Here is a 234,698-nt window from a genome sequence, read left to right as displayed (position 1 = left end):
CTGATTCCTTGAGCTTTCGAGCAGCTGCAGTACAGATCCTGCCAATTCATCTGATATGTCGCCTTGAAGCCACCCGGTTACTGTATTTGTAATTTCAAGTGGAATTTCGTGTCGTGATTCCATAGACCGGAGAGCGATCATCCTCACTTCATCCTCCTCTTCCTGTAGAACGTTGACTATGGCTTGTTCAGGGAACTCGATCTCGCTTGCTAGAGTGACTGGCCTCCCGGTGTGTTGGTTCCATTCCCTGAGTTTCTTGCATTGAAATGCCAACCATTTTGACAGATGGGCTTCAAGCTTTCTTCGAAGTGGAAATGGATGGCAAACCTCGCTCAAGCAGTGCATGACAAGCCGTTGATGCGTAGGGCCTAAGAGGTCGAGTGGCTCCTCGTCGATCACCCTGAGGAAGGAGAGAGCCCCTTCAACGTCAAGCAAGCCGGCAACAAAACGCCAAAAGATATCGTAGCGAGAGTGGTATTTATACCTGCCGAGAAAATCGGCAGGGTCGATCAGCTCATTCTTTCCGCTGCTGAGCATCAAAAACGTGAGCCGTTGCGGTTCTCGAGCTTTCCACTGCCGCACGAAATACCGCGCCGCAAAATACTCTTGATAGGTCAGGTGTAGGAAGTGATAGCTTTGGTTGCTGTATTCTGAAGATTGGTCTGACGTCCGCAGGAAGGATAGGTTTGGTAGGGTTTTATTGGGTAAGAGATTTGGAGCGAAGTTGTCGAATACATCGCGCAGATGTTTTGACCTAAAGTCAATTACATCGTTAAGTAGGCCTGTAAAGGCAAGGCCCTCAAGTAGAGAAATCTCGTCCGTGACGAATTCCTCAATTTTTGACGGACTTGCCATTTCGATATGACCATGTTTCACTCGCTCCCCATCATGTTGTTTCCGCAATCGCAAGACATCCTTCTTCCATAATCTTTGCTCGATGGATTGGTAAACGGCTGTCATGGTCTCCGGTATGCTTCCGGAATTGAGACCTTCGTCCCAGGTATAACACAACGCATCCAGCTGAATTGGGATTCGGACAAGATCCTGAATGAGCTGATGGCCTTGGAGGAATGATTGAACATCGTCGACTCGTTTGGAATCGGTAAAGGTGTTTTCGAGATAGTCTTTCACTTGGTTTGGGTAGAACCCGATCGTTTCCAATTCAAGATCGAAAGCGCGGACGCCGAGTGGAAGTTCGCCATATGGTCGGGACGTGACGACTACGTTGGGCTGATTTAGGAGCTCTTGGACGAAATGGAACATAGAGCTGTCAGGATCCAGGTCCTGAGAAACCTCATCCAAACCGTCAAGGATGAACACAATTCTGCCACTCTTGGTGTCCGATGCACGCCACATCGCTTTGGCGAGGTCGTCACTCTTGCCGTGTTGAGAGAAATACTCATCACGAAACAAACTGCCAAGATTGTATCCGGCGATCTGGCGTCTTTCTTCAAGCTTCAGGTTTCGCAAAGGTACCCAGATTATGCGGTCAAATAAATTCTTCCATGCGCGGCCGTGGATGAAGTCATGTACAATCCTTTTGCACAAGGTAGTCTTCCCCACTCCGGCACGTCCTCGGATCAAGATTCTTCTAGGCTGTACAGTGTGGCCGTCTGGTCCTTTGCGTTGGTCGAAGACTGTCCCCAACTCAACCTGGATGTTCTTTTCCGGCGTCTCAACTTTCAGTCGAGCAGAGAGTGAAAACGGGGAAGACTGAGGTGTTGTGACTCCTTCTTTTGATGTTTTGTTCAAGTCATCCGCATTTTTCCCGGGCTGCTCCACGAGGGCAAGGTTGATGTAGCACTGCTCCATCGACAAGGCCTTGCCTGAGAGCCGTTCGATCTTGAGCCGTTCCGCCGTGTAGTGCTTGCATATCTCGGCGTCCGCTTCCTCGAGTGGCGTCTGCTCCTCGCGAATTTTCTTCAGTATTTTGCAAATTTCTCCAGCAACTTCGTTGTAGTCGTCACACTCAGGGTCGCGGAACTTGTTCATCAGGACGTGGCGTCGGTTGAGACGTTGCCGCTCAAAAAACTGCGCTGTTGCCGAGCTCTCGCTCACCAGCTAGAGAGAGTTAGCAACCGTTCTCTTCCTAAGTAACGATTATGGGACGAGAAGAGACTGAGCCGGCAAGTGTAATACTTACTTGTTTTGCTCCGTACAGCCAGAATCCTAATAGCCAAAGAAGAGAGGTGGTAGCCAGTGGCCATGGAAATGAATAGAGTAGCCAGATTGAAATTACAGCTACTGGCCAGATCAGAAACACCCTGTCGGAAAACATCCAAGCGAGATGAATTTTCCCAAGAAGACTCGTCTTGTGAGCTTCCCAGAAGGTGAACACGTGGTAACGCTTGTTCACTTTCAGTTCAGTGAATCCACGCACGAGCTCATTGAGACAAGGTGTCGGTTGCTTCGTGTAGTCAATCAGTGCGGTCACTGTTTGGTCTTTGAGAGCAGCCCAGACCTTAAGAGATAGATCTGGCATATCTTTGAATGCAGTCCCCAGGAACGGTGTGGCAAGGAAAACAACACCACGTGTCGCTTCTATGAGAGACGAGCGACCGCCTTTGTGGCCATCACGGCGATTGATCTCGAGGGCCTTTATCAAAATGATACCCCCGAGGCAGGATGCGATGAAGAAAATTGGTCGGTCTTCTACCTGTCTTTCTGCTGCCAAATGCTGTGAGATACTGCGGATCAAAAACCGAGCAGACTCCTCGAGCGTCGTCGGAATTGACCGTTGGAACAGGTCGGCCGGCCAGTCACATGTGAAGATCCGGGCCCGTCCCACTTTGCTTGGGAGCATTTTTGAATCTTCCAGCCAGTTGACTTGCTTCCTGAGATCTTTGGGGTCTTGCCATGTCCACGTATCAGGCGACCTCGTATCAAGGCCATGGATGGCAATGATGTCGATGGGCTTTTCCGTCTCGTTCTCCTCGGGAGCATCGTGCACCAATCGTAAACCAGGCTCCGCTGGTCGTGGTGCTGACTGAGATTGGTGGAGTCGGCTGCGGCGCAAAAAGATTATCGCCAGGCAGACAATGAATAAATAGATGAATAAATAGAGAAGGACGACGATGCCGACGATGCCGACGATGCCGACGATGCCGACGATGCCGCCGAAGATCAGGTCCATAGCTGCAACTGTCATGCGAACGGCCGGATCGAATTTTGTCGGATACTTGATTAGTAGTTGGATACAGGCGAAAAGCTTCAGCAAGTGCCGAGCTTTTGTCGGACCGCCAGTGGACAAGGTGTTCTCTGATGTTCCATCGATTCGGATTTTCGTAACTTATGGCCGCACTTCGAAATGCTTACATGGAGTTTTAAAAGGGCATGCTCCCTCACCCTTTAGCACTTGAAATTATCATTTGTCAAGGAAAGAGATCTTTGCGGCTGCGTTTGGGCAGCTCATACGTCACCACGGGTGGTGTGCTCGCGCCTGATCACCATCCACCAATACTAGCAGCTACCACCAAGCAGTTAGTACACGTCGAATCGGATACTTCCACGTCAGCCATCGGTATTCACGACAACTGCTCATGGGTGCATTGAGTTTTGGATAAAGAAATCCAGGGTACTGCTTCTTTCCTGCCGCATGATCGCCGCAAGCGGAAGGTTCTAGCCAGGCTCGAACTTCTCGCCAAGCTGGCTTAGAGCACTAAGGCCTTCTCCCGCCAAGCACTTTTGAGGGTAACTCACCGGCTTGGACCAAGTAGATTCGAAAAATATTAATGCGGTTTAAGAGGTGTTTTATAGCCGAGGATATCCTTTCAAATGCGAAAACGGTACACTGGTCGATTGTCATGCTGTTGCCCACGACCGCAACTTTCTGCAATTCAATACATAACCATCTCCTCTAGCCATGCCTGGAAACGCGCCATTCAGTGCAGAAGCCTCCATTTCAAGTACACCCTATACGCCTGCTACTTTTCGCGATGAGCACTACACGCCCTGCAGGCCTACTGCAGATATTCCCCGGTTTTTACAAAAGGACCTATCTGTCGAACGACTTAATAAAATCAACAAAGACCTATGGTTGGCTGGGCGACCTATGCCGCCCAGGCCCTTGAACTATCAGGTCGCAACATCACGAGTCATCGTCCCAGATGAAAGAATTGACATGCACATGGTCTGGGAGCACTCTCGGCGCATCCATTTGAAGCCGATCCCGCGATACCTTCTAAACCATCAATTTTGGGAGTCTCAGATGACCTGCGACGAACTCTGTCCCTGCATATCTAATCAACTTTACTGCCAGGCAGATAAAGGGGACAAGGTTTGTCAGCGAAAGAAACTATACGAATGTGCCCTCGGATTTTTATTCTCCTACATTGCCTTAATTGAGCGAGAGTGTGATTTTGCAATTGCCCAGGACCATCACCTCTTACAGAAAAATGTCACCTGGGAGGGCTGGCATAAATTGGTCCAACAACTTTTGCAAAACGGAAACGCTAACCCCAGAAATATCAACGATCGATATTTGTTCGGCGAACTTCGGCTCTCACGACTCAACAAAATCTATAATTTTCGTTACGGCAGTATCCGAGGTTATCAGTTCCCATACCAGACGTACGACGAGCTATTCCGGGACTATCTCACACCCCTCACCGCAACGACTGTTTACGTCGCTTTAGTGTTGACGGCAATGCAGGTTGGGCTGGCTACCAATTGCCTTAGTGACAACCTTGCGTTTCGGAGAGCTTCGTATGGCTTCACTGTCTTCTCCATTCTTGGACCGCTCGTTGCGATTCTGTTGGTTGGCTTTATTGGGCTCTTCTATTTTATCAGGGACCTCGTGGTGACATTGAGATTCAAACGGGAGCGATTTGCACACTATAAGCTATTGAGCTCACAAAGCCTCTGACTCATTTTGAAGCGGAGATAACTCGAAGAGTGCCAAGTTAGTCCAAGACAACCAGAGCACTTTTATCAAAGTTCAGTTAGTTATTGGTTTTCCCTGTGACATATCATCATAGACTAACGCTGATACACACAGTGCTGCCCTTGTGATCAGCCATCTTCGGAATGTGACAGGCATCTCGATTGTCATTAGTGGATTTGTACCTCTCGCACATAGCTTGACAATATATAGCCAACCCACGTCTATTAATGAGGGCCGACAGGCTGCAACTGGGAGAATCTGCCAGCTGTACAGTAGGAGATCCTACTAAGTTTATACGACAGGAACGCCGCTGGCGTGAGAATAACGTTGATATACACCGTAATCGATATTCGAGAAGAATTGGATTCAATCATGGTATATAGGAAAGTCGTACGCAGATACATTTCATCCTCAGAAGCAAACAATCTCCTGACCTCCATGTCCAAAGGTTTAGCCTAGGGTTGGAGTGTTTTGATTTCAACTACGTTCGGAAGCGTATATGACCTAGGACCCAAGGGTAGTATTAATACTGTATTTCTCTATTATCGAAGAGATCAACCACGCCGAGGAAGTATGCGATATCCTGACACGAAGTTCCGGCGATTGGGCTAACTGTACACGTATATTAGCAACTAATGAAGAAAGTCGAAATATGATTGTTGACCTCTTCCGGAGAGGCAATTGAATGTCCCAGAAAACTCTTCACGGAGAGGCGCTTGGTGTCATCACGCAGATTGGCTAGAATATTCGAGACTGGCCAGAATCCGTCGACAGCGCCAACGCACCAGACCCTAAGCTTTCGGCTGGGTCAGGTGGACTGAGCGATCGGCGACCCAGGGTTAACGTAAATCATCTGCTCTAACTTAACATGCATTTATTTCTCTTGAGGATCAAGTTGCAACTCTCAACGTATCATGATGATCTCAACTCTTATACCTGTGACTTCAAAAAGAAGACATCATATCATTCATTCAAATCTTGGAATTGTTTCGACCGTATATGCTTCACTTTAATTCTCCCAGCCGTCTTCATGAAATTAAGAGACAATGGATACATCTGGAAGGAGCCAATTACCAGGTTGAATTACACCATGGTTCGGCTTCCGTCAAGTGGTGGTCGCGCGACGGACGGTGATTCTCATCCGGTTCTCACTCAGCTCCTCGCCCTGTCTATTGCGCACTCACCTTTCTCACCCGAGGTTGCGGACCGAAAAGCAGCGATCACCCGTTTCCTCCAGCGGGCTAAACTAGATAAATCGTTAGCGTGGGCATATGGCGTACGGCTTACATGCGGTCAGTAGTCGAGTGGGTGCATCTAAAGGGTGTGAGCTGGTGCGCAATCTTGGCGCTCGCGCGACTAGTACGAGTGCACTATAGACAGGTGCGATTCTGTATGAACACTCACACCCAGCAGAAAATATCGTGTCATGAGCTATTGCGGAGTGGCGCTAATGGCTTGCCGTACCTTGCAAAGACCAACCAATATCGTTGTCGCGGACGGAATAACCTCATTGGCCGCTAAGTTGCTGATCAGCTGAGCTAGTCAGCCCCCTTTTCAAGCTCTCTGATGTTGCGGGAATCGGTCTCTTCGATATTCAGCATCCACCAATTTTGAGCCTCCTTTTTTCACTGAATGAACGATCTAAAATGTCAACAAATAATGAGAGACTTACGCATGACGACTATACTGTTGCTTGGATCTGTCCGCTGGAAGTCGAGCAGATCGCTGCTATAACAATGTTGGACAGCGAACACAAGCGCCTGAGACAACCACCTAATGACCACAATGTCTACACACTGGGCAGCATCAACGGGCATAATATTGTTATTGCTGGTCTTTACTCCCCAGGAAACAACTCTGCGGCTGTTGTTGTGACGCAAATGAGAAGTACCTTTCGGCATTTAAGATTCGGTGTGCTTGTCGGCATAGGTGGCGGCGTTCCAACGAAGACTGGACGGGGTCACATCCACCTCGGCCACGTTATAGTGAGTAAACCAGAAGGCGAGCATTCTGGCGTGGTACAGTACGATCATGGAAAGGCCGAAGTTGGTCAGTTTCGTCACACCGGCTACCTAGCTCCACCTCCACCCTGTGCTGCTCAATGCCGCACAGGAGATGGATGTAAGACGTGCAATGGCGCTAGAAGATCCTCTTCTTAACCATATTTCACGGATTAACACCGCTATTCCGGGCCTGCGGAGGTACAAATATCCCGGAGCTCATAGAGATCAGCTTTTCCGACCAGAATACGTTCATTCTGACCCCACAGCTTCCTGCCGGAAGTGTGGTTGTGACTTAAGCCAGGTTGTGGATCGGTATTCGGATGAAAGCGACGATGATGACGATATATGTGTGAAACGCGAGCAAGTGGTGGTGCACCGAGGAACGATTGCCGCCGGCGAGTTGGTTCTAAAGCATGGGCTGCTGAGAGATAAATTAGCAAGGCAGCATGGCATCCTCTGTTTCGAGATGGAGGCCGCCGGAGCTTTAGCGGACTTCCCTTGCCTTGTTGTACGAGGTGTCTCGGACTATGCAGACTCGCATAAGAATGATCGGTGGCAAGGTTACGCCGCGGCAACTGCAGCTGCGTACGCAAGGGAGCTCTTCTTCCACATGCCTGTGGATGAGGTCAGGCAATGCCGGATAGCTGAGCGTGGTCAGTAATGGTCAGCAATAAGCGTTTAGCTCTGCTCGAATACTGTCCGCTAACCAACCTGAAGATGTCCAACAAATAACGAACCAAATTCAATATCTTGTTCAGGACAATCGGTGCCAGAAAGTACATCAGTGGCTGTATCCACCTGATCCCTCCTCCAACCTGAATAAAGCTCTGAAGAAACGACATTTGGCGACAGGTTCCTGGTTTCTGGATAGACGACCTTTCCTAGAATGGAAGTCCGGAACATTGCAAAACCTTTGGCTACATGGAATTCCAGGGTGTGGAAAGACCATTCTCAGTGCGACAGTTATAGAGCACCTCAGCCAGCTCCTACGTCCTTCTTATGCCGTTCTCTATTATTTCTTCGATTTTACCGATGTCGAAAAACAGTCCATTGACAAGCTCGTCCGTTCACTTGTTTCACAACTGTATTCCATATGTGAAAATTCTCGGAAAGAGCTAGACATGGTATACTCGTCCTGCGAAAACGGCCAAAGACAACCTGCATACGAGACCCTTGTCAGCACGTTCCTGCAAATGACGAAGGACAGAGAGGTCCGCATCGTGATAGATGCTTTGGATGAATGCAATGCTAGAGCCGATCTTGTCTTATTAATAGAGCACCTCGCAACCGCTGGGTGCTATCTTTTCGCTACGAGCCGGAAAGAAGAGGATATTGAATCCGAAATTAGACGTTGGTTGCATCATGACAGCATTATATCAATTGATGCAGATGCTGTAAACGGTGACATTCGCACATACGTCCGTACGCGGCTTCAGAGTGATCGAGGTTTTGAGAGGTGGCGCTCGCGACAGCACGTCCAAGGCGAAATTGAGGTTGAACTCATGAAGAAAGCCGATGGAATGTAAGATACGCTCCCAATTTACGATCTACTGTAAGTTCAATAGCCAGCCAGTGCTGACGCCACATTTAGGTTCAGATGGGCTGCATGCCAACTTGACAGTCTCGAAAAGTGTCCAGATCTTCGGAAGCTTCGAGAGTCGCTTAGCTCTCTTCCAAAAACATTAGAGGAGACATACGGGCGAATCTTGGCCAACATTGATGAGATTTATCGAGATTACGCTATTAGGGTTCTACAATTTCTCACTTACTCAAAACGACCTCTTGCAATTGAAGAGGCTGTCGATGCGTTGGTAGTCGATCTCCGCATAGGCGCTCCGTTCGACCCCGAGCTAAGAATGCCGCAGCCGCGAGATATTATGAAAATATGCTCCAGTTTGGTGACTCTTATTACAAGACCCAACAAACACAAACGCGGAAATTCGATGGAGCTCCAGTTAGCGCATTTCTCTGTTCAACAGTATCTTATGTCTGGCCGGATTGCAGCGACATTCCCGGCGAATATGGCAGAAGTCGGCTTACTATATCAAAATTGTATCAACGAAACTAGTGCAAGGGGAGCTCTCACAAGAGTATGTCTGGCATACTTATCATATCTGCCTCACGAGAGTCCGCTTCCCCAAATCAAGCAAGATTTCCCGCTAGCGAGGTACTCCGCTCAGTACTGGTTGGACCATGCAAAAGTGGCAGAATCTCTGGAAGATGTCCAGGAAGCTATGCTGAGGTTTTTGGAAATAAACGCTTACCAGGTCTGGGTTAGACTGTTTAACCCGGATGCGCCCTGGTCCTATAATAAGCGGCGTAGGATACATCGAAAGATGCAATCTCGATTGTACTGCGCGTCGCTATCAGGCCTCCGACGTGTTACAGAAATGCTATTGCAGAAAGGAGCCGATGTCAATGAAGACGGCGGATATTACGGCACTGCTCTTCAGGCAGCATCTGCTAAAGGCTATACTGAGATTGTGCAGCTACTGCTTGAGAAAGGAGCCAATATTAATGCGCAGGACGGAAACTTCGGCACTCCTCTTGTAGCAGCTTGTAATAAAGGCCACATTGGAATCGCGCAGCTGCTGCTTGAGAAAGGAGCGGATGTGAATGCGCAGGGCGGAAAATACGGAACTGCTCTCCAGGCAGCATCTGCTGAAGGCTATACTGAGATTGTGCAGCTACTGATTGAGAAAGGAGCGGATGTTGATTCGCTGCCTTTCCTCAAGGATGGCAAGCAAGTTCAGAGTAATCAGCGCAATTACCAAGCTCTCCGAACTTATAGAAAGCAACTCAAACTTCTTGAGCGACAGAATAGGCGCCGCCTATACCTAGCTCGCCATGGAAAGGACGATATGGCGCATGGCTCCGTGTGACGACTCGCGATACGAGGCGCCTGCAAGGCATGGAGACGTTTGCAGAATTTGCTTTCTAACTAGTTTGTCAAGCTTTTTTTGTACGCTTCGTTTATCTGCGTAGGCTACTGCCACATACTGTACGTGCATCTCTTCTAAGTTCAGCAACATGCACCGTGCATTATGGAAGCGATAATATTGGTTTCATCGTGCCCAAGCCATAGGGCTCGAGGAAATGTTACTGTGACAAGCTTTAGCAGATGTTTTCAATTATTTGAACATTTGAACCAAGGCAATTTAGAGTAAATGTTATGTTGTGATTCAGAAAGTATAATGATGAAGATGATTTCAGCCTGCCCCGCTAAAATCCATTGTAGCGTTTTGAAAATCCGCCAAGAAACGCTAGCATATATATATTTAGACTGTTATAATACCCAGTGTATTCTGTGATTGTATTTTGAGTATGTTTTACTGTACAAGGCATACCCCCGCTACTGTAAAGAAAATACACATGTGACTAGAAACATTCATGCAAATCGGACAACAGCTGACGCCAAATCAACACATTGGGCAGCTGCCGACTTAATTGATCGCCCCACACTGTATCCGTGAATTCTGAAGATTTTCAGCCCCACGCTCGATATCCACAACGTCAAAGCTGCTATGGCCCGTTCATCTACCGCCACATTAATAAATCTGCCTGCTGAACTTCAACTTCAAATTGTCAATCATCTTGACTACCCTTCGCAGTTGATTTGTCTCAGTCGAATAGGTATTTACGCTCTACTGTTGAGGTTGAAAAGCCTACAACAGTGGAGCAAAAGTTATCATACAGTTGATGATGATGATGATTCATACGCTGGCCCCTCGCTTAAGGCGATATGCAGGATCCACTATCTATACTCTCTATATACAACTTTGAACGTGAACTACTACTTTCCTGACGAATTTGGAGCCTCGTCAAGGCCTGTGTGGGCCAGTGCCTGGGGTTGTGTTTTGCCGCCCTCGTGGCGCGCGACTTCGAAATCTCTGCGATGCCTCCGCGAAGTCCAGGACCGCCCCGAGGACGCTGCTGTCTGGCGGGACACCTTGTAGCCTACCTTCCCTACCTTGACCTGCTCCTCCTAGCATAATTGATATATTAATTTAAGGCTCCTCCAATCTTTTGCCGCAGTATTTGACGTATTGCGCTAAGCTGTGGGCAGTCGATAAGTACGTGTACCACCGTCTCTGTGGCCCGGATACTCAATAGTCAGCCCTGCATGCCGAAAATGACCCTCGGCACTTTGCTGCTTTGCTCCCACCTTATCAACGCACCACTCCAAGAATGCTGTGAACCCCTGCTCCGTATTATCCTCGTACGCCTGCCAATTCCGCCGAATAAAAGCCTTAGGCTCGGCAAAGAACTCCTCTATGGGGTTTAGGTCCGGTGAATAGGGCGGCAAATATACGAACTTGACACCCTTTTCGCAGCACATCTGCTCTATCTTACCAGAACGGTGAAAGGACGCATTATCCATCACAAGTGCAGATTTGGGCTCGGGCCACTTCCCGCAATGCTGAAGTAGTTCTTCGATGAAATCCTCAAAGAATGATGCATCAGTTGAGCCTCGAAAAACTCTAGCAAGTATAGCACCGTCCTGTGCGTAAGCAGGGAGTATTTGGTAGCGCTGATCCCGATGAAATCTTGACACCTGAACCAGTGTTGTACCACTCGGAGACCACCCGCTTCTTCGAAAGCCTATTCTTTTGTCACATCCAGACTCGTCCACATAAACCAAGTGGAACGACTGGAATTCCGAAATCAGATGCATATAATCATCACGTAAATCGGCATTTAGTTCTCTCGCTTGCTGCCGACATTCCTTTCTAGACCAACCGGACTGGCGTAGAGTATCACTGATAGTAGACTTCGGCACACGTATGTCAAATTCGTCCAGCAGAAAGAGTTCCATTTCGTGCAGGTGCAGACCTGGCTTTTCTATTAAATGATCGCAACGGGCTTCTAGCATTGGTGGAGTTAACTTCCGCGGGCGTCCGCCTTTTATCGGAGGGGCTTTGAGAGTGCCAAACAATCGAAGATTAGAGCGGAGTCGGAATATTGCGCGTTTACTGCAATTAGCGGTTTTAGCCATTTGTGATGTGGTTAATTCACCGCTGACCAGCATATCGTGGATGAGGTCAAGCGTCGATTGAGCTAGATTGGGAGCCATTGCGTTGCTTGAATTGCAAGCAGTAACCAAGTGTTAGTACGGTATTGGTAAGATGTGTTTGGCACGTGGATTATGGGTTAGAGGCACGTGGAGCTTAGTCATTAATACAGTATTTCGTCACGGTATAGATAGTAATTTACCATACAACTGCGGATTAAAGAGTTTCCTCCTGACATCCAAACATAGTTTAGTGCGGTTTCAGGTCAAGGTTGCTGAACCAATCAAAAAGAGTAAGTAGTGACACCGGTATCCGGACACACTATACACACCCCTGTCATAACTTCTGCGCGGGATGGACAGGAGAGCCAAATACTGTATGATCTTTTGCGTTGCGTGATAATATAGTATATAACATTTGATTGTATCAAAATTTAGAGCAATAAGTCAGTGTGGACGAGCGGTTAAGGCGTCAGACTCGGAATCTTATACGTTCGCGTGCACAGCTCCTGTCGCTGACGACAAATAGTTTTCCAACTTTGTTATCTCTCTTTTCTCAAACCTATCTGACCCGCTTATCAATCATTTGTTTCTTTTATATTTCTCTCTTTCTATTTATGAATGCGAATGCATCTCTGATGTTGATCCTTTCAATTACTTTCAAGCTTATGATTTGAAATGATAGTAAAGATGTTACACGAAACCAGTGTGATGCCGAGCGGCGTGCGAAATCATGTGGCATAGTTCTGATTGCTTTGATTGTCTCGCTTGGTATGCTCGCTTATCCGTGGTCTCCCATGTTCTCCCCTACACTTCTTCCTTTCTCCCCTCATGTTAGATACTCTTGTCTGGTAACGCGAATTACGATTAGTTTTGCTTGGTTATTACAGATTCATATGCTATCAGGATGGATAATGTAGAGAGTAGAGGTTGAAGAATGGGACATAGTACCAGGGAAGTCTTACAATGTAAGGATATGAGAAGAGGGGAAGAGAAGCTTGACCCTACACCTCTGATGTCAGCAATTTTCCGACATTGTACCATTATTGCTGATCACCTATATACATAACAGCTCTGTACATCAGCCGCTTCTAGAGTAGGTACTCATTCACCACTTCTGTAGATGTTATCGCATCCTCCAACATCGGTGAATGACCCGCCTTCGGCACCAGCTTCACCTCACTATCGCCCTTTAGGTCTGCCGCCTGCTGCATCAGTCACTCTCGCCCGCCACAAACGGCTAACTAGGTCATGTGACTAGTCACGTGGAAAGACATCAAGAGATCTTGAACTGGGCGGTGAGGCGACTGGCAGAATGTTAGACCATGCGGAGTTACACTCACGCCGAGCTGCAACCCGATCATCTAACAAGATCAAACTCCAACTCGATCACCTTGACTTTCCTCACGGCTTGTGGCCGGATCTCTTCTCATACTATATTCCTCGCTGCCTAGCTCACGCCTTCAGTAGCTGAGAGCCATGGCGCCCCAGAAATCTGTGACAGAGGTGCCCCGTTCCCTTATTCCCCGTCTGACTTGGAACGGCTCCTCTGCCCGTACTACTATCACTTCTCCCCAGACTACTGCCCTACCAGCGAAGCGCCAACAAAAGCAACATATGGTACGGGGCTGGATTTCTGTCGGACGACAACTGCATACTTCGACTTCCCGGTCCGCTACTCGCTTAATAGTCCCCGCAACATCCCGAGATCTAGGCACATCATCGATCGCAAGACGGTTCCCTTCCACAACCAAGCCGACCAGTCAACCAGCCGCACCCCTCGGAAACCCCATCCGGCATAACGGAGTCTATGTCGCTGCATTCACTCCTGCTCGGAGAGCTTTCCATGCTTCCGCTTCGCGCGAGCGCGACCATCACTTTGATACGTTGAAATTCGTCCAGCGATTGAAAGACGAGGGGTTTAGCGAAGAGCAGGCTGTTGCCATGATGCGGGTTCTGAACGACGTCATTCAGGAGTCCATCCAGAACTTGACCCGCACAATGGTGCTTCGGGAAGGTTAGTCGCTCCTGTGATTTATGCGTTTCTGCGCCTGGGGTAGTCTTTCATATCCATGCATGTTATAACCCAAGAGCATTTACATTCTAAGCCCATCTCTACAGACACGGAACGGTCAGCCTACACACAGAAAGTCGACTTTGCCAAACTCCGCTCCGAGCTCCTCAACGCAGATTCTACCGAAGCGCAATTGACTCGCTCGTCGCACGAAAAGATCGCCGCTGATCTCGCCAAACTCAACTCGCGTCTACGCGATGAGATCGGTCGCACGCAGGCATCGGTGCGTCTTGATCTGAATCTGGAGAAAGGTCGTATCCGGGAAGAAGCCAATGGCCAAGAAATGCGTATAAAGGAGACCGAAACGAGAATTGAGCAGGAAGTGGCTGGGCTGAGAGAGCGTGTAGAGGCTGTCAAGTTCTCCACGTTACAATGGCTCATGTAAGCGGCATCCGACACTCCACAAAATACAATGCTGACAGATCTTTCCAAGGGGTGTATGCACTGGTACCGCTGCTCTGATTCTTGGTGCTTGGCGTCTCTTCATGTGAACCCGTCATTCTGTGGGCTTTCCGGCCAACTCGGCCGGATCAACATGCCTTATATGTCGCCTTCAAGATGACACTTCCCATGTACGAACTTCCCACTATGTCTCCTTACCGCCGAGCAATATGGCGGGGTCAGGAACAGGTGGCTGATCTTCTGTTTTCATTTGTGTAATTAGCGATGCGGTGACTTCTGTAATCATTGTTTTTCTTTGTTCTCTTCCGAGGTGTAGTAGATACATTGTGGAATAGGACTCCTACCTAGCCGGTGGCCGGCGGCAGTGATGTAGGCATGGATGAATGAACCAAGCCGCGAAGTGATATGATGCGGTTCCGCGACATGTATTATCTTGCAATCTACTACTAGCTGGCTGAGTCTGCATTGGATCGGCTGCTCGCCTAAACAACTCCTGCCGAAGAAGGGTGGGGGTATTACGAACCATGCGATTCCAATGATAAGGGAAATGAAGGGGCCGGGGGGAAGAGCAATTCGGTGTCATACAAGCCATGAAATACTCAGGGGGCCGGCGGGGTCCGTCGGGGTTAAAAAGAGGGGGAAAGCACGCTCATTTACAATCGGGCAATGATTGGCCTGGCATACTCTTCGTTCCTGTATTCACCAGGTTCTCTCGGTCCACTCTTCGGTAATCAACTCCTCGCGTCTGCGCCGCTCCAATGGCCTTCCATGTCTTTCTGCAGCTTATCATCGGCTCACAGCAAGAACAAGGGGCAATTGCATCCTACATTCCCTGCCATCTAGATAGCCAACGATAATGCTTGATTCAAACTAGCACAGGATTTCTTCAAGTGTGACTGGCGATACATCACCCCATAGCACTATGCTTGGTTACAGGTATGATACCATCAATATCGTCAGAATTACCATCGTTTGACCCATGACTATCAGGCCTAGTTGCACACCGTTAATAGGGAGCACGCTAAACAAATCTATGCATGCAGAGCACGGTCAATACGGACACTTATCACTCTAGAAAACACAGCTAGTTACATAATGTATTATGCGCCATGGACTCGTACAAATACCCTTCCCGACCCCCTGGGGTGTCAACCATGGGCGTTGTACTGCACTCATTCATAGGCGTCCGTACTATATCTGGCTACCCTATTAGCACTTCGTGCATCTCTCTTGTGCATTGGGGCTTTCTCAAGGGCTTACAGTACATACTTGCGTCGCCCACGTGAAGTTTCCCACAGTCGCAACATCAACTGAGTATTGTATCACTTCTTCCCCCTAAACTCGGAGGGGATTCGTTCCAGAAACGCAGACGAGCAGGAGGTATCGATCGGAGTAGGCATCACCCTGCAGGATAGCCGCAATCATGCTGGTCTCTTTCAGTGTCGCATTCTACCTAGTGTCTCTACTATTTTCCCCAGTGCGGGCTGTTCTAGAGGTCTTCGAGGTATACCAGCCCGTCCCGACAGGCCATGGTAGCGTTGGTTGCAATGAGGCGATCCTCCTGATGGACCACGTCTTCGGCTATAGCTATGGGGAACCATACGTCGGTAGGAGAGAAACAGTACTGGACAGATGATCCGATGAGTTCATAAGCTAAATATGAACCAGGGATCTACGAGCCACCGAATTGTACCTTTGACACCGTTCGCCTCAATCTCACTGTCACTTCCAAGGGCACACAGTATGATCGTCTGGCGCTTATGTACTTAGGGGACACAGAGGTGTTCCGAACATCAACTGCTGAACCAACGACCAACGGAATCATCTGGACCTATATCAAAGACATGTCTCAGTTCAACGTACTGTGGAAAGAAAAACAGAAATTGATCTTTGATCTTGGAAACATCATTACTGATGTCTACACCGGATCTTTCAATACCACTCTAACGGCGTATTTCTCGTATGAGGGCAATGTCAGAACCCCAGATATTATTCTTCCAATATCTGCGCGCAAATCCGCACAAAATGCATCAAGTGACTTTGAGCTTCCATCCGACAACGCCACAGTGCTATATCAGATCCCTCCGACAGCATCCCGTGCAGTTGTGTCTATTTCTGCATGTGGCCAGTCAGAGGAAGAATTCTGGTGGTCCAACGTTCTCTCTGCCGATGAGTGGACCTTCGACAATACCATTGGTGAGCTGTACGGGTACTCTCCGTTCCGTGAAGTCCAGCTTTATATTGACGGCGTCCTTGCTGGCGTGGACTGGCCGTTTCCCATAATCTTCACCGGCGGTGTCGCTCCAGGGTTCTGGCGTCCTATTGTGGGAATTGATGCTTTTGACCTACGCCAACCTGAGATCGATATCACACCCTTCCTTCCCTTGCTCAAGGATAACAAGTCGCATTCTTTCGAGATCAGAGTTACAGGCTTGAGTGTCGCAGATGACGGGACAGTGAGTTTCGCCGACGCAGTTGGCTCCTACTGGGTGGTCACCGGCACCATATTCCTTTACTTGGACGACTCCATGTCACAAACCGCAACCGGCCAGGCGCCCGAGGTGAACGCCCCCGCGCCAACATTCGCCGTTACGCGGAATCTTGTCCAGAGTCGGAACGGGACAAACGAAACATTGGCATACTCTGTCGTGGCGGAAAGAACATTGACAGTGAAGTCTTCTGAATATTCATGGAGTCAAAACCTCTCATACTCGAACTACGGATATCTGAACCAGCAAGGATTGAGCCAGAAAAACAATCAACAGACCTTTGGCTCTAACACGATCGCTCAGCTTACTGGAAACAGAACTACGAACGAGGTCACGTTCGAGTATCCGCTGATTTGTAACACGACGTATGGACTCGAAGATGGACTTTCCATTAGTGCCTGGATCCGCAGAGGCCTAGATATCGAGTCGACCGGTGGGCTCGGGGTCTCGACTTATACTTTTACCTCCGGGTCTTTGGATCTGCATACAGAACAACATGGAACAGCGTATTATTATGAACCCTCTGACGATGAGAGTTCGGTCTCGTATGGTGAAACGTTCGATGTCTTTGGAAGCAATGCCGGTGGACTTCAATACTATCGGAACGTCCATGCGGTAAATGGTACTGTTGTATCGGATACTAACAGCTAGAAGGCATACAGTGCTCAATATAATCAATCGTGTATGAGACCCAAGGATGATTAGAATAGATGAAATAGATGGAGTTAGAAATATATGACTGAATTTTTGTCATCTAAAGATTGCATCTTCTTGTATAGAGTTAGATTGGTGGCCGACTGGGGCGGGAACCACGTTAGTATGAATGCAACAATCATGATTGCACCATACATAGGATTATCATTGTCTGGGGGCGATTTATACGCTCAGAACCAGACTCGACCATAAGGCGCTGGGGGCCATTTAAAGAAGCCCTTGGGATCTTCACCCTGGCAATGGTAAAACAACCGTGCCTCTAAGAGGGTATACTGGTTCCCGGAAGCTAGTCAGCAAGGCCGTCTGAGACAGACCTACAGATCAATACTGACTGACCGATAGGCTCGGAGGAGTGCAACGAAAGGAGTATAGCCTCCCAAGCCCCATAGAATCTCCTCTGGCGAAGAAGGCTCGCTATTAGTCCCTTACCTATTCGTGCGGATGAATAGCATAGACTGAATTTTGCACCACTTCAGGCACTTACGACCTGATGGGGGCGGATGGAGCTCACGCCACACCCTGCCTACCTTCGTAGGTAAGTCTTGTTTTTGGTACAGGCAGAAGCCCTACCGTTACAGCCTGAGGCAGTAACTTTACACCTCAGGCAGGGTATTAAAAAGGCGGTAGCGCCTCCTGTACTATAGTATCCTCCCTCACGCGGCGTTGACTCATGGAGGATAACTAGCATCCATTTCAGGAAATGAAACCCCCATGAATGTATACATATCTTCTGAACGTTTGGCTCTTTTAAAATCCAGCTGGATTAAGACCTCCTATTGTTGGCTATTCTGGCTCCACGATGAGGTGGTTACTGAGCTCTGTTGGGGAGATGGACTGGAAGGGACTTATTACAGACATCGAAGGACATCGGTTAAGAAGCCCACGTTAACAAGCAACCACAGGAATGTTCGGACCGGCACAGCTTCCGTCCAAACCTTCCCACGGGCCGGTTTACCAGCTTAGGAAACCGGTGTGGAGGTTTGATCCGGCTTGCCGGCTGTCGACCATTGACTGTTGTGGATAAAGTAGGTATACCGAAATTACTACTAGTGATTTGGGTATCAGGAATCCGCCGGGATAGTAGTCAGTTCTTGTGGAAGATAGTAGCACGATCCTCGCTTTATGATTGCTACAGTAGCTGGAGGCCTTCAACATATCAAGATTTGAATTGAATTTCCTCAAAGACAAAACAACTCCAACCATGCCGGTTCATAATCAGTCAGGCTGAACGAAGCTAGAAACCAAAATGTAGAAAAGACTATGTACAGAATTCACCCTAACATCGATAGGGAAAAGATCTTTAAAGTACAAAACTTGTGGTTTGCAATATGTTCATTTACAGACGGCTTTGCTGGGAGTCCTGGCCTAAAGGCTTCGTTGCAAACGAGCCGAAGAAGGCATTGAGGGCGTCCACAGTGCCGCTGCCCTCGGACAGCTGAATGGTACAGGCAACGTGGCTGTCAGGGCGAGTAACAACAACACCACCCTTCTCCACGTCGAAGCCCAGCTTCTCGTGAGCGGCGTACGTGGCCTGGGGAACGCGCACGTCGGGGATGTTGTCGGCATAGAGGTGGTGGTGGTAGTCGCGGAGGATCTTGGGAATAGAGTCCACATCAATCTGGTTCTTCTCGCCCGCGTAGACCAGGCAGATGGAGAACAGCTTGGAGTGAGGCAGGTGGTTTTCGAAGAACGACACGTCGGCAATGTCGGCGCGGCGGTACACGGAGAGGAACGAGCGCTCCTTCTCGAGGTTGGCAGCAAGATCAGTGATCGCCTTGCTGGTCTTGTCCTGCTTACCGGCGAAGATGAAGATACGGAACGCACCGTTGGCAGGAATCTCCTGTTCCAGGTGGACGTGGTTGGAGTCCGCTAACCGGGTGACGGTGGTAGGCGTGAAAGCGCGACCAGGGGTCAGGCGGACACCGGGGACGTCGAACAGCGGGGACTGAGCGGGGTGAGTAGCGTCCCAGGTGAACACATTAGGCTTATAGGCAACACCGTAGCCACTGGTGAATTCACAAGAGGACTTGAAGGTCTTGACAAACTCGTCTTCCTCTCCGCCAGCCGCAGCAGTGGTGTGGCTGGCCTCGCCGACCTCACCGGCAGTAGGGCGACGCTTGGAAAACAAGGCGGCGTACTTGTTGTCGAAGCTCAGCAGAGTCTCGGCGATATCCTTGCGCTCGGTCTCATAGGTGCTGAGGATGGAGCGCTTAGCCAGACCAGACTCAACGGCGTGGAGCTTCCAGGCCATGTTCAGAGCATCGTGGAAAGCAGTGTTCATTCCCTGACCAGCCTTGGGCTACAGGGTCTGTTAGCAACGCATTTCTGTTTTTCGGAAGGCAGGATACCTTGAGAAATAGGCACACTTACGCTGTGAGTGTGGCAAGCATCACCACCCATGAAAACACGCTCATCGAGAGTATACTTCTCAGAGATACCCTGGCCGATCGGGTAGACGGAGTACCATTCTACGCGATCCCATTCCACCCAGTACGGCTGGAGGATCTTCCGAGCAGTGGCCTGGACATCCTCTGCGGTTGCTGTCTTTCTGGGGTCGAAGTCGGGGTCGTCCGACGAAGCGATCTGGACATACAGACGGACCATGTTGTCCTCACGGGGAATAACCATGATAGAACCGGCATCGGAGTGGATAGTGCACTTGGTCTGTTGGCAGAAGATTAGCGACCGTTCGCATCGTGACCGAGTTCTGAATTTGCTTACCTCGATGTCGGGGAAGTTGGTCCTCACGACACCATCCATAACACCCCAGACATAAGAGATGGGATCCTTGTACTGGATCTGGATGCCAAGCTGCTGTCTGATGAAACTCCGAGCACCTTCACCGCTGAAGAGATACTTTGTGCGAACAGTCTCGATTACGTTGGTGTCAATGCTCTTAAGCTGCACTTCGACGGGGTAGGTCTCGTCCAAGCCATCATTCTTGAAACCGACGATGGTCCACGGTCTCTCGACTGTGGTACCGGCCTTCTGGATCTCATCCAGGAACACGCGCTCGATCTTACCCTGGTGAACCAGGGTGGTGAAGGGGTATCTTGTATCGATAAAGCGGGGGCAGCTGGGCCAACTGCCAGTGCGGTGGATACCTTGTCCGCCCGGGAGAGGGTCCCAGAAAGCAACGTCGTACACCTTAGCGGGCTTGAAGGCCATTATTTGGCGCTTCAAGCCCAGATTGCGAAGAATCTCCGTCGAACGAGGCTGGATACCATCGGCGCGGCCGGTGGCGGTCGGCACCGGACGGTTGTCAATGTGCTTCACCTTGTAGCCCCAGCGGGACATGCAGAGCGACAGGACAATGCCAACGGGGCCAGCGCCCACGATGACAATGTCATACTTCTCTTGTTGTGAAGGAGCCATGTGGGCAGTGTGCACGCGAGAGAGCGGGTCAAGCTTCGGGGTAGTGGTGGGGTGGGGAAGTCAATAGATACGGAGTGGGGATCGGGTATAATCACAAGAAAGAGACAGATTAGAACATCACCCAAAAGTGAGAGAGAAGATAAGAGATAAATGAAGCTGATCTGGAAGAGGAATATTCATGATGAAAGTGAAGGGGAAATGGCGATATAAATACCATGCATTGAGCTGGGGTAGTGGCCCGAAGGCCACCGCGAGACAGACATCGGGGAACCACAACGGCATTCATAGTCGGCTGGATCGTGGAGAGTTCGGGGGGGAACAGCGTGGATAGAGCGTGGGGACGAACAGGAAGCACACTGAGAGGGCTGGAAAACCGCGGTGTCAGCCATGCAGGGGGGGCGAACCGACTAACAGAGTAACAGAGATGACCAAAGGTGGGCCGTGAGTAACCAATACTGGGGGAGATCAACTGGGGCAGCGGGGACTTGGGAGGCGCTGGGACGAAGCTGAGTGGTGCACGCAGACTGCCGTCGCTCGATCCGAGCCCCCGGACTTACTTGGGACGGACTTGGGATGCTCTGCGGCTAAGCAGCTCGGCAGGTGGGAAGGGTGTTCCCCACGTGACTGCCCGCCGGTCTCCCGGTCACTTTTCCGATCCCGTGTTTGCCGCTGGCCTGAGGCAGCAGTCACTGACTCGGGTACATGATGCCGATGAGCAATCCGAATTACTTTCACGTAATTCGAGGGCACTCATTGGCCGAGTACTCTACTACTAGCTAGTTACTGCCTTAACACCGGAATATGCAGCTGCTATCAATTTCATGATTTCTATTCTGACAGAACTGCGGCGGGGTGAGCTTGAAGAGATATAATCTACTATCTTCTGACACAGTGCCAAAATGCAGTTTCTAGTAAACAGCCCAGATCAGTATCTCCATCTGGACTTAGCATGTGTCCAGCAGTACTCCCCTTTATATCTTCCCAGCGTCGCCAGTGCTCGTCAATTCTTTCACCCATACCTGATGCATTCAGAATCTCTGCCAAGCGGTAGTGGCAATCAATTAACACAGGATTTGGTAGTGGGAGATCCTCTGCGCCCAGTGCTTGCTTGAGTTCTATGATGTCATTCTCAGGCAGATACATATGGTTGCGGGTAGGAAAATCGCTATATGTCATGCACTGGTATGTATGCAGGATGTCTGTTCTCTTGAATGCAAGCCTAAATGAGCCGAATGAGGAGTGTAGAGGTGCTTCCATCGTGAGACCATTGAATACGTGATTTATTGTTTCAGCTGAAAGTCCAATTTGGCGGATACCTGGGAAACAACGCATCAGTGCCTCCCAGATAGTGGAAGCCTGGGGTAGTGGTGTCGACGTATTCCAATTCACATAAGAGAAAGGCACAATATGTGCTACCTTCAAGTCTCCCGAAATAACGCCTTCGGGACTTCCTCTTTCACAAAACTTGTCTACATCCATGTCCCCGCTAACCACGCAACAATAGTTATCTCTCCTTAAACACATATCGCGGAACTTCTTCTCGCGCTCAAGCGGGTCGTCAAGGGTAGAGGCCACAGCTTCTTCAGCATCTAATCTGTGAGGGTGCGGGGAACATTTCACGGAGCCTGCATGTGACCGTGTTTTCATTGGCACGGCAAGGGTAGTGAAGAGACTGAAAAACACTTGATGTAAAAGGTCATCTGTAGTAGCAACTAAGATATCTCTAGCAATGGATACTTTCCCATCATCTGGGAGCCATTCGAGGAAAGCTTGTAAAGCTGGTTTGAGCTTGTCTTCATCTTGTCGACCCTGGGCAGCATATTGTGAGATTCTTTCATTAGCATCGCTGAGCAGCTTCAGCATGGTTTCTGATGCCTCCGTGTCTGTTGAAAGAATAGATAAGCCTCTCTGCGGGGGAGGGGGAGGCGGCATGGTGCTACTGGCGGTAGCATCCCGGAGATTAAGACGTGCCGACCGTCTGAGAGAAGCAGGGGGGGGAGTTCGCTTGCACTTCTTTGATGGAGACATGATGGCAGCTTCGTTGAACCGTGGACTACTCTCAGGATAACATTGATGGAGGAAAGTTGTGATTGGTGTTATCTGAGAACGAAGTGCGGAGAAAGTAGTACTACTAGTTAATACTCCGTCAGAACGTAGTTAAGTGCTAACACCACTACTTTCACCGCCTTTAACACCGCCTTCTCCCTGTTTCAATTCATTCACTAGAGATTCTGTCAAAACAGATTTCTGCCAAGTAGACCAAAACGATATATCGATGGCCACCAAGCAGCAGAGATGACTCAAATGTCTCAACGCGGCCCCCTCAGACCTGCTGCGGTTATAGTGAATGCAATGACTCAGTTTCTGGGAGGTATCGCGGTTGCGTGTTCTCGTTGATTTATAGCTTTTGCGCGCTTTGATTGGCTGTCGGGTCTTTGCTGGTAGCCTCATGTTATAATTTTTGTAGGTTGATCAGGCGTGTCATCGAACCGACAGCTTGCTGGTATAGGGTTTAGGTATCATGTTGGAGCCGGGCTCATAACCTGTTGAGATGACGTTTTAGGTCAACATTGAAGTCGTAATAATCGCTTGATTCTTGCTATCCAGGCGCGCTCGGAAGGAGCGGTTGGGATTACGGAGTTTTCGGGTCACGTGACATAAACTACTAGTAATCTACTGGGATTACGTTCCAACAGATCCACATACGCACATCCACATACTGCAACGGACACCTTTGTCTGGGGTGTTTACTATTAAGGAGAAGAAGAAGAAGATGATGATGATGATGATGATGATGCAGAATACAAGGGAAAAGCAGTCAAGGTGTTCTGTTTGAAGCGGTTGTTGATTCTTGTTTTTTTTATATACAGGCGATCGCTCCGGTACTACCAGTCCTACCGAGTCTTTCAACGTACATGAATAGCAAGCTGGGAGTTGTCGGTCATTTGTGATATATTCAAATATGATAGAAATACCGACTAACCTGCCTGAATGTGTCACTGGACGTATCACTAACCTGTAGGTCTATAATTGGGATCGTGTTTTCAAGTCCTGATTGTTCTTCCCCATTACTACAAAGTGCTTCGGGCTAAGTACTTCATCAATATGTTCTACAATATCAGAGATCTATCCTGTGTGTGTGCGGCATGGTTGCCGTCGTCACCGGTGGAAGCTCCGGTATGTGACGCGTGGTCACTCTTATACTCTCCGGAAACAAGCTGATGATGATATCACTGTCACAGATTTGAGTAAGACAATGCCCTCGCTACCAATGGTGCCAGCAGAGTCTATATTCTGGGCCACCGGAAAGAGTCTTTCGATGACACAGCCGACATACGCCCCGGTATCATCTTTCCTATCGTCGCTGATGTAGGCTCCAAAAACTCTCTCGCCGCCGCCGCTGCAGACCAGATTTAATCTGAGACTGGATACATCAACCCTCTTGTCGCAAACGCAGAGAAGGTCTTTTTGGACACGCCTGTAATCATCAGCGACGGGCCAGGCAGCGTAGAGGTCAGGTGCCCACTAAAGAAGAATGCAACCCCAAGTGAGCTGGAATCGTTCCTTATGGACACCCCAGTCGACGAATTCTTAGATACATTTCTGGTGAATACCACAAGGGGTATTCTACACCATTGCAGCCTTTGTGTCATTACTTAATTAGTCACTTTCCTCTCCTCTACTTTATATTCCCACCATATCCATCAAGAGGGGGCACTTATAGGTAATAAATCATATATCATGGCATATTGACTCGAATGTTGTTTGCTGAATTCATTCATCCACACATACATACATACATGAAGACCATCCACACACATACTTATTACAATTAGAGTAACCGCAACAACTCCAAATCCTTCGCCACCGCCGGACTGGCCTGCGCACAGTCCTCTAAGAATTGCATCATCTCCTGATTCCATTGCTCCCATCCCGCAGGCAAAGTCTCGTGTAACCGTCTGTCCGAGGAGTGAGATATACAGTAAAAGAGGAGTATTTGGCCGAAGAATCTATGTAAACCAAGTAAGCACGTAACAACATCTTATGGGAGGGCGGGGGGTTAGCTTACTGAGAACAAAAAGCAAATTTAATCGGGATACAACTTTTCATGCGCTGGAAAATACCACCCACGACAGGCCAATTCATTGCATTGAGCAAACCAATATGGATCTGCTCGAGATCTTTGTCCGTTAGGGAGCCGGGAGTGTGAAGCGCCTTGTAAAGGTATGGGCGGCCGATGTGGAAGTTGGCGATCATGTACCGGCCACGAAGCATGGCTTCTGAGACGGCGATCGCGGGAGATAGGGCGTGGCGGGGGGAGGGGGTGAAGGGAAGGTGTTGCTGGGAGGCTGGAGATGGAGGTATTGGGGTGCTTGGGTTTGTGGTCAGGGCAGAGTTTGTGTGGTCGGGAAACTGGAGGGCGGCGGGGAGGTTGATGCGCCACTGTTCTAGTTGGTGACGGAGTTCGGCGTTAACGGCTGGGTGGGGAAATGTGCCGGAGTCGGCTGGTAGGGATGGAGGGTTAGTCTGATGGATCTGGCAGACGAGAGATGATGGGGGTAGGGGTAACTCACAGTGGAAGTAGAGCGAGTGTCGGATGCGGGTTAGGATAATTCGATGGGCGACCTGCGCGAGAAAATGGTATTGGAAGAACGAATCGTCTATCTCTTCTAATGAGAGTGAGCGGGAAGCCGGGAAGCCCACGCTTTCGAAGGTGATGAATTTGGGGATTGGAACGTATTCTTCGAGTCGGGAGAGACCGCTGGGCGGGACGTGTAACTCTTGGACGAGGATGGTTTCGTTCATTAAGCAGTTCCAATATACTCGAGATTTCATATCGCCTTCCCATTCATCGAAATGGACATCGTGACTGACTAATGTCAGTTTCGCAAGGACCAGAAATTCAGTTAAGTGCCATGGATGGCTTACTTGGTGAGCATGGACAGACAGCAAGTGGCCGCTCGATGGATCATGGCCCACGAATCCATGGGCCGAAGGATTTGACTGTAGTAGATGCTTCACATAGTCAGCATTCTATCAATTCAGTCAGGCGGAACGCCTTACAATGACAAGAGGTAAAATTGGCAACTTTGGAGGTTGTTGTCACACATTAGAAACCCAATGCGCTGGCGAGCAGTGTTGAAGAAGCGCAATCCGGGGGGCTCCTCGTAGACCACCCCCATCCAGTCAGGAGGCTCGAAACGACCACTGCGCGTCCCTAGTAATGGGAAATCCCCTTCCTGGTAGGCGTGGACAGCGATGCAGCCTAGCGCCATGATATTGAGAACCACACAGCTCTCGATATTGTAGCCAAAGTTGCTCTCAATCGCCGCACCCAGGGTGAAGGCATAGTAATAGTTCTTGTCGATTATGGGTGTAAACAGGTTGAAAGTGGTGAAGAAAGCATCCGAAAGGCCTTTAACCATAGCCAATGGAAGTGCGTTCAACCAGTTGTCCCCGGCCTGCGCTGGGAAAGGACAGATGTACATGGGCAATTGAGGGCGCTTCATTTCCATGTCAATCACATAGTTCTTGCCCAGTTTCTCGTGAGCTTCGAGTAACCGTTGTGGGAGGATCTCCTGAGCACCTAACCAGGATATCACACCATGCTGGCTGAATGAAATCGAGACTAGCCCGTTTGCCTCCGTCGGCTTGGGATGCAGGTGTTGGTCGTCATGCTCCACTTCGTTCAGTCGCATTGCTTCAGGTGTGAGAGTCTGAGAGCCCAAGCGTTCCAACTTACCCAAGCTGCTCGTGCTGCAAGAGTGATGCGCGAGCGAGCTCATTGTCTCCGTGCCATCCAAACTACGGGGCAACTGACCCCGAAGGGAGTGGATTTCCTTGGAAATGGTCGTGGGAACATTCTCCAGCTTAGTTTCCAGTCGATGTAATGTGCTCATTATCAAGCTGAGGGAATGATCCCGTCTACGCTAAGCATTAGCAAAAATGGAAAGGAAGGACTGGTGAATTTGAATCGGCCTTACTTGGAGGTCTTGCGCTCATTGTAGACGCAATCGAGGTTCAGCGACTTACACAAGCCGCACTTCGGTCGCGACTCATCACATCGCGTCTTTTTAAGCCTGCAATTCTCACATGCCTAAGTGGAGTGGTTACTACTACTATCTCGCACATTACTGATAACGGGAAAGCACCAACCACTGTGGCTATAAAGTTTCGGGGCTTTTTGCTGGGCCCGGATGCATGTTGCTGTTGCTCTGGATCCCCAGGCGAGAGGCCCTGGGGGGTGTGATCCACCAGATCGGGAGACTGGGAGGCAGGGCGGGGTGGGGACCCTTGATGAGGACGCTTGCTCATGGTTGAAATTGTACACGATCAAGCCCACGGCTCCCAATTAGATCTGGGAATCGCGCATTGTGATCCCGACTAGCTCTGCTTCCTGTTCGTGCTGGAAAGGGCTTCGCCAGTCCCAATCAGCCGGTAGATTGATTCTTAGACCTGGAATCTCTAATGATTTCTTCACGAAAGGACTGGACAGATTCATTTATTATCTCAAATTAGTTATCAGATAGTCCCGGTGACTCAAAATGAATGCCCGGAGATGGTGCCTTTTTCCGCGGAGTCACCTGACTGACCCCGATCGGGCCCGTTCTCTTCCTTCCGTGTATGCTCACGTGACCCGGGTCCACTCCTGGGAGACGGCATCAACTGGGGATCTGTCAGGCATTGAAATCTACCGAGAGGTTAGCAGGAAATGTCGAGGGGCTGGTGGAAAGGAGCTGAGATGTTAAGAAGCGTTAATGAGCAAGAACAGAGGAATAGGAAAGAATCAAGTAAAAGAAACCTAATACTACTAGACGTAAATGAACAGCCGCTGCCAAGATATATACTGAAGTGGCTGGAATCTCTACAGTGTAGATACTAGTATGAGTTTCTGGACTTTCACAGTAAGCTCGATTTTAAGACCCAATGAAACGCTGCCAAGAGAAGGAAGTGGCTCTGTCTACTCGTAGTAAGTAGTACTAGTACTCGTGCCCCTGGATCGAAACCAGCACATGCTATTTCATATTTGAATATCTTGTATTTGATTTTACGTTTCGATATCGAGTTTCGTTTATTTTTCATCTATCTATGTACTATTAATGATACTATGTGGCGTAGAGGAGCCACCCTTAGTCCAATTCAACTGCAACCAATTCAATTTTTATCCTATTACTTGATCCAGCTAGGTGAGTTGCCAGCTATGTAGGTGCTTTACAGTCTGAAGCAAAAGAATATGGCCCTGAAAGCCATCCAAAACACTTGAAGCCTATGCATAATGCACGCTGCGACGCAGGAAGGTCGTCGCCGCAGCTACACACAGCCGAATATACAACGAAAGCAAAGCAAGGTCATTAGATAATGTAAATATACTAACAAATGCCACAATTGGCTGACTAGTTGTCTGCGATTCATCAGCACCCCTAGTCTTCGTCCATACCTTGCTTCCTACATGTTTGTTCCTCTTTAATATGCGTGTCCTTCGTCGCTGACATTAACGGGACGTGTAGGGGTCCTTCTACTTAGCGTGTTCACCATCCTCAGCGTCCATGCCCAATGCCCTGAGGGCGCACCTTTTGTTCTTTCCCCCTTTTTTTCCCTTTTTTCCCTTTTTTCATTTTTTTTTTTTTTTTTTTTTTTTTTTTTTTTTTTTTTTTTTTTTTTTTTTTTTTTTTTTTTATTTTTTTTTTTCTTTTTTTTTTTTTTTTTTTTTTTTTTTTTTTTTTTTTTTTTTTGTGGTAATATTTTGTATCACGTGCAGAGTTGGTGTAGTATCAGGAATAGTCACATGTTTGAGCTCAGTATCAGCTTCAAAATTATCACGTGCATAAGCTTCATCCTGCATCAAGGATTTCTCTGAATATCCGATCAGTTTTTCCAGCTCCGATCTGACACTGCCGCACTTATCTCTGGGTGCCCAGCCAAACTTAAGGTACCCTATCCATGAAGCTGGAATGCTTGAAACGGATTAACTGCTTAATCCGCGCCGAGCCGAGGTCCGGGGTACTCATTGCCTTGCTGGCCGGCCGGATGGAGCGTGACCGTCGCAAAGAAAGCCAGCTTTCTTCCTTTTCTTCCCCTTCTGCCTTCAATCCGGATACGTATTTCTTTTATCTATCCTCTCCGTAACTACCTTACCTTCACTTCTCAAAGTCGCCGCTTCTTGCATATTCTGTCAAAGCGTTCAAGAGAACACGACTTCTACTCCACTCTCCCCGCTTATTCTCCCCGCTCCTTTTCTCCGCTCCTTGCACTTCATCCGCGCCACCATGACCGCTTCTCCCTCCGCCGCTGAATCAATTCCAGAGGAAATCAGAGCTCCGGAGCCTAAGCCCATCAATCAGACTATTACTCAGATTCGCTCACTCGCTGCTGGGGCTGCCGGTGGTGTGTGCGCCGTTGTTGTCGGACATCCTTTCGATCTGGTGAAGGTGCGCCTGCAGACTGCAGAGAAGGGCGTTTACTCTGGTGCCATCGATGTCGTGAAGAGGACTGTGGCCCGGGAGGGTCTCGCTCGAGTAGGTTATCTTTATAGTTAGCGTTGGCGCAGTTGCTGATCGGAAAAGGGACTATATGCAGGTGTCTCTGCTCCCCTGGTGGGAGTCACGCCAATGTGTAAGCTTCTCTCCTCTTTTTGACCTTCGCAATACTAACAACGCGCGTGTACTCCAGTCGCTGTCAGTTTCTGGGTATGTCTACGGATTTGCGAAATGTAACTCCCTTGGCGCACATGGCTCACAGCTGATAGGGTTATGATGTCGGTAAAACGCTCGTCGGCAAAATATCTGAAGTTCGCGTGGAGAACAACACCCCTCAATACACCATTGGCCAGATTTCAGCTGCTGGTTTCTTCTCCGCCATTCCCATGACCTTGATCACGGCACCCTTCGAGCGCGTCAAAGTGCTCCTTCAGATCCAGGGTCAGAACCCCCCGCCCCCGGGCCAGAAGCCCAAATACTCTGGCGGTCTGGATGTGGTTCGGCAGCTATACCAGGAGGGTGGTATTCGCAGTGTGTTCCGTGGCAGTGCAATGACCCTCGCTCGTGACGGCCCTGGCTCTGCTGCGTACTTCGCCGCCTACGAATACATCAAGCGCACTTTGACTCCCAAGGATGCGCAAGGCAATGTCACCGGCGAGCTATCCATGCCAGCCGTCCTGGCTGCCGGTGGTGCTGCTGGTATTGCCATGTGGATTCCTGTCTTCCCCGTTGATACCATCAAGTCCCGTTTGCAGAGCGCGCCTGGTCGTCCCACGATCGGCGGCACGATTCGCACCGTTTACGCCAACGGTGGCTTCAAGGCTTTCTTTCCCGGATTTGGTCCTGCTTTGGCAAGAGCTGTTCCTGCCAATGCCGCAACTTTGTATGTTATTATACCCTGACATCCTCTGGGGCTGTCGTTGCTAATATGTCAAACAGTGCGGGTGTTGAGCTAGCTCATCAGTTCATGACAAAGCTCTTCGACTAAATGGATACATTGCGCGCTGCAGGTACAGTGGTGTAAGTCTATCGGTTAGTTGATTATTGTGGCGTTCGTTGTTTCGTCCTTCTGTGGAAGCATTTTGTAAGCCTGGATATTCTCTGTTTTTGACTTAGACTAGACAATTTCTGGTTGTCTGTACTAGTGCTAGGAATATCATATTAGCAGAGAATTTGTCTCTGATTTAACCCAAAAGGCCTTGCTTGATTGTTTGACTGACAATAGGTTAATACCTGTTCAGCGTCAGAATCGGTGCTGTTGCTTTGTACAGTGCCTTGCAAGTTTGGATTACGCATTTCTATACTCCGTATAGTAGGGGCCGGGCCGGACCAACAGATAATCCGGGTCGCATCCGCTGCCAAGAGGTCCCTGGCTAGCCGCAGAGCCAGCAGTAGACCGGCCATCTCCGCGATCGGTACGTTGAATTCGGTCTGCGTGCCGAGATAGGCTTGCCGGGTTAGTAGGGGGTCCAGGCACACCGCGGCCGCGCCTGTGACAGCAATATGGATGATATTGTGTATATGTGTAGGCTAGCTAGCTAACTACGCGAGGTGACTAGGTGGCGTAGGTCCGAGATCACGTGATCTCATTTCACACCCCATGAGCGAGGACGTAGTCAGCAACGTTACGTACAAAAGAGGGAAAACGTGAGGTTGTTCACGTTTCCTAGACAGGAAGTAAAAGACATGTAGATACGGAAATATTAGATGAGATTTCAAACATGATCCAGATAAAGCGGGAGTAGGCGAGACGTTCGAGCGGCTTAGTGAGGCCGTCAGCCGCTTGTTCAGTCGTGCTGATATAGACGAATTCGACGTTTTTAGCGCGTACTTCACGACGTATGAAGTGCCATTTGATGGAGACGTGCTTCGTGCGGGCGTGGAACTCAGGATTCTTAGTCAGAGCGATAGCGGACTGGTTGTCTGCATGAATTACAGTAGGACGGCTCATCAAAACAGATGTAGCTTTGAAGCGTTGAATGTCCAGCTCAGTGAACAGTAGTTGGAGCCAGATTAACTCCTGTGTCGCCACTGCTTGCGCGATATACTCGCTTTCGGTTGAAGATAGTGCGATAGCAGTCTGTTTCTTTGAACTCCATGAAATGGGCCCCCCAGCGAGTTGGAATATGTAGCCGGAGGTCGACGTCGCGTTAAGGGAGTGGGGGCTGGCCCAATCAGTATTATAAAAGCCAACGAGGCCAGGTCCGCCACGACGGTAGAAGGGGCAGCGGTTGAGGGAGCCAGTGAGATAACGCCAGACGAGGTTCATTGTCTGAAGATGTGGCTTGGCGGGGTTGCTTGTAAAGGACGATAGCTTGCTTGTTGTGTATGCAATATCAGGACGTGTGTTAACCATGATCCAGATGAGCGCGTCATTGCGTTTTTGATATGCTTTGATGTCATCAGGGTCCGCTGTTCCGTTGTGCTTTGACAAAGGATTCTTAGAGTTGTATGGTATGGGAGACGTCTTGCATGTAGAGAGACCAAAGCGCTTTAGACAGTCTTGTATGTATGATTTCTGCGAGAGATAAATGCCTTCATCTGTTCGTATAATGTCAACACCTAGGAAGCGGGTGCAGAGGCCGTTATCAGTGAACTTAACAAGCTTAGCGAGCAGTGTTCTAAAGGCGTTAATCACAGTGCCGTCCGGCGCGAGTAGAAGGATATCGTCGACGTAAACAAGTATGAAAAGGTCCTTTCCCGCGAACACGGAATGATCTGTATGTAAGTACTTAAAGCCGTTAGCCACTAGGAAGTCATGAAGCATGTTATACTACTCGCGTGGCGCCTGTTTCAAGCTATATAGTGACTTGAGGAGTTCGCCGCATATGCTGTTTTTCTGGAAGCCGTCCGGCAGCTCGATGTGTATTGATTCGTGTAGTTCAGCGTTGAGGAATGCTGTGACGACGTCAAGGTGATATAAGATCTAATGAAGCTTAGCAGCCAGGGCAATAAAAGCCTTGAAGCTGACGCTCTTGGCGACGGCCGCGTATATTTCTCCAATCTGATAGTCTTTGCCAGCACGCTGCCGGAAGTCTTTGACAACAAGGTGGGCCTTGTAAGTGCTGTTATACTTAATTTTAAATATCCATTTGAGCGGAAGAAGACGCGTATTACGGGGACGTGGAACCACACGGAAGATGCCTTGTTTGATCTGTTCCTGTATCTCGTGGTGTACTGCTTCGCGCCATTTGGATGCTTCAGCGCAGGCCATAGCGTCAGCGTATGAGGTAGAAGTGTAGCCGGTATTTTGAGATGTTGGTTCCTTGGTGGAGGTGGCCCCCCCAGCCTGCGGGCTGGCGGGAGGCTGTATAGCCGCAGTTTCCAGGAACAGAGCATTAGTGAGATGGTTGTCAATGAGTAATTTATAAAAGGCGTCGGTATTCAAGTCCGGGGCATTGTTTATACTAATAGTGTGTGACTCCAGGGACTTGAGGAGCGCGCGCGAGGGCTTGCGAGTGCGTGTAGGATGACCTAGTGGCTGGTCAGATACCGGTATAGGTTCTATGCTGGAAGTAACGGGTTCCGCACGAGAGGTACTGGTAGCCGGAGAATCCGCGACAACTAGCTGGTCTTCAGACTTATTATCTTCGGCGACAATTTCCGGTTCAGGCGTGGCGTTATGGACGGTGTTATTGATTGCAGGCAAAGGTGGGAGTATACCAGTCTGTTTGTATTCTAGTAGCCAGTCCGGCTCCTCGCTGCTATCTTGCTCGTCCGCGGCAGGATAACTAGGAAAAGAGTCAGGGACAGGCTGCTGATGTTGAGAAGGTATATCAAACGGTGACCAGCGACGAGGATCTTTCTGGACTGGAGCTTCTGTATTAGCTTCGCCGTGGCGTGCGGAATCAAGATTGTATGTAGACGTCGCGGACGGTAATTGTGAGACAGGTTCTTCGTTGAAGATAACATCACGAGCATATATAATCTGACAAGTTCGAATATTGTAGATCTTGTAGACTGACTCAGAGTAGCTGACAAAGCGGCCTTTCTGTATGTGATCTTCTAGTTTATCACGAGTTTTTTTGGGAGTAAGATGCCAGCAGCGGCAGCCAAGGGTCTTTTACCGTGAGATATCTGGTTGCATGCTGTATAGGGCTTCATAGGGAGTCTTCCCGATGGCACTGTGTATGAGTCTATTCTGTATGTAGTTGACTGCGAGAATGATATGGTCCCACAGAAAACGGGGCAACTGGTTGTCCGCCATGACTGATATATAGGGTTTGACTAGGTGACGGTTCTTGATCTCGGTAATTGGATTGAGATTCAAGCGGTAGCGCGGAGCAGGATTCCAGACGATGCCTTGTTCTTGATAGTAGGACGCAAGCGGTTAGTATTCAGGCGCGTTGTCACTATAAACGCGTTTAATATTGATATTTAGCTGGCGTTTGAGATAGTTTTATAGAGTAATAAACTTATTACGCACCTCGCTGCGTTCCTTGAGTAGGAACACCCAGCAGTATCGGGAGGCATGGTCAGTAAAAATGACGAAGTAATATGCGCCGGTCTGGCCGCGTGTAGGTAGTGGTCCACAGACATCTGTATGAATAAGATCTCTAACGCGTAGACTAAAATCGCGAGGCTTAGTGTGGGAGACAGGTAGTGCTTGATCCTTTTCACGGAGACAGGGCTCGCAGGGCGCTGGTAGGATGTTTTTCTTGATATTAAAACCAACAACATGCTTCACGGAGTCACGGATCTTTCGTTCGGAGGCATGAGCCGTACGACGGTGCGCGAGATAGATTGAAATCGGCGGAGAAACCGTCTTTTTGATAGTATTGATAGTGAGGTCGGAGGATGGCGAGCGTGTCAGGGCACTGTAGAGATACAGATCCTGAATTGCCTTGCGGCTTGTGGTACCGGTTATGTGTAGAAAGTATTGAGTATCTTTAGCAGTAGCGAAGTTAATCTGCTTGCCGTGTTGAATAAGAATAGTGGTCTCTTTAGTCTTGATATGTGTACGAACACCCTGGCGCGCCAGCTGCTTACACGAAATGAGATTATGTGAGAGCGCCGGTGCGTACTAAGTGCGGTTGATTTCTAAAAGTCCACAAGGTCTGTTCTGCTCATCCGCCAATTTAATTGAAACAGTGCCGTAGCCAACAATCTGAAAGGCTTCGTCAGTAGCGGTTTTGGCTGTGCGTACGCAGGGAGTAAAGGATGTGAAGTGATGCTTAAAGTAAGTTATTATTTTAACAGTCCTAGAATTGAGCATCCAATCATGCGAGTGGTTCGGGTGTTGGTCTTCTTGAGCCACGGTAGCAGCATTGAAGTGAATTGATACAGCGTAGGCATTGAGAGAGTCGAAATCGATGTTGATCGCGTTGGCTGAGGGTGTTCCGGACGGTGGTGCGGACGGAGTAGGTGTAGTTACTGTGTTAACTTGAGTGTTTGTAGTCGTTTTCTTGTTCGGGTTCAATGAGCATTTGCTGGGAAAGTGATTTCCGTAACGTTCATGGAAGGTATACCATATAGTATTCTTATCAGCGGCATCAAGTTGCTCTCTTTTATATTGTACGGAGGTATTTGTTTGACCTCTACCACGATCCCGGGCATTACCGTGTCCACGGCCACGCCTGCGTCCGCGGCCGCGACCGCCGCGATCGCTGCCTCGGGTGTTATTATTGGTATTATTGATGTTGCTCTGGGGCTTGTCATCAACCGCGTGTGTAGTTAGCTGAGAGAACTGATTCTTGCGTGTATACTTGAACTGCGTGAATTGAGTATATACAGATGATGGAATCGTGTTTTCTGTCAGTGTCATGTACTGATTTAAGATGAATGGCTGCAAGGCAGGCATATCCTGAATTACTATAAAGAAATGCAGAAGTTTAGTATGATTATTAATGATCTTAGTCCCGCGAAGCTCGTTGAGGGCGTCCGCGTAGCATGTAAAAAAGGTCTCTTGACTGCTTGTGCTGTTGTAGTGAATAGATGCCCATTTATTATATAGACGAATAATTGTAGTAAAGTTAGAGGTCTCATATGCTTCCTGGAGAAGGACATATGCTTCAAGCGCGGAGTCGCAGTTCTGGAAACGCGCCGCGGGACTGGCTTCGCACGTAGTACCGAGAATTATGAGTATAGAGTAATTCAACTGCTTCCACTTCTTACAGTCGGAGTTGTATGTGGTGAGCAAAGTGCAGTTGCGTTATTTGGCCTGCTCGATGCTGCGTTGCAGTTCTTGTTCAGTGGGTAGAACGCCGCCATCACCGGCACGAACAGCCAGTATATGCATGTTTTTGTCTTCATCCTCGGGATAAAGAACTGGTTCTTCTGGAAGAGTATATTTGCCCTGGAGCAGGTCCCACGCGTCCGGATTACGCGAGTGTAGGTAGTTTCGTAGGTTCCTCTGCCATGTTAACCAGTTAGCCTGGCCTTTAAGCTTAGGAACAGCTTTAGAGACGTCGATATCGAACGGGTCTTTGGACGGCGTCATTGTAAGCGTTCGGCCACGCCGCTCGCGTGGTGGGAGGTCTGGTTGGTCGGTAGGTGCCAAGCCTGGATGCCAAGCCGGCTAGATCGCCGCGGAGGCTTTCCTACCCGCGAAACCGCGTATAGTAGCGATTTGAGGCGTAAAAGGCCTTGAAGAGGACGCTATTCGATGGATAACGCGTAAAAATGATGAAAAACGATAGGGAAGACGAATATTCGATGATTCGTTGCCGCGAGGGCTCATAACCTGTGACAGCAATATGGATGATATTGTGTATATGTGTAGGCTAGCTAACTACGCGAGGTGACTAGGTGGCTAGGTCCGAGATCACGTGATCTCCTTTCACATAAATAAAGGTATATCTAATTCTGGTTTAGAAAAGCTGGTACGGGTTCAGAAAAACCGAGTCTGAGTCAGGATTTTTTTTTTTTGAGCTTATACTCCGTCAGGATTTCTCTGATACTGTTGCACTAATTTCTGACCCCGTCGCAACTGAGACCCCGCCCTGGCAGGAGTCCTATTAGTTAGCCCCCACATCTGCCCTGAGACTAGTGCGACAAAGGCCTTGGCTCAAGTCTGAATATGGGAAAGCGTTGTGAAAGACCAAATTGTTGCAGTCTGAAGCAGTTGTCGCAGGTTTACATCAGTCCGATCACATGATCTCAGACTGTCTAAGAAGCAAACAGACGCAAGATAAGTGCATGATTCATTCCTCGGCGAGTCACCATATTTGAGAAATCACTCACCACGCTCATCATGCATACATTCTCAGGACCAAACCCCATTCCTACCGAGGTCATCATCAACATATTCGGGGAACTTTCTCTCCCGGATGCGCTCCACTTGGCCGCGACTTGCCGTCGGCTGCGCCAGGTCTTGAGTGAACATACGCCTACCATTTACAAACGCCTACGCAGAAAGATCCCATGTGAGCGCTATGCAAGAGTACTACTAGCAGATCAAGGAGGCCTGGCACTTTATTCTTCTTCAGTGACTATTCGGGATCTTTTACGATTGAGACGCAACTCTCGTATGGTGGAGAAAGCAATCGAGGTGTTTGATCGTGATATTACCCCAAACATTCGGAGTGAGTAGACAGATCAGTAAGCAGTCACATAAATAGATATTTGCTAAATTATATATTATACAGTCCCTCTCACGAGCATCGATGACGAATTCTACGGAGGAAAACCACGTCCGTTGCATTTACTTCCGTCAGAACGTCATCGGTTCACTCGAAGCTACTACCAATTTTGGAGTCTTTCACTTCTCGATCGACCATCTCGACAACAGCGATATCAGAGGATGTTGCTCAAGCACCTATACATGGTATATGAAATGGTTGATCTGAACCAGCCAATTGGCGACGAATTGGTATCTTTCTTTGCTGATGAGAAACGATGCGAACTCTCTCAAGAACTGACCGACTATCTCCATTATCTCTACCATGACATTCATGGAGTTGACTACATCGATTTCTCGGGGCACAGCATTTCTATGCGTACGCGAGGTCATGCAGCTATATGGGATCATTGCCAGCCTGATTTCAAGAAAATCGTTTGCTACCAGTGGCGAGATCCAGAGAAGAAACCTGTCAAGGAGGAAGAGGTGTGGGAGCATACAACTGATGAGGAATGAATTCATGTTTCGATTGTTCGGATGGTTGCCAATCTAGGAGCTGTTAGAGGTACCTAGGACTTTCAACAATTTAGCCGCACTTCCTAGCCTAGCTCGTATGTTCCTCAAAGGCTATTACATAGTTAGTCGGGAATTAGCTCATATCTTCCACATCTTTGTGCACTTGACCAGCTGCACATAGCTTCCTTTGTTTCTCTCTATTTCTCATTCCTTGCGTTCAGGAGGATGTGGTGATAAGATTCAGTCAACCAACCTGCCTCGTTATATTGAAGTCTCCGGTAGGACATTTTGTACGTGCTATATCAGAAAACCGCCGAAACAATGCCGCATCAGAATGATCGAAGTAGTAAGTGCTGTATTTTCGCTTTATCATAATGGCTTAGTTTGAAATTGTACGGTGATTAACAAAGACATCTACAATGATGTTAGTATAACTGGGATGGTGGAGGCGAGAGGCGGGTCCTTAAAGGTGACAGTGCAAAAGGTCAACATTTCTCCAAGATGGAAAGAGGCACCGAAAAGAGCACTCTACTACATACACTCCGTCCCCTTGAATGCTTTGGCTAGTATACATGCTATATGAGCCCATGGTTACAAAGATTGAGTACATACGACCACAGGGTGTGGAAAATAGGGCTTCCCGTCCGCTCAGCCGTACTCAAGCCACACGCCGGGAGGTTAGTAGTTGGGTGGGTGACCACCAGCGAATCCCTTCTGTTGTATGTATTTTTTCTTTTTTGTTTGGGAGCATAAGACTTTCAATATAATCGTCTTAGTTTTTCTTGGTTCATCCTTCCAGATTTCGGCGTATTGATAGCAGACCCAACTGAGCCGAATGCTAACAGTGGGCTCTTCGGTATTATTTCCAGCCACCAAGATGTTGCGGGTCTACTTGTATATAGCAGCCGGAGCTCATTGATTGTACTACTGCCGAGATGCAAGTTGGAATCTTACCTATCTATCGATTATAACTATTATAAAGCCGAGCATTTCTTTGATTTGTTAACAACGCAAATTACGATCGGTCAAGAAACGGACTGTTGAGTTGCCGAGGCCAATGATCAGTAATCCTTCGCCACCTCTGTTGCTTACCAATGTTTGGGTCACAGTTCTATTGAACTATACCCAGCATTGATATAAAGAGTTAAGGATACATCAATGGATTATATGTGCCATATTTTATTTCATCCATCTATTCAAGTTGACTTCATCGATCGTTGACAATATGAGTCTCAACTACAAAGTCTTCAGCAGCACACGTCCCGGCGTGAACCGGTCCACACCAGCCGGTCGCGATCATCTCAAGTGGGTGCCGACCACTTCGACCTTAATATTTGGTCAAAGGGACGCAGTGCTGGTCGATACCCAGTTAACCAAGGCTGCTGCGAAGGACTTGGTGGACTGGGTGGTAGGTACGGGAAAAAACCTCACGACTATTTATATCTCCCATGCCCACGGCGATCATTTCTATGGCACCGGTGCCCTCCTCGAGAAATTTCCAGAGGCAAAAGTCTTGGCTACGCGCGAGACTGTTTCTCGGATGGTCGAAGCCATAAACCCAGAAGGCATGGACGGCTTTTGGAGAAAGCTCTTTCCTGGGGAGATCCCAGAAAAGCTCGTGATGGCTACACCTCTTGAGAAAGACCACATCATGTTGGAAAACGAGCGATTGGAAGTAGTTAGACTGGGCCATACAGACACCGATGATACAACGGCTCTCTGGGTGCCTACAATTGGCTTGGTAGTCGCGGGAGACGCGGTCTACAACAACACGCACCCGTTCCTTGGAGAATCAAAGTCCCAGGAGGCCAGATCGCGATGGGTGGCAGCGCTCGACAAGATCTTGACCCTTGGACCAAAAATTGTGGTTGGTGGTCATAGTGATCCAACCAAGGGATATTCTCCCGATGCCGTCCAAGCGACCAAGGATTACTTGAATGACTTCACGCGACTGGATGGTCAAACGTCCTCTCCCGAGGAATTGTATTCCCGAATGTTGGAACTGCATCCTACTCGATTGAATGTCGGCTCGCTATGGGGAGGTGCAATGGTTGTGAAGAAATAGCTCTATATATGGCCTCAATGTTGACTGAGTAACTAATGGTTGGTTCACTCCGCCATGATTTACTATGAGCTCAATATAACCGGAACGTATTCCTATATATTCCTGATGAAATATCTACGAATATTGCTATTTGCTGTTACCAACAAGTCATAATGCACGTCTATGTACTGTGTAGCATAGATTGACTTTCGCAGCCTTGATGTAATGATATGGAATTGAAAATTGGGCATCCCGAGCTGTCAATAGTAATTTTATCTCTCGAATCATTATCATTTGTGTCGGGCCTGGTATCTTGTCAAGTATGTCGCAACTTCCAAATGCCATACGATGAGTCATAGACGACGGTAAATTATGGACGATGTGGACTCTCCAAATGCGAGAAAGCACTATTTGCAACAAAAAGGATGTCAAAGTTGGGTCACATTTTCTCTATCCAGGAAGATCATTGAGAGTTCAATCTGGAGCTTGTTGCAGCTGTCGTGGCCTAAGAGCCAAATCACTTTTCCAGGAACTCAACCTGTCCCTTGCTGTTCTGCTCGAACCCGTCCCCGGTGTCAATATCAAGCAAGAAGTATAGGCAATAAGGAATTATCCAATGCATTTTGACTGAAATCCATAAGTACAATCAACCCTTACATAATGTTGTCACCGGCGGAATGTTGTTCAATGGTATATATCTAAGCGTTTATTTGGATTGACTTCTAGTTTTTTATCTCTATATATCTCTACGTACGTGCTGTCTACTATATTGATTAGGAAGACATTAAGTTTACTTTATTATTTGAAAACTTAATATTTTCTGACTAGTGTTAGAGTCGGAAACATCAAACAATACAGGTTATCATATATTTCTATTATTATATGTTGGGACACATATCTCTCCGTCGCCTGGAGGACTAGACGCGATACATCGTTTCTGGTCTAGTGTTTAGTGCACTAAGATTATGTTTATATGTCAAGCACTAAAGGTGTTTTTTAAACCAGAAATTAACAGGTTAGTATAGCTATTTCACATTTTATTTGTATTAATACTATCAGTTAAACATATCTCAAACTACCGGATATAATGCTAATGTAAAGATATCTTGATTCATTAGTATATTCTATCGTATTTGTAGGCTATAGTATATTTTCATGTTCATACGGCAGAGTCACCTTCCATTCAATCAGATAGATAAGGAAGCCTGGAGATTGTCAGCTGTTCATCCTCCAGGTGACTAGTTCATCATCTTGGAAATCTAGTTGATCAGATAGATATTCGTATAAGGGAAAAAAACACCCCTCACGTACATGGTCCGACAAGATGCTAAACACGGATGGCGTGCGTTTACGACCGTAATAACCAGGGATGGGGGCATGCGATGGCGTTCTTCCCATGGGCCGAGGTATTGAAGCTGCCTCGACCACCAAGCTGAATTGGATCGATGAGGGGCCAGGTAATGGTGGGTCAAATGGTAGGTCAGCTAGTTATCCCGAATATATTTGGTGAACCTCGAGGAGCCTACTGGTCCACTGAAAATGAGGTTGCAGAGTTAACTATCCCAGAACTAAGAGACCGGTTAAGCGCTTGTTAGGTTGAGCATTCAGCAATGGCGTCATTCAGGTGAAGCCAAAGAATCTGAAAAAGAATTTTCTCGTAATGTGTGGACAGTATCCTCGTACTGTAATCAGTTATCTCGCTGGTCGATGATCCCGGGCGCTGCACATATACATAGATAGCAGATGTATTATTTATAAGATAAATAGGTGCAGCTGTTATAGGAAACGATTTACTTCCATTCTGAATAGTTCGTTGACTTTAACCGGTCTCGGGTAATCAGTCAACTTCTTGAGGACGGGGATATTTCCTATGTCAGTCCACGATGTCGGGCACTTCATTCAGTTTTAGGAAAAAATCCCACCATCTTTGTCGGACAACCCTCTATGTATGGTGAACAGAGACATCGATGACTGACTACATAGTAAATTATCCTCAGCTCATCCGCAGCTGAACAAATGAGTTCAGACAAAACTACATTACAGAGGTAAGCCCTGTGCGGTAACCATAACAAGACCTCGTATATAATTAATTCAGCAGCTCCATAGCACTGATTGCTACGAGAGCGTTCTCCGCGATATTCGGTTACTCCTTTGTCTTTTGCCCGTGGCTCTCTGATATTATCTCGGTTGGTGATTCAGCTGAGCTCATCACTTAAATACTTGGACTGTCGGTAACCTCCGCATGGTGCTAGCTATAGTAAGTCCCATCTTCGACGAATTAGCTCTTCCAAGGGCATATGAGTTTACACTTAAAATGGACTGCAGCCTTCAGCTCGATGTGCGCTTCATTGCAATTGTGGGTATAGACATATTAGTGACCTGCGCATTGAAATCCACCAATCCGATCTATTTTCCGTCACCGTCTTGGGACTGACTGCTTTGTATGAGAAACTAACCGCGGGTTACGTCCGTCAGCTTCACGCACGATCTTTAGGAATATTTTCCATCATATAGGCTACTTCAGTGCCGATGCCTTTCTCCTTCCGATGCAGTACGGTGGCTAGTAGTAGTCATGGCAGGGAAAGAATTAATCCATGTGCAACTGGAACAATGCTTTGTGTAATAGTCTGGCTAGTCATTATATTAATCAGTCAGTCATTATCTTCCCTGTTCAGGGCACAGACATCCTCAAATTCATGGGTTACATGCTCTGATTTGTTGACCATCAGATCTATCTGGCTTAGAAAGTCTCCGGCAGAGCAATCCAATCAGATGACATTCGGGATTTGGTTGGAACAGAGAGCAATATCGGCAGTCCTTAGCATGTATATTTATGTAGCAAGACCACCGCTAGCATGCAATGTAACCTAGTCCCACTCAATCATAGCCAATAGGATTATATGGCTCTGAAGGAATGTTCCCAGCCCCATTGATTCATCAACTGGTAGTGAGATGCATCAGCAATCGCTGATCAAAGCTGGGAAGCTGAAAGCAACCAATATCACACTCCCTTCTATTCCCTGTCATGCATTCAAGCATCTTCCGAAACCCCGCCTCTACTTGAAGTCGACCTCGACGGCTCAGCCGTACGCGGGTTTCCACCCTTCAGCCGAATCACGCAACATCTCTTGGCGCGTAGGGCGATAGGTCCAGGGAGCAGAGACAATACTCTGTTGTATTGCGATCATGAGAGAAGCAAATCCAGACCGTATACATACAGAGTATGTATGTACATCTGAGCCTTCTGTGACCAGTAAACCGCCCGTGCTGCAATATACCATGGCACCGAAGTATGCAAGTGCTGGCGTATTTAAGGATAGAAGGTGTGCTCGTTCTTCCTTCCACCCTCACAATCTCATCTCCCCATTGAGTATACCCCCCGCAATCAAAACAATGAATTATCTTTTCTTCCTCTTTCTCGGGCTCTTCCAACTGGTATGTGCTGCCCGATCGGGCACATATGATGCTGGCTGGCCGGTGGGCGATGCTACGTGGAAGCAAACTGATTCGGACTTCGAGAAGGAAACAGGTATCAGCCAATACAAACTCTTTGATGTTGATGGCTTGATCTACAAGTACCAACTCGATATTGTTGTGAGCGAAGTGCAAGGAACTTTTGGGAGTACATATTACTTCATCGATGCCACCGACCGATACTCTCTTACTGTTTTCCTTCCTGGCGTGCATACAGTCAGCTACAACTCCGACGATCCTTATATTCTGTCGGTGAAGGTCGTGGAAGGCTAGTGATAGTGAGTACAGCATAAGTTTGACTGATAGCGTCAGGCTGACAAGCACGATCAGATTCCATTATCAACGCTGCCCGCCACAGACCGTGAAAATTTTAGTCCAACTGGGCTGCTGATAACAACGAATCTTACTTCAACAGTCTGACGCCTATTCCACATCACCATGTCCCCCTAATCTATTTGGCCGTTGGTCACACGGGAGTAGACTTTGCATAGTTCTAATGTAAGCTCAGTGGTGGGCCTTCAGACCTATTTCCAATCCATGGTGATGCTCTTGCTAAGTGCCGGTATCGCCCTTGACCATAGCAGAAGTGGTCCGTCGCTACCATCATTCTCAGGCTTTGACTGTTGATGAACTATACAAAACAGGCTTTTTGAACAAGACTCTGAAAGAGCTCTCCTCGTCAATGGGAAAGACCTTCCTCTAGTAGACACTAATCTGGCAATAGCTTTTTGACCATTTAGACGAACTTCTGGACAGGTAAAACCACAATCGGCATTTGAACAGTGAACAGTGAACGGCATGACTGTGGCGAAGCATGCCCCTCCTAAGTTATGCAAGACTGTGATCCGAGCTGCATCAGAATTTGCCACAATATTTTGGTCCTGCACGATGTAGTATCGGATTGAGAAAGATGACATCCAATTCAGCACTCACATGCCCAAGGTACACAAAACCCCTTCTCCAGATCTAAGCTATATATAGCCCCCAGCTCCCCCGAACTGCTCCTAACTCAACATGCCATCTCAATAAGTCCTCTACTCATTTCCTCTTCAAGGTTATCTTCCCAAGAAAGCCGACTCTCAAATTTTTCCAACAAAAATGAAGCTCCTCCACACCCTCGTCGCCAGCGTCCTAGGCCTGGCAGTCTCGGTACAGGCTACAGACTGCACTGAAGGCATGATGTACTGTCAGTCTGTTTTGGAAGACATTGGTATGGCTACCCGGTTTATTATAATACTATTTTTATATGGCTGCTAGGTTATTGCTCAATTTACTATATTATGCCAAATATTCCACTCTTATACCGCAGGCCATCTCCGCCTCCGACATGAGTGACCTCGGCTCTGCAACTGGAGCATTAGAAATACCATACGGGTACCTATTTCAATGTGGAAGTGGTGGATCAATCACCGTTGCGAACTTTTGCGGTCTTGGATGTGTAAATGCAGGTGCTGGACACAATGACCACTGCCTGCTTCCTTAATGAGTATGCCTGGCATGGGGTCATGGGCGCGAAATCTTTTGTGTTATGGTAGTGGTGGTCGCAGCTTAGATCCGTGGGTAGTACTATGATATAAGGCTGTCAAAATCCAATCTATTATCCTGTTACGCCTTTGTGCTGTTTGAGATAGTGTATGTATACAAGTATCGCGGTCCCGTCTTTGAGTGAGTCCTTCCGATCCATTACCGGTGGAACGAAGTCGCACAGAAGTATACATGGATGGACTGTTCGCTGTATAATTTGAAGCCTCCAGAGCCTCAGCCCCGCGTGATGTTACTATGCAGCCACTGTTAACGGCAACGATATCTTTACTCTGATCGTTGAGTATGAGGAGCAGAGGCTCGTAGTTAAAGACTGATTTGAGAAACAGACACTCCATTCTTGTTCTATTTGCACATGTAGCGTCACTTTTTATGTTTAGATAACTATATATATATTTTTCATACTTCTTTCTTTTCTCCTTAATGTTACAACTACTCGTTATATAGTACTAAATATTAGAGTGGCTATACCTGACAGTTCTACCTCACACCATAAATATGAAGAGGTCCTATACAGTCTATACTATTATTATATACTATCTAATTGGGCTCTCTGGCCTTTCCACGCAGCCATCTGAGATGCCGTGGTGAAAAGAATATAATTACCAGGAACAACCACCAAGAGTGGATGGAGCCAGTGAGATAGTCCTTCAAACGCAAGCCTATGAAGCCTTAACAGGATTCTCCTAACAACCACAACATTAGTACGAACCGCGCACCTGCTCATAAGCACGAACAGTATATATCCGTAAGGATACAACAAAAGACAGAGAAAGAGGAAACCCAAAGTATCTTCATTTCGAGTTGAATACATACTTGGGAGACAGTTGGTACTAGCTTCGTGATGCCTGCCTGACCTGTATCAGGTAATCCGAGAGCTATATCAATAGGATGCCACCTCAGCGCCTATATTACCAACAATCTGGATGAACTGATTCTGGGGAAATGGCAGTTTCTTAGTCGAACTGATTGGACAAACACTGAAGTAAAGAGTGGTGGTATGATCAATCACCGATTTGTTTGTAGTCCATCAGATGACTCGAGAATTTTTGTCAAGCAGCATGTATACACAATAAAGTCTTATTGAATACATTTTGACTGAATCTCATAAATATCAATCCACCCACACATAACGTTGTCATCAGTGGAAGTTTGTTATGGGGAGCAATCCCTTTTCAGGAAAATGGAGCGCCTCGCCAGGTTCATCCACCCCAAGAGCAATCTTTCCCACGGTGGTCGCAGACTCGATCAACCGATGAGCTTCCTTCAATCCAGCAACATTCAACTTGAGACGCTTATTAAGGTTAGGTACCAGCTTCCCCTCGTCTACGTAATGGGCCAACGCCTCGAAAGCTCGTTGATAGTTCTCCAAATTTGTACGATGATAAGCTGCCGTGCCCAGCCAGTTCCAAGAGAAGGTCATGGACTTCGACATGAACTCCGTCCCGTAGAGATCGAACTTGGCTTGCACGATGGAGCAAACTTTGGCGAAGGGTGCACAGATCTTGCCTAGGACGTGGATATATTGCTCCGTCCTTGCGACCACATAAACGTATCTGAGTTCATTAGTGTCAGCACTTTAAGCGCATGCCACGACAGTAAGACGGGTCAGAACGTACTTGATTGGGACATCCAGATTCAAGGCTTTGATTTGGGATTCGAGATCTTCCCTATGGTTCACCACATGGGTGGCACCCATTCTCCTGCATGAGTCCATGGTCTCAGGTCGGGATGCAGTTGCAATCACCACGGGGAGCTGCAGAACCTTCCTGGCGATTTGGATGGCAGCGCTTCCAACTCCACCTCCGCCATTAATCTAAAACAGTTAGATGTGTGCTCATAAGCCAACCAAGGTAGTAATAGTCACTACAACGTTGGCTCAGGGATTTAGTGAGACTCACAATCAGAATACCAACGTTTTCGTTCTGCTTAATCTCCAGCCTGTCAATAAGAGACTGGTATGCCGTGCCAAACGTCAGGCCCATACTAGCAGACTCAACGAAGTCCAGCCTAAAACCTCCCGTCACATTACTCAAATTACGATCTAAGCCTAATTTAGGTTAGACTACGGAAGTGGCGCTTAGAAAGAGCTGAAGAGTCTAAGGCATGGAGAGCTGAACATGCAAGGAGCTGTAGTGTACCAAGTGCCCGGGCCTTTCAAGATGATAGGAGTAGTAATGGTGACGCCCTCTTTTAGCTAGACATGCTGATAATTATTGTATCTGTTCATACATTGCAGGAGCGCTAGAGCTATTCGGGTTAATAAACGCAAGTTAAGTCTATATGAATAGGGATTGAAACACTGTTGCTTGTACCCATTATATTTTGGCAGGCTTGAGGATGCCGCGGCATTCCAGTTCTAAATGGTGAGAGACCCTTAAGTTAGTATATCATCATGTTTCCTCATGAGTGACAGTACTAGTAGTACGAGTACCTGTGGTAACCATTACTGAATCTATCGAACAAAAGTGGCACCACACTAATCCAGATATCCAACTGTAGGCTCCTGTTATGATTCCATGAACTTACGCGCCTATGGAGTCAATGAACCCGCAACTTTCAATCTGGTACGCAAAAAATATATCTGATATCATATTTTATGGTTCCTTCTATGCTTTCGTGGTGTCTTTCATTGTGTTTAGCTGTGGCGACGATCTTACTACCCCGCGGCACGCATTGTTTCACCAACCTCATGTGTTTCTGCGAGGCCTGAGGGCTTGACGGCGTTCAGGGCAATATTCATGCTTCGCAACGCACCTGCTTAGCTAGCATCTTACATAGCGGGCTCGACCAGGTGTAACATTATAATTGAAGGAGTTTGAACAACAGGGCCGAGGATTAACAAAAAAAGGTATAAAAGAAGGAAACAAATGAAGAGAGAAAAGAACACAGCAGTGAGGCAACTAAATACACGGTCACCTGAATCTTGGCCGGCCAATAGAAATCTCCGAGTCGGCCATTCCGGTCTATAACCCACAAAGGTGGGAGGCGCGCGTAAATTTGATTGCTACTTGGCCAAACCTCCTTGTCGCGATTCCCTCTTTCCCTCACGCGCTAGGTTCAGGAAGGACAACACTAGCCTCGCCCGCCGCCAGAAGATCAAAGCTCTCTTCACTGGTTGCTGTTGTGGGAGGACTGAGAATAACCTCATCTGATGATCCTTGGATCTTCTCATTTCCTAGCGCGGGCACAGAAGTAGCAGCCTGGCGACCCTGCTTCCCTTGCCATTGCTTGTGTCCGATCCACTCCATGCCGTCACCGGATCCCCGAACGCCTGCCTTCCGGCGAGTCTTTTCGCGCTCGAGAAGCGGAAGGACGGCCGGTCCTGACTCGTCCTCAGTACCTGGCAAGGCGAGGTTTCGGTAATGCCATTCACCAAGGAACATGCCGTCAGGATCCACATCTTGGCGCACCTTTAACCATTCCGCCATATCCTCTCCATACAGATTTTTCAGCTCCTCCCTCGTCGTCCGGAAGTTCTTAGCCCAATGCGGTCTTGCGCCCATTTCGCGCATGAGCCACTCGAATGCCTCGTAATACCGTTCCGTGCAGGGGGGATCCCGATGGTACGGGCGATAGAGCGTTGCATTGAGATACAGGGTCGGTCCGCCGGAAGAGGTAGGATCTAGGAACGGACGGGGTGTCTTGTTGTAGGTAGAGTCCGCGACTCTGACTTCGATGGGACAATGCACCCACAGGCCGTCGACAGAAAAAGGGATACGCGCTGTTTCGAGATCACCATTCAACCAGGCGGAGAGACGAGTGATGGCTTCGGGGCCCTTCTCAAGCGGGAGTGCCCATTCGTTGACAAACTGCGAGTACAGACAATTCATGAGGAGACCGGAGCGGGCTGGTTCTACTGCCTCCGTCACGATGGCTTCCGGCTTGAAACCATACTGCAAACCAAACACCAGCCATTCCACCCACGGGAGGATACGAGGGAAATAGTTAGCCAGGGCCAGCAGATTATGGTAGATATGGTAACCGAGTGTCTCCCCATAAAAGGACTTGGGCGGGTTCCGCAGCGGGAGGTCGGTTTTGTCGGCGTGCCAGACAACCGCACTCTTCTCATAGGGCATCCACCATACCCGAACAAATTCATGCGATGTCCACAACCCGGATGACCATTCGGCCAGCACACTCGACAGTTTGCGTCGCGTCTGTCGCCAGGCCACCTTGAACGCGGGCTCCGCCTGCAGCGTGACCTCAACAATGATACCAAGTGCCCCCAGAGAAATCAGCGCAGCCCGGAACAGCGACGGGTTACTGGTCGCGCTGCACCGCACCAGCTGCCCATTAGCCAGCATGAGAGTCAGCGATAAGATACACTCGGAGATCAAGCCATGCTGGAGAGAACTTCCATGAGTACCCGTGGAGATCACACCCGCGACCGACTGACTATCAATACTACCCAAGTTCGACAATGTCAAGCCATGTTTCTCCAGCTGTGCGCCCAAGTCTCTCAACCGAATCCCCGCCTGAACGGTCACCACCCCGGTCTCCGGCGAAACCTCCAACACCCGATTGAAATCATCCAAATTTACCAGCCAGGCAGAGGTGCAGGTCAGATCGGAGGGGGAGTGGCCACTCCCCACGGTGACCAGACGACGCCGACAATGGCGAGCGAGGTTGACCAGCTTCCGAATTTCCTCGATAGACTGCGGGCGCACGTAAAGTTCGGGCCGCGAATAGAAGGTCTGCGCCCAAGTATGATGGAGATGATGGGTGGTTGCGCGGAAAGGAACCACAGGATCGACGCGGGAGACCTCGCGCAGGATGGCGGGGTCCATATTGGAGGAGGGGGGTTCCCGTCGCTGCACGATTATCTGCACGATAGGCAATATGACAGGTCGGATCGGCGGCGGAGGGGCAGGATTCCGGAGTGAGAATTCAGAGCGATATGGGGACAAGGGATGATCGGTTTGCGGCCGATCACGGCATAATGAAGCTAGGGAGGTCCAAGAGATGGCAGTAATCCGTAGCACATCTGCACGGAGGACTTCAGAATAGCGTTGCTCACGTTTGGCGTGAACCGGAACGCGGCGGCAGACGCTGCCTGAGGCGACAACTTAACGAGGCGGCAGAATACGGGACCGGCTCGGGACGAAAGATAATCCGGCTGGCATTGACTGAGACCCGCTCTTCTAGTACGTTACCAGTAAAACACCGATATAAGCAATTATATGAGACACGCCTCCCCGATTCCTTATATCGAGGTCTTGATTCTATCGAGTATTCTACCTAAAGTAGCCACGTATATCACTTTGTTGCGCGTTCAACACCTTTCTTCGAAGAATATCACGTTCCTGACCTGCTAGCGAGTGTAAAGATGCTTGATTAGCATCAGCTTGTTGTTCTTCGTACAAGCGAAGGTCATATAATGCCTGCAGGGCCCTGGTAGATGATATGGCTGGTAGAGCCTCGACTATATCATCATCATCCTCAACTTCGTCATCGACTGCTGCAGAATACTGGCTTAGAACAATATTATCAATATCGGTAGTTGTTTCATCAACCTGTTCTTCTAAAGGGTCGAGGAACTGATCCAGATGCATGATATCTTGGATCCGTGAGGTGGCTTGAAGCTTCTGTAAGCTAGCAGCCAAATCATGTATGATCTCGCGGTCAGGAGTATCATGATAAGAGTCATCCGAAAGCGCGCGTGTAAAGCAGTGTCGGATTGTATCATCTTTCAAATCAAGATGCCATGCAGATATCGACCAACGGAGCGCTTGCAAAAGATTCATCGTAGATATAGGATCGTAGCCCCGATCATATTCAGTCATCATATAAACAAGCCATTGCCGTTTCCAATAAGCTTTCCAGGTTCGGATGATGCCTTGATCAAGCGGTTGAAATCGTGATGTTGAAGTGGGTGGCAGCCATATAATCAAAGTATTTGATAACTGTGTTTTAACCTCTTCGTACGCAGCAAGATGAGATGAGAAATTATCACACAATAAAGCAACCTGTCGGCCAGCCATCTTCTGATCGAACCAAAGAAGCCATTCTTTAAAGACCGCTGTAGTCATCCAACTTTTCTGATTGCTTCGCCATTTGCAGCCTAAATTCTCAGGGTTTATGCCTGCTGCTTGGAAAACTCGAGGCTTCTTTGCTGCACCAATAAACCATAGAGGAAGGCGTTCGGAGGCGTCAGAATTGCAGCAAAAGTGTATACTGATACGCGCTTTATCTTTCTTACGTCCAGGAAGTGAACGCGTAGAAAGACCACGATCAGGAGGCATTCTCCAATATAAGCCAGCCTCATCACAGTTGAAGATATCACGAGGTGCGTAAACACGCAGAGCTTTGCGTATTAAGATCATCTCATCTTCAGCCTCATTTCCAAGCATTACTTCCCTGCCCTCTCCGTATTGCCTAAGACTCTTGATGTTCCTCCTAGGCTGGAAGCCTCGAAGCCAGCCGTTACTGAATGACGGCATCATCTTATCAGAATAGATAATCGGCCAGTACTGCCTTGCTTTCTCGCCGTGTGACTTCTTGTGATATAGTAATATGGGACTGCGCGCGTTTTATCCAGTCAAGAACTGCTATCTCTAGCTCTGGCCACAACTCCGTTCGACGTCGTTTATCATTCAATTGGTGGTCGGGTATAGCATCAAGATAATCGTATCGGGAGGACAGGATACGGGATACAGAGGAAGGAGTAATCCGCTGGTTGTACGTTGCTTCGAATCACTTGATAGGTTGAGAATAGTGAGATGAGAATTCAAGTGATGTTGAGCGCGTAGAGCAGTTTCTGGCTGTTGGAAATGCAACATCGCGTTCGTTTGGAGGTCTGCTTCGGCATGATATCTCAATGATGACTAAATTAGCTTTTCCGATCATCCAATATAAGCAATCTTGTATGGAGAGAGGTCAAGAACGTGGCAACTTCCTAGTACAGTAAAACACGGATATAAGCAATTAATACAGATCACCCCTCAGATTGCTTATAGTGGATTATTCCCTATATCGAAATGTATGTAAAATGGCCTAAAATTAACCAGTCGGCTAAGAAAACCGACCATTTAGCTAAACTCACGTGCATTAATGTATATTATTATTACTATACAAGACTTTGGCTGTATTCAAGCTCTCCGATTAGTTGTTTATTAGTTGTGTAGACCCACTTTCCCTTAATAAAAGCAATTTAGTATGTAAAATCAATTCAGACCAGTGATTGAGTTGCTTGTAGTGGAGGATTGCTTATATCGGTGTTGCTTATATCCGTGTTTTACTGATATTGGAGAGTGAAGCAAGTTAGTATGGTGTTGCAATTTGGACACCGTGGCCAGTTGCTTGTAATGGAGGATTCCTATATCAGGTGTTGCTTATATCGGTGTTTTACTGTAGTAGTAAGTGAATGGCCCGATGACGGTATCATAATATTAGAGCAGTATCATAGGATAGTACTATATACCAAAATACTACGATTATCACTGTCGCAGCCATCACTCGTCGCTTCTTTGTGTATTCCACTGGTTCATGGGTATCTACGTAAATTCTAGATCCTTACAAGCTAACCCTCCCCTGCCCCTGTCTCTCTGATGCCTTGAGAATTTACGAATTGAATAGAATATGTTGGAACGTAATCTCAGTAGATTACTACTAGTCGAGGTCACGTGACGCGTAAACTCCGTAACCTCAACCGCTCCTTCCGAGCGCGCCTAGATAGAAGAATCAAGCGTTTATTACGACTTCAATATTGACCTAAAACGTCGTTTCAACAGAATATAATACGTGCACTGGTGAGACTTGATATAGTCGGCTTGTTATGAAGTAGCGGAGAGAGTATAATTTGAACCCGAGGCTGAGTGAGATTATATACGGAGTGACGAACAGCTATGGTAGCCATCGAATGGCTCGAAATACGTACCAAAATAATAGGATCATAGAGGCAGGATGAGGTGGCCTCAGGTCATGTGAGCACCACCATTCACAGCGGCAAGTTGACGAAAGGAGGCAGAGTCAGGAACGTCCTCATCAAGCAAAGGTAGAGGACCAGGGTCCGTGGCAAGAGCAACATCAGGAGATGAACAGGATATGAGTGAGGTCTGCTGAGAAAGTGTTGGATACCGAAAAAGATGGGCTGCGGAGAGATCAAGGCCGCTGGAGCGAGCGGCACCGGCGAGGCGCAAAGCGGTGATCGAGTCACCGCCGAGGCGGAAGAAGCTATCGTCCATCCCAATGGTGTGGGATGGGATATTCAAGACTTTGCCCCAGAGATGCTGCAGCGTGCGCTCCACCGCCGTAGTGGGGTAGCGCTTGGACTTCACAGCACCAGGGTAGTACGCCTCGATCTCCGTGCGGGAGAGGGCCGCTGCACGGTCCCGCAGCCGGCGCCGGTCAGTTTTGCCGGTGGCCGTCAGTGGCACGGCCACGATGGGCAAGAACAGCACCGGCACCATATAAGCCGGCACTACGTCATGGAGCGCTGCCTCAGCGACAGGGATAGCCGCGCGAAACACATCTGTTGGTGAAGCCAAGATCTCATTTGGCGCCGCAGTGTCACAATTCTGACCTTCCGGCTCCTGGTGTAGTCCGTCGCCTCGCACAAACGCCACTAGCATGGGCGGCCGCCCAGCTTCCGCCGGTGCCACCACCTCCGCCACCACGTCGTGCGCTCCCGCAAAACAGTGACGGGTATAGTGCTCAACCTCGCCCAGCTCAATGCGCTGTCCCCGCAGTTTGACCTGCGTGTCCTTGCGTCCAATGAATCGAAGGGACCCGTCAGCCGTGTACTGTACTAGATCGCCTGTCTTATACAGCCGGCCAAGGTCTGCGGGTTGACAGTCACGACGGAAACTATGCAGCCATAATGGCGGATCAATGAATGCCGCCGCTGTCTGTTCTGGGTTGAGATAGCCACGCCCGATAATTGGACCCTCAATCAGCAGCTCGCCCACCACCCCGATAGGGACTAGTCGTTCATGGTTCTCGCGATCTACTATCCAGCATATGCAGCCAACTGCCCACCCGATATTGCCCACATCTGAAGCTGACTCCAAATGAGTTTGAACTGTACTTACCACAGCACACTCTGCTGGGCCATATGAATTTATCAACTGAACATGCGGCCCCCAAATCTCTATATCTGACTTAGTAATCGGTTCTCCAATGAGAGCCAACACTTCCAATCCTGGCACAGTGTGGGGCTCCAGGGTCTTGATAATAGAGGGTGTTAGATGTGCCCATGTTGCCATGTATTTATTGATGGCCATGGCTACATTCTCTTTCTCTGCGAGTGACGGGACACAATTACAGGCCCCGGAGATCAGTGTCGTGAGTGTATCGGATATACTGACATCGAATCCGTATGAAACGAATTGGAGGACTCTCGCTTTTGGTGTGAGATGAAGCCGTGGGCCATGTGATGTCGCGCTGACAGAGAAAGCCGCATGTGAGATGATAGCCCCCTTAGGGGTTCCAGTCGAGCCGGAAGTGAAGACAGCATATAGCGCATTTTTGGGCGTAACCGGTGAGTGTTCCCATATGGTGCCTTTCTCTTGCCAATCTATGCTGTTGTCACCCACCATGATCACCCGTGATGCCAGGCCCCCAGCTGTCGCAGCCTGTGATACAGATGCTATAACCAGCTTTGCTGACACCGCGCGGCAGATCTTCTGCTGTCGTGCTACTGGATGTGCCAGGTCTAGTAGTATAAATGCTCCACCAGCCTTTATCACTGCTAGTATAGCTACTATTGTCCATCGTGACTTTTCAAAGTACAATGGTACAAATACTTCAGGCCCCACACCACATGCAGCTAAATATACTGCTAGTACTGATGAACGCGCATCCAGCTCACTATATGTAAAGTTGCCGTCCCACGCACAAACAGCTGGTGCATCAGGTTGGGCGTGGCATTGCTCTGCTATGAGTTCATGCACGCACCGGTCTACCCGTTCCGGCAGATCCCTGTTCCACTCCTGGAGTTGATGGCAGTCCTCTGCACTAATGATTTCCAGCTGGCTGGGCGTCAAATCGGGTTGGTCAATGATCACGTTCACAATATGTCTGAAGGTGCTTGCAATATCTGCTACCCGCCTGTCGCCCAAGCTTGTGGACCAGTACTGCAGCATGATTCTAATGTCTCGATCACTGATCCCTATTGTGACGGAAATATCGTACTACATTCAAATTAGTCACATACTCTCTGTATAAAGGCCTCGATCAGGCGCGGTCAATTTCACTATCTCCCGCCTGGTCATCAACTCACCTCTGTAGGATCCTCACCCCCGATACCTTCTATTTGGATGCTACTCCCCTGTTCTCCCCTCTCATCTGTCAAGCGCTGAAAGGACATGATTGTATTAAATAATGACCCGCCTGTCATTCCAGCCAGGTGCAGGATTCCTGCAAGCGAGTAGTGCTGGTAAGGGAGACTCTGCAGGTAGTCTGTGTGGTTCTTCTTCAGCATCGCTAGGACGGATATGTTAGAGTCGGCTGCGATACGACACACGAGCATGTTGATCAGCGGCCCAACGATGTCATGAACCCCGCGGACCGATATATCGCGGCCGGAGTTCAGGTAGCCGAAGCATGCCGTCTTTGCGCCCGTGTAGGCCTGGAGCACCAGGCCCCACGCCACCTGGAAGAGGTTGGACAGGGTCACCTCATGCCCTTGACAGAACTTATAGAAGCGCTCACCAGCTCCGAGATGGGCAGACGTCAATCTGAGTTCTTTGCGCTGCTGGTTTCCCGCACCAAGGCCCTGCAGGGTGGGCAAATGGCATGGCTGCACCCCTTCTATGTATGACCGCCAGTATGTTTCGGCGGCCACTTCTGGGAGGCCACACAGATACTTAATGTACTCTTCATATGGCGTACCTGGCTCTGTCGGGAGCCTGTGGTCGTATGACAGCCGTAGGTCCCGCTGCAGGATGCGGGACGAGTGGGCATCGATCAGGGCGTGGCTGATCTCGAGTGCGCAAAACGCCTCAGTTGGCGTGACACACAGAAGCAAGCGATGTGGGGGGTGACCTGCCTGTCCTAAGGCTCTCGGGTGCTTTTTGAGGGAGGTGATGGGGTCATTGTTCACACATTCAACAACTGCAGTATTGGCAGTGGTCAAGCGCCGTACCACCTGGGTAGCATAGCCCTCATTTCCGCTGTCTACAAAGACGGTCCGAAGAACCGCGTGGCGGTCAACAACCTGCTGCCAGGCGTGCTGGAGGCGGCCCATGTCGACTGCACCTGGTATGCTGCTTGGAACGACCTTCCAGATGAAACGTGGCCAGTAGAGCCGAGCATCCTTGGCCTGGCTGAGCAGGATACCTCGCTGCATCGGCGAACAGGGATAAGCGCCCCCGACGTCCCGGCCTAGCATTCCAATTTGAGGCAGAGTTCTATTGAGTAACCTGTCGAGGCTATTATACGTCAGAGGTAAGAGCGGAAAGTCATACAGCGTGTATGTCGGATCTAGGGAGGACAGCTGCTGCACTGCATCCTGTAACGACCGCTCGCAGTTGGCCATCCAGCGTACGATGGCGTCCTGGTGTTGCATGTACTTATTATAGCAAAACAAGAATTGCAAACGTCCACGCTCCACTGTAGCGGAAACGTCAATGAGCGCAAATCGCTGCACGTTGCCTGCTGCATCTGATGGGTGGTCTTCCAGCTTGACTGGCGGACGCAGGATGGATCCTTGCCGCTCCAGCTGTTGATACAAGCCGAGATAGTTGAATGCGATCTCTACTGGGCCACGGGTATCGAAGACTGTTCGACCCTCCGGGTTCAAAAAACGAGAAGCAAAGTAGGCCCACCCATTACTTGGAGTCCGCCGTCGCGTGTCTTTGGTGCGACGGACAATATCAACGATACCAATCTCTCCGCCGTCTGTGCCAAGGCATGTTGGCCATATTGTGGTAAACCAGCCCACCGTCCGCGATAGATCGATAGAGGAGTCCCACGGTTCCCGCCCGTGGCCCTCGTTAAAAATAGTGGGCGGGGGCCGGTCAGGGAATGCTTGAACGAAGGAATGCCAGAGTGCCGCCTGGAAGATCTCTACCGGCTGAGTTTGGAGGGCATCATTCGCCGCTCCGAAAAGTACGGTAGTGAGCTTCTCGCTGAGGCTAAAGCCGCCGCGGATGGTATTACCGTGGGAATTCTGGTGCCACACCGGACCCCAGTAATCCTGCAGAGCCGGCGGTATGGTGGAAGGTAAGGCTGCACTTGGGGCTAGGTGCTCAGAGCTATATTTCGCCTGTAGCCGGCACCATGTCTGGAATGGCAATGTTTTGACTGCGGATAGCTGGCCGGTCTTAAGCAGTTCCTCCAGATCTCCCAGGATAATCCGCCATGACACGAGGTCAATAACGAGATGGTGCGCTACGAGGAACAGGTACTGTTCCGCGCCGTCGATATCGATCAGATCCGCAGCGAAGAGTGGACCGTTCCCGATGTCGAGACTACGCTGACTGGTTGATATGATATCCCGGGCATCTTCCAGGCGTGCCACCGTCCAGTATTGATACCGATAGCTACGGTCGATCTGGGCGCTGACCATTTGAGACCACTGGCCGTCTTCGGCTCGGCGGAAGCGAGCGCGTAGCATGGAATGATTACGAACAAGGACGTCAAGGGCTCGGGCGAGGTCGTCGCGGGCGAGCCGTCCGGCGACTGGGAGGAGAAAGCTCTGGTTGAGATGATTGGGGCCGTCCTCATTGAAGACAAAAAATAAGCGCTGGATGGGTGAGAGCTCAAAGACTCTGTCCACCAGCTCGTGGGTATCAAGTAGGATCTGATGACCGTGGGCTAGGGCTGAAGCGAGACGTGATATGGTTTTGGTGTGGAAGATGTCGGCAACGCTGCAAGAAAACCCGGCCCCCCGTAACTGTGCAGAGAGCTGCATGGCAGTGATCGAGTCGCCACCTAGGCGGAAGAAGCTGTCATCCGCCCCGATAGAACCGGGCTCAATATTGAGGACCTTGGCCCAAATTTGCTGCAGGATGTGCTCCGCTGGCGTGCTGGGGCTGCGTTTGGCCATCGTAGTGCTGTGATATACTTCGAGCTCCGCGCGTGATAGCGCTTTCGCATGGTCCCTCAGCCGTCGTCTGTCAGTCTTGCCCGTAGCAGTCAGTGGAATAGCCACGATGGGCAGAAAGAGGGCCGGCACCATGTAGGCTGGCACGGCATCGTGGAGTGCTGCCTCGGCCTCTGAAACGGCTTCGCGGAAGGCGTCAGTGGGCGCGGCCAGCAGCTCATCTGCATCATGCCCAACACTCCCCTCGCTAGTCTTTCCAGTTTCCTGGAACTTGGATTTCAGACTATTCCCAACATCCTCCCAAACAAAAGCCACCAGCAGCGGTGGGCGCCCGAGCCCCATTGGTGTCACTACCTCAGCCACCACATCGCGCGCCCTAGGGAAACATTGCCGTGTGTGATGCTCAACCTCACCAAGCTCAATTCGCTGTCCCCGGATCTTAGCTTGGGTATCTTTGCGTTTAATAAACTTTAATGATCCATCACCCATATACTGTACCAGGTCACCTGTCTTGTACAGCAGGCCAAGATCTTCCGCCTGGCAGCCAGGACGAAAATCATATAACCAGGATGGGGGGTCAATAAATGCTGCTGCTGTCTGTTCTGGATTATTAAGATAGCCATGTCCGACTATTGGTCCTTCAATGAGCAGCTCGCCTACTGCCCCAATTGGTACCAGCCGCTCGTGCTCGTTGCAGTCCACCACCCAGCACACACAGCCAACTGCCCATCCGATGCTGTATGCGTCAGTCTTTGTCATACTCGGGTGTACAGTTGAGATGGCCGAACACTCTGCAGGACCATAAGCATTAACTATTGTCACGTGCCCATCCCAAGATTCAATATCTGCTACTGACACTGGCTCGCCCACCAGAACCAAGGTCTTTAGTGTCATGACATCTTCCACCTGCACCAACCGAGCAACGGACGGAGTGAGTTGTGCCCAGTTGACGCGAAGTTGAGTAGCTGCCCTGGCAATATCATTGCGCCGGGAAGCATCGGAGGGGATGCAAATGCAGCCGCCAACTGATAAAGTTGCAAGAATCTCGATGATGCTGGCATCAAACGCATACGACGAGAATTGGAAGACTCGGGATTCGGCAGTCAGACCATACACCTGTCTATGTGCCAAAGTACTGGTAGCAAAGGCCGCGTGCGGAATGATCAAGCCCTTCGGGGTGCCAGTGGAACCCGAGGTAAAGACAGCATAGAGCGCATGGTCAGGCGTAACTGCTGAGCTTTCCCAACCGGTGCTGTTGCTGTTTGTCCATAATGTTATTGCATCGACACTCACCACTACCACCTGCGCCGCCAGATCGCCCGCTGCCGCCGCCTGCGCCGCGGACGAAATAATCAGCTTTGCTGACACTGCATGGCAGATCTCCTGTTGTCGCACTGCTGGATGTGCTGGATCCAGTAAGATAAAAGCTCCACCAGCTTTCATTACTCCTAATATTGCCACTGTTATCCACCGGGACTTCTCAAAACATAATGGCACGAATACTCCAGGTCCTACACCCTGGGCTGACAGGTATACTGCCAGTGCTGATGACTGCGTGTCTAGTTCATCATATGTGAAGTCACCATCCCATGCGCACACTGACTGGGCAGTGGGTTGGCCTTGGCACCGCTTCTGGATCAACCTGTGCACGCATTGATCCACCCGCGCCGGGACCTTCCCGTTCCATGCCTGCAGTTGGCGTCGATCCTCGGGGCCTAGTAGTGGCTCGCCGACCTCCTCAACCGAAATCGGTCTGCCCCGGTCCAGGCACAGCTCCCGCAGCAAGTGCTCCAAGTGTCCTGCCAGTCGCTGTACCTGCACCTTTGGCACCACTTGTGAATCGTAACTCACCCGTACCTGAACTCCATCCACCCCGAGACCACATTCCACCAGAATGGTGTACGGGTTGAAAATCTTGAGTTTCCTAGCATACTCATCCCCTGTGGCATCCAACCTCGGCCCCTTGGAGAATAAACTCGTGCCGTTTGCCCCACTTCCATGCGCCGGAGGCTGAATTACCAACAAGGTTTGGAACTGGCAGCCTTGTTGTGTATCAGCGCTGATCCGCCGAATGTGCTGTAACCCCATGTGCTCGTACGCGGTCATGGAATTCGCCTGCGTCTGCACCCGCTGTAGCAAGACCTGAATATCCTCCCCCCAGCTCCACGCCACCCGCACCGGTACCGTTGCAATTGTCGGGCCCGCCATGCGCTCCACTCCTGCGACTGCCCCCTGCCGTCCGGTAACGGTGGCCCCAAAGACCACATCCGGGGCGTCCGCCTTAGTGTAATGGGCCAGGAGGATTGCCCATGCGGCACGAACCACTGTTGCTGCGGTAATCCCGTTCCGCGGCCACTGAAGCCCACTGATTCGGTGTTGCAGCACCTCATCCGCTCGTGGCTGGTAGCCTGGCCACGGCAGACTAGGGAAGGGCATCGACTGGCATCCGCCGAGCTGACTCTGCCAGTACTCTTCAGCGTCGATGGTGGCGCCATTCTGCAGAATATGCTTGATATACGCCTGGAATGGCACCAAACGGTCTCGGGGACAGCCATGATACGCCTGTTCCACCTGCTTCAGCACGAGGGGCAGGAACCACCCATCGACCAGTGCGTGGTGTACGGTCCAAACGAACACGGGGCGCTGACTACTACCAGGGCAGTCAATAATAGCAAACCGTGCGAGAGGTGTCCCTAGGCTCATAGTTTCTTGACTGTCCCCCTCCAGGTACGCGTTCAGGTCTTGGCTGGTCACGATCAGGCCCTGCTCTGCAATGACAACCTGGACCAAGCCTTGCCCTGCCAGATCCACGATCCGGGTTCGCAGAATTGGTAATGTCGTGATAACCTCCTGCCATGCTTGCTTCAAGCGGCCGATGTCAACGTGACTCTGCAGCTCGAGCACAATCTGGCAAACATAGTCACCCGGTTGCTTGGCTGTGATGGTGAGCATCCCTTCCTGCAGCGGGGTGCATGGGAAAGCATCCTCTACGTGATCCATATCCACGCCGCACTGAACCGCCACTTGGTTTCGAACCATGCCCACATCGATTCCTGAGTGAAGCAGGGATAAGGGTGCGATAGGTTTCTCAATGCAGGATCCTGCCTTCACAACACGCGCCATCTCGCTCAGGCATGGGGTGTTAAAGATATCTGCTACAGTCAGCGAAAGACCCTCCTCCCGAGCTGCCGCCACCAATTGTACCGCGGTAATAGAGTCGCCGCCAATTCGCAAAAAGCTGTCGTCCGCACCGATCCGCTCATGGGGGAGGCTCAGCACGCAGGCCCACAGTTCCTGCAGCTGTCGCTCCAAGGCTGTCATTGGTGCCCGGAGTTTGCTGCGGAACAGCTGCAGCTCTGTCAGCTGCTCCAGTGTTAGAGCCTCACCCAACTCGCGGAGCCGCCGTCGATCCGTCTTGCCCGTCACTGTCATCGGGATCGAATCCACGGCAAGATACGCGCTCGGCACCATATACCGTGGCACCCGCTTCATCAGGCGATTCTCCACGCCCTGAAGCCGTTGCTCGAGTGCCGCGCGTACCCTGCTTGGAGCCTCGTTTGCCACCTCTCCAATCGCGATGAATGCTACGAGCACTGAGTGGTCACCGCCTCGTAACGTCACTGTTTCAGCCACAACGGGTAAGTTGGCATCGCCCGCCAGGGTTTGCCGGATGTGATGCTCAACCTCACTCAACTCAACCCGTTGGCCGCGGATCTTGACCTGTGTGTCTTTCCGTCCGACAAAGACCAGGCTCCCATCCGCGTTGTACCGGACCAAATCACCCGTCTTGTACATCCGACGACTCCGTCCTAACGTCTGATTATAGGTTTCGCAAAACTCAGAGAACCAGGTCGGTGCTTCTATGAAGGCTGTGGCTGTCTTCTCGACATCATCGAGGTATCCTCTTGCGAGGATTGGTCCTTCCACTAGCAATTCGCCGATAGCCCCTATAGGCACCAATTCGTGATGGTTGTCGGGCTCGACAATCCACCCAACACCTCCGGCCATATTTCCAATACCTTGTGGGCTGGGGGATGATCCGACGCTTTCAGTGGCAGCACATATCACGGAGCATTCGGCTGAGCCGTATGCTATAATCACTTGAACATGGTCTGGTGACCCGGTAATATCATCCCGTGCTAGCGGTTCTCCTCCAAGAACAACGTGTTTCAAGCTGGGCATGTTCATGTGTCGTATGACTCTGAAGAATGATGGGGTGAAAAAGGCCCAGTTAGCTTGAAGCTTGGTTGCTGCTGCTGCAATGTCATCACGACACTCCGACTCGGACGGCACACACACACATCCACCGACTATCAAGGTCGTGACCAACTGCAAGATGCTCGCCCCGAACGCGTATGATGCGGATTGCAGAACACGTGAATATTTATTGAATTGCAGCCGGTTGCTGTGGGCGAGGACGTTCGAACAATAAGCTGAATGCTCCACCACAACGGCTTTAGGTGTTCCCGTCGAGCCGGAGGTAAAGCTGGCGTAGGCAGCATTATACGGCTGGGCGGCGGATGTGAAGTGAGCGCTGTTCAGATCAGGGAAAGGAAGTTCCGTCATACTGCGGAGTACAACCACAGTCTCTGCCAGCCTTTGACTACAGCGGTGATTTGCCGGGGAAGATAGTACAAGCTTAGCATGGACACTAGCGCACAGCTCCTGTAGCCGCGACTGTGGCTGGTTCGGATCTAGCAGCACAAAGGCAGCGCCTGCCTTCAGAACCCCTAAAACAGCTACCACGACCTGGCAAGACTTCTCAAAGCACAGCGGCACAAACATCTCCGGTCCAACGCCGTAACCGGCCAGATGGACGGCCAGTGCCGTGGACAGATGGTCTAATTCCCTATACGTGAAGTTGCCATCCCAGGCACACACGGCAGGCGCGTCCGGCGTAGTCCTGCATTGCTCAGAAATGAGCTCATGCACGCACCGGTCAACTCGTGTTGGCACAGTGCCGTTCCAAGCCTTTAGTTTCAACATGTCGGCTTCATTGAGCAGGCATTCTCTTTCCTGTTCCTTTATACCTAGAAAATACCCCACTCCATCAGCGTCGTCCCTTTGCACCAATGCCCCGAGCTCACCCACGTCGTTAACTGTGACCTCTCGTATCACTGGGCATTGTTGTTTGGCTCTGTCATGGTCATTAACAGCCTGCGAGACGGATGAATTATCCAATCCTTCTCCTGAACCTTGGTCCTCCACGAGTTCTCCGGTTTGATGAGTACTGCCTTGGGTGCCATGTGTGATTGTCATTGTGCACTTGAGCCGTTTCGCTTTCCGCTTCCGTAAATCTGTATCTTATGAAGGATGATGGGATGACTACCTTGGGTTCCAGAATAAATGTCATGCATGGAATATATATATGTCTGACTAGTCTCTAGATCCATACTCAGTGTTCTTTCTGGGCTCTTCCTGACCGACATCCAACAATGGCAACAAATGCATCTTTCACCGCTTTTCTCCATGACAGGTTCCCTTTCAATGCAAGGTGAGATGGTGTGTAAGGGATCTGCACATCTGCTGAAAATTGGCCTGACGTAGTCTGCTGACCCTTTGTTTCGGGGTTTCCCACTTCGCGTGTACAGCGAAGTTTTGATGAAGCGTAGCTGAACTAGCATTCAACATTAAAGACCGCTAATTCAATTCATATTTCATGAATCGATCGAGCCCGGTATGTAAGATGCTAGCATGCACATGCTTCACCGTCTGAAGCAAGAATGTGGCCAGAATGCTGCCAAGCCCCTCAAACTCCCATAAGCACAACCGCATGCTTACAGATTTAGGAAAAGTCGTCGCTGCAACTAAGCGCCGAGATCTGCATACCTTGCCGGATTTGGAGTCCAAATTGAAATTGTCAGTTGGCGAAACTACGTGGGGAGCACAGCATGGCATAAAGTGAATGCAATATGAACAAGAGACCGACTGCACGTAGCAGAGAGGAGAGGAAGAAGCCATTGGCAGATAATACAACAACCTGTTTTGCTACGAACGAGTAAATTCGCATGTATCGCTGCCGCCTGCTGAGACTTCGGGTCATGGCCAAGCTATAATCTTACACGCCTGTCTACGTCGGGGGGTCGGAGGCTTACCCTTTCTTTCCCCAATCAGCAGCTGAACGAGCCCCGCACTAGAGGCCTCCTCAACCCGCTCGCAGCAATCGAATCGAATCACCTCTTCAAATTTGCTTCTTGCGCTTGAAGAGGTGCACCGAATCGAGATCCAGAGAGGTCTCTTGAAATCTATGTATATATATACTACTCGTCCACCGTTCATATAGAGTACCACTCGAATCTTTCAAAATCCTCCCGCACCGTCTCCCCTTCCGCCACACTCTCAACCTCCGCACGTACCGCACCTTCCTGGAAATTCGCTGCCCAAGCCTTATCCCAAACTACTGGCTCGCTCAGTCTACTCCCCGGCTTTAGTGTGCCAAATCTAAAATCTAACGACTCCCCCGCATCGGAAGGTAGCCGCATGAAGTAGCGCACACTGGGAGGAATCTCCTCCTTCACATGGGAGATCATGACCAAAGCTTGGTCATCCGTGAGTCCACGGAACCGAGCATCCTCGGGTGCAGGGTGGACTTTGACAACTCGTTTAGTGACGAACTCGCCATGTTCGATGAAGTTTAGACACTTGTCCCGGATGGAGGCAGGCATGCCGGAGAAGGCTTCGTCTAAGATGACGATATCAGGTCGGTGAACGAGAGCGCGAAGAAACAGGACCAGGCGCTGTTGAGCAGTGCTAAGCTCAGCGAAGCGAACCGTGTCGGCGTACTCAACACCGTGGTCGGGATTGTAGAAGTCGGTGTCAGATTTGACGAGGGTGGGGAAGAGATCGCGGGGAGTGGTGACTTTGGTAGGTTTTTGGGAGATGTTGGAGACGTCGGGGTCGAGTTCGGCGCGGAAGAAGCGGAGGATGGCGCTGACGTCCAGGTCACGATCATGATTCAGAGTGGGTTTAGCGAGGAAGGTTTCCGCGAAAGCTGATTCAATGGCTTGTCGGATGGTCAGTTGACGGGGGAAGAAGGCGTGGATTTCGGGAGAAGAGTGGCCAAGGCGGGATTGGAGCTCGAAGATCGAGAGGCCTGGTCTCCCAGCTTCGGGGAGTCGGGTGCGGCCGAAGAGACGGATAGGAAGAGCGTAGGTTTGGGGATGGTCCGAGGTTATGAGAGAGAGCAGAGTGGTTTTGCCGGAGCCGTTGGCACCGAGCACGGCCCAGCGTTGCCCGCGCCGAACTGTCCAGTGCAGGCCAGCTTGTGGTTTGTTGTACACGTGCTGGGTCCAGTCGCCCAGGACGCATTTATCACCGTATTGTACGCGGACGCCGTCCATTTCGATCAGTGGTTCACCGCCCTTGATAGGGAAGGATGGGGCAGCGCGACCCTTTCCTTGTGGCGGAGCTAGCCGCATGTCCCATATGAGTTGGCGATCGAGATGGCCTGCATCGATGTATTCCTTAGCCTGTTCGTAGGTGTGGTGAACCCACTGATCTTCTTTGGCAGTCGGCTTCTCATAACTGCCTAATTTCTTCCATACGTTGAACACCTTCTCCGCTTCCGCGCGGGGAGCTTGTAGAAGGACCCGGTGGGAGTTCCCCAGCACCATAATATGCGTGACCCAGTCGGGCAAGGGGTCCTGAGGCCGGAGAGCGAGAACCAGGCGGGGATCAGACTTGGCCGCCAAGCGCCGGAGGAGGGCTGAGATGCTTCGAACGGTAGCGGGATCCAGGCCCATGAACGGATCATCAAGGAGGAGCAATTCAGGCTTACTGAGGAGGGCTTTGGCAATCCGAGTCCGTCTGGTCTGACCATTGCTCAAGTTGGCAACCGGCATATCGAGTAATTCATCCAGCCGGAGCTCCGAAACAATCTGCGCCAGCAGCTGCTCATCATGTATCTTTCCATCTTGTTCGGATTCCAACGGGTTCAAGGAAGTTTGGCCTCTGAGATATTGGCGGACTGTCCAGTCGGTTTCCTCGCGGAGACTCTCGTATCGGGCACTCAGATACGCGCCGCGAGTGCCTCCAATGGCGCCAGAACCTTCCCCACTGAAGCCAATGTATTGTATTGCGTTCCCCGCAAACCGTAGGCGGTGATCCTTTTCGGCAATCTCGTCGCTGAGGAGGTACGGATAGCTGCGCGCTGTGGGCGGTGTGCAAATGTATTGACCACGAAGAACGTCGAGCATCTGCGTCCTCCCCCCCGAGCCAATTACCGCCCAGGTCTGCGGAGCATCGCCGCCGTCCTGAGCAGGGGTGGATTTGGCGGGTAAAACGAAGTTGAAGTCAGGAAAAAGGGGAGGATTGCGGCCTTTGGCGGCATCTTCGGGAGTGGGATAGTTCTCGTAGAATGTGGCATTCTGTATCCGAATTAACGGCGGCGCAACGGATGAGACTGAGCGTGCGGCGCGAAGGGGAGCTGAAGACCGCAGCGGCCTTGTCCTGCAAGCTAGCCGGAACATGGCACCGCGGGTGAGAATTGTAGGTACTGTGTATCAAGATTATTTCCTCGTCCAGGCCTCCTATTCTACATGCCGAAATCGGGATGAGTTCCGCTGGTAGTAACAACTCCCCGGACTAGCGTTAGTCCGGCTCCGACCGAGCCTTGGCATTGTTGATACGGGGAGAAAACGGATGTTCGTGAAGCGATTGAACGACGGCAGTGGAGTCGCATTCTTTTGTGCAATTCGCAAAGTCGGCGGAAGGTCCTGCGAGTGTTAGTGTGTCAAGTGCTGTGTCCATCAGATCAGTGATTAGGCAGTCGAGGAAAATGCGAGCATAAATGGTCCTGGTTTTCTAAATCAGGCTGGATAAGGTTACCCACACGTGCTGTGGGACACTGGGTTGCTGTGATTATTGTAAGTGGCCTTGTTTCATCAGCGAACTTCAAGCTCGATGCATCCAATGGTGCCATGCAATGCAGCAGCATCGCGGGTAGGTACTAGATAGAGTTCATATCTAATCTACACCCACGTCCTAATATACCACTCACGGTACGTTGTCCCTCGTCGTTGGCATAGCCTCATGTTGAAAAACAACATCATCTCAGTGATGGGTGACTGACGCATGTCGCAGTCGCACCCTATGCGGACCAGTCCCACGGTCACAATCCACGTTGAATCCCGTTGACTGGTGTTTGCCATTATTTTCCTGGAGAGCAGCACATGCAATTGCAATCCATGTAAACTAAAAATAACCCTGTATCCAGCACTGACTTGATATCGCCAAAGAGTGAGGCTACATTCTAAATTAGGACAACACTGCAATGAGTGGGTCAGGGTTAATCAACAACCATCCGGACCCGCTGTTCCAATCAACTGGAGAAGGCAGCTCAGTAGTGGTAGTCCAGGGTGGATTTGAGTAGCGCCACGAGCACGTCCACGTAGATGGACACAAAAGCCATGTCCAATGGCGCGACCGTAACTCCGTCGGATGATTTTTGGGGCAATGATGGCTCGCGATGAAGTGGCTAGTTTGCGACCAGACCGCCCTTTGGCCACGACACGCCCAAACCACCCACAACGCGTTCGTTTGTTCTCTCTTGGTTTTATTTCTTGCGGAGCATGCGTTTCGAACGGTGGTCAAGGGGAGGGAAAAGTGACAGAAAGAAAGAGAGAGAAAGAGGAAAAGGGTGGTCAGTTAGTTGTCTAGTTGATACTACGGATGCGCTGCCATGATGCCATTCATTCCGCTACTCTTCGTCCTGGCGAGTATAACTTTGTTTTTTTCGCGACGTCGTTATAAAGCTATTGAGAGCGCTGAGCCGCCGGTGGTTGTTAAGGGACATACGTACTCTGATAGTGTGGATGAGACCGAGCTTCAACCTTTGGAGAGTAAGAAAGTTGAGCATGTTCGGAGTGCTTGTATCATTGGGGCTGGACATGTGGGTAAGCGCGCTGCTCTTACCTGCCAGTATCTCGGAAGGATAGCTAATGTCGACCAGGTGCATTGACGGCGGTTGTACTCGCCTCCCAGAATCCCCACATCCAGTTCAGTGTCGTTGACAATGATGCGGGTCTCATTAACGCGTGGAACTCCGATCGGCCCCCAGTGTTTGAGCCTGGGTTGGAGGAGATGTTGTTTGAGGAGATATCAAGCCTCAATCTAGATGCGTCAGCTATCCCGGATCAGTCTATAGCTTCAGATTGTAGTCAGCCTCGAAAGAGGAAACTGACGAACTTGACATTTTCCACAAACGTCCACGCAGGCGTGGCCGCAGCAGACCTGATTTTCCTTTGTTCAGAGATATTCTCAACTATAACAGTAAGGCGTCTGCTTGCAAGTGGAAGACAAAGCTGATGATTGGTATAGATTGACGAAAAAGAGCGCTTAGATCTGTCGCAGTTGGAGTCTGCAATCCGAGCGATCGCTCAAGTATCCACTGGCCACAAGATTATCGTGCAAAAGAGCACCGCTCCATGTGGTGTCGTTCAGCGAATGAAGAAGATTGTGAGCATCCTGTCAAATGTAGCAACATCATTCTAACGAAAGCAGTTGCGAAAAACCGCATCTCCATCCGCTTCATTCGATGTGCTGTCCAACCCCGACTTCTTGGTTCCAGGCACAGCCCTTCATGACCTCCTTTACCCTCCCCGCGTTATTATCGGGCACATATTCTCGGAAGACATGTCCCCAGGAGCTTTAAGCGCACTGAAGAAGCTTTACATTCCTTGGGTTCCAGAAGAGCGCATTATCACCATGGACGCATGGTCTTCGGAACTGGGCAAAATTGCCGCGAACGCATTCCTCGCCCAGCAAATCAGCAGTCTTCACTCGCTGAGCGCTATTTGTGAATCCACCAACGCCAACATCAACCACATCACCCAGACCCTCGGGTTACCGCAACGAGTCGGCTTTGGATTCGGCAGCTCGCACTTGCAGACCGAGGTGCTGTGCCTAGTATATCTGGCCCGAGAGCTAGGACTGCAGCAAGTGGCAGAGTACTGGCGCGCTGTCCTGCGCATGAACGATTCACACAATCGACGTATCTCCCAACGAGTCTTGTCGCAGTTATCCGGCGACCTCACGGAGCAGAAGATTGCGGTTCTGGGGTTTACCCCAAAGGAGAACAACAACCAGTATTCTGTGGCGCTGGGTCTGGTCCGGGACTTGTCAAAGAACGGGGTAAAAGTGGGAATTTATGACCCATTTATACCTGCAGACCAGCTGGAGAACACGCTGCGTGCGAGCAATGCATCTCTTGACACGGTCACAGTGGCCGACTCAGTGGAGACGGCATGCGCGGGATGCAGTGCTGTTATTCTTCACACGGACTGGGAGACGTTCGGACATGAGAAGGTTCGATGGCAGGGCATTGCGGGCCAGATGCAGAGCCCGAAGGTGTTCTTGGATCCTTATGGTGTGTTTGACCAGTTCAAGATGCAGCAGTGGGGATTCAAGATGTTGCAGGTGGGTGTGAGGCAGACAGAAGCAAAGTAAAGTTTGTGATGTCATTACAACTGTCTACTTATGATCTGCTTTGATTTATCACGATATGGCGCAGATGGGGGTTAGCAGGTGTCATGATTCTGTGGTTGAGCGACTGATGTTTATTCTCTAGTTTCTTTGAGCGTTCGAGTCAGCGATGTAGATATTTTTGTTGCTTTCTGTTTTACTTCTAGTACTTCTGATCCCTCTAACAGTCACTATGTGCAATTCTGCAAGCATGTTAAGCCATAATAAGTCCAAAAATGTGATTTCGCTGCCAGTCCCGGAGTATCTGAAAGGCGTGGACTCTGACCTGCATTGGCGGGAATATTATAGACAATATTTCTAATGATGAGCCCGCATCAACCAGGTCGTATACTATCTCATTGGTGCGGCACTGCTGCAAGTGGCCCTTTCTCCTCCCGAGCTCTGGGAATGCAGACGTAGGAGATAGCATGATGCACATGCCTGCCTCATTGCATTAGGCATGGAAGGGTCAACATAAAAAGCAAGAGTTTATGACAGTGAAGCTGCCGCTACTATGAGGAAGACAGAAGAGATGACGTGGGTGACCTGGCTCATGGTGAATCTGTGCCTGCACGAAATATCGGGCTGTATTCGTGCCATCGACTTCCATATATATGCTACTTTGATGTTAACAGAAGTATTCCTCTTGCCGCTATGCCCCAATGATATGAAGAGAAAAAGAGTGCAACTCAAGTAAACCATGTAAGTAGTACCATCGCTCCTATAAGTATACACAGCCTCGAATACTCACAGTATACAGCACACATTCTAGAAACAGATCCCAGTCTTACAAAGCCTTTCCACCACCCCCAAGCAATAAGCCCCCCCTCAACTAGAAGCAGGGTAACCCAAACAATGCAACCTTCTCATCATCATCGTCCGCTTGGTCCCACGCTGCCCGCCACGTCGTTTCCCTGGCGTCCGTTGTTGTAGCCAACTGCGAGGGATGGATTGAAGCAGTGTGCAAAGCGAAGGCAAAAGGAATGCGAACTGTGGACCTGCCTCAGGAGGTGCCTGTGAGGTGCCAACCCGGTGCGCAGTGATGGGCTAAAGGGGCGGTGTTCACGTCCAATCGAATACTCCTGCAGGATCATTTTCGGTAGATTCTTCTGGCGCCGATAATAGTACTACTAAGTGGTGATGTTGGCGGCTGCCAAGAGTCGACATATGACAAAGTGCAATCGCGACGGGATGCCGACTAGACGAGGTGGGGAAGGAAGAAGGGAGTGAAGAGGGAAACACAAAGAGGCTGTGATTATTGGGATCAAACGAATCTCCCGCTGTCAAAGCAGTGCCGCAAAAAGCCTGCGTTTCTTAAGTTGCAGAGGAGAACTTTGCATAGGTGTCGTCCTCGCCGGCGTTCTAGCTGGCAATCTTGTTGGCGTCTGCCGGAGCATTATAGGCGTATAAGCAGGCTGGCACCCAACATTCGGCTTGTCTCACCAGCGGAGGAAGCGAATCCGAAGAGGTGAGTCGACGGACGCTTCGAGCGACTTTGAACGCCTGGCATCCTCAAGGTTCTCTGCAATAGGTTGGATAGACAGAGATCGAAGCGAAGAAAAATGCCTTCATGAAGGAGAGATGCAGTGTCTAATCAAGCTGCTCGGTGAACTCCTCCAGCCCACCCACATCCTCCCAGAACTTGGAGAAATCGACGTCGTTTTCTTCGAAGAGATGCTTGACCTGAAGCATGGCGGACTGTTGCCTTTCCGGCGTGAACCCGCCTGGCTGGGTACTCTCGTACTGGACTAACTCAACCCATCGGTAGAAAAGGTCCTCCTTGCCCATGGCCGTCAGTTTTTCCTTGAACACCAAGATCTGATCTCTTTGGGCGGATCGGGCCGGGTCGGCTGGGATATCGCTAGTATCGGGGCTAAACTTTTCATTCTGATCTCCTACATGCCAGATCAGCCAGCCATGGGCATCTGTATTCACCAACACTGCCGTGCGGAATTCGTCCAATGAGACCTTGTCATCCGATTCACGATTGTCGACCATCTCGTGAGCCTTAATCATGGCGTCGTAATCGAGGTCGAAATCTTGATCTATAAGCAAATATCCCGTCTTTCTGATACGCTCCGGCGTAACCGCCGCAACGATCCTATCCCGTGTTTCCTTGTCTTCGCGGATCCATCGATCACGTTTGAGGCCCTGAGTCATGTCAGGCTGGCTCCGCCGGACAATGATCTCGTGTGGCCGGAAGCCGATGTTGCGGCGCCACCTTACCGCACCGAAGAGGAAGCGGAAAACTTCGGTCCAATCCATTGTCGATGTGTCCACCGTCATCGAGTTGTTCATCCCGATCAGTGCTGCTATCATGGCGGGATACATGTTGCGGACCATGTAGATTCGGAGAGCGAGGAGAACGACGACGATAGCATTGATTGCACAAGGCACGATGAAGATTTGTTTCTTAATGTCCACTGGGCAGGTATCGACGTGAATAAGGTAGACTTCGCGCGGAGAAAGCGACTTGAGGAGCGGTTCCAGAGATTCCGGCGCTCGAACAAACGGAGGGATGGGGCCATTCTGCGAGCTGGGAGTGGAGGTTCCCGAGGAGGTTGCGGAGGCCGTAACTGAGGCCTTACCCTTGGGGCCACGCCTGGCGGATTTGGCCATCCTTATGCGGATATTGTGATGTATGGGTCTTTCACTGTCCCAAAGTTGGAGACGTGAGACAATCGATGGCTGTCCGGGGGAAAGAAAAGGCAGGGAGGAGATTCCTTAGTAGGTCCGCATGAAGGTCTGGTCCACTGACCCGGAGGCTCAGCAGTCGGCCAATATACCGATCAATACTTACTATTTAATTTGTAGGTCACCACGACCTCGCGTGAGAGCTCAAATGGCCTGGCCCCCTGTACACGTGACTGCCAAGGCCATGAATAAGCAGTGCCATTTAACTAACTAACGTAGATAATAGTTAGCTAGCTAACTAATTAAGTTAACTATTTAATTACGTCACACAGTACGCATAATTACAAAGACTTCATAGTGGTTCAAGCAAATCCAATCATGTCAAAGATCATATCTATAGATGAGGTGTGAATCTCACTCTTTGACTAGCTTTCTCCATTAATGTAACTCCCCACGCGGTACGGAGTATATAGTAGTATTAGTAGTACTAGTACATGTGTCTCTGTGCAATGCTGGGCCCAATCGGACTATCCATTGTCCCGGCCCGCTTCCGCATTCCGCATTCCGCAGCTCCAGACTGTCTTTCGTCCGCATCCAGCAAACAACACGCTTGTAAGGATAGCTCATTATTCACCTTAATATCCTTACAAGTAACCCACCATGCTAGGCGCAGCAGCATCCCGGCACGCTGTTGCCATTCCCAGGACCCTTGCACATCGCCATCATCAACATGCATTCTCATTCTCGACACGCTCAATACCCTCCATCCTCCGTTCACGACCGACCGGTGCTCCCACATCCCTCCTACGAAGCGTTCAACCCACCACCATCCAGACCCGTCCCCTCTCCTTCGCGCAGAGGATGAAGCGCGGGTACCAGGAAGCCTCCCGTGGCATTTGGCGCAATAACCCCATCCTCCTTCCCCTCGCCCTGCTCTCCGTCGCCACCGCAACTGCAATCTTTAGCTACATCGCCTACAAGGAAGCCACTGAAGTCGGCCCGCAATACCACAAGTTCCCGCCACCGGTCGCGGAACGTCTCCGTACGGCAATCTACTATACCGATGTGAAGCTGAACCCCGTTAAAGCCATTGACGCATACAGCGAGGCAATCAAGTTAGCAACGGAACTGCACATGCACCCCTACTCGGACGAAGTGATGGGGATCAGGTTGCAGGTGTCGAAGTGTCTGGAGATGGCGGGGCTAGTGCCGGCTGCTATTCAAGTCTTAGAGAAGACACGAGCGGATGCATATCACTGGGTGAGGACAAGGATGGAAACAGAGGCTTTCAAGAATGGTGAAAGCGACTATTTCTTCGCCCGCGGGCCCTCCGCGGAGAAAGGCGAACTGGCCGCTGGTCCAATGAAAGTCGATCCCGCCATTGCAGAAACATATGAGAAGATGAAAGAGGCGGAAATCTATGAATATGGACAGGTGGAGAAAACGCTCGCCAAGGTTGTGGGTATGTCCATAAAGCTCGCGGAACTATATAAGAGCGATTATATCCAGGATGATAAAAAGGCCGAAGAGGCCCTCGAATTTGCCGTTCAACTATCCCTCGGCGAAGTGCAACGTCGACACCAAGCCAAACTCCCCATCGGCGGTGGCAACTGGATGACTCTTACGGAGATCGGAACCGCTCTATCCGAGTTGGGCCAACACTATGCCTCCCAGGGGAAGTTGGACCTTTCATTGCCCTTGTATCTGCGCGCCTTTGACCTCATTAATGCCAACGAAGGTGGAACGCCGTCCTGCAAGCAGGTCACCCTCATGTACAATATCAGTGCTTGTATCGGCAACCCAGCTTTAGATGGTGTCTCGCCATCGTCGGACCCGGGTGTTTCGCGTGCTGAGGCTATCGAGGCGACACGCAAGTGGGCTCAGGGCGCGATTGAGAGGGCTGGGAAGGTCGAACCCTCCGAAGAATCTGTGGAGTGCGATTACAGCTGTGCGGCGGCCAAGGTTATGTTGGGACAATTGGCGGTGTTTCATAATAAACCAGAGGAGGCACTGAAGTATTATTATGAGGGCAAGGATATTTACGACCGCATAGAAGCCCTTTCCGATGCGGAGGATGTCTCAAGGCTTATTAAGGATCTTGAAAAGAAGAAGAAATGATTGAATTTGGTGGATGCGGATCAGATTTATGAGGTTTGTGTTGACGAGGCTGATCAAGACCAACGTCCACCAGCACGCGGGTGCAATGTCACTGCCCTTCTCGTGGGGAATCGAATTGCGGTCGTCAACCCTCATCCAAGTCTACGAGACAACACAACAGTGAGTCAGCGTCTGAATGTTTCCATTCAATTTATCACGTTCGTTTTAACCTGATCGAGCCCGCTAAGTTAGGTGCAGGTGCTTCGTTGTCTTGAAGCAAGAATTTCGTGAAGGGCTGTGATGAGATGGCCCAGAGGCTGCCCTATCCTCTTTCCTCTGACATCACGGATCTTTCTTCTGGCGCACGTCTCAAGTTATCAGTCAGCCCCCGTAGCCTTCACTAGCGATGTATTCTACTACCCTTATCTCATCACCTGTACGGTATATATTGGCGGAGAAATCATTTGATTACGTCCAGAAATCCTCTCTTCTTCTCCCCGACCTCCCTATAGTTTTCTCATCCCAGCCCAGTGTTTTTTTGGGGTCGCCGTCCCCGGGCAATACCTGTCTCTGTTAGCAGTCCCTAGCACCAGTAGATAGTGTGTCGATGCGCATTCCTGCATCATCGTAATATCACACTGAGCCACTACCAGTTAAGCGATCAAAGAGACGGTGAACCGGATACCACATCCTCGAGGTGTAGGTCATGGAGGGAGAAGGGACCATGCTCGATTGTAACTTGAAGCCACAAGCCGGCGCATGAACGGAGTAATTTACTTTAAAAGGGAACGATCGGATCAAAGTAGCACCGGAGCTATTTGATCCAGAATGCTCAGGATTCCGATGGCTGAGATACCCCAAAGCCCATATCAGTGCTTGAGCAAGTCACCAGACATGGATTGATGAAATAACCCAAGCAATCCAGCTGAACATAGACTTAGCCGGGTATGCTCACGCCCATACGGGTTCGTGGTCGCAGGAGAAAATATCCTGATGATGGAGTCCCCAAACCAAAACCTAGTGGACCCAAGGGTGGGCGACCCATGATATCCCACCAGACAAAGCTCGAGTCATCTCAAGCGCGAAGTCACAAACGAGCTCGTCTACTCGTCGTCAAACCCACCAAACCCCGACAATCGATCCTGGAATCCCTCCCCGTCGAATTGATCGAGAAGATCTTCCTATACTCACTAAATGTGAACTTCGCTCGCTGCTCCTCAGCCCTAGGCGCAACCGTTTCGAGTGAACGCATATACAGAGCGTTGATCCTGTTGGCATTTTGGGATGACTCGTCTGCTACCACGGCATTGAGAAACCATGCCTCAGAAGTCGCTATATCCAGGATCCTCCGACCAGTCGATTACCACCCTCTCAGCCATGCAGAGCGGAGACACCTCCAGGACACCATCCTTCGCTGCAAATGGTGCACGATACAGCGGCTCCTAGCGCAGCTCCCGGACCTTATGAACCTTGCCATTCAACGACACTGGTTGGGTGCAGGAATCGGCATGCCCCGACATGACCAAGAATCATTGACCCGATTCCTCGCTCAAAAAGAAGACACTCGCATCTTTGAAGGAACCGACACCAACGGAGCCAATCACTACACCCTCACTGTAGCACCCTTGGTCTCAGTAACAGTCACCCACCATGAAAACGACCAATCGACTACCTACCCAGTCCTAGGCGTCCTTCTAATCCCCAATAAACTCGTCGAAGACCTCTCCACCCCTGATCACGTTACCTACCTCGAGCTCCTTCGCATAGCCAGCGGTTTCAACCGCGCTGATCTCGTCAAACCGACTGTCTCTGTGTCCCATGAATCCCTGCAGATCGGCATCCGTAATGCCCTCATCGAAAACAACAAAGCCGCCTTATCCATCCTCCTCAAAATCGATGAATATCATTTTCGCAGCGAGAACCAATCCCTGAATCCAACCACTCATGTTCCTTACATCCTCCCCGCAGAACATTTTCGCACGGCTGTACGGTTCGCCCGGCATGACCCGACGTTCTTCCAGCTGCTCGTGCGCGCTAGTGCGGAGTCTGTTCCGGCTGATGATGCGGAGATTACAGATTGGGCTGTGGGTCTGAACAATGCATTTGGGCACTGGCTGTTGGAACTGATGCTGCAATTGCCGCAGCAGATTGGAGCTGCGCATGCCAATCCGGCAGAGGATGCAGTGTTTTATTTGGGCCGGGCGAATGGACAGAGAGAGCTCGCAAGACGGTATTTGAGAGAGGTCTTGGGTTTGGAAGAGTTGGGATGTTGGATGGGAGAGACGATGTTTGACGCTTCAGCGTTGTGGAAGGTGAACGTCGACTGATCCTAGTGTAAAAGGTTACTTTGATCGTGGGACTATATGCCCTGTCACGACGAGTCTTCGGACATACAGTATCCTCCAAGAAACACCCCCAGAGTACGGAATGGGAGCCCACCTGCCGTGATCACAAGCCTAAGGACGTGGCCAGGTGATTGGCAAAGACGACTGTGGGACTTGGCAGTTTCAGGTGCTTAACACGTTCAAAACTGAAACAGCCTTTCAAAAAAAAAGAACCATGTCGGTGCTATCTTCGAGACTTTGTAGCATTGGGAGGGGGTAAAGGGCACCATAACAAGATAAGCGAGCAACAATTGAAGTAAAGTAGAACAAGTATAGCAAACAGGCAACATCACGTAACTAACGTGAGGGTGGCCGCACGCTATTATACCCCCAATTTAGAATCATCATCAGTCCTCAACTCAAAGACTCATATATCATTGTGTCGACGATATTGAATACAATAAACGATCCAATGGAGAGACTAGCATGGATCGTGAAAGGCAACAGACCAAATTCAAACAATTCGTGGAGAACGCAGAAGAAGCAGCCAGTGTCTGGCGGCCAGGAATGTAAATTAGGCAAAAATAGGACGAGAAGTGCCAGAATGCAACACAGCAGCTGATACAGACACTCCTTACAGAGGATAATAGGCTGGAGCAGGGACTTCAAATCAACCACATGTTAACTGAGGCAATGACAGATGCAATGATACCTTCCACAGAGTTGCAGGCACCATTGCAAAGAAGCATATCCGTACACAGCAGAGAGTGAGCGTGAGTTATCGAGAACATCTTCTCAAGCAATACTACCAAGTGGAAGTGGTAGTCAAAAACACACCCAATATAGGCAGAACGTGCGGAGAAAGAGCGACATAAACAATGCGCAGCCACAAAGCCTGCAACAGACCGAGAAGAACAATGCAAGCAAAGGATGTAGCAGATGATGATACAACAGACATATAAAACCAAAGAATGTGGTAGGAGAATATGCTAGTAAGATAAGCGGATCATTTCAAAATAACTTGCTACCCGCAAATACAGGGAGGGGACGACCATTGTATAGGATAGAGGCGTCTCGGATTCAATCTGCACGGCGGAAGGCGCGGCAGGGGTTTGTTATATATGTCACTATACAGACTTGATTTTCTAGAATCAACGTAACATTCCCTATTTGGATGGGGCCGCTTTAATGAGGGCGCTCAGGGGGGTTGCTCACTGAGTATTTCTTATCACCGGTCAAGGCTCAGTGAGCACTCAGGGCCTACTCAGGACGGGATCAGTCATTAATCACGTGTGCCCTGGGCTGCTCATACCTCAATATTCTGTACTATTAGCTTGATGATGATGCCGAATTGACCGTCTCTACAATGCCCATCTCCTCTAACCTGTGTGCTCCATTTGACGCAATCATAATTCTGATGGTCGTTCCAAGACTTTCCGGTGGCAAAATTTCCCGGGCTCAATCGAGGCTATTTCCAATGGCTCTGGCAAAGATATAAGAAGGATGTCTTCGCTATGCTTTCATGCTTATCAAGCAACTGACATCTTGTTTTTTTTGTTTTCTTAATCTGTCTTGTGTATATACATATGTCTCCTCTTTTACTATTTGTATTTTGATCTCTTCGTTGACTATGGGTAGAAGGAACTTTTGGCGCGGTGAAGATGCCCGCAAGAAACGCCGTGAGCGTTGTCTTGCTTCCGGGTATATTTCACGAGTCCACGAGGAAGAAGACTCTCTCAGGGGCAAAAATGACTGTCTTGAGGAGACTCAAAGACTACAGCGCGAGAATGTAGCTTTATATACGGAGTAAGTGACCTCGTAGAAAGCCAAAAATTAGGTCTATCCTCACCTTGTTTATCAGATATCTTGTGGAAGAGAAGTATGAGGGACCTGGATATGTTCTCAAGATCGGTACCCCTGCTCTAGATATTACGCGCATCAAAGATTTTATTCGATGGTACATAGCCTCTGCTGAGGGCAGACTCAGTAAAGAGAAAAAGCTTATGGTGAGAACTACCGGGTCGTTTGCTGAGAGGTTTATTTGTGGGTTTGAGGGAGCCATGACAAGCAAAATTCTGGTCGAGGACCGGAGGGAGATATACTCTGTATGTTGAGTATCCTCCTGTAATAGGTTTAACTGACCTCAACTAGTGGATTAAGAAGACCTTGCCAACAGGTGACGAAAAAATCATTGAAGATATTAAAAAGCAGAAGTTCAACTTTATCCGAGACGATTTCTGAAATATTATTTCTTGTCTATGGGCACGGGATTGTTCTGTCTTTCTTCATGGCCTATTCAAAGTCTTTATTGTGTTTGCACTCCAGGTATTCCTCTTTACTGGAGCAAGGATCGGGGCTCTTATACCGGATGTGAAATATAAGGATGTGAGAGGGCTACGATATGAGGTGAGAGAGTTGTGATATTCTTGTTCTATGCAGGCTCTTTGCTGAGTCTATTCCCAGTATATTGAACTGGTATTGTTCTGTTCTGCAGATGCGCCCTACAAGATAGGATGGCGGATTGATCAAAAGTGGTTGAAAAATAACTGTGATTTAAATTATACAGTGCAAGAATCTTGAGTTCGGCTTCCTCCCATCTATGAGCTCTGACTGATCGGTTGTCAGATTTGGAATTGGGATTTGAGACTATAATCGACTGCAGTTTGCTACAGGTATCTTTCTTCTTATGATTGCTCTACACGATGAAGCTATTTTTGGCATTGAGTTAATGGGGGATTTGGCTCAATTCGACCTCCGTGGTGGGTAATACACAGAGATTCCACTTCGCTGGAAAGATAATGCTTTGAACCGACCTGTTTTTAGGAATGTCACCGCGCAAGGTCCTTAAGACGTGGTGCTTGATAAGCAGCGGTTTTGTTTCTTTCTCCGTCAGATTCTTATAATGGCTGGATATTCGAAATTTGCTATGATACACGATGTCCGTCGGTCTCTTGGTACGAAAATTGAATGTAAGTTGTAACCCCAGCTTTTGTCCAGGGTCGTGTGGCTAAGCCTGTATAGCAAGACATGGCTCTGCACCTGTATCCCAGATCTATAGCTATAAAAGTGAGGGGATGTATCCAACGCACTACCAGGCGCACTGTTCGTCGATCGATACTTTTGGCGATGTGTTGGACGAAGAAGAAGAGACTTATCACATTGAATATTTTCAGGGATATGGACAGTTCCGTGAGGTTGGGCTGTCTCAAGAACTACCTGCTGAGCTGGAGGAAGCCATTCTACAGTGAGAGGAACTGATAAACTTATGGGATTACATTGTTTGATGCGAGAAAGAAGAAAACGCTGAGATAGTCAATTTCTACAAGAATGAGTATCGGAAGATGCTGATTAGCATTCGACAGTTGGAGCTCCGTCGATATCAGACTCAGTGGGTTCGGGAACGACGCGATCAGCGGATTCTGACGAGGGGGAAAGATCAACGCGAACCACTGGGGGGTGGTGCATGCACTCGTGCCCTGACCCTGATCATGCCTGAGGTGGGATACATCGCAGAGACTTTATGTTCTGCTGAGCCGCTCACTCATGACCAAAAACTCTTGTTCGGGAGTCAATTACTTACACAGTGTCGCCGCGATTATGATGTGGTTTATCTCCCGGGGGAGTATCCCGTCAACGGACACTGCCCAGTTGATACATGTTACTTTGACGTTGAAGAGTAAGTGCTGCCTGCCCCCATGGGTGAGATATGCTAATGATTGAACACAGACTGGAAAAACCAAAGAGAAGTGTTCATATCTATGACTGCGTTCGCAACGCCACCGCCCGCCGGCAGGGAATAGCTGCCCACGATCTCAGATATTGCTATGAATGCATGTCGTGGCTCCCGGAGAGAGATTGGCGCGACCATTGTATCCAACACCTCGAATGCTGGGATAACCGATATTGCGAAGTCATTATCTACTGTCATACGGTGATTCGCCCTGGATACTGCTCTTGTTGTCTGTGGGATCAGACTCTCGCACCAGAGAAACGGATGAAGCCTTGGTCGCACAGTGCCAGCTTATGAGGGCATATCGAAAGGATACACCTTCAGAGGGCGGAATGGCCAAGTATGATGCTAATTTGTGGCTGCTCAGTTTTGTTTGAGTCCGAGATCGAATTTCGTCGCTATCTATATGATGTGCATGGCCTGACGAACGTGATATGGCGGAAGCCAGAGCCCGAACCGGCTGTCAAGAGAAAACGAGGTGCCGGTGCGCAGCAAAAGAGAGATGAGGCCAATGGTGAAGGAGCAGGACCGAAGAAAATTAAGTTCTGATATTATCAGCTGATTCTGCTTCATCAACCGGCGGCTGCTGAGATTCACTCGCACACCGCGGTTAATCTATCGACCCATGACACCGCGCAGGCCGCACCTGTCAATCTACAGCATGCTGAATTTGATTACAGATCTTGCGTACATGCCGGTCTTAGCTCAGATAGCGACAGTAGTATAAGTGATATTTTGACTGTGATCTCACCGCTCAGCTCCGCGCGCACAACTCCTGACCTTGACCTCATCGACCCCAGGCTTCTAAGGCCAGGGACCTTGGGAGAAAATGATGTTATTTTGGTAGATATAGTACCTAATGCTCCCCATCAGCGCCCCTCTTCTTCGAGTGTTGATGAAGATACTGGGCAGGATGATAAGATTATGGCTCTATCTTGCGAGTATATGAGCTCACTGCGTATCGGTAGCAATGCTTATGATGATCAAGATGCTCGCGTTGTCGAGTCCACGGCATCTCCGAGCCGCGCGGAGCTATATATTGGTCTATCGTGCGTTGACGGCAGTAGCCTCGAAGATGAAGCGTCTTGAGATGATGGTTCAGCAGCTCGATGTGTATGGATATCATTCCCCGGCACTTTATTTGTGTCTTCGGCGCTATTCTTGACGCGCCAGACCAGAGGCAGAACGATGCCTAGACACTCTTCGACGTCTCGGAATACTGGGTACATTCTTAAAGGTGACGCTTTGCTAATGTTCAGAGAACGAAGCGTACTTTGGCGGCTGTAAAACAAGAATCTGACCTGGAGATAAATTATGCTCCATTTCTCTGAAAAGTCCGTTGCTGCCTTGTGACAAGCCTGGAGGGACATGGAGCATTCTTCGGTACAATGTTACATGAGATCTCAATGGAAGACACGGCGATGAAGAAGAGGTTTCTATTGGCATCTGGCGTTACTCTCGTTGGTTGAGAGTCAAAACAAAGTAGATCCGGCACCGGTAGTAAATCCAAGCAGACCAGAGAAATACTGTATTCTAGAGTAACAACATACGAGGAATAGCATAGTGTCCATGCCCGAAATGGACTATGATATTGCTCCAAAGAGTTTTTGAGCCTACGGCCAGTTACTTTGCTAAGACTAAAGAGGCCTGTGGTCTCTTCGCATCAGACACCCCGCCCATGCCTGTATACGGTGTCGTATTGTCCTCTTCCTAGGCTGTCTAATAAAGTTCTCTTATGTCCATTCAGTAGGATAATCGAAAATTCTATGCTTGTATAACTAATAGCTTAGTATCTCAGCGAGTGGTGACAATGCTGTGTTACCCTAGGATATAAGACTAAGGACAGTATAGAGACTATGTCTGTCAATGGTGAAAGCGGAAGTCCTTGGTTAGAATAAACAACACGAGATTATGATTTTCCGTATACACTATATCATATGGAAAGAGTGGCAGTATGATAGAAGTATACTTATCTTTTAGTTCTCAAAACTCAGTGTTTCTTGTAGACTCGTCGCCTCTTCTTCCCCGTGGCTTAGGCAAGTTAAGAGATAGTGTAAGAGGTCTTTCCTGGACGCCTTTGAGCCAAGCAGTTTCAAAGGCAATATTCAGCCGTGATGATTCCTACTTCCGTCAGACGGCTCGCTGTTGAATGATGCGCGGTAGGCTAACACGTCTCTATTGGGATCAACTACGGGATCCAGACTCCATACACTCTCTCAGATGTCAAGGGGGTTGGTCCATCCTGTCGTTTTAGATTCAATGTAAAACAGTGTTCGGTATTACGAGAAATTGTTGACATACGTATCGCTGACCAATTATTACAGGCGGACTATGGAACGTTTTTTAGAAACACCGCCACGTCATCAGCCACTGAAAGTAATATCCTGGTACTAACCAAAATTTACCAACAAGATAATCTCTCAAAATACCGCGTCTACTGGTCAAAGGACCGCGGCGGTCAAAGTTGAACGCGATTGACAGGTGTTTCTAACGGTCTCACAGTGCCACTTTAACTTGCCCAGATAGTTGCCCAGGTCGTGGTGGTTAATAACGTCGATGTGAAGATTACACGTATGTGTAGAGATATACAGACCTCTCAAGATAAATCATCAATATTTAGAAAGAGCTATAGTTGACTCTAGATGCAAGACATAGTTTTGTGCGGTCATGCCCGGGTATTCTTCTTCGTAGCTTAAGTCGGAAGATTACCGACAACCATTGATTCGGCATAAACCGATCTATGTAGTGGTAACTGTCCCATTTGCATACAATTGATGTGCGGATTCTTTCTTTTTTTGCTGGCACGAGTTGACGCGAGTTGCCTGGGCGTCATTCTGTTCCAAACAGTACGCTTCAACTCACGCTAGCTAACAGGTAATTTCTCCCCAGAAGATTATTCACCACTTTCATCGTGTTTGTCTCGTCACTGAACTGGGTAGTGAACGAAAGTCTACCGGGCGAATAATAAGAATTATGACGATCCCATCTTGCCTGGACATTGCCAAGGGTCGTGGTGGTTCGTGGGCATGTTTACCCGGTTGCCTGAAATGATTTACTTTCCACACCTCAACCATGAGATAACGGAATTGGCTGGGCTTTTTGCCCTTGCGCGAGGGAATGCTGCCGGTCGGAAACATGATCGCATTAGAGTAGAACCGGTGTTGATGATCCAAAGCAGAGATGCCCGAGCTTTGAACAGGGCGGATCCACCCGAAACCTTCCGACTGAAGATGCCCGGCTATTTTTCTCCCAACCCCAGCAATCTAATATTTTTGTCATCAACAATTCGTGGCGGTTTCTCAACGACAGCACCCGGTCATCGTAGTCACTTTACATCTCATTGAGCTGATCTGCTTTTGTACGGTCTGCTCTTGCCCGGGTTTTCCATTGCAGCTCTGACGAGTAGAAACCACCGAACAGCTGCCCTTCATTTCATCAGTAAACAAACTGTCGCGACCGAGGGTTTAGTGAATATGTCCGGAGTAGCTCAACCGTTGAAATCCTTGATAAGTCTGAATTGGTATAAACGCCTCCATCTGGCAATTCATGTGGCCTAATTAACTAATACATAGCCATGCAAGTTGAGTTGTGACGAAGATCATGTTGCATATCTCAGCCTTCTAGGTATCGTCCCAGTCTTTCATAATCAAAACTGGACTTTTGAAACCTCATTTCATCAGACTTGATGATATCCACCCTCTCATTAGCATGCAGCAGCTTAGGATTAGAGTTAATGATAGAATAAACCCAACACCGTGATTAGCTCAGATGGTTTTGATACGGATATATTGCTCCCACTTCTGCGCGCATTCTTGAATAACGAACCTGAAGATATTATTCAGGATACAATATACTCCACTGTTACCCTGTCCTTGCCTTCCCCTAAGCCCATAACGTTCTTGAACCAAATTCCGTTATTGCACACGACAAGCAGCTATAAGTTATTCAGAACATCGGAAGCACGTTGACGCGGTCCTAAAGAGGAAATTAGGATCTATCTACACCGATATCTCGAAATTTCATGACATATTCTTCAGCGGAATTGCCGGACTCGAGACAGCCACAGAGTCTATTATGAAGTTCTGCAGGGAAGGTGACAGACCGTTGTACGACGACAACAGTGGCTGGACTGGCTGGCCGAGAAGTGCACAAGACGTTCTACGATGGCTTACGGGGAAGATCAATATATTTCAAGAACACCTGATGCGAGACCCTAATATTCATGGTTCCATCCATTAAAGATGAATATTGGCGCGGTCATCATAACCCCTTGAAGGGTCTGTCACACACCGGAAGTTGGACGTTGCAATCGTGAGCTCCTTTAAGGACTCATCATCGCAAAGAGCACATTGGTCACACGTCCTAGTCCCTGAATATTTGAAGAGTAATAGAGACCTGGATACATCCTCGAGAAATTAGCATAATCTGGGTAGGTATGTAAGGGAGGTATTCTCTGCGCAAGAAACCCGCCGATATGTCCTTGGCTTCACCCTATATGGTTCAACAATGCGGATGTGGGAGTTCGATAAATTAGGGCTACAGCGTCGAAGTCGGTTGATATCGGTCGAGACGGGCCCATATTCATTTCAGTGTTTATTAGATATGTCCTGATAAATGCTACGCAGCTAGGGTACGATCTGGGCCGCGCCGAATACTCTGTCACGGAAAGAAAGAGACATTTCAGTTATACAACCTCTGATACAGCACTCCATTCTCGCAATCGCAATTGCTCAAGCTCTCCGACTAAGCATTCGAATCCATATATGCGAAACAGGGTGCATCGTCCGGTAATAGTCTAGGACTACGGCAAGCCGCTCTATAGGGCCAGCCCTCTTGCTGCGATGTTGGCAGCTCTTCGATGTTGCCTGGAAGGCTACCAATCTCATTATATCCGAACTGGCCTTTTGCAAGGAGATGAGTTAACTGGCAATCTCCTGATGAGTGATGAGACCAGTGATCGTCTTTACTCCGGCTTCCTTATTGATCCTGACCTCACGATTCGGGAAAAGTGAGCTATGCCTTCTGGCGCTTGGGGAAATACCGACACAAGAGCCTTTATGCCCATCGGGCAACTACTGGGCGACACCCTCTTTCGTGCAAGGACTGGGGCCCTTCTTTTGGGTTCTGTTTTGGATCTGTCTTCACTACAATGGCCCCAATGACAGAGGTCAAGTGATCGAAAAATTCGACGAATGGAATCACGTCAGCATGGAAGAGCTAGCCAAACTAAAACTGGGGACCATTTGAGATGATGACATCTTCGCAACGGCCATGGACAAATTGAGAGTATCACAAGCCTCTTAAGCGATGTCTTGATGAATGACGCAGGGCTGTTTTTTTCCAAATGAGAAAATACGGAGGAAGGATGATAAGAGTCTCTTCCCTCGTCTGCTCGCAATATTGCAAAATGCGGAGCAGGACTTGAAAGTCGCCCAAACTAAGGACTTTTGAAGGAGCATTCCAGAATCAAAGTGGAATGCCACTGGAAGCCATCTCGTCTGACCCATGCGCAAACGGAGATGAGACATTATAGAAGAACAAACCGTATCTCAACCATCTTGAACAGATAATCAACGCCTGATAATTGGGTCGTATTAGACGCACCTCGAATGTCCCGCCAACCGAAATTGGAATGGTGAGGTTGAGGCAGCAGCAGCGTTCACTTTGAACCGAGACTATGGGTCAACTCTAGCGAGGTGTGAGTAAAGTAGGAGGATGTTTTTTCCGCCATCCGCTCTGACAAGGTCATTTGTAACTCATATCCATAGCCTTGCTTCCCAACCTTCCCAGGGGATGGTTGTATCCTTGCTGTGGCCTTGGTCTAAAGTACTCACGGTGACATACACCTGCCAGTTACTCTTGGTATAGAGGCCATTGGTTGTTGGAATCTAAAAACAGAGTCTGGCCATTGTCTGAGTCGTACTATATTGAACACAACGGCGTCACACCCCGACAAGTCTCGAATGAAGCATGGAGATTGCACCTTCGGCGAGTCTGCTGTTGACTCCTCATGACAGGCTATATGGACTAGGCAAGCGCTGGCTAAAGAGGTTCCAGGTGGGACATCTGATATGGGAGCGTGTTAGAAGTCCTCGCTTATCACGCTGCAATCCGCCAGCAGAATTTAGCGCACTTTGGTTTGGTGCGATTGCAAGCGGTTCGGGCCTAGAAATCATTCGTTGAGTAGGGGAGATCGTTCTCTTAATCCTCTTGCCTATCCTTGGACTGGTGGCTACCACAATGTTTTATGGATGTTGCAGGGCCTGGTCTATATTTTTACGACGACCAGGAACACACACATTCCAAGAACAAACGTTTGGTGACTTATGCCTCTTGCTCTATATAAGGAGGACAATTAGCCCTATCAATATAGGCTTGACACGCCTTGGGCATCATGCGGCGCATTTCCCATAAAAGATTGTGCTCTACAGGTCAGATTTCACTTACAATGCTCTCGACATGAGCACCAAGATAGCCATTAGAGTTGGTACCTGGAGGATGTCACTATCTATCATGACTATGGGTACTCAGAGCAACCGGCTTTGACTTTGCCTGCCCTCCTTCTCAACGTATTTGGATGTCAAGGCGCCTGAAGCTTTCAAGAAGAACTTCTTGGAGCAGAGAGGTCGACAGAAAGCCTCGTTGCAATGATGCGGATGGTTCTCTATCAGCGGGGAGGATGTGCGTCCCGGAGAGCATTTATCAAGACAATTAGCTTAAAGAGATATGGGATGATGACAGGGGATGTTAATGAGATTTTGATAAGAATTACAAGCCCCAGCTGCCGACACCGTGGTTGAATTGATTCATGGGTTAATACAACTGGTTAACTCGTATTTTTATCCTACCAAGCTGATAATCCAAGATGTGTTAACGCTTTCCAGGATATACCAACCAATTCTGCCAAAGCTAGGGCAATGGGAGTTCCTGCCAAAGACTGCAGTCTATACTCTGACAAAGACCGCATGATTAATATATTATAACTAATTTAGCCGCAGTAATGTGAAGCTAAGTATTGGTAACGATCCCCAGAAGGCATGGGAGGTATTAATGCAAGGCGCATAAAAGTATTGGATAGTTGTTTGCGTGCTGATTATACTGCAAGCTGGCTGGTGGGCGTCTTCTTAGCGCCAGAAGGCCCACAATCTATATAAAAAGATGTTGTCCATTCATGTTCCAAGAGAAGCGGGCAATGGTTAACTGTTCTCTTAACGCGAGATCAAAAAGCTAAAGCAGAGCTTCTCTGGTCTATGATGGCAGGGAGCAGTAATGTTCAGATACTTAGTCATGATTGCTAACTAGAGCATGATTATTCTTTGTAATTTATTATCATTGCTACCAATGCCTCCTTCACCCCTATCATCAGATAGCTAAGCAGCTGGCTATCATTCTCGAAGCAACAGATATCTATAAGATGCCTTTCTTTAGCGCTAAAAGTTAAATTAATCTGTCTTAGCCGGAGAAACGCCACCGCTCTATGTCCCAGGTCCTAGTATATCCAGGCTTGGCCACCAACCGACCAACCACAACTCCCACCACGCGAGCGGCGTGGCCGAATATATGACGCTGTCTAAAGATCCGTTCGATATTGACGTCTCTAAAGCTGTTCCCAATTTGGGGTAGTAGATTCATTACCAGTATCTCAAGGCCTTTCCACAGCTGCACGAAAGAAGAGTATCAATACCCCTTAAAGCAATAGATTGAGACTAGTTACTTACTGTTAGCCCCCTTTCGCTCCAGCCCAGGGCTTTCTGCTATAGTTACTCACCAGCAAACGGTTCTATAGTTGGTTTCTGAGATATATAGGGCCTGATCGGGCTTGCTGTAGTTCCCCTTGTCGCGGTATTGCTATTCCCCTTTATAACATATACAACTAGAGCTTCGAACATCAACAAGAAAAGAACACATGATCTTGTGGTTCATGCTAGACGCATTATTCCTTCGGGAATGGGGCCAGGATCGCCTGTTGGAAGTAGTACTATTTTTAGAGGACCGTCAGGACCTTTTGGGCCGATCCATCTTTCGAAATCCAAAGAACAAATCTCGATCAAGGACATTTCGGAAATCCGATATGTGTGATTCATGGATGTTATCTTGAATATGTTGGCAGAGAGGATCTTGTGCATATTACGCATGAGTGCCAGCTTCGACAAGGACTTGGACTTTTATAATGCTCATCCATAGCATAGATTCACACCTTTTTATCGAGAGCGACGAAAGTATGAAGAGGCTCTGGGGAAATTATCTAATACTCGCAGCGAGAATTGATACCATTCCCTGCCAGCTTTTTCTTGGCAACCCCTCGCAGCAAGCTGTATATTTGGGGACAGGGATAACGCCTACACCGCTGCTTGAAAGTCTCGAGTGTATTTCCACTGCTTCCGAATTAACCAGAGTAATCAAACAAGGCAATTTGGCTCTGAACAAACAAATGAAGCAATTCCAACGACAAGGAGAAACGGAAGATTCCCTTCATCTCCATGCGCCATGGTGCAGCTAACAGCGATGCTAAGAAAAAGTAATCCCCGAATCATGTGCGTTAAACGCCCCGGCCATGTGGAAACGCCACCATTTTCTCCCCTAAATAGGGCCAAGACTGATGGAGCCATTCTCACATTGCTCGTCGGTAACTGATCTATTCTAGGCTAAGTGTCAAACAGTGCACAGTTAGAAGGTTTCTTTATTTAATCCACCTCCTATCCAATTGTGAACATGCCTGCATCCAGCTCCAATAGAATCCCTATCATGCGTCTTGTCTCTGCCATTGCCGCCTTCGCCGCAGTTGCTACTGCTGCGACTGCAGACACCGTCTCTCCTGAGCTGGCGAGCATTGGAGAGCCGTCGACGGTGCTAAATGTCACCTTTGCGGTGGGGTTAACTGCAGTCAGCTTCACTCCTGGCAAGTTTCTGAACGCGAGCGGTATGTACGACCGATCCCCCTTCCAGACTGTCTGATTAACTAATACCATCTCTAGACACCAAGAATGCGCCGGAGCTGCATCTCCATGATATGGGGCTCAGCAGCTCGGGACTCTATCTACTGCTCATGGTCGACCCGGACTGGAACAAAACCACCCCCCCCCTCGGTGATCGTACACACCGTGGTGGCCAACCTGACCACCACCATTAACAGTACTAGCAACGAGAACGTGCTGGCTTTCTACATTGCCCCGGCCCCCAAGTCCGGCACCTATAACTATATCCTTTCGCTCTTCGACCAGCCCTCCAACTTCAGCATCCCCAGCCGCTACGAATCCTTCATGCTGACCGACGATGACACGCCCCTGAATCGGCTAAACCTGCCGCTGGTCAGCTTCCTCAACCAGACTGGACTAGGCTTGCCGGTCGCGGCCAACTACTTTCGCGTCACAGCGGCGAGTAACGATACCAGCAACAGCTCAAGTACATCCGGTTCCAGCACGACCACAAGCTCGGGCACCAGCACCAGCACTAGCGCTGTTGCTAGCAAGATATCGAGTGGGGCGGGCCACAAGATGCCCACGGGGAGTTATCTGGCCGGTGCGCTGGTCTTGATCGGTGCGGTGATAGCCTCTGTCTAATCTAGATACTTATTTCTCAAAGATAATAATGGCACTGGAGAAATTGGAGAGTGAACTGCCACATCGCGTACTTTGTATATACTCAGCATGTACAGTAAGCAACATCAATTCTCGGAAGAGCGGCACACGCACGCAGCGAAAACTCGACTCTAGAATCTACTAAATGTAAGCTGCAGGCATTAATCCTGTTAGTGGGGGCCAAATTGTAGTAGTACAAGTATTGAGTACTAGTCATATTACAGCGCGTATGTATAATTCTATATACTGTTGGTCAGGCAATCTGGTATTTTCCATTTACCATCCCTGTAGAGAAAAGAGAAAGAAAACCCCCCCCCCCAGCAACCGAGGTCTCAGATGCACAATCCGTCTGATACTAATTTCCTCGTCAACATGTCTTCGCGCATCGAATTCCTGGCCACCACTATCGCCGACTCAGTCCAGCAATTACGGATTCTGCTAGCGCAGCACGGAATTGAGGAGCCCTCATTTTCGGCTACCTGCTCTCCATCCCTGGCACTGCCCCCGCCCGTCGAGGCCGCACGCAACGCTCTCCTGCACGCTGCGTGCGAGATCCAGGACCTGCTGCTGGATCCAGCCGATCTTCTACGCTCCTATGCCAGTGTACGCCGCCTCGGTTCTTCACTCCTGACTTGTAACCACGATTAATATTAATGGGATAAAGCACGCCTACCTCATCGCCCTGCACTTCATCCAAGAATTTAATATCGCGCACCTCGTCCCTCCTAATGGAATAATCTCATTTGCAGCTCTATTCACGCAATGCAATGTCCCCGAAGCCGACGTCCGGTGCCTCGTCCGTCACGCCATGACCATCTGCGTTTTCGACGAGCCTGCCGAGAATGAAGTCGCTCACACGCGTGCCAGCATGCTCCTGCGCCAGGAAGGTTTTCATGGCTGGATTGGGTCGACCTGCACAAATAGCTGGCCCGGCACGATAAGGGTATATAGTAGCTTCCCCTAGCCTAGCGCAGCTGGTCATCTCGGCTAACAGGGGTGTGTTTTGTATAGACTGTTGAAGCGTTAAAGCGCTTTCCTGGCTCCGAGGAGCTAAATGAGTCGGTTAGTCCCCCCTTCCCCCCAAGCAATCAAACTGCGAATGTGCACTGGAGGAGAATTCCCTTACCAATCTGCTTTTACCTCCCCAAACAAAGCACCATGCAGTAGAATATTCCAAGATACACTGAATACTAATAACAGCACAGGGCTTCGCCCTAGCCAATAATGGCCTGGTGCTCTACGACGTTCTCTCACAGTCGCCCACCCGCGCCGCCACCTTCGCGGCCAGCAAGCGCGGCTACATCTCAGGGGCTGCCATGGGCATGGCGCCGCTGGTCACATCCATCCAGCCGCTCCTTTCCACACTCCCGGCAGACAGCGTGGTTGTCGACGTCGGCGGCGCGCAGGGCGACATCAGTTTCGCGCTGGTAGCCGCATTCCCGCACCTGAGGTTCATAGTGCAGGATTTGCCGGGCGTGATTGCTCGTGTGAAGGAGCAGTAAATAATGCATCCCTCCTCGGTAACAAGAAGGGTAGACTTCCAAGCGCACGACTTTTTCACCCCTCAATCCACTAATCCCAGCGCGCGCGTCTACTACCTTCGTCACGTCCTTCATAACTGGGGCGACCGCCATGCAGTACAGATATTGCGGCAGCTGCGCCCGGCGCTGTGTCCCGGGGTGCGCGTGCTTATCCATGACCACGTTCTTGAGCCATACCCTGCCCAGGAGTCTATGTGGAAGCGTAGACTCACTAGTAACATGGACGTGAATATGTTGCAGTTGCTCAATGCGCGCGAGAGGGACGAGGCGCAGTGGCGCGGGTTGGTGCAGGAGGCGAATGAGCGATTCCGGTGGGTTGGGGTCCGGCGGGTGGAGGGGAGCGCGTTGGCGGTTGTGGAGGTGGTCTGGATGAATGATTGCTGATAGCCTGATACGAGTAGCGCTGATTAAAAGCAGGGATGGTCTGGTTTGCTTCCGTAGTACGGAGTAACTAGTAACTAGTCTGATGCAGCGCGGAAGAGTTTGGATTCGGTTGGCTTTGCTGACGGGCATCCGACGGGTGGCGCGCTGGACGGAGTTGGATCGTTTTTTTCTTGGAGTGGTGGTGTGTGCATTAGCAAGCTACGTACAGTATTATATAGGGCTAAGCTTTATACGCTAAATGCTCGTGTCAGCACTAGTTTAGGTACCCCTCTTGGTCTTGGGTGCCATGTGAGCATTGTTGATTTTTTTCTGTTCCTAAACAATTTCTTGATTACTCTCTTCTCTTTCCGGCTGTGCATCTTTCGAGAGAAAGACTCATTCCTGGCCGGCGGAGTCACCTGTTTTCTTTTTTTCTTTTCTTTTCTTTTCTTTTTTTTTTTTTTTTTTTTTTTTTTTTTTTTTTTTTTTTTTTTTTTTTTTTTTTTTTTTATATTAATATGTTATTAGTTCTTCAGCAAAGCTGTATATAGCATTGTCTCAATCTCTACAAATGAGTCAGGTGGTTGGGCAGGTCAACCACAGGAGTTAAAGATTCCATGTTCCTTGCACACATGCCTTACCATACAAGATAAGTGGAGTAGCACAGTATCACTATTTTAGCGCCCCCCCCCCCTCCCCCGCCCCGATGCTGCAGGACAGACAGGACAGGCCGTGGGGAAGGGAGGGGAGGGGGGAAATGCAATTGACATTAGAATTTCTGGGTTTTAATCAATAAAGCACCCCCTACAATCAAACTCCAACGGTTTAATGTCCCAATTCACTCTCTAACCCCTCCCATCAAACCCTTAACATTGACTCCTCCTGCCGAGACAATCCCCTCAGCCATCATCATGTCCACTACCGACACCACCACTACCACCAAACCAGCCTGGTACCAAACCAGCGTCACGGCCATCGACCCCGCCGCGCAATCCATGCTGGAGAGTTACAGCGGGCTCGCACCCGAAGAGGTCATTTCCCATGTCTTAGCCCTGGTAAGTTCTCCTCCTCAAGACTATTTTTCCCTTCTCTAAGTGTTATACCTTTCCCCCCCCCTCCCCCAACTCTAACTGAAACTACTTGTGTGAACAGCGAGATGAAGCCTTCCAAATCTTTCCTTACCCCTGCATCGGCCAAATGCGCTTCCTAAGCTGCCATCTCTCCCGCCTTCCCTTTTACGACCACGTGCTCGCCCGCCTGCGCGCCTCCCCGGCCAATGGCTTCCTCGATGCAGGCTGCTGCGTTGGTCAAGAGCTCCGACATCTAGTCTACGCCGCCTCGATCCCGCCATTCCAGTTATACGGCTTTGATCTAGAAGCTGGGTTCTTCGAGCTCGGGTACAAGCTGTTCCGTGATAATGCGGAGACGTTCCCTGCTACGTTCGTGGGCGCGGATCTAGGTGTGTCGGACGAGGAATGGGAGAAGACCGAGATTGTGGCGAAGATGAGGGGGAAGATTGATATTATTTGGGCGGGCTCGTTGCTGCATTTCTGGGATTATGAGGGGCAGCTCCGTGGTGTGGAGCGGTTGATTGGGTTGACCAGGGGGGAGGTTGGGATGGTGGTTTGTGGGAGACAGATGGGGAGTACGGTGGCGGGCGTGTATGATTTGACTGGGTTGACGGAGAAGACGATGCTGCATTATCGGCATGATGTGGTGAGTTTTGAGCGTATGTGGAGGGATATTGGGGAGAAGACGGGGAGTAGGTGGGATGTGCAGGCGGAGTTGGAGGTTGGGGAGACGACGACTAATATGAGGAATAAGGCAAGGTTTATGGATGATAATGCCAGAATTATTTGGTGGTGTGCAATGAGGGTGGAGTAGGAACTTTTCCTTGAGTGTGGGAATGGAGATGATGACTACTATAACTAGTAGTACTAGTATGAATGAGAAGTGGGACTGGAGAATCAATTTCATGGTTAGTATGCTACTATTATGGTATATATATATAAATATGATTTCTACTGCCTTAGTACCTGATGTGCTTGTACAGTATCTACTACTTCATACTACCGGATATCCACATCCATCTTCACTATAATTTTATTCGCTGACACCACGCCTCCCCCCGGTGTCCGATCTTCCGGGTCCTTGGAGGCGCAGCTGGTGGTAAAGTGTCCCATATGCAGCCGTTCGGTGCTGCTGCCGGCTTCATCCTCGAGTCGCAAGCGTGCGGCCCGTGCTGCTGCTGAGGCGTGGCTATGATGGTACGTATTCCTGCTTGCGCCTCCGGCCGTCCAGCCCTTGTCTCGGCGATGCTTTTTGCTGAAGGCGACACGGAAGCCCGAGGCGATGGGCACCGCGGTCGCGCACACGATGGCCATGTTGAGCTGGATCACGTCCAGCAGCTCGAAGGGCGCGGCCGCGTAGGGGAAGTCCGAGTGCAGGCTCGTAGACTTGTAGAGAACGACGACGCGGGCGACCGCGGATACAATGGCACTGCGGAGTTGAATTAGTTTTATGGATAGATACGGAGTGGAATTTAGAAGCGGGAAGGGGGTAATTATTAGTTAGGGTGCAGTTTATTAAGATTACTCGCTCAGGGCATTCGGTCTCCCGCTCACCCCATGCTCAGTGATCGCCTCAGGCTACTCAGGGCGTGCTCAGATCTACTCAGTGAGCAAAAACCGGCGAAGGGTGAGCACTAAAACGGAAAGAGTAGGCCATCGACCGTCCTAGAAAATCAAGTATGTATGTTGTTTAGTTGTGTACTATTCAGCTGCGGTGACGACTCTTCCTACCCGGTCTGCAGCATTCCGTTATTTTTGTGCCTGCAATCTTGAGGCACTCGACAGCGTCCAGGACCATATTCTTGCTTCGCGTCTGCATAGCTAGCAATTTACCTGGCAGCATAGATTGGGTATAAGAATAAGGATAAGAAATGAACTGAATTGGACACCAAATCGTAGAAATACTAGTGTACTGCAAATATTAGTTTATAGAGACTGTGAACTACGCGTCTTCAACACCTCAAGCGATGATCCTACACATATATTCCTTACCAGCCAGACTACGTAGCTTTCCCAGTATATCGATAATATAGATACTACATGATTAATATCGATAACCCGTCATCACCAAAGCAACGTAGATGGCACAATCCTGTATACAAATATATTGAAACTAAGTTATGAGACCCTGGAGCCCATAAAAGTGGTGGATGGCGTGCTTTTGTAGGGGTGCTACTACTGGGGAACCGGTTCGAGATACTACGACATACAAAGTAATCAGAGTAATAGAGCCGTTTAATTATCATGGCTACTCGGCTAAAGATTCGACTCCAATCTAATCGGTACATGCAACGTTCGAACTTAAGCAAAGAGAACATCAAACCCTCACCTCACCACCACCAACCAGTTCCCCAACAACACCAACCAACTCATTCAAAACCTCATCCACAACAGCCTCCTCACCTTCCCATCCTACAACACCAACATGCATCACACCTTCCTTAATAAACGAAACAACCTTCATTGGATCCGCCGCATCACCATCCGGATTCAATATATCAACCTTGCACTTGCCTCCTGCAAATGGCATCTCATCGAAATCATCCCAGTCCTGGTGGTGAACCACAGATGCAACACTCTTATCCCAGTTGAGAGCATTACCAATCTTATCTAGACCAAGGAAATCATACTCTGCAGACTCCGCAGCCTGCGACTGCACGGCGCGCAGGAAGTCCATTGCTTGCCAGCTGGGTTGGATTTGAACCCGTGTCGGCATGAGCTGGTAGCAGGCACCGACAATAGAATCTGAATTGGGGAGGGAAGACAGGGTCCGGCCCGACGTGACACTCGCGAAGGTGATGTCTTGGGTTTGAAGACGGCGGGCGAGGAGCAGCGCCCAGGAGGAGGTAAGGAGGGTAGCAGTCGTGATTTCTTCGAGCCCGAAGGGAAAGGGAAGAGGAATGGGAGCGGTATGGAAGATGGACTTCGTGCCCTGTTGTTGGGCTTGTTGTTGGGTTGGAAGAACGGAGGGAGTAGATCCTTGGAGAAGATTCTTCCAGTACGCGAGGGCTTTGGTCTGAGGAGTCGGTGAGAGGGTATGTGAGATGTAGGTGGAGAAGGGGGTTGGCGTGGGAATTTGGCCGGACGTGTAGAGAGTTTCGAGGTCGCGGAGGAGCAATGGCAGAGAGACGCCGTCATATTGAGCGTGCGAGAGCCCGAGGATGAGGCAGGACTGCTGGCTCGGGGTATGTTCGATATAAAGGAGTTGGGTGAAAGAGGAGCCGAGCTGGAAGGCGGACTCGGAGTGTGTCTTGCAGAGCGAGTTGACTGCGTCTTCGAGAATGGAAGTGGTTTGGTGAATCGCGATAGGGACCGTGATGTCATTGAGGACGACTTGGAGGAAGCTGGAGCCGTGCTCAATGAAGACGGTGCGCAGGATGTCGTGTGCCTTGACGAGCTCGTGGCAGGCCCGGTGCAATTGCTCGCGGTCAATGTCCTGGTCGAAGTATAACATCGTGTATTGGATAGATGTGCGCGGTGCCTGAACAGTGCCACGAACATCGAGGGCTTGGACATCGGTGACTGGGAGGACGTCGCGAATAGACCACTCCGGTTTTGCCAGCTTGGGACGGACCACCTCAGTCAAGAAGGACTCCAGGTTTTCAACCTGACCAATAGCCGAGAACGGATGGTAAGGCTGGGTTTTCTCTTCCCTTGACACAACATCCACCCGCAACGCCTTGGCAGCATCTCCGAGACGCATACGCTGGAAGATATCCGCCACGGTCAGAGCGTGCCCTTGGGCACGCAGGCTCGACACAAGCTTCATAGCAAGGACAGAGTCACCACCGAGGCGGAAGAAGTTGTCATCAACGTCGATTTGTTCGGGGCTGAGCTTGAGGATGGCGGCCCAGGCGGACCGGAGGATGGCCTCGGAAGGTGTCAAGTTAGTTTGCGCGGCGGCCTTCGCCAGTGCCTGCTTAAAGGAATCTCTCAGTTGAACGAGCATGTCGCGCGGAATGCTGGAGGCGAGTTGGTTGAGGACATTGTGGTTGGGCACCCGGTCCACCACAATGTAGGCAAAGGGTGCCATGTAGGATGGGAGTGAGTCGTGGATGAACTTGTCAAGCTTCTTCAGGGCCACGGCCAGGCTGACGGAGATCGAGGCACAGACCGTTGCCTCAAAGCTTTGGGAGTCTGCATCGTAGCGAATTTCCTGTTGTGCGGGCAACAGCTCCAGACAATCTTGGGTGGAAGCTGGCTGCTCGATGAAGACGACCAACTCGGGCTCCAGCTCAGACGATGACTGGGCCACAGCAGCAGCGGCACGAACAGTAGACGGAAGATTCTTGGTGAATTGGGCTTCGACCTCGGCGACATTCACAGCGTGTCCCTTCACCGACACGACGTTCTCCTTTCGACCCACAAACACCAGGCTACTATCCTCGCGCCACTGGACCAGGTCTCCGGTAGCCTGCACCCGTCCGGTTCGACCAGAATACCCGGAACTACCCGACACGAGCCACGCAGGGGATTCTACCGTCTCGCCAGCAAGAATAGCTCCTTCCAGCCAGAGCTCGCCGACGCAGCCAATGGGTGAGAGGAGGGACGGATTACGTGCATCACAAACCCAGGGGACCACAGCAGGAGGGTACTTAGATCCTTCTTTGATACCCTCTTCGGCGCGAAGTCTCTTTGAGGACTCATTCAAGGACAGCGGGGGCATTTGGTTCCAGTGCCATATCTGATTCAATTCAGCCTCTGGAAGACAGGAGATCTCGTCAATCCTCCGAGTGAGACCTTGGCTCAGCTGCGAGCAAGCAACTTCGATTTGCGCAAGGATGCGCTCCATCTGCGAAACCTCGACGAGAGTGCTGTCAAAGCTGGCGCAGATGCGGAAGCCACCCTTCTTGATACCACAGCCCAGCATGAGCGGGTAAGGGTTGAAATGAAGGGCTTCGCGCACCACGTCCCCAACCTCAAAGCCAAGCTCGCTGCCCGCGTATTCGGGCTCCGGCTGCACAACTAATCCGGTGGGCGCTTCACAGGCATGCTGGGCATCATGGCTGACCTTGCGAATATTCTGCATACCCATGTGCTGGTACGGGGTCCGGGACAAGATACCTTGCTGCACGGCCTGGAGGTACGATGCAACCGTGCTAGCGCGGTTGATATGGATCCGTACAGGAACGGTGGCAATCAAGGGACCGACAATGCTCTCGACACCCGCCAGCGGAATGTCTCGACCAGTCAGCGTCTCTCCAAAGACAACGTCGTCGTTCCCAGTGTACTGAGACGCTACGAGTGCCCAAGCAGCCCGAATAAGGGTGGCCATCGTGAAAGGAGATCCCGAAGTCGTCTCCAGGTCAATGTGACGCTCAATCATACCATCTGGAATTGGCAGGTAGTCTCGTGAAGGCAGACGCGGGAACTGAGGTCCGACAGCGCCTTTCAGTTCGCGACGCCAGAACTCCTCCATAGCGGCTTCGTCGGTGTCACGCACATATCTGACGAAGTCCCGCATTTGGGCCTCCACCTTGGGCTGTTGGCGTTGCAGAACTTCGCTGACCTTCTTCAGCACGATGGGTTCAGACCAGCCATCGTAGAGGACGTGGTGGACTGTCCAGACCATGTATCGCTTACCATCAGCGGGGTGATCGATGATAGCATAACGAGCGAGATTTTCTCCAAGGTTCATCTTCTCATCGCGATCTTCCTCGAGGTACCGGGCCAGATCAGTTGAGTGCTTCCAGGCGATTCCATCCTTGAGGACGACCTGCTGCAGGCCGGGCTCCTGGAGCTGAGCCAGACGGGTGCGCAGGATTGGAATGGCTGTGACGACTTCCTCCCAGGCGTGCTTCCAGGCATCGAGATCCACGTCAGCCGGAATGCACGCCAGTCTCTGTGCAACGTACGCCTTGACTGACTTGAGCGAGAAGGTAAACAGGGACTCCTGTGTTGGGGTGCAAGGATAAATGTCCTCGATGGCCGCTTTGTCGAACCCGTATACACGAGAAGCCTCCTCACAGGCACTTTCGGCAGCTTGGGAGATCAATGAGAATGGCGGAATATCGGTCTGGGTCTCGACATCGCAGATGAGGACCTTAGTGGCCATAGCAGACAGAGTAGGATGGCCAAACGTGTTGGCGACTGACAGATCCAGGCCTTGTGCCCGACAGACTGACGCTAGTCTCATCGCAGCCAAAGAATCACCACCCAGGGCAAAGAAGTTGTCGTCTGGCCGGATGGTTTCGGCGTCAAGCTTCAAGGTCTGACTCCAGGCCTGTCGTAGACGCTGCTCTAGCTCAGTGAGCTCCCGATGGGCGGTGCTTGCCGCACCCTGATCTAGCTCGCGCAGGTCCACAGTGGTGCCAAACTGCCGCAGTCGTCGACGATCCGTCTTGCCGGAGATCAAGACCGGAATATGGCTGACGGGAATGTATGCTGTAGGGACCATGTATCGAGGCAAGACCTTCTTTACCTCCGCATCAGCCTTGGTCAGTGTCTTGCTCAACTCCTCCGGAAGATCTACCGAGGTGACTTCCGTGCTGTCGATGCCCTTACTGGCCTGAGAGGAAACAAAGGCTACCAGAGTCGCTTGGCCTCCGGATCCCTGAGGCACAATCACCTCCGCAATGACTGTGGCTTCCGACGGCAGTCTGGCCTTGAGCTGACTCTCGATCTCTCCCAGTTCGACACGCTGTCCGCGCAGCTTGACCTGAGTATCCTTTCGTCCAGCAAAAACGATACCTCCCGATCCATCAGGATCATACATTCCGAGATCTCCGGTCTTGTACATTCTTCCGTGACGACCAGCGTAGCCCTGATGGCCCGCCACCAGCCACTTCGGGTCCTCAATAAACGCCGCCGCCGTCTTCTCGGGATCATTCAGATAGCCCTGGCCGACAATTGGGCCCTCCACCAGTAATTCACCCACCGCACCAACCGGCATCAGCTCATCATGGTCATTAGGGTTCACAATCCAGATAGCCGCACCATTGCCAGTTCCGATGGAGATATAGTCTCTTCCGGTGGCTGCGCTGCTATTCACCGTGCATCCAATCGTGCACTCGCACGGCCCATATCCAATAATGATCCTCGTCTCCTGACCCCAGACTGTTACATCGCGGGCCGACGCAGCCTCACCTCCCAATCCCAGCCCGCTGAGCGACGCAATGACATCCGGCTCCAAGATGCGGGCCACGGACGGGGTAATACCCGCATAGTTGACGCGCATATTGCGAATAACGCCGTTGATGTCGTTTAGTCGGTCCTCATCTGACGGAATGCAGAGACAGCCATTATTACCCAGCGTCAAAAGCATGCTGTCGATACTGACATCGAACGCATACGACGCGAAATCAAGGACCCTCGACTTCTCATCATACCCGACAGCCTTGGCGCGCGGGAACGCACTGCTTGTGTAGCTACCATGGGAGACCTTGACACCCTTAGGAGTCCCCGTGCTTCCCGAAGTGAAAATCAAGTACATGATGGTGGTTGAGGGAACCTTGGGCAACGTTGGGGTGCTTTCCAGCGGCGGAACATTGGGGAACGCACTCTCCTCCACAACAAACAACCCTCCATCCTCAATGATCTCTCTCGACAGGTCTTGCTGCATGGACGAGCAAATCATCGTTCGTGCATTCACTTGCTTCGCCATGTTCTGTAGCCGAGCCAGTGGGAGAGTGGGGTCCATCATCGCAAATGTGCACCCGGCCTTCATGACAGCCAACACGGCAACAATGGTCCACCGCGACTTTTCGAAACACACGGGGATGAAATCTTCCGGTTGCGCGCCCATTTCTTGGATCTTCATCGCAACATACGTCGAGTACCGCTCGATCACGCCGTAGGTGAGACTGCCGTCCCAGGAGTCAATCGCGACCTTGTCGGGCGTTTTGCGTGCTTGTTCTGAGATCACTTCGTGCATGCCAAAGTCGTATGCTGGGGGGAGTTCGTAGTTCCATGACCAGATATCAGAGATGTCGCTGGCTGTCGGGCGGAGGCAGTCTTCAATAGTGGCATAGGGGTTCAAGAGAACCAGCTGCACAGTGTCGATGAGGCTGTTGATGTGGCGAGTAAGGGTATAGGGGAGAATAGCTTCGGAGTGCCAAATGGGCTGAATTTCGAGAATGTTGGCATTGTAGCGCGCTTCGAGGTGGATGATGCCCTGTGCATTTGTCTCATTAGCCTGGCTCTCGTATAGTTGGTATGGCGGTAGGAATTGCGGTCGCGACTTACCTCGTTCGGCTCCTCAGTGGTCTGAGACAGGGCGCTGGTGCTGAGGAGCAGCGCAAGCGACCTCGATGGCGCTGGCTCGGGCGTAATAGAGTGCTTGCGAGCAATTGCGGCGGCAGTCTGCCCCACACTGCTTCGCAAGTCGGCCATTACCTCTGTCGACTGACAGCAGTTGACTGGACTAATCTCGTGGCCCTTGTAGGCCCATTCAAACGATGCCTGACCATCCTCTCTCGTGCGCAAGAGCACAATGAGCCACGAAACTAGGAGAAGTTCTTCCTTCATGCCTGAGGGGGTAGTATCGACACCCAGGCCAACGGCCTCTAGTGACCGTACATTTGCCATGTCGTGTAAGTCTTCTTGTCCCTGGGGACTTGTAGTGTGTGTGTTGCCCATTCGGCAGTTCAGTAAAATCCAGTCCAGCTGCGTGGGAGGAGAATGAGAGACGAGAAGAGAGGGGAAAAGAGGGGCAAGTAGTTAGGACCACCGAATGTCTTCAGCTCAGTTCAATTACTTCACCCCGAGTTAAATTCAATAAGTGCCCAACGCACCGCAAATGGACACCAAGTATATTATTATCTGATCCGAGGTCCCAGAAACACACAAAGATCAGATTACTGACCCTCTTCCGAACATCCCGTGAAGTTTCACAAGACCCCATTCCTAAAGTTATCATTATTATTATGATACTACCGAGATCGGCGGTGGAATCCACCACGGCTGCGGGTATCCTGCAGTTTGCAGCATTGCAACACGAGATCCAACGGGCACCAACGGACAGCAGGCCAGCTTGTGAAAGTTACCGGGCAAAAGAATTTGCACAGACCACGTAGGCCAAGCGTCTAGCCGAGAATTAGTGAGACACGGTATGACATGATTTAGCCCGCGGCGTGAAATGTGGTACTGGGAAAAAGTTATCTGATCTAAGTTGCTTGGTATGTTCCGGTCTTTTGCGAGAGCTGGAACTTAGGTAAGGGTTATAAAACGTAATTGTTGGGATGAATTAGGATGAGTCATAGAATGGGTTCATTTTTATTGTTTTCTTCACCAGCCTAAGTACTGTGTAGATAGGCCTGCCGGAAATGAGCGACCCGATGGACCAGCTATCAGGATATTGGCTTTGAGTGGGGGCGATGGATAACAGGATGTTTGTGGTGTGTGTAAAAAATGCTTTTGCGCTAGTAAGTAAATAGGGCCCTAGTAATAACGCTAGTATGTGACAAGTGGGGCTGGTGATTGATAAGACTAATCAGATCAGATAGCTGCAGGTCCACAGACAACCAAGAAGTTAGCTGGTCAAGGTATCCGAAACAAGTTAGTTTGTTATATATGGTGAGGAGATAGAAGTGTCGTGATTAATCCCTCATACGAACTAATTCTCCGAGCCATGGGAGATGCAGATGCGTTCATTCAATGGAATACCCTGATCAGGGTACAGCGTAGCTTGGTGCAGGGGGTGGCAAGTGAGTTCTGCAGGCCATATTTCTTTTTTCAATTTGTGTTACCTTTAACCATTTTCCAAAGCTATACTGGGTATCAACATATGAATTTATTTTCTGGACCGAGTCGTATGATAATCGCTTTGCCTAGCCCGAATGAGTGCTATCGCCGAGTATCTAATCTAATCTGATAATCCGTTGATGTACGAAGTATGGAGTTTGGAGTAGGATAATCTACCGAGACCTCAAAGTAAGAGGTTTCGGCTCTGACGAACCTCGAGTCCACAGTCAGAGTCCACTCGTCTCGCACGTGGCATCTACTCGGAGACATATACTGACTTGGGTTGGTCTCGCGTGTAAGAGAGTTTCAGCTTATGTAGGATAACCAGGAAGCTATAGCTTGCAGATGGTGTCCAGAGTCACCAATGTCTGTGAACTGGCTTATGCCATGTTATTATAAGCCATCAAACGATAAAGAACATTCATGAGGATACACTTTAATAGATACAGAGGCCACTGTAAAGCTCAGGAATATAGCTGCTGTAGTTACGGGTTTCCGTTTATCTCACTTCCAGTATGCAGTTTGGCATCGCGACAGGGCATCACCGCATCTACGCTAACTTGCATATACCGACGGCAACAACCGCCGGAGACATCTCGCTTTCTCTCTGTTTATTTTCCTTTATCCGCCGGTGGATCAAGAATACGACAACCGCATTAGGGTCTGCTTAGGTACCCACATACCGTCCATTACCGCCTTTGAAATACTATGTATTCAGAAACACCCTTTCAATGTCCGACAGTTCACCCGCTTACCATACATCCATGACAAACCTGTCTCACTCATTATCTGATGAACCCCACCAGCGTCCTCAACATCCCAAAACTCGTGAAACAACCGAGGATTCCATTCCCGGGAATACTTGGTTCCGGTGGTAGCCACACCGTCAATTGCCGTGAAGATAAGCGATTACAAAGTACATAAGCCAAGCCTGGCTGCAGTGATTGTTTCTGGAATTTTGGCTCAACCATTTACGCTCACCTCCTACTCTACACAACATTATCTTACTTGAATTATAAGACTCTTCATCTTATACACTATCATTAGACTCAGACTCATATAATCACTCGGAAACAAGCAAACATGTACTCCAAATTCTGGCCCAAGGGCGGCCTCCCGGGAATTCTGCACCACTTCGTATGTCCAATTCTGACCTGTCCGACTCCCAGCCGACCAGACTAACACAATATCCGAAAATATAGACAGAAACCCTCGTAACCTTCGAATACACAACCACTACCCCCTCTCTCTCCCAACCTCACACCCTGCTCTTCGTCGGCGGCCTCGGCGATGGCCTCGCCACAACATCCTACATGGCAGACCTAGCCCGTGCCCTCCACTCCACCCCCTGGTCCCTCTTCACCCTGAACCTTACCTCCTCCTACCAATCCTGGGGCCTGGGACATCTGGACCGCGATACCGACGAAATTGCCCAATGCATCCGCTACATCAAAGACTACAAAGCGGATAAATACGGTTCTGCCTCTGCAGCTGGCAGCAAGATCGTCTTGATGGGACACTCCACTGGCAGCCAATGTGTCATGCATTACCTAACGCGGCCAAACCCGCATACCACAAAACCGCCCTTTGATAAATACTTAGAGCATGTGGAGCGATTGCCGCTGGATGGTGCTATAATGCAAGCACCTGTGTCGGATCGCGAGGCGATATTGTGGGTCTTAGAGAATGGATTTGGAGGCAGATCTTCTGCGGAGTGTAAAGCTGTTTATGAAAAGCTAGTGGGCATGGCAAGAGAGGCAGAGGAGAAGAGAATCAGGGAGGGTGGCGAATTCGATGTGATTCTGCCGATTGAGTTGACTAGTTTTGCTTATCCGGCTAATACACCGTTGTCGGCGAGGCGGTTGTTGAGTTTAGTGAGTCCAGATGCTCCGGGTAACCCTGGGGAGGACGATATGTTCAGTTCGGACTTGGGGCCGGAGCAGTTGGAGAAGACCTTCGGAAAGGTGAAGAGCGGAGGCTTGTTGGCAGGAAAGGCGAAGTTGATGGTGCTATACTCGGGTAAGGATCAGAGTGTCCCTGACTGGGTGGATAAGGAGGCACTGTTGAGGAAATGGCGGGGGATTGCAAACGCTGGATGTGCAAAGGGCGAAGAGGTCTGGGATGATGAACATACTGCAGTCATTCCGGGCGCGTCGCATGCCCTCAGTAATGATGATCAGGCGGAGCCAAGACGGTTCCTTGTGGACAAGGTCATGGGGTATCTGAAGACTGTGGTTAACGTGTAATACACCTTTTTCTTTCTTCGTGTACGATGATAAGTGTTGGATTTTCTGACCTTCTGAAGTGGTACGCCTGATGAGCCTTGTGCTTTGTCGGAGAAACAGCAGATCCACGAGACATGGAATGCTGCCAGTCAGCTTGAGACTGGGTCTAGATATTCTACGCAAGACTCGACGGGCCTGCGGGCACGACGGGACTGGGTGAAATATGGCCTGGTAGCAACAGTCTTGGTGCTTGCCTCACCTTATGTCTATCCACACTGCGGGGGCAATTAATGTGATGATGGTTTGAGTAGGTTATGGACAGGACCCCCTCCTTTACGGTGAACGACTATGTTTATGCATGTATGATGTTGGATAGCAATGCAGATATCAAGATACAATTCAAGTGCTCGCGCAGACACTGCGGGATGTTCATTCTCTATGTTGAAGCCAATACTTTCAATGCACTTGTCGACTCATCCAGAACTGTAAAGCGCACACGAGCACCCGCACAACTCACAGGTGCCTCTTCAGTCAGTCTAAAGTCCGGCTACTATTTTAGTCCATACATTATCAAAAATCTCCCCAGAAGTGTTATTATGGTATCGCAGGTATTGGCCAGCTTGCAGTTGGCCTCAATATTCTCCTACAGGGTGGTGTGGTCGATGGCGATGCGGCCGGATACGGCGGAAAAGTGAACGGTACGAGTGGAGACCCAGAGCAAGTGGATAATGTACAGTATGGTATTGAAAGATTGCTATCTAGGGTTAGATAGTGCGGTGGTGGGGGCCTCGCTTCCACTGGAGGACTAGTCTCCGTAACATGTCCGGCCGGTATTCTCATTTCTCGTTGAAGCAGACCCAGGAGTTTACAGCTTGGCATTCCACGCAGCACGGTCGGCCGATTCCAACGGTCGCTCACGCCCATCCCAGAAGATCGGGCACAACTGGAACCACTTCTCTCGGCTGCAGATGGAATGAACTGACCGTTTGTGGCCCAGGTCGACGTACTTGCCGATCGTCAGACCCTGCGCATTTTCATACGACAGAATCGTTGCCCCTGTTGCGCGTGGCTCACCAACCACATTTACGGTCCGTGGCTCATCCAAGAAGCAGTAATGGATGCAACTCGAATACCACGCGTTGACCCGCTTCGCGCCACGGAAGGATGCATCACCCACCAACGAATGCCTTCCGCGATCGTAGTCATGGGCGTCATAATGCGCACCGTAATGGTCCTCCTATCCCAGTGTTAGCAGCTGTCAAAGACACGAGTAATCCAAACAATGCGTGGTGGCTACTCCGAGCGAAGAACGTAAGACGTCCTCGACTAAAGATGGCACATCATGCCACATGATACAATCAGGGGACAAGATCATACCTTAGACCAATAGAGCTCGTAGTACGAGAACCTTGTCTCATTAAAGCGCCCGAATAAGCACAGTACATGGGGATCAAAATGCAACTTCCGAAGATACTCGCGGTGTTCATCCAGTGTACCTGTCTCATTCCATCCCTTTGCCACACGGGGATCATTCTGCCAGGTGTTGAAGAGCTGTAAATGGGCTGGATCCTGCCAATTTACAACTTCCAGAGAGAAGTGCTCATCCAATTCAGGAATATAGCGACTGTAAGCAATTGAGCCAGGAGCTGGCTTGGGTCGTCGGATCGGGTGTCTGGCATAGATAGGCTCCTCGGGAAACTTCTGCGTGAAGTGATAGTTTTCCGGCATGGGGGGGTATTGCGATAAAGGCTCTCGCAGAGAGCCATCGGTGCCCTCACCCACCACCCAGATGGGACGCGGGCCCATTGGCGACGCTGCGCCTTGCCAGAAAGAACTGCGGAGGATCAAAAGGTCGGTAGAAGGTTGGACTGCACGATCATCGGGCCGTGTGGCCTTAGGATGCTCGATTCCAAGTCCGGTCGCGAGGAGCTCAGTACGAAGGACATCCTGGCCTGCGCCGGACAGAGCCAGACTGAAGTATTCATGGGTAGGGTGGGCAAGGTATATAGCATGGACAACGTTCCAGATCTGCCCCAATGTCGGTGTGGTGTCAGTCCATTGGAATGTAGTTCTAGGTGCACGACGGGCTCGTGCCCAGGCTGTGTTGTTGGAGGGTGGGGGACAATTGGTCGAGGAAGGGGGTGCTAATTCAAGCCACGAAAGAGAGTCGAGGTGTAGAGGTTGAGGGGGGGATCGGCCGGCTGGGGGCTGATCATGCAAAGTCAAGCTGAGTTTGGCTGGTGACGTTTCGGCTTCGGCAACGGTGCGCACGCGGTATGCGGTCAGAAAGGGATGAGGAAGCTTCACCAGTGGATACTGGGAGCTGGAAGTGGTATCGGGGCTCATCCTCGCTCGCTGTGAAGTGTCTAATGAGCACGATGTATGGAGGCAAGGGGCGATTTTAGGAAGAAGAGGAAATGTAAGAGGAACGCTGCGACCGAGGCAAACGGTTATATAGAAAGCCGGGGCCAATTCGACAGAACAACCGAGGAAGACAGATAACAAGCTTGGAAGGTGTCTCAGGTGGGTGTCCGCCAATGACCGGTCCTTGGTTGCTCTCGACCCCTCTGGCACGGTCTCGGGCCCACCGATATCGCATATTATGCCGCCTTCTGGACCCCAGCATGGCCCTGTACAAAAGTATAAAAGTAGCGCGAGCTGGTCCGGCTGTCCCGCGATCAGATAAGCCTATCAAACAATTCACACTCTCGACCATGTCACTCCGATCGCATTCCATACAACATCCAAATTTTCATGTCTCGTTTCCCCACGAGCGTGTGGTCCAGGTGACCTTAAATCGCCCACAAAAGCTCAATTCTCTCGATTTGGCTACGAGTCGAGAGATCCAAAAAGTCTGGGAGCTGTTCGACCAGGATGAGAGCTTGTGGGTGGGTATTATTACTGGTACCGGGAGAGCCTTTTGCACTGGGGCGGATCTGCAAGGTATATTCGATTTCTATGCTCTCAGAGACCTCTGTGCTATGGCATATTTGCTTACTTCTCGAGTTGCATAGAGTGGAATGCAATGAACGAAGCTGGAGTTGTCAATGACATGTCCCCGCCCGGACTAGCAGGCCTGCCCCGACGGAGCGGCAAGAAACCCATCATCGCAGCGGTCAACGGTATCTGCATGGGGGGCGGGTTTGAAATGGTAGCAAACTGTGACATCGTAATCGCCTCGGTGTCTGCCATTTTTGCGCTGCCAGAAGTCAAGCGAGGGATTGTGCCTGTGGCCGGCTGCCTACCACGCCTGACCCGGACATTGGGGTTGCAGCGCACGATGGACCTTGCCTTGACTGGTCGTAGTGTGGACGCAAAGACACTTTACGATTGGGGGCTGGTGACTCGGTTGGTGGATATTGGTGACGATGTTGCACAGGCAGCTCTACAGGTCGCTCGCGTCATGTGCAATAACAGTCCGGATGCGCTCATTGTTGGCCGCGAGGGTATCCGGTTGAGCTGGGAGGCTGGTAGCGTGGAGGATGCGGTGTCGACGCTGGCGGAACACTCGTACCCGCGCCTGGTGGAGGGAGCTAATTTTGCCGAAGGTATTCGGGCGTTTGTAGAGAAACGGTCGCCACAATGGATCAACTCCAAGTTGTGAGACGGAAGAGGGGGTCTTCATGTACGGTCTACGGATTACTCCGCAATCAGATAGCCAGCCGGCGTGTGTGCCTGTTCGGCAAGGGGAGTCCGGATCATCTGGCGTTGTAGCTCGCTCATTATTCGGCGGAACAACCCGATGGAGCCACATTCACGTTGAAGATTTTTCCAGCCGTGTCCTGGTCTCAGTTGCTCGTGAGAAAATTCCTTCGACCTCTTGGGCACCCCATCTATTTGGAAAGACAAGAACCATGGAAGAACAGTCTAATGTACCCCATTGCCTAAGTTAGTACCCACTGGACTTCTGAGAAAGTGAAACCCCTCAACGACGCGTGTTGATGGCATTCGCATCTTATCATGGATCAGATTAGATTTAGTCACGGACTAGCCGCATTTCGTCCACGGTCTCCAGGCGCGTTTTTTCCCGGTGGCCGCCAGGGGAAATTGGATTGTGTGATGAGAGTGGACCCGTTACCTAACATTTCCCGGTGACGGCTGTGACCATACGCAAAGCAGTATCGTACGGTTCATACAAGTATTCTTTTAGTATACATACCGCGAGTGGACACCAATTTGGGATGTTGACCCGATCCAGCATCATCAGACGACTCAGCTCGACCCGGATGTGGGTGCCTCCCCCCTCGACTTTAGAGGACTTGAAGCTATCGATCAGGTAAAAAGACGCAGAGATTACTGGTGCCTTGAGTGGATCGCAGAAAAACCTGCCAGTCATCCAGTGCCCGCTGCTCATCTCCGGGTGGAGATCACGGGTTTTTATCGTGCCTCATCGTGGCTTCCGGACAAGCACACGCTGCGAGTCAGCTAGTTAGAATGTGCGCCATAGCCAAACTAAATGCTGGCGCTAACAATCTCTGCACCTGTGCTAGGATAGTTACGTAGACCTTGTAGGGCATCCTCACCAGCCTACGACCCCCGATTGGTTCGATCAGATAGGGGAATGAGCAGGTCAGCGCCATCATCTGATTAGATTGGCTCGTCTCCAGGGATCCAGTGGTCTCCAGTTGCGCTCAAACCTCACCACTCTTCAATCCAAGATTTCAGATGCGGCCGCCGCAGCCGACTTCGGGGTTATCAATCAGTGCGTGGGCCTGTCAACACTAGTCCTCCGCCACTCGTTGCTAGCTGGGTTTGCCTGGGTATAAGGGCCAAGAAATCCCAGATTTCTTGTCCTTTTCTTGTCCTCCTTGGCTTTACCCGCTCGATCATCTCTTTGCCTTCTCGATTAGTCGGTCCATCACCATGGCCGTACTCGAAAAGTTTCGCGAGGCCTTTGGCCGTAACCCTTCTATTACCGAAGACTCCGGCAACAATGTTGCCATGAACACTGTCGAGGAAACCAAGCGGGATCCCATTGCTGATGAGGCAGTCCGTGGTCCTGAAGAGTCTGAGGAATCTGTTTCCGAGGATGCCTCTTCAACGCACCTCCAGACTGGTGTTCACGACGTCGAGGCCATCACCAAGTCCTGGTCCAAATGGTCCCTGATCGCCGTTTTCGCCAAGTATGTGGTCTCCTTTGGTATCTGTATTTCCATTATATCCTCGCTAACTCTTTTTCTTCTTCTCTATCAGCATCTGGCTCTTATACTTTGTAAACGCTTTTCAGTCCTCTATTCTTTACAATCTGCTCCCCTATGTCACCAGTTCCTGGGAGTCCCACTCCCTCCTGAACGTCATCTATGTGGTTGCCGACTGCATGTCGGCCGCCGTGTATATCCCTCTGGCCAAAATCATGGATGTGACTGGCCGTGCTGAAGGTTTCCTGACCATGGCTGTCTTTGCCACACTGGGACTGATTCTGATGGCCACCTGCCACAACCTTCCCACATTCTGTGCTGCCTATGTAAGTATTCTTTCACGAGTAATCAAGTGAAAATTCTACTCGTGCTGATCACCCCATTCACTAGGTATTCTACACCATTGGCTTCGGAGGAATGACCTACTGTGTGGATGTCATCACTGCTGATGCCTCCAAGCTGAAGAACCGGGGTCTGGCCTACGCCTTTACCTCCTCCCCTTATATCATTACGGCCTTTGCTGGTCCTAAGGCTTCGGATGACTTCCACCTTAGCTGGCGCTGGGGGTTTGGCATGTTCGCCATCATTTTTCCCGTCGTCGCTGCCCCTTTGTACTTCATCCTGAAGCATAACCTGAAGCGCGCGCAGCAGCAGGGTTTGGTCGCCCCCAACCGCGACACCCGCACCTGGTACCAGCTTGTCTGGTTTTACTTCATCGAGTTTGATAGTACGCGTTTATACCCCATACCTCCAGAATATCATCTTAATCTAACTTACCCTCCAGTTGTCGGTGTTCTCCTTTTCTCCACCGGTCTCTGTGTCTTCTTCCTTCCCTTCGATATTTCTTCTTACGCCCCCGACGGCTGGGCCTCGGGCTACATTATCGCAATGATCGTCGTCGGTGTCGTGATGCTAGTTATCTTCTGCCTGTACGAATGGTTCATCGCGCCCGTGCCGCTTTTCAAGTTCGGCTTCCTCTTCAACCGTACCGTTATCGGCGCCTGTCTCCTCGACGCCACCTACCAGCTCTCATACTACTGCTGGGACAACTACTTCACCTCTTTCCTGCAAGTTGTCAACGACTTGACCGTTGCCGAAGCAGGGTACGTCAGTGACACCTTCGATGTCGTCTCCGGTGTGCTGCTCCTTTTCGTTGGTTGGTTGATCAGCAAGACCGGCCGCTTCAAGTGGCTCCTCTACATCTCCGTGCCCTTGTACATCTTCGCTCAGGGTCTGATGATCTACTTCCGTCGCCCTAACCAATCCGTCGGCTACCTCGTCATGTGCCAGATCTTCATTTCCATCGGTGGTAGTATCTTCATCATTATCGAGCAGCTCGCTATTTTGGCCGCCGTCGACCACCAGCACGTCGCTGCTGCCCTGGCCCTCCTCAACGTTGTTGGTACAATCGGTGACGCTATCGGTGCCACCATCTCCGGCGCTATCTGGGATAACACCTTCGAGAAGGCGCTCATTCGCTACCTGCCTGAATCAGCCATGTCCAACCTCGAGAACATCTACGAGGACCTTGATACTCAGCTGAGTTACCCGACTGGTAGTGTTACCCGCATTGCCATCCAGCATGCCTATGGATATGCCCAGACGCGCATGTTGGCTGTTGGAACGGGACTCATGGCCCTCTCGTTCATCTGGATCGTTATGATCAAGAACATTAATGTTGCCAAGGTCAAGCAGGTCTCGGGTATGGTTTTCTAGACTATCGATCGCTGCGTGTACATACCATATACATACATATATCGGTTGAACAGAACTCTCATCCTGAATGCACCATACTACCTTGTCTTTGCTGATGAAGATAACGGTGTAGATGTGGGGCCGGTGCACATCACCGCCCATTTTTGTTGTTTATCTCGCTCATACCCATTTTCCCTTTCCATACCCCTGTGTGCCTGCTGGTGCATGGACATCTGCTTGATATATTCCCGCTACTTCGTATTGCATTAGTATAAAAGTTATACTCCACTAATTAATCATCTTTCATCATGATTTTCTCTTTGATGTAGATCTGTTTAGTTGACGGGATAGAAGGATTCAGTAAGAACAAGCAATCTTTAATCATGATTTCAACAACCACTCCAATTGATATGCATCCTACCACTTCACGTATTGGACAAGATATTGCTTTCGACTCTGGCCTCGATCCATTAAAATTCTCGTAGCTTGATTACCATATAGCCCGTCGAAACCATCGTCTACTCTACTATCACCATGGTGTTTCAACCGATATTAGTTCTGAGAATTCTGCAGGCAGTTTTGGTCTCACCGTACTGTTACATGCAGAATGTTTAGTCTACTGTGAAGAAAGGAAGAACGGAAAATCCGGTTCAAGACATATTGCGCAGCAAGCAATGCTATGGTTCGCAATCTGCTTGTAGCTACCCCTGGGGCGGACTTCTTCTGAAACATTGAACATATCTCGAATTTAGACATGACTTTCTTCTTGGATTCTCTGCTTCGTGGGAGTTTCTGTTCAGTGAGTTCCGTAGTGATTGGCTTGCTTGAATACACTTTTTCCTGCTTCTCTTCACTTTGACTTTGGTGCCATGTCTTTGGGGAACGAGAGGAAGAGTTGCATCCGTACGTATGGATTTCAAGTGTGGTGTCCTCGGTTATTATATTTGTGATGGCGGCAGTGCCTCCTAGGCTTGGTTCTTAATCTTGTGACTCATGCAATTGATGAAGTTTAGTTTTGGTTGGAAGCATTGGTGATTCCTGTGACTCTTGCCTTTAGTACTGTTGTTGATGCATAGTGATTAGGTCCATTTTTGGTTTGCATTGAATGGGTAGTTGAGGCCGTAGTAGTCTGAGTAAAATAGATAAGTGGATAGCTAGTCGGGCCAATCTGCATTGAATTAAGATATGTGGCAACTGGTAGATTAAATTCCCATCCCACGCTACAGATGTCGCCATCACTCAGGTATGAATCACCGCCAAATATTTCCCAACGCTGTCTCCAACCACAATTTCGTATACTGTTGATGCAACCAGACCACGTGCGATGGCATCGGCTCGCTCTCTGCCTTCCCCTTGCCCTGGAAAAACAGACTCTTGAGCCGAAACTCCGCAACTCCCTCTTGGGGCTTCACCTCCGTCGACATCTCAAACAAACCATCCGATTCCCGCACGTCCTTCTTCCGCGGCGAATCTCCGCACCGCACGACAATCCGCTCCGGTGTCTTTTCTACCACTTCGAAGTGATCTGTGATCAGCGTACCCACGTCGTATGTCGCGGCGCGTAGGTCCGCGCGCGTCCAGAGGTGAGAAGAGGTCTCGGGGCCTTCGTATTTCTTGGAGAGGTAGCGGCGTTGATAGGCATATCCTGTTTGTTTACCCATTCGATCAGGTAATTAGATGGTTTGTCCAATGTCTTGATTTTATAGTAGACTGGGTGGGTGAGTGTAACGCACCGAATCCACTCCACACACCGGCGCAAAATGCCTCAGTCAGCCGGCCTGGCTTTTCCAGCAAGGCGGGCTTAATGTCCTTGAGTGGTACGCGGCGCACACAGAGGTCATGGGTGGTGGGATTGTTGTTGGGATTGAGTTTCTGGTACAGCGGGTGCTGGAAGAGAGGGTCGCTTGTGGGCATCGGCACGAAGGTGTTGTGACGGACGGCTGCGAAGAAGAATGCCGTGGTGACGCCCGCACCGACGGCGGTGATCTTAGCAGCGCGCTTGAGGATACCCATAATACAGTTGGGGGTGCAATTGAATGATTGTCGGGGAGAGGGGGCAGGTGGGATGAGAGAAGGGAAAGAGGAGAGCTGAGCTTGAGGCGGAGGATGAAGAGGTGAGATCATCGGGATTGGCGGAGATGCGGAGTCGGAGGATCGGAGTTGTTCCGGTGGCTGGTCAATAGTTACAGTTAAGCTACGAACCTCAGGGATTTTTTAATATTCACAGTTCTTGACTTCAGTATACATATGTATGTATGTATGTATTTATATGTCACAGTGTATCTACTATATTAGATATGGGATGAATCTCGCTGTCCTCACATGCCATTCCTCCCAATCCCGCCCAAACTTGTCCCGCAACATCCCCTCCTCGTCTCGCACGCGCATCACCGTTGAATGGATCAACCCTGTTACTATCATCACCACTACACATCTTCCCCACCCAGATAGTCGTTCATGCATTGCTTCATCCATAGCACAGGCCATTGCACCGTCCCACCGCATTACCATTCCCAGGTATCCTGCTGCGAGGAGCCACAACCCCGTGTAACTCGGATGCTGTACCAATCGGTACAAACCCCCAGTTACTAGGGTATCTGGTTGCGCCAGCTGAAAGGTGAAGTTCCGACCTAGAAATTTGAATGCAGAGAGCCGAAGCAAGGCGCCCACGATGATGGAAAGGAGGCAGAATGTAGTTGTGACAGTCCAGGTGAAGAGATGCGGCGCGAGACTGGTTAGGTGGGGACAGATTGCTTGGAGGTACGCTCCATCGCTAGTTTCTGCCAGCTCCTTAGCATTGTGGTTGCTCCTGTCTATATAGAACAGCGCAAGAAGGGCGTGGTAGATAATGAAGGCTGTTTTGAGATGTACTGTGACGGTGGTGATCGGGCCAGCAATCAGACGGACGCGGTCTGGCGGCCCATTAACTCTAGAGCTGGGGGGAGGGTTTGGGGGTGTAAGACCACGGTAGGCGAGGTATCCAGCTGTTAAGAGGGATGCGGACAGTGAAATGGATGTTGGGGAGGGCATTATGGGCCTGGAGTTGCTGGACTGGTAAGGAGGTCAAATACTTATGCGGTGGATGTTGTACTGTTTGGCTGGTTGATCGAGGCGATCCACTTTCTGCCTGAGGTGTCTACATTGTCCTCATCTTTCTACATTGAGAGTCGAGGAAGACCTCAAGGGAGGCCTCGGTTTAGACCAGTAGGTTCAGAGAATCTAATGAAGTGCCTGGATACGGTAAATGTACCATGAGACGTCAGAGTATGAATGGCTGGACGGTGATGGACTGTATCACGTGAGCATATCTCATGGTTGACAATTGAAGGGTATCACCTGACTGCGCCATCGGTCTGGATCACCTGCCGTAAATTTCCTCCGCAATAATCGATCTACAACCACAACAATTGCACTCGCAATTGCGTCCTTAAAGGCCTGCTTGAGTCTGCCGACTTTTTCCATATAATATTTACCATCACACATTACCCGAAAGGTTGAATGGGACAACCCTTCATCAACAAAATGACCACACCACTTTCGACGGATGATCTTCAGTCACGCAGAGAAGCCGACTACGAGCGGTTCAAAACCGCCGCCGCATACACCTTTCTCATTGCATCGCCTGTTCTCATTGCTCTACCACCTAGAAAGCTCGATAACCTGACGGTCCTTCTCACCAGCGCTTTCTGTGTTTCGGCAAACCACCTCACCCGCGAACACACCGGGCGTAGTATCGTGGATCGGATCGAGGCCCGCATCTCAAGGAACCCTATTGCAGCATTGTCGGATCTACCAAGCCAACGGGCACAGGAGATACAGGCCAAGTTAAAGGCAGCGAGGGATGCACAGATCCGGGATGGATCAGCAGTTGGCGAGGAACTGGAGAGGCTGAAGGCTAGGCAAGCACAGGAGAAGCCGGCTTTAGAGAAAATCTGGATGGGCGGCGAGACGGAGGGGTGGAAGGAAAGAAGAATAAGGGAGGAACAGAAGGCCTTGGAGGAGGGGAAAGGATATGGTGACCTGATCAAGGAGCATATATGGGATGTATGGAATTGGGGCCAGAAGGAAGAAGGGAAGGAGCCGAAAGAGGGAAAGTAGTTGAGATTTGGAAAGTGAAAACCGTTTTGCAGGGCCTGTCAACGGCCTTTTCCTTTAGCGGGCTTGCATGATATAGGCGGCGTTGATGATATGGGCTGGGTTCACATGGTTTCTCGTTTTATGTAGTTATAGTTGTCCGTCCTACCTTATGTATAAAAGCTTTGTACATTAGTATATCATCGATCTGATTACCTCGTGTCATTCCTACCAGGTGAAAAGTTATGTCATATAATGCTGTCCAGCTGGTTCAGAAACAAAATGGCTGCAAATTCCTCAGACGGCAGGTTGACGACAGATCTGCTGTCACTCAGACATGATTGTGCCCTGGGCACGCATATGTTGCTTAGGTTGATATAACGCACCGGTCATCAATGAAGTGCATAGATCCACCAAGAACGACTTCAGTCGAAACTGGGATCTTCTTCTCTGTAGCACGAATCGCAAATCCGACTCCGTCCCTGGTATAATAAGAATGAATACGGGACTCCTGACCGTACGGTTATTCAGCGCGACAGCTTCCGCTCATAGGCCTTTGCTGCCCGAAAATGTCATTAAGCTTAACCGAGATTGAGATATGAAGATGTCCTTGGTCCTGCAAGCGATCACCAACGCTTCACCATATACTAGTAAAAGAACAAGAACTACATAGCATGTTCGATTAGAGGAGAGTATAGAAATGGAATATAGTAAATGCGCCGTGATATCTATACTTGACAAGCCAGGGAAGCGTAATTCATGGCATGGCGTCATCATTGTGATTGATTAACATATGATACATTCAACTATAATTATATTGCGCTTCGTAGACCCCGAAAATCATTTCATGCCTAATATGATGGCTCAGCATTCCGTAACGGACCAACACCTTCCAACCTTACCAACGCCTAAGAAGATGCATAAAAACCCTAATACAACCGAGAGTAGGTCCAGCAATGAAAGGACCTGAGAAAGAAATTGAGAGAGGGATAGTGACCGAAAATAAGGAAAAGTAAACGGAATAGGGAAAAAATCTCATGTAAAATCCAGGCCATCATCTGGCTGATCCACGTACTGGTACTTCGCCAGAATTTGCTCGTGATGGACGTCGTGAGCCTGAGAATGTACCAGCCCCAACACTTCTTGATGAAGCGCCGTGGACGGATCAGGATCGGTGGGATGATCAACCATCATATGGTAGTCATGAGCCGCATGATGGCGGACATCATTGTCAAAGCTTGATGCATGTAAACTATGTGCAGCGTGGGCATATGGATCAGTCATGGTATCGTGTGGATGAAATCGAGGGAGCTGCTGATGTATGTCGATAATTTGTGGGTCCAGCGGCAAACCCGTGTAATCGGTGATGGAATCCACTGATCCTTGCACTACTGAATGAGCGGTCACAAATGGGTTCGTATTGTGAGCATCCATGGCGGCGTGGTCCATCAGCGCATGCGCACTCATAGGATCGCTGGACGCCATGTCAGCATCAGCTTCCGGCAAGTCAGCCTCGTCAATTCCCAGATCATCGTCATCATCTTCAGGGGTACCCTCATGCATAACCCCATTGATTATCGGAGGTTTAAGGATCTCTTTACACTGTGGACAGTCCCGGATCACCCGACTGACCGTTTCTTTAATCCGCACCCAATGGTATTTGACTGCAATGGCAGCTGTGGTCTTGTTGATGCCTGCATGCTGCTGCATATGCATCTCCCGGGCAATGTCGTACTGCTGCTGCGGGTCGGATACAACCTCCTTGTCTTTTAGCATCAATTTCTCACCGTCCCCATCTTTACCTCCAATTAACTTGTAGTGGGTAGCTGCACTCCGAAGCCGACTTTTCTCAGCCCGGTCAGCCCCCCTGGGGTATTTGGAATGCTTGAGATAGTACCGGATCTTGTCAAACCGATCTTGTGTGACAGAATCTTCCCCTTCCGGGCCTAGATCCCGGCCGTAGATGATAGCATCTACGTACTGACCAGGATTGGAAATGAGCCGACCGCCCCCCGGGACCCTGCCAATCCGCTTAAACCCCAGAGCATCCCACAGGCGGCAAGATGCCACGTTACTCTCATAGACCAGGTTAAAGACCGCATATGTGTACCCCTGGTGAATGTTAGCCGGATGTCTACAAGGTAAAGAACCTTCAACGTTGAGGTAGGGTAAGCAGTGGCTAAGGGGAGTACTAAGTGGTTATGATAGGAAACGAGGATAGTGGTATGAGTAAAGATTACTGGTATCTGGTATACTAACCATCTTAGGAGCCCATTCGAGATAGCCTTCCCCCATTAGTCGACCTACACCTTTGTTTCGGGCGGCGTCGGTGACCAGAAACATGCCATTGCAGACGTGACTACTACGACCGGGATAATTGGGTCGGATATTGAAGCTGCCCAAGCAGATCTTGGACCAATTGGCGCGGTTCCGACCTAGTGCTTGAACCTCTTGCACACTCTTGATGTCCCCCATAAGCATGATGGCGCCAAAATTGGAGAACCAATACGGCCCAAACTGCTCCAAGGGGATGGGATCAATCATGGCATAGGTATCACCACCTTCGATTTCCTTATTTAACTGATCGGATAGATAAGCTAATAAAGAGCGAGGGATCGCATCCGCTGAAGTGAAGGGGACCAAGGTGGCGACCGTGACTCGATCCCTGAGTATGACCTGTCGCGGCACGATGTCAAGGGGCAACTCCTTCTCCGTGGGGACGACCGTGGTCATCAAGTCCCCGTGAACGGCCGGCATGATGAGACCGTGAGCCAGATACACCAGTCACGAGACTGCATGTTAGTGTTAGTTGGGTTACCAGCACAGTCCATCATTGCGATAATGATTGTGAGAGTGGGCAGTAAAGTGAACAGATGGGATGGCTTCAACCCGGAGAACCATATATAGGGGGGGAGGTGTGAGGTGTCGATCCCGCCTGGGGTGAGCGTTGAGAGCTGGGTAAACACGGGGGTAGGGTTGGTGGGAAAGCAGCGAGAATTACCGGAAAAGGCAGTAGGGGGGCAAAACTGGGCTGGAATAGAAGCACTGACCGATTTTAGGGTGTCTAGGGGGGAATATAATTAGTTCGTTAAGGGCACTTGGCTGGCGTGCAAGTGCTGGGTGGGAGCACTTCAAGGACCGCTGAGTATTCTCGAGTCCGGAATGGGTTGAACGCAGATGAGAAATTGTCGTCCCGCTTGCTCCCTGCTGACTCATCACACGGTCCCTCGCCGCCCGGGAAAATCAACAAATTCTGCCGGATTATGTGAGGGCGGTAAGCCGGAGGGGGGACAAAGAAAATTACTAGAACGATCGAGGGAATGAAGGAAGGCTTTAGGATGGAGTACTCCATACATATGTCATACTAGATAGGTATATAGTACACTATATACGGACCGATACGGAATTTCTCTATCGCCTGTGGGTCTTATTCCCGGAAGTGTACGTAAAAAATATCGTCACATGATCTAGAGAGAGATAGCCTCAGTCTTCTTCCTGGCTCAACCGATCATCATTTAAGGTATCTCAAGCTTCTTCGGAACAATGACCTTCCGAATACCGATCAGCTTCCCATCACAACACGTTCATCGAACTGGAAGTCACTCGCACGCCTCTCACGGACTGATCCTGCTTCATGGCATCTGAATGGATTGCATTCGCCAGAAACTGGGGAGATATCCCGTTTCCAGCGTCCTGAGGGCTTTTAGAGGCCCGCGGTGGTCCCTTACGTCGATTCATTATCCGCACCTGCGCTTCCGCTCTACAGTCACATCCGCCGCCCTTCCCTCAGCAATTACAGCCCCAGAAACCCCTCCGCTGATCGTTCTCCGCGACTACCAAGAAGAATGCATTCAGTCTGTGCTGGATCATCTGGCACAAGGTCACAAACGTCTAGGTATTTCGCTTGCCACAGGAGCGGGGAAGACGGTCATCTTCACCCAATTAATCGGACGAATACCGCCGCGGAATGGTGTCCATGACAAGACCCTTATTCTGGTTCACCGAAGGGAGCTAGTAGAGCAAGCTGCCCGACACTGTCGCCTTGCCTATCCCGATCGAGCTGTGGAGATTGAGATGGGGAATAGTGTCGCGTCTGGGTCTGGGGATATCATCATTGCTTCCATACGGAGTCTCACCTCCAAGGATAGGATCTCCAAATTTGATCCCAGACGTTTCAAGCTTGTCTTGGTGGATGAGGCACACCACATTGTTGCACCGACGTACCGCGTTGCTCTCGAACATTTTGGCCTCAGTAACCCGTCGCCGGACTCGCCAGCTCTCGTCGGGGTCTCTGCCACGTTCTCACGCTTCGATGGACTCAAACTGGGTGCCGCAATCGACCATATAGTGTACCATAAGGACTACATGGATATGATTGACGAAAAATGGCTGTCCAATGCCATTTTTACCACTGTTCGGTCAGAAGCAAATCTCTCACGCGTTAAGAAGGACAAATTCGGTGATTTCGCTATCAGCTCGCTCTCGGAAGCCGTCAATACCACGAGAACTAATGATATCACTGTACGCGCATGGCTGGCTAACGCACACGGTCGAAAGTCTACACTGGTATTTTGTGTCGACGTTGAACATACTAGACAGCTTACTGAGGCGTTCCGCGCACTGGGCATTGACGCTCGATATATCACGGCGGGAACTCCGAGGGATGTGCGCGATGAGCAGCTGCGTGCTTTCCGGAACCAGGAGTATCCCGTGCTTCTCAATTGTGGCTTATTTACAGAAGGTACAGATATTCCCAATATTGACTGCGTCCTCCTGGCACGTCCGACACGGTCTCGAAATCTTCTTATACAGATGATCGGACGAGGCTTACGGCTGCACCCGGGGAAGAACGACTGCCATATAATTGACATGGTGGCTACCCTGGACACTGGTGTCATTTCTACCCCCACACTCTTCGGCCTACACCCAGATGAGCTTCTAGAAAGCGCGAGGGCAAAAAATTTAAGAGAAAAGAAGGAGGATGCCGCAACGGATGCCGAAGGCCGCACCGATTATCCGCCAGAGACAAACACATCTGCCGAAGAACCCGACACAACCGATGATATCAAACTCACCTTCACCAAGTACGATACCATCTACGACCTCATTCATGATATGAAGTCTGAGAAACACATCCGCTCCCTCAGTCGCTACGCCTGGGTCCGCGTAGATGAGGACAAATATACACTGTCTGACTCAACAGGATGGATCACCCTTGAAAAGACTAGAAACATATCTAACAAGGGAAAAGAAAGTGACCCGCCCGCTACATATACCGTCCACCATGTGATGAAGTTCAAGTCTGCTACTGAAAATACCCAGTACACTCGGCCACGTTTGATCGCTACGGCCATGGACTTTGAATCCACAGTCCGTGCTGCTGATACCTTCGCAGCCTCTGAATTCGACGAACGTTACATCTCCACCCGGCAGCCCTGGCGTCAGCATCCAGCCACTGCAGCACAGGTGACGATGCTGAATAAAGCTAAGATTCGGAATGGGCGGATTGCGCCTGGGGATTTGACACGGGGCCAGGCCGCAGACCTGATTACGAAGCTGAAGTTTGGTGGGAAGAAGCGGTTCGCGAGCAGGCAGAAAAAACGACGGGCTGCCGATGAGAAAGCACAGGAGTTGGCCGAACTCCGGAGACGCGAAGAGGTGAGAGTGGGACCTGTAGAGGGATGAGTGCTGCAGCCTCAGTCTCAGTGAAGTACAGAATACAAGACAACCCTGACATCTGCCTCTTCGACCTTCAAAGCGCCCATACCGCACACTCTTCTTCGTCGCCACACCCCGTTAAAGAGACTAGGCGAACCGTGGGTACTTGCGGGCTTCTAAGCCTAAGTACACGATAGCAAATAAATGCGGCAGTGAGCAACACGCCGACATGGCCCCGGCGGCTACCTCCAGTCAGGATTTCTGCATCATCCGATCAGCCATATCGACACACTGGGGACCGCGGTTGGCGCAGAACATCAAAGTCCCTTTCTGACGTAGGATAAGTCAGTTGCAATGCCACTAGTGTGGGGAACACCTGGCTAGAGTAGCAGCATCGTCTTCAATTAGCAAATGTTTCCTGGGATGGAGCATATGCACCAGGCCGCGTTGCGGACTTCTAGCTTCTTTCTCAATCCCACCGGAAATCCCACTACAAAATCTTCTGCAACTCCATTACCCCTACGCCTGTATCACATCGTAAATCATTTAACAGTAGCCCTCTGTATCTAAGATCCTTGTGCTTCTTTGGTAACATATCTTGCGGTTGCTTAACCCTCACGATCGATGAACCTTTCTTCGACTCGCTCGGAACCCATTATATTAACTGTTTTTGTTGTATCTCATGGAGTCATTGACTGATTCTGCTGTTGCAGCCTCCTCCCTTGGACCCGGTCATTCTTCCTTCCAACCCTCGCAACAGCGGTCTTCGTAGCCCCGATTAATGAGATCAGCTCAATTTTCGAAGCTTTGGGACATGCAGTCTATGAATTTCCCCCGGATTACGCCTAAATAATCACTAGTTTACGGAGCACTGTTGCACATTCTATACCCATACCACACATGCCTCCGTTTCAAGACGACTCTTAGTCGCGGAATCCCAGCAGAAGCCAGAGGAGAATGGCGCGGCCAAACATCATTGATAAATAAGTGAAAGGTCTCATAATGCAGAAATGGTTATGACTGCTCAGCCAGTTATCGCGACTAACCAGTGAATTCTCGTGATTCTTCTCCCTTTGTGGATCAAGATAGCAACGAAGTTAACATAGTATATATATAGTATCATGATATACATGTGATATTTCTAATTTTCCAGCCCCTCTACAGCTGCTTATATCATTCATATAAGGCAATTTTGGATCTCCATATTAAGATCTAGACAACTTACTCATGCTGCTTCCGGTGACTGGCCTATCATGTAGGCAGAAAAGAAGCGCAGCGAATAAGCAATGTACCATGTTAGATGTGTACAGTCTGATTAAGGAGGCATGGCTGGTGAAAAGAAATACAAGCCTACGTTTACAGGCCCGCGTTGATTTTCCTCAGAATGCGGTGTTCGTACCGGTGAACTGACTTGAAAATGCATTTGTCCGATGGCCGCTTCCGAATGCCCACCGTGGGCGCGATAAAATCTACTGGTCCGAGAGCGGGAAACATGTGACTAGGAGAAAGTTATCTGATCCGAGATAAGTTGCTTGGCAGGATCAGATTCTTAGCGAGGACCAAGCTGGTCCTTGGGTAAGAGGTAGGAAATTGCTCGGATGAATAAAATGAGTCATGGAATTGACTAGGTTACTTCTTTTGTTTTTTCTTTTTATTGCTTCTTTAGGCAGGGGTTTTGGGATGATGAGGATGCTGGTGGGGTCAATCAGATAACTGAGTGAGACACGCTTGTTTTAGACGGAGATGTGGGTGGGTATACGGTAAGCGGGTGGAACCGATACCGTCGATTACACCATGATTCAATACAGGTATTAGACGGCACATGGTGTACCCTAATGCACTTACCGTGTTCTTGGCCAAGCTGCCGCCGGACAGGAGAATTTTATGGGAGGAAAGAAAGATGCATGATTGATACACTAGGTGTAATGATGGTCTGTTTTTCCCAGCTTTCACTAGATGGGAGGGTATTTCACACAGCGGCAATCCTTATGTGCACGCCAAATGATCTATCAATCGATATATTTGGGTGGGATGATATCAAGCAAGGGACATAGGATTGTAAAATGTTAATCAATTCAGCCAGTGTTGTTGCGTTGCAGTACACTGTCCGCCAGCTCCGGCTACACTCCAGCTACCCTGCATACTAAGCTCGAACCTTGTTGCATGCAAGACCACCCCGAAGGGAAAGCCACGTGCAAGGCGACTAGATTCCGATTGTGGTGTAGGCCCAATGCTCTTCAGAGTCCAAACTCAAGTTCCAGGTTTCAGCAGATTTCCTCAATTTACAGACAATCAGATTAGATTAGATACTCAAGTGGTAACTCTGGATCGGGCTAGACAGCGCGATTATCATACGACTCGGACTATGGAGTATGGTGGCAAGAACTCAAAAACAGTCCAACCCTGTTCCTAACAATATATTGGCAGGAGAAAGAAAAAGTCTAGCAGAACTCGCTTGCAGCTCCCTGCACCAGCAAGCTGTACCCTCCCCCAAAAAATCCTATTGGTCGGCGATATGCATCTCCCATGGCTCAGAGAATCGATTCTTATGAGAGATTAATTACGACTATCCTCTCCGTAGCTTCTCATGATTTATAAAGAAACTAACCAGTTCTGGATACCTTGGCCGGACAATTTCTTGGTAGTGGGTTGTCCTGCAGCTATCAGATCTGATTAGTCTTATCAATCAATATCCCCACTTGTCATTTACTAGTGTTGTTACTAGCCGCATACTCTCTTACTAGTGCAAACATGGCCTTTACACACAACAAACGACCTATTTATCCATGCGCCCACATTCAGCTGATTGATAGTCTCTCGGGTCGGTCTTTTCCGACGCATCTGCAGAGTATAGCTGCCTGACTAGCACTAGCCATGGCGAGGCACTGGAACAGCCCAAGACTCTGGTCTCGGAAATACTTGATTCCGGTGATACAAGCGCTTCCAACTAATAACTATACCAAGGCTATTTATGACAAATTAATGGATATAGCAAGAAAAAGACCGAGAACAAGGCAGTGAAGGATAGGTGGACGTTGATATTTTACTCGTTGGCACTTCAAATCTAGATATCCGGCTAATACGCCGTTGTCTGCGAGGCGGTTGTTGATGGCCTATGGTCAGGGGAGCTTTCGTTCATGGCAGATGACTACATCTGTGAGTTCTTTTCTATAATAGTGAAATATGGGAGACGTGAAACTGCAACTCTGCCACCCATGCAGAGGCTTTACGTACTTATTAGTTTCTATTGAGACAGACCATAACACGGTCAGAAGTCTTTAGTCAATATCAGAGAACAAACACTTCCAATGCCAGACTGCATTTTTTGCAAACGAATTGTAACTGAATGGTATATACAAATATGCAAGCGATCTATTTATTAAAGTCTATTAATTGACGGAAAGAATAACCATAGGTTTACTCCACGGTTTGATGCAACACATTCTCCCTATAACTCGCCGATCGCTCCATAAGCTCCTCATGTGTTCCGCGATCGACACAAACGCCTGCTTCAATCAAACAGATGACATCCGCCTTGCGAATGGTCCTCAGTCGATGCGCAATTGCCACGACTGTGATACCCTTCGCTGCTCTCTCCAGGCCCTCCTCCAACAACCGCTCACTCTCTGCATCCAAAGCACTCGTAGACTCATCCAGAATTAACAACCGAGGCTTGCGCACCAAGGCCCGCGCAATCGACAACCGCTGCTTCTGTCCACCCGAGAATTGGTTCCCATTCGGTCCACACATTGTTTCGTATCCATCTGGCAGTGCCATGATAGTATCGTGGATGTTAGCTAGCTTGCAGGCAGCTTCAATCTCCTCCTGCGTCGCAGTGTGGTTCGGGGGTGCACCGAGCCCGATGTTGAAGGCGATAGTGCCTTCAAAGAGAACACTTTCTTGAGGAACAAGGGAGATGGTGTCGCGGAAGCTAGGGGGTCGGTTCTTCAGGTCTGTGTGGTCGATGGCGATGCTGCCGGATTGCGGGGTGTAGAGGCGTTCGATGAGGGAGATGATGGTAGACTTTCCGGCTCCGGAGGGGCCAACTAGGGCGAAGAATTTACCAGGCTGGATGTCGAGAGTGAGGCCTTTGAGGACTTGGATGTCTGGTCGGGCGGGATAGGCGAAGTGCACGTCACGGAGCTGGATGCTGGCGGGGGTGGTGGGCTTGGGTTCAATAGTGGTGGAAGCTTCAGGATCGGAGGAAGAATTGCTATGGTCTGGCACCCGGCCTTGCATCTTGTCGGAACCGATCTCAATCAGTCCTAGGATGCGAGCCATAGCGGCACGCGCGCTGGACAGTTCTGGAGCCAGTGCAAACATCTGACTCCAGAGTAGGGCGCTGACCAGCAGGGAAAACACCACGATCAGGAACTGTGTCTGCGTGTATGTGCCTTCGATAATCTGCTTCGCACCCCACCAGTAGGCGAGCGCATTGACGAGGTTGCCCAGGAAGTAAGTCATAGCCTGCCAGAGACTGGCTTGCAGAGTTACTACGAGGGTCTCCATGCGGGGCCCCTTCAGGGAGGCGCGGTAGGTTTGCAGGATATCCTGCTGGATAGACAGGGAGGAGACGGTCTTGATGGAGGTGATTGCCTCCACGCCAATGTCCACCGACTTGGTGTAGGCATTCTCGTGCTTCTCCTCAAATTTGCCGAGCACAAGCAGCTCCATGAGACCAGCACCAAGGAGCAGCGGCACCAGGGCCAGACAGACAAGCGCAATCTTCCAGGCAATGATGTGCGTGAGAATAATGGCAGCGATGAGGTTGACGGTGATGGAGAAGAGCGTGCCGATGACCGAGCCGCTCAGTCCAGCCAGGGCGTTGCCATCGCGTGTAATGTACGACAGCAGAAGGGCAGGGCTGCGTCCATTTGACTGGTGCCAATGCAGGTCTTGCTCGAACAGCGAGCGGAATGAAAGGACACGAACAGTGTAAACGATCTTCTCGGACACCCAACCGAAGCCGGACCAGCTGACCACGTTGGCGAAGAACTCAATGATAGCGAGGATAAAGAACATCAGTCCGTAGAAGTCACCGCGGTTGCTGATACTGGAGGCACTCTTGCAGGGATTCAGGCTGCCGACGGTGTTACCAAAAATAACAGCCTCACCAGAAAAGGCTCCACCGACGATACTGGATCCAATCAAGGCGAGGAAAACATATAGGAGGTGTGGCCGCAATGCAGGGGCATATCCCTTAGCCAGTGCCCACAGTGACTTTTTGGGAGTCTCCGGCTCTTCCTCTTCGGCAGCCTCATTGCCGGCTGGGGTTTCGGTTTCCGAGACCTTGGTCTCCTCCGTCTTCTCGAGGGTGTCCAGGGTGAGACTGGCCTTTTCATTCTCAGCTTCCGTCAGCGAGGTGTCATCAGATTTGCTGATACTGTCCACGCTTGCGGAGGCGTCAGTCTTGGCGGACGCGGTTCCCAGCGTCTGTAATTTGACTAGGTCGAAATATGCGCCCTCCTTGGCCATTAGCTCAGCGTGGGTCCCTTGCTCCAAGATTCTGCCCTTAGACATGACGATGATGTTGTCCGCGCTGGTGATGGTTGACAGTCGGTGAGCAATCGTGATCATGGTTCTGCCACTGGCAATGCCGGCGATGGCCCGCTGGATGCGCTGTTCACTCCGGGAGTCCAACGACGCCGTGGCTTCGTCTAAAATGAGGACAGCAGGGTCTTTGACCAGGGCTCGAGCTAGTGATACACGTTGCTTCTGACCACCGCTGATAAGACGTCCGCTAGATCCAACCATGGTACCGTATCCATGTTGCAATGCTGAAATGAAGGTATCCGCATCAGCCAATTTCGCAGCGTGACAGGCCATCTTGACAACCTCGACAATTTCTGCGCCGCGTTTCTCGGCGGCAGCCATAAGATCCTGGCCCTCCCGGACCTCGCGGGCAACTTCAGTCAGGTCGGAGCTCATCAGGGCCATCTTCAGGCGTTCATGATCCGGGTTACTTGAATTCATCAGGCCGTGGGCAATGTTCTCCAGCAGGGAACGATCGAGCAGGGAGGGCTCTTGCTGCACCAGACTGAGGTAGCTGCGCAGGTCGCGGACATTGACTTCACGCAGGTCGTGACCATCAAAGAGAATTTTTCCGTCTACCGGATCATACAACCGAGTAACAAGGCCAGCGATGGTAGATTTACCGCTTCCTGACAACCCGACAAGAGCCGTGTGTTTGTTTGCAGGAATAGAGAGACTGATGTTGTCGAGAACGGTGACCTCAGGGCGTGACGGATACTGAAAGGTGACATTCTGGAACTCAAAGCCGCCCTCCGCTTGTGAGACACGGATGCCTGACTCGCCGGTGCTATCAATTTGGGGTTCGCGATCGAGATCTTCGCGCAGTTTCTCGTACGAAGCAGTAGCAGCGACGAACAAGTGGAGAAAGGGCGCGACCTGACTAAGTAGCAGAGTAGCTATACATATGATTAGCATTGGCTAAGGAAACAGCACAGGCTACATCAACTCACCCTCGATTAAGACAAAGATGACAGTAAAAGTAGCACCGACAGTGACACCTGCTGTGCCATCTCTGACTGAATCGGCGATACGGTGACTTCCTTTCCAGAAAGCCAGACCGTTGGCCGAATAGGCGATGAAGTACAAAACACCAGACTGGATACCCACAGCGGTAGCCTTCTTCAGACCCTGCGTTTCAGATGACTTGAGCGCACCAGCGAACTTTTTCTCCAGGCGGGCATTGGCGCCGAAGGCCTGCACTACGACGATGTTCGACAGGGCCTCAGAAGCAATGGATGCTGCACTGGCGGCATAGTCCGACATGAGCCCAGAGTACTTTTCGATATAATGACTGCCCACGAAGGACATCAGAAGGTAGGCCGGAATCAAAGAAAGCAGAATGGCAGCCAGCTCCCAATCCTTGATGAAAGACACAATGTACGCTGTGACGAAGAACGAGAAACTTGCCAGGGTGATGCCGACTTTCTCTGAGGTGCCCGAACGAATGGTCTGAATATCGCTGCTCAGTCGCGAGGCTACCTCACCAGGAGGCAGGTTATCGAAGAAGGAAGGTTCCTGACGGAGGAGATTCTTCAGGTAGCGTTCACGCAGGCGCTGGGCTAGACGAGCGCCGTACAGGGTCCAGCACGTGAGGTGGCCATAGATGAGGACGAACTGGGCGATTGCCAGGTAGACGATCAGGAGGATCTCGTGGTTGATGCTGTTGGAGTCGGAGGAGGTGTCACCTCCGCCGTTTTCTTCGGTGCAGGTCACGTCGTTGAAGTTGTCGAGGAGCTGACCGAAGACAATGGCGATGATGGGAAAGGGGACACCCGAACCGATAGCAAACACGATGGCGGAGAGCAAGGTACCCAAATCGTACTTGGAGGGGTTACCGGCCAGCAGCAGGCGGGGATAGCCCGCCAGCTTGGTGAAGAATGCCATGGCGACGAGGTTCGATGGTCGGGGAAGCCTGGACAGCAGCAGAAATTCTGGCCGGCGCCGCGGTTGATTTATTGCTTCGACGACGCGGCGTTGTCAGTGCGTCATGGACGAACAAGGCCGCTTTTCGGCTGCCAGAATACTGGAGGGGGTTCCACAGTGGACCAGCTTCAGTTCGAGAAAAACTCAACCAGGGGTCCTGCAGACGTCCGAATGGAGGAGGGGATCATCTGCGCCATCGGGGTGGGCTAGATAGATACTACGTACTGAAAATCTAGTCTAGGGGAGAAGAAGGCCCCGATTAGAGGCCGGTCTCGTTACGTTACTCAACTGGGATTGCAGACATCTTGTGGCCAAGGCTACCATTCTATGGGCAGATTAACAGTGGAAATAGGAGTGGAGAGGGAGAGAGAAAGAGAGAGACGCAGAGAGAGGGGAGGGAGGGGGCGATGGCCACAATGAGCCAGCTGGTGGGCATCAAATCAATCCACTTAAGACACGATACTTACCAGACGATGTAAATACGGGGGTGACAGACGGTAAGAATACATTGGTGGATCCTGTAACAGAACATAGAGTGTAAGATACACCAGTACTTACGCCATAGGAAGTTGCCTGGGAAAAGTGTTAGGTAATTTGGGGGTGATGCAGGCTGAGCATTTAGCCCGTCACTCTCCACCCGGAAAGAAAAAGTGCAGTGGAGGATGTACCGTACGGTCTTGAAAGATGGCTATCTATCTAGGGTTAGATCCTGCAGGGGGTGTGGGACCCTCGCTTCCTTTGGTCCCGCAAAACAGAAAAACAAAACTTTCCGGTATTTCTCCCCGAAGAAGGGAAAAAAGAAGAAGACTGCAGCTTGGCGCTCCACGATGTTGCGCGCGCGATCGGCCGATTCCAACGGTGGCTCGCGTCCATCCTTGATCACCAGGCACCGTTTGCATCACATTCCCAGCCGGGGCTGAAATATAACATGGTTCGCCCACTACATTGACCATTTGTGGTTGATACAGGAAGCAGTAGACATATACAGCCACTTTCCTGAGTAGTGCGGTTGTCCCGCGATCAGATAAGAAGCCTATTGATTAGTTATCACTAAGTACCGCCCGTAGGGATGCCCACATAAGTGCAACCCTATTGATTTGGCTACTCGTCGGGCCATCCAGAAGGTCTGGGAGCTGTTCAATCCTGCTAAAGCGACCCACATAGTCGGACATACGCCATTCCGGTGAATTGTATACTGTTGGCAGAATCTGGTCGAGGATTTTAGATAGGATCTGTGAATTTCCCGTCACTTGTAGTTAGCTTTGCCAGATTGGGCATAGTCGGCCGTTATGCCGCCCTGTCCTTAGTTATACTACCTAAATATTGCAACGTTGACTTCGATCGCCTCATGATATACTGCAAACAATCGAGCTTTTCGACACTTATCCTGCTTTCCAAAATGACCTAGCAGCTCAGTACCGCACAAACGAGGGATCTCACCCCACCCCCTCCCCCGAGCAACGATCTATGATAACTCGCTAGACAAAGAAGATGCAGCAAGAGCTGATAGTGTACGCATGGTTCGTGCAGGATACCAGGTCCCAATCGCTGAAACAAGTTATCCCACTACACCTTCATCAAGGGATTCCACCCGTCCTTTGCACCCGAACTAAACTGAAACAGAGAGCTTCCAATGCCATGATAGATCCGACAACCGCAACCAGTAAGGCCCAGTTGTCCGAATCATTAGCCAAAGTACCGGTGGCCCGAATGCCGACCAAAGCTCTGTAGTTTCATCTTATCAGCGGACAGAAAAGCGGAGAGAAGGGAGGGAGACAAAGGAACTTGTTCACGTGCCGCGTCAGATATCTGCTTCATGCGAGAGAGGCCGGTGCATGCTAATCTCCCACAGGTGTGGGGTCTTCACCCTCTACCATTGCGAAAGTGATGCTGCCTGATTATTTGTCCTCCCAGCTGGGCTGGATCACCACCACTGCTTCCTTCCTCATTTTCGGTGTCGGTATCTCCATCGGCGGGCTTGTTGACTGGTACGGTATCCGTCCCGTTATTGCTCCCTTTGCTGTCCTCGGCGCTGTGTCCCTAGTTTTTGCCAGGGCAATGCCTATGGTTTAGCATGCTCAGGTACAACGCTGCCGGCCGTTATCTGCGCCACGCAGTTGTGGCTTTCGACGAAGCGCGGTCTGGCTGCTGGTCTCGCAAGCGCTGGCAGCAGCTGTGGAGACTTGATCTTTCCGATCATGATGTCTCACTTCATCAACAATCACGGCTTTTCCTGGTCGTCGGTGTCTGCATGGCTACCGGAGTGAATCGCTGTGAGGGACCTTTTTATCCCAAGTGTGTTGCGGCAATGCGCGAGAAGGAAACTAGCCGAGGTTCATCTTCAGGTGTCCCTAGAGCAGACATCACCAATGAGCCGGACCCCACTGAGGTAGCTCAGAAACCTAATAACGAATGGGCGGGACTGCAGCACAACGCGGTGGCCTGGCTGGCCTTCTGAATTGGTGTATTCTGCTGCAACTTCTCCCCTCTGGTTCCCTTTGAATACCTGCCATTAAAGGCAAATGAGGCTGGCATGGATCTCTGCCTCTCGCAATACACGCTGTATATATTCAATGCGGGATCCATGGTCTGCCCCATTGCGCCGGGCTTTTCTGTCTGACCATCTAGGCCAATCCAATACCATGGCACTCATCGGCGTTGTCTCCGCCATTTCGCAACTGGCTATCTGGTTGCCTGATTATTACTATCCCACTAACGGCGGTAATCATATTCTCCGCGGCCTCTCTGGTTTGTTTCTCCGGTGGCTACACCAGTATGCTGTATCTGTGTGTTGTATCCTTGGTTGATGGTCAGGTTGGTGACATGAGCTTGAACTTTTGGTGCTGCTTGTCTCTGCTTTGGCTCCGGGTGCGTCCGCCAGGTTCTGGCTCGGAGTGGTCCGAGACCCCCCCTCAGCCCTAGATTTCGAGCTGGGGAGTGATTGAATACAAGGCAATTTATTATTGATATGTTATGCTGCCTGAGCACTCTCAAACTAATTCGAAATGACTAGTTAGTCCGTGGAGACACCCCATCTTTCCCCAAAGCTCTGGGTCGTCCAGGCCACAACTCTTGTCCATCTATCTCCTTACTGGATACTAAGCATGGCCCACGTTGTCTAATTAGACAACTCCTCTCTCCCTTATCTGAGACATTGGCATTGGTATTGATCACAGTCTACGGTCGATGTTTCCTTGTACCATGAGTCAAAAGCGCGGACCGTCATCATGCACCAATGGGCGCGAGGTCACATCTTGTTAAGCTTGTGCCAGACCATGGATTTGCACCTCAATGTGATTGAAGTTTCAATTCCTATACCTAATTAAGCCCGCGAAGTAGGACAAGAAACTGTGCTGCGACTGCAGTTAACCGGGTTTCGACTGTAGCCTGCGCAAACGACCGGGTTTCTATGTCGCAAGCTCGCGCACCATGTCCATCTTCTCCCTCTGCATCGCATTACCAGAGTTCAAGGGAGCGACATGGCCGACTCCTCCCCTGGCGATGTCGCTCACTACTGCTTTTGCTGGGACCCTGGAGCTTTACTGCAGCACTTGTGAGCCATCCCTGCCCACGCCAAAGGCACCTATGCAGCATACACTAAACTAGCACTCGAACTATTAGATCACATTGCTTCCCCTTCGACCACGGCCCTTGCGGCGTTTAGCCTGCTCATGTACCTCCACACCAATGCCGACGGCCTTCAAGACCCAGTGCATTTGCTACGTGCCCGCGGACTACTGATGGCACAGGCGATGCGCATTCACGCTTAGATTGCCCGCTGGAACATGAGCAGCAGCGATTTAACTGGTGTAATGGAGTTGATGTTGAAGTACAACGGCGCATCTGCTGGCACATGGTCTCATCGGACTAGTAATCCGGCCATCATCCTCCACTGTCCCTAAAACGCCAACGATAATTTCTGCAGTTTGCTTGCCTTCTCCAGTGGCCTGCAAGAAGGTACTTATATCTTCCAGCGTCGACATATGAGAGTCTCATGTCTAATTCATACGAATGATCACATCATTACCGACGCCGGTGTGAGCCGTCAGTTCCCCCGAGCCGTGGCAACGGCCATCTCAGCCTCAATCGGGCGAATATCGAACTTGCGTCGTTGTGTAATGTGACCGTAGGCCGACTGTCAGTCAGTTGGTTGAACCAAGCGAGTGTTACTACGGTGCTGTTCTGGAGCTTGATGCCCAGTTGGCTATTTGAGGAACCTGCCAGTATTCTATAAATTTGAACCGACTAGTATCCGACAGAGTCAGGCGGTCTGTGAAGAGTGACCCTACATCGCCAGGCAGCGGCTAGTTCTGCACTTCAGCGCGCATACTTGGCTGTGCTGGCTGCGCCACCGGTTCCATTAGGAAAGCACGGTTCAGAGTCAATGTGCCTGTTCCGAGAGTCGGGCTTACGGTCGGGACGGATAGTGCTAGATCTCCGGCGATTGAGGGATGATACTGTCCCGCTGGTGAGCGTGAATCCATGCCGACTGTGGTCAGTCATGGAACATGCTTTCATGCCGCAGTGCTGTTAGCCAGTGATGTGTCTGTGTATCCGACGGCGGTGGATGCCGCAATGCGTCAGGAAGAGGTGTGGGCAGCTTATCGGCTACTGAATGAGTCAATATCTCATGTCAAGGGCATCCCTCTGGTGTTACAGACTTTACGGGTGACGCTGCAGGGACGGCGCTCGCGGCCAGCAATGCCACTTGCTAGGGATGTATCATCGAGACCAGAAGCCAGGGAAACTGGCCTATCACCTGCAGGGGGAGGGGGAGGGCGAAACGAACTGAAATCAGCTGTGGGCTGAGTTTATCGAGGCAGTGCCGCAGTTCGAGCACATGAGCAGTCCGTAGAACGCTGGAAAGGAGAGCAAGGCTGTGGTTTCAAATACGTGGACTCTGCTTGCTTGTATCTATCACACGACTCATAGAATATATTGGGCATCAGGATCCAGAGGCTTGCCTAGACTGTCAAAATGGCCTCTTAGAAGAGCAGCCAATAGGTCGGCCCGATGGATCGGCGAATATGCAAAGCGTTTAGGAGCCGACGAACGCCGATGAACCCGGGCAATCTCGCCCCTAGGGCGAATTAGCATGATCAGATATAGACTCCTTCTGTTCCTCTTTCTGTTTCCTTGGTTTGTTCCAGAACCCCACAGTCCAGTGGTAACAGGAACGAACAATACTGGGTCGGGATACGGTTCTGTAAGTGAATGGCGACCGTCGCCCAGCCGGCACAGTGTGGGCTGATTGATGGCTTCAGGTATCTGCCCACCTCGGAGAAGACGCGGGGATCTAATAGGAATGGTCTATCGTTTGCATCAGACTGCACCCTTCAAGAAGATCACCCGTTGAATGCCGCTCTTTCTTGAACAACTTTACAGATGATTTTATGACAGAGCTCATCAAGCATACTCAACTGTCGATGATGTTCATCGATATTTCACGCCGCTACCTGCATGGAGACTTGTGAGGAAGGCCAGCGACGACTGCGACTTAGCGAATGAGTTCTTCCACTGCATCACAGGTCGAACCATCGTTCTTGATTTGCTCCACCCACAGCTCGTATTCACATCACGAGTAAGTAGTAGGATGAGGTGAATCAAATCGAAGGATTCCTATACTATCGAGAGTAGTTATCGGGGAGCCGGTCGGCGACCAGGGCAGTCGGCGACCGAGACGGCCCGATGGTGATGACTAAGTCGCCGAGAGGTGATCACGCCATCGTACTTAAACGGTGGGGCCCCGAAAACTTTGGGGAATTAAAGACTACTTTGTACTAGTGGTGTGTGGCTCACTGGCTATAGACTTTAGGAACGCGGGTCTCGTCCAGCTCGTGGCTCTTTCCCCAATTCTTTGCGAAGCTTCAATTTCTTTCTCTCCAAAACTACTTGTGTATACTGTGTATATTGCATCCATTCATTGTATCAATCACGCTAAAATACCCCCAAAAAATGTTCTGCCGCAACGCCACGTCGGCAGCATCTACGGCTGGCCGTTCAATCGCCGCAGCACAGCGGAGTTTCGCAACGGCCGCCCCCGTGAGCCCTGTGGCACGCAGTCATAAGGTCGTCGTCGTCGGCGGTGGCACGGCCGGCCTGGCTATCAGCCATCAATTGCTTCGCTCCGGCAAATTCGCCCAAGATGACATTGCCGTCGTCGATCCTTCCATGTGGCATCACTACCAACCCGGCTGGACCCTGGTCGGTGGTGGTGTCAAGACCAAGGAGGATCTGCGCCGCCCAATGCACGACTTGATTGACCCCAAGTTCAAGTTCTACAACGAGAGCGTGGGCACCTTCCTGCCGGAGAACAACTCCATCACCCTGGGCAATGGTGACAAGGTCAACTACGAACACCTGGTGGTTGTCCCCGGTATCAGCATCAACTATGGCAGCGTCAAGGGTCTGCCTGAGGCACTCGCCAACCCGGATTCTCTGGTCTCCTCTATCTACGGGTATGACACCTGCGACAAGGTCTTCTCCACCGTGGAAAAGCTGCAGAAGGGCAACGCCATCTTCACCCAACCCGCGGGAGTCATCAAGTGTGCCGGCGCCCCCCAGAAGATCCTGTGGATGGCCCTGGACTACTGGAAGCGGGCTGGTCTGTACAACCCCAGCAACCCCGCCAGCTCGCCCATCAACATCAGCTTTGCCACCGGTATGCCCTCCATGTTCGCCGTCGCCAAGTACGGCGCTGCCCTCGAGGCTATGCGCAAGGAGAGGGGCGTTGAAGGTTTGTTTCAGCACGACCTGGTCGCCGTCGACGGCAACAAAGCCACTTTTGCCCGCCCCGATGGCCAGGAGCAGGTGACGAGACAGTTCGATCTTCTGCACGTCGTGCCTAAGATGGGTCCCCACGCGTTTGTCAAGGACAGCGCTCTGGCCAACGAGGCCGGCTATGTCGATGTTGACGCCGGCACTACCCGCCACACCAAGTACGCCAACGTCTGGTCCGCTGGTGATGCGTCCAGCCTGCCCACCTCCAAGACGGCGGCCGCCATCACATCCGAGGCCCCCGTTCTCGTGCACAACTTGCTGCGCTCCATGGAGGGCAAGGCTACTGATGCGGTTTATGATGGTTACGCCTCTTGCCCCCTGGTTACGGAGTACGGCAAGGTCCTGCTTGCAGAGTTCAAGTATGGTGGTGAGCCCAAGGAGACCTTCGGCAACTGGTTCGGTATTGACCAGGCTGTTCCTCGTCGCTCTTTTTACCATCTGAAGAAGCATTTCTTCCCCTGGGTGTACTACCAGTCCTTGGTCAAGGGCACTTGGGCGGGGCCTAAGGGGTGGACGAACTAGGGTAGAAGTCGGATGTTAGATATGACCGTGTACAATATTAGTTAGCGTTATCATCAAATATTAGCGATGTGAAATTGTCAAACAACACTTTTTATAGCGTAGAGGTACTTCTGGGTTCACAAGTAAGTAGTTGGCCCAGCCGGGCGAGCAGCAGCCTTTAAAGACAGAGCCAATGTTGTATCAAGTTTTTTTCTCTGAATATCAATATATGGCTCTCCAAGATTCCTGCGAGAAGCTAGGTATTTCCTACACAGTAGAGGCTACGGGGTCGGAGGTCATCCACTTTCTCCACTTCGCTTCATAGTTAGTATAGAGCAGCTGCATGAGTATCTTCTTGCCCTTATTGAGTTTCTGTATCGAAGGCTTATCGGTACCCATTCGTAAACTGAATAAGAGTATTGCCATATCTGATGGCTGCCTCCCGGGCGTTACTGTGGGACTGATTTTCCATCTTTGCATCCAAGGCATTGTGACTTTGGTAGTTGCAATGAACGGGTTGGGCATTGAGGATGACTCATCTGAGTAACAAGGAGGCATACAAGGAAAACAGTCACCTATATTATGCAATAGGTATGGATATATCATATAGCTGTGCTTGCCAGATGGCTTCTATTATACATGAGTATCGGGCCATAGTATATATCTATATCTTGGCTGATCTTGCAGGTGTAAAGTTCGAGCCCGTCCCTCCACTGATTGTCTCGACAATATCGTCAACACTCTGTATAATCCAAGTATTACCCTCCTCACTGGCCAGCCACTTGGCACCCTCTTCTGCTTCCATATCAGCCACCCACGTTCCATCTTCAACCGCCTTCCGCAGACCAAACACATGTGACGTCACCTGCGGGCCAACGCCCGTCTGAGCACGAAGACATGCGATAGCAACAATCGAAGTTGCTAACCTGCCCACATTCGCACCGGTAGTCCGCTTAGGGTCGGACAGAAGCGCCCCATAGTTAGCGTTCAAAATATGGACCGGCAGGTCGGGGTGTGAATCCGCCAGCTTGTTGTAGAGTTTCTTCTCGAAGGGTCGGTAGATTGAGTCCCAGAGATTCTGACCTCGGGCGCAGATTTCTTGGATATTCTCTGGAGTAGGTGTTCGGGTGGGGGTTTGTGAGAGTTGCGAACTGATTGATTCGGGGAGACTGGCTTTGAAGGCATTGAGGCAGTTGATGGTCCGTGGGATTCCGTTGAAGCTAATGCACTTGAGGCCTACTTCGCGCATGAATTCCGCTGTCGCTAGGCTCTCCTTGGCGGATTGGGAGGTGCTGGCTAGTTGGTAGAGTTCTGTCAGGGATTCAGGGGAGTTCATCGTCATGGTGGTGGCTGTCTACTGGGGCAGAGGACACATTAGCTGCTCGTGCTGCTGCGAGTTAAGGAATGGAACGACAACTGACCGATAGAGCTAGCCATGATGATCGGGATAGGTTCTGGGACTGCGCGCCTTGTTGGATCTTCCTGTATATAGATTGGATATTCGGCGGCGCGGGGACAGTGTTGGGGCGTGCTGCCGGGGCATTGATCAGCGCCTTGAGTTGATGGGATAGTTTGGACATTCTCTTTCTTTTGCGACTGCCACCTTGAACTCTCATCGAGGTTGGGGAGACGAAAACGAGGAGGTTCAGGCGGGACGGAGGTCTACGCAGGCCGATGTGCGCTTCCCATGTCTTATCTACTGCCTCGGCATCCAGAACTGGCCCCGAGCACTGCCGACAAGCCCCGCCCGGAACTCTGATTGGCCAGCACGTGGTAACGCTGTCGGAGCGGGTCAATGCCTCTTCCGGGGAGCTCGCTAGGCTTTAAAAGAGATCTATAGTAGCCACGCCAGTTGGTACTAATATTACTATGCAGACACATTATTGAGAATCATGGAGAGTAAGTATCAAGAGGATGGTCAGACAGTAGTAGCAAGGTAGCGATAGTAGTACGCTTATGTATCACGAAATCAATCACGATTCGGACTAAGTATTACTGATGTCTTCAGAATAATGCAACACAACATTCTAGTCTCATCGTAGCTGTATATACTCTATACATTTGAACAACATACTAACATATAAATAATAGTAATCTAGTGTACACCCCCATCTAGTCTAACGCAATGTAACCAATTCTTCAGCACTAGTAGGATGAATAGCCACGCAGCTGTCAAAGTCCTTCTTCGTAGCGCCCATCTTCACAGCGACGCCGAAACCCTGGAGCATCTCTCCCACTCCCAGACCCAGGATGTGCAAGCCAACAACCTTCTCCTCTGGTCCGGCGCAGATCAGCTTGAATTCGGTCGGGTTCTTCTTCTTCTCCTCGGCTGGCATCACGTCGTAGTACATGGCTGTGAACCGGGTGTGGTAGATCTTGATCTGGTCATCGCCGTAGCGCTCACGGGCTTCGGGCTCGGTGAGACCCACGGTGCCAACTTCGGGGTGGGAGAAGACCACCGTGGGGATATTCTCGTAGGAAAGCTTGGAGTCGCGAACTTCGTCAGGACCAAAGAGACGGTTGCCGAGTTGGCGACCGGCGGCAATAGCGACTGGTTTGGTATTAGTTGGGGCACGAGACGATGAGGGACGGAAGGGGACAGCATGGAGGGGGAAAAACATACCAGGAGTCAACTCGGCGTGACCAGTCACATCACCCAGAGCATAGACACCGTTGACACTGGTGTTCTGATATTCATCGACTTCGATATGGCCGGACTTGTTCAGCTTAACGCCGGGGACATCGAGGTTCAGGTCCTCAACCTCGGGCAAGCGACCCACGGCCCAGAGGAGCTCGTTGACCTCCATTTCCGACCCGTCGTTCGAGATAAGCTTGAGCAGCTTGTCCTTGCCCTTACCATCACGGATGAGCTGCACCTCCTTGAGACCAGGGTGCTGCTTGTGGATGTGGATGCCAGAGGCCTCGTACCGCTCAGTCATGGTCTTCTGAATCATGGGGTCGAACTTGCGCAGGAAAGTCTCGCCACGGATGAACATGTGCGTCTCGCATCCAACGGCGCCCATCACACCGGCCAACTCCACTGCAATGTATCCCGCACCGACAACGGCAATCTTGGGCGGCAATTCCTCGATCTCGAAGAAGCCATCGCTGGTGATACCGTGCTCGGCGCCCTTGACGTCCGGGATGCTGGGCCGTCCACCCACCGCAATCAGGATGTGAGGGGCCGTGTACCGTGCTTTGGAGCCATCCTCGAGAGTCACCTCGATGGTCTTGGGCTCGACGAAACCGGCGCGGCCGTGGACAAGATCAATGCCCTCGCGACCCCAGTTGCGTTCGTAGATTCCATTCAACCGCTTGATGGTGGAGTCGCGGATTTCCTTGAAGTGGCGGTAGTTCTTGTCGACGTTCTCGGAGACGTCGTAGCCGTAGTGCTTGGCGACGTGGAGAGTCTCGTTGATGGAGGCGAAGTTCCAGGTCATCTTCTTGGGGACACAGCTGCAGGGATAATACTGCGTTAACAACCAGGTTCTCTCACATAGTAGCGTGGAAAGGGAGGAAGAAGGAGCATCTTACCCGACATTGACACAGGTACCTCCGGAGCGACCACTTTCTACAATCAATGTCTTCGCGCCATACCAGCCGGCGGCTCTGCGTCCGCTACCACTACCACCGCTACCACCACCAATGACGATATAGTCATACTGCTTGACCTCAGTGGGAGCCATGTTGTTTGCGTCAGCAGCCGAGGAGGAGGAGGATGAGAAATGTCTAGTCAGAGTAGAGAGTCGGGATGCGACCGGAGACGAGGAGTGGAGAGCCAGAGTGCTGCGTCGGGGAATAACGGTCGAAGGGGCGGCTGTAGCAATGCCTTTACCCTGGAGCAAAGGTGTCGCGACGATGGGAGAGGAGCGGGCGAGGATGCTAGTAGTTGGGGAGAGAAGGAGCCGGTTCTTAAGTAGAGCCTGGGCGGGACGAGGACGGAGAGAGGGGCAGGAGAGCATGGAGTGCTGATGTGAGGGAGAACAACAGCCACTGACAGGCAAGAGAACTTTAAGGTCGGAGGGCGGGCGGAGGGGCTCTCAGAGGGGGGAAAAAAAGCTGAGGGAGAGAAAGAGAGGGATTGATTAGCTGGTCGGGGAATGGCGTCAATGACGGAAGCGCGCCATTAGTCAGTCACTTTCAGTTCAACGATCAACCAGTATGCTCAACTCTGATTAAAGGCCAATTACGACTAAGTACTACTTACTAGACTATGGGGTACGTGATCGGGGAATAATATCCGGAAGAAGCAATTATTGGATCATCCACGCTGATTCTGACGCAATGGGCGAAGCTGGCAGGAAATGTCTATCTAGTAAGTATTTCTGATTCCCCGACTGTCGGGGTTCACGTGACAGAGACGCTGGGGAAGTTGATGACAGTGATTGATAAGCAGCCAAACAGTCTAGACTTACTTTATTTAACTACGTATCTATTGACTGCAGAGGCGGTTAGAGATTACGAGTCTCTAGTGAATCTGTATACCATTCCCAAATCATGATTCTACAGCTACTGTCTATGAAGTGGCAATGGCTCCAATAAATGCTATTTCGATCTTGATATATAGAAAGCGAAAGCTTTTATAAAGTTCTCTTTATCTTGCCAAGGGGCCTTTGCAGTACTCTCATGCTTCCTTCCATGCCAGCATACAAACTCGCCAGTCTATTTAGTACCAGTTCAGAAAGGATCCTCACCATCATAATATGGCCCACCTTCCACATTAAAAACAGCAAGACGGGTCACCGTAAAGTCTGTTTGTCGTTCCTGCTGATCCCCATGCCTGATATCAGATCCTTCATGCTTCCTCGTGACTTCTTCATACTGCCCTGATCTCCGACGAGCGGCCGTAGCTGTGCCCCGGAAAAAGGTAGCTTGACTGGTGATAGGGTCAATTCTCACTCCTACCCTCGATTGAGTAGGGTCCCCCACGTAGTTAAGGTAGTCCGTCTGCCCTGTGTCACTTTCGCATATGGGCAATGAAGACCTGGTGTCCTCTCCACTCCATCGAAAGAGATCAAAGCTTGGCTGAAGCTGGAAGAGAAGTTGCGGAAGAGCGATCGCTGATCTTTGTATCTTCTCTGGCTCCTTTCCCTCGTTTGCAGCAGGGGACTGCGTACCACCAGAGAAGAATGCCCCCACAACAACTCTGGTCGAGTCCGGGCCTTGATGTCCCAGGAGAAGAACAAGATGCGACCGATGCTTTGGGTCATCATGGGTAGTAGGCTGTAATACATGGCTTAGACCAAGGCTGTCCGTCAGGCTTCCAGACGTCCAATCATGGCACTTTGAAAAGGTGACTGGCTTAACTTTCCGATTCCAGTCGGTTTTCTCATGGATTTCGAACGGTGGGACGAACAATGAGACTGCGCGAAGAATTCCATCCCAAGCGGAATCTGCTGATGATTCGGTATCTAGGCTTAGTAACTCGGTGGTCGGCGAAGGTTGGAATAGTGCTGCCCAAAGTTGATGAAACCATTGCTCTAGATTTGGCTAATGTGCACGATATTGTTAGTCAATCTAGCAGAGGAACTGGAAGATAGTAAACAGGATCGTCATTACCAAGATATCTAGAGCCCTGAGAACCAAGGCGGGGGCCAGGGACTCGTCCTGGTCAAGACAGAACGATCGGGCCAGGACGTTAGCCAGTTCTTCCTTCTCTGGAGTAGACCCATCCAAGGAACCGTAATGAAAACTGCGGCCCCAAGTCGTTTTGTAGACTCTGAGCCTCATGATCAGGCAGAGTAAATCAGCCAAGTCGTTGACCTTCATCTGAAACTGCACTTTCCTCCCGTCGAGTAAGCGTTCCGCCAGCGGCGTCAGCTTCTCAGGGGTTGCAGCCAATTTAGGATGGCAGGGGCATAGTGTACGCATAGTATCGATCACATCGTCAGTAACGAGGCTGGCGAAACCAGTGGCGTGTGGATGTGAGATTGCCTGAGGACTACTGAGGCCGATGCTTCGAAAGATCCGATTAATCCTAGCTCTGCAGTTACAATTCTCAGGAAAAGCCCCCCAACGACGACCGAAGCCGTCGTCTTCGATCCCGAGAAGCTTTGTGCCCTGAAGAGAGAGCAGGATCAGCGCACGCTCAAAGGCTGGCAACTCTAGCTTTCTGTCGCCTACTCCGGAGAGTGGGAAAGGATGATAGGCGTAGAAGCAGAAACAAGACCAGAGGACATCAATAGCTGTTTCTGGGATGGTGGTATCCGGATAAGTCCTGGCAAGGTGAGTTTGAAAGCTCTTTTTCGTCCAATCTGGAACAGTAATCAAGAATTCTTAGTTTGTATACAGTATGGGGTACCCGACTATCTCACTGGAGTTGTCGAGCTCTCATGTGGGTAATGATACGTACAAGGTTGCTTCTGGGACGCGTCTTGAATGCTAGATGTGTAGAAGATGGTCTGTGGTGTCACAGTGATGGTTCCTTCTTGAACTAGACAGGTGTGTAGATTAGAAAGCACAGAATCTGAATAATTCTGGTCAGCACCGTTATTTCATCCCTCAATCATACCAGCTATTTACCGACTAACCCGGTGTGGTATTGCGAAGGAACTGATCAAACTTCTTCTTCTGATCTTTGAAGAGTATGTTGAACGCTATCTTATCCAAGATGGCCATCATGACTGTTGTTCTGTAGGTCCCTCAGGGGAGGAGGAAGCGGTTTAGCCCAGGGATTCCTTTCTTTGTACAACAGATTCGTGGGCAATGAATCATACGACTTATGAATCGCCTTGTTGGCATTGATTAATCAATGGGGCCGATGCGACATGGGGGCTACAGCTAAGGTGGCCAAGGCGGAGAGCCTAGCAGCTACTAAGTAGATAGGTTAGTACCCAAGAGCCTCTCCACTACGAAGACTACTAGAGAACTTAGTACCCAGTAGCATTCCCCCTAATTATCCACAGACCGGTTAAATTGTTTTGTTTGCTGGCTAACCAACTCAGCCTTGTTACTGACCCACCTAATTTGGAGTTCAAGGGTCTCTACCTTACCTTGGCACCTTCTTAGTTCATGGCGACCACCTCATTTCGCAAGGCGCAGTGGACAAGGTTGGCCTGATGTCGGATACTAGCAGCTCTTGATGGAGCACTACATTTGATCTGTATAGAGACCATAAGAAGAGACTCTACTGCCTCTAAGTACAAGTTTAGATCGACTTGTCGGAGGTTCTCTTTCACCTGCTTCGATAATTGACAGACCATCGAGGAGCTTACCACAAGCTTTTACTCACGTCATCTAGGAAGGATCACAGAACCACTGGGCTGTGCAGTCCTGCCAAGTAACGGTTGTCGATTGGCCCCCGTTCTTAAGGAATGATAATCACAGTACCTTGAGGCGCTAGGCGATCCTAATGGGGGCCAGAATTATCGGAAGTCTGCGGATAATCCTTAATTTCTATACAATAGAAGAAAACCCTGTGGTCCTGTAACATGTCTGCTATCTAGTATCATCCATCTGAGCCCTGGGTGATCGGGTCCTGCATTGGAAATCATGATAGATATCCTACATTCACTCCTAGACACGATTAACGAAGTGATCAACCGCTTCAATTCTTATTATTTGCAGGGACTGTAATAATAACTCCAATAGATTCTATAATCAAACAAGTGGGAAATTCACATACGAAAAGGACCCTGAAGCTGCCCGCCCCCAATACTCGGTGGGGACCTCCCTGTCCTAGACGCCTGTAGGGCTCCTCGATTCAAATTGGTCCTGTTGGTCCAGGGTCCAGGTATAGAATGCTAGGCGATCGGACATGCCCTAGGCCAAAGATATGACTTTACAGCCCCTGTTATTCGTTCAATATGTCACCGGATAGTCTCATGTAATGCAATACTACTCCAGTAGCTACTGAAACCGCCCCCATCCTCTAAATTGAGTACCTCAATACATAGGAGAGCGGCAAACCTATATAATTCTAGTCCGTCAGTTCCTTTTCGTTGCTCCTCCACGCATTCATTCAACTCTAAAACACTCATTTACTGTCTACTATTGCTCTCATCACGCTCATTTTATAGACATTTTGTTCAATCGTTCAATTCGTTCATTGTTATCATTCATCATTTCTGTCTACTGTTACCGTTCCTAAATTTTGTGACAAGATGTGGTTCAGACATATCACCACTCAGAAGGCCGTCGCTTTAGCTTCTTTGCTCCTGACGCCCGGTGTATTAGCAGCTGCCATACCGCCGAGAGAAGTTGACTCGGATTTGACGACGCCCTCATTTGTAGCTGGTGTTCCGATAAACACACACGTCCCTACAACTGAAGCGGATGGCAGTCCATCCTCCGTCCCCTACTTCGGTTCTCCGGACTGCCGTGTAAGTACTAATGAAGCTTATTTCTCTCTTTTTCTCTTATTTTGGTCGCTACTGAGCTCTGACCGATTTAATTACAGTTCTGCCGTAAAGACGGCACCTCGAAGAGCATCTGGGAGATTCTCACTGGCTCGGACACATCCCAGTCAGGTACTGCTCCCAGGTCTGTTGACGGGGACTCTTTCCTGACAGAGCGATCCAACGTGGATGTGAACTATATTGCTTCCAAGATTCATGAGGTGGACCCCTTCCCCTCGGTTCCTGAAGATAGCCTTTCAGATGATGTTACTCCATCCAAGACCACACGCCAGCCGACAACTCAGGTGAAACGGGCTACTAGAACCACCGGCGATGCCAAATATAACAAGCTTAAGGAAGCGCTCGGGAAAACACCAGAGGTTGGCCAGGGCTATGCCATCAAGATAAGTATGCACTAATGCGCCCCCATTTCCAATTTGCCATACTATCCTCCTAAGTGCAATGTGCAGTGAAGCTAACAAGAGATTGAAACTTCTCTTTAGGGAGTGAACGAGCTCGAGTCGCCGGTAAGAAGGTTCCCGATCATTATTTGATAGCTGTAGGCTACGTGACAGAGAAAACCGAAGGTGGCGTCACCTATCTCAAGTTTGCCTCAGGATGCTGGGACATTCAGCTCGATGGCAAGAAGATCGAGTTCACGGACCGTGGTGCCAGCAGTTGGTATGATTGGAGCGAGACTAAGATGGAGGTGCTCGGTAAGATCAGGTCAGGCGTGGACAACACGGAGATCGAAAGACATGGGGAAGCGATTGCAGCAAAGATGAATAAGAAGGGATATAGTACCCTCTTCAACAATTGTCGGGATTTTGTGCTCAAATTGTACGCCGAAATCAAGGCTTGATTGGAGAGTTCAGTGTTCAGGCCGGACTTTCTGCCGGTCATATCATGTCAAGAGGTGCTCCGTCATGTATCCAGATAGCATTCGTTACTAGATTTTGAGTGTGATAGCTAGAGGTATTTAAGTGTCAGGTGGTTTGGGAGTTACTCCCAGAAAGTCAGGGCCTTTCTAGCATTCGTCATATGTAACCGTAAACTAGTCCCTTTGTCGGACATTACGCAAAATGAGTAACTCGCTACTGGCCGGCGATGTCCGATCGCAGTAGATCGATTGATTTACGGAGCGCGTAGCTGCCCATGGTTGATTGATTTTTGGGGCCTATTGCTAGCTAGTAGTTATAGTAGTGGTACATGGGGGCCTCGCCAAGGCTGGCCAGATGGGGGACGGAGCATTAACGGCAACTCAAGCCTCTGGCGCTTAGTAGTGCTTATTTATTCACAAGGGTGTTGAATGGGGGCCGAGAATGGCACACGCTCAACCACACAGGCCCAATGTTATCTATATCCTGTTGGTGGAGCTGGTCCAATCAGTGATAGATCTTGACTAGATCATACTTTGATTAGTCTCAAGTCGGTTATTCTGAGTTATTTCCACTACACTGTGATGTCTACGCCAATGATCAAGAAACAGGAAAAGAAACAGTTCTCAACTTCGGGTATTCACTGGATCAAATGAACGTGACTGATAGAGCGTAATAAGTACAGATGTTCTCCCTGTGGTACTATGTCCAGATCAACATAATCCTATCTAAACACCTCTAACTTGGCCTTGCGCCTATTCTACACAGCTCTACCCACGGAGCTACTAGTAAGACTTCGACAAGGTGGAAATAATCTCACAAAGCGCATTCCCATGACACTTTTCATTAACCTTCTTTTCTATCTCCTTGGTCTCTTCCTCATCGGATTTTTTTTCATCGGCATCCGTTCCTGCAGCAATTTGCCATTTCTTGTTAGCTTCGCAGCGAATTGAACCATAATAATACTAAGGGAGGCTGGGAGCAATGAATTGTTTGAGACATACTTGCTGCGATAGTGTGGCTGTCTCGTTTCACCTGCATCGCGGACTCGCCGGTAGTCTGTTCGCCTTCGTCTTCATGACAGAACTGAGAATAATCGGGTTAGAGCCCAACAAAGCCATAGTTTAGCAGGGGGTCATTAGCACTCACCTGACAGTTTGGGGCACCTTCATAAGGGAGTGAGGTTGGCCTGCCATCCCTTTGACCTGTAGGAGCTTGCGTGTTTGTTGTCGTCACAGAGACCGATGCCGGGTCAGCTAACCTTGCGGGGATAGCAGCTGCTGAGATCCCAGACGCCAGGAGCAAAGAAGATAGAACAAAGGCCTTCTGAACAGTGATATATCTGAACCACATTGTGACAACGTATATGCTGATGGTGACAAAGTAACGACTGATGATGATGATGAAGAAGAAGAGTAAGGGGTGAAATTGTGCAGTAGTAAGAATGAGTGAGAGTAACGAGGGCAACGGTGGACAAACGAGTGAATGCTAAATGAATGATTGCATAGTTTCAGTAGCAATGAGGAGGGCATGGTAGGGCTATATATAATCATCTGGTTCTCTTATATGGTACTATCAAGACACTTCATCTAGTAGTAGTCCTAGGACAGTAATATTGGGGCGGTTTCAGCAACTACCAGGGTGTAAAATTGTGCCGACTACTTACTACGACGTAGAAGGAGCAAGTCATGTTAGAGCAGGACTTGGGGGCCAGCATGTTTTCTCTAGCATATGGCATGGAGTCAAAGTAATCCGTGAATTTCTGGTGATTTGGCCCCTGACCGTGGAAGCCTAGTATCTACTGCGTTATTTTCTCTGGGACCGGAAGACTGTTGCACTGAAGGGGCAGCGACTAGTTCAAGCGGACAGGGATGGTGATGACAAGGCTGATCCAAAAGCAGCCGACAGACTCGATGAACTCCGAAAGATAATTCATGTCTCTGGACATATTTTCATCCATGTCTACTCGGAATATGCAACGTTGTTGCCAGCTTGGTTGATAGTAATAGCAGTAGCGGGGAATTAAAGTAGTATACAAGAAGTTCATTGTGCCAGCTGAGCAAGAGAAGCTCGGATAACTCTTTCTGTCATGTAGTTTGAGGGAGTACTAGACTACACCGTAGTGAATAGCAGTAAGACTGGGGCGAAAATCAGTAGTGACTTTCCATCTATCCGGCCACTACTACGTTGTACATACTATTAGTCTAATTAGGATGAACTCCGTGCGTTGCTCAGCCTCTCTCCAAGACCCACCCTTGATGGATCTGCCGGGTTGTCCCACCATCGTGATACTTTGTACTACGTGGATACAGACAGCAGTTCGCAGGTGACACTCAAAGCGAGGTCGTCTAGACCCCCCTATATATGATAAGGGTTACATGGTGGCAGTGTGGTGTCAAAGGCCAGTCCCATGAAGTTCTTTCTTCTGACATCCGGGGTTGAACAGCGGGGCGGGAAGATCGCTTAGCCGCCAGGCATCCGAAGCCAACCGTCAAAGAAGTTGAGGTCTTTGGTTTATGTTGTTACTAGCAGCATCATGGAATTTAGACCTGAGCTCTCCCCTCTAATTGCGGGTATATTAGCCACAGAGGATCTACTAACCAGTGCTACCAGGCAGAGTTCACACCTTAAGCTCTGATCTGTAAACTCCTCTCTACCAGACTTTGCCATTCTCTCCGCATCATCCACCTTGCCGTTTGCAGCAGCCTCGGCTGCTCTTCACACTAATCGGTGTCCATTGCCAGCCGTGAAGAGAAATACTCTCCCACTGACTTACAAACTTCTGTTTTCTCAGTAAAATGTTTGTCTGCTGGCTTCTGTCCAAACATCCCGAAGGTTGTGAATGTATCCCATAAGCAAATCAGTCGGGAAAGTAGCCACACAAGTTCTTTTCAGTGGACAAAAGGACTAGATTAGGGTACACACTTTATTCAAATCTGCAATACCTATGGTTTGGCCTGATAATTGTGTACTCCAGTGCAAAGGGCCAAAGACAATTGGATTCGATATTATGTTCGTCACGGAGTGACAACTAGTATTGCCAGCAAGTGCCAAACTACAGACTTGCATCATCGCATTCCACACACCCGGCAAGGACCTGGCTTTTCAGGTCGAGACCAATGCTGCCAATTGTCCATGGTCTCTTGGATACCATAGACATATTACGGACAAAATCTTATGCGACAATTGGGTGTTTTAGTAGTTATGCGACCTCACTTAATGAATTCATGTTCTAGCAGTGTCGCTGGCTTACTTAAAAAAATCCGTTCATCCGCTATCTTCTGATGAAGTCTACCAAGCAAAGTATGAGCCCGGATAACTGCTGAAGACATTTGTGATGATCTATAAAGGAATCCAGAGTTTGAGGGGCAGCCCCACCGATAAGGGCCGGGCGGTTATCGGCGGCGTCTCCGGTGAGAGACTCCATGACTCTCTCTCTCTCTCTCTCTCTCTCTCTCTCTCTCTCTCTCTCTCTCTGTGTGTGTCTGACTCTTCCTCTTCTCTTCCTCTTCCTCTCTCTCTTTCTTCCTTCTTTTCACTCCTTCCTGCTACCTGTGCTTCTATCTGGCTCCGCTGTTCCCCCCTCTAAAGAGTGAACTAATACACCACCCCCCGCCTCCCCAAGATCATCGACCCCACCACCAAAATGGCGGCCTCGGAGCTGAGTCAAGAGCAGCTGGACCAGATCTACGCTTTTGCAGTCGATCTGGGCCGGAAGGCTGGTCAGCTTCTGATGGAAAGCGTCGAGAAGCGCATTGGCGACGGAGTCTCTCAGGCAGTCGAGGAGAAGGACAGCGCCGTCGACATTGTCACCCAGACCGATGAAGGTATGCTTTAACCCGCCCACAGCCTGCCTTCGACTCGCATCTCACCAACGGGCTGCCCTGCACAGAAGTAGAAGTATTCATTAAGAACGCAATCCAGTCCAAATACCCCACACATAAGTATGTCCCTGAGTCGCCATTCCCAGCTTCCCCAGTCCACAAAACATCTCCCAGCTGACCTATTCAGGTTCCTGGGTGAAGAGTCCTACGCCAAAGGACAGTCGCGCGACTACTTGATCGACGAGCACCCAACATGGTGCATTGATCCCCTAGATGGTAACAACCCTAGCCATACTCCCTCGCCTGCCATCAATGACATGAAATAACTCGCCTCCTCGAACCAGGAACTGTCAACTTCACACACATTTTCCCCATGTTCTGCGTCTCCATAGGCTTCATCGTCAACCACCGTCCCATCATCGGCGTGATCTACGCTCCTTTTCAAGACCAGCTCTTTTCATCTTGTGTAAATCGCGGCGCATGGTTAAATGAAAAGCGCCGTCTCCCCCTCATCCGCAATCCGACTATCCCACCCATGCCGCCTAATGCTCCAAGCAAGTGCATTCTATCCTGCGAATGGGGCAAGGACCGTCGCGATATCGCCGACGGGAACCTGTATCGCAAGATCGAGAGTTTCCTGAACCTAGCAGCGGAAGTGGGTAGTCGCGGTGGCAAGGGAGGTATGGTGCACGGAGTTAGGAGTTTGGGAAGCGCCACGTTAGATTTGGCGTATACGGCTATGGGGTCATTTGATATTTGGTGGGAGGGTGGCTGTTGGGAGTGGTACGTCCTTTCAGCCGGGAGTCTTTCCTCCCTCAGGGTTGTGTTTCGCTAATCAAGTGTGGTGTGTAGGGATGTCGCAGCGGGTATTGCCATCCTCTTGGAGGCAGGCGGCCTAGTCACAACCGCTAATCCTCCGGAGGACCCGGAGACTGCGGCCATTGAAGACGTTCGACTCGGCAGCCGACTCTATCTTGCCATTAGGTATGTTACTTCTCGCCTTCTGTCCTGTAGCTGAGTACGGCATCTAACTGCAGCAGACCGGCTGGTCCGTCGGCGACGGAGACCGGACGCCAGACGCAGGAGCGCACCGTGCGGGAAGTGTGGAAGCGCGTGCGGCAGCTGGAATATACCCGGCCGGGCGCGTGAGCATCTCGGCTATAGATATACACCGTCACATACTGCTGATAGAATATCTATAATAGTTACTGTACTACAGAGAAGCGACCAGGAAGGAAAGGGATGAAGACATCATATTGCACTATATACAGCAGCCAGATCCACGTATGTACCTAATCAAACACACGTCATATCTATCATCGGGGGCCTCTTTACTGAGCCCTGTTCTGTTATTTTTGGTCTTCCATAACAAGCAATGCACCGGGTATGCGAGAGTCTATACAGGAATGAATCATCGTGAAACATGTCGGATGTGAGGGAATAAGGAGGGGAAGAAGATTACAGAGTAGCCTTCTGCCTCTCTGCCAAATTCTTGGCCACCACCTCCTTGACCATATCCAACAAGCCCGGAACAGCAACCACATCTTTTCCAGTCCAAAGCTTGGCCTGCTCCAGACCCTGCCAGAGCAGCGCCTCCGAGCCAACAATAACCTTCCATCCCGCGGCATCGGCCAACTCGGCAATCTCCGTCCAGATAACAGGGTGGTAGCACATCTCCAAAATAACGCCCTTAGGCTTGCCATCGTCCTTGGCGCCCAACAACGCCGTCAGGACATTCCTGGCACGGATCTCCTCCTCGGTCTTGGGCGGGTAGTTGGGGATACCCGAGACAATAGCAGCGGGAGTCTCCAGCGTCTTCGCAACCTCCGGATCCGTAACGGGAACCAAGGGCGCCTTATCCGCGGACGGGTTGCGCTGCTGATCCTCCTCCATAATGGCCTGAACCTCACTAGCATCACGGTTCACAATGTAAATCTTGCTGGCGCCGAGCCACTTGCGCATAACGTAGATGGCGGAGCGAGCGGTACCACCACCACCGACAACGAGGGCAGGCTTGCCAGCGAACCGTTCGGCAGCGTTCACGGTGTTCTGGACGAGGGCTTCGCGGATACCGATGCAGTCGGTGTTAGTGCCGACGTAGGAGCGGGAGCCGTCGGCATTGTCGCGCAGGAAGATAGTGTTGCAGGCGCCGGCCTGGCGGGCGTCCTCGGTAAGGTCGTCCAGGTGCGGCATGATGGAGACCTTCCAGGGCATAGTGACGGAGGAGCCGACGAACTTGGGGTTGGCGCGGATGGAGGACAGGAAGGTGTCGATGGGCGGGGAGCGTGTGTACGGGGGAGGGTAGGTGGCGGAGGTGCCGCAGACGCTGGAGAGGGGGATCTGAATCCAGTTCAGCCCGAGGTGGTTGTAGATGGCGGCATGGAGAGGAGGAGAGAGCGAGTTGAGGAGAGGGTGGCCGTAGAGGTAGGCAACGCCATCCCGGTCCTGGGGGATGGTGATGGGTTCTTCGGGTTGGGTGTTGGAGGATGCCATGTTGGGCGGGTTGGTAGATTGGCAGCGATTTGTGGGAGATCGCAATGAATTGTTTCGAAAAGGAAGAATTGGGGGGGAAGGGGGATGGGGAAAGAGAGAAGGGGAACTGCGAGGGGATGTTTTAAGGCCCCGCGGGCCACCGATGGCGGAGAAACGTTCGAAGATGGATGGAAGCGGCAGGGTGAACCCTTTCCCGCGCTGGTCTTCCGCCGGCCAAGTGCTTTGCCTAGCCTTAGGCCCTCCTAGTAGTAGTTCAATCTTCCCCGGAATCTCCCCGAACTCAAAATCACGCACGACATTATTCACCACCAATGAGGTGCAGATCGGCTAAGTCTAGGGAGTTCTCCTACAGGTTGGTACGGGGTAAGAACGCTCGGATACTGCAAAAGAAAAAAGCAACGCTTTGACCTTTTCGTTCAATAAGTTGGGGTCTTACTACTGGCTTCCCCATTCATGCTGCTTTTATTACAAAATTTGAGTTCACTACCGTGCGCAAGCGCAACATTAAACCCCCGACCACTGTTAATAATGACTTTAAGCGTGAGCAAGGAAGTGATACTGAAAGTGGGCTTCCGTGAAATAATTTGGGCTCCCAGAGATCGCAGTCCTTCGCCCAGCATGATGACTACCAACCACCCCCAGAAGTAACTATCAACTATGCTAATTGAATGTACACACACGGAGCAGGCATGAGGAGCTCAAACTCGTTTACTCGATTTAGGGACCCACAGGTTTTAGCCGCGACAACAGAACCCTTGGCACGAAAGCCGTGGTAAATGGTTCATCTGCTTCTGCCCGGGTGTTCATGTCCGGCTTCTAGTTACAAGTTGTCTGGGGGGGAGTTACTGGATTCTCCCAATAGATGTGACCTTGCATCCTTTGTGCAAGTATTTTTAACATCAATCCCCATGTGGTGGCTATATCATGGGTAATTTAGTGAGTTATTGCACTTCAAAGGCCGACATTATTCGTTCCTACCTACAATGGAGGTGGCTGCCCACCTATGTGCCGTTACTTGTATGCCAGATATGGGCTTGCCAAGGTGACATACTTCGAGGAAAAGAAGCTGTGGTAGACATTGGTGTGCGTAAAAGGGATGCCCACCCTCTAGCATGAGCCTGTTTCTAGCTGGATATTGGAGGACACCAATAGGTTCCTTCTCCCCCATATTAAATCACGTGAGTAGTATGCGGAGGATTCGCTCGCCGGTTATCGACCCGGCGATAAACGCGCCGACGACTTTCCCGCCTGATAACGCCACCCTTGACCATTTCGCAGTTCTTATCGTCAAGCTCGTCCTCTCCCAGTCACTCTTTCACAGAAGAAATGGTGACGGAGGAACAGTCGGCTCCGCCACCCGAACGCGGGATGAGCACGCCAGGCGATCTCAAGCGGAATCCGCTAACCCCAGAGCAATTGCGGAGAATAGTACATACTATGATCACGGTTCCTCTAGTTCGGAGCTGACACGATATTGAATCCAGGAAAACAATCGCCAGAAAGCCATAGCAATACGAGAACAACGCGAAGCCGAACAAGCTCGAGCACACAATGCTGATCCTTCGTCCACCAAAGGTGTCAAGCGAACCTACTCCTCCATGACTGCCTCCGATCCTCCGGCGACTCTGCGCGATGCGGCCTCTACAGATAATCGCCCACTAGATGGCATCAAGCCGGCGCGCAACTTTACCAAGTTCGTTGAATACGACTTCTCCAAGATCACCGACACGAAGGGTGGGTTCTTGACTGAAGAGGATGACCGCTACAACAAAGCCCTTCATGTTCGGGATGAGAAGGCGGAGCAGAAGCCAGCGCACATGACGCAGAAGGAATGGGAGCGACAACAGCTGCTAAAGAATCTCCATCGAGATCGTGCAGGACCCTTCGAACCGGGGCTCAGTGTGTTGGATGAGCGGACACGACAGAAAACGTGCCGAGAGTGTGGCAGCTTAGAAATCGACTGGAAATGGGAAGAAGCGCTCCGGTGCTGTGTCTGCCATGCTTGCAAGGATAAATTTCCGGAGAAATACAGTCTACTTACCAAGACCGAGGCACGAGAGGATTACCTCTTGACCAATCGTGAGTATCCCCCTGCACAGGTTTGCGGCATGGTTTGCCACTGAGCGTTCGCTGACGACGGGCCCAACTGCAGCCGAACTTCAGGATGAGGAACTCCTCCCACACCTGGAGCGCCCGAATCCGCATAAATCAACGTGGAATAACATGATGCTGTACCTACGGTATCAGGTCGAAGAGTACGCCTTTTCCGCCAAGAAATGGGGCTCACCCGAAGCCTTGGACGCGGAGTTTGAGCGACGCGAGAATGAGAAGAAGCGCCGGCGGGAGGTCAAATTCAAGAGCAAACTTGAAGACCTCAAGAAGCGTACACGAGTCGACGCATACCGACGAAGCCGGCAAGGAGCGACCGGGGGTAATTTTGGGGATGACTTGGGGGGTGGTGGACGACATGTACATCAGTGGGGAAGATCGGTCGAAGATCCCAAGACGGGGATTGGGGTCAAGAAATGCGTTGACTGCGGGATGGAAGTCGAAGAACTCGAGTTTTAAAATCATCAATGAACACCTTCCTGTACATACAAAGTCGTCGCATTGTCCTGTCATTCTGCACTTATCCGAGACTCCGAGTGTACGTCGACTCGGTTGCCAATTCCTGCCTCAGGTAGATACCGCAAAGCGCCAAGCGACCTGGCTCCGCGTATTCTTACCGAACAGGCCCTCCGTAATCTAAGTACTCTACTAATATTTGGGGGGTATCATCGATAATTTTCCACAATGGAAAGAAATAGGTACGAACGAGAGGAATTACCTAACTATCCCAGGTGCATAAGATCCTGGAAGCATGCCAGGATGTTCACCAAGATCATCCCGAGTCAATGCCGCTTCGGCCGGGACTATACCCAATCCAGCCGACCCGGGGATCCACCAAGGTCCCTCGACTTTCCCAGCCGGGCAGGAGGCTGTTACATGCGGAGACAGCAAACAGAATAACTAATGAATGGTTCGCGTTCTGATGTAAGGTCAAACTAGTCTTCGGGGACTGCTTTCCCTCTCAGGCTGCGTCAGCTTTTCTTCCTCTTCCTCTTCCTCATTCTCTTTCTCTCCCCTCCTCTTCTTCCCCGACAATACACAGACCCTTCAGCCCACTCTTCACTTCCTCCATCCAGTTTTATTCTTGCATCATCTGCCACTTGTTTCCTCGATCAACTACGCTAGAGGACTGCAAACAGTTCATCCATTTGATGGATTTCTCATGATGGATGGCGCAATTACGCTTGTCGGGGTGAATGGTGAAGAATGGGGAATAAGGATTATTCAAAGATGACGAATACATCGATGTCTGCTAACACTCGCTGGTCGCTGAAAAGGCAAAAGCAACAGATAGAATGGAATCGAGAATATACAACCAATGCCCCCGCCCCTAGATGTCGGTCTTGAACGATGTTAGGCGCGCCTTGATCGCCGCCTCCGACTCATCGGTGTCCAGCTCCCGAAGAACACCACTGCCAACATCATATATCAACCCGTGAACCTGAAGACCCCGATCTTGTACGGCTTCCAGGATTACATTCTTCTCCTTCAACAGCTTGACCCCCTCCAGAACATTCAACTCGACCAGCTTAAGGTTGGCTTCGTCGGCCGGCAGCGAGTTCAGCAGATCCAGGTGTTTCGCGCGGAGCTGGCGCAAAGGCAGCAGCCAGGGATCAAGAATACCCAGTTGTTTGTTACCCAGTGCTGCAGCAACACCACCACAGCTGGTGTGGCCGCAAAGGACTACGTGCTTGACCTGCAAGTAGCGGACAGCATATTCGATCACAGCTGAAGAGCTCAGGTCGCCGGCATGGAGGACGTTGGCGATATTGCGGTGAACAAAGACATCGCCCGGTTTGAGACCAAGAAGGGTGGTCTCAGGGCACCGAGAATCAGAGCAGCCAATCCAGAGGATCTCCGGGTGCTGGCCGACGGCGAGTGTGGGGAAGAGCGAAGGGTCCTCCTTGGCAATCTGCGCTGCCCAATCCTTGTTCTGATGCAGAGCAGAGGTGAAGCGATCTGAAGGGACAAAATTAGCACACGCTGGCGGCTTGGTGGCTGAAAAGCAAGCGGTTTGTCGATATGAAGTCGTGATTGGGTGGAAAAGAAAACGGCGAGGGGTATGAGGAACACCGGCTCCACAGCCCTGGTACATTTGTCGCATTCGCAAAGCACGCCTCGTGAAATTCATAATGGCGTGAAGGGGCTATGGAAAACAAGAAAGAGAAGGGTTCGCTCAATCGGAAAGCCAAAAAAGAACCGCAGTCAAAGGAGGATGAGTCACTCTGCCTGTGGCACAAAGGGGGTTGGCCTTGTGGGATCACGGAGCCAAATCCAACAATCACAATCTGGCCCTGAAGGTATGCATACGCTCAATGAAACAGTGGTACAGGAACGAGGATGCAAAGATACGGTGCAAGTTCACGGTGCTCATGGAGTTGGGGAGGGTGGATAAATTTCGTGGGTCGCGGCCGCTTTGCGAATCTGTCCAGGAACATGTCCAGGAACGCCAAGAAAGCATGCCTCCTGGGTTTGTTCTCACGTACCTGTGCTGGTGGTCGACGCCATGATAGCTGATTCTGGAGAGAGCTGTTCGAGGGAAGTCTTGCAATAATATGACGGTTGGATACTTGGATTTGGAAACTATGGAGTATTCTGAGCTGGCAAGGGGGCACTCCCTTCCTTCTCCCCGCCGGAATCCGGGGGAGATTCTCCTGCCACTTCCAGACCTGCAAACAGTGCAAACTCTCACCACGTGAGGGCCTCACCGGAGCCCCGAAAGTGCCCGTCGGTCATGCTACTCTCCAATCATGCAATCACAGATAAGCATCGAATAATTGTCTGATCACTGTTTGTTCTATCTCTCGCTCTGTCCCGCTGTCTTACGAGCCACGCCGGAAGCCCGAGCAAATGTCGCATGACCGCTCGTGTATACCACGGCCTTTTCAGTCCAGTGAATGATCCCATCGATTTGGCTCAGCCTGCCTGTGCATTCTGATGTCCCAAAACACACAGCTCGACCTACTTCCTTCTGCCCGGTCCTGCTTGGTTCGACTCAAAAGACCCGCAGTCTGGTCTAACAAGCCCACACCCTGCAAATACGGCATGCCTGTGTTGTAAGCAGAACGCGGCTCCCGATTCCGCTTCGCTCTGCTCTGCTATTCCTATCATTCATCTTTGCTATGGTGTCACCGCGTCGATGCTAGGTGTATCGGCCCTAATTTCGCGAATTGCGGTGAGTGAGCCCATTTGACGTGGTAGGATCCTCGGAATTTCAACCCCGCGGGGTGTGTAAAGCTGTAGACCCCCACGTAAGAGTCGATACTATTCTTAGACTCGTGTGCAGTAGCTGTCCCACTACGCTTATTCAAGATAGAGAGCTGGAATCTGTCCTACGAACTTTAATTGTCTTACGACATAAAGGCTGTGATTTCTCATTCCGTAAGCTATGCCCATGAATGACATAATTAACAATCGATGCACTCCTCGCAATTAAATACTCATATCTTCTCGATATACTGGCTGAAAATCTGGCCGATCTGTTTTGCACTGTCCTTCGGGATCCTCTTTTGGCCATGTTCGTAGTCGACGTAGGTCGACCCAAACCGGGTTTCGTAACCTTCAGCCCATTCGAAGTTACTAATCCGGTCAGTAAACAAGCACCCATAATGCATCCAGGGAATAAGCATATCGCAGTACTTACTCCATTAAACTCCAAGCCATATAAGCCCTCACATTCACCCCATCCAGCGTGTACGCATCAGCCATAGCAGCAATATAATCACGGAAGTACTGCGTCCGGAATTCATCCTTCAGCAGCCCCTCCACCGGCAAGTCATTCTCGCCCTTCAAGCTCGTCCCATTCTCAGTAACGTAGATCTTAGGCTGACCGTACCTATCGCTTAGCCATTTCAACAGCTTCCGGAACCCAAGTGCATACGGTCTCAGCCATGCAGACTGTGTCTCTGGGCCGATGAACTCGCCCTTTTTGTTCTTGAGCAGGATCTCCAGATTTCCGGCAGTATCGTTGGGATCCGCTTCGCCGGTTTTGGCTTTGATGTAGTTGGCGCAGTAATGGTTCATGCCGTAGAAGTCATTGCTGCCGTGGACGAGAGCGATGTCTTCTGCGGTCCAGCTGGGGAGTCGGTCGCCAAGCTGCTTTATCATGCTGTCTGGATACCTTCCGTGATAGATGGGGTCTGCAAACCAGGAGATGGCGAATTCGATCTTGCGGTCGCAGGCTTCGATGTCGGCCGGATTCTCGGGATCCCAGGGCTCAGCCCAGTCTCCTATATATATGGGCCGCGAATTGAGCAAAATAATTGGAAACATTAAGTCAACAGACAGAACCGAAGAGTGTTATACATACCGTTAAGTGTGATTCCGATCTCCCCACCATCTCTACTCTTGAACTCCTCTCGGTAGATCTTCACCGCAGCTCCATGAGCCACGAGGATATTGTGCCCCACGATCCAGCACTCCCTCGAGCTATCTCCCTCTGCGCTCTTGCTCCGATCACTCGTCCGACCGGGAGCAAACTGACCGACGTTATACCCAAGGACACTGGAACACCACGGCTCATTGAAGGTGATCCAATGCTTGACTTTCGAGCCCAGGGCCCGGAACATGACTCGAGCGTAGTTGGCGAAATCCGCAACGAACTCCTCCTTGTTGAGAAGCCCACCGTAACGCTTGTCTAATGCATCGGGGAGATCCCAGTGGAACAGTGTCACAAGGGGTGTGATCCCCGCTGCTAGAAGATCGTCGACGAACTTGACATAATGTTGGACACCCTTATCGTTGATGGGGTCGTTGCGGCCTCCGAGGGGAATGATGCGCGACCTGGAGGTTTAGAATTCAGTTCGGCTCATTAACCGTCGGTCATGACATCATTCTCACCATGAGATTGAGAAGCGGTAAGCCTGAGCACCGCATTCCTTTAACAGTGCGATGTCTTCAGCTGTACGGTGGTACGAGTCGCATGCTACGTCTCCGTTGGCTCCCCCGGCTATCTTGCCCGGGATTTTGCAGAATGTGTCCCAGATAGAAGGACCACGGCCATCTTCGGTTACTGCGCCTTCAATCTGGTAGCTGTGGATGAGCAGATTAGCACTTTGCTTGTGAAATGCAGCTTCGGCTGAGTGGGGAGAAGAACACGGGTGGAAAAATACCTGGCAGTCGCGAAACCCCAGAGAAAGTCCGGAGGCAAGGTTGAAGCTGTTGCTGAACCCATGTTTGAATGATAGAAGATGAGGCAATTGCAATGAAGAAGAAGATCCAGAGAAAGGAATCAGGCAGCAACGATGGGATGGATGTTTATATAGTAGATCATGTTGGATGTCCGCCAAGGAGGATGAATCCACGCTAAAGAAAGTGGAGAAAGCGGAGAGGGTAGTACGACATCAAGCAAGAAATGACTAGTAGGATTCAGACATCCCATGGACATCCCATGATCCAATCCTTTCTGACTTCAGGAGACTAACTGGAAGTACTTAGTAGTAATTGAGGGGGGATGGAAGTTGCTGGGGGCGCGGCTGGACGGGCCGACCTCCGAAGTACAACAGGCATAGCGCGGTTTACTACTTAGCGACTACTATATACTACTTAAGTTACTACTAACCATCTACCAAGTATACCACGATGGAACAATATGGCGGGGTTGCCAAGATATACTCCTGTGGTAAGTGCACCCAGAACCAATTATTTATCCATGCTAGTCTGCGCCACCAAACGCGTTGTGAATGTGCGTTGGAGATGCATTTCCGATTGATGCCTCTGCCAGGTTCCGAGGCGGGACTGGGTGACGTATTTATTGTCAACAGAGGATGCTGATCCAATGCAACTCTACTACGAACTAATTTCTTGTTCTACAATACTCCCAGCCTCATAGTGATTTGGACAATGTTGCCCAAGTTCATTGATCCTTTCACTACTCAGTTCACTCATTTCGAGTTTTTATTGTTCTTATGACTTGTTGGTGAACGCGTTGGTTGTTGATCAATAGCTGCGGCGATGGACCGCGGAGGCATCTGTTAGTAGTATCGACCGAGTCAAGTCCCCCCCCCTCCATGCAGACCTGAATTGCATAGGCCGCGGGCTAATCTACGAATCAAATACCAAGCGAGCATGTTTGACAGGCACGTCAGTATGACTGGGTTTTTGCCATGGAGCATGCAACTCCGCAATCCTGATCCGAATCGCTGTCTCAAACACACGGTTCCGATTTTGAGAAAGGCCGACAGTATCGGAACAAGATGAATCGACCAGAAAGTTACCCGACGGGCTCATGTAGCTCATGCATGACACTGAGCCGAGGAAGCAAGGAGAGATCTAACAATGCGCTTGCAGATATTTCCCGAGAACCCCCCTAGATGGATGGCAGGCACTCTATAGTGTGGAACCTATCGGGCTCGATAAATGCTTATGCAAAAGTACTCGATGCATATCCTGCAGGAGATGAGGCATCTCAGAGACAGGCAGCCCAGTCATTCCTCTGGAGGTAGACGCGTGCGGGTAAATATTTTCTTGACGATGCTAAAGCTCCCTGCCATGTAATGCTGCGGGTTCGTTACTAAAATACTATCCTCTTGATAGGTCTCTCATTGATGGCTTCTGTTAGAAAAGCAGAGAGTAATTCTTAGACGCTCTGATCTGTTACTTCTAGAATTCAGCGCAGCCACACCTCCATTGCTTTGGCTAAGGGGGCAAATGCCAGAATCCAGATTTGGCTACCCAGCTATGACAAGACAACTAAAGAGAGCAATCCAAGAGCTGTGATATGCCAGATAGCTTGAGCCAGATAAGTGAGTCTGTAAACAGGCCCTCGTACACTGTCAGCATACCGTATGAGGCAAAAGTGCTATTCTGTACGGAGGCGGCCGGTCAGTTCCAAGGCAGCAACAAGATGGTTCTGGTGCTCATCTTTGCTTCTAAACCCAAAGCATTCCCATTAGTAGGATGTATAATTTAGTGCAGTGCGAAGCATCCAATTCAGATGGAATGGACATCTGGGGTGGTCTCCTGTCGTGCCTTGTTTTGCAGGGAGGTGGATGGCCGAAACCGGTCTCCGCCTCATGGCATCTGACAACTCGAGGTCGGAGTATGCCATGTAGAAACAGGATAGGGAATCGGTACAAGCCGTCCGCGCTTGCGGGAGATCCATGAGTAATACGCTATGATCCACCACGAACCTGGGGACTTGTCGATATGCAAGTGGCTTGATGTTGAGGATGATCACGGAGTGGCGTCCGATCGGACCCAGATGGGTGAGGGACGGATGCGGGCAATTCTCGGCCAGCAAGGCAGGGCCTGGGCTATACTATGCGGGCCGGTCTCAGCGCACCGGCATGTCTATTATTATTATTACTTTTGTTGTTGTTATTGTTATTATTATTCCTTTCCGAGGAACAAAAAGTAATGCTGTCTAGAATGTCGGGCTTCGACGCAAGCACAGTGCTTTGCGATCAATGACTTTGTCTTGCACACCTTGTACTTCTCACATTGAGATAGAATAATCTCAATCTCTAGAGCAGAGCGAACCAAGGGTTGCGACCGGGTTGATCCTCCCGAAGAGAGTGGGACTAACAGTGGGGAGGAGGAACCACAAGCGTACTATGGATAGGATGTAGTACACTAGTATACTGATAGACTAGTATAGCAGTAAAGATACTACTAGAGAGAAGGTTCACTTGGGTCAACGCCACAACTGACCAAGTATCAAGATACGTAGGATACGGAGTAGAGATGATGGTTTCCCAAATGTTTCCCAGTTATTGTCTGCTTTGTTTGCGGCAGGCCAGAGAGATCACGTGCACCGAGCGCAGCACCGGAAGCGAAAGCGATCGAGGATCGAGATCGGAGACGCCATCCTCGCCTCATTCCACCCTTCCAACCCCTACTGGGAAAAAGAGATGCTTCCAACACTATGAGCGCACTTGAGTCAATCTCGCTACCGCATTCCTCTGCATTCCACTCCTTAGGCCGACATTGCTGGCCCGAGTTCGGTAAACTATCTTTTAATGCTCCAGCTCTGGCGAAACCTGCCCAAATCCATCATAAACAAGCACAATAACAAGTATGGCGGTCCCAGCATATAAGTCCGGCCCTCGACCGGGTCAACATCTTAGATCGTATCCATCGCACATCCCTCCCCTGCTCATACTGGGTTATCTCGTTGATTATCCGCCTCCTCTTCCAATCCTGGCACTTCTCCCAGCATGAAGTGGTCCCATCCCAACGCGCTGGTTCTGCCAGTCCTGTCGTGGCTCGTCCAGTTCTCCTCTTCCCGCATCGTTGACTTTAGACTCGACTTGACATGGGAGGATAGCAATGTTGCGGGTATCTCCCGTAAGGCAATTCACACCAATGGCCAAGTCCCAGCACCGAATATCCGCGTGAACCAAGGCGACCAGGTGAGAGTTCTGGTCAACAACTCAATGCCATTCGGCACCACGGTCCACTGGCACGGTAAGCTCATCGCAGCGCGGCAATCCGCCCCTCCCAAACCTCGAACCTTGTCCTGTCGGCTACTGACTTATACGAAACTAGGTATCGCTCAGTATGGCACCCCATGGTCAGACGGGGTCCCGGGGCTCAATCAAGAAATGATCAAGCCTGGTGAGCAATATAGATATGAATGGACGGCCACCGACTACGGCTCCTACGCCTATCACGCCCACACAAGAGCTCAGATGGACGATGGTCTCTATGGTGCTATCTATGTAGAACCGCGTTCAGACGTGCAGAGGCCGTTTAGCAAGATCAGCACCGTCCCGTATGAACTCCAAGCCATGCTGCAAGCTGAAAAGAACACCCATCCAATCATGCTCTCCGATTGGCGAGCTTTCACCTCCGAGGAGACTCTGCAGATCGAAGAAGACTCTGGGGTTCAGGCGACCTGTGCTAATGCCATCTTGGTAAATGGTAAAGGGGCGGTCATCTGCCCCCCGCAGGACCACATCAATGCCCTCACCCGATCGGGTGAATGGACTGCGCTTGGAAATAAAACCATGTCCGATATGGGGTAAGTCTACTAGCTTCGGCCTTAACCTCGACCGGTTCACTCACCATATACCAGCTGTATGCCACCCCTTGCAGCCCGTCTGGGCGGGTTTCCGTTCGACGAAACAAAAATCCCGCCGGGATACTATCAGGGTTGCGTACCGACCGATGGGGAGCAGGAAGTGCTTTCTGTCGACCCGAGGACCCGATACGTCAGCTACGACCTCATCAGCCTACCTGGCACGTCCAACTTGGTTTTCTCTATCGATGAACATCCTATGTATCTCTATGCGGTCGACGGCCGCTACGTCGAGCCCCTAGTAGTCGATGCGATCAATGTGTACGCCGGAGCGCGGTACTCGGTCCTTGTGAAGCTAGACCAACCCGTTAGCATATATACCGTCCGCGTTGCTAACAAGTTCGCAAACCAAATCATCAACGGCACCGCCATCATGTCCTACACCGGCTCCCAGCCAAGCCAGTTCAACACCTCCGCACCGTACATCAATGAAGTCGGCACTGCGCTTGGTCATAACGGCACTATCATTCTCGACGAGGCTGACATCGTTCCCTTTGATAATGAGGCCCCTGCTCCCGAGCCTGACCAGACCCAGATCCTAAATGTCAAACTCTATAACGCCTCCTATCGCTGGACCCTCGGCGAAGCCAGTTATCCCATGTCCAACGAGGATCTTACGCCCCCGGCACTTTTCAATTACTCCTCGATCCCCTCCGAATACACCGTCATGACCAAGAACAACACCTGGGTGGACCTTATCTTTAATATGTCTACGATCGGACAGCCACAGCACCCGATTCACAAACACTCCAACAAATTCTATGTCCTCGGTTGGGGCTACGGAGTATGGAAATGGTCTACCGTGGCTGAGGCACAGAAAGACATTCCTGATAGCTTCAATTTGGTAAACCCTCAACTCCGCGACACCTTCCAGACACCGCCATCGACGCCAAACCATAGCTGGCTGGCGATTCGCTATCATTCTGTCAACCCCGGTCCGTTCTTCATGCACTGTCATCTGTCCATGCACGAGAGCGGTGGGTTAGCCGTGGCCCTGTTAGACGGGGTGGATGCGTGGCCGACGGTACCAGACCGGTACCAGCTGCCAGCGTTGGCAGACCCGGAGGAGAATACCCCAACAACGCATGGATTGATGGATCATCCTGGCTTTGACTAGCCTCCACTATCTCTTGATGCTGACTGTTTCCCTCGTATTTATCACTCGCCACCTTGCATATAGCCGGCGTTCTGTCAGCGGGCTTAGGGCGTTGGAGTTATGTTACTGGGTTCTGTTTCTGTTCTTGCTTGATGGATCTTTTTCATGCATGGTTCTCTCATAGTTACATCTTGTTCTCTGGCTCTGTTTCGGTGTCCATTTGAAATTACATGAATTTGTCTCCATATACTTTGAAGAAGGGCGTGGTTAATCGGCTGCCGTTAGCATGCATCTGTTCCATATTATTTCCATATAGCGTCATCGAGCTCGCTTTACGTGACACCTAATACCGCCCCGTCAGAGGAGCACCTATCAAATTGGCTCTGCCACCGTATGATATCACTACTAATACTACCCTTACTGATCGATATACAGTATGGGTCCATACACTGCCGTCGCTCCCTGTGCGGTGTTACAACTACAGTGAGGCATAAATTCAAAGAAGGGGGCTGAACTGAATCAGTAGATAGGCTGCGCATACTACGACTAAGTATGAATGTCCACTAACCTGGCGCAGTAGATCAACCTAGATACTAGTATCTCCGAACTCGAGCCTCGAGTCTCCACTCTTAATGTCAGCGCTCAGTTCTTAAGGCATTACATGCTACCATATGCCACTATTTAGAAACCCTCTGAGTGGATTTGCTTCAGTTGGCAGGTTCTTTTAGCCGGATAATGGAATGTACTGTATACCTCTAAAGCCGCTCTTTGTGTACGTAATGCACCTGCAGCCATGAATAGAGTAAATAAACATAGACCTAAGCTCTTTAATTCCCATTTAGTAGATCCCTTCTACAAGGTAAGAAAGCCATCCTTCTCCATGTACAAAGCACGTCTGCCCCCAAGTTTGTCACAATGGGAGCACCAATCGATGGGTGTCGCAAGCATGTATGGCTGAGAAGAAAAAAGGCAGCATCATGCAGCGCCCAGGCACAGAGCGCAAACCTTAGTTCTCTGCATGCATGCATGCATATCTAGCTAGTACTTACTAAATGTAAACCAAGCGGGCAGGATATGGAGTGGCTGGGGTAATGACCCAGTTCACGCCCTCCCTCCCCCTTGGTTTGAACGCGATTGCCCCCATGCAAGGGATACGCCGTACCCGGGAAAAGTTATGTATACCTGGCATTTCGCCCTTGGAGGAGTGTTCTTAAATATGCGCTACTCTGTTCTCTGTACTACTACTGCTGCATGCGATTGAGAACCTCTATATTCTCTCATAATCGTGGTTAACTGATATCCTTGAGCCGAGCACATCCAGCTATCATGTATTCTTTCAAAGTGATCTCCCTATTGAGCACGCTGCTCCTAGCCGGAGTTGGTAGTGCCAAGTTGACTACCACTGTACGTCTTACTCTACTTTACCTGCGCACCCTCAATACAAATCTATAAGCATGGAAGTCGTCTGCTAACAAAGTCACTGCTGTGGATAGATTGGTCTTGAGACAGACGAAGGCAGCCATTCGGTCCACATCCCGTTCGATGACTGTACTCAAGTTGGGCAGTTGTAAGTCGCATCACCAACAACATCAATTCGACCTGATGTCCTCGCGAAGAGAAAGAACGAAAGGGAGAGTCCGTTGACATCTATCTTATCTGTCACAGTGAAGTTCGTGGCGTGTTCCTCTCCAAGACATGCCGTCTGTTTACGTAAGTGTGACTCTTTTTTCCCACGATACTTGAGTGTATTTAGTGCATATTGAGGGTTCTGAAGGGGGTTCTGAAGATGCTGACTCGGATGTATACTATAGTGGAGTAGGCTGCACAGGACGAAACACGCTGTTGCAGCCGGGTGAACATACCTCGTCGGAGCCGGTTTATGTTGATAGTGTGCTCTGTTACCCTTGAATACAGACTAATTCTCAGCTGAGTTGGTCTGGGGATGTATAATATGGGTTGGATGAGTGGCTGGGAACTATGAAACACGTTATAATAGTGGTTTGAACATTGATGATGGGAGGCAAAGTATACGGAATACAATATATTCATGGAATGATATCTTAATGTACTACCATCTTGGGTCTTTCATGATGACTATATATACTAGTAATGCCTACTACTGAGCATATAGGTCAAAGATGATGCGTTGGATACGCTGGCAATACTGCTGTATAAGCTCCTGTAGAAGCACAGCCTCTCGAACGTGGATTCACGATAGCATATCACTTGCTGTTCCAGGAAGGGATAGAATGCCAACAGGGATTGCTCATCTGGTTTCCTGTATGATGCAGCGAGCACAATATGGCAACAGCAGTCCAAAAAAAAAAGTTCAGGTGTGACTACAGGCTATAGCTCGTGTTTACCTGGCGATCTTGACTGGGTTCCTTCTCCCCAGGCACCACCTATGCCGCAGAGGAGCTGATACTCGTGTTACAAGACGCTAGCATTCAGGGATCACTCCTTTTTCCTCCCTTCTAGCACGCGCATCACATCCGTCACACTGTCTTTGTCGCCCTTCTTCTTCTTCGGCCCTCGTTTCCTCTTCTTCCCGCCGCGTCCCTCAGTCTCCAGCACCACCTCCTCGTCCTCCTCGTCGTCATCGTTGCGGCTTCCCCCAAAGCCCATATCCATATCCATCGCATCCAAAGCTTCCCGCCGACGCGCCTCCTCCAGAAACTTCTTTCGTCGCAGCACCGTCTCGTCGTCGACATCTCCAGCATCAGCATCGGTAGCACCAGCCTCCTCGGATTGTCGTAACGCAGCAGCCCGTTTCAGGGCCGCTAGTAGCGTAGGATCCTTCGCCAACGGGTTCGACCGGTCTATCTCAGGAACCTCATCCGTTGTAGACGTAGAAAAGTAATTTCGAGGCCGGCTTGTTGTCGCCTCCGGTTTCTTCGGATCACCGGCAGCAGGAGCTGGTTCCGTGGCCTTTGGTGGCTTCTCGCCATCCTCACTCTCATCTGACGAATCGTCATCATCCGGTAGATCACCAAGCGGGTTATAGTCATCTCCGACGCCAGCAAAAATATCATCGTCGTCGTCGTCGTGCTCCGCCGGCGCGGAAGCCTTAGATGCAACCTCTGCTGGAATTTCCATGCCCAGCGGCTTCGCATCCTTGTCCGGCATCAATAGTCCAGCAGGCCCATCGCCACCACCAACCTCACCAGGCTTGTCTAGCCATCTCACCTTCCTCTTTGTCTTGCCCTCCGCGTCTGTGATCTGTAGAATCTCCTTCCGCCGCCCATTCTCATCCTGCTCCACCCATCGCTTCTTCTCCGCCTTGGACTCTCCCCCGATCCTCCTAAACTTGGTTCCTAAGGCGGGCTCAGCCGGCTTCGCCGCCTCAGCCGCAGCCGCAGCACGACTAGCCTTCAACTCCCTGAGGATCTCATCTCGCGACTTTCTCTGCACCATCACCCCCTTCTTCTTTTTCTCCTTATTTTCCTTCGGGGCAGCAGACAATGCATCCACCCCCTCACCCTTTTCTCCCAACACCCGATCCAGCTCCTCATCCACATCTGCTACATCTTCTTCCTCCTTTCCCTCACCCTTCTCCCCTTCCTTCTCCAATACATCGACATCCTCACCCCCCTTAACCCTCCTCAGCAACTCCCAATCCAAGCCTTTCACCATATGCGTACTTTTCAGGTCCCCACCCACCCCCATCTCGGCACGTAGCTTCTCAAACGTCGCCTGGTCAATCTGTCCTAGTTTGACCATCTCCTCCAACGCCTTGACGCGCTTCTCCAGATTCGATCCATCATCAGCACTATCGCCTTCCTCTGCTGCTTCCTTCTGACGCAACAGCGCAGCCCGATCTTGATAACCGGACGGTAATCTCGTTCCCTTGGGGGCGGCGGAAGCTTTGAATTTCTTGGAAGCGGGTTGGGCTTCGCGACGGTATTCGGCTAGTTGGCGCGCAAAGTCGACATTTGTTATGGAGCGGCTGCGACGAAAATAGACGTGGTTAGTGATATCAATCGTGTAAACTAAGGGTTAAGGGCGCAAGTGGGGTTGAGGGACAGGAAGAGAATCAGCTCACGGTGTCATGGGGATGCTGGAGCGAAGGCGCGAGCCCAGTGCGCCGGCTGCGGGTGTCGCATTGCCAATGCTTTTGCGTGGTTGCTGTTGGGATGGAGAAGATGCATCTGGGCTGGTGGATTTGGCGGGTTTGGAGGAAGGGTTGTCGAGGACGAGGCGGCGGAATTGGTCGTTGTTCATGGCTGGATAAGGAAAGGGTGGTGGTGGAGATTGTCAACTGGATTGTGGGTTCAGGAAAGGGGTATCTTCCGAGAAGATTTAGAAAAGATGACGCTGTTGATTCATGCTCACAATAAGATGCGCGTTGTAGGACAGAGAGTTTTGTTGTGTAGCGGTTCAAGATGGGAGAAAGTCGCGGCTTCAATGAACGTTCAGACGTCAGATTCTTGGCATCGGCATCGGCTGGACTTTTTTTAAAGTATTGGCAGCATCCACCGAGTTACTGCCTAAATTGCATAAGTACGAACCGGTGCCACGAGGCATTCAATTTCGCAAATGATGATTTGTTTGTTTCACTTCTTGTTAGAAGAATTGTGCAAGATGATATATGTATGTATTTATGTATGTATGATCTTACTAAAAGGTGCCATGGTTTGAAGCGGCACCAGAAATGGGGATAAAAGCGGCGGGAGATAATACGCAGGTAAATCAACGGCTTCAATGGAGGCTCACAACTTAGTAGTAGTAGTTAGTTGGTTGGTTAGTTAGTTAGTTAGTTGATTAGTTACTACACAGTACTACTTGGTCAGACAGGTGGCACCAGGCTAGCCTTATACTATTTTGTATCAGAGGATTTACAGGATATTTTCTCCAAACATGAGAACATACTGGCTAAGATCATCATTGACGAATCAGTGGCAGAATATGCGATATTCAGTATTAAGCCAAGATTACAACCACCTTTAAACACAAACATGATGAGAAGAAGAAAGAAAGAAAGAAAGAAACAAAGAAAAAGAGGAAATCTTTTTTCTGATGGTCTAGATCGATTACTATCAAGTAACTAGCTAGTTTTAGTCGCGGAGGGAAGAATATCAGGCCATGGGCTCAACTCCTCCCGCGCGCCCTTTTTGTCCCTTTTTCACATGTCACGCCACTCCCTCTCCTGGTCAATACAACAAACTTTCCAACTTTCCCTTCCCCAACACACACCCCAGTACTTTTTTTCTCTCCCTCATCCCTGCCTCATTGCTGCCTGCTCGTTCTTCGCAGCATTATATACTCTCTTTCTCCGATCCACGGCCATCGAAATATGCCCTTTGCATCCTGCCATTCCTCCCTATCCTGTCGATTCTGACCTCCCTTGACCTTTCTACCTCCGCCGCAAATCCCCTCCGGTCTCCCGCATAAAAAATGGCCGCCGTTGTCGCCAACGGCCATACCACCCCCTCCGCCGATGTCGCCAAACAGCGCAGGCTGATCCACCACCATGCCGATGTCGTGATTGTGGGCGCCGGGATCCTAGGTTGTGCATTGGCGGTCGCACTTGGAAGACAAGGGCGCAGCGTCCTGCTGCTGGAGGCGTCCATGAAGGAGCCTGACCGGATCGTGGGAGAGTTACTACAGCCTGGCGGTGTCGAGGCGCTTGAGAAACTGGGTCTTGCCGATTGTCTGGAAGACATTGATGCCATCCCAGCGAAAGGCTACCATGTGACATACTTTGGGAAACCCGTCTCATTCACCTACCCCAAAGCCTCCCCGTCGTCGCCCGCCCCGCAAGGGCGTTGTTTCCACCATGGCCGCTTCGTCATGAAGCTGCGAGCTGCTGCGCTGGCCTGTCCCAATGTCACAGTGGTGGAGACCAAGGCCACCGACTTGGTCACTTGCTCCCACACAAAGCAGGTTCTTGGTGTCGAGTGTGTGACCGGCGACATGAAGGATTGCTACTTTGGCCATCTTACGGTGGTGGCCGATGGCTACGCCTCCAAACTCCGCAAGCAATACCATTCCAAGACTCCCAAGGTCCGCTCCAGGTTCTGGGGCTTGGAATTGATCGATGCAGACCTTCCCAAGCCTTACCATGGCCACGTCCTCCTTAGCGACAATGCCCCTATCCTCGTCTACCAAATTGGCACCCATGAAACCCGCATCCTCATCGACATCCCAGAGAACCTCCCGTCGGCCTCCGTCAAGAACGGCGGCGTCAAGAACCACCTTCGCAACGTCGTTCTCCCGTCCCTTCCCGAATGCATTCAGCCTTCATTCGTAGCTGCGTTGGACAAGGGTCAGCTGCGGTCAATGCCGAACTCATATCTGCCTAGTACCCCGAACAAGACTCCCGGTCTGGTCATCCTGGGCGATGCGCTCAACATGCGGCATCCGCTGACCGGTGGAGGAATGACCGTCGCATTCAACGACGTTGTGGTCCTTCGTGATCTGCTGAGTCCGGAGAAGGTCCCTTCCCTCGCTAATCATGAGCGCGTCCTGCAGCAGCTGTCCTCCTTCCGTTGGCAACGGAAGAAAACATGTTCAGTCATCAACATTTTGGCGCAGGCTCTCTATGCCTTGTTTGCTGCTAAAGGTTCGTTTTACAATGTTTCCCATCCATCACACCCAGCGTCCCAGCAGCTAACGCCAGACCCCACTGGGGCAAATCTAGACGAGAATATGCGTGCTCTCCAACGTGGCTGCTTCCGTTACTTTGAGTTAGGAATGACCAGCGGGCCCATAGGTCTTCTGGGTGGACTAATCAAAAAGCCGGACGTTCTATTCTGGCATTTCTTCAGTGTCGCCTTTCTCTCTCTGTGGCTCGTCATCACCGAGCCACCTTTCTACAAGCTGCCTCTGGCTTTGTTGAAATGCATTATGGTCTTTTGGACAGCATGCGTCGTGATCTTCCCCTACATGCTGATAGAGGCATTCTGCTAAATGGGAAATATCACCGCTGCCGTCACCACTACTACCCCTACCATCATCATTCTCACTCACATGCCATCCCATATATCTTTACCCTACCCGCTTATTCATACCTAATGAACCCGCACCAGATTGATTCATTTCGATGAGTTGCAAGTGCCGAAGAAGCCATGACCACCTATCCCGTACATATGTATTTGTCTCATCTGATTATCACTTTTCTCCTGTCATATATTGCTTGTGTTACCTTTTAATATCTCCCTTTCTTGCTTCTGATCCTACATGTACTATTAGAAATCTATTTTCTTGTCTTCTTCTTGTTTCATTACTACCTATGTTGTTCCTAGATTCTATCTACGGTGGAAGTGATCGCTGGTCTCATCTCGAAAGATAGCAAGCGTCTGAACCTGTAAAATTAGTTGACCTTTTCACTTCTGTACATCTTTTAACCATTCAACCGAGTTGTATTATGGGTTCATACTATCAATACTAGACATTCGGTACCAAAGCGCAATCTCACTCACTCGACTAGTAAATAACACAGTAGACATACGATTGCAGTACTGGCTGGTAACAGTTGCATAGACTCGGAAGACGACAAGCTTGATGTCAACAAGGTTTTGTCATTTTTTTGTCCTTTCTTTCTGCTATATATGTAAATTCCAACGTCTACATTTGCAACCCCCACTGCCCAACCACGACCGATGCGAATGAATATGTAACATGGGCAAGAGAGAAAAAGAAGAAACGGAAACAGCAGCTCTTTCAACAAATCGACACGCACGCAAACAAGAACCTGTGAAAGTCAAACCATGTGAACCCGCTCGCCCGGCTCCCTGCTATGATGGTATATTGACAATGACAATGATAACAACGATAATGATGATGTTGGTGATGACAATGATGATGATGATGATGATGATGACGGTCATGCCGATGGACTATAATCTTCGAAAGCGGGTGAAAAACAACAAAAACTGAAGATGGAAACAAAAAAGGGCGAGGAGACCAACCCGGCCAGACGAAGGAAGAAAAACGGGCCATCTAGGCCATATGCCACTCGGCTCCGATTTAGAGCACATTTCAAACCGGCTCTAACACTTCTTTTTTCCTCCCCACTTGGAGCTGGAGTGCTTCCGCAGGGATATTTCATTTGGTCTGCTTTTTTTTTTTTCTTGCGTATCGTTGCCCTCAATGCAGCACCACTGCAGGGAGCAAGGGGAGAGATGATACAGCCCGTATGCAATGGCACCAACAGCCGGGGGGGGAAGCCCTCAATCACAACCCAAAGGAGTCAATGTAAGCTCCAAACCACATCAAAACACAATCACAACGTATAAGATGGACAACGATATAGAGGACGGCACAACATATATCATATGCAATTCACACAAGTAACCCATGGTAACCAGCCAAACCCCCCCTGACTTGCCAATTTTCCGTTATTTAACCTTGCAAAACGCCAATAGTGAACATGAAAAGAGAAAAGGATGGAGGAATAGGGCCATATACTTCCATAACAAGTAGCAAGAAAACAAGTGCAACCGAAATCATGTCATTTGCAAGAGGACGCCGCCTCATTTATACAGTACCATGAAACATCCCTCCAGTCAATCGAGGGGTTCGATGGTATACTCAAGCCCAACTTCCCCAAAAATGTAAGCACTTGTAAAATCGTAGCAAAGGCTGTACAAAGGCCATGCATGTAACACGCTATATGGCCGTCATGGAGCTCCCTACCCGATGCTGGTTCGGCGAACAGACAATCCCGGTAGGGGTTCCCACACCAAGCACAGCTATGGCACGGCTTGGCCGAGGGTATTGCGCGTGCGACCTGTGCTAGATGAGACTGCTGGAGGCATCGCAATACGAAAGACAACAGAAAATGCTCACGATGACACATCATCTAACATTTTCAACCCCCCTTTCTCAAAGATTCATCTGCTGGGAGAGGCTCCGCACCACTATGCAAGCCATGCCTGTGTTCTGTTGAATGTCTGGCATTCTTCTTCGGCTTCCTTTTGGTCGTCTGCCAACCACCACCGGCATGAGCAACAGCAGAGTCTGGTGTCGAACTGACACCGTTAGCCTTTCGCGATTGTGCAATGGTATGTCGTTTCTCGTTATCGGTTGGACCAGAAGGCTGATTGTGATTCTTGGATTTCGCTTTGTGTGGAATCCCGTTGGTCCGTTCAGACGCATCCACGCCATTAGAACGCCGTTTCCCACTAGAAGAAGAATGCGAATCCGCCGCTGGTGATAGCCCTGTGGTCAGTGGTTTCTCCCCTGGATTCGCCTGTTTCGAGCGATGATTGTCTCTTTCCGCGGCTTCTGGGTTTGGTTGGGGCACTTTCATCTTCTCGCTACTATTCTTCGACTGAGGTTCGGGGGTCTTCTCGGAGTTTGCCAGATGAAGGCTCTGCAACCGGCTCGAGAGCAGACTATGCTTTGCACCGTGTCCATTAACAAAGGAATCAGCTGCTTTCCCGGTCTGGTAAATGTCAACGCCCTGGCGACCGAAGTAGGGCGGCTGATCAATATCGACCGAGCTGTTGTCCTGGTATTCCTGAGACAAGGAGTCTGAGACGCTCGCTGGCGTATCCATATTTAGGTCATCCGAATTCGACGTACAGTGGCTCATGGCCGTGTACGGATCATAGCCTTCTGCCGATATTGAGAGACGCTGTTCACTAGGGGGCACCGAGCCGTCCACGATCAAAGGTCCGCTCCGATCGCCAGATGCAGCTGATCGCGAAGTTGCACGCTGCGGCGTCGACCCTGGTTTCACTGGCAATGTAGTCCCATTATCTGAGGCTTGACCGGTCGCTTCATTTGCCGCAATTGACGCCATATAATCTTGAGGATTTGCAACAAACGGCACAACGCCGCCATTCTGCAATGCCAGCCCAACTGGAGACAGCGGCGATAGTAAAGCATTTTGATGATACGTCTGTAGCTGCGGGGAAGTTGCAAGGTAATAACCCATATACTCATTCGGTCGGCATTCATCGAAGTAGGTGGAGCGGGACACGTTGGGAAGGCTGCTCGGCATAAAGGTATTGTTCTCGTCGCTCTGTGTACCGTCGGGTGAACCTGGAGCATTGCGCGCCTTCGACCCCAGCGAGCTGTCCGCCATCTGAGATATCGAATACAATGGCGCAAAACTCGGAAGAGAATTGACCGTTCGAGCCGGCTGTGAGTGTGCTCGGAGTGACCCACCCGGTGATCCGTTGGCAACAGATGATCGACGCGGACTACGCCGAAGGTCCGGCATGGCAGTAGTGGCTGAAGGCGACGGCGGATTTGTGTTGCTTCCCTGCACGCCAGGAACTCCCACAGGGAGGTAATGGCTGTTGTAATACACGTTCTGGCGGTGCGGTGTGTTGAGAGGCGGATGGTTCACGGTGCCCGACCTTGATCGAGAGTTATCGTCGCCAGAGGATTCTTGTTGTTGAGGCATTGGGAACTGAATAAACGGTTGGCGAATAAGGACCGGCGGCGGCCTCCCGGTGAGGAGCGCCTGGTTCTGCAGCTGGAGCCGCAATTCTTGCTCTTGGGCCTGAAGGATCTGTATTTGCTGATAGAGATGGTCGTGCAAGAGGTACTGTGCGTGCTGCGCTTGCAAAGAAAGCTCAGAGGCGGTCATACCGTTGGGTTGTCGGAAGTTGCCGGACTTATTCGGTGTGTTGGAAGCCCTACGACCACCGGAATGACCTCCTCGGGAGAACTGATTCGAATGTCGTCCGCCACGACCTCCGCCACGACCTCCGCGGGACGGTGGTGGTGCTGCAGTGAGCACAGGACGCGGTTGAGGCGGCGGTCTCTCCCATGAGCGTTCTTCCTCCGGTGGATATTCGTATTGCTCGCAGCAGTGTTCCAGGTTCCCTTCGGAAACGGCTTGAAATGCCCGGCGCAGCTCCATATGGACCCCTCGAAACGATGTGTCGTCCGCTGTGTTTCCCAAATTCCGTGAAGTGTTGAACGGCTCTTCCACACATAAACGGTTGTTTTGTAGCAAGTGCCAGCCTTTCGCTTCCTTCGACAGGAGCTTCCCCTCACGGACAGATATCACATGCCGCTCGTAGTCGAGTTCATGACCATAGTATTTGAAGAACTGGAAGAGTAGTTCTCCGAGACTCTGCTTGTTTTTTCGCCCATAGCCAATGAGAGAATCGAGGTCATCATCAAATGAACAAACTATCCCGTCCGCTGTCAATTTCTTCTTGTGAGGCCGAGCTTGAAGGCTCGGCAAAATGGGCGGGTCTCGCGTTTGTAGGAAATTGATTATCAGGCAAATCCACGTGTAAGAGCTTAGTGTGCCTCCAAGTCCTGTGTGCGGACAGTCAGTCGAGAACTCGCTCCAGTTGTCCGTCCAAAATCGACGACTCGACACATACCGGCATCGTTGAGAATCCTCCGTTTCGTCCAATGCTTGATTATCATAGCCAAGGGTCGCACGCGTTCGTCAAGTTCCACATATGTCCGGACCATCCGCGTGTTCTCCAGTGCCATAGTGTTATTGACATTCATGTCGCACGCTAATCGTAGCTCCGGGTCCCAGATCTTCACGATAGGCACTTTGGCGTGCGATACGCAAACGACTCGTTCCATACCATCTGCATCCCAAAACATTGTCAGCAACTCTTTACGCAAGCAAGGCACATGGTGGTTCGCTTACGCCTGGCTAGTACCTCCGCTAAGAGACAGACGTGCTCAAGCTCCTTATAAGTGGTAGTTATACAGATGTCCACTGGAATCCTTGTTAGAACACACACACACCCACACACAACGTATGCCGAACAACCGATACATACCGTCTGAGTCACTTGAACAGAGCTTATTCCCCGACGAACCGAAAACGTGAACCTTGATATTACACCCTGGCCACTGATCATTGAAGAGCTTCTCCAACTTGCGGACTAATTGACGTCGCCGGTCGTCGCTTTCTGCTGACGGCAGGAGCTGATCATATACCTCCAGCATATCTGCGCTGAGTCTCTTCTCGTCCTCCGGCTCCAACCGCTCCTTGAGGCCATCCTTTTCCTCCGGCAGCAGGTCGGCACCCAAGGAGTATGGCATTCTCCGACGGAAGAAAGCCATGGCGGTTTCATATTTGCAGCCTGAGAATTGTTTCCGCAACGAGGGAGGGAGATGGGTAGACTCGGAATGGGTGGAGCGAGGGGAGGTGTTCCCTTGCGGGGGCGAAGGTGACCTGGAGTGAAAAGAGATTTTTCGCGCATGTTGATATGGCGTGGAGGGCAGGGAATTGGATTGCTGCGAAGTCAATGGCGGCCGATTCTTTGCCTCGGGAGACGTTTCTGTGGATAACTTCCACGGCATATTCGAGGCCTTCCGTGCTGTTACCGGTGACCTTCCACCTGGGATGGAAGAGATTTTAGCATTCCCATGGGTGTCTGGGATCATATAGCGACTCCAACGTTGGTCGAACAACGTTGGCCTCCGGGGAAGGGTGGGACGAAGAAGGTCCGACGGTGATCGGACGCTGATGTCGAGGTCCACCTAAAATCCAACCTTGCGGGCGGGAAACAGTCCGCCACCAGCGAGTGCAATATAATCCGTCAACGAGCGGGAGCACGGCGAGCGTCTTAGTCGGGACAAATGGTAGCCGTAGGGGAAGCGAGAGCCGGGGGCGAAGGGAAGGCAGTGGACTCTGTGCAGAACTCGGCCAGCGATAGGTCAGCAAAATCGCCTTTTGTGCTGCTGTGCTGTGCTATGCGCGGGCAAAAGGTGTCGCAGTCCTCGATTTGAGAGGGGGACGGGAGGGGAGGCAAAGAGCAACTCTCGCAATAGTGGACCCGCCAGAAATTGGATTGAATGGAATCTGAAGCAGACCGGAGACAGGAGTGAATGAGGTATGGGGATTTCCAGCGCGAGGTAAATCGGGGGGGAGTGGGCAGAAGGTTCACTGAGTGGACGGACCGGGCGATCGTCAAACAGATAGACGGTGTTTTAAGGGGAGAGAGCGATGGCCTCTAGCCGGGAGGAAGGGCACACTGGAAAAAACCACACAAGGTGAGCGGAAGAGTCGTATCGCGGAAGAGCAACACCGAATTTGCTCCATGTAAGGACCAGCCAGGTGATTGAGCGAACGAATATACGAAGAATTCCAACAGGTTGCTAGGCAAGTCAATCGACGAAGCAAGCACCAAAGAGGAGGGGGGGATCTGCTGGTGGTTGTGGTGGTGGTGGTAGTTGGTGTGATTGCTTGGTTTGCTGCAGAGGGAGGTAAGCCAAAAGCCAAAAGCCAAAAGCCAGAGCCAGAGCCAGAGCCAGGGGGGAACACTGCAATTGCGTTCCAACGGCGGGAAACTCTGCCAGGCGTTCCGACAAGTGGGCACGGCTGGGTAACCGCCGTTTATGCTTCCAGCCCAGAGGGAACTATTATCGCTCTATGGGAAGATAGACCCCTCCACACACACAAGCCTTTAAACAACAATAGACAGGGGTAAAGAGAAGAGAGAGAAAGAAAACAAAATAGATTAAAACTTACAGAGCACTTGAAATTGAAAAACAAGAGAGAAAGAAGAAAGAAAGGAAGGAAGGAAGCTATTTCCTAAATTATCTTTTCCCTTCTTCTTTTCCTATAAGGAAAGAGATGAAAGAAGAGATGGGAAACGACTCAGGGAAAGCAAGATTTTTACAGGAAGAAATCAAAGGAAATCAAGTGTCTACAGAGAATAAGAGAGATGGGAAATCATGAAGGGAGTCCGTTGGAGGGGTTGTTGCAGCAGAAGGGGTGAGACTCTAGAGAAGAACACCGAGCAATAGAAAGCGAGATTGAGGATAATTGAAGAACCAACACAACACGTTTTGGAACAGCAGTCACTCACCTAAGCACAGAAGCAAGGAAGGAAGTAGTCCCAGATAGATGACAGGTAGCCTGGTCAGTGTCCCTCCTGATGGACTTGGGGGACTAGCCGGGGAAGGAGTCAACTAGCAACAGCAACAATAGTAGGAGCAGTAGTGGTAGTACAAAGTAGTAGTAAATAGTAGTTTTTTACGGAGTCCGCGGTGGTAGTGGTTGGTGGTGCTGGAGGTAAATAGGCGTGTCTGCACCGAGGCAGGTAATATCGGAGGCTATTGGCCTTTGCCAAATTAATTGCGGCGGTTGTGAATGGAGAAAGGAAAGAATGGAAGAATCTCCTATCAATAGGGCGAGTGTCATCTACGATGTCTGTTTTTGATTTTGATTTTCTTTTTCAGTTTCCCCTATTCCCCTATTAATTTCTCATTTCCCCCCCCTCTTGAATTGTTTCTTCGTTTCCATCCGTAGTTTCTTTATTCCCCAACCCACCTCTCTCCCTTTACTGCCTCAGGCATACAAACTATATGATTAAGAGTTCTGAATATTGATTACTTGAGCCATTGAGGATTATTGAGGAGTAGACAGGGGCCTTTTTTTGTTTTTTGTTATGTTTTACTACTAGTAATCTGGGATGATAAGTTAGTATTGTTTGGCCTATGAGACCTGCTCTCCAATTTGGTGATCCTGCTCATATCCACCTGAAACTCCCTCTCATTATTCACTATTCATGAGGCAATCAATGGAATGCCCCATTTCACACCCGCAGCCAACTATCTCTATACATACTTATGCTGGTATCTGCTTCTACGAAATGGAGATACCTGCAGCAATTGCCCTGTTTATCCCCGTCCGTGAGCTGGCCAATCGACCAGCTCAGCAGGGTGACGTGCATCCTCCAAATTAGTACTTACTTACCGTACACTATGCTAGTACTTACCACCGATGCATGCGACATCTAGACCGGCTAAATGTCCTCCGTCCTGCTTGCTGATTTCAAGTGCAGCCGTTCATCCCCTCATGCTGCTAAGCCGGCCGTAACAAAATGGGGGTTTCCAACAAGCAGTGAAGCGCTCCGCACCAAAGAAAGGGCGGAACGAAATGGTAGTGAGAGGGGGCGAAGGGAGCCACGTCCCGATCATGTCCGACGCTGAAAAGTGTCTAGATAACCCATCTCCTCTTGCTTCTTTGTGTGAATCTCAAATCGCCGGTACGCGGTAGAAGTCATGTTGACTCGACGCCTCAAGGTTTCCAATAGTCTGTTCCTGCCACTAAGGATGCCCGGCTGGGTTCATTGTTCTTCCCCCTTTTCTCTGCCCCGCGTTTCCCGTGCGCCTGTCAGGGAGAGTTTCAACTTTCGACTGTCTCGGCCCTTGGTCCGGTCAAATGCGTCTTGCTGGGGCGGCACGTGTGGCCGACGCCTCCAGTCAGCGTTCCAATGAACTTCAGGCCAGTTGCCTTGGTCCACTCCACCAAAACCCCTTTGGAAACCCGCTTCTTCACAAACAACGGTTTGTCTTGGATCAGCTGTCTAGTCTAGCCTACTGGCATACATATTCTGTCTGAAACTCCTACTCCCTTCTCCGTTCTAAGGGCCAGGTGTTGTCCCACTCTCAGCCACTACACCAACACTTGCAGTGATGACGGGGCCGATGTCTCTCTGTCGCACATAACGGTTTAAGTTTGTGTGGAGATGCGATAGAGCAGATTGCCACACCCTCTTTGTTGGGATGGAATTATTCCCAGAAAATCAAAATTCAGCTCAACAAGCCGGTGAGCTACGATGTTTATAGATGGCTCATATCGCTGCGTAAAGGTGGAAGTGAACATTGTCGCTGCCTCGAGGTTCCGCTCCGACTTTTCTAGCAAGCCATACAACGTTGGCCTTCGGCCTGTGTATCGGTAGGTTAGGTTTTGCTTATACGGTCTTGGCCTCCTTTCGTTCAGGTGACGAAAGTTGCATGCAGGAGCTGAGGTTAGCTTATAGAGATGGAAAGAAATTGTAGACTGGGCACAGAAAGATTTCAGCGGCTATGCTTGACATCTCAATATGATTGGTGAGGGGGACTATGAACCTTACTAGTAGAGTACCTTAGTAGTACTCAGTATCTGCCTAATTGGGGGCCTCCCGAATCCATCATTCGGAAGACCTGCTTGATTAACCTGGTTAGAATCGTCTACAGGCCGAAATTGGATAAGAAGACCAAGGACCCCAGAGTGGCGTAGAAGTTGTTGACTTGGGTTGAGCTGCGAGAACTAATATGCAAGAAAGCCAGCACGGCCAGCCACAGAGGTCATCTCTCTGCAGAGGCGCGCGGCAGATGAGCGAAACATCATTAGTATGCTCTATGATGTAGTCTAGATAGTATGCACATATCTTGGCACAATAATACTAGTACTGTGTAGGACAAGTTTCCCTCTCCAACGGTCTACCGTCGAAGTCAACTTCAACTTAGATCCTCATCCGATGTCGGCCGAATATAACGCCGTAGGGGGACCCTTAAGAGTACTGGGAGTTGGTTTGACATTTCCTCATCAAATTTATCTTACCGCCACTGGGAAGATCCTTTTCTATCCCAATGTTTCCCCAATTCCAGAGGCTGGATGATGGATGATGGTTGACATGCTGATCCAAGCCACTGGCAGCATGATGACGACGGACAAACCCATCTTGTGATTTGGGTATGTTCCTCCTTGGAGCGAGCCAGGGGGGAGGGATGGACGGCGGTCCGAGTGTTATCCGTGTTGAACTGGCCATGCCCCACCACCAGTCCTCCTGGATTGCGCACCAGGCGATACGGAGTATTTATCCAACATTACTAAGACGTAAGGTTGAACCGTGACAGATGCCGGACTTCCCACCACTTCTGATTGGAGACGGACAAGACAAGACTAGTTACAAAGTAAGAACTTCGCCGACCGTGTGATGCAGCTGCTGTCAAGGAGAGCCCGAACAGGATTACAGTGATCACATGATGTGCAGATTGCAGGACAGAGACACCCTTGCTGAAGATTCATTTCAAGCCCAGCCATGGAAGAGCCATCGCAACACGACAAATTAGACTATGAGGATAGTACATAGTATGTATATTTCATAGTTAAGGACGTGGAATGAGATGCTAATTCCCGGGGTGGATTTCCAAGACAAATCTGACTCGGGGACCGATGGAGGTGAGATGGTGTACCCGCAAGGAGTGTGGCCGACCACCACACGCTAGCCCGCTTTGGATCGATTAGGAGCATACCAAGTTCCAAATTTATCCCCACGAGGTCCAATGACTCTACTGACTTTGTTCAAATTCCGTTTGGTTCCCATGTCTTCGTTTTGTGGAAAACATCCAAGATCTCAGTCATTTTCAGATCAGTGTAGTCATAAGAGAATCATTGTGTAGTCTGGAGCTGATCATCCAGTCATGTTATCTTCAACTACTTTTACTTACTAATCGGTAGGATATAATACAAGACCGAAACCTATACCGGTGTCGTACATGTATTGTTTCCTTGCAGGACAATAGTGGTACGATACATATCCCCATGTTCCTGGTCGGGGGTAGATAAAGACACAACTTCGAAATAAAGGGATGGATGACTGACGAAGTACCTTCCTTCAGTATCGATTGTACTTTTCTGGGGATCTGATCTCTGCTTAGGTGCTTGAACCAGAACACGCAGGGTGGGACAAGACATACGCTCTTGAGGTTTAGAGTGAGTCGAGAGCCTCTTCCCATGGTCAATTTGCACCTATCTACTTGGTATCTAATTACTCACCAAGATAGTCTTCAGATGATGACAACTGTAACTAGCATTCCAAGGTGGGTGGGACAATTCTTTGAGAAAAAAGGTTGACGGGCCGACGCTAATAGAAGCAAGGAGTACAAGGTCCTTGCCCAGTGCACGAAATATCCGGCTACCGGCTACGACGGAGGGACTCCATATCAAAATGTGAAAAAGTCCGCAATGGTGCAACTGACTACTAATGGAACCCATGTATCGAGCAGTCAAGGAGAGATACCTTAATAAGGTTAAACCATACAACAGATCAACAGATATTTGCTACAGGACACATATAATTGCTACCCAAATTCAAATCCATTTATTTCCTTGCCTTTCCATCGGTTTTGATGCTGTCAGCAAGTCACCTGCGAGGTAGAACGGGTATCATGAATGTAATATCCAGTAATAGTTACCGGAAGTACGTTGCCAATACAGGTGGGGCTCCAGGAAACGATACCACATGGATTCATACCTGTCAATTGAAGAACAAACGATTCTATTGATAGCCAAAGTACGTAGTCGATGGGGAAGAGGAGAGCTGTAGACCAAGGACCCTTTAATCTTCACATTTTTTGCTTGCAGTTTGTTTACCAACCCATGAAGGAGATTCGTCAAAGGCAGTCATACAAACTGGAAGGTATCAATAGAGGGAGGGAGAAAAAAAAAAGAAAAAGAAAAGAAAGAAAAGAAAGAAAAGAAAGAAAAGAAAGAAAAGAAAAGAAAAAGGAAAAGGAAAAACGCAAAAAGAATAAGAGGACCGGACCCTCGGTGGACTAGTACTAGCGATTCAACAAGCCGAATCTTCATTGCCAACCAGAACAATGCAAATCCGTCCGATGCCCACCCTTTTTTTTCCTTGAACCTTTCCTAAACAGGTTGGAGACTGACGGGTTGTGTGTGCGCGTGTGTGGGTGGACTACTTGGGAAATACTAGCATGAGCTTCCGGTGGTGTGCGCTTTTTCTCCCAAGGTGGAGAGGGATGGAGAACTGGATTCGAAAAATTTTTTCCCTCTCACCTTTCCACCTTAAGTTTTCTTTAATTTCTTCTTTTTTACTTTCCTTTTTAGTTCTCGTCCCACGACCGCCATCTTATTCCTGACCTTCTCTGGTCGATGGGCGAAGATAGATAGGATCTAGTACGGAGTATCTACTAAGTAGTAGTGGTGGTGTCCATTCCGAATGGAAATTTGCGGATTGATTGATTAGTGATTAGTTTGTAGTGAGTTGGTTTAGGAGTGATAAATGGTTTCCATTATTATTACCTAGCAGCTTTTCTGGCTGGCTGCCTCTCTTTGAATCTGCGTTTCTTATCCCCGGGCCAAAAAAAAATCATAATATCCACGCATCTCGCTTCCCTTCCCTTGCCCCCCCTCTCTCTCACTCCCTCCTCTCTCTCTCTTACTCGCTCCTCTTTCTTCTTGGTCCTCCCCTCTTCCACCCCCGGTCCTCCTCAATCTCCCTCGACGTTGCACCTCTGCTACCCGACGCCTTTCTCCTCTCCCTCTCACTCACTCTCCTACTTACAATCTCTCCCTCTTCCTCGCCATTCTTCTTCCCTCCTCCTCCCCCTTCCCTGTCTTATTTCCCGCACTCACCCCCACGCCTTCTCCAACCCTTTTTAAATCCCTCGCGCCAGACTTTTTTTTTTTTTTTGGGTCTGTCGTGCCTTCAAAGGGTGAGAAGCTGTTTGTCTCTTCCCTGTTCTGCCTCGTTCGCTCGTGGTAGAATCGTCCGGAATTTTTTGCTCCAGGGGAACATCCATTTGCTTTGGTAAGTCTACAATTTTCTTTGGGATTTTTACCGTCCCGAAGCATTGTTATTTTTTTTTATTTTCATTTTCAATTTTTTCCCTCTCTGTGCCGCACTCGACCATAAGGCACCACTTCCATGAGTTCTAGAGGAACGCAAATCCACAAGGACGCAATCCATCCACTATATCTCACTGCATCCGCTTGGCCTTGAATCGCACTTGGTGTCTCGCATCAATTAAAGTTTGTTGCGTCCGCACCTCATTCCTGTCATGTGAAGAGCCCGGAAGGAAAGGGGACAAGATTGAAGGCAGGCAAGGAAAAAGGAAAGATTAAGTTCGATACCTGAGGAGTCAAATTGGGAGATCTAATAATAAGTCCGATCGATGTCATCGCTGGTCGCCATCCGCCATTTTGTCACTCCTGTGCGCTGACTCGGCCACCTGGCCCGTTTTATTCTCGGCCTCTACGCTCTAGTCGCATCTTGCTTTTCTGTCAATGCCGTTCAAGTCTGTTGTCGCACCCAGAACATTTACTCACTCGTCATATCCAGACAGGCCTTTCTTAACTGCCTTCGAGCGGATCCATCCCCATCGCTTCAAAGCTTGACTCCGTCCGTCCTCGTACCACGGTCTCTTCCGGTAAACATGGCATACTACGAGCCTCAGGGTTGGCAGGCACCGGCCGCGCGCCAGGCCTCTTGGGAGCAACCTGCTCCCCCATCGCGGTCAGGTATGGATTGGTATCACCGAATATAGTGCAGGTATCACGGTTCTCATTGCTCACGACGATTCTTCTTTGCAGGATCGAGTTCCGTCTCCCAGCGTGACGAAATCCCGGCGTTTTCTTCTCAGTTCGATGGTACGGATAAACTTCCCCTGCATTGTTTCGCCTACTCTGGTGCCGCGACCGTCCAGTAGTGCGCAAGCATATACATTTGTTAGCCGTGTCGGATCTGCGGCCTGTTTCTCGTTCTGTCACAAGCAAGAATTCGGTTGCATGCTAACATCCATCAGAGGTCGACCGTGCTATTGACAACCTCGTCAAGAGTGGAAAGCTGTGGGCTGCACCCCGGAGGGATTCCATGCCCATGATGATGGGCCGTCCCTATCCCGACTACGGTATGATATTGCGAGATCATTTGATTTTATCACGACACGTTCTAAACCCCAGTGGCAGATCCCCGCATGGTCAACTCAATGAGCCAGCGTCATCACTCGATCAGCGAGTTCGATTCTCGGATGCATCCCAGTCCCAATGTCCAGGGCTTCTATGCCTCTCAGCGATTCCAGGGTCGCCCCAATGAAGTAGAGCAAATGATGCAAGCGAAGCGTCGGATGGCAGCACAGCGTGAGAGGGAGCTCCGCAACTATCACCAGGAGCAACAGTACAACCGAAGTACGTGGTAGCATCTGTCTTTGGAGCCTTTTCTGCACATGCATCTTTCTTCCCCAATATTCCCCATACATACTTTTTTTTGCCCATGTGTATTTGTTGGCTTGTATATTACGTTGGGACATGGCTCCCGCTTCGAACATGGTTTTAATTCTTTTCTTCTTCTCAAAGGCCTGCTTGCCGAAATGTCTGGAAACAAGTCCGATCGCTCCCTCAGCCCGGCCGCCATGAGCGAAGAAAGCCGCCGGGAACTACTCGCTCGTCAGCATAGGGCTTTATACGGCAACGACAGCCCTGCCTTCTTCCCTCCCGCCGGTCTCGCCGATGACGGCACACGCTCCGAAAGCCAGGCAGGTGGCACGCCGACTTCCTCGACCGGCGTCCGTGGTGCATCCCCCCGCAACGTTGATCCGTTCGGTCTCGCACAGACCCCGGTTCAGGCTGGCGCCGACAGTCTCGGTCAGACTGCAGCCAGCGCTGCCTCCCTGCAGTCGCCTTCTCGTGCCAACAGCACCTCCTCCCCCAGCTCTGCCATCAACCCTGTTTTTGGCAAATACGACAGTGCCGACCAGCCTGTAACCTCGACATCGTCTCCCGGCGGTGCTGATTCTCCTTCCTCGAGACAAGCTCCTTCCAAGTCAATGGCTGGGCCGATTGGCTCCGTTGGCCCCATTGGAACCCGTCCTTTGCCCCAGCCTCATGCGGGACAGGTATCTAACCCGGCGCTGAACAAGCGCTCCACGACTCCGCTGCCCTCTCCCCTGGGATTCGGTTTCACTCCAGGCGATGCCGCTTCGGATCGTTCTGTTCCCTCCGTGTCGACCGCACCCACTACTGCGGCTGCGACTGCTAGTGTCAAGGATACATCCGGGGGAGTTGGCCTTGGCTGGGGCAACGGCAGCGGTGTCTGGGGTTCCAAGAACGGTCTCGGAGTTCAGGCCTCGGTCTGGGGTTGAATAACAATGGGCGGATAACCAACATCACGCATTATTTGTTCGGCATGTGTTCGCTTCTGTGCTGTGGCGTTTTAAGAGAGGGGTTTCGTTTTGATACTATTGGGAAAAGAGCATGGTACATACTGGAAGAGGCGGTGGTGCAAGAGTACGTCTTTTGATTTTTGTCTAGCGCTCCGTCACATGTGGACTGTTAATTTGGTACATGGCTGGTTTACTGACTGGGGAACTTGGTTGGCCTGTTGGTTTCTGGAGTCGGTATTCCCCATTTGGTGTGCTTTTTGTATGCTTGCATTTATCTTTTGACGCTGTGCTTTTTGGTTTCCTTTCCACTCTGTTTTTCTTTCCTCTCCTTTTTTTTTCCCCTCTTTTTTCTTTACTTTTTCTTCTGTCATGACCTGCCACGACCTGCCAGGGTTGAGGTTTGTATTTACCTTCAGGGAGGAGTGTACGTCTCGGGCTCTTGTTTCCCACTCATTCACGGGGGGTTCAGGTGTTATTCTATCATCATTCGGGTCTGGTTGCGAGTTTGGCCGAAGCATGCGGGTTTTAGTTCAGCAACTGGGCTTCTATCTTGGGTATGAAAAGGTTGATTGATTGTTGTTATCTTACTGTGTTTTATGCGTTTATGGGGGCATTGGCAAAAAGGAACATTCGGGGATGCAGGCAAAACATCAAAAGAGTTAACGGAGTCTGATCTGCTGAGGTTCTGGTCTGTCATGTTTTATTGATACTAGGTTTGCTCATATACTACTACTTCTCTTTGCCCTTTTTCTATCATCTCTTTCCTCCATCGTCCATCATCCGTATCCTCCAGTACAGCACGACACGGCACTAAAGAGTCTCAACCTCACGCCAAATTCCCAGTGAAAAACTGCACCAGCTTAGGCCCCGACTCCTCCAACTGATCATACAAATCAAAGTGATTCTTCCCCTGCACAACAAACAGTTCCTTGGGCTCCCTCGCCAACTGCACCGCCTCCTCACTATAATGCAGCGTCTCCGCCTCCGCACCCGCAATCATCAACACCGGCCGCGGCGCAATCAACCTCATAAACGCAAACGAATCGTACACCACCATCCGATCATAACTCTCCAACGGCACCCTCTGCGTCGAGCGCTCATGCTTCCCTCTTTGCGTAGTCCCATAATACTCCGCCGCTGCCCTGAAAAACGAATCCACGTTTCCTCCCTCCTGCAACACCTTCTCCGCATCAAACATCTTCGGCGCCATCTCCTCCTCCTCCCCATGATTAATCTTATTCCTATCCCCCGCCGCACCCCCCAACACAGCCCCAATTACCTCCTCATTCTCCCTCAACTCCTTTTGCACCCCACCGCACCTACTCATCTTTCCCACACAGGCCCCCGACACCGTCGCCACGGCCCTGATTCGTACATCACTCGCCGCAGCGAAGCATGCATATCCACCCGACGCGCAGATTCCCAACACTCCAATCCGCGAACTGTCCACTCCGCACACGGCGGTGGAGAGGTACGTGACTGCCGCCTTGATGTCCTCGACGCGCTGGAAGGGATCCTCAAGCCCGCGCGGCTGGCCGGTGCTGGCGCCTTGGTAGGCTGCGTCGAAGGTTAAGGTTGTGAAGCCTGCGGCGCTGAGGTGGCGGGCGTAGAGGGCGGCGGTTTGCTCTTTTACCCCCGTCATGGGGTGCGAGATGACTATGCCTGCGGTGATGCTGCTGCTGCTTTTGCCCGTTTGGGGGCGGTAGAGGTGCCCGGAGAGGGTGTGTGTTGCTGAGGGGAAGGTTATGGATGAGGGAGTAGAAGTAGTAGTAGTCATTTTGATCGAGGTGGGTAGTAGTTAACTTGATTCTAAATAGTGGAGAGTGTGTTATTCTCAAGTTGGCATTGGGAGGTAAGTAGTACTGTAATTACTAGAAGTATATATAGAGTTCAGGTGCTGCTTCTCGGAGGCTGATCGGCAAGTCCGAAGATTTTCGGGATTGGGGTTCTTGGTCGGTTCTCGGATATGGCAAGGACGGATGACGGCGGATATAGGAGTTAAGGACGGTATTTAGATGCTGCTTGTTGCTTAGGGGCTTATTGAAGTATCTAGCTCTGGTTTCTTGTAGGGAATTCTTCGAAATGGGAAAGCTGCGCTGTGTGGTGTGTCGGTGGCGGGTGGTAGGGTGTCGGGATGACATTAATGACTGGGTAGTATATGGATTGCTATAACACAACATATTCGGTCGCTTGGTCATAGTTACTACTAAATGAATTACTCTACTGACTGCCGTTCATTGTTAAAGGGTAGGAATATAATGATTGCTGTGTATTGATTACTAGTAAGTACCAATCCTTGTCGCCTTGTATATATAATGTCATAGTCTAAAAACATGATTTCGCTGAACTATGCAAGCGCTATTGTGGGTCGATCATAATCATGCCGTCGTTTAACCAATTTCTCTTTATTTTAATGAATGTACTCAGCAGGACGTCAGGGTCCCTAAGCTGCTTCCTCAGCCACACTGGCACGTGGTAGCATAGGATCACGCTCTGAACAAGTCGTGGATATGGAGTCGCTGCGACTCCGGCCGGCAGCGGTCTCGATCTTTCTTCGTGCTGTAAACAGTCCCGACACGCCGCATTCTTGGTTCCGTCCCAGCCAGGGTTTGCGCGCTTCTCCCAGCACGCGCCGCCCCAGATAGTAGATGAGCTGCCCGAGGATAATGAGCGCGAAAGCAATCGGGTACATCCAGTGGATTGTGTAGTGAAACACCCCGACCCCGATGAGAACACCCCAGAAGTTCATCGTCAGCATCGATATGTTGAAAAATGCCGCCGATGACAGCCGGAACAGCAGCGGTACCATACAATAGAAGGAAGCAAGACACAGCGTATATCCTGTCAAGTAGATACCAACCTGGGAGTTCCAGATCGCATTATGGAACGAGTTGCGGTCGAAAACGCCCGCCTGGACGCCATTTATGACCATGCCGTACATGGCCATTTGGCCCAAAACTTCGTATACCGGGGCCGTACTGACAAAGACCTCCTCACCCGTGTTGGCAAGTCCGTAGAATGTCGCGCCCAGGAGTGCGAAGAGGTCGCCTTTGATCAAATCGGCGCGCGAATAATTCCCGTCATCGGCACCAGTGATCCGGTCCGAAGCAATCAGGAAGCCCATGCCGCCAATACAGATCATAATACCTAACACCTGTGTGATATGGTAACGCACGCGCAAGATTGTGAAGGACACAATGAGCACGACCGCAATGGCCCAGAAATTTATCAACTGGGCGCTCAGCATAGTCGTATGGCGATAGGCCAGCACAATGAAATAGTTACCTTCCACGTCGCAGAAGGCCAAAATTATATCTATCCAAGACTGCAATTAGAGAGGCCTTGGTGGGGAGGTGAGGCGGCTTCTTATAGTATACAGCGACGCTTACATTTCCAACCGTGCTGAAGCACTACCCGTGTCCAGCCTTTCAGGCCATAACAGTATATGGTATATGGGGTGAAGATAGCATTGAGCAGAAAGTAGTTGAAGAATGTCTGAAAAGCCGGGATTGAGGTTCCCTCGCTGACCAGTAGTGTGCTGAATGTGCTACAGGCAGTGTTGGTGATAGCCAGAACCTGTCTGTGTGACAAGTTAACCATCGACCACACCTTGGTGCTTCAAGCGTTTCCAACTGTATAACTCACCCGAGGAAAAGGGTAATGTAGAACTCTTTTGTCGCGAGGTATGCAAGGACGTTGTCTTGTTTTTCGACATGCGTGGCAGGCACTTCTGGTAGGGTGTCTCCGCTCTGAGGAGTCTCTAATGTGGGAGCAACCTGCTCCGGGGATTGAGCTACAGGTATGTAACTAGCGGGGAGTGGAGAGGATCTCTGAGCGGCAAGTCGAGCCTTGGTATCGGACATCTCTGATAAGCGATACAAGAAAAAAAAATTGAGTTTTTGAGCGAACAGAACTTGAGACTGATATGGTTCCTATCAACCACTGGGAGGCTTTATAACTAAGACGAGCGCAAAGTCCCCCCAAATTCGCTCATCTATGGCGATAACCAATCTGGTGACAGCCCGAGTGAAGCAAAGGGGTATCAAGATGTAGGTGGTGGGAAGATACTGCTGAAGTTAGAGTAGATTGTTCCATCGTGAAGGGAAAGCCGAGGTCAAGGCGGGGGTAACATTCCTTAGGTAAGACAACCGTGGATCGGATCTCCCCGCTATCCCTTTTGAAGTATGATATGCCAGGTCACTTCTACGGTAATGCCATTGAACTCTTGATATACGTAATTGGGGGCGAGCCACGATCAGTCACTGATGGCTCGGTAGTTGATGGTCGAAGCATCCGATTCAATGGATGCGAAAGACCAACATCTCGGCTCAATGTCATGAGCACTTAATGTGCTAATGTCCTGGCATGGGAAACCCCGAGACTGGAGAGGTGCAATGGAATATATAGCAATGGCAATGGAGATTCGATATCCATAGGAGACTGACAAAGTCAGGAACATGCACGATGGAAACGAGGTTGGAAATCATCGCCTGGTGAAGGCGCGATCCTACCGGAAGAGGAAAGTGATCAGGTGATACGGTTCCTAAAGGGGAAAGAAGCGGAAACGGCTTCTAGAAAAAGCGTCGTCCCAGTCACATCCCAGCAATGGCAGCTGCTGCGCATTCAAACTCCCTCGGATGCTGGTGGTTCAGGTTATGGACCATTTTGGGCAGTCCTTGAGCTTGAAGCAGGCACTAAATCCGCGATGTGGGTTCGAGTCAAAGCCAAGTGGAGACCCTCCGATCATTTCGTTCCATTGCAGTTTCAACCTTTGACAGCTTGCATCGCGATACCCTGGTCACTTTATGCGCACTATCATCATTGCGAGCGCTAACCATTGGCAGCCTCACCTTCGACTGCTCATAGACTACAATTTTGTTTGTGACCGCCTAATAACATTGTCAGTAACTGTTTTGGACACTCCATTCGAGAAGGACTTTATGAGGGGTATACAATTATGATGCAGATCGAATTACAAGGACGACTGACGCCTGAAATAGTAGAAGTAACTGTATAGACAACCGTTCATTGCCTTACCCCCATATAACCCCACAGAAAAGCTGCCTTACCCCCGGTAAACGTATAGACCACCCATAAATAGTGGTCAATCGGACATGAACTATACTTCTTCTCCTGATGAAGAAATAAAATACACTTCGTGTAGCGAAAGCATACAAAATGCTGCGAAAGGATTGCATGTGTTCTACTACACTTATAGAAGAGTTAGCGGGAAAGAATGAAGGAAAGCTAGAGAGAAGCTGTGCACAATCAAACACAGCAGCTTTCCTTTCAAGCAGACACCCAAGGATGCATACTCTACAATATCTCGCTCTTATTCGCAAATGAAATGATAATAGCACACCTTGATGCTCACGTCTCTGAACGTTTGACGACTTGATGCTTTGCTATTGCATGGAATTCTAGACACAATAGTAACTAGGGGCATACTCTCATCATAGTTTACTGCGCAGGATCAGCGAGGAATTATGAATAGCTGACGCCCAGGAATAGCGGGTACTGCAAAGCAGGTGACGACCGCGTCGTTGCACAGATCAGGCAGGATTGAAAGTGGTTCGGTCGATGCCCAACATGGAGATGCTCTGACGTTTCGTAATGATTACTTGTTTCCAGGAACTCTCATACTGGAGGGGGATCTGGATGATCCTGCTGAAGCTGCTATCTGTGCGATTTGTGGGAGGGGTTGAACAAAAGCATTGTGACGTTTCATCCAAACGGTGATGCCCGTTTTTGTCCAGGCATGGAAGGTTTACATACTTTTACTACAATTGGCGGTGGAACGGGCCCAGGCAAAGAAGACAAGAGACGTGGAGACCGACTGGGCCAGACTTTGGTTCGGGAGGAAATGAATTATAATTAGAAACTCCATGGTCCGAAGGTCGGGGAGGTATGACAATGATGGCACTGAGGTTCACTTGGACTCTTGGAGACCTTCCATGTATCGGCTGATTTGTATCTACAGTGTACGGTATTTGTCTAGATTATATCTAGTCTTTGTAGTGAAGAAAATTGTCAGACAGAGTGGGCCTGACATTTGACAACCCCTGGAACATCTCGGATTTGTTAAGCTTTCTGGAATCCAACCAACTTTACCTTGACATGTAAAAAGGCTATTTGAAATCCTCAGCTGGTAGTATAGTAGTCTGTAGATACTCTCCAGTGATGTATACAGTATAACTACTACATCAAAGCGCAGACCTTCATTCTCCCGCGGCGGGTGCACGTCATTTGCAACCCCCCCTGGTTGACGCTGGTTCCCTTCGGTCGCTTCCCTGCAGATCTCCGTCTCGCGCGTCTTTGGCTCGTCTCCTTTCTTCAGGACATCTTGAACTCCTATATACTTATAATAATGCTGTCCCTCGTACTATCATGAACACTTACTAGCATCATCGCATTGCTTCGCCGGGTCGGATCAGGTCAAGACGCCTAGCTCCCTAAGTAGCTTGCTTGCAAGAACTTCTTTCAAGTCCGATCCCTCCGAAAGCGCTGCTGGCTGGTGCCCCCGGGTGTTCAAGCAAGCAGGCAACTCCTTCTCCCAGTGGCTTCCTAATCTCCGGTCGCGTGTGCTGGGTGAATCTTGTAGCGCGCCGGCACCAAATGCAAAGAACGGATAAGAAAAGCTAGAAGGGACAGAAGGTGCCAAAATAGATAGAACAGACACACAGCGCCGACCACAGCCGAGGCCGTCAGGTGGTCCCGGCCCCAAAAGTTCAGGATCATCCATCGTTCATCATCTCGTCCGCAAAAGCAGCGCCAGAGCAGAGCAGAAGCAGAGCAAAAGCAGCCAAAAAGCACACCTCCATCCATCCATCCATTGTTTCCCTCGCACACCCAACATCACCCGAACTTACTTTTTTTTTTCCTTTGCCCCATCCATTTTCAGTTCAGTTTCCCCATTCTTTTCCATCCTTCCAACCTCTACCCTCCCCTCCTCTTCCTCCTCTTGAGTTCTCCCCCAAGGCGTCATCTTTGGTGGTACTTTACTTCTTACCTCTTCGCGAGTCTTTTACATCATTCTTCCCCTTCCCTCCGACCAAACTTCCGATCTTCCAAACTTTCAGAGAACACCCAACCTCTTCCCCCTCCCCTCTCTCTCCTCCACTCTTCCCTCCTCCTTCTTCCCTTCTTCTATTCCTTTTTTAATTTTAACCCTTTCCCTTTGTTCCCCACTTTCCTTCCCTTTCCGCCCCGAAACCAAACCAACCTAACCACAACCAACAAACCCCCCTCCCTCGTCCAATCTGGACCAGACCGCGGTCCGTCTTATCATTCCGCCTTCTCGGGGCTCTCCTCGCGCCGGTGCACTCGTTCCTGAGTTGTCCCGGAGTGACGAGACGCCACCTCGCCATTCTGCCGGACCATGGCGTTGGAGGTGCAACCGCCCAGCGATCGCAAGCGGGTGAAAGTTTACGAACTCAAAGATAATGACTGGTTTGATCGCGGGACGGGTTTTTGTACAGGACAGATCCTTGATGTGAGTCCCGGTCGCCGCCATGTGTCTGGCCGCAGCGCGATCCCCGTCGCCGCTCCTCGGGCGCAAACACTGCGGCTCTCAGGCGCGCGTCCTCAATTCAGCTTGCTTTCGCTAACAATCCCTTCTTTGTTTCCCAGGATGAGCCGCGGATATTCGTCGAGTCGGAGGATGAGCCTAATCGTGTGCTCCTGGAGACAAAAATCTCCAAGGATGACGGCTATCAGAAACAACAAGGTCCGCTTGCCCCTTACGCCTTCTGCTACATCGCACGCATCGAGGGAGATCGCAGAATGCGAGCTGACATTTCCGCGACGTGAAATAGAAACGTTGATAGTATGGACCGAACCAAATGGGACGGACATGGCGCTGAGTTTCCAGGAAGCGGAAGGGTGCGCTGTGATCTGGTAAGACTTGCCCATGCCACCACCATGGAGCCTTGCGGCAATCGACTCCAATCCATCGCTGACGGCATTATAGGAATTTTGTTACTAGCGTACAGCAACATCTTTTGAACTTGGCACCAGGAGGTTCGTCCTATTCTGTTTCTAACTGATATTGCTTTGCTGGTTGCCATTGCTGACCATTCTCACGTCTGGTGCTCCAGAAGATGCTCTGTCGGACGATATCGAAAGCTACCAGTCAATCATGCTGCCTCCACCCGAGCTCGGAAACCTACCCGAAATCGATCATGTTATGAGGGCCGCTAGCATTACCCAGGCCGGGCGTGATGCGCTATCGAAATTCGTCATCCGAGAAGAGTACATCCCCAAGCTCATCCCGTTAGTTACAATGGCCGAGGATCTCGAAAGTCTCTCCGATTTACATCGCCTGTGCAATATCATGAAGTCGCTCATCCTTCTCAATGACAACACCATAATCGAGACAGTTGTTACGGATCCTATTATCCTTGGCGTGGTGGGAGCATTGGAATGTGCGTATACTGAATTCCTCTGGACTGACGGTGTTGCTGACGGATTCAAGATGACCCCGAGTTTCCAACGCACAAAGCGAACCACCGACAATATCTCGCAGATAAGTCGCGCTACAAGGAAGTTGTACCTATTAAGGATGCGTTAATTCGCCGCAAAATCAGCTACACTTGGCGCTTGCAATATCTCAAGGATGTGGTCTTAGCTCGAATTTTAGATGATCCGACCTTCTCGGTTCTCAATTCCTTGATCTTCTTCAATCAGGTCGAGATCGTCAACCACATCCAGGCGAATGGTCCCTTTTTGAAGGAATTGTTTTCAGTCTTCGATCCAAGAAGCGCGGACACTAAGCGTAAGGAGGACGCTGTCCAGTTTCTCCACCAATGCGCTGTCATCGCAAAGAATCTGCAGGCGCCGGCGCGTGCTAATCTTTTTGCGAATTTCATCAACCATGGCCTGTTTGCCGTCATTGCCTTCGCCATCAAACACCCCAAACCGGCTCTGCGTACAACTGGAATCGATATCCTGGTGGCGCTTCTTGACCACGACCCCGTGATGATGCGTGGGTATATGCTAAAAGCTGTCAACGAGAAGAAGACACCTTTGACCGACACGCTGATTGATTTGCTGCATACCGAGTCCGACCTGGGGGTCAAGAACCAACTCGCCGATGCCGTCAAAGTTTTACTGGATCCCCAAATTCCCCTGCAAGATACCTTGGGCCGGGCTGGGCCCGACAATTTCAACAAACCGCGTCCGAATATCCTCTCCGATGCATTTGTTCAGAACCATTTCGATGAGTCCGCGAGAAGGCTATTCTGGCCGCTGAAACGACTCGAACATGATGACCACCGTATGTCTTACAGGGAATTCGCCTAGGGATTTGACGATAACTAACTGCCTTGTAACTTAGTTCGGAACTTAAGCTTCCAAGAGGTGTCGCTGTATTCCCATCTCGTCGATATCTTAACGTTCTTTGTCCGCCAACACCTATACCGGAGTCGGAATGTCATTCAAAACGAATCCCTTGCCCCTCGAATCGCTCAGTTACTCACGGTGCCCCACAAGCACCTTAAGCTGAGTAAGTTTTCCCTCCGGACCAGATCGTCATTATGGGAATGTTCTAATAAAGAAATCGTTCTCAGCTGCGTTGAGATTTTTCCGTGCTTTGACTAGTCTTCAAGACACTTTCTACCAGGCTCTGATGACCCATAACAACATCTTTGGGCTCATCCTCGACATTGTTTATGAGACTATGCCCCGTGATAATCTCCTAAATTCGGCCTGTCTCGAACTATTCGAAGCGATCCGATGCGAGAATATGAAACCGTTTGTTCTACACGTAGTGGAGAAGTATGGCGAAAAAATCCGAAACATCACCTACGTGGACACATTCCAGAGCTTGATCCTACGCTACGAGCAAATGCAGGGCTACGGCGCCGAGCCGGACTCGTCCCTAATGTCGCATGAGGAGACGCTGCCTTCCCAAAGGATGCCTGCCGGCGGCCAGCGTTGGCAAGGTGTCGGGGAGATGGATGCTGCCGAGGAGGAGTATTTCAACACCTCCGATGATGAAGAGGTAGGGCGCTTGTTCCAGCATGGTCCCCTTTCGAAATTGGCTAACCATGGCTATCAGTGGCAGCAGGAGAGTAGGCAGACCACATCAGATGCTGCCCGAATGCAGAATGGCGCTGCGTCGCCCATCGTCAAGCCGCTTGTCGACTACCCGGATGACGACGATGAAGACGATGCGATGGACACAAAGCCAGAACCCAGCGATGGGCAAGCGCCACAGAACCAGGAACAACCGCAGCAAGATGACTCAGGTCACGATGCTGCTGCCGGCTCACCCGCAGACTCACCGTCCACTCCGGTCTCAACGCCTCAAACGCCACCCGAACGGTTGTCGGAAAAGCGTCGGCGCGAGGAGGAAGACGATGACGAGCTGATGAAGCTCACAGCTGGACCTAAACGAAGAAGTTCAACTAGCGCCGGTCCTGGCACTGCCGGAATGGTGCGGAGAAAGCGAAGCGTGTCCATTGGCTCGCTTTCCGCCAACGACAAGGGGGCAGCGCTGGGGAACCTCAATAGCAGTGCACCACCTAAGAGAATTGCAATCAACCTTAGCTCGGCTACGATCAAGGCGTCTGACCCAGGCTCGACCGACTCTGGAGCTGATCATGCGAACAACGAGAAAGAAAACCGAGATGACAACCACAGCGGTGATGGTGGCTAATTGGTACCCACCACGTCTTTGATTGATGCCTTGATGGCTCTTGTGTCGAACAAACCGTCTTCTTACATTTGCTGCCAGCATCGTTCGCGTTTCGTCAGAGTAACAGGATCTTTCCCTGCTTGTTTTTTACGACAGCCTCCTAGATACCAGATGAAGTGATGTTGTTTTATTTTTCTATTTTATACTTTTTTCCTGCCCTTGTGAGCCGGACGTATTTTGATGTACGATCGGTATCATTGTGCTGTTCCTTTTGCATCCTTGCTCTCTCATCTTTCCTTTTAGATATCATGTATTACGGACTCAGCTCTGCGGCGAGATCTTCTTTTTGTTCCGCTTATACCTTTGCCCAGTTATCTCGTGGGCACGATGTACATCTACTCGCATTATCTGCCACTTCTTTCCTCCTTTCTTGTACTGCTCGCTTGTCCCGGAGTTTCCGGTGCTGTTGCGGTTCTTCTTACGCATATGATGGGGGCGCTTTCACCGTACCATCAAAGGGCCACCAGGGAATTCGTTTTACATGGACACTGTTATTTCGCGCGTGCTAGTGATCAGTTGAGCTTGGCATTCGGGATGATTTATGATCTTGAGATGGTGCGAGCACACTGTTCGTTGTCTCCATCGGTTAGTCACACTGGTGGTTAGGAGCGGAGTCCAGCTGGAGGACACTTGAATTGCGTCCTCGAGGAAGGGCCAACTTGCACATACCTGTGTTGCCGCAGTCTAATCTGACCCGACTTCTTCGATGCACAACAAATCGCCCTGACCAGTCCCAGCAGCTGTACTATGTAGATAGCCGAGCACCTGTAGGCTAACGCTACTGTCCGTGCGTCATGGATAGAACAAACGATCGGCATGCGGGTCCCGAATCCACCGGGTGCTTTATCCCGGGAAACTCTCTTTTCTTTCACCCTGGATCGGCCAACTCAATATCTACCATTCCGTACGTACATCTATCCTCCCCTAATCGTAAGTAGGCTACGCTCTGCCATCGTGCATGCAGGCCATGGCCCCTTCACTGCAACCCCATGTCACCTCGGACAGCTTCTTCCACACAACCTCGCCGCCACGACCAGTATCCTCCAATTCACCCGCAACTCCAGTCATAGTCTATTTTATATCCGGAAACCCAGGTCTCATCTCTTACTATTACCCCTTCTTCACCTACCTCTCCGCCAAACTCCAATCCCTCAGCAGCAAACAGAAGAAAGATCATCAATTTCACATCTACGGCCACAGCCTAGCTGGCTTCGAAGTACACTCTCCCCTTCCCACGCATTACCACAATGTGGAAGATCAGATCCGGTTCATCCAGCGCAAGCTCGACTCCTTCGTGCAAGCCACTACGCAACCATCTCCGACTACTAATGTTCGGCCCCGTGTCATCCTCATGGGCCATTCTGTGGGCACTTATATCGCCATGGAAGTGATCCGGCGACATCGCGAACGCTCAACGTCTGACCACTCCAATACTGGTGGCTTCGACATCATCGGTGGAGTGATGCTCTTCCCGACTGTAATGGATATTGCCAGTTCCCCCTCGGGAAAGAAGTTGACTGTACGTCTTCCCCCCGTTTCGCAAGGCGACAACTTTCCCTTGAATAATGGATTGATGCTCAAAAACAAAAACATAGACCCTATTATCAATCATCCCCCCCCTCGCATTAGTAGTCTCCGTCTTCGCCCGTATCCTCACCACCCTCCTACCTGACTTCGCCCTCCGTACATTAATCAAACTGTTCATGGCCGATCCGCCATCGCAGGCTATTGATACCACCTGCGCCTTCCTGAAGAGTAAGAGGGGCGTCAGACAGGCCTTGTTAGTTCTCCTTACCCCCTGCTACCCTTTCCCCTCCCAAAAAAGGCAATCAACAGAAGATCATATATGTTAACGCTTAGGTGAAAAGGCACATGGCTGCTGATGAAATGCGCATCATTACAACCGATAAGTGGAGCGATGATGTTTGGGGAATAGCTTCCTCTTCCTCTTCTTCCTCCAGAAATAGGGATGGTGAGGGGAATGACTTGTCGACTACTGCAGCTTCTCTTCCAGCCCGGATGTTCTTCTATTTTGGACGGAATGATCATTGGGTTGCGGAGAAGACGAGGGAGGAGATTATCGAGGCCAAGAGTATGGCCAGGGGAAAGGGAGGGAAGACTCCGACCATGGTGGTCTGTGAGGATGGGCTACCGCATGCATTCTGTTTGCGTGAGTATTCTCCCCGATTACTTATTTCTTCTTCCTTTTCTCTACTTGCGGTTCGGCTTGGGGGTCGGTTGGGAGCTAATCTGGACAAATGCATATAGGTCATAGCGAAGTCACGGCGAGTAAGGCCGCTGGGATGGTCATGGATATCATCGCCGATTGAAGGTAGCTTGGTCTATATGTTGGTACTGGGGAAATAGTGTAGATCATTTAGAGGGTTTGTGGAACTTAGAACTAGTAATCTACGGATACATATTTTGTTAACATACTGCCAAGCGAAGGATTATGATTATGGGTATCTAACGTGTCTAACATCTGGATGGCGTAAAAAAGACAACGGCAAGTGGCGTCGCGCTATTGACCCCCCTGATACGCTAGTCCAGCCCTCCGGAACAAATCCCCAAGAACATCCTGCTGCGGAGGATTCGGATTTGCTCCTACGCCAGGCATTGCCACAGCCGGCGGTGGCTGCTGCCAGTCGCTGGGCCCAAACTGATGCGCCCGGACACTCCACTCATCATCCTGCGTCCGCTGTTGTCCAAAGAGATCCTTAAGCGAGATCTGCCGACCCATCGGTACACTTGACTGCACCTCTTCCAGCGGAGGCGCGGTCGCCGACGCCACAGCAGCGGCGACATGCAGACCGTTTTGCTGCGCTGCTTCCAATCGTTCGCGCGCAAGCTTCATACTCTGTCCGGCGTGGGTTGCGCATTCACGAATCATTTGGGCGTTGATGGTGCGCGTCTCCGCGGTTGAGTTAGGCGGAGGCTCCGAGTAGATCCAGAGACCGTAGATGCGGACATTGGTGCCGTCGTTCGCACCCGGCTTGGTGGATCCGTTAGCACCATTGATACCATTGCTGTTGTTGGCTCCTTCCGCCTCTGGGGTGTAGTCTGATTTCAGGATGATGTATTCTTCGGTGATTTCGACGTTCTCGCCGTCAGTGAGGAAGAGATCGAAGTTATTCAGACCTCGTCGGTTGAGGACAAAGACACTGTATCGTTCCTCGCCTAGGGCGCCTTGAGTGAGTTGGCAGACAAACAAGGAGCCTTCAATGCCGTTCTTTTCCCATTGTCGTGAGCTTGGGCTAAAGATGTAGACGACGGCGTATTGGGCGAGTGAGAGAATGTTGGTGATGGAGGGGTTATGGCGGCGCAGGACAGAGAGGTTGAGCTCCTCGTTGGAGCGGAGCGGTGGAGGCATGGAAGGTTCTTGGTGATCCTGAAGTTGCTGGGTATCAGAAAGGTAATTGTGAAAGTCGGAGTCGTAGTCGGAGGGTTGGGGGACGCCTTGGCTGGGATGACGACGGTGGGTGTGGTTGTTATTGTTGTTATTGTTGTTCTGTCGGCGGGGCTTGCGGCCTGTCATCATGCAGGATATCTAAACTCTGAGAGAGAAAGAGGGTAAAGATTAGGAAAAGATAGAAAAGGGACAGTGAGGGAGAGGAAGAAGAAAAGCTGGAGCGATAGCCAAGCAGGAGGGGACAGAGGGAAGAATGCAGCAGACGTCGAAGCACAGCTGGTGCTCTCTGTTCGGGAAGCGGTCGGGACCCCCGCGTGGTCTGGACTCGCCGTGCCAAAGGACTGGACTGTCCTCATCATCACTTCCATCACCACTCCCTCTGCTACTATTCCCTCTCTTTACCATTCCAATTGACCGGTCGACTCCTATTGTACATATCCCGCGGCAGTTTTTTCCCAACCAGTCGCCCTGCGCTTAGCCTCATCAGTCCCGGCGTCATAGTATCCTCCTTCGGGGCCTTTGCGTGCATCATCACCTCCCTCCGTTACATCCGATCGGCTTCTGGGATAGCAGGATATTCAGTACCTCCAACTCGGGCCATTGCGATACCTCCGTTCCGTGTGGAAGTTAGCCAACTGCGTGAAATATACTATCCTCTACCTTCTGCACCGTTTGACTGCCTCTCCACGTGAATTCTTAACCGTCGGTTTTCCCACCCCATAAGTCTATTCGCACCCAGGGATATATTCAATATAATATAACGTCGAGATCCCTTTTCTGGGCTCGCTCGGCGTGTTACTGTCAGCGACCTCCCCACTATGGCTTCGGGCTCAGCGCAGCTCGCATCGCAGTCTTCTTCCTCGAGCGACTCCTCCAGTAGCAACGACCCTTCTCCGGATCCATCGGTCGATCCCTCGTCGCTCCCACAGGCTGTAAAGGCAAGGAAGGCTGAATATACCCATCAACAGTCGATTCGCGTGAAGGTCGGCACATGGAATGTCGCTGCCATTCCAGGTACCGAGAATGATATTGGGAAATGGTTCGTACAGCGGGAAGGCGTATGTGAGCAGATATCCGGACTCCGGGTCTCCGACTCGCAAGAGCAAGCTAGTGTGAAAAATAATGAGTCTGGAAACGGGGAAAGCCTACCTGAATTTGCGCCGGACAAGATTGGCCTTTACGTCCTGGGGTTACAGGAGATCGTGGATGTTTCGTCGCCTGCGGAGGCCTTGAGGCCGTATGTTGACCCAGCACCGTCGAATCGGTGGAAAGCAGCAGTTCAGAAAGCCCTGCCAGAGGGATATAAGCTTATTGCGGAGACTCAGTTGGTGGGCTTGCTTCAGTTAGTATATGCGGCACCTTCTCTCGCCGACCATGTGTCGTTTGTTAGCTGCGCCAGTGTGGGCACGGGCCTCTTGGGGTATATGGGCAACAAGGGTGCTGTTACAACTCGATTAATGCTTGGTGAAACGACATGTCTGGTCTTCGTGAACTGTCACCTGGCGGCTGGATCCGACAAGAATAGTCTAGAACGACGGAATTGGGATGCTTCACAAATTGTCGGTCGGACGAAGTTCGAGCCCATCGACCCAAACGTAGCACTTCGAGAAGAACTCACCGAGAGCATAGGCAAAGAGGACTTTGCATTTTGGTTTGGGGATCTCAATTATCGCCTGGAGGATATCCCAGGTGATGACGTGCGACGAGTCCTAGCCCGGCATACAGCGAATGACTACGACGATAGGCATCAATTCCAGACTGAACCTAAGGACAGCACTACACAACTGGAGGCCACGTCCGAAGCAAGCCAGAAGCAGGAGGATACAGGCAGCCCACTTCCAGCTGTTTCGGACGAGGATGTGGATCCTCACACCGATCCAGCGTCTCTGCAAACCACCATATCGTCACTACTGCCCCATGACCAGCTTCGGATGCAACAAGATAAGCGAAAAGCTTTCCATGACGGTTGGCGAGAGGGCCCGATCACTTTCCTGCCTACGTATAAGTATGACGTGGGAAGCGTTGCTAGGTTTGATTCAAGCGAGAAGAACCGAGGTCCCAGTTGGTGTGACCGGATACTGTATCGGACTCGCCAGGACAGAATGCGATACGAAAGACTGGCCAAAGAAGCTGCGGAAGCAAGAAAACGCGACGAAGAGATGAAAGCCCGGGGCTTGGACAAGGCAGTTGCGGACGATAGCGTGTTGTTTGATTATGATCCCGATGTCGACGGAGCGGACAGTGTGGAGGAATACGATCCAGATAAGGATTCCAACGGTGACGGCTCGTTAGATGTGGACGACGATGCGGATAACTCACTGCAGCTTGAGTACTATGTATCGCATCAAGGCATCCTCTCCTCGGATCATAAACCCTTGGCCGCAGCATTTACGTTGACGTACGACTCGGTGGATCCGCAGTTGAAAGCCAAGGTACACCAGGAGGTGGTTCGGGAGCTGGATAAGGTGGAAAACGAGTCTCGGCCTGGGCTCACCGTTGTGGTGGACCACCACGGCAGTCAACCTACAAGTGAAGACCCCAATGCCGTGAACTTTGGTGACATACCTTTCGATGTGCCTGTCACCCGGTCACTGACGGTCGCCAACACCAGCGGCGTGCCTGCGACGTTTACCCTAGAAAAGCCGGAGCAAGATGTCTCTAATCGCACACCATCCTGGCTGGATTACCGTATTGACCAACCACATCTGTCTGACTCAGACTCCGGCTCAAAGCAGAAGCTGCCGTCGCACGAGTGTACCCTGCATCCCGGGGAGATTGCCAACATTGAGGTCACAGCATGCGTCCGAGATATTGAACTGGCTCGTTTAGTAAATGACGGAAAATTGAGTCTAGAGGAAATCCTCGTCCTTCGAGTGGCGCACGGCCGAGATCACTTCATCTCCGTTCATGGCAAATGGCTGCCCACCTGTTTCGGCCGCTCATTAGAGGAGCTAACTGTCATGCCTGAAACGGGCGCACGCAGCCTAGTTCCAGCCAAGGCACCCCGAGACCAAAACAATACCCCGGGCATGCCTTTGTCGGCTCCTCGGGAGCTTTTTCGATTGACGGAGGCCATATCCGAGATATCAGAACGTGCCATTGCCGAGTGGAGCATGACAAGAAGTGAGGCGGAAGAAGATACACCACCATGGATGAGAGAGCCCGCTGGATTCGGATGGCCCTTTGAGCCTGAGGCCTGGACTCTGCGCGATCAAGTTGAACGTTCCCATCTCTTATCCTGTGCTCGCGAAGCGCTCGACACCAACAAGGATTTCAACTCTGTTTTCGCCCCAGAGGTAACTTCACTCCAGCGTCTCGAAATCCTCAGCGAAACGCTTCTCGCATTCCTCGGATCCCTGAAGGACGGTATCGTCACTGCCGCCGTCTGGCAAAACCTCGATCAACAAATTCTCACTCGCGAAAAAACCAAACAACCCCCACTATCTTGGGAAGACTCCCAGGCCTGGGTGCTCGAAAGCCTCGCCTTTTCCCCCGTCCACAGCGTCTCCTTCACCTTCGTCACGTTCATGTTAGCCCGCATTGCGAACGAAGTTGCCCCTGCATCCTCCATTCCCAACAACACCAACGCCAACAACCGCGGCCCCTCACCAAACGTCTTATCCTCATCGTCTGGCAACGAATCACAGCCAAATACAGCCACCCAGAACCCACCGGAAGATGCATCCCAGCCTGGCCCTGCCCCTGCCGCCTTTATCCGCCGCAAAACACGTACCTTCACTTCCTCGATTTCAAGCATAACAACCGAACAACCCTCGCTTAATCCTAGTCCTAGTCCAATGGCCATTCGTCGTCAGGCCGTGGAAACTGCTCTTGCATCCATCTTCTCAACAGTTCTCATATCATCAGACATTGCTGCACCGTCAAAGGAGAAAGATCGGCGTGCGTTAGAGGAAAGGAAACGGAGTATCATTAACCCTTTTTAAAGACTATTGGAGTTGATAATAAGGGACCCTCAGGGGGTGTTTCCTAGGAGAGGAGAGGAAAGGATAAGCCAATCATGAATGCTTATTTGCGTGTTATTACTCGTAACTACATATGTATCTTTATAGAGTTTCCTCTTCCTATCGGACCTCTCTCTGCTTGTGGATGGGTTAGTCTGTTGTTATTTATAGTACAGTTGCGCTGACAGTTGTAATCTTACCGTCACTTCGGCGGGTGGTAATAGCTGAAGCAAAGATTCGCAGATGGTACCGAGTGGTAGTACTAGTAATGATACACATGTCCTGCCTGAAGGACTGGCTACGGGGTTTAGCATGGTGATGGCCGCAATGGAAATTTCGGCACCATCAGACGACATGATGTAGGCACTATCTGATATCGCTAGTACGTAGTATTTAGTGTCGGACCAAGCAGACGTGGTTGAAGAATTAGGAGACAATCAACCTAGAACAGCGCTCGAATTGCCATTGACTGAATGAACAGTAGCTATATCGATTTACTACTATAACTTCATTGCAACCAACAATTCTCATCTTTGAATTGAATTCAGATGTAGTTGGGACTTATGGTTCCGAAAAGAGCAAACCCAAGGAAACAGAAAATAGCGCCAAGCAGGATCCATAGTCCGTCTTCTATAATCTAGGTATATGGTTATGACCGGTTGAACGCTGGTTGCAAAAGACTAATGGTTTTCTTTGATTTGACCAAGGGCCCGGGAATCTGTTGGTTCTTCTTTCGAGGTTGGCCGTGCCGGCCTCTTCGCCAATCGTGATTTACTGTGTGATGCTTTATCCTTTGTGGTTTGAGGTACTGAAGAAGATTTTGAGAACAGCATACTCCTGATATAACGCAAACAGCTTTTCGACATGTGCAATGGCAGACAGACAACGGACATGAATGCCTGCACTGGCAGTGAAAAGGCAGCGTAAATCCCACTGAATACCATGAGAAAAACCCCTTGTGGCCGTTGCATGCTTGTTCGATGGGCTGTTGTTGCTAAGGAGAAGGCATCGTGCATCTGGGTTTCCAGGGCTTGGAGACGAGAATCCGTTTGGTAGGCAGAAACGGCGGTCCGTTTCTCGTACCTTCGTACGGCCCGATTCAGAGCATCAATGTCTGCCTGGAAGGTCTTTCGTACTTCTGCAGCCGTTTGCGTGATTGCCGATTGAATTGTCTCCAGATCTTGTGCATGTGACTGGGCCTGATCCAGGGTACTGGCTGACAGACGTGCTGCAGCAGTCTCCGCGACGTGGGCTTCGAGCTCCTCGAGCCGCTTCGCAATATCATGCACATCTATTCTGTCTGATTCATCTTCTGACGACAATGTGACAACTCGCTGGAGATGGAGCGTTCGCGCCTGCACCATTCTTAGGAGATGGGAGAACGGCCGGATCTCCGACGCCAGCAGGAATATAGTCAGGTTGTAATTGGACACGAGTCCTTCCGAAGGGCGCGACAACTTGGATCTGATGGTGTGTAGAATCCATGTCCCAATTACTGGGAATACGAAGCAAGACACAAGAGCTATGATTTCGTGAATCTGTAGTTCCCTACTGGCTGCTGCTGCTGCCGCCGCCGCAGCATTGTCATGTAGTTTCTGGTCATCACTCTCAATTGCATCTCCTTCGTGTCCCTGTGAGGATGGATGACCGTCGGCTTCTGATTGGAATGGCGGATCCGTGGCGCCAAAGAACCTATCTGTATGGCGGATAGCTTGTGCGGAGCGATACCAATCCCTAGATTGAATATGGCTTAGTAGGTAACATATGGGGAAAGGGAGCGCGTGCCCTTACCACGGCAATCGAACGGACCAATTCAAAAAGACGGCTGCGAGAATAAGAAGGGTGACGTCGGTGACCACAGCACTTCCGTTCTGGAAAAATATTCCGGCAACCGCAGGCAACAAAGCGAGGCCCAAGGGTGCTGAATGCCAATGTGATTCTTCATTTGTCAGGTTCACGTCACTTCTCTTGGCCGCACGTGGGAAAAGTAAGTCGTCCGTGGATGACCGAATCGAGTTCCGGGCCTCAGATACTGTGTCGGACAAGGTAGAATTGCGACGTTGGTTTCGCGGGTTGGCTGTACCCTCTGCAAAGGTTGCAGATCGGCCTGCACCGCGGTGACGGAGCGTCATGGACTCGCGGGGATGGACGCGGGGGCTGTGGTCGTCGAGGGGAGCTAGGGAGGGATGAGCAAGCTCTGGCATGACACAACAAGCGCCTGACGTGATCCAGCCCTTTCACGAGTCGCTCATGCTCATGAAGGCTCCGGACAGTGGAAGGTGAAATGAGGGGAGATAGTTGAAAGAGGAAGAATAAGAGAGGAAGAGAGAGGGGTGAGAGAATGAAAGAGTAAGTGAGCGTGTGTGAGAGAACCACGGGTGATTTACCCTGTGCGATGCGCAGATCTCCCTTGCTCAGCTACTACACTCACAGCAACGCAAGCCGGGTCCGCGGGGGCGATCCGCAGCCGGAACCCCAATGACGATCCCTCGGGCGCTATATTTCCCTGCTTAATGGCCAGGCCGTGCGGAGAAAGTAACCGGAGCCGTGACGAGTGACGACAAGGGACCCACGCCTGACAATGTGGTCGCCGGTTGCCGACCAAGCCTGCTGCAGGTGCCTGTTGCTGCCCCTTTGCAAATGAACACCCCCGTACCGAGAGCACGTGGATCGAATTGAACCTTAGGATGATCTTTTTGTTCAAAGGACCGGAGGCTAGGCTGGCAGATTAAACATTTCTGCACAGGCCCTGGGAGGCTAGCTGAGGGCAATGTCGGTCCCTTTCCTCCAGGCTCATGCCAGTAGAGTCTTGCGCGCTGGTAACACCCGTTTAAAATCCCAATTCTTGGCAGATGTGTTCTGGGGCCGATGAGAGCCTAGTCTTTATGTTCATATGGGTCTCATCGAATCGCTCTCCTAACCGTCATGATTGAAGTGTCAGACATACAACGCCTTTCATGATGAGCCTTGAACGCCGTCAGAAGCACCTACTTCTTCTTATATCTTCCAGCAAAGGTCATAATAAACGAGAGAGGGAGAAGAGCAGACAGTGGCGCTACCACTCTTGCTGGCTCCCGCAAATGATTCCCCGTGTTGGTCAGACAGGAGGAAGTGTAAGTGTGCGCGTGTGTGTGGAACAAGAGGCAGCGCAGGAAGGAGGTGGCCAGGATGGCGCTGAGTCCTTTGATACCCAAAAGGGGAATGGCCGGAGGCTTCCTGTTCACTGCACCTCCACCCACCCCCGTTGCATCGCGGTTTTCTTCACTCTCGACCCTTATTCAGAGAGCTGTGTTCTGGTCTATTGGGGCCAGTCTCTGGTATACGTACATCGACAGGGTAATTCTCACTCCAAGATCCCTTGACTGGACAACTCCCCTGGTCTGTCCTGCTGGAACCCGTCGGGGTGTCTTCCAAAATGGACACGACATATCACAACACCTCGGTCCTTTCCAGGATTTGCTTATACTGTGCCGCCTCATCTCTTGCGAGGGGTGTCTCAATTAGACCCCACCAGCATGCTAAGCTTGTCTCGCATTAACTCTGTCTATTCAGAGTTTTTATTCTCAATAAGAAGGTCGCTGTTGCTCATGTGTCGGTCACTTTGTCTGGCTTGTGCTCTGCCACCTGGTATTTCAGGATGGCATTTCTCCTTTGGCATTGGATCATACCTACCAGTCGTCGTTGTTCAGACATCTCTTTCATCTTGAGATCCGGCTATCGCAACGGGAGAAGAATCAATCAACAAGGCGGATGATTCTAAATTTCATCAAGTATCAGGCTCATATGCTTTTTTGATCAACAGACGTATATTCGATACCGAAGACTCAGAATGGCCTTGCCAGAGACACCGGTCTCCTCGCAGGCGATACTCCTTCCGGTGCTTGCATTCGTCTCCGTCCTCCTCAGTATCATTCCTCTAGTCCTGCACTGGAAAAACCGAAACTTTGCTGCAAGCAGTCTAATTTTGTGGTATCTCCTACTCAACATCTTCAATATAGTCAACGCACTGATCTGGCCGACGGACGACCTTGATTTGTGGTGGGATGGCAACGGACTCTGTGATATTGAGGTTAAGATCATGATTGCCAGCTACGTTGCTATCCCTGGGACCTTGGTTTGCATTTTTCGCAACTTGGCACAGGTTTTGGATACGAGTCGCGCAAACCTCGTTCCAACTCAATCGCAACGTTGGTGGAATCACACCATGGTCCTATCATTCTGTGTAATCGCCCCGGTTATTGCGATGCTTACGCACTACGTCTATCAGGCAAACAGGTACATTTTGTATGCTATTGCTGGTTGCCTCAATAACTATGACCGGAGCTGGGTGACTCTCGTGCTAGCGTGGATCTGGCCACTAATCATCTGTTTGATTGCTGGATACTACTGCGGTTCGTCCACTGGCGTCTGGTATCTCGCTTTTCTTGTAGTGAAGGCTAACCTCTCGCTAGTCATCGTGTTACATCGCCTTACCAAGTACCGAAGCCAGTTCGGGAGCATTCTTCAATCAGCCAATAGTAACTTGACCAAGTCGCGATTCATGCGGCTGTTCCTCATCGCCTTTATTATGCTGTGGGCTATTATTCCAGTTCAAACCTATGTCGTTGCATCGAACATTATGGTCACTCAGCCATGGCATTCATACTCGTGGAGTGTCGCTCACCCACCTAACTGGAACGAGGTGATCAAAGTCCCTGTGGAGGGCCGTGTTTTCTACGACCGTTGGATCCCGGTGGCTTCGGGATATATGTTCTTTATCTTCTTCGGTAGTGGGAGAGATGCTCTCGTTATGTACCGCGCGATCTCGATTTTTCTAGGATTTGGCAACTGCTTTACATCCCTTAAGTCATCCTCAGCAAACAGTTCCTCTGCGTCAGGATCCCTGAGTAGTCGGGCAAAGCTTCTTCTATTCAACAGACGATGGACAACCACCGCAAGGTAAGGAAGCCCTTATCCCTTCCAAACGCGCTGCCCGCGCATAACGCTTAAGCTATCCTAGAACATCCTCCAACAATTCCGCCGACGCAATCCGAGCTGCTCGTGGCTACCATGACCTTGAAATGGGTGCAGTGTCTGGAGCCAAGCAATCACAGTGGATGTCGCGGTTCAGACTGCTTTGGATGCTACGAAGTCGGCCTTCCTCCGGAGAGGAAACAGCGGTTCCTCTGCGCCATATTCCTGAGCAAACAACCACGATTCGTACCAATGCCTGGGCTGGAGTGAGTCAGAGCCGTGGAAGCAGTGACCATGGAGCCGCGCCACTTTCGGAGGATCATATCCGGGTAAAGCAGGTAATCAGACAGGAGAGCGAACTTCACGTTTAACAATGGGGAGAAATCTTCCTCTCAAGCATTGATAGGTCACGCACGAGACGAGGAGCTATAGTGTCTTGTTTACGACTGACCCTCCTTGGTACTGAAGAACTTCTACTGTATGATCTCGTATCACCCTGCCTCGACAAACTGTTATTCATAGGCATGAAACTTATCCAAGAGTTTGCCTAGTTCACGTCAGCTAGTGGAACTGCTTATGTTGATCACAAATTCCAGAGTATAGCCGACGATCAATGTATTTCAAATTGGTACTACTAGACAGCTCAACGTGCTAGACGCGTAGAACGTGTAGTAAGTCTCCGATTACCTGCCTTCTGATATCATTTATTTAATCCATCTACGGCGTTTTCGCGACACAGCATTGCCCGAGCGGATCGTACGCGTCAACTACATGCATCGGTGCAGCAGATAGCAAGCTGTAGTAGGTAACAGCACCTAAGTAGTAAGGAGTAGACCAGTCAGATCATACTATTTATAGCAACACGAATGGCATACGCGCAGGTCATGCCGAGAGATAGAAGCGCATCATATGAGAAAGAGAATACTTTACACGAGGACTGTTAGACATGATACATATGGCCAAGGAGATGAACCCAAATGGAAAGAGTTTCTGATGGCAGCTCGCCGTGGTGCCCGAATTCACCGACAATTGGGAAAGTCGGCATTGGACACCTGAGGCCAGCAAGAAATATGGCGAGGAGAGGGAATGTCTGACTTCAAGACAACTACATCATCCTGCCACCCGGTATTATTGATAAGTGCCACTCTTACCGTATTATCCGATCTTAGCTTGTTCTCTCCTACTCCTGCTGCTGCTCCTCAGAGAAGGCTTCAGGGTTGTATGGACGCTTGAGGACCTCAAGAGCGCCTGCGGATTATAAGTAGGACATATTAGTACTTCCGCAATACAGTATAAGGGAGTATGTAGTTTGTTTTCACATGATTTAAGGGGCGGATGTGGACGATAACGTACGCTGGGTGATGTTCAGGGCCGTCTGCTTCTTGCCCTCTGCGTTCTCCCACTGGCGCATGGTTGCGTCTCCCTCGACAAACACAAGAGTACTGGTGACAAGAAAAGAAAGTTAGCGGATTGGATAGTGAGACCCGAAGAGGATGTGAATTAAACGCCGCATTCAGAGGAGACAAATGAAACAGCAAACACGCATGTCTGCAGTTCGAAGGAAAGATTAAAGTTAACGGGCAGGAAGACTTACCCCGTCTGCAAGTTGGTGATGAATTCGCGCTGGTTTCCCTCACTGAAGGCCGACACCTTGAAGAAGCTCGGCGGGCGCTTATCCTTCGAGTTCTGGTTAGAGGCCACGGTGTATCTGATGACTTCTTGGCCAGAAGCGGTGGCCTGCACCTCGGGTTGGCCAGCCAGACGACCCGTAATCATGATACGAGCAATGGAACGGGATGAGGAAGAGCTGAAGGAACGCGTGGACAGGGCGGCGCCGGAGGAGGCGCGGAGGGTAGGGCGCAGCGCTGAGGCAATGGCAGACATGTTGAGATAATGGGAGAAGATTTGGATTCTAGAAGAAAAGAAAGAAAAAGGGTAGCAGGATGTGCAGTGACAGGAATGCTAGCTATAGCGAGGATATGACCTGTTTTCCCGAGTAGAGTTGAGAGCTTCTCTCCCGCGGCGTCACCGATATATCACGTGATACAATATCCGCTTATACCTCATCTACTCCAATCGTGCACAAGATCCTTGATGGTAGGCCTGCTGTCCTTCCCTTTTCCTCCCCCTTGATCAATGTGCTCCTCATATCCATGCAGACAGCTTTCCCAAAATCACCAGTCTATGAGCTGCTATCTATCCAAACTTGCTTTTGGGAAGCATAGAAAGAAAAATAACTTCAGGTGATGCTTTGTGTGTTGCAGGTGCATGCATTTATCAATCATAAACTTTGAACCCTGGGAACATTAAGCGAGTCAACCGCTCAAGTACGAGGCAGTTGGCTCCAATGCAGCAGTGTAGCCTGTGAGATGTCATATTGTGAATCCATTGGGGAAGCAGCAAGGCACCAATGCTAAGGTTTGGCCGTCAAGAGTGCATGCCTTTTAAGACTTTCACTTGCCTCTGAAACTCTGCTCACCGCACCTACCGTGCATTCTTTATTGGCATGTGCTGGCAGGCATTGGATAGAAATGAACTAGCCATCAAAGTTTCCGTCGGATGGTTCTACCACAAACGGCGCACTGCTCGACACCGCTCGATCTCGACGGGAGCCCTTGTTCACACATACTTTGCTTCCCGGACGCTAAAGGTTTAATGCAGCTTATTTTAGCCATGGCCCGAATTTTCGCTCGCATATAAACTACAGTATACCTCCTAGGATCAAGGATTCCGCTTGGCCCGGACTACTTCGTCAATAGTCACGGAGAACCCCTGGGGAGTCAGGCCATGTCGGATATTAGGCTAGCAGCACGGTCCATTGGGAGCACGGCGTTGTCTTTGTCAGAAACCCCAATGAGCATTGTCCTCCGAGCCGGGAGCACGATAGGCTGAAAACTCCGCGATTGAAATTAGATGTGTCTTGACCTGCAGCCGATCACACGAACAGCCTAACTATGGGCGGCTAGTAGTGCTAGTTCTGATCGCCAAATCGCGACGATCGGTCGTCGCGTCCCTGGATCGTTGCAAACCAAGTTACTCCGTAGCCTGCGCTCTATTGAAAATCTTAATCCGGACCATAGACCGCGACAAGGCAGGGCTAGAGCCAATCTTCTCCTACTCTCAATATGTCATCGCCCTTCCGTGACCAAGTAGGCCAACGCGTTCAGCCGTCCTAATGAAGCCCCGGCCGTCGCACGCCTGCATTCGCTCCTATGCTCTTTCTCCCAGGTTCCCGAGGCTTGCCGACATCTGATGAAATCTTGGCCTGCGAAGTACAAGTGGCCATTTTCTCACTGCCTTCATATGAGAGGTTCACAGATTTGGACCGATTAAGTAGATGGATGTGTTCGAATTTGGCGCGACAAGAATTCCTGTCCAATTCACTGCTCTTTATAAAGGATGATGGCTGATGTCTAATCACATTGCATGGAGTAGATACCCCATGCTTACTCGACAACTCCAATGCCAATGAATGGCAGGGGGCGGATCCTTGCCAAATAATTCCATCTAACATGCACAACCATGCGAAGGATATTGCTTTTTTTGGAGACAGGGAGTGGATCAGCCCGCATCTTTCGTGCAGGTAGTCTACTGCTACCATCGTTATTCTCCTTGAATTGCCGATGAAGCAGACCGTGGCTATCGGACTGGAATGGTTAGGTTTCAAGACTAAAAAAGAAGGAAAAGAAAAAGAAAAGCGGTCATTTTCAGATCACCTCCGATGTGAAGCTGGGGACTTTTTATTCCTTTTGCTCCCCTACTTTGCTTCCTTTTTCCTATTCTCCTTTGCCCACCATTTCCCTCCCGTTTTGCTCTCCCTCATGGCTACGTATAGGTGGTAGAGATGAGATCACTGTGTTGTTGAGCAATCCATTTGAAATACTCACGCCACGCTTGTCACAATCCCTTTGCCTACCTCGAGACTTGATCGTGAGAAGACAGGCCTACTCTTACCATTGTCTGCAGCCTGCATGGGAGTTATGTGAAAAGTGGCCGTCGAGAACACCACATGCAGCATTCTGAATTCCACTGCTATTGTACGGAGGCACAGACATCGTTTAGTCAGGAACCAGCCTGTCGGTAACACTGATAAGCTTGTGCGATTCGTCATCGGTCTAAATTCGCCATGCGATTGTTGCTCGTGTTTGCTCTGGCCGCATTCCTTGCGCCTGGATTGTTTGTCACCGCACAAACCTCAGTTCCCGGACGCCATGAGCTTAACAACCTTCGAGAAAGAGAGGCCACTCCGAGCACGGCAACTGCCAGTGAAACCTTCAGTGACACAGCATCACCAAGCGTGACAGAATCGGCGATAACACACAGCAATTCCACGGCGTCTTCGAATGCAACCCTCCCGGCATCCACAACTACAGCATCCTTGAATACGTCTCAGGCATCGAAAGGCAAGAGAACCTGCCAAATCCATTTGTTCCTCTTTGATACTGACCTAATCGAAAGATGGCAAGAACTCAACCAGCCCCGATGCCCTTCCTATCCAGCCCACAGTTACACCTGCTCTGGGAATCGGAGGTTTCATTCTCATCGTCGCAGGCGCTGTCCTCGCAGTGATAGGCATTCGGAATCTGAGGTTAGTTCTCTATAATGCATGGGCTTCGGTTCCGTGGGCTTACGTGTAGTGTAGGGTACAAGTCTTCCTATCCACAGCTTTTCTGACTAGCCTTGGGGTGACGGTAGGTTTGCTCACCAACCTTGATAAGCCAGCTGTCTAACAATCCTCTCCTGTAGGTACTTATTGTCCATGTGATGAGCCCTCCTGTCCGAGTTGCTGTCCAGGGGGCGTATCTTGTTGCTGTATTTTTCACTGGCATTACATTCGGCGCGCTTGCGATTGTTTTTAAAGAGTTGACCGAAGGCCTTGGATGCCTACTTGGGGGCTTTTGCAGTAGCATGTGGCTGCTTTCTTTGAAACCGGGGGGTCTTCTCACCACCACTGATTCCAAGAGTGGGTTCATTGGCGCAATCTCAGTTGCCTTCTATGCCTTGTCATTCAGCCATCATACACGTCCTTACGGACTGATCGTGTCAACGGGTATTTCTGGAGGCACCGCTGTTGCGCTTGGAATCGATTGTTTTAGTCGGGCAGGGTTGAAAGAGTTTTGGCTCTACATATGGGGTAAGTCTGTCTAATATCGACCACGAATGAAGACATAGCATCTGACACCCGTTCTAGGCCTGAACGACAATATCTTCCCATTAAACACGAATACATACCCAATCACCCGTAATATTCGTGTGGAGCTTGCTGCTACAGTTATCATTGCTATCTTGGGCGTAGTCTCACAACTGAGGCTATGGAAAGTGGTTCGTGAACGTCGACGGAAGGAGAAAGAGAAGCGCGACGAAGAGCAGAAGAAGAAGGAACAAGCCGAGGCCGAACTTGGACGAAAGCTGGAAGAGGATAATATGCAAGAGCGGAAAGAGTGGGAAGCGAGATATGGTGGTGCTGAGCCAGCCGCGGGCGTTTCGGAACTCGCAGATGGCGCAAAATGCCAGGCAGACGAGATGGATGCTATGGAGAAGGGAGACGCCTATGAATTGAAAAGCATAGCCGAGACATCCGAAGGCTCCTACCGCTGTTCCGATTGCAGAGAAAGAGAGGCAAACAGCGATGCTGGGTCAGATGTGACGGGAGCGACTGAAGGCGACTTCGACCACGGACCAGCTGGAACGGCCAAAGAAATATCAGATAAGTTGAAGGAGGAAAGTGGCCCACTTCCGATCAAGGTCTTTGACGGCGCAGCTGCAGCCAAAATAAAGGACGATAAAAGTTCTGATATGACGGCCGTCATTGGTTCAGATACTGCTACGATACGCTCAAAGCGACTTTCCGGACCATCGTGCATGCCACGGACTTCTCGAAACGACGAATTGCCCATGTCTCAGTCTCAAGAGGCCCTGGTGTCCGTTGACGATGGTACTTCATCCGTGCATGGCACCGTAGACGAAGGCGGCAACCTAGACTCAGATTGCCCTACTGTTCACGATGATAGCGGTGGAGTTACGGAGAAAGTTCCAGAGTCGGACGAGAAGCGTTACATCGACGATAACGAACAGCAGCAGGCAGAATCTAAGTACCAGCCCCAAGGCAGACCGTCATCAATAGATAAGAAGTTTCGTGTGAGAAGCACTCAGAAAGAAAGCGAGGAACCGCCCACGGCAGCCACCGAAGAAAAACTTGGAAAATATGAGACCAAAGGGGGCCTCGACGCAAAATCGCATACCGCAGCTTCGGAGATGTCATTGACAATGGTCAACCGACAGAGTAATGGAAGTTCTGGACATGACTCTGACATGGTCCAAGGCGAAGAAAAACTTGAAGGACCCTCGTCAACCCAGGGTGAATGTCTAGGCGAGTCAGCTGTTGAGGAAGGAAGACAACAGGGAGATGCCACCAGAGACACAGAGACTGCAGCAACTGACTTGGAAGATCACGATCGCGATAAATCCCACTCCGGAGGTCATGAGAAGACTGACATCACCGATAGTCAAGATCAGAAACCTCATGCAGAGAATCCATTGCCGCCGTTGTCTCAGAGCGGGAATGGAAACAAGAGGGTAGCCTCCCACGACAAACGCAAATCTCCAGAGCCACAACCCAGAATTGAGCCGGAGCCGATCAAACATGAACCTCCCAAGTTGAGCGAAGATACTGTAAGGGAACTGCCTAAGCGGACATCTAAAGTGGTACAATCCTATCGAACAAATGAGTGGGCAAAACACCTGGCCGACGCTGAAGCTCCTGAGTTGGAACCTATCAAGCCGATCGAAGAAGAGCAACCAGAGCATTCTCCTGATGCGGAGGAGGCTGCAGTACCTGTCAACGTCCAAGAACTACTGCAAACACCGTTCAATGCACAGCCTCCTCCAGCAGTAGAGCCCCGTGTCCAAGATATTCCAAGCAGACGTGAGAGTCGACGTGTGTCCAGCGGTTCTCATATGGACCTGATCAAGAAGAAGACGCCCCACTCTCCTCCTCAAAGTGCACAGCCGCACTTCAGCAATGATGGATATCATATGAATCCGCTGCTCGGGAGTCCTGCGGTTCTAGAATCACCCCAGGACGAAACAGAGGCTGCTAAACCCCAGTGGAGAGGTCCCCTGCCCCTGATAGCTGTACGAGAGGACATGATGCGAAACAGGCTATCTTCATTTTCACTAAGCATGGATCCGTACTCACGAACTAGTCCCGGGCAATCGCCAGTCGAAAATTTGCAGCGATCGTTTTCATACCGAGTCCATGACGGGGCAGATGACATGCCGCTGTCCCAACGTCGCGCAATGTTATCCCAGCAAACAGTCATGAGCCCACCTCCAGCGCATACTCCCTATTCAACTTCAAGGCGGAACCATGCAAGCGGGCCTTCCCCGACCAATACACCAGCCGCGATGGCAGCATGGCGGGAATCTGTTCAAGAGGACCTTAGAGATAGGCGTAACCCTCTCGGCAAACAAAGCAGCTCCATGGTCCCTACAGATCCCCAGGACCGGAACCCGCCAGCTTATACTCAGTCGCAACAGCGACCCTCTTCAAATCATATTGGGAATGCAATTGCCGAGGGCATGCAACGAGGGGACATGAGCGACCTGCATCGCGAAGCCATGCGACGGATGCAAGCCAAGGCAAACAAAACCGTAAAAGGGGCGTGAATGCTGGTCTAAACTACATCTCAGTCACACGTTCAAGATATCCGTTCGGTTCGACAAATGCGTTACCCAAAAGCAAGGCCATGCGTCCCTGTTTCTGTATGCACATCAATGGAGGGCAATAGTATATGTACATTGAGTGATTTTGCCATTATCCTTGCCTAGAAAACTATCAGTGCTAGTAGATATTAGTGATTAATTGATTCCTATATTCCCCTTTTCACGAGCAGCCTACTCGAAATACTAGTAGTCCTATGAGTGACATTACTAAACCTATCCGCATAACTATGTCAAATACTCGTAGTGTTCAGACTGAAACAATTCCAAAGGTTAAAACGGAATTTATAGCGGACGGAAGAACTTCTTCCATCAAAGGTCCCATAGATGTTTAATCACCTTAATAGTACAAAAGCAATATGCGACTGTGCTATGACATTTGTATGAGATTCGGAGACTGAGGGATCAGTAGTATGGGTATAGATAATCTGGTTCTATTTCACCTCGCAGTGAAGAATACAACGCCGTTTTCAACATGATTCTGAGATATAGATGTCCACTGAATGCATAATTTCGAATCAGACAGAATTCCCGTGTCAGCCACAAGCCCGAAGTAAAAAGACAGAATAAAGGCGTACATGGACCTCAAAACGCCGGTGCTGAATGCAGTGGTATAGTATTAATTGAAAAGCCAGAATCACGGTAGGTCCCTTCATGGTGAAATGGAATCAGATGAGATGGATGTCGCATATCGAGCAGATTGTACATGGATCGAGAAAGAACTAATAAAGATGCGCAGAGCTTAAATTCACTGCCAGTCTAGCGAGATCTCCGTTTCTTCTCAGGAGTGAAATCCAACGGCTTGTACGCTAGACCCTTAGCTCCTGTCAGTCGAATTCGTTGCTCTGTCCGAGACAGCGTACGGCCAAGTCCGAGATCTGTATCTGGGGCTAGTGAGACCTCATAGCCATTGACGTAGGATGATGACTGGGGGGACTGGCTTCTAGACATTGCAACAGAAGATGATAAACTAGCCCCGGGGCTGAAGGAAGAGCTTCGGGGCTCGTAGGATGCATGCCACCCATCGAGGAGCTTGGGTCCACTTCTCAATGATTCGGCGGCAATCCGGGCAGCGGACAAAAGCAGCTCATCTTCGTCAACTTGAACCGACTTCGGCGCCTCGTGTTTGGGTTCCACCGGTTTTCTGGTGGTCATTGATTCGATTCGTTCCAGAATTGGAAGCTTTGGTAACGGTTTCGTAGAAGCAAGTGCCATGGACTTCTTCTGGGGAGTGGGCATTTCGGCCTTGGGCAGTTTCTGCGCTTTGGGTCCGCTCTGAACAAGTGTTTGTTCTTCTGGCTCCTCGTGGACTCGCTTACGCCCATTAGACATGGTTTCCCGCCGTCTATCAGCAGCTCCTTTCAGAGCGGATAACCAGGCAGAGCGCCGCGAATTATTGTCAAGTTCTGGAAACATTGATTAGCGGTAAGATAGGGGTAAAGAGCTCAAGAGACCAGGGGCTGACCAGGAGATGGTTCCTCAGATGGTTCCTCAACAGGCGTCTTAATAAGTAGAGACTCGTGCTTCTTTTCTGCCCCGACTGGCTGGCTTGAACGCTCTCCATCAATAAGAGCCTTCACTGCCTCCGGTTCCTGGGCAGTCGATGAGTGCAGAGACTCGACTGGAATGTTATTGCTTGGGAGTGATATATGCTCTTTTTCAACTAACGGTCCAGGCGAGATATCTTTCGTGAAATGAACAGCAATACTGTCATCCGAGGGCATTGATTGTTTCTCTTTGAGCGATGGACTGCCCAGTTGAGCTTGGGACGCGGTGTCGGATGGCGCAAGTGGCGGCGGGGCGAAGAAAAGGCGTGATTGCTCTGAGAAGCTGTCAGATATGGGTGGAGACCAATATGACACCACATAAGACGTACCTTGTTTCACCGGTGCAGATGCAGTCGTGAATGGCGGTGATGCGGCCCCAAAAGGCTGAGAAGATGTTTGAGATTGAGGGACAACGTCAGCAGAGATTCTGCTTTCGTTGGAGAAACTGAATATAGAGTTAGATGTCCCTGACGAGAATGGCGGCTTGACTGTGTTGAAGACACTAGGTGTGGGCTGACCAGCAGCCGGTACGTTCGCTTGGTCGGTCTCTTGGGAGAAAGAAACTGTAGGGGTACTGAATGGTGATGTCGGGGCCGTATTAGAGTTAACAGAATTTGGGAAGCTGAAAGGCGTGGTAGGAGGAAATAGGGAAGGTTTGTCTGTGTTTTGTGATGCAACAGGGCTCGGTGCGGAGGCGAAGATAGACTTAGGCTGCTGATTAGCTGACGGGGGCGTGAAGGCCGTAATGCTCTCTTTTGGGGGACTTTCCGACAGGGTGGATGACGGCATTGCATTCGCGAAAGGATTTGATGGTGCACTTGTAGGTGATCCAGAAGTATTGGCCGTGCTCCTAGGTGGAAAAAGTGACGAAAATGTCTGTTTCTGCGTATCAAAAGGCTGTGAGGGCTGTGGAGTCGGATGAGGAGCAAAAGCAAAAGCCGGTGGATTCGAAGTTTCTGGCTGTGAAAACCCCACGAACGCGTTCTGAAGGCTAGATGCAGAGCTCGGCGAGTCGCGTGGGCTCTCTTCTTGTGAAAAAGGCCCAGCCGCTTGGAAGTTAAACGGTTGAGAGACGTGCTCGTCGTCGCTCACGAAAAGCGAATCATCGCTTGTAGTCATAGGCGCGGGCAACGCAGATATGCGCTCGGACAAGTGAGTAGTGTCGACCATTCCGAGGTTTGTAGCTTCTTTGATGTTGAGGCCAAGGATGATGGCGGCCAATGTTCTGCCTGCACGTTTTGACTCAACAAGCTGCTCCGAGAACGAGTGATCTGACGACGGCTGAAAGGCTGTGGCAGTAAACAGTTAGTCGAGACTAAGTAGTAGCTTCCTATGGGCATGTCAAAAGGGAAAGCGACCATCCGTCGCTAAATTCTGATCCAAATGCCGCTTGACGAAAGCTCTGAAGCAGAAGCACTGTCGAAAGTAAACATACCGACTGTATCAATTGGACGATCGCCCCAGTTAAGATAAAGGTCTCCATTGGCGTTCTCGGCAAATTCCAAGCCCTGGTCTTCACAGAACTTGATAGTCTGTTCATGGTCATCAAAGCAAAGGACTGTCGTCAGCTCGTCAAGGGTCCACTCTTCGTTCTTGTGCTGTTGGGATGCAGGATAGCGACAGTATCCTTTCCAAATGGAACGAATAGCGGTCTGACGCATGTGATTGAAGTAGATCTCTGCAACGCAGGCTGTGAGATACGAGACGCCCGGCGAATCAATTATGTTGAAAAACCGTGCGTAGAAGCCTTGCGCGATCGCGTTTGTTCGCTTCGCATCGAGAGTTCCCTGGTACTCCCATGTATTTCCCGCAGCAGCAAATAGTTCCAAGGCGATTTGAACCCGAGGTGAGTTCCTCAGCTCCGCAGGCCATTTCTGAACACGAGCTTCCAAATCAGGCCGTTGGTCATGAATCGAGAAGATTATATAGTAGGCCCGGAACTCGTCTTCGTTCGGGAACGTGATCCGGCCTCTGTTATCATCGTAATAGTACATCAGCGACAACATCGTGTTGTTCAGCTGCTCACGTTCCTGATGGCGATCAAAAGGTTCATCGTTGGCAGGGCTTGACAGAAGATGCAGTGATATGATGTGGAATCGAGCAATTCTCTCCAAGCATGTTACCGCCATCTTCACATGTTCCTCCTGCGTGAGCTGCTGGACAGAGAAATCATTGCGGATTGAGCGAGTTCTGTCCCATACGAATTTATGGATAAGCCCAAGAGGCTCGGGTCCATCAATGACGTGCCGTATGAGGTAGTTCATGGTCTGGAGGAGAGTCTTCGGTGTTCGAATGTCTGACGGAAGCTGTTCATCATAGCCGGCCGCGGATCTTCTGAATCTTTTTAGCATCTTCATTTCCATATTCTGTAGCGAATTCGTTGCGGGATGCAGGAACTAATCACTCGAGGTCAGTATCAATAGCAGCAATAGATTGTATACAACGAGACGTACCTTCTCGCTTTTGTCGACCATCTTCTGGACTATACGTTCCACTCTTTCAAATTCAGGGCACATGCTTGTGCACGTGCCCACGGGTGTAATAGCTTGATTCAAGGAAGTCGGTTGGTTTGGATCTGCCATCTGCCCTTCTCTAATGGCCTTTTCCCGTTCCTTCGTTCTATCGAGTTTGAGCTGTTCGACATATGAGTATCGTTTGGCAACCGTTGCGCAGCGTATCCATCTAAGTATTGCAATCATAACTGACCTGTTCATAGCGCTCGGTATAGCTGCTAATATGCGACAACTCTTCGACGGGAACGCTGACACCGTTATTCGAAGTTGACGGCTGCTGGGAGGACCCTTGGCTGAAACCCGTACCGAAGCCGACGCCACTGCCATCTAAATTGGGGACAGCAAACGGCACTGGCGAGGCCTTTCCAAACCCTGTAGAAGACGTCTTCTGCTGCAAGCTCTGGCCGCCAAAGGGTGACGAAACAGGGGCCGTTTGCTGAATATGTGCGAAAGGCGAGGTAGTCGGTTGTACAGACCCTGACGGCGAATCTGACTTATTGCGCCAAGTATTGCTCGCTGTGCTAGCGCCCCTTCCTTGCCCCCGTCCAGACCTTGTTGCTGATGAAGCTCCTCGGCCTCGGCCTCGAATTTTGGATGCGCGAGGCTGATTGGCGGTTTTGGATTGATAAGGTCGACCAGAAGGTCCGCCGCGTCCACGTCCTGCTGGTCCGGCTGGCCCATCCTTCTGGCCAAGGCCAGCAAAGGGATTTACAGGGCCGGCCATCTTGCCGTGTACAGCGGAAACGTGGACGAGTCCACAATTCCTCCAAAAGTATGATCTTCAGAGCTTCTGGGTTGGGTCGAGAACAGAGAATCCGAGCGGAATGTCCGCAGACAAGGTCGTTCGCGAAACGGCGTAGGTTGGTATTCGTAAAGCTCTATAGCGCTATCGTCCAAGACCATTGACACGCGCGTAACGGAGAAGTCAGCTTTTGTGAAGACAGGACGACTTGTGAAACCACATGGCGAGGATATCATTTAAGGGAGATCGTGAAGGTACGAAAACCGTATAAAAGGAAAGCGGAGATGTTGAAAAGAGCGAGAGGCGCGAAAGAAAGCAGCGAGTGATGCGGTACCTTTAAAGGTTCGTTGACAGAAGTCGGAGGATAGCAGTCGATGGTTAAGAGAAGTTGAGTACGAGCTCCTGGACCACCCGACCTCCACGGCGTGGAATATTCCGGTAGAAAGCGAAGAGCTATCTTATGAGAAATGAGCAACGGCAGAGCGCACGATTGCCCAATGTAACGAGCTCAGGTGCCGGATAATGCAGGACGGAACAAGCCAGCGATGGACTACTGGCTGTCAGTAGTGATAAGAGAGGAGTGTCATGTCTTCAGACCACCGCGCGAAGCTCCGATTCATCGGCGGGACAGCGTCAATGCACGCTAAGCCCATCCAAGCGCAAGCGCCACTGCCGCGCGTCTCATTGGCGCTCTTCTACTTCTAACCACTGACAACTACTAAATACTTTGCCTACGCCGTACTTCGTAATGCATACTGTCTGAAGGTTCAACGTCGGAGCCGATCTGACTTCCCTTAGACCCTCCGTATTTGACTTACTGCAGTCGTAACAGAATTGCTTTTGAAGGAATATATTTCTTCTTGAGTTCACAGATAGAAAATTTTCACAAACGCTAAAACGCTGCTATCACACGCCTCTCACACAAAACTTCCATAACCCAGAAGACTCACTGCTCCCTTGGTAGCATCCACCAACCTGGAATATTTTGTTTTCTCCATAAGCGCCCAAGCGCCCTTGCTCACAAAGTCTATTTACCTGCAAACATACATTAAACCCCCCAAAAATAGATGCGCCTTGAACTCGTGAGCGGTCACCCGCCGTTGGATCTCGTCCATTGTCCTCTTGTTTTCCTGGAGCTCCGCAAGGCGTACACTGTCATATAATACTGACCAAAGTGAATATGTATATATATTCCAAACATCCCATAAGCCAGGAATAAGAAAGGCAAAAGAGAAAAGGAAAAAGCAAAAGAAATGTTGAAAAGAGGTGCCCACCCAGGCAATGAAAGAGCGGCCACCTCATATCGCACCTAGGCAAAAGCACGAGAAGAAGGGAATGCTCAAAGGTTCCAAAGAGAAAAGCTCATCATGGTCGTACGTATCGTGAAGTTGAGGGAGGAAGAATTATCTCGCCGACTGTCTGGTTTTCAGACACAATGCGCGACTGCTGAATTCGCCGTCGGTCAGCATTGGTGAGAGTGAGTGAAGTGTGGATGACTCAAAGAACCAGTACGGAATAGAGGTCCCCTCGAGCTCATCTGCTCCATATAAGCATGATGATCGCGTGAAAATTCAGGCATGCCATGCATCTCCTCGGCGGGGGAAGCAAATCCCAACGGGTAGTGCATACGAGGCTCTGGGAGGGCATGACCGGCCGCAGATCCATATTTCAAAGGACTAAACAACTCCTCCCTAAAGGACGGAGCCCAGTGGTTATATTGGCTGACGGAATGCTGCATTGGCACCGCTGCTGCGTGGTGCTCGGCAGTGCTGGCGTCCGGGAAAGGGGCCTGGGTCAGGTATTCGAACGATGTAGCCTCTTCGATAGGTGTGATCAACCCTTGAGTGGCGGGGGTCTCAATAAGCGCGCTTGAATAGTTACCAGGATAGTCGGTAGATGACGTGAAGAACGATTGATCCTGTCTCGCTGGCTCTCCAAAATTAAGAGACTCCGGCAAAGGGAAAAGCGGATCTCTTCCCTCTCTCAAAGGCATGGTATGAGGCACTGGCATGTCGCTTGAGTCCGTAATGAATGCCGCATCTATTTCCTCGACTGAAGGAGTCGGGGTTGCCACCTCTTCCTCCGCCTCTGCTGGCTCCTCTGGCTCAATTTTTGCCTCGGGCCCAGCGACTGAGTCGGCGTCCTTGTCACCCTTAGGGTGTGCTTCACGATCCATCACGTAGACAAGAGTTGAAGCATCTAGTAACAGTTCAGCCTCAATCTTGATTAATGATTATGGTAATTGTGGAGGATACTTACCGATTTCACCTCGCTCGTATCTTTCCTCCATTTTGCGCACCTTGAAGATTTCCTCAATAATCGTGAATTTCTCCTGTTCTTTGAGCTGCCTTCTACAGTCAAATGCAATTTCCAGTAGCTTATCGGCCGTAACTCCAATGCGGCCAAGCTTGCGCACGATGTGAACCAACAGGTCAACTCTCTCTGTTATGCTTTGTAAGTACAGATGATCCGTAAAGAGACGGTATGTTAACGACTTACCCTCCTTCTTCAGATGATCTGGCTCCCTATGCACCACACCAGCCGGCCACCATTCAGGCTTCGTCTTCTCCGGGTCGCCTTTGGTACCAGGGGGCGCTCCAGGCTTAGGCCTGCCTCCGTTGTAGGGATGCCTTACTTGCTTGCGCGGCTCGATGAATTTGATGAATGCCTTTGCAACAACACGGCAGTTGACCTGCTGGAAGTGTCTGAGGGAGATCGTGTAGTATTGTTCCAGGCGATCGGCGTCACCAACTTCAAGCGCGATCCGGTTTACTGCAGCACCAGACGGCGAACTTGGGAATTCAGATCGGGCGTTCTGCGTAACCGGAGCGGGGCTTTCAACGTGAAGTCTACGTCTCTTACCATGGCGATGGCAAGACGCATCGTCGGAGCGGTCATAGCTCAATGCGGCGGGGTTGATGCCTAAATCTACTCAGTCAGCTGTACTATATATTAACTCTATGGAATGGATGTACTTACTCTGAAGTAGAGGCTTCTGATATCCGACTCTTGCTCCAAGGATTTCCAGGAAGCTTTCTCGCACTTCGGAAGTGAAGATAGTGGCGTGGTTGTCACGGATCGATGGCGACTCAGCCACGCGGAGCCTACCCATGTTGTCCAAGTAGATCAAAGCATAATGTGCGTAGGGCAGATTGATTGAGGTACGTGGAGGGGGTAACATAGCCTTTGATCATTTGAAATTAGCAAATGAATCCTACATTGTATTTTGTTACTCACAGGAGCAGTCTCCCATCCAATACTATCGCTTTTCATGGCGGACGAGGGTCTTTTGCCAAGCCCTGTCCTCGGAAGAGGAGAGTTGAATACCATAGTGGCCCTAGGGCAGAAACTTGCACAAACGTCGGGTGGTATGTATCGAGGCTACTGCGTTCAGAAGAGATGGATCGGCTCTTAAAGCACAGTTTCAAAGTGGGTAAGAAGAGTCAAGCTTATGACTCTGCAGGATAAATAGGATAAGTCTCCGGAAGGTGGCGGGGAATGTGCTCGATTTGTAGGCGTTTCCCGAAGCTGGCGATCAGTTGTATGGAACAAGGAGCTGCTGCAATGCCCCAGATACGACGATGGTGGTGCACTGTCAACGTCTTCCAGCCAGTTAGTAATTGTATTCTTTGAGCACCCAGCCCTTGAAGCGGGCTATTGGAAAGCATGAATTATCAAGCCCGTGTCGGTGACATTTGTGTACTAGACAGGACACGCTATCAAGCAAACATCCTCCATGCTGGGGACTGATTGGGAAAGGTTTGTATAGCAAGCAGCTACTACTCACCTAGCCGCAAAGGCAAACAGCGCTCGATGGCTGGCGAACACTGGCTGAGGGTTTTATTGGTATAGTAGCTTGCAGAGAAGCTGCTAACAACCGATACTGGTGCACTAGATAGTCGATCGAGACCCGGCTCTACCGTGAGAAGCGATGATCACCCAAAGTACTTCTGCCGTTGTGTTGAGATAGTGTGAAGAAGGACGGTGACACAAAGATGTGGATGTGGATGTATGTTAGGTGGTACAAGGTGCCGAAGAGGATATAGTTAGGACCGGGTACCAGAAGTAAACGGAAACGGTCAATATGTGAAGCAAGCGAGGCCAGAACTATGCAGATCAGATCACGAATGAGAGAGGGGAGAGCGATGGGGGAAAACTGAAGTCAGGAACAGGCAAAGGATCTGGATCTTGAGGTCCTTAAGTATAAAGAGAGGAGGGAGAAAGGAAAGGGACTGGACTTTTTAACAACTGGGGACGTCCCAGGTTTCCAGCCTGTCTGCTAGATAGTAGTAACTGATGGATCGAGATTGCATCTGAACAAAAGAACCCAAATCCACTTTCTGTGTGCATCGGGGGGGGGGATCCCCTCCCTTCGGGCCATCATCCTCTCGATCCCGATTTGGCATCGCACTGGGGACGTGTGGTGGGATCCCAGCAGCATGGATAATCCTTGAATGTATCAAGCCGAAACACTAACGGACAGCTGCTACTCTAGAAAAGCATGGATAGAATCTATCTTACCCATATGCCGCTGAGTGCTTTTGGTAAGGCCGTGCAGTAGTAGGGGGAAATGCTGCCCTTTTTTTTTCCTGTTGTGTTTGATTTTATTTTATTTTATCTTATTTTATTTCATTTTATTTTTCTTTCCGGTTATATTAAAAAAATTTTTATTATTATTATCACTTATTCTAATCTATTCCTGAATTGTATTTTTTACTTTTTATTTTCCCTCTCCGCATATTGTATTTTCCCGTTTGAGAATTATTTTAATTCTTGATTTTTCTTCGGTGGGAACATGCCTCTTTTCCCTCATTTTTTAATACTTTGCGTCCGGAAAAAAAAATAAAAATAAAAAATAACTACTACGTAAATAAAAGAAGATGGTATTTCCCATCCGTCCCACCTAGGAAGTTGTTCATCATCATATTGACATCGCGATTCTTCTGAGATAAACATCATTTAAGCACGTACTTTAACATGCCCGTCCACTTACCTGACTAGTACTATCTGTAGATCGACCACCCCATCGGGGCTGTGGCAGCTGGCCCAGGGCTTTGTTCGGAGCGGGCCACTCGAAAGGACACCCAGTGGCGCATCGATAATTGATTGAACTCCACAACCGAGAGAACTACGAAACTGAAGATGCTTGAGGTTCGTGCGAACTGACTCCATGGTCGCTAAAAGATATCTTCAGTTTGAGTAAGTATTAATCCTTACCACTACTACAATACCTACTAGTCGTCCTCTTGGGCGGGTTGATCATCATCCAGGTCCGCTAGTGCCGGGGCAGATGGCGGGAGGAGGAGGGGGAAGGCGCCATTCAAGGAGGGGGGACGATAAATACCTACTACTTACTAGATAGTACTACTAGGTTACGGAAGGCGTACCCATACCGTGGATTTGGGCTGAAAGTACATTGTCCGAATAAGGGAATGAAGAAAAAGGACTAGGGAGAAGCCTTCAAACCGTCATTCCGATCTTTGATGACTGTGTAAAACGACTTGTGCTAGCAAGAATAATAATAACTTAGTCCGGTCACTAGCGTTGAAGTTGGCTCAGGAGAGCTCCAACCGCCACCCAAAAGGCAGAATGACTTTTAGTATCAACCGGATACTCAGACATTGTAAGGAGTACTTACTCTGTAATAGTTGTCGTAAGTACTTACTTTCAGGGATGGCGTTTCCGGCAGGCCGATTCAGCGCGGGACTTTTTGCACCCGCAAATGACTGTCATGATTGGCAGATCTCACCACCCACCAAACTGGAACCGGTTTTCTTTCGCCAGCGACACGCGCTTCCCGTCATGTACGGATTACGAAAATTGGAAATTTCTGTAAACAACCTAGTATTTACCATTTGACCCCGGGAAACGTCTGCTTTTGCCTCTCATCCATCCCTGATTGCAGACTTGTATGAAAAGTATTCAAGCGTTGTAGTGACAGTGGCAACGACTAATTGGTGCAATGAAGTGTCCATCGCCAACGCAGTGATTTAGATACCACAGTTTGCGCAAGTGGCTGGACTTCATACCCCTGTACATAGCCAGTACCATGCGATACAGGCCATATTCGGCCCTACTGTAAATCACGGAAAACCCCCCTAATTAACCATCCTCCATGAATGGCCTGCATGTTGTTGTGTATGACGAGAACGTATGTATTCAGATAGGATCCAGCGGATGCTGGGAAAGAAAATAAAAAAGAATACAAGAAATCCCGGTTACGCACAGGCCGCGCATATCGTCAGGGCCGTTCCACCCAGCTCGCGCCTGGGCCAGACAGTAGGAGATCCTATGGAGCACGGGAGTATACGGCGTAACCTAGGTAGATACTGGGACCTTACTTATCCATTACATCTTAATGGCAACACCATGCGTGAATCGAATGCCCGTTAAGGTGGTTGAAGTTCAAGCGAGTGTTCTGACAGAAATGTACGGATCCACAAGTTAACGACTCCTGTTGTCCAGAGATCGGTCGTGGATACTATATCCGCGTGGCACCGTCGACCTCCTCTTCTCAGAGCTTTTAGTAGTACCGCCAGGAGATTATCATTCCTGCTACTGCTGTACTCCGCACATGTGTAACAGGTTTTCCAAGTGCGATCATTTATGCGCATCTGAAACGTTTGCTCATAACTGCTACTTGAGTACTTCTGTGAAGTGGTGATCGATATCGGACTCGCCGAGTTGTCGCCACCATCAGCTGACTGCCCTTTGTGCAGAAAAGATATGCACTAGGTGCATATAGAGAGTTCAGAGGACGACATCACATGAGTTATATTCCGATGCCAGGCCCTTCACTGTCATGAATGAAGCCCTCGCCTGTCCTTTCTTTGTTCATCATAGAGTGAATGCCACAAACATGATAAAGTATACTGACCAACCGTGTATACATGGAAGAATATGTTCATTTAGTAGATGCAGTCTGGCAGGCCAACATCATGGATGACACAATATACATAACAAAGAGGCAAATAGGATACACCAGAGACATGTACCAACAAATTACGATAGACGAAAATTGGGAAGAATCAAATGGCGGATCTAGAGAGATGTGCCCCGAACTAGTGCCGGTGGCAGGTGGACCAATAGCAAGCTACAGATACTATCCGTACCACGACGATCTACCGACTGGGAAGCTTTGGCTTGCGCATGGCCCACGGGACTGGAGACGAAGGAGTGGGCTAAGTTGAGACGGTACGAAGTAGTAGTGCTCGGTGGGGTTTTGGGGATGTGAAAGGGTGGATTGCTGCTAGTAGAAGAGCTCTCCGGAGCCTTCAGCATGTAAGGCAAATGGTTCGGGGAATCTAAGTACTTAGTTTCTATTGATGTGTGGGCTGCCGGGGTATGCTACTACAACTGAAGTAGAGGAAAGCAATATAACTATAACGCCTAGTGTGCAATTCCCTGTAGTGAATAATCTCCGACTGTTGGGGTAGATGGGGACCGCAATGACGAGTATTTGGAATTCGCAGGGTAGCTTAATGCTTTAGCACCACACAAGCATCACAGTAGCCAGGGAACAGCCATTGGAACACTGTTGTATGGTATAGCATTATTCCACCATCAATCCACACTCTACTATACAACTGAATCTTTCCTTTCCTCCATCGGCTTACGACCATTCTTGCCGCGGGCTATGTTAATAACCCGCCACGACTTTCCCGGACAAAGAAAGCAGCCAGAGCAGACACAACAAGCCAAATAGGCTGTGCAAGTAATTCCCGGAGAAGGGACTTTCTTGCGTCCTACAGTAAGTACGGTGGACATTAAGCGAGTGTTCGGGTTGCTGATCTAACTCTCTATCTGGGACGCTCCCGCGCCCAGGTACCTGAACCGTGGAATTGGCGACAATGATAAGAGGACCCGATATAGTGGCTTCATGTCAGATCAGAGAGCTAAAACCCCCTATTAGGGCCAATTGAAGACGACGTCCACCCGAGACTTTAGTCTAACTAATGGCGGGCGGTACTTTGCTACGAGGTTACTAAGATTGTCGTTCGTCTGTGCACTTTCCATTCTGGGAAATCAGCATGGTCAATGCTAACAAGAGCGATGTCCAGTCGTGCGGAGTACCTCTAGGTCACGGCCTGTCAGTCAGTCAAGCAACATCAAACAAACGCCTCGTGTGGCATCCAGTCGGCTAGCGAAAGTACCTTCTTTGGATTACGATGATTGTCTTCTCTTCAGCACCTAAGTTGACACTAAATCAAAACCTTGACGGCCACTTACGTACAGAATTCGCTATGCACGCAAAACTGCCATGCCAGGGACAAACAAGTGCAGAGAAAAGGGGGGGGAATAAATTTCCCATTTGCGTTTGTTCCTTGGTCAGTAGAGAACAATTGGGAATAGCAAAGAGAGCCGATATCCGAATTGAATACTCCGTTTCCCTGAAGAACGATCATCGTGGACGGGCCCGAATATTCAGTCAACATGATAAGATAGTGTGACAGGAGGCAAGTCCACAGTCTGGCGAAACATGATGGCGGTATCATCAGTCCCCACAGAAAGTTCCTCACAAAGACAATAAAATGAGGCCGAAGTATGTCCGTTGTGTTTGGGCGAGGTTCGCTTGTTTCCCGAACAATTGCCCGAAGTACTGTCTTGTAGTGGTCTGTTTGACTGCCTAACTACTCCGTACTAACGCGTTCTTTGATCAGAACCAACGAGCTGAACACTAGCTAAAACATCACGGAAATATTCACGCCAATCCTAGAGCGGAGGAGCTTGTCATCCCTGTCTGTCTGGTTCTCGGAAAGTGACCCGCCAAGCGGGCAGGTGACCCCTTTCATTCCTCCTGGCCGGCTGACCCGAGTCTAGACCTTTTCATAATGACGACTTCAATCTGAATCAACGGCTCGCAAGTATCTTGACTGCCTCAATGAGGTGTGCTGTGATGCAATGCCATCATATCAAGTCGCATTAGATGCTATCGTCGTTCGCAACGTGGCAGCGGCAATCACACACGAGCCACGGCGCCTTGCATTGAACGGTGTGTGCTACACGGGCCATGGTTACAGGCAGAACCGGTGGGAGAGACTCACCGCCACGATATCGACTCGGTTGTGGACGGCATAGATGCATATGGGCTCACCAATGCTTTCTCAGTTGCAGGGCCTGGATTCTATGATTTTCCTTGATGGCGCTTTGGTAGCAATCGGTTTTCTTCCCGCCTGGGCCAAATGACCCTCCCAGTTAGATATGCCTTGGGCCCTCCCTGTCGTTCCCAGTTGGTAGTATCGGTGACATAATTTCCGCGCACCAGGGCGGGCATTCTGTCAGGAATATAAGCCGCAATTACCGCTACGCAGGCCGGTCTCCTTCACTAGTCACTCGCGCTCTGCACCGAACAGAAAATGGAAGTGCCTAAGGTAGGTACTAGATAGTTACCATCCAGACGGGGTAGATCCTCCAGTCCCGATCTTTGGGACTCGTAGGGTAGATTGCACGTCTAGCGATGGAGGGTAGTAATGTGACGACAACAGTGGGGTGGGGGGAGGGAAAGGAAAGAGAGGGCACCCGGGAGGGGAGGGGGGAAGGAGGTCATGCTGGGGCAGGGGAGATTAAACATGAAATTAGTCCCGCTTATTGGTCAGTGGAGGACCTGTCAGACCTCGGAAATCCCTTACTCTGTTATGCTGGTTGTCCACTCAGCATTTCAGCTGCTGGGACCTCGGAAGTGGCTGGAGCACACCTTAGCCCAACAGGGGATAGACGGGGGGCGCTAAGTAGATTAACCCAGGAACTTCCTAGGTAAAGAGAGGTTAGCCTGCCTGTATCTGGCTGAATATTGAAGTTACACCATTATTGAGAATTCGCGGGACACTTCCTCGGAGAATTTCAGGACTGGTGCCCGGTAAGGCAATCTCTGCGATGATAACTGGAGACACCGCCGGTCAGCCTGACGGACTGCGAGGCGGTTGTTAGGAGCGGAGATGGTTGGTTCCTGGAGCTAACTAGTAGTCCAAAGTAGTCCGCTTTACTTTGCAGGATCCTACTCAGTCAGTCAGACGCCGACCTCCAAAGATTCGAAATTTTCACCCGCGATAAGCAGACCAACCCGCAACTACTTTGGTACATTGGGCTGATGCCCGCTCACGCGGTATCCCCGTATTTGGCATGATCAGTGAGGCCTACGGCGCCTAATCCCGACAGGATAATTTGGGGCCTTTTGGGGGGAGGGGGGACTGTGCGGTGGGTCCAGCAAGACCTGAAGAACAATACAATATACAGAGTACATAGATACCCGTCATGATCATATGGATATGCCACTTACATATGATACCTAATGGACAGACCAGTTCAACCACATGTATATACTAGTAATATGTATACTGGAAGTGGCCCCTATAGTTGTTAGTAGTAGTAGTAGTCTCATGACAACGTTTTGCTGCAATGCAAGAATAAAGGAAACCTTGCAGCTGATGCTTGTCCCACGGCGTGGATTCCATGGCTGATGGACAAAACAATGAGAATGCTACGTCATGATCCCTCCCTAGGAAGGGAAGCAAGTGGGCGACGGCCTTCAGAAGTCCAGCAAATAATCATATCTAGCGAGGGGCAGCCATGAAAGGAAAATCCGTCAACAAAGCGCCCAGCCCACTTGGTGTCTGGAACTAGAACCCATCATTGAGGATTTGGGACTGAACTAATACCGCTAAAGAGTTAGGCCCGTATGGAAGGCCCCCACCCGAAATCCAACCCCGTACTTTGTACCTTTGGTTCCTTTCGGAAACGAGATGATTGACTGGCTGGCTGGCTGGCTGGCTGTCAGTCAGTCAGCGTGTGCTCAACTCCCCAAGTAGCTCATAATTGTCGGTTGGTGACTAGGCGGGGTCCCCTGGGTAATGCGCTTTGATTAAACTTCCTCTCGGTAGTGTATTGCTCGACAGATGAGACTGCTTCGCTCAACCTTCTTGGTATTGTAATCGGTAATTAGATGGGAGGCGCCCCCTCTCAATTAAAGAAGAATCTGGTGATACTCGCCAAAAGAACTCCCTGGCTTCTCTCATCGGCCATTCACCATGCGCCACTCCAAACAGGGCGGGGGCGCGGCCCGGGGATAGCGGGTTGAAGGTCCCAACGCTCGTCATGGAAAAAGCAACTATAGGGATCGGCCGTCAAAAAAACCCTCGTAGCCTGTATTTGGACTGGCAGCGAGCAGCATGCTATTGCTCCTATACGAAGATACGTATTGTTGTTTGTCAGATCTCCGTAAGTACTACTGTCGTTACTACCAACTTGCTGTCAGCAATCAATCAGCCCAAGGTCGGTCCAGACTCCACTCGAACCGATCGACCCCCGCCTCGCTGACAGTCGCTTGACTCCCCCCTGCTCGAGAGATCGTGCGTGATTATTGGAGGTTCGTCTGCAATCGTTCTTGATCTTCCAAGAACCGATCTTATTTCCGGGGAATCGAGGCGTACTACAGGCTGTTTATATATAGACATGGTACTTCAGTAATACTGGTAGTAAGTAATAGTAGTAGTTTAACACAAAAGTGTGAAACCGTTTGGATCAAGGGTCCCTGAAAGCTACCACCACTTGAGGGGGTATTACGATCTACGTTGTGTGTTTTTGTAGTAAGTAGTTACTTAGTATGAGTACTGAGTAACTAACCCCCCATCCCAGCGGTCTTTGGGAACTAGTGAAAGGACTTTCGAACGGCTTCAATTCCCTGCCCTCCCTCTCGCCAACGCTAATCGCTCCCGGGAACTCTAACCCATCCCAGGGCCGGTGCGTACCATGGGCCAGGTTGATGGGATAGGATCCTTGCTACGCCCACGGCCTGAGCGCTGAACACTATCCGATGACACCAAAGCACCTCAGGCACTGTGCGATTAAACTAGGAATGACACACAATGACCCGGGATGTAGTCTAGTCCAAGATCGATGTTTCAAGGGGGTGTAGGTTCCAGGCATAGTAGTGATACATACATCTACTACTTAGATCACCATCTATACTTACTCTGAGTCTAGTCTGGTCTACGCACAAAAGCACCTAGATACCACAGTGCATGGCCGCAGAACAGCCGGATGGTATTTTTTTAGTGCATACGTCTCAGCCCTTTGCCATTACTGAATTAGCTGCTAGTATTCCTTAAACCTTTCTGCCATTGTTTCAACAAGCTCACAATAGATCGTCCTATTTGGGAAGTCCTGCTTACACGATTCTTCCTGGCACGCCGCGTACCATATCTTTGCACGGGCATTACAGGTCATAGGGAAGCGGGAAGGGAGGGGCAAATCGCAATCAAGTCAAATCAACACCTCTGCGGGTGATCGAAAGAGATCGAAGTTTTGTGAGTCGCCGTCCTCCCCATCTCCATTCTGTTGCAGCAGATGGATACTCACAGTTGATGTCTCATAGATCATCTTTGTTGAGGCATATCTCCCGACCGGGCCGAGCCTCTGCAGAGCACTGCAGGTAGTAAGTAAGTGAGTGGTGATATATGGAGATGATGGCAATTCCATCACGGGAAGGCCCGGCCGGACCCTCATCGGCAGATTGATCCGTTGTACTGCCGAATGTTGTACTACATCACTACTGTAGGTCTAGGGAAGGAAGGAAAAAGGAAAGAAAGAAAATCCGTTACACAGGACAATAAAGTGGATGACAGAAAACGTTATGGAATATTTTCCGACCAGGTATCCAGTGGTGAAAGGGCTGCCATTCGCCCTACAAGAGCAGACGACCTTGTAAGCTGTGGGGTAAATTCAGCAAGCCATACTGAGCTTGATGATACCTGTTGCATGCAGCAGCGGTCTCGCCCCAAGTGTTCCTACATATTTTGTTTATTGTTATTTCAGTTTATTTGTGTATTTTTATTTTCTCCTGCGCTGGAAATATCGTCGCGCGAGGGTCATGGCAACGAGAGCAATGAGATGAGCGTGGTCATCTAAGGCCCGATAAACCCCGTGCACAGGTTCGATTTTGATTTTCGGATGTCTCCCACGGATCAGGCCTGGGTGGCCTCTGACCTGCCTACCTGGGTCTAGTCTCAGCGTGTACAACTCATCGTTCAAGGTTGCGGGTATCTGCCGGAAGACCCTTCTGAACCATGGAACCGTCGACATAGTCGCTTGAACTATATCATAGCTCCTACGCGCCAGGCATAACTGTGCTATTTCGACTTGACAAATCGAGGTGGCATAAGACCTATGTCATCCGGAGGGCTGGCATTTCCTATCTGGGGAGGCCTGTCATGCCCGGAAAAGAACAGGTGCAGGGCTGTGGATGTTGAGGAAACTACCATGATCCCAGTCCTTTCCCCACCAAAAAAACGACTTCTAGTAGAAGTGTCATTATCGACGAGTCCTTTTCCCAGGTTAATTGTCAATCCGTGGTCGCGTTGGCACTACTAAGTAGTATGTACCTACTAACTAGCCACACCCACTTTTCTCAAAGTGCTCCCGATCGAACCCTCGCCGATTGGAGTGTTTCGCGTCGAGTAGCTACTTCGTACCCTTCTGGCAACATTGGCCCATATTCTGCTGCTCTCTCCATGAGGCGTACGCCATGTGTTTGGCGCCACGCCTTGAAAACCTAAGTAATTGACTTTGGAGACTTCGTGTTTCAAAACAGACATGAAGAGACCCTACTGGGCTGTAATTGGTAGGATCATTCACCCAACCAGTCCGGGCCGGATGGATCCTCCAATGACTCGCGTGGGCGGAGGACCATCTGCAGCTGTTCGTTAGTCCCGAACCTATCTTGCTCAGGGGATCCCTGTTCCAGGCTGATGAGTGGCCGAAGTGTCAACATGGTTTTCCGGGATGTGGACCCATTGCTGCAGTCCATCATACAGCAGTTGGCTTACTTACAGGCTGGGCACCGCTTACCCACTCTCTCGTCGCACAGTGGGGTCCTCCTGTCCACCTGGACTGGTCAGAATCATCCTGATGGATTCATTTCCAAGACCTTTTCTACGAATGAGAGCCCGATCATGCCAATCGGGTGGGAAATCGTGTAGGGATGACCCAGGTAACTGGATGCACGGTGGAAGTTGCTGATCATGAATATCACGCTTTGCCTGTTTGGATCGCACTGTACGGTGCCCGAAATGGACACTGGCCATCTACGGAGAAAGGAAGTACTCCGTACAGTAGGTCGGTAGTATTGCCGCCGGATTATGACCGACCGATCAGAGGGACTTGCATGCTTTACCTGTCTCTCATAATGATCAATCATCATCGTCACCACCACCACCACCATCTAAGTGTGCAGTTAT

General features: G+C 50.2%; 78 protein-coding genes across 78 annotated transcripts; 41 read left to right on the top strand and 37 right to left on the bottom strand.

The window, feature by feature from the left end:
- Positions 1-187: 187 nt before the first annotated feature.
- On the bottom strand, positions 188-3,133 carry BDQ94DRAFT_173835 (NACHT domain-containing protein; the record flags this gene model as incomplete). The annotated part of the gene is made up of 3 exons (XM_026772228.1): positions 188-247; positions 328-2,061; positions 2,144-3,133. 3 exons carry the CDS (start codon positions 3,131-3,133, stop codon positions 188-190), a joined length of 2,784 nt encoding a protein of 927 aa, XP_026622589.1.
- Positions 3,134-3,790: 657 nt separating this feature from the next.
- BDQ94DRAFT_182339 (uncharacterized protein) lies at positions 3,791-4,864 on the top strand (the record flags this gene model as incomplete). The annotated part of the gene is made up of 1 exon (XM_026774116.1): positions 3,791-4,864. Exon 1 carries the CDS (start codon positions 3,863-3,865, stop codon positions 4,862-4,864), a length of 1,002 nt encoding a protein of 333 aa, XP_026622588.1. The 5' UTR covers positions 3,791-3,862.
- A 1,632-nt stretch (positions 4,865-6,496) lies between these two features.
- Positions 6,497-9,826, top strand: BDQ94DRAFT_182331 (purine and uridine phosphorylase; the record flags this gene model as incomplete). The annotated part of the gene is made up of 5 exons (XM_026774115.1): positions 6,497-6,927; positions 6,959-7,538; positions 7,603-8,407; positions 8,477-9,596; positions 9,710-9,826. Exons 1-5 carry the CDS (start codon positions 6,529-6,531, stop codon positions 9,824-9,826), a joined length of 3,021 nt encoding a protein of 1,006 aa, XP_026622587.1. The 5' UTR covers positions 6,497-6,528.
- Positions 9,827-13,234: 3,408 nt separating this feature from the next.
- On the top strand, positions 13,235-14,910 carry BDQ94DRAFT_150498 (CCDC90 family protein). The gene is made up of 3 exons (XM_026767597.1): positions 13,235-13,913; positions 14,018-14,351; positions 14,404-14,910. The coding sequence occupies exons 1-3, from the start codon at positions 13,376-13,378 to the stop codon at positions 14,459-14,461; spliced, it is 930 nt and encodes a 309-aa protein (XP_026622586.1). The 5' UTR covers positions 13,235-13,375; the 3' UTR covers positions 14,462-14,910.
- Positions 14,911-15,726: 816 nt separating this feature from the next.
- Positions 15,727-17,583, top strand: BDQ94DRAFT_182328 (uncharacterized protein). Its single transcript, XM_026774114.1, has 2 exons — positions 15,727-15,979; positions 16,041-17,583. The coding sequence occupies exons 1-2, from the start codon at positions 15,796-15,798 to the stop codon at positions 17,510-17,512; spliced, it is 1,656 nt and encodes a 551-aa protein (XP_026622585.1). The 5' UTR covers positions 15,727-15,795; the 3' UTR covers positions 17,513-17,583.
- A 1,138-nt stretch (positions 17,584-18,721) lies between these two features.
- On the bottom strand, positions 18,722-21,136 carry BDQ94DRAFT_150494 (putative FAD monooxygenase). Its single transcript, XM_026767596.1, has 3 exons — positions 20,297-21,136; positions 19,946-20,239; positions 18,722-19,874 (listed from the first exon to the last, which is right to left on the bottom strand). The coding sequence occupies exons 1-3, from the start codon at positions 20,948-20,950 to the stop codon at positions 18,912-18,914; spliced, it is 1,911 nt and encodes a 636-aa protein (XP_026622584.1). The 5' UTR covers positions 20,951-21,136; the 3' UTR covers positions 18,722-18,911.
- A 563-nt stretch (positions 21,137-21,699) lies between these two features.
- Positions 21,700-22,832, bottom strand: BDQ94DRAFT_150493 (HNH endonuclease signature motif containing protein). The gene has a single exon (XM_026767595.1). It carries the CDS (start codon positions 22,811-22,813, stop codon positions 21,827-21,829), a length of 987 nt encoding a protein of 328 aa, XP_026622583.1. The 5' UTR covers positions 22,814-22,832; the 3' UTR covers positions 21,700-21,826.
- Positions 22,832-23,623, bottom strand: BDQ94DRAFT_150492 (uncharacterized protein). Its single transcript, XM_026767594.1, has one exon. The coding sequence runs from the start codon at positions 23,399-23,401 to the stop codon at positions 23,108-23,110; it is 294 nt and encodes a 97-aa protein (XP_026622582.1). The 5' UTR covers positions 23,402-23,623; the 3' UTR covers positions 22,832-23,107.
- Positions 23,624-24,096: 473 nt separating this feature from the next.
- Positions 24,097-24,367, top strand: BDQ94DRAFT_173827 (uncharacterized protein; the record flags this gene model as incomplete). The annotated part of the gene is made up of 2 exons (XM_026772227.1): positions 24,097-24,127; positions 24,204-24,367. The coding sequence occupies 2 exons, from the start codon at positions 24,097-24,099 to the stop codon at positions 24,365-24,367; spliced, it is 195 nt and encodes a 64-aa protein (XP_026622581.1).
- A 336-nt stretch (positions 24,368-24,703) lies between these two features.
- On the bottom strand, positions 24,704-27,454 carry BDQ94DRAFT_84353 (putative C6 finger domain protein). The gene is made up of 7 exons (XM_026776667.1): positions 27,107-27,454; positions 26,935-27,047; positions 26,015-26,875; positions 25,880-25,966; positions 25,525-25,820; positions 25,020-25,455; positions 24,704-24,960 (listed from the first exon to the last, which is right to left on the bottom strand). Exons 1-7 carry the CDS (start codon positions 27,263-27,265, stop codon positions 24,783-24,785), a joined length of 2,130 nt encoding a protein of 709 aa, XP_026622580.1. The 5' UTR covers positions 27,266-27,454; the 3' UTR covers positions 24,704-24,782.
- A 1,553-nt stretch (positions 27,455-29,007) lies between these two features.
- On the top strand, positions 29,008-30,745 carry BDQ94DRAFT_150489 (carnitine:acyl carnitine antiporter). Its single transcript, XM_026767593.1, has 5 exons — positions 29,008-29,466; positions 29,515-29,563; positions 29,621-29,637; positions 29,697-30,310; positions 30,367-30,745. Exons 1-5 carry the CDS (start codon positions 29,218-29,220, stop codon positions 30,413-30,415), a joined length of 978 nt encoding a protein of 325 aa, XP_026622579.1. The 5' UTR covers positions 29,008-29,217; the 3' UTR covers positions 30,416-30,745.
- Positions 30,746-35,263: 4,518 nt separating this feature from the next.
- Positions 35,264-35,999, top strand: BDQ94DRAFT_162036 (uncharacterized protein; the record flags this gene model as incomplete). Its single annotated transcript, XM_026769481.1, has 5 exons — positions 35,264-35,318; positions 35,395-35,508; positions 35,609-35,757; positions 35,796-35,867; positions 35,949-35,999. 5 exons carry the CDS (start codon positions 35,264-35,266, stop codon positions 35,997-35,999), a joined length of 441 nt encoding a protein of 146 aa, XP_026622578.1.
- A 501-nt stretch (positions 36,000-36,500) lies between these two features.
- On the top strand, positions 36,501-37,664 carry BDQ94DRAFT_150488 (F-box protein). Its single transcript, XM_026767592.1, has 2 exons — positions 36,501-36,950; positions 37,014-37,664. The coding sequence occupies exons 1-2, from the start codon at positions 36,620-36,622 to the stop codon at positions 37,499-37,501; spliced, it is 819 nt and encodes a 272-aa protein (XP_026622577.1). The 5' UTR covers positions 36,501-36,619; the 3' UTR covers positions 37,502-37,664.
- Positions 37,665-38,695: 1,031 nt separating this feature from the next.
- BDQ94DRAFT_182324 (MBL fold metallo-hydrolase) lies at positions 38,696-39,673 on the top strand. Its single transcript, XM_026774113.1, has one exon. It carries the CDS (start codon positions 38,727-38,729, stop codon positions 39,564-39,566), a length of 840 nt encoding a protein of 279 aa, XP_026622576.1. The 5' UTR covers positions 38,696-38,726; the 3' UTR covers positions 39,567-39,673.
- A 3,265-nt stretch (positions 39,674-42,938) lies between these two features.
- On the top strand, positions 42,939-43,292 carry BDQ94DRAFT_162033 (uncharacterized protein; the record flags this gene model as incomplete). Its single annotated transcript, XM_026769480.1, has 1 exon — positions 42,939-43,292. The coding sequence occupies one exon, from the start codon at positions 42,939-42,941 to the stop codon at positions 43,290-43,292; it is 354 nt and encodes a 117-aa protein (XP_026622575.1).
- An 825-nt stretch (positions 43,293-44,117) lies between these two features.
- BDQ94DRAFT_162032 (uncharacterized protein) lies at positions 44,118-44,502 on the top strand (the record flags this gene model as incomplete). The annotated part of the gene is made up of 2 exons (XM_026769479.1): positions 44,118-44,242; positions 44,277-44,502. The coding sequence occupies 2 exons, from the start codon at positions 44,118-44,120 to the stop codon at positions 44,500-44,502; spliced, it is 351 nt and encodes a 116-aa protein (XP_026622574.1).
- A 588-nt stretch (positions 44,503-45,090) lies between these two features.
- Positions 45,091-45,375, bottom strand: BDQ94DRAFT_162031 (uncharacterized protein; the record flags this gene model as incomplete). Its single annotated transcript, XM_026769478.1, has 1 exon — positions 45,091-45,375. The coding sequence occupies one exon, from the start codon at positions 45,373-45,375 to the stop codon at positions 45,091-45,093; it is 285 nt and encodes a 94-aa protein (XP_026622573.1).
- A 327-nt stretch (positions 45,376-45,702) lies between these two features.
- Positions 45,703-46,546, bottom strand: BDQ94DRAFT_162030 (uncharacterized protein; the record flags this gene model as incomplete). The annotated part of the gene is made up of 3 exons (XM_026769477.1): positions 45,703-46,117; positions 46,181-46,377; positions 46,463-46,546. The coding sequence occupies 3 exons, from the start codon at positions 46,544-46,546 to the stop codon at positions 45,703-45,705; spliced, it is 696 nt and encodes a 231-aa protein (XP_026622572.1).
- A 565-nt stretch (positions 46,547-47,111) lies between these two features.
- Positions 47,112-49,573, bottom strand: BDQ94DRAFT_150485 (D-arabinono-1,4-lactone oxidase). The gene has a single exon (XM_026767591.1). It carries the CDS (start codon positions 49,349-49,351, stop codon positions 47,609-47,611), a length of 1,743 nt encoding a protein of 580 aa, XP_026622571.1. The 5' UTR covers positions 49,352-49,573; the 3' UTR covers positions 47,112-47,608.
- A 191-nt stretch (positions 49,574-49,764) lies between these two features.
- On the bottom strand, positions 49,765-50,183 carry BDQ94DRAFT_150484 (uncharacterized protein). Its single transcript, XM_026767590.1, has one exon. It carries the CDS (start codon positions 50,114-50,116, stop codon positions 49,799-49,801), a length of 318 nt encoding a protein of 105 aa, XP_026622570.1. The 5' UTR covers positions 50,117-50,183; the 3' UTR covers positions 49,765-49,798.
- Positions 50,184-52,144: 1,961 nt separating this feature from the next.
- Positions 52,145-52,768, bottom strand: BDQ94DRAFT_150483 (uncharacterized protein). Its single transcript, XM_026767589.1, has one exon. The coding sequence runs from the start codon at positions 52,745-52,747 to the stop codon at positions 52,478-52,480; it is 270 nt and encodes an 89-aa protein (XP_026622569.1). The 5' UTR covers positions 52,748-52,768; the 3' UTR covers positions 52,145-52,477.
- Positions 52,769-53,266: 498 nt separating this feature from the next.
- Positions 53,267-53,969, top strand: BDQ94DRAFT_150482 (uncharacterized protein; the record flags this gene model as incomplete). Its single annotated transcript, XM_026767588.1, has 1 exon — positions 53,267-53,969. A coding segment is annotated over exon 1 (235 nt), but the record flags the coding sequence as incomplete, so codon positions are not given.
- A 9,698-nt stretch (positions 53,970-63,667) lies between these two features.
- BDQ94DRAFT_182311 (putative ABC transporter) lies at positions 63,668-66,167 on the bottom strand (the record flags this gene model as incomplete). The annotated part of the gene is made up of 2 exons (XM_026774112.1): positions 63,668-66,043; positions 66,155-66,167. 2 exons carry the CDS (start codon positions 66,165-66,167, stop codon positions 63,825-63,827), a joined length of 2,232 nt encoding a protein of 743 aa, XP_026622567.1. The 3' UTR covers positions 63,668-63,824.
- A 1,061-nt stretch (positions 66,168-67,228) lies between these two features.
- On the top strand, positions 67,229-69,269 carry ugd2 (putative UDP-glucose dehydrogenase Ugd1; the record flags this gene model as incomplete). Its single annotated transcript, XM_026774111.1, has 4 exons — positions 67,229-67,442; positions 67,499-67,818; positions 67,867-68,004; positions 68,050-69,269. The coding sequence occupies 4 exons, from the start codon at positions 67,229-67,231 to the stop codon at positions 68,992-68,994; spliced, it is 1,617 nt and encodes a 538-aa protein (XP_026622566.1). The 3' UTR covers positions 68,995-69,269.
- A 1,082-nt stretch (positions 69,270-70,351) lies between these two features.
- Positions 70,352-71,803, bottom strand: BDQ94DRAFT_84286 (uncharacterized protein). The gene has a single exon (XM_026776666.1). The coding sequence runs from the start codon at positions 71,626-71,628 to the stop codon at positions 70,600-70,602; it is 1,029 nt and encodes a 342-aa protein (XP_026622565.1). The 5' UTR covers positions 71,629-71,803; the 3' UTR covers positions 70,352-70,599.
- Positions 71,804-72,068: 265 nt separating this feature from the next.
- On the top strand, positions 72,069-74,271 carry BDQ94DRAFT_150471 (TPR domain protein). The gene has a single exon (XM_026767587.1). It carries the CDS (start codon positions 72,304-72,306, stop codon positions 73,759-73,761), a length of 1,458 nt encoding a protein of 485 aa, XP_026622564.1. The 5' UTR covers positions 72,069-72,303; the 3' UTR covers positions 73,762-74,271.
- BDQ94DRAFT_84272 (uncharacterized protein) lies at positions 73,863-74,271 on the top strand. Its single transcript, XM_026776665.1, has 2 exons — positions 73,863-73,920; positions 73,999-74,271. Exon 2 carries the CDS (start codon positions 74,041-74,043, stop codon positions 74,206-74,208), a length of 168 nt encoding a protein of 55 aa, XP_026622563.1. The 5' UTR covers positions 73,863-73,920; positions 73,999-74,040; the 3' UTR covers positions 74,209-74,271.
- A 339-nt stretch (positions 74,272-74,610) lies between these two features.
- BDQ94DRAFT_182307 (uncharacterized protein) lies at positions 74,611-76,398 on the top strand. Its single transcript, XM_026774110.1, has one exon. The coding sequence runs from the start codon at positions 74,688-74,690 to the stop codon at positions 76,065-76,067; it is 1,380 nt and encodes a 459-aa protein (XP_026622562.1). The 5' UTR covers positions 74,611-74,687; the 3' UTR covers positions 76,068-76,398.
- A 1,210-nt stretch (positions 76,399-77,608) lies between these two features.
- On the top strand, positions 77,609-78,097 carry BDQ94DRAFT_150469 (uncharacterized protein). Its single transcript, XM_026767586.1, has one exon. It carries the CDS (start codon positions 77,695-77,697, stop codon positions 77,872-77,874), a length of 180 nt encoding a protein of 59 aa, XP_026622561.1. The 5' UTR covers positions 77,609-77,694; the 3' UTR covers positions 77,875-78,097.
- An 869-nt stretch (positions 78,098-78,966) lies between these two features.
- Positions 78,967-79,312, top strand: BDQ94DRAFT_173810 (uncharacterized protein; the record flags this gene model as incomplete). Its single annotated transcript, XM_026772226.1, has 2 exons — positions 78,967-79,033; positions 79,086-79,312. The coding sequence occupies 2 exons, from the start codon at positions 78,967-78,969 to the stop codon at positions 79,310-79,312; spliced, it is 294 nt and encodes a 97-aa protein (XP_026622560.1).
- A 9,227-nt stretch (positions 79,313-88,539) lies between these two features.
- BDQ94DRAFT_173809 (uncharacterized protein) lies at positions 88,540-89,354 on the top strand (the record flags this gene model as incomplete). The annotated part of the gene is made up of 2 exons (XM_026772225.1): positions 88,540-88,718; positions 88,778-89,354. 2 exons carry the CDS (start codon positions 88,540-88,542, stop codon positions 89,352-89,354), a joined length of 756 nt encoding a protein of 251 aa, XP_026622559.1.
- A 390-nt stretch (positions 89,355-89,744) lies between these two features.
- BDQ94DRAFT_182304 (putative O-methyltransferase) lies at positions 89,745-91,297 on the top strand (the record flags this gene model as incomplete). The annotated part of the gene is made up of 5 exons (XM_026774109.1): positions 89,745-89,975; positions 90,037-90,315; positions 90,384-90,434; positions 90,578-90,870; positions 90,901-91,297. 5 exons carry the CDS (start codon positions 89,745-89,747, stop codon positions 91,295-91,297), a joined length of 1,251 nt encoding a protein of 416 aa, XP_026622558.1.
- Positions 91,298-92,002: 705 nt separating this feature from the next.
- On the top strand, positions 92,003-93,267 carry BDQ94DRAFT_84240 (uncharacterized protein). The gene is made up of 2 exons (XM_026776664.1): positions 92,003-92,331; positions 92,429-93,267. Exons 1-2 carry the CDS (start codon positions 92,188-92,190, stop codon positions 93,158-93,160), a joined length of 876 nt encoding a protein of 291 aa, XP_026622557.1. The 5' UTR covers positions 92,003-92,187; the 3' UTR covers positions 93,161-93,267.
- A 78-nt stretch (positions 93,268-93,345) lies between these two features.
- On the bottom strand, positions 93,346-100,872 carry sidD (nonribosomal peptide synthase SidD; the record flags this gene model as incomplete). Its single annotated transcript, XM_026772224.1, has 3 exons — positions 93,346-93,775; positions 94,716-100,459; positions 100,531-100,872. 3 exons carry the CDS (start codon positions 100,870-100,872, stop codon positions 93,346-93,348), a joined length of 6,516 nt encoding a protein of 2,171 aa, XP_026622556.1.
- A 2,009-nt stretch (positions 100,873-102,881) lies between these two features.
- sidJ (putative siderophore biosynthesis lipase/esterase) lies at positions 102,882-104,678 on the top strand. Its single transcript, XM_026767585.1, has 3 exons — positions 102,882-103,164; positions 103,230-104,269; positions 104,333-104,678. Exons 1-3 carry the CDS (start codon positions 103,111-103,113, stop codon positions 104,541-104,543), a joined length of 1,305 nt encoding a protein of 434 aa, XP_026622555.1. The 5' UTR covers positions 102,882-103,110; the 3' UTR covers positions 104,544-104,678.
- A 439-nt stretch (positions 104,679-105,117) lies between these two features.
- On the bottom strand, positions 105,118-106,598 carry BDQ94DRAFT_162017 (GNAT family N-acetyltransferase; the record flags this gene model as incomplete). The annotated part of the gene is made up of 2 exons (XM_026769476.1): positions 105,118-105,489; positions 105,630-106,598. 2 exons carry the CDS (start codon positions 106,596-106,598, stop codon positions 105,118-105,120), a joined length of 1,341 nt encoding a protein of 446 aa, XP_026622554.1.
- Positions 106,599-106,950: 352 nt separating this feature from the next.
- sidH (enoyl-CoA hydratase/isomerase family protein) lies at positions 106,951-107,908 on the top strand. The gene is made up of 2 exons (XM_026776663.1): positions 106,951-107,195; positions 107,267-107,908. Exons 1-2 carry the CDS (start codon positions 106,967-106,969, stop codon positions 107,854-107,856), a joined length of 819 nt encoding a protein of 272 aa, XP_026622553.1. The 5' UTR covers positions 106,951-106,966; the 3' UTR covers positions 107,857-107,908.
- A 1,156-nt stretch (positions 107,909-109,064) lies between these two features.
- BDQ94DRAFT_84211 (major facilitator superfamily domain-containing protein) lies at positions 109,065-111,374 on the top strand. Its single transcript, XM_026776662.1, has 4 exons — positions 109,065-109,375; positions 109,446-109,716; positions 109,781-110,117; positions 110,175-111,374. Exons 1-4 carry the CDS (start codon positions 109,116-109,118, stop codon positions 111,104-111,106), a joined length of 1,800 nt encoding a protein of 599 aa, XP_026622552.1. The 5' UTR covers positions 109,065-109,115; the 3' UTR covers positions 111,107-111,374.
- Positions 111,375-112,168: 794 nt separating this feature from the next.
- On the bottom strand, positions 112,169-114,115 carry BDQ94DRAFT_182297 (methyltransferase family protein; the record flags this gene model as incomplete). Its single annotated transcript, XM_026774108.1, has 3 exons — positions 112,169-112,730; positions 112,819-113,257; positions 113,408-114,115. 3 exons carry the CDS (start codon positions 114,113-114,115, stop codon positions 112,336-112,338), a joined length of 1,542 nt encoding a protein of 513 aa, XP_026622551.1. The 3' UTR covers positions 112,169-112,335.
- Positions 114,116-114,491: 376 nt separating this feature from the next.
- BDQ94DRAFT_150455 (uncharacterized protein) lies at positions 114,492-115,420 on the top strand. Its single transcript, XM_026767584.1, has one exon. The coding sequence runs from the start codon at positions 114,584-114,586 to the stop codon at positions 115,181-115,183; it is 600 nt and encodes a 199-aa protein (XP_026622550.1). The 5' UTR covers positions 114,492-114,583; the 3' UTR covers positions 115,184-115,420.
- A 498-nt stretch (positions 115,421-115,918) lies between these two features.
- Positions 115,919-118,283, bottom strand: BDQ94DRAFT_150454 (putative histone acetyltransferase Spt10). The gene is made up of 3 exons (XM_026767583.1): positions 118,210-118,283; positions 117,419-117,951; positions 115,919-117,271 (listed from the first exon to the last, which is right to left on the bottom strand). The coding sequence occupies exons 2-3, from the start codon at positions 117,914-117,916 to the stop codon at positions 116,195-116,197; spliced, it is 1,575 nt and encodes a 524-aa protein (XP_026622549.1). The 5' UTR covers positions 117,917-117,951; positions 118,210-118,283; the 3' UTR covers positions 115,919-116,194.
- Positions 118,284-118,599: 316 nt separating this feature from the next.
- BDQ94DRAFT_84189 (DEAD/DEAH box helicase) lies at positions 118,600-121,011 on the top strand. Its single transcript, XM_026776661.1, has one exon. The coding sequence runs from the start codon at positions 118,805-118,807 to the stop codon at positions 120,842-120,844; it is 2,040 nt and encodes a 679-aa protein (XP_026622548.1). The 5' UTR covers positions 118,600-118,804; the 3' UTR covers positions 120,845-121,011.
- A 3,107-nt stretch (positions 121,012-124,118) lies between these two features.
- Positions 124,119-128,233, bottom strand: BDQ94DRAFT_182295 (ABC transporter ATP-binding protein; the record flags this gene model as incomplete). Its single annotated transcript, XM_026774107.1, has 2 exons — positions 124,119-127,245; positions 127,300-128,233. The coding sequence occupies 2 exons, from the start codon at positions 128,231-128,233 to the stop codon at positions 124,235-124,237; spliced, it is 3,945 nt and encodes a 1,314-aa protein (XP_026622547.1). The 3' UTR covers positions 124,119-124,234.
- A 1,677-nt stretch (positions 128,234-129,910) lies between these two features.
- BDQ94DRAFT_173796 (uncharacterized protein) lies at positions 129,911-130,730 on the top strand (the record flags this gene model as incomplete). The annotated part of the gene is made up of 3 exons (XM_026772223.1): positions 129,911-129,935; positions 130,125-130,308; positions 130,355-130,730. 3 exons carry the CDS (start codon positions 129,911-129,913, stop codon positions 130,728-130,730), a joined length of 585 nt encoding a protein of 194 aa, XP_026622546.1.
- Positions 130,731-131,701: 971 nt separating this feature from the next.
- Positions 131,702-132,042, top strand: BDQ94DRAFT_173795 (uncharacterized protein; the record flags this gene model as incomplete). The annotated part of the gene is made up of 2 exons (XM_026772222.1): positions 131,702-131,825; positions 131,894-132,042. 2 exons carry the CDS (start codon positions 131,702-131,704, stop codon positions 132,040-132,042), a joined length of 273 nt encoding a protein of 90 aa, XP_026622545.1.
- Positions 132,043-134,051: 2,009 nt separating this feature from the next.
- BDQ94DRAFT_150443 (NAD(P)/FAD-dependent oxidoreductase) lies at positions 134,052-135,653 on the top strand. The gene has a single exon (XM_026767582.1). It carries the CDS (start codon positions 134,228-134,230, stop codon positions 135,572-135,574), a length of 1,347 nt encoding a protein of 448 aa, XP_026622544.1. The 5' UTR covers positions 134,052-134,227; the 3' UTR covers positions 135,575-135,653.
- Positions 135,654-136,217: 564 nt separating this feature from the next.
- On the bottom strand, positions 136,218-137,133 carry BDQ94DRAFT_173793 (uncharacterized protein; the record flags this gene model as incomplete). Its single annotated transcript, XM_026772221.1, has 2 exons — positions 136,218-136,907; positions 136,975-137,133. The coding sequence occupies 2 exons, from the start codon at positions 137,131-137,133 to the stop codon at positions 136,218-136,220; spliced, it is 849 nt and encodes a 282-aa protein (XP_026622543.1).
- A 446-nt stretch (positions 137,134-137,579) lies between these two features.
- On the bottom strand, positions 137,580-139,592 carry glr1 (glutathione-disulfide reductase GLR1). The gene is made up of 3 exons (XM_026767581.1): positions 139,088-139,592; positions 138,177-139,009; positions 137,580-138,104 (listed from the first exon to the last, which is right to left on the bottom strand). Exons 1-3 carry the CDS (start codon positions 139,513-139,515, stop codon positions 137,671-137,673), a joined length of 1,695 nt encoding a protein of 564 aa, XP_026622542.1. The 5' UTR covers positions 139,516-139,592; the 3' UTR covers positions 137,580-137,670.
- Positions 139,593-140,230: 638 nt separating this feature from the next.
- On the bottom strand, positions 140,231-142,171 carry BDQ94DRAFT_173791 (uncharacterized protein; the record flags this gene model as incomplete). The annotated part of the gene is made up of 4 exons (XM_026772220.1): positions 140,231-141,043; positions 141,113-141,807; positions 141,906-142,019; positions 142,084-142,171. 4 exons carry the CDS (start codon positions 142,169-142,171, stop codon positions 140,231-140,233), a joined length of 1,710 nt encoding a protein of 569 aa, XP_026622541.1.
- A 1,484-nt stretch (positions 142,172-143,655) lies between these two features.
- On the top strand, positions 143,656-144,879 carry BDQ94DRAFT_182290 (uncharacterized protein; the record flags this gene model as incomplete). Its single annotated transcript, XM_026774106.1, has 3 exons — positions 143,656-143,874; positions 143,952-144,297; positions 144,393-144,879. 3 exons carry the CDS (start codon positions 143,656-143,658, stop codon positions 144,749-144,751), a joined length of 924 nt encoding a protein of 307 aa, XP_026622540.1. The 3' UTR covers positions 144,752-144,879.
- A 3,534-nt stretch (positions 144,880-148,413) lies between these two features.
- Positions 148,414-149,740, top strand: BDQ94DRAFT_162005 (inositol monophosphatase family protein; the record flags this gene model as incomplete). Its single annotated transcript, XM_026769475.1, has 6 exons — positions 148,414-148,594; positions 148,660-148,711; positions 148,779-148,867; positions 148,936-149,374; positions 149,444-149,575; positions 149,629-149,740. 6 exons carry the CDS (start codon positions 148,414-148,416, stop codon positions 149,738-149,740), a joined length of 1,005 nt encoding a protein of 334 aa, XP_026622539.1.
- BDQ94DRAFT_150435 (shikimate dehydrogenase family protein) lies at positions 149,553-151,171 on the bottom strand. The gene has a single exon (XM_026767580.1). The coding sequence runs from the start codon at positions 151,082-151,084 to the stop codon at positions 150,050-150,052; it is 1,035 nt and encodes a 344-aa protein (XP_026622538.1). The 5' UTR covers positions 151,085-151,171; the 3' UTR covers positions 149,553-150,049.
- An 886-nt stretch (positions 151,172-152,057) lies between these two features.
- On the top strand, positions 152,058-153,880 carry rad14 (DNA repair protein RAD14). The gene is made up of 3 exons (XM_026767579.1): positions 152,058-152,512; positions 152,569-153,163; positions 153,237-153,880. Exons 1-3 carry the CDS (start codon positions 152,411-152,413, stop codon positions 153,650-153,652), a joined length of 1,113 nt encoding a protein of 370 aa, XP_026622537.1. The 5' UTR covers positions 152,058-152,410; the 3' UTR covers positions 153,653-153,880.
- Positions 153,881-154,104: 224 nt separating this feature from the next.
- On the bottom strand, positions 154,105-155,428 carry BDQ94DRAFT_84069 (carbonic anhydrase). The gene has a single exon (XM_026776658.1). It carries the CDS (start codon positions 155,322-155,324, stop codon positions 154,524-154,526), a length of 801 nt encoding a protein of 266 aa, XP_026622536.1. The 5' UTR covers positions 155,325-155,428; the 3' UTR covers positions 154,105-154,523.
- A 1,008-nt stretch (positions 155,429-156,436) lies between these two features.
- On the bottom strand, positions 156,437-158,636 carry BDQ94DRAFT_84071 (glycoside hydrolase family 1 protein). The gene is made up of 5 exons (XM_026776659.1): positions 158,305-158,636; positions 158,033-158,224; positions 157,503-157,975; positions 156,837-157,422; positions 156,437-156,772 (listed from the first exon to the last, which is right to left on the bottom strand). The coding sequence occupies exons 1-5, from the start codon at positions 158,364-158,366 to the stop codon at positions 156,634-156,636; spliced, it is 1,452 nt and encodes a 483-aa protein (XP_026622535.1). The 5' UTR covers positions 158,367-158,636; the 3' UTR covers positions 156,437-156,633.
- Positions 158,637-161,349: 2,713 nt separating this feature from the next.
- On the top strand, positions 161,350-163,649 carry BDQ94DRAFT_182288 (multicopper oxidase-domain-containing protein; the record flags this gene model as incomplete). Its single annotated transcript, XM_026774105.1, has 3 exons — positions 161,350-161,599; positions 161,681-162,155; positions 162,210-163,649. 3 exons carry the CDS (start codon positions 161,350-161,352, stop codon positions 163,327-163,329), a joined length of 1,845 nt encoding a protein of 614 aa, XP_026622534.1. The 3' UTR covers positions 163,330-163,649.
- Positions 163,650-165,561: 1,912 nt separating this feature from the next.
- Positions 165,562-168,031, bottom strand: BDQ94DRAFT_150424 (uncharacterized protein). Its single transcript, XM_026767578.1, has 2 exons — positions 167,351-168,031; positions 165,562-167,254 (listed from the first exon to the last, which is right to left on the bottom strand). Exons 1-2 carry the CDS (start codon positions 167,527-167,529, stop codon positions 165,763-165,765), a joined length of 1,671 nt encoding a protein of 556 aa, XP_026622533.1. The 5' UTR covers positions 167,530-168,031; the 3' UTR covers positions 165,562-165,762.
- Positions 168,032-168,459: 428 nt separating this feature from the next.
- Positions 168,460-170,716, top strand: erg1 (squalene monooxygenase erg1). Its single transcript, XM_026767577.1, has 2 exons — positions 168,460-169,870; positions 169,949-170,716. The coding sequence occupies exons 1-2, from the start codon at positions 168,703-168,705 to the stop codon at positions 170,215-170,217; spliced, it is 1,437 nt and encodes a 478-aa protein (XP_026622532.1). The 5' UTR covers positions 168,460-168,702; the 3' UTR covers positions 170,218-170,716.
- A 1,116-nt stretch (positions 170,717-171,832) lies between these two features.
- BDQ94DRAFT_182284 (PAP/25A associated domain family) lies at positions 171,833-175,784 on the bottom strand. The gene is made up of 4 exons (XM_026774104.1): positions 175,020-175,784; positions 174,884-174,955; positions 174,603-174,821; positions 171,833-174,534 (listed from the first exon to the last, which is right to left on the bottom strand). The coding sequence occupies exons 1-4, from the start codon at positions 175,627-175,629 to the stop codon at positions 172,121-172,123; spliced, it is 3,315 nt and encodes a 1,104-aa protein (XP_026622531.1). The 5' UTR covers positions 175,630-175,784; the 3' UTR covers positions 171,833-172,120.
- Positions 175,785-177,650: 1,866 nt separating this feature from the next.
- BDQ94DRAFT_150421 (uncharacterized protein) lies at positions 177,651-178,489 on the top strand. Its single transcript, XM_026767576.1, has one exon. The coding sequence runs from the start codon at positions 178,255-178,257 to the stop codon at positions 178,468-178,470; it is 216 nt and encodes a 71-aa protein (XP_026622530.1). The 5' UTR covers positions 177,651-178,254; the 3' UTR covers positions 178,471-178,489.
- A 1,365-nt stretch (positions 178,490-179,854) lies between these two features.
- On the bottom strand, positions 179,855-180,627 carry BDQ94DRAFT_150417 (uncharacterized protein). The gene has a single exon (XM_026767575.1). It carries the CDS (start codon positions 180,269-180,271, stop codon positions 180,092-180,094), a length of 180 nt encoding a protein of 59 aa, XP_026622529.1. The 5' UTR covers positions 180,272-180,627; the 3' UTR covers positions 179,855-180,091.
- On the bottom strand, positions 180,479-180,835 carry BDQ94DRAFT_150410 (uncharacterized protein). The gene has a single exon (XM_026767574.1). The coding sequence runs from the start codon at positions 180,713-180,715 to the stop codon at positions 180,500-180,502; it is 216 nt and encodes a 71-aa protein (XP_026622528.1). The 5' UTR covers positions 180,716-180,835; the 3' UTR covers positions 180,479-180,499.
- Positions 180,836-182,908: 2,073 nt separating this feature from the next.
- On the top strand, positions 182,909-185,003 carry BDQ94DRAFT_83679 (uncharacterized protein). The gene is made up of 5 exons (XM_026776657.1): positions 182,909-183,283; positions 183,356-183,412; positions 183,568-183,672; positions 183,731-183,949; positions 184,118-185,003. Exons 1-5 carry the CDS (start codon positions 183,199-183,201, stop codon positions 184,900-184,902), a joined length of 1,251 nt encoding a protein of 416 aa, XP_026622527.1. The 5' UTR covers positions 182,909-183,198; the 3' UTR covers positions 184,903-185,003.
- A 746-nt stretch (positions 185,004-185,749) lies between these two features.
- Positions 185,750-186,700, bottom strand: BDQ94DRAFT_161995 (alpha/beta hydrolase; the record flags this gene model as incomplete). The annotated part of the gene is made up of 1 exon (XM_026769474.1): positions 185,750-186,700. The coding sequence occupies one exon, from the start codon at positions 186,698-186,700 to the stop codon at positions 185,750-185,752; it is 951 nt and encodes a 316-aa protein (XP_026622526.1).
- A 476-nt stretch (positions 186,701-187,176) lies between these two features.
- On the bottom strand, positions 187,177-188,982 carry BDQ94DRAFT_83657 (DUF914 domain membrane protein). Its single transcript, XM_026776656.1, has 3 exons — positions 188,569-188,982; positions 188,313-188,503; positions 187,177-188,238 (listed from the first exon to the last, which is right to left on the bottom strand). The coding sequence occupies exons 1-3, from the start codon at positions 188,784-188,786 to the stop codon at positions 187,367-187,369; spliced, it is 1,281 nt and encodes a 426-aa protein (XP_026622525.1). The 5' UTR covers positions 188,787-188,982; the 3' UTR covers positions 187,177-187,366.
- Positions 188,983-192,193: 3,211 nt separating this feature from the next.
- On the top strand, positions 192,194-195,763 carry BDQ94DRAFT_83632 (SMEK family protein). Its single transcript, XM_026776655.1, has 9 exons — positions 192,194-192,415; positions 192,553-192,649; positions 192,738-192,819; positions 192,893-192,942; positions 193,020-193,346; positions 193,397-194,197; positions 194,258-194,425; positions 194,490-194,923; positions 194,981-195,763. The coding sequence occupies exons 1-9, from the start codon at positions 192,302-192,304 to the stop codon at positions 195,578-195,580; spliced, it is 2,673 nt and encodes an 890-aa protein (XP_026622524.1). The 5' UTR covers positions 192,194-192,301; the 3' UTR covers positions 195,581-195,763.
- On the top strand, positions 195,764-197,949 carry BDQ94DRAFT_182280 (bifunctional triacylglycerol lipase/ester hydrolase; the record flags this gene model as incomplete). The annotated part of the gene is made up of 5 exons (XM_026774103.1): positions 195,764-196,549; positions 196,584-197,138; positions 197,215-197,399; positions 197,488-197,789; positions 197,888-197,949. The coding sequence occupies exons 1-5, from the start codon at positions 196,436-196,438 to the stop codon at positions 197,947-197,949; spliced, it is 1,218 nt and encodes a 405-aa protein (XP_026622523.1). The 5' UTR covers positions 195,764-196,435.
- Positions 197,950-198,014: 65 nt separating this feature from the next.
- BDQ94DRAFT_83625 (Dcp1 family protein) lies at positions 198,015-199,260 on the bottom strand. Its single transcript, XM_026776654.1, has one exon. The coding sequence runs from the start codon at positions 199,155-199,157 to the stop codon at positions 198,141-198,143; it is 1,017 nt and encodes a 338-aa protein (XP_026622522.1). The 5' UTR covers positions 199,158-199,260; the 3' UTR covers positions 198,015-198,140.
- A 1,597-nt stretch (positions 199,261-200,857) lies between these two features.
- BDQ94DRAFT_150394 (phosphatase family protein) lies at positions 200,858-203,295 on the top strand. The gene has a single exon (XM_026767573.1). The coding sequence runs from the start codon at positions 200,960-200,962 to the stop codon at positions 202,970-202,972; it is 2,013 nt and encodes a 670-aa protein (XP_026622521.1). The 5' UTR covers positions 200,858-200,959; the 3' UTR covers positions 202,973-203,295.
- BDQ94DRAFT_83616 (uncharacterized protein) lies at positions 203,063-203,404 on the bottom strand. The gene has a single exon (XM_026776653.1). The coding sequence runs from the start codon at positions 203,344-203,346 to the stop codon at positions 203,152-203,154; it is 195 nt and encodes a 64-aa protein (XP_026622520.1). The 5' UTR covers positions 203,347-203,404; the 3' UTR covers positions 203,063-203,151.
- Positions 203,405-203,431: 27 nt separating this feature from the next.
- BDQ94DRAFT_150393 (uncharacterized protein) lies at positions 203,432-205,344 on the bottom strand. The gene is made up of 2 exons (XM_026767572.1): positions 204,782-205,344; positions 203,432-204,724 (listed from the first exon to the last, which is right to left on the bottom strand). Exons 1-2 carry the CDS (start codon positions 205,192-205,194, stop codon positions 203,671-203,673), a joined length of 1,467 nt encoding a protein of 488 aa, XP_026622519.1. The 5' UTR covers positions 205,195-205,344; the 3' UTR covers positions 203,432-203,670.
- Positions 205,345-206,619: 1,275 nt separating this feature from the next.
- On the top strand, positions 206,620-208,314 carry BDQ94DRAFT_182274 (pheromone receptor; the record flags this gene model as incomplete). The annotated part of the gene is made up of 3 exons (XM_026774102.1): positions 206,620-207,381; positions 207,442-207,928; positions 207,990-208,314. The coding sequence occupies exons 1-3, from the start codon at positions 206,820-206,822 to the stop codon at positions 208,312-208,314; spliced, it is 1,374 nt and encodes a 457-aa protein (XP_026622518.1). The 5' UTR covers positions 206,620-206,819.
- An 809-nt stretch (positions 208,315-209,123) lies between these two features.
- Positions 209,124-209,827, bottom strand: BDQ94DRAFT_173770 (single-stranded DNA-binding protein; the record flags this gene model as incomplete). Its single annotated transcript, XM_026772219.1, has 3 exons — positions 209,124-209,191; positions 209,297-209,385; positions 209,538-209,827. 3 exons carry the CDS (start codon positions 209,825-209,827, stop codon positions 209,124-209,126), a joined length of 447 nt encoding a protein of 148 aa, XP_026622517.1.
- Positions 209,828-212,069: 2,242 nt separating this feature from the next.
- Positions 212,070-215,611, top strand: BDQ94DRAFT_182272 (uncharacterized protein; the record flags this gene model as incomplete). The annotated part of the gene is made up of 5 exons (XM_026774101.1): positions 212,070-212,346; positions 212,402-212,531; positions 212,586-212,634; positions 212,690-213,077; positions 213,135-215,611. 5 exons carry the CDS (start codon positions 212,070-212,072, stop codon positions 215,609-215,611), a joined length of 3,321 nt encoding a protein of 1,106 aa, XP_026622516.1.
- Positions 215,612-215,821: 210 nt separating this feature from the next.
- BDQ94DRAFT_83566 (putative leucine permease transcriptional regulator (SAC3)) lies at positions 215,822-220,727 on the bottom strand. The gene is made up of 6 exons (XM_026776652.1): positions 219,919-220,727; positions 219,666-219,845; positions 218,648-219,608; positions 217,542-218,501; positions 217,131-217,487; positions 215,822-217,071 (listed from the first exon to the last, which is right to left on the bottom strand). The coding sequence occupies exons 1-6, from the start codon at positions 220,447-220,449 to the stop codon at positions 216,425-216,427; spliced, it is 3,636 nt and encodes a 1,211-aa protein (XP_026622515.1). The 5' UTR covers positions 220,450-220,727; the 3' UTR covers positions 215,822-216,424.
- A 1,202-nt stretch (positions 220,728-221,929) lies between these two features.
- Positions 221,930-223,797, bottom strand: BDQ94DRAFT_161985 (uncharacterized protein; the record flags this gene model as incomplete). Its single annotated transcript, XM_026769473.1, has 5 exons — positions 221,930-222,666; positions 222,727-222,909; positions 222,967-223,389; positions 223,447-223,651; positions 223,705-223,797. 5 exons carry the CDS (start codon positions 223,795-223,797, stop codon positions 221,930-221,932), a joined length of 1,641 nt encoding a protein of 546 aa, XP_026622514.1.
- Positions 223,798-225,400: 1,603 nt separating this feature from the next.
- On the bottom strand, positions 225,401-225,743 carry BDQ94DRAFT_150380 (uncharacterized protein). The gene has a single exon (XM_026767571.1). The coding sequence runs from the start codon at positions 225,637-225,639 to the stop codon at positions 225,457-225,459; it is 183 nt and encodes a 60-aa protein (XP_026622513.1). The 5' UTR covers positions 225,640-225,743; the 3' UTR covers positions 225,401-225,456.
- Positions 225,744-232,560: 6,817 nt separating this feature from the next.
- BDQ94DRAFT_150371 (uncharacterized protein) lies at positions 232,561-233,253 on the bottom strand. Its single transcript, XM_026767570.1, has one exon. The coding sequence runs from the start codon at positions 232,966-232,968 to the stop codon at positions 232,726-232,728; it is 243 nt and encodes an 80-aa protein (XP_026622512.1). The 5' UTR covers positions 232,969-233,253; the 3' UTR covers positions 232,561-232,725.
- Positions 233,254-234,698: the final 1,445 nt, after the last annotated feature.

Source organism: Aspergillus welwitschiae (assembly GCF_003344945.1).
Source record: "Aspergillus welwitschiae strain CBS 139.54b unplaced genomic scaffold BDQ94scaffold_36, whole genome shotgun sequence".
Classification (NCBI taxonomy): Eukaryota; Fungi; Ascomycota; class Eurotiomycetes; order Eurotiales; family Aspergillaceae; genus Aspergillus; species Aspergillus welwitschiae.
Note: the sequence above shows the minus strand (reverse complement) of the source record. Positions and strands in the feature narration are given on the sequence as shown.

Excerpts from the sequence above, each read along its gene's own strand:
- BDQ94DRAFT_150498 (XM_026767597.1), top strand. The coding sequence starts at position 13,376 with ATGGCGCCCCAGAAATCTGTGACAGAGGTGCCCCGTTCCCTTATTCCC. Across the intron at positions 13,914-14,017 it reads CACAATGGTGCTTCGGGAAG|ACACGGAACGGTCAGCCTAC; the intron begins GTTAGTCGCTCC and ends CCATCTCTACAG. Across the intron at positions 14,352-14,403 it reads TCCACGTTACAATGGCTCAT|GGGTGTATGCACTGGTACCG; the intron begins GTAAGCGGCATC and ends GATCTTTCCAAG.
- BDQ94DRAFT_182328 (XM_026774114.1), top strand. The coding sequence starts at position 15,796 with ATGCTGGTCTCTTTCAGTGTCGCATTCTACCTAGTGTCTCTACTATTT. Across the intron at positions 15,980-16,040 it reads CTATGGGGAACCATACGTCG|GGATCTACGAGCCACCGAAT; the intron begins GTAGGAGAGAAA and ends AATATGAACCAG.
- BDQ94DRAFT_150494 (XM_026767596.1), bottom strand. The coding sequence starts at position 20,950 with ATGGCTCCTTCACAACAAGAGAAGTATGACATTGTCATCGTGGGCGCT. Across the intron at positions 20,240-20,296 it reads CCAACTTCCCCGACATCGAG|ACCAAGTGCACTATCCACTC; the intron begins GTAAGCAAATTC and ends TTCTGCCAACAG. Across the intron at positions 19,875-19,945 it reads ATGCTTGCCACACTCACAGC|CCCAAGGCTGGTCAGGGAAT; the intron begins GTAAGTGTGCCT and ends CAGACCCTGTAG.
- BDQ94DRAFT_150493 (XM_026767595.1), bottom strand. The coding sequence starts at position 22,813 with ATGCTGAAGCTGCTCAGCGATGCTAATGAAAGAATCTCACAATATGCT.
- BDQ94DRAFT_150492 (XM_026767594.1), bottom strand. The coding sequence starts at position 23,401 with ATGAGGCTACCAGCAAAGACCCGACAGCCAATCAAAGCGCGCAAAAGC.
- BDQ94DRAFT_84353 (XM_026776667.1), bottom strand. The coding sequence starts at position 27,265 with ATGAGCAAGCGTCCTCATCAAGGGTCCCCACCCCGCCCTGCCTCCCAG. Across the intron at positions 25,456-25,524 it reads ACACTCGCTCTACTTCCACT|CCGACTCCGGCACATTTCCC; the intron begins GTGAGTTACCCC and ends CATCCCTACCAG. Across the intron at positions 24,961-25,019 it reads AAATTTGCTTTTTGTTCTCA|ATTCTTCGGCCAAATACTCC; the intron begins GTAAGCTAACCC and ends TGGTTTACATAG.
- BDQ94DRAFT_150489 (XM_026767593.1), top strand. The coding sequence starts at position 29,218 with ATGACCGCTTCTCCCTCCGCCGCTGAATCAATTCCAGAGGAAATCAGA. Across the intron at positions 29,467-29,514 it reads CCCGGGAGGGTCTCGCTCGA|GGACTATATGCAGGTGTCTC; the intron begins GTAGGTTATCTT and ends TGATCGGAAAAG. Across the intron at positions 30,311-30,366 it reads CCTGCCAATGCCGCAACTTT|TGCGGGTGTTGAGCTAGCTC; the intron begins GTATGTTATTAT and ends TATGTCAAACAG.
- BDQ94DRAFT_150488 (XM_026767592.1), top strand. The coding sequence starts at position 36,620 with ATGCATACATTCTCAGGACCAAACCCCATTCCTACCGAGGTCATCATC. Across the intron at positions 36,951-37,013 it reads TATTACCCCAAACATTCGGA|TCCCTCTCACGAGCATCGAT; the intron begins GTGAGTAGACAG and ends TATATTATACAG.
- BDQ94DRAFT_182324 (XM_026774113.1), top strand. The coding sequence starts at position 38,727 with ATGAGTCTCAACTACAAAGTCTTCAGCAGCACACGTCCCGGCGTGAAC.
- BDQ94DRAFT_150485 (XM_026767591.1), bottom strand. The coding sequence starts at position 49,351 with ATGGACCCCGCCATCCTGCGCGAGGTCTCCCGCGTCGATCCTGTGGTT.
- BDQ94DRAFT_150484 (XM_026767590.1), bottom strand. The coding sequence starts at position 50,116 with ATGCATCTGGATCAGTTCCTCGACCCTTTAGAAGAACAGGTTGATGAA.
- BDQ94DRAFT_150483 (XM_026767589.1), bottom strand. The coding sequence starts at position 52,747 with ATGGACGATAGCTTCTTCCGCCTCGGCGGTGACTCGATCACCGCTTTG.
- BDQ94DRAFT_84286 (XM_026776666.1), bottom strand. The coding sequence starts at position 71,628 with ATGGCCAAATCCGCCAGGCGTGGCCCCAAGGGTAAGGCCTCAGTTACG.
- BDQ94DRAFT_150471 (XM_026767587.1), top strand. The coding sequence starts at position 72,304 with ATGCTAGGCGCAGCAGCATCCCGGCACGCTGTTGCCATTCCCAGGACC.
- BDQ94DRAFT_84272 (XM_026776665.1), top strand. The coding sequence starts at position 74,041 with ATGAGATGGCCCAGAGGCTGCCCTATCCTCTTTCCTCTGACATCACGG.
- BDQ94DRAFT_182307 (XM_026774110.1), top strand. The coding sequence starts at position 74,688 with ATGCTCACGCCCATACGGGTTCGTGGTCGCAGGAGAAAATATCCTGAT.
- BDQ94DRAFT_150469 (XM_026767586.1), top strand. The coding sequence starts at position 77,695 with ATGGGTAGAAGGAACTTTTGGCGCGGTGAAGATGCCCGCAAGAAACGC.
- BDQ94DRAFT_84240 (XM_026776664.1), top strand. The coding sequence starts at position 92,188 with ATGTCCACTACCGACACCACCACTACCACCAAACCAGCCTGGTACCAA. Across the intron at positions 92,332-92,428 it reads TTTCCCATGTCTTAGCCCTG|CGAGATGAAGCCTTCCAAAT; the intron begins GTAAGTTCTCCT and ends TTGTGTGAACAG.
- sidJ (XM_026767585.1), top strand. The coding sequence starts at position 103,111 with ATGTACTCCAAATTCTGGCCCAAGGGCGGCCTCCCGGGAATTCTGCAC. Across the intron at positions 103,165-103,229 it reads CGGGAATTCTGCACCACTTC|ACAGAAACCCTCGTAACCTT; the intron begins GTATGTCCAATT and ends CCGAAAATATAG. Across the intron at positions 104,270-104,332 it reads CTGAAGACTGTGGTTAACGT|TGGTACGCCTGATGAGCCTT; the intron begins GTAATACACCTT and ends GACCTTCTGAAG.
- sidH (XM_026776663.1), top strand. The coding sequence starts at position 106,967 with ATGTCACTCCGATCGCATTCCATACAACATCCAAATTTTCATGTCTCG. Across the intron at positions 107,196-107,266 it reads CACTGGGGCGGATCTGCAAG|AGTGGAATGCAATGAACGAA; the intron begins GTATATTCGATT and ends CGAGTTGCATAG.
- BDQ94DRAFT_84211 (XM_026776662.1), top strand. The coding sequence starts at position 109,116 with ATGGCCGTACTCGAAAAGTTTCGCGAGGCCTTTGGCCGTAACCCTTCT. Across the intron at positions 109,717-109,780 it reads CCACATTCTGTGCTGCCTAT|GTATTCTACACCATTGGCTT; the intron begins GTAAGTATTCTT and ends CCCATTCACTAG. Across the intron at positions 110,118-110,174 it reads TTACTTCATCGAGTTTGATA|TTGTCGGTGTTCTCCTTTTC; the intron begins GTACGCGTTTAT and ends CTTACCCTCCAG.
- BDQ94DRAFT_150455 (XM_026767584.1), top strand. The coding sequence starts at position 114,584 with ATGGGACAACCCTTCATCAACAAAATGACCACACCACTTTCGACGGAT.
- BDQ94DRAFT_150454 (XM_026767583.1), bottom strand. The coding sequence starts at position 117,916 with ATGCCGGCCGTTCACGGGGACTTGATGACCACGGTCGTCCCCACGGAG. Across the intron at positions 117,272-117,418 it reads TCGAATGGGCTCCTAAGATG|GGGTACACATATGCGGTCTT; the intron begins GTTAGTATACCA and ends AACATTCACCAG.
- BDQ94DRAFT_84189 (XM_026776661.1), top strand. The coding sequence starts at position 118,805 with ATGGATTGCATTCGCCAGAAACTGGGGAGATATCCCGTTTCCAGCGTC.
- BDQ94DRAFT_150443 (XM_026767582.1), top strand. The coding sequence starts at position 134,228 with ATGTTCTGCCGCAACGCCACGTCGGCAGCATCTACGGCTGGCCGTTCA.
- glr1 (XM_026767581.1), bottom strand. The coding sequence starts at position 139,515 with ATGCTCTCCTGCCCCTCTCTCCGTCCTCGTCCCGCCCAGGCTCTACTT. Across the intron at positions 139,010-139,087 it reads GGTACCTGTGTCAATGTCGG|CTGTGTCCCCAAGAAGATGA; the intron begins GTAAGATGCTCC and ends TTATCCCTGCAG. Across the intron at positions 138,105-138,176 it reads TCACGCCGAGTTGACTCCTG|TCGCTATTGCCGCCGGTCGC; the intron begins GTATGTTTTTCC and ends ATACCAAACCAG.
- BDQ94DRAFT_150435 (XM_026767580.1), bottom strand. The coding sequence starts at position 151,084 with ATGGCATCCTCCAACACCCAACCCGAAGAACCCATCACCATCCCCCAG.
- rad14 (XM_026767579.1), top strand. The coding sequence starts at position 152,411 with ATGGTGACGGAGGAACAGTCGGCTCCGCCACCCGAACGCGGGATGAGC. Across the intron at positions 152,513-152,568 it reads CAGAGCAATTGCGGAGAATA|GAAAACAATCGCCAGAAAGC; the intron begins GTACATACTATG and ends TATTGAATCCAG. Across the intron at positions 153,164-153,236 it reads GGATTACCTCTTGACCAATC|CCGAACTTCAGGATGAGGAA; the intron begins GTGAGTATCCCC and ends GCCCAACTGCAG.
- BDQ94DRAFT_84069 (XM_026776658.1), bottom strand. The coding sequence starts at position 155,324 with ATGAATTTCACGAGGCGTGCTTTGCGAATGCGACAAATGTACCAGGGC.
- BDQ94DRAFT_84071 (XM_026776659.1), bottom strand. The coding sequence starts at position 158,366 with ATGGGTTCAGCAACAGCTTCAACCTTGCCTCCGGACTTTCTCTGGGGT. Across the intron at positions 157,976-158,032 it reads TACCGCTTCTCAATCTCATG|GTCGCGCATCATTCCCCTCG; the intron begins GTGAGAATGATG and ends CTAAACCTCCAG. Across the intron at positions 157,423-157,502 it reads GATCGGAATCACACTTAACG|GAGACTGGGCTGAGCCCTGG; the intron begins GTATGTATAACA and ends CCATATATATAG.
- BDQ94DRAFT_150424 (XM_026767578.1), bottom strand. The coding sequence starts at position 167,529 with ATGAACAACGACCAATTCCGCCGCCTCGTCCTCGACAACCCTTCCTCC. Across the intron at positions 167,255-167,350 it reads TCCAGCATCCCCATGACACC|CCGCTCCATAACAAATGTCG; the intron begins GTGAGCTGATTC and ends TTTTCGTCGCAG.
- erg1 (XM_026767577.1), top strand. The coding sequence starts at position 168,703 with ATGGCCGCCGTTGTCGCCAACGGCCATACCACCCCCTCCGCCGATGTC. Across the intron at positions 169,871-169,948 it reads TGCCTTGTTTGCTGCTAAAG|ACGAGAATATGCGTGCTCTC; the intron begins GTTCGTTTTACA and ends GGGCAAATCTAG.
- BDQ94DRAFT_182284 (XM_026774104.1), bottom strand. The coding sequence starts at position 175,629 with ATGATCCCAGACACCCATGGGAATGCTAAAATCTCTTCCATCCCAGGT. Across the intron at positions 174,956-175,019 it reads CTGTTCAAGTGACTCAGACG|TGGACATCTGTATAACTACC; the intron begins GTATGTATCGGT and ends CAAGGATTCCAG. Across the intron at positions 174,535-174,602 it reads GAGGATTCTCAACGATGCCG|GACTTGGAGGCACACTAAGC; the intron begins GTATGTGTCGAG and ends GTCCGCACACAG.
- BDQ94DRAFT_150421 (XM_026767576.1), top strand. The coding sequence starts at position 178,255 with ATGTTGACTCGACGCCTCAAGGTTTCCAATAGTCTGTTCCTGCCACTA.
- BDQ94DRAFT_150417 (XM_026767575.1), bottom strand. The coding sequence starts at position 180,271 with ATGCTCCTAATCGATCCAAAGCGGGCTAGCGTGTGGTGGTCGGCCACA.
- BDQ94DRAFT_150410 (XM_026767574.1), bottom strand. The coding sequence starts at position 180,715 with ATGTCTTGTCCCACCCTGCGTGTTCTGGTTCAAGCACCTAAGCAGAGA.
- BDQ94DRAFT_83679 (XM_026776657.1), top strand. The coding sequence starts at position 183,199 with ATGGCATACTACGAGCCTCAGGGTTGGCAGGCACCGGCCGCGCGCCAG. Across the intron at positions 183,413-183,567 it reads GTTTTCTTCTCAGTTCGATG|AGGTCGACCGTGCTATTGAC; the intron begins GTACGGATAAAC and ends AACATCCATCAG. Across the intron at positions 183,950-184,117 it reads GGAGCAACAGTACAACCGAA|GCCTGCTTGCCGAAATGTCT; the intron begins GTACGTGGTAGC and ends TTCTTCTCAAAG.
- BDQ94DRAFT_83657 (XM_026776656.1), bottom strand. The coding sequence starts at position 188,786 with ATGTCCGATACCAAGGCTCGACTTGCCGCTCAGAGATCCTCTCCACTC. Across the intron at positions 188,504-188,568 it reads TACATTACCCTTTTCCTCGG|ACAGGTTCTGGCTATCACCA; the intron begins GTGAGTTATACA and ends CTTGTCACACAG. Across the intron at positions 188,239-188,312 it reads GCTTCAGCACGGTTGGAAAT|ATATAATTTTGGCCTTCTGC; the intron begins GTAAGCGTCGCT and ends AGTCTTGGATAG.
- BDQ94DRAFT_83632 (XM_026776655.1), top strand. The coding sequence starts at position 192,302 with ATGGCGTTGGAGGTGCAACCGCCCAGCGATCGCAAGCGGGTGAAAGTT. Across the intron at positions 192,650-192,737 it reads CGGCTATCAGAAACAACAAG|AAACGTTGATAGTATGGACC; the intron begins GTCCGCTTGCCC and ends GACGTGAAATAG. Across the intron at positions 194,924-194,980 it reads ACACCTCCGATGATGAAGAG|TGGCAGCAGGAGAGTAGGCA; the intron begins GTAGGGCGCTTG and ends CATGGCTATCAG.
- BDQ94DRAFT_83625 (XM_026776654.1), bottom strand. The coding sequence starts at position 199,157 with ATGATGACAGGCCGCAAGCCCCGCCGACAGAACAACAATAACAACAAT.
- BDQ94DRAFT_150394 (XM_026767573.1), top strand. The coding sequence starts at position 200,960 with ATGCAACAAGATAAGCGAAAAGCTTTCCATGACGGTTGGCGAGAGGGC.
- BDQ94DRAFT_83616 (XM_026776653.1), bottom strand. The coding sequence starts at position 203,346 with ATGTCGTCTGATGGTGCCGAAATTTCCATTGCGGCCATCACCATGCTA.
- BDQ94DRAFT_150393 (XM_026767572.1), bottom strand. The coding sequence starts at position 205,194 with ATGCCAGAGCTTGCTCATCCCTCCCTAGCTCCCCTCGACGACCACAGC. Across the intron at positions 204,725-204,781 it reads TGGTCCGTTCGATTGCCGTG|GGATTGGTATCGCTCCGCAC; the intron begins GTAAGGGCACGC and ends TATTCAATCTAG.
- BDQ94DRAFT_83566 (XM_026776652.1), bottom strand. The coding sequence starts at position 220,449 with ATGGCCGGCCCTGTAAATCCCTTTGCTGGCCTTGGCCAGAAGGATGGG. Across the intron at positions 219,846-219,918 it reads ATACCGAGCGCTATGAACAG|CTCAAACTCGATAGAACGAA; the intron begins GTCAGTTATGAT and ends TATGTCGAACAG. Across the intron at positions 217,488-217,541 it reads ATCTGCACCGGTGAAACAAG|AGCAATCACGCCTTTTCTTC; the intron begins GTACGTCTTATG and ends ACAGCTTCTCAG.
- BDQ94DRAFT_150380 (XM_026767571.1), bottom strand. The coding sequence starts at position 225,639 with ATGGAGTCAGTTCGCACGAACCTCAAGCATCTTCAGTTTCGTAGTTCT.
- BDQ94DRAFT_150371 (XM_026767570.1), bottom strand. The coding sequence starts at position 232,968 with ATGAGGGTCCGGCCGGGCCTTCCCGTGATGGAATTGCCATCATCTCCA.